General features: G+C 51.7%; 4 protein-coding genes, 1 long non-coding RNA gene and 1 pseudogene across 48 annotated transcripts; 3 read left to right on the forward strand and 3 right to left on the reverse strand.

Moving 5' to 3' along the window:
* The first annotated feature begins 14,734 nt into the window (after nucleotides 1–14,734).
* On the forward strand, nucleotides 14,735–160,973 carry Obscn (obscurin, cytoskeletal calmodulin and titin-interacting RhoGEF). Of its 43 annotated transcripts, none has more exons than XM_075992403.1 (121): nucleotides 14,735–14,907; nucleotides 17,505–18,507; nucleotides 18,880–19,149; nucleotides 19,631–19,891; nucleotides 20,234–20,542; nucleotides 20,844–21,110; nucleotides 21,662–21,943; nucleotides 23,009–23,284; nucleotides 24,271–24,546; nucleotides 25,024–25,299; nucleotides 31,175–31,450; nucleotides 33,600–33,875; nucleotides 40,940–41,215; nucleotides 41,980–42,255; nucleotides 44,917–45,192; nucleotides 49,095–49,370; nucleotides 50,687–50,962; nucleotides 52,279–52,554; nucleotides 55,533–55,808; nucleotides 57,046–57,321; nucleotides 65,309–65,584; nucleotides 66,100–66,375; nucleotides 70,037–70,312; nucleotides 71,012–71,287; nucleotides 72,387–72,671; nucleotides 72,813–73,079; nucleotides 73,198–73,467; nucleotides 74,274–74,540; nucleotides 74,894–75,160; nucleotides 75,340–75,449; nucleotides 75,550–75,703; nucleotides 76,344–76,505; nucleotides 76,587–76,691; nucleotides 77,072–77,338; nucleotides 77,559–77,828; nucleotides 78,297–78,563; nucleotides 78,660–78,926; nucleotides 79,014–79,280; nucleotides 80,521–80,793; nucleotides 81,448–81,714; nucleotides 81,852–82,118; nucleotides 85,287–85,559; nucleotides 86,016–86,282; nucleotides 87,457–87,723; nucleotides 87,818–88,081; nucleotides 88,392–88,655; nucleotides 91,449–91,712; nucleotides 92,023–92,286; nucleotides 92,782–93,045; nucleotides 93,389–93,652; nucleotides 94,006–94,269; nucleotides 97,971–98,234; nucleotides 98,682–98,945; nucleotides 99,300–99,563; nucleotides 99,908–100,171; nucleotides 100,513–100,776; nucleotides 101,095–101,358; nucleotides 102,265–102,531; nucleotides 103,106–103,372; nucleotides 103,487–103,759; nucleotides 104,278–104,553; nucleotides 105,023–105,219; nucleotides 105,398–105,473; nucleotides 108,863–109,135; nucleotides 110,107–110,373; nucleotides 111,045–111,317; nucleotides 111,998–112,273; nucleotides 112,773–113,060; nucleotides 113,200–113,541; nucleotides 114,500–114,867; nucleotides 115,818–116,694; nucleotides 117,284–117,562; nucleotides 118,302–118,380; nucleotides 118,628–118,746; nucleotides 118,939–119,136; nucleotides 119,666–119,698; nucleotides 119,900–119,998; nucleotides 120,118–120,336; nucleotides 120,846–120,906; nucleotides 121,212–121,282; nucleotides 122,078–122,200; nucleotides 122,330–122,469; nucleotides 123,126–123,326; nucleotides 123,492–123,574; nucleotides 124,026–124,199; nucleotides 125,038–125,194; nucleotides 125,612–125,728; nucleotides 125,831–125,995; nucleotides 126,143–126,301; nucleotides 126,490–126,667; nucleotides 127,780–127,893; nucleotides 134,278–134,445; nucleotides 134,709–134,811; nucleotides 135,158–135,287; nucleotides 136,147–136,258; nucleotides 146,985–147,182; nucleotides 147,989–148,085; nucleotides 148,434–148,558; nucleotides 149,181–149,293; nucleotides 149,603–149,771; nucleotides 149,909–149,987; nucleotides 150,095–150,295; nucleotides 150,983–151,043; nucleotides 151,450–151,527; nucleotides 151,797–151,969; nucleotides 152,138–152,164; nucleotides 153,093–153,245; nucleotides 153,343–153,388; nucleotides 153,759–153,836; nucleotides 154,129–156,106; nucleotides 156,745–156,825; nucleotides 156,993–157,103; nucleotides 157,222–157,389; nucleotides 157,995–158,117; nucleotides 158,267–158,437; nucleotides 158,969–159,053; nucleotides 159,258–159,497; nucleotides 159,719–159,942; nucleotides 160,149–160,224; nucleotides 160,414–160,563; nucleotides 160,718–160,973. In XM_075992403.1, exons 2-121 carry the CDS (start codon nucleotides 17,526–17,528, stop codon nucleotides 160,893–160,895), a joined length of 28,119 nt encoding a protein of 9,372 aa, XP_075848518.1. In that variant the 5' UTR covers nucleotides 14,735–14,907; nucleotides 17,505–17,525; the 3' UTR covers nucleotides 160,896–160,973. The 43 variants fall into 43 exon arrangements, with proteins under 43 accessions (XP_075848518.1, XP_075848521.1, XP_075848520.1 ...); XM_075992406.1 differs by having other exon boundaries at nucleotides 146,985–147,173; XM_075992405.1 differs by having other exon boundaries at nucleotides 113,203–113,541.
* Nucleotides 28,832–29,445, forward strand: LOC142860748 (ras-related protein Rab-18-like; annotated as a pseudogene).
* Nucleotides 160,974–165,337: 4,364 nt separating the features above from the next.
* Trim11 (tripartite motif containing 11) lies at nucleotides 165,338–176,593 on the reverse strand. Of its 2 annotated transcripts, XM_075992448.1 has the most exons (6): nucleotides 176,189–176,593; nucleotides 173,258–173,353; nucleotides 172,358–172,588; nucleotides 168,330–168,352; nucleotides 168,148–168,248; nucleotides 165,338–166,745 (listed from the first exon to the last, which is right to left on the reverse strand). In XM_075992448.1, exons 1-6 carry the CDS (start codon nucleotides 176,591–176,593, stop codon nucleotides 166,198–166,200), a joined length of 1,404 nt encoding a protein of 467 aa, XP_075848563.1. In that variant the 3' UTR covers nucleotides 165,338–166,197. The 2 variants fall into 2 exon arrangements, with proteins under 2 accessions (XP_075848563.1, XP_075848564.1); XM_075992449.1 differs by lacking the exon at nucleotides 173,258–173,353.
* A 152-nt stretch (nucleotides 176,594–176,745) lies between these two features.
* Nucleotides 176,746–186,040, forward strand: LOC142860751 (uncharacterized). The gene is made up of 3 exons (XR_012912392.1): nucleotides 176,746–177,016; nucleotides 182,175–182,428; nucleotides 184,371–186,040. It is a non-coding gene; the product is annotated as an uncharacterized LOC142860751 (long non-coding RNA).
* On the reverse strand, nucleotides 177,617–184,498 carry Trim17 (tripartite motif containing 17). The gene is made up of 6 exons (XM_075992450.1): nucleotides 184,070–184,498; nucleotides 182,308–182,403; nucleotides 180,569–180,799; nucleotides 178,859–178,881; nucleotides 178,661–178,764; nucleotides 177,617–178,267 (listed from the first exon to the last, which is right to left on the reverse strand). Exons 1-6 carry the CDS (start codon nucleotides 184,496–184,498, stop codon nucleotides 177,717–177,719), a joined length of 1,434 nt encoding a protein of 477 aa, XP_075848565.1. The 3' UTR covers nucleotides 177,617–177,716.
* A 6,217-nt stretch (nucleotides 186,041–192,257) lies between the features above and the next one.
* Nucleotides 192,258–192,668, reverse strand: H3-4 (H3.4 histone, cluster member). The gene has a single exon (XM_075989589.1). It carries the CDS (start codon nucleotides 192,666–192,668, stop codon nucleotides 192,258–192,260), a length of 411 nt encoding a protein of 136 aa, XP_075845704.1.
* Nucleotides 192,669–202,211: the final 9,543 nt, after the last annotated feature.

The raw sequence follows: 202,211 nt of genomic DNA on the forward strand, positions 1-202,211 counted from the left end.
ATTCTTAATGTTCTGTGTTTCCTTAAAGTTGTTTAAATTCATAAACAAGCTTTTCTTATGGAACGTTTTACCAAGTTGGTCATTTTCAGATTCTGCACTTGGTGTTCACAACAGAATTCCTCCTGGATATCACAAGAAAACAGATCTGGGAGGAAATGTGCAGAATTCACCCAAGAACCAAGAACCTCAGACTCCCTACCAGTGGGATGCTAGTTAAAGTGTCTCTCAGGATCGTCATAATTTTATGCAAATTGCCTTTATTTGAATGCTGCGATTTAGCATTTTTCAAAGATTTCTGTTTTTTGTTCTGTTGTGTGGATATTTCCATTTAATTGGAAGATTTCCTCCTGGAAGGAGGAGGGATTCTTAAATCAGGAAGCTAAGACATCTTATGAGTCTCCCAAGTCCCCTCCCCAATTAGAGACATATATAAAACTTCTATGTACAGTTACTGGAACAGGGAGCTCCAAGGGGGCAGTTTTGAGACTCGTTACCCATAGTTCAATGGGCTTTTCAGTGCTGCAGCCTTCCTTGAGTCGTTCATGCTTCTGTAAATAACCCCAATGAGCTCATTGTTTCGCCAAGACACAATTGTGTGAATGGTTCTTTGCTCTGTCATGGGTGCCCTATATGGGGTGAATAGACAATTGTTCTCATCTCCCGGGAAAAGTCACACAGCAGGCCGCTGTAAAGAGGACTAGGTGACTTGTCCTTTTCCCATGAAAACCATAGCTCGCTACCCCTGTCCTGGTTAGGGTACGACAGGTTAGGCAGTTACACACACAGACAAAGGGACTCTAGATGATCTATCGCATTTAATTCTGTTTTGATAAAAAAAGTTTAAGAACTAAAAAAATAAAGTGTGTGTGTGTGTGTGTGTGTGTGTGTGTATGTATGTAAAATGTAAAGCTCAGAGGGCAACGTGGAGGAGTTTGTGTCTCCTTTCCACTGTGTGGGTCCTGGGAGTCAAACTCAAACTTTTCACCTTGCAGCCGGCACTTTTACCTGCTGAGCTGTTTGCCAGCCCAAGAGAAGAAATGATTCCTATTCTGTTTTAAATGTATTATTACTTTAATTACACAAACGTGTGTGGTCTAGTGTGGTGATTTGACTCATGAAGACAGTGTGTACTGATCAGACTGGGTGGTTAGCACTCCCATGTCTTCCTTGTCTGACTCCTGGCTGCTAGCCTCCTTTAGCTTTCCTTGTCTCTGGTGACTTGTTTTGTTGCACATGTGTTGATGTGTTTAATGGTGTCTTCCATTGTACTAAGTCTCAGTGTACTTTCCTTGTTTAGGTTGCGTACTTTCAGGCTATCTACAGCGACACCAATTCTTTTTTTGTTTTTTTTTTTGTTTTTTGTTTTTTGAGACAGGGTTTCTCTGTGGTTTTGGAGCCTGTCCTGGAACTAGCTCTTGTAGACCAGGCTGGTCTCGAACTCACAGAGATCCGCCTGCGTCACCGATTCTTTCAGTATATAAAATCTCCACTGAACCCTTCAGTGAATGTGTCATTTTAGCTGTCAGGCATTTCACCTCCAGAATTGACACCTGCTTTGTTTCTTTTTTATTTATTTGCTCATTTTGAGGCAGGGTCTCTCTGTGTAGCTCTGGCTGTTCTGGAACTTGCTTTGTAGACCAGGCTGGCCTCGAATTCACCTTTAATTCTTCCTGGTTAAAGGTGTACAACAACAACATCACACCCAGCTTTTATTTTTTTCCGAGATAGGGTTTCTGTGTAGCCCTGACTGTCCTAGAACCAGCTTTGTAGACCAGTCTGTTCTCAAACTCACAGAGATCCACCTGCCTCTGCCTCCTAAGTTCTAGGATTAAAAGTGTGTGCCGTGCCAGCCTGGCAACTGTAGTTCTCTGAGCGAGGGACGTCAGGATTAACACAGCACACTTTAGGTTCTGCAGACAAGCCTTTATTCCACTTTCTCACACAGTATATATAGCCCTCAGCAGAGGAGGCTGAGCCAGCAAAAGCAAGAAGCTCATCATCGTAGGGGGTAAACATCTTTAGAAACATTGCTGAAAACAACAGATTGTTCTTGTTTTTGGAACAACCAAACACAACAGTGCAAAAGAGATCAAGTAGGGGTGTGAAGGCTTGTCCTCAAGGGACCCAACAGTGTGTCCCACCACCACTGCCACCCTGTGGTGCTGTTTTTTTTCTCTCTCTCCTTCTTTCTTTCCTTCCTCCTCCCTCCTTCCCTCCTCCCTCCTCTCTTTCTCTCTCTCTCTCTCTCTCTCTCTCTCTCTCTCTCTCTCTCTCTCTCTCTCTCTCAGATCTCACCATCTAGTCTTGAATGGTCTGATACTTGATAAATAGACCAAACTGGCTTCCAGTTCACAGAGATCCGCCTGCTTCTGTCTCCCAAGTGCTGGGATTAAAGGCCTGCATCACCACCATCCGGCTTTTTTTCTTACTTCAAGGTTTATTTGTATCTTGTGCCTTTCCCCACTAATAGGATTTTCTGAGCCAGGACCCCATGCAGGGGTGACAAGGCATCCAGTGCACGTGTACCTTGGCCCCAGGGCTGGTCCTCATTTTTCACTCAGGAGAAACTGCTTTAGCCTTGGTCTGTTGTTACGGGAGGTCCTCCCACTCCTCCAGCCTATCGCCGCTGAGATACCAGCCCCTTGGGGTGTGGTCTCTCTCCCTTTAAAAAAGCGGCCACTTCCCTCTCCTCGCTCTCTTCACTTCCTGCTCCGCCAGTGACTTGACTTCCTTCCTGGTTACGCAGAGGGCTGACAGTGATCTGTAAGTTTTTTCCCCTTTAAATAAATATCACCCTATTAATCATAATCCCAAGTTGGTGTGGCATTGTTTGTGACTTACGCCTTCGTTTGGCGCCCAACGTTTGGTTTTAGAACCTCTCCCAGCTCGCAGCCGCGAGTTCGGCTTGGCGGCCGGAAGTTCGGCTTGGCGGCCGCAAGTTCGGCTTGGCGGGCGCTTGTTCGGCTTGGCGGGAGCCCTTGCTTCCTCAGCTGCTGCCTGTGGATTTAAACTCCACAGGCCCGCGTAGTCTCTGCCCGCGTGATTTGCTCTTTTCTGAGTCGTTTTCAAATCTCCCTTGCAAGCACAGCTCTTAAGTGGCGCGAACCAGAGCACGCGGTTGCTGAAAGCTGCAACCCCTCAGGGTGACTCTGTCACGTGGAGGCATAAGTAGCTTCCAGATTGCTCTTCTCTACCCCTGGATTCTAGGTTTCTGGTTCCATCTCTGGAATTGATTTAATTACATTTACTTTGTTGAGCAACTTACATTTTCCAGTTTTTAACAAATACTAGGCGGACTCTGAAACAGGACCGTGTTTTCGTCGAGACTTGGCAACAGCGCCACCTGCTGGATAATAGGTAATATGGCAGTTCTCGTTTCCAACGCGAATTTTACTGTTCTGGTTACCAATACAATGGGTTATATCATGCAAGGTTTATATGACTATGGGGATAACTTAATTTACTGGTTACTAGGTTTCAGTATTCTTTTGAATATTCTATCATTTAGGAAGATCATGGCACTCCTAAGAACCATACAATCTTTACTAGAAACTCATGCAGGTCAGGAGATTCAGGATTCAAAAGAGACAATAATAAAGACAATAATAAGAAGACTTGAAATGATTGAAGAAATGATTGGAGCTGGTGAACAGAGTAATAAGGCACAAGGACAGGATACAATGCCAACACCAGCTATTAGAACTGGCTTACCAAAGGTTTTAGCAGCATACCCTATACTTAATTCTGACAAAGCGTCAACTTCTAAAGGCTCAAAGGGAGTCAGAGAAGCTAGATGGACGCCAATAGCAATGAATGATCTAAAAGAAATTAAGCAAGCTATTGTTAATTTTGGCTTGCACTCTGCATACGTAAAGGAAATGATAAGGACTTGGGCTTCTAATGCTAGAGCTACCCCCCATGATTTCCATCAGTTAGTGTCTGCAGTTTTAGATAATGGACCTTCCTTGATGTTTGGAATTTATTTTAGAGAAGAATCCAAACATATGGAACAGCAAGGAAGAGCAAAAGGTATTGAGGTTTCCCAAGATCAAATTCTTGGTGCAGGAGAATATGCTGATCCACAGGTCCAAGCTCTTTATGATGATGAAGTACTGTGTCTATGTCACCAAGCAGCTTTAAATGCTTGGAATAGGATACAAGATCCAGCAAAAAGGGTTGAATCATATACCAGAATTAGGCAGGGACAGAGAGAACCCTTTATTGACTTTTTGCAAAGATTAATTAAGGCTCTGGACATAGGGGTAACAGACCCAGAAGCTAGACGAATACTTCTTGAATCTCTAGCTTTTGAGAATGCAAACATAGAATGCAAAAAGATAATTGGGCCTTTAAAGTCTAGATCAGCACCTATGGATGAATGGATTCAGCATACGATGAATGTTGAGACGTTTAGCTATAACGATGAATCTTGGGTAGGAGAAGCGATTTCCACAGCAATGAGGAGACATCAAACTGCCAGGTGTTTTAATTGTGGTAAATTAGGACATCTGAAAAGGGATTGCAGGCACAGAATTTCTAGGAATATTATCTCCTCTGGGAATGACAAAGATAGGAGACCTAGGCCTTCAGGTATATGTAGGAGATGCGGTAAAGGCCGACATTGGTCCAATGAATGCAGGTCAACAACAGACAAACAAGGCAACCCGATACCGTCGGGAAACTCCTTGAGGGGCCTCTCGCAGGCCCCCAAGCCAACAGTGGCCCAGTCATTCCCAGTCACAGTGGAGAACGTGCCTCACCAAGAAAATTAAAAGCTCCAATTTCTGCTGTAAAAAGTAATACTGGTCTAAATGATGAAATCCATGTGGAGGATGAGTCAAAAAACCCAGTTGGACAGAGTAAACGTATATTTTGGCAGACTTCTATTAATGATCAAAGACCAAAGCTAAGAGTCTGTATAAATGGCACTTTTATTGAAGGCTTATTAGACACAGGTGCGGATGTAAGTATCATTACCCCAGAATCTTGGCATCCGAATTGGCCTCTTCAAGAGGTAGATGTTCAGTTCCTGGGAATTGGAACCCTATCTCGTGTAAAACAAAGCACAAGATGGGTTGAATGCATAGGGCCCGAAGGGCAAATAGGAAGACTAAGGCCATATATAGCCAATATTGCCATAAATTTATGGGGCCGTGACCTGCTACAGCAATGGAATACCCAGATTAACATTCCTGTAGTTCCAGGAACTCATAATTCTGGGAAGTATATGATGAGGTATTATGGAAAAAGGTCACTAGCCATTCAGGCTGTACAAGAACATACAGCAAATACCAAACCTTTAGAGGTACCAACAGCCCTACCTTTAAAATGGCTAACTGAGAAGCCAATATGGATCAAACAGTGGCCTCTAGCTGAAGATAAACTACAGGCATTGGAACAGCTGGTGCAGGAGCAACTAGATGCTCACCACATTGAAGAATCAACCAGCCCTTGGAATTCTCCTGTGTTTGTTGTAAAAAAGAAATCTGGTAAATGGAGAATGGTGACAGATCTAAGAGCTGTCAACAAAGTAATTCAACCTATGGGCTCACTACAATCTGGAATTCCTTTGCCTTCTCTGTTACCAAAAGGATGGCCTCTTATAGTTATTGATTTGAAAGATTGTTTTTTCACTATACCGTTACAAGAAAAGGATAGAGAAAAATTTGCCTTCACAGTGCCTACTTATAATAATTCTCAGCCCAATAGGAGATATCAATGGACTGTCCTCCCACAGGGTATGCTCAATAGTCCTACACTGTGCCAATATTTTGTAAGTAAGCCATTGGAAATAATTCGTAAACAATTCCCCAAGTCCATTATTTATCATTACATGGATGACATCTTGTTATCTGATCCAAATAAAGGTACTTTAGAAAGGATGTTTGAAGAAGTAAAGAAAGTCTTGCCTAGGTGGGGATTACAAATTGCCCCTGAAAAGATTCAAAGAGGAAATTCTATTAATTACCTAGGTTACAGAATAGGGTTAGAGAAAATTAAAACGCAAAAGGCACAAATTAGGAGAGACCGGTTAAAGACTCTTAATGACTTCCAAAGATTGTTAGGAGACATTTCCAGTCTACGACCAGCTGTTGGGATAACACCTGATCTAATAGTTCATTTAAACAAAACCTTAGATGGTGATAAAGATTTGAATAGTCCAAGAGAACTGACAGCTGAAGCAGAAAAGGAACTGACAATGATTGAGGAAAAATTACAGGAGGCACATGTGGATAGGGTGAACCCAAATCTTAGCTGCATCCTAGTCATATTGCCTTCCAGAATTTCTCCTACAGGGATTCTAATGCAGAGGGAAGATATTATTTTAGAGTGGATATTTATACCTAATAAACCAAGTAAAAAATTAAAAACTTATGTGGAAAAAGTCTCTGAATTAATTATAAAAGGTAAGCTGAGACTTCGTCAACTAGCAGGTATAGACCCAGCAGAAATTATAGTGCCTTTTACTACTGAAGAAATAAAAAAGTTATGGGAAGACAATGAACCGTGGCAAAGAGCTTGTGCTAATTTTTTGGGAGAAATTAATAGCAACTATCCCAAAAGTGGTAGACTTAACCTCATAAAAAGAACTTCTTGGATTCTTCCTAGAATTGTACGTGATGCTCCAATAACTGGAGCCCGTACGTTCTATACTGATGCAAATAAATCAGGGAAAGCAGGTTACAAGTCAGATGAATTGAGTAAGGTGGAACAAAGCCCTTATAATTCTGTCCAGAAGGCAGAATTATATGCCATTCTTATGGTGCTAAGGGATTTTAAAGAACCTCTTAATATAGTTACAGATTCACAATATGCAGAAAGAGTTATCTTGCATATTGAAACCGCTGAATTTATACCAGATGACACAGAGTTGACTTCATTGTTTATCCAGGTACAAGACATAATCAGGAACAGGCTTTGTCCGATGTACATAACACACATCCGGTCCCATACAGGTCTGCCTGGTCCTCTAGCCCAAGGCAACGCTGAGATTGATCAATTATTGATTGGAAGTGTGTTGCAGGCCTCAGAATTTCATAAGAAGCATCATGTCAATAGTAAAGGCCTAAAGAAAGAATTTTCCATTACTTGGCAACAAGCTAAGGACATTATAAAGAGATGTCCTACTTGTTCTTTCTATAATCAAACACCGTTGCCTGCAGGGAGTAACCCAAAGGGCACTAAGAGAAATGAAATCTGGCAGATGGATGTGTTCCACTTTATAGAATTTGGTAAATTAAAATATGTACACCACACCATAGACACGTATTCAGGTTTTCAATGGGCTACTGCCCTGAGCTCAGAAAAGGCTGATTCAGTAATCACACATTTATTGGAAGTTATGGCCATCATGGGTATACCTGCGCAAATAAAGACAGATAATGGTCCAGCATATGTATCTAAGAAAATGAAACGCTTTTTTGATTATTATAATATAAAACATATTACAGGTATACCAAATAATCCTACAGGTCAGGCAGTTATAGAAAGATCAAATCGTACTATAAAGGATATGCTGAACAAACAGAAAGGGACCGAAAATACCCCCAGAAATAGATTACATAATGCTTTATTAACCTTGAATTTTCTTAACGCTAATGAGAAAGGAACGACAGCAGCAGAGAGACATTGGATAATGGAAAAGTCTGCTGAACTAAATCAACCGATTTATTTCAAAGATGTGCTGACCTCTCAATGGAAGCCAGGAGATGTGCTACGTTGGGGAAGGGGTTTTGCTCTTGTTTCCACAGGAGAAGAAAAATTGTGGATACCATCAAAATTAATAAAGTTTCGATTTGAAGAGGAAAAACCTCTTGGAAAGGAGAAATGACAACTTATCTACAATGATGATATTCATACAGATGGTAAGAAAAACATATAGAATGGGGGCAGGGTTCTGTTCTTATCTCCACAGGAAAACACTCATCTTTGAAAAATTCAAGGGACCCTGGATGTTTGGATACTGACAGATGGAAAAGTACCTGCCCGATAGGAAATATCAAGAAAACTGAATGGGTTGTGTAAGTAATATTAAACCATATTTCTAAATTTATAAAGCTGGTTTTGAAGTTGGACTCTGGCTCAGTCCCTCTCCAATTCCAAGCCTGTTAGTAAGAGAAAAACCCAGAGTTTCTGGAGTTTCTGTCTCATGTCAAGAGCCATGATGTGGGACAGAAAGAAATATGAGTTTAGAAAACATCTTTGCTTTTCTTCATATCTATCATACTTTTCATTGAATATATCTATCATGTCTTTCATTGAATATATATATATATATATGTCTATATGATTAATGCTTAAGTTTTTCATAATGAACAATGAGTTTTTCCTGAAGTGACATTTGAAGTTTCCAGGAAGAAGATGGGGCCCCATAACAACAACTCCACCTGGTTGATATGACGTCATGATACTGATAGCGCTACAACAAGACCTGCTTTGGATACCAGCTGCACAAGACAGTTCCAACTTGGTTAGCTGAAATGGTGCACATCTTATACAACATTTTGGCCAGACCTGCACAAAATACTCAGAGACTATTGGCAATTTTAAAAGACATTGATCTTGAAATTTAACCATCATTTTACTTTCACAGGATCCCCCAGAAAGAACGTCGCCCCCATGACAGCTGGAAGTAATTCTAGAGGACGACGTCCCCTCTCCCAGTAAAGTTTGCCCTTGGGTTTAGGGACATCATTTAGGGGTTGATTATAATTAGTATACGATTGAGGGTTGGGGGAGGAATTTTATAAGCTCAGGGATCATTTTGAAAAAAAAAAAAAAAGAGGGATGATGGGATAATAGATTTGTAATTGTGAGTTACTGTTGTTAGACAAATATATTGATATAGATTCTTGTATATTGATACAAAGTTAAATTGTATTGACTATTGTATGCATTCATGTTTCTACCTCTGTTTAAAACATTTTTATGTATTGACATATATTGTATTGTATATATTTACCATATTGCTGTGTACATTTCTACCTCTGATTAAGATACTTATATAATGTTTGTGTATTGATATATATTTACCTACTGCAATGTATATTTGTACATTGTTTATATTTGGAGGTCATTGTCCTCATTTGTTTCACAGTTGTTTATTGTCTTAATCTTTAAGTTAGATAGATATTGAGAATTATATAGACTAATAGTCATCTAAGTTTGTCATTTATAATTAGACTAATCAGATTCTTTAGATATATAGAGATTATACTCAGTATAGATAGATAGTCTTCAACTTCTTCAAAGAGCTGTAGAAAATGGCCTTTAATCTAACTCAGAGTTTTGTGGTAGTGAGACACAATTGCTCCTGGCAACACCACTCTATTCCCGAGAGAATGTTGAGCACCAAAGACACTCCACCTGGAGCCTTTCCTTTTGGCAGAACTGGCCTTGGGGCAAAGAAATGCCTATACCTCAACCACTGACAAAGATACAGAGCGTGCATCAATGGATAAAACAGGGCTGTCTTATCCTGCCAAGACAGGGTAAGATAGTTTTGAAAAGTTGCTTGCCTTTGAAAATGGTGTGTCAGTTATGTTAGGCCTTAGCCAAAGTTGGTTGCTTCAACGCTGCTAATGTGACTTTGGGTGATTGCCTAGGTAGCTAGTTGTCTCTGTGATTTGTTGCATGTTTTGGAAGTTGTTTTACTGAACTTCCTAATTAACCAGGTAACATTATTTCCCTTCTCAGATCTTCGATGGGGTTGAAGACTATATAGATGTAGTTACTTTTCTCTCATGACTTGGCCAAGTTATTTATTATACAAGACCTAAGCTAGTTAGAATAGGATATTTGTACTTATTGTATATAATTTCATAGTAGGTTTAGAACTCTCTTATTTAAACAGAAGGGGGAGGTGTTACGGGAGGTCCTCCCACTCCTCCAGCCTATCGCCGCTGAGATACCAGCCCCTTGGGGTGTGGTCTCTCTCCCTTTAAAAAAGCGGCCACTTCCCTCTCCTCGCTCTCTTCACTTCCTGCTCCGCCAGTGACTTGACTTCCTTCCTGGTTACGCAGAGGGCTGACAGTGATCTGTAAGTTTTTTCCCCTTTAAATAAATATCACCCTATTAATCATAATCCCAAGTTGGTGTGGCATTGTTTGTGACTTACGCCTTCGTTTGGCGCCCAACGTTTGGTTTTAGAACCTCTCCCAGCTCGCAGCCGCGAGTTCGGCTTGGCGGCCGGAAGTTCGGCTTGGCGGCCGCAAGTTCGGCTTGGCGGGCGCTTGTTCGGCTTGGCGGGAGCCCTTGCTTCCTCAGCTGCTGCCTGTAGGCAGGAAGGCACCGTTCCTTGGGAACATATGCTAAGAGCCTGATCCGGAAGGGCACTGGAAGGTGAGTGTGTGACTGTGGGCCTTGCTTCCTACGTTGGGAACATGTATTTGCCAGATGCCTGACATCCATGAGGCAGCCAAGCCCTGGAGATGCTTCCCAAATAAAGTACCCAGGATGGAATTAAACATGGGCTTCTCCAGAGTACACAGCTTATGCAGAGACACTCCATCCTCTCAACGCAATCATATTAGACGCACATGTAGGAAAGGGCTCCAGAATCCCTGGAGACCAAATTTTGTTGGTTTCTACCTAAATTTATTTTCTTAGACCCCAACGTCTTTTCTGAGGTGTAACTCATGAAGATCACGTGCCTTTTAGAAGTGAAATGGGATGATCTGGTGTGTGTGCACACTAGAGAAGAATTCGTGGCCAAGCTAATGAGCACAGTCATCACCGTTCCTCTCTGCACACATGTGAGGGCACTTCAGCTGGATCCTCGGGAACTGAAGGAGACACATGGTACAGTTTTGCTAACACGGACACGGGGCTGTGTAAGAGTCACAGAATGTGCTCATCCTTTATCTTTTGCACAGTTTGGTCTGTATCTCTTCTGGTTCTTAAAAGGTTAGAACTCTGTCCACCACTAGTCCAGCAGTGCCTATCCTGGGGATATAGCCAAACAAAAAGAAGTCAGCCTGAGAGGCCTCTACACTCCTGCGTGGGCTGCAGTGTGATCACAGCAGCCAAGGAATGGAAACAGCCCTGTGTTCATCAACTGATCAGTGAAAAACAAACAAAAAAACCAGTGTGTACTGTTGTCATTTGATATCCTTAGGGAATTTGCTCCAGGAGCTCTTCCCCAACCCCGCTGTTGCCAAAATCCACAAATGTTCAAGTCCTTAATTCAGAATGGCTTAGGGGTTGCAGAAGAAATTCCACATATCCTCCTTTCCTCTCTTGTTCCCTCCCTCACTCCCCCTTCTTCCTTTGGCTTTTTGACACAGGGTCTTACATCACAGCCTGGGCTAGCCTCACACCCAGTCCTGCTTCAGCTTTCTAGTGCTGGGGCGATATAGCTTTGTGTCAATGGTATCCAGCTGCTCCCCTGTATTTAGTTTATCTCTAGCTATCTGGGAATGCCCAACAGAATGTAAAAGCTGTGCAAATAGCTGTCTGTTTTGCTTGGAAATTAGTGACAAGAATAGTTCATATCTGTTCAAGACAGACAATTCTTTGTTTTGGTTTGCTTTTGAGACAGTATCATTGGCTGTCCTGGAATTCACTATGTAGCCCAGGCTAGCCTCAAATTCATAGCGATCCAACTGCCTTTGCCTCTGTGGGCTGAGATTAAAGGTGCGTACCATCACTGCGAGTTTTTTTAAGAATATTTTCTGAGTGTGTCTGAATCTGAGTATAACAAATCCAAATATTAAATAAGGATTAAACGTACCCACAGAGTGGAGCGCCGTTCTACCTAATGCAAAATTCCATTATTATCAAGAGCATGGATGGAAGAGGATACAGAGTGACAGGTGCCAGATTTCTCACTCAAATGTAGAGTAATAAAATAGATAGAAATCCCAGAGAGGCAGAGTAACTGCTAGGGTCTGGCAAAGGGGCAATACGGAGAGTTGCTGGGGGAGGATGAATTTGGGTTTTGCATGTGTTTTTCAGACTCAGCATTAGTGTGACTGTCCTCGCTGGGGTAGAGAAGTGGCCAGGCTCCTGACTAGACAGAAGCACAAATGCACACACAGACAGAGAGGTGACCCACATCCTGAGGACACGGGTACAAGCCACTCCAAGTGCTAGCTCCCAGGCAGGAAAGGGGAAGGGCAGTTCCTCTTTCAAACAGACTGTCCAGAAGGGGAGCTTTGAGGAGCCAGTGTTGGAGAAGGGCAGCTGTGAAGGGGAGAGGTTACAGAAAGAGGAGCACAGAGTGGGGGGACACGGTCAGAGAGGAGGAGGAGCTGTAGAACAGGAGGCGTCCAGGCCTTGTAGAAACCTGGATTGATTCACTTTGGGCTGTGACAGCTTGGCAATGGACCTGTTTGTCTCCAGCCTCTGTCTCATAGTGTGTACGACCGGCCGTTTTCCTTTAACACGTCTCAGCTGCGAAAATCCCTGGACGTGCATTCCTGTGGGAACCGGTGTCTCTCCGTGGGTCTGGAGTCAAAAGAATCCGCTTCTCTATTCTATCCCATGATGATGAGAGAGGCTCAGGAAACAATTGTTTTGCCAAAGGATGCAAGCAAGAAATGGGGCAGATCCTGGGCTGAGCACTGAGTCCTGTGGACTTTGATGGGTGGGAGATGCACAGGAACCACTGCAGCTTCAGGAAGTTTTGGTGCAAGCATCACTCAGACCCAGGTGGGAGGCAGAAAACCCAGCCAGAATGGTACTTCATGGATGAGCCAGTGATGTAAGGGTGAAGACCAACAGAACCTAGGGCCAACCCTGGAGTTAGGAGGAGCTGGGCCTGGTACCATGTACTTGAAATACCAGCACTCAGGAGACTGAGGCAGGAGGATCATGAGTGAGTTTAAGGCCAACCCAGGCTACGAAACAAAACCCTGAACTGTATCACTCAAGCAAAAGAAGATCCCACTTTGCCAGCAGGCCCTGGAGTAGTCAGGGAGCTCGATAGTTTCCTGTGTCTTTCCACACATGCCCTGGGTGGGCGTGAGGCATGCATGCCTCCGCATAAGCTGATGTCTCCATACCCAGCACACACGTGAACTGACAGCTGCGCAGACATTTACACTCACACACCACACACTCACACCCATAAGAGCCCATGTGCGTGCATCAGCCATAGCTTTTCAGGGTCTTGCTCCTGGACCTGGTGTCTTCCATTTCTCTTTCCTCATGGAGATGAAATTCGAATGCTAAAGCCCCTCCCCTGTGGCACTCGTGTTAGGGGTGGGGCTTTTGGGGGTCTGGAAGCCATGAAAAGGGAAACTTGTGAGAAGAATGAATGTAACTACACAGGAACCCCGAGAGTCCTCTTGCCCTCTCTGTCAGGTGAGGATTGGGGATACTATCAGAAGAGAACCCTTACCACAGGCTCGGAGTGCAGGCAAGGACACAGAACACTGGCCTTGGCTCCAGAATAGGGGCCAGAGTGGAGGGGTGAAGTAGCTCCCAGCCTGGGTCCCACAGAACTGGCAAGTGGGGGGGGCAGCTATAGAGTGTATGGGCCCCAGAAGACAAGCCTTGGCATTTCGCCTTGATTCCCCATGTCCTTAAATGGGGCTGGCAGGAAGAACTTATGCCTTCCTCAATACTGTCTCCTAAGGGTTCGGAAAGACCAAGGATCCCACCAGCTATCCCCAACCCTAGGCTGCCAGCTCATCTTCTTCCTGGGCAGAATCGACTCCAAGTTTGGGGGAATGGGCAGTCCTGCTTGGGACACGAAGCAGCAGGTACTGCCAAAGTCCACAGTGGAAGAATGAAGAGCCCCACCCGGGCATAAGGCAGTGCTCAGCTCAATCCCAGCTTCAGATCCCATGGCCCTGGCTAGCTTGGTTCTTATTAGGGTTTCACTCTCATTCAAGGCCACTACAGACCCAAGCCAGCCCGAAAATGGGGACCAAGGTTGCCTGGGTTCTAGGTGTGGACAGGGCAGAGTAGGTGAGTCAGGGTCCTGTGTATGGCTAATGGCCATCCCCTTACACTACTGGGTCCTAGATAGGCCGGGTGGGGAGGAAAGCAGACTGTCCTAGTCCTCTTGGGGTAAGTCTGATCCCTGATCCTTCTTAGGGCAGTCGTGGGTTTTCTTGGGTGCCCATGGGTTCCTTTAAAGTGCTTGGTGGGGGAGGGGAATTGGAGAAATGGCTCCGCAGCTAAGAAGAGCACTGCTGACTGCTCTTGCAGAGGACCCGGGTTCAATTCCCAGCACCCACATGGCAGCTCACAGCTGTCTGTTACTCCAAAATCCGACAAGCTCACACAGACAAACATGCTGGCAAAACACCAATGTGCACACAGTAAAAGGAAATAAACTACTCCTGGGTCTTTGGGTTGATTTGTGTCCCCTTGGGCCGATTTTAGACCCCTGTGTAGTCTGTGACCCCTTAAATGTTGACCTGGTTCTGTGTGGTGGGCCTGGGTCCCCTTCATGGTCAGTGTCAAGTTTTGTCCTCAGGACTGCTTACTGGACCCTCTTGACACCATTCTGGGACCCTATGCTCTGTCCCCCACCACACTCCAGGATGCTGGTCTGAGGAAAGCTAGACCAACTCCTTGCTGCCCACATCACAGTGGGAGGACACAGGCATCTTCCTGCCCCTGACCACCTGCCCTTTGCCTCCTTGGGACTGAGGGTGAAACTGAATCCTGGACTGTGACACCAGGGGCTATTTTGGAGTTAGGCTGGGCTGGGCTGACCAGAAATGGGGGTGGGGCAGGGGCGGGCCCAGCCTTCTTCAGCTGACAGCATTTGCCCGTCCTTTCGTCCCTGTCCAGTCTGAGGACCGGCTGGAGTGTGGGCTGCTGGGTGGGAACCACGTCGGCCTGGGCCCCAGGAAGGAGGCAAGACCCAGCAGCCCCTAACTCACCATCTGTGCCCCTTGCCTGGGCGCTGCCCCAACCCCTGGACGCTGCCCCCAGCCCAGGCACACACAGGTGAGGAGGCAGAGCTGCTTGGAGGGCCCACTCTTGCTCCTGGAGGTCAGATGGACTGAAGGTCATGGTGGTTTGTGGAACATGGGGATTTTAGGGGCTTGGTCAACCTGGGCCACTCCCTGAGATGACAGTGGGCTGAATGCCAGAGCTGGGTCCTTCTGTGACTCTGAGTTGAGACCTCAGAATGGGAAGGGACAATTTGCCCTCTGGGATTTGGGAGGGTTGGGACTGGTACTGTGCAACCACTGGCCGGGTTACCCCCAGTCTTCCTGCTGCCTGGGGGTCTGGTGGCCCTGCCCCCAGCTCTTCCGAGATGGATGCCCGCTGACAGCTGGGGCTATTTTGGGCCTGTTGGCTCAGTGGAGGGGACAGCCAGAGGGGCACTGACACCTGACTCCGGGAAAGAATTTCCCGGGGAGCGGGGGAAGCCACAGTCCCGGGGTCTAAGGTGAGGCTGAGCTCAGGGGCTGCCCTTGGAAATCCGCTCTAGAAGGGCACAGGGGCCACAGGCCTGCTGGTTCTGTTCTCAGAGTGCTGTAGAGAGAGGGCCGGCAAGGTGGAGTTCCAGGGAGGGGATAGCCTCTGCTTCTGGCCAGTGTCTGTGTGTCACCGCCCACTGGGTTCATCCAGAAAACTGGTCCCACTCTGCAAGAATCAAAGTAGCCAAGTTCTGTTAAAGTTGTGGAGGGTGTGGGTGGTGTGGCCAGTTGTATGAGCCAGTGGCAGGGGCTCCTGCAATCCACCCTGGGCAGTAGTGGGGTCCATGGCACCTGCTGGGTTGGAGAAGTCCTCTAGGGGTTGAGGAAGAGCTGACTTCGGAGGAGGAAGAGGCTTCTTTGAGAGGATGGGGCTGGTCACCTGGACAGTGCCCTGCTTAGCACACATGCCCAGAGCCTCTAGCCAAATCAGGCAAGAGGAGGGGCCTGTCAGGGATAGATTTCCTGAAGCTTCTGTTACAGTCTCGGTTTCTTCATCTGTAGGAAAGAAAAGAACAGATTCCCCAGTCTCGGGAGCCTCTCTCTGGCCTTAGACCTGCTTGTCAGGGTGGCTGAGTGGCTCTGAGGCTGTCATTCTGACCCCATGATAGTAGCCAGTGCCTTGTAACATAGTTGCGGAGGGAACCAGGCCTTGAGCAGACAAGGGGCACCATGTGTGGGGGGCTAGGAGAACTCCAATTACTCTTGCCCCTCCAGGGCCTGTGCACCTGCTGAGGCTGGGCCCAGCTCCCCTGAAACGTGTGTACCAGGCTGCTTGCATATGCTGGTTTATGTGTCCCAGGCTGGGTCACCCCAGGCCGTGTATAGGATGGTTGGTAGACTCAGAAGGTGCCCTGCCGTGCTCCCTGGGAACCTGTAGACTGAGTATGGAGGCCAGAAAGACCTCTGATGTCAGGCCCCTGATACTGATGTGAAGGCAGACCCTCCACGGAACAGATGCCAGAAGGCGGGTTCAGGGGCTGCTCACAGACCGCAGTAGGTGCTGCCCAATGGCTAATCCTAACCCTAAGAGATGAGGCCTGTTTGTGGGTGGGGGACAGAGGTGCTGACTGGACAGTGAGTCAGCAAACAGGCCAGTGCAGCTCAGTCCTAGTCCAGAGTCAGCCTCCTGGAAGAGGATTAGGGGGATTAGCTACCTGAATCACAGGACTGGAAACTGGAGGGTCGGGGGGAACATAAACCCATCCACTGGCCAGCCCCATAGCAGGCAGCCCAGGAAGCAGATGTAGAGGCGGTGGTGAAGGGGTGCTCATGTCTGCCAGGGGTGGAGGAGGTGAGCCTGTTGAGACAGCCCCGTGCCCACTGTTCTTACAGAAGACCCGGTGCAGGCAGATAGTCACTGATCTACTCACTGGATCAGAGGCTGGCTGGCAGGGGCCTCGATCGGGCAGAGGTCAATGTTATCTGGGTGCCGATGATTCCTAGGAGGGCTGAGGCATGCAATCTCATTCTTGCAGAGGGTCCAAGTTGGCAGGACCGTGCTAAGGACTGAGTAGTGTGACCCGGCCATCAGGCCTCAAGTTAAGCTAGGCCCAGCTGGGCCCCAGCTCTCGTAGAGAGAAGCTGTCTGTACTGACCCCAGACTATAGGGACCCTCTTGCTAGCCTTTGTAGCCATTGGCTGCACTTTCCCACACCCGCTCTTACCTGGGGCCAGGCTTTCTCTGAAGACATGAGGGCAGACAGGTGCTAGCGATTAGAGGGCCACCTGCAGCCCAGTGGGAGAGGGCACTTCCGTTAGGACGAGCTTCATTTCAGGATAAGTGAGGGTTCCTTTTCTTTCCCGCTGTTTGAAGAACATGTCCCCTTGGCAGTCAAGAGGACTTGCTGGTTTGGGTAGTGAGGCTGGAGTAGGGGGTAGACTGGAAGTACATCAGGTAATTGAAGATGCTAGACTTCCAAGTCACAAAAAGGGGCTAATCAGAACGGATGGATTTTGGAGCTACTAGGCTGGCTTGGGAGTGGAGGAGAAAATGAGGCTTACTGAGGAGGCAGCCCACTGAGTTTTCCTGCTAACCCTGGATAGGGAAGAGGGCCGAATGTGGCACAGGCAACTGGCTCATCTTAATAGCATCACAACCTTCATCTTTGCCCTTTGTAGACCCCCGGCCCTGTTGCTATCATGGACCACTCCTTCAGCGGAGCGCCCCGTTTCCTGACACGGCCAAAGGCTTTTGTGGTATCTGTGGGCAAGGATGCCACGCTGAGCTGCCAGATCGTGGGTAACCCCACGCCACATGTGAGCTGGGAGAAGGACCGGCAGCCAGTGGAGGCAGGAGCACGCTTCCGCCTGGCCCAGGACGGGGATGTATACCGCCTCACCATCTTGGATCTGGCACTCGGTGACAGTGGGCAGTATGTATGTCGCGCGAGGAACGCTATAGGGGAGGCCTTTGCAGCCGTAGGCCTGCGTGTAGACTCGGAGGGCACGTGCGCTGAGCAGGCGCCCCACTTTCTGCTGCGGCCCACCTCCATTCGCGTGCGCGAGGGCGCAGACGCTACCTTCAGATGTCGCGTGGGCGGCTCACCACAACCTGCCGTGAGCTGGTCCAAAGATGGGCGGCGCCTGGGACCACCCGATGCCCCCCATGTGCGCGTGGAAGATCACGGAGAGGCCAGCGCCCTTCGCATCCGGTCGGCGCGGCCTCGCGACGGTGGCACCTATGAAGTCCGAGCAGAGAACCCACTGGGTTCCGCCAGCGCTGCCGCCGCGCTCGTGGTGGACTCGGACGCCGAGGCTGCCGGACCACCAGGAACCTCCACCGCCTCGCTCCTGGCGCATCTGCAGCAGCGGCGCGAGGCCATGCGCGCAGAGGGCGTCCCTCCCTCCCCACCCGGCGCTGGCACACGCACCTGCACGGTGACCGAAGGCAAACACGCTCGCCTCAGTTGCTTTGTGACCGGCGAGCCCAAGCCCGAGACAGTGTGGAAGAAAGACGGGCAGCTGGTGACCGAGGGCCGGCGACACGTGGTGTATGAGGATGAGCAAGAGAACTTCGTCCTTAAGATTCTTTTCTGCAAGCAGTCGGACCGCGGCCTCTACACCTGCACAGCCTCCAACCTCGTGGGCCAGACCTACAGCTCTGTGCTGGTGGTCGTGCGAGGTGAGCAAACTGGCTTCTCCACACATGCGTAGGGGTGAGGCTCTTTCCAAAAGTTCGGCTAGGGTCGGGAGGCTGCATTCTGAGTGGGAGGTCTGGGCGACTCTGGTTCTTCAAAATGAACAGGCGAGGATGGTTCCTGGCGTGAACCACCGTAGGGAACCCAGTCACCATCCCTACATCCCTTCCTGCACAGCCCTACCTCACACCTCACCCTGCCGTTGTCTCTTCCGTGCTCCACTTTCCCCTTTTCTTACTCTCCACTCTATTTCTTCAACTTATCTTTCCGACCTTGCACCCTCTCCATTTTTGATCCCTTGGTCCGCCGTGTTACCCCCCTTTCCCCCAATAAACCCGTCGACCTCTCTCCCGCAGAACCGGCGGTGCCCTTTAAGAAGCGACTGCAGGACCTGGAGGTGAGAGAGAAAGAGTCTGCCACATTCCAGTGTGAGGTGGCGCTGCCGGCCACCGAGGCGGCGTGGTTCAAGGAGGAGACGCGGCTGTGGGCCAGCGCCAAGTACCGCATCGAGGAGGAGGGAACCGAACGCCGGCTGACCGTGCGCGACGTCTCTGCAGACGACGATGCGGTGTACATCTGTGAGACGACAGAGGGCAGCCGCACCGTGGCAGAGCTCTCGGTCCAAGGCAGGCGGGGAGAAACTGGGCGGCACTGGGCGGGACAGACAGGGAAGAGCGAGCAAGTGCGCAAGAAGTGAGTCAGTAGGTGGGGAGGTTCTAGGGCATAGAGGTGTGTAGTGACCTGGGGCTGGGGACAGATCAGATGAGGCTGGCAGCGGTCAGAGGGAGGCTAGGGTTAGGGTTAAGTCTGGTTCTGGAAAGACAAGGGACCAGAAGGTAGGATTGGGCAGAAGGTGTGTGTGCGTGTGTGTGTGTGTGTGTGTGTGTGTGTGTGAGAAAGAGATAGATAGATAGATAGATAGATAGATAGATAGATAGATAGATAGATAGATAGAGAGAGAGAGAGAAAGTGAAACAGGTGGGAAGATGGGGCAAGATGGGTAGAGAGATGAGATGGAAGTTACACTTTTATTAGGAGTGTGTGCAAAAGGAGTATGGGATACACAGGGAAGGGGCTCTTACCATCTTGGCCATCTTCCCACTCTAGGGAACTTGACCAGAAAGCTGCCTCGGAAGACTGTAGTGCGCACTGGAGACACAGCTATCTTCTGGGTGGAGCTAGATGTCCCAGAGGGTCCTGTCCGGTGGCTAAGGAACCAGGAGGAGATGGTGGCAGGGGGCCGGGTAGCCATCACCGCAGAAGGCACGTGCCACACACTGACCATCTTCCAGTGCACCTTGGAGGATATGGGTGAGGTGGCCTTTGTGGCTGGTGGCTGCCGAACGACCACCCAGTTCTGCGTATCAGGTAAGCGTTGGAAGAATGGTCTTTGGGTGGCCCTCCTGGCAGGGACACAGTTGCGCCCCATCCTCCCTCAGTGCTGCGGGCTCCCCTTGCTAGTGGAGGTCCGAGGGTGGCAGAGAATTGTGGTTGTGGGTCCTCTATTCTTGAGGAGGGGCCTTCCCACTGCAACTGTGTGACAGCCGGTCTGGAGAGGGGGCTTCTGAGCCCACTGATGGTGGGCGGTACCATCACTTCCAACAGAGCAGTGCCAGGGAAAGACTCAAGTTCTGACATTTTCTTTCTGAGTGACCCGAAGCGGGGGGGAGGGAGTTCTCAGTTGGTGAGCTCAACCTATCTTTCACACAGCTCCCAGGAGGCCTCCCCTGTACCCCCCTGCTGATCCTGTGGTAAAGGCCAAGACAGAGAGTTCTGTGACCCTCAGCTGGTCCCCACCACCCCGTGGGGAGCGCCCTGTCACCATTGATGGTTATGTGGTGGAGAAAAGGAAGCTTGGTGCTTATGCCTGGAGCCGGTGTCATGAAGCGGAATGGCTGGCCACAGCTGAGTTTACTGTCTCTGGTGTGGCTGAGGAGGGGGACTTCCAGTTCCGTGTGTCAGCCATCAATCACTTTGGCCAGAGTCCTTACCTTGAGTTTCCAGGGACGATCCACTTGGGTGAGTGAGACCATCCAGTAACATCACAGGGGGCTGCCACCTGCCCGTGAATTACCCGACCCCAAAGCATGATTCTGCCTACAGGGGAGGCAGGATGGTCATTTTAATGGAACTCTCAATGTGGGTTGGGGATGTTGAAGCCTCCCCATACAGGAGGGGGTATCCTAATACAGGACCCAGCAACTGCAGGGAGTCAGGCTTCAGCCACTCCATCTATGTGGGGGCAGGGCAGAGGAGGGAGAGCCAGAACCTGTGCTCTTATCCGTCTCCAACTCTTACCATGTTTCTACCCTCCCTACAGTTCCCGGGCTGGCAGTAAAGACACCTCTGAAAGCGGTGGAGGCAGTGGAGGGAGGTGAGGTCACCTTCTCTGTGGATCTCACGGTGGCCTCTGAGGGCGAGTGGTTCCTGGATGGGGAGCCCTTGAAAGCCAGCAGTGTATACGTGATCCGCTGTGACCGTACCCGGCATACGCTTACCATCAGAGAGGTGCCCGCCAGATTGCATGGGGCACAGCTGAAGTTTGTGGCTGATGGCATTGAAACCAGCATCCAGATGGTGGTCCGAGGTAGGCCCGAGTCCCTGAGTCCCGTTTTCTCTGCAGTGTGGTAGTAGGCAGGAGAGGTAGTCTCTTGGAGAAGATTTGTCTGAGGGCAATGTGATGAAGTGGGGCTTGAGGCTGCTCACCTCAGGCTGGCAGTTGAGGCTGGTGTGTGTGTGTGTTCGCATGCGCATGCATGCGTGTGTACGGGATGCCCCAGGGCTGGATGGCATCTCTGACTGCCTCTTTTCTCATTCTCTTGTCTGTCTATTCTTATGTCACCTCTCTGCCTGCCTGTTCCCTTCTCACCTCTGCCTCACTCCCCACACATCTGGCTTTCCACATGGTCTCCCTCTCTCTGCTCCCCCTTCCTCCTCTTCATACCCTCCCTCTCTTGCCTTTCACTAACTTGCTTTCCTTCCAATCCCCCCCTTTTCCTGAGTTTCTCTTTTCCCTTTAATCTCTCTTTCTCCATCCTCATATCCTCTCCCCTCTCCCTCACTGCCTGTGACTTCTGTTGCCCGCTCTCTTGTGGTCTTTTTGTTCCCACCATCTGTCTGACCACCCCTGACCTATAGCAGCTCTGGGGCTAGCCAGCAACAAGCTTCCTGCTGTGGCTGCCCGGGAGGTGCTGGCCCGGTTGCACGAGGAGGCACAGCTGCTGGCTGAGCTGTCGGATCAGGCTGCGGCTGTGACATGGCTGAAGGATGGCCGTGAGCTGCCCCTAGGACCCAAGTACGAGATGCAGGTGTCGGCTGGGAGGCGAGCCCTGCTGGTGCGGGATGTGGTGCAGGATGATGCTGGCCTCTATGAGTGTGTTAGTCGTGGGAGCCGCATTGCCTACCAGCTGTTGGTGCAAGGTAAGCACAGGGTTGCAGTGGGGGCTGGCATCGTGTCCTGGGGCTGCACTGTCTTCTGGATGTGTATCCTCTGTTCCCTAGCTCCAGGCATGCTCTGAGGGGTTCTAGGCTGTGGGTAACTGTTTTCCAGTGTGTGTGTGTCTTAATGGTGGTGGATAGCTCAGCTCGGTAGGGAGAAGGCCTTTCTAGCTGGGGATGGAACCTCTCTGGTATGGGTGAGAGTCAGAGTCACGTGTTTAGTCTAAGTCTGGGCATCTTCATCCATACCCTGTAGGCCTCACAGCTTTTTGTTCACAGACGTAGCAGGTGACTGTGGATGCTGTGGTTGGGAGCCAAGCTGGACCCCAGAGGCACATGTATAAGAGTACTGGGGCAAAAACAGCAAGATGCTTGGGTCCTTCTTGCCAGTGCTTCTCGCAGTAGGACATGGGGATATGGCATTGGCTGAGGGCAGCTTCGGACACCAGACAGGGCAAGGGTATCTCCTCCTGTTCCCTGCAAGACGATGCTGTAGACTTACAGTTCTGGCATAGGTGCATACCACCCTTGAGAGGTCTGGGGTTCCCCACACTGGACCATTGGGTGGGGTCCATGTATGTCTCCACAGCTAAAATCTCTTTGCTGCCTTCCAGAGGCATGTGTTCCTCACACGGGCTCTAAAAGCCTACACATGTATAAATTCTGTGCAACAGAATTCTTAGTAATATGGCTTTTTAAGTTTGACTGTTTCCAACAGTAAAAATCATGGCGCAGTCAGTTTCCAGGTGGTGGGGAAAACTGGGGATGTGTTTATGAATGGGGCCTTCCTCTGCTCTGTGGAAAGTGTTTCGGTAGGATAGGGAATAGGAGAACGCTGTCTTGGTCTGGAAGGCCTGGCCTGGGGATTTTCTGTCGCCATGCTCTGCCAATCGGATCTGGCATTACACACTGACTGGACACTGCACACACACTGCCAAGCAAGGGGCTTTGGGAGTTTCCTGGATTCCAGAGTTTATTAACCAGAATCCAGGACTTAGGGGCTTGGAAGGAACCATTGAACAAGTGTCTTTGTCTGCCTGTTCCCAGAGGCCAAGGCCGTGTTTGCCAAGAAGCAGCAGGCTCGCAGTGAGGTGAAGGCAGAGGCAGGCGCCAGTGCCACACTGAGCTGCACGGTGGACCAGGCCCAGACTGAGGTGATCTGGTTCAAGGACGGGAAGAAGCTGAGCTCCAGCTCGAAGGTTCGAGTGGAGGCCTCGGGCTGCGAGAGGAGGCTGGTGGTGCAGCAGGCGGGCCAGGCGGATGCTGGGGAGTACAGCTGCGAGGCTGGGGGACAGAAGGTCTCCTTCCATCTGGATGTCACAGGTGGGTGCCAGGGTTGTGCTCAATGGGGTTATCCCAGGACATATCAGGTATCTTGGGCTAGTGTTCTCCCTGTTCTTAGACCTCAGTTTTTGTGTGTCTTCAGCTCTGTCCAGTGACTTATAGGTCTGATCAACTTAGGCTGATGGTGAGCCAATCTTGGGGGAGTTTCCCTGGAAACACCAACCTGGGGTGATGAGCTTGAATAGTGAACATAATTATGGTTGGGGTTTAGTCTGTTGGCTGTGGGGGGAATCCCATGGCTGCAGAGCAAGTCCCGCAGATGGCAGGAGATGCTTCTGTCTGTCCATTCCTACTTGCTGGTCCCCAGGGTTCTGGGAGCCCTCGTTGGCCATGTCATAATTCCCATGAGACCATGAATGTGTGTCCAACCCACTCCACCCTGTCCTTGAGGCTGGGAAAAGGCCACACACCGTAGCCCTCTTTCCTGCTTGATTTTATTGCATTTTGCTGTCTTGCACTTCCTCTCCGCTGGGGTCCAGAAAGATGTAGGTTTCTGGTTTGGGATCGAGGTGCCCATTTCTCCAAACTGTACCTCTTCCTGCTGTTTGTGGTCTCTGAATGTAAGAGGGCTAGGAGGCCATGGATGGCCTGAAGTTTCTGGGGGTTCCAAGACAGGGAAGAGTCAGAGTTCTGTCCTTAAATGTCAGGATAGGTATTGTTAAGGGACACTAGCAGTGATGGCCTTAAGGGCTACAGTAGCTCACCTGCCAGCAAGCATCAGAGTGGGCCTGCAGGTTCTGAGGGCTGTGACTAGACCCTGCATGCCAGGCCTTCCACACATGAAGGTTCAGCAATGCAGCTTGGGTCCCATGTGACACAGAACCTTGTTTATAATCCCACGATGATCTTTCAATTATGGGAAGTGTTGCCTTGGCCATGCCTGGGCTCTGATGAGCCCCAGGCCCTGGAGAAGGGTTATGTATAGTCTTGGGTCTCTGACCTTGTGCATCCCTATCTGTCCCCAGAGCCCAAGGTGGTGTTTGCCAACGAGCAGCAGGCTCGCAGCGAGGTGAAGACAGAGGCAGGGGCCAATGCTACACTGAGTTGCAAAGTGGCCCAGGCCCAGACTGAGGTGACCTGGTTCAAGGACGGGAAGAAGCTGAGCTCTGGCTCGAAGGTTCGAGTGGAGGCCTCGGGCTGCGAGAGGAGGCTGGTGGTGCAGCAGGCGGGCCAGGCGGATGCTGGGGAGTACAGCTGCGAGGCCGGGGGACAGAAGGTCTCCTTCCGTCTGGATGTCACAGGTGGGTCCTTTGGGACAGTCCACATGTGTATTTATAATTATTATATCTTCTTTATTTTTTTGAAAATGTTTCACTGTGTAACCTTCCCTGGAACTTGCTACGCAGAACAGGCTAGCCTCAAGCTCACAGGGGTCTGCTTTGCTCTGCCTCCCGAATGTAAGATTGTAGCTGCGCACAAGCACACCTGGCTTATGAGTCTCTTACCAAGCCTAATTTGTTAACTAAACTTCCTCAGGAAATACATACACAGTATTTGGTGCTATCTGCATCTGAGGCACCTCCTGCGGGTTTGATATGTATTCTGGATGATGCAGCATGATTTTCCCTGTGTTTTGAGGCTCTGGGGTTTGTCTTGAGACAGAGAGTGCAGGGCCTGGATGACATCTCCTGTCCAGCTGACCCTCCCAGGGTCTTTCCCACTGTGACCTTGCTGATCTAGATAGTGCTCTGACCTTGTGCATCCCTATCTGCCCACAGAGCCCACGGTGGTGTTCGCCAAGGAGCAGCAGGCTCACAGCGAGGTGAAGACAGAGGCAGGGGCCAGTGCCACACTGAGCTGCAAAGTGGCCCAGGCCCAGACTGAGGTGACCTGGTTCAAGGATGGGAAGAAGCTGAGCTCTGGCTCGAAGGTTCGAGTGGAGGCCTCGGGCTGCGAGAGGAGGCTGGTGGTGCAGCAGGCGGGCAAGGCAGATGCTGGGGAGTACAGCTGCGAGACCGGGGGACAGAAGGTCTCCTTCCGTCTGGACATCACAGGTCAGTTGGTTAGACATTTGACTCTGTTATGGGACAACCCCGGGGGAAGCGGTCCAGTGTGGGCCGGGTGCTGGGTGTGTTGCACAGCCTGCACAAGGGTGTATATTGGATAATTCTCCACAAGTAATCAGCAACCCCAAGTTCAGAGGCGTGAACAAGAAGTATGCTTTTGTCTCTCTAGTTCATGGGGTAGGAGACACCATGCGGTCTGTGCTCATGGCTCATTTCTGTCCAGTGTGGTGTCCCTGGGGCTGGGAATCCAAGCTGTATGCGTGTTTGCATCTGACGTCCTCACTGAGATGGCCCTGAAGGAGGGGGCTGTAGGGGACCAGAGGCCTCTTTTCTAGCAATGGAGCTGACCTCAGTGCTGCTTTGGAAGCCCTCTGCCTCCCTTTGTGGTCTCTGCTGCTTGGCAATAGCTTGTCCCTAGACTGGTGGTCTCCATGTGGGCCATGTGGGCCTCTTCTTGAGGTTTCCCTCAGGGTGCAGGATCTCTTGAAAACTCCGCTCTGGGAGACCTTAGTGTTATCTCTGTTGTTTGGCCACAGTTAAGAAAAAAATCCCTCCTTGTCCCCAGAGTATAGAGAAGGAGACCTTTCTGTGGGCACCATGGTGGCGTGTCCCATTGCACAGGGGTCTGGTCACAGTGGGACTGAACCCTGGGTTACTTTTTCTGACCTTTTATCAAGAGTCACAAGCTTCCATTCTGTGTCATCTTCTTTCAAATTCTTTCTGCCTCATGGTCACACAGGGCTCTGACCGTCACCTTCAACTTTCCAAAGAGGAAGGATATGGAAGGATTAGTGCTCTCTCCCTCTGAGTGTGTGTGTGTGTGTGTGTGCTCACACGCACTTGTGCGTGCATGTGTATATGCACATGCTAAATTAGTTTTTATTTCTTTGGTTTTGGGCTCCTAGTCCAAACCCATTATCTGCATCAATACACTGACTGAGATGTGTTCCCCACACTCCCCTCTAGTTGTCTCACCGTGTCTGGTTTTGTGTTCAGGTCTTTGATACATTTGAGTTCATGCTTGAATAGGGAGAGAGTTAGGACCTTGCTTAACTGGTCACTGTGAACTTTTTTCTGTTTTTGGCGGGTGTAGAGGGAGTCAGACCATATAGTCTTAGCTGGCCTGGAACTTGATACGCAGGGCAGACTAGTCTCAAATTTATGAAAATGTATCCATTTCTGCCTCCAAAGTGATGGGATTCAAGGCATGTGCCAGTATGCCTGGCAAATCACTGTAAGCAAAAAAGATGCCCGCATGTCTGTATACCTACCATATGTGTGCAGTACCCGAGGAGAAACACATAGGGCGGTAGACTCCTGGCGCTGGAGTCACAGGTAGCTGTGCACTGTCGTGTGTGCTGGGAACGGAACTCCAGTCCTCTGAAGGAGCTGTGTGTGCTCGTAACTGCTGAGCCGTGTCTCTAGCCCCGGGTGAACTGTGACGGTTCAGTAAGTTTTAAAACTGGAGATGGAACTCCACTAATTTTGTTCCTTTTTTTCTTTTAAAATTGGTTTGTTTTCTTAAACCTTTATTATTTTACATGTATGGGTGTTTTGCCTGAATGTATGTCTGCGAACCACACTTGTGCCAGGTGCCCGTGAAGACCAGAACAGGGCATCAGACCCCTGGAACTGGAGTTACGAACACTTGTGGGCTGCAGTGTGGTGCTGAGAACAGAACCCAGGCCTCTGGAAGAGCAGCCAGTGCTTGACCGCTAAGCCACCTCTTCGACTCCTCTTTCTTTTAGGAAAGATTATATTGGTCTTCCAAGTTACTCTGAATTTCTGTTAACTTTAATGTCCCTTCTCAAATTTACCAAGTAAGGATGCATAGTTTACATGCCGGCCTCGAACTCACAGAGATCCACCTGCCTCTGCCTCCTGAATGCTGGGATTAAAGGTGTGCGCCACCACTGGAGGGCTGTTATCTAATTTGCTGACACACAGTCATTCACAATGTGTTTTGAGAGCCTTTGTAATTGCGGGAAGTCTGTCTTGATGTTTTCACTTTTATTTTGGATTTTATTAAATCAAGCTATTTCTTTTTTCTTAGTTGAGACAGTGGTTAGTCTGTTCTATTGATCTTTTTCAAAGAACTAACTTTTTATTTATTCCAATATACTCTTTTCTTTCAAAGAAAAGATTTATTTAAAATTGTTACCGACATTTGTTGCTGGTAGTGTCTGCGTGTTTGTGACATCTCTGAGCTGGGCCATAGAGGAGATATTCATCACCATGTGACTGGACAGGGCAGGTCTGTGGCTGTTGTCCATGGATGCAACTTTTCCTGAGCAGGACCTGTACACTGAACTCAGCATTACCTCAGGCCTTCACTGAGCTTGCCCAGGTGTGCAGGCCTTTCTGAGCATGACCACTGTGCTAGGAGATACCAACACACTCCAAAGCCCTCTGTGGAATTTCATTCCTTAGCTTTTGGTTAGACTTGTTTGCTACAGTCTGTTCTTCACTGTCCATGGAAGCCTGGAATTCGGCAAAGACTTCCAGTTGCCCTATGGTCCTTCTTGGGAGCAGTGCTCTGCACTGAGAACTCAGAACTATTGGAGACAACCCGTGAGTGAAGCTCAGAGACTAAATCCATACATACATCAGATGATGCTGGTTGTCTGGGGGCCTGGTCTGCCCTGCTCTGGCTGCAGCTGCAGACACACCCCTGGGTTCAAAAGCACACTGGAGTAGAGAGGGCGAGGAACAGTGATATAAAATTTCTCACTTGGCTGTCTGTGACCCAGATTCAGAGGTTTTTCTGAACCATGTCTGTTCATCCTCAGATTACTGTAAGCCATTGGCCAATTTCTTTCTTCCTTCCTTCCTTCCTTCCTTCCTTCCTTCCTTCCTTCCTTCCTTCCTTTCCTCCTCCTCCTTCTTTTTCGTCTTCCTCTTTTTTGGTGGCACAGGATTAGGGCTAATGCTTCAATTTCTCTTATCATAGAAATGGAAAATGAACATCAAATTTGTATTGGAAATGCATTCAAAATCACACACTTATTCTGTTGGGCCATCCCACACACCTGGGAACATTTGAAGACACACGGAGGTGTCCACTAAGGGGAGCGGTCCTCTGTTCTTTAGATTTCTGGAGATAGGAACATGGAGATGATACATTTAACTTCTAAGAGGCTAAATGGAGAATTGATTTGGATGAGGGGAGATCAAAGGCAAGGAGAGCAGGTGTGAGGCTCTTTCTTACTCCAGGAGGTGGTGAGGTTAGGAGAGACAGTGACTCTGAGCACAGAGAGGAGGCCGAGGTTTGAGAACGGTTGTAGGGGTGAGGTTAGGAGAGACAGTGACTCTGAGCACAGAGAGGAGGCCGAGGTTTGAGAACTGTTGTAGGGGTGAGTGGAGCAACACTGAGAGGCATGAAAAATAAGGAAGAGGGAGTTGTGAGGTATAGTGTAGACTTGGGCGACAGGAAACAGAAAAAAACGGTGGTCACAGAGGTGCACATGCGCAGGCTGTCGGGAAACACTGACAGGGACAGGTCCAAGGAGACGGGCGCAGGATGGGTGAGGACGTGCTGACCACTCTGAAGATCCTCATCATCGGCGAGCGTGGGGTGGGCAAGGCCAGCCTGCGCCTGAGGTTCCCAGATGACACCTTTAATCCAGAACTTGCAGCAACAATAGGTGTCGACCTTAAGGTGAAGTGATTTCAGTGGATGGGGATGAGGCTCAACTTGCTGTGTGGGATCCGGCTGGTCCAGAGCGGTTCAGAGCATTAACCCAGCTGTTACAGAGGCGCACAGGGAGTTATATTAGTGTATGATGTTCCCAGAAGAGACACCTTTGCTAAACTGGATAATTGGCTAAATGGATTGGAAACATTCAGTACAAGAGATCACATAGTAAACATGCTAGCTGGAAATAAAATTGGTAAGGAAAATCATGACGTTGGTAGAAATGAAGTCCTGAAATTTGTACGCAAGCATTCCGTGTTGTTCATAGAGGCAAGTGCAAAAACCTGTGATGGTGTTCAGTGTACCTTTGAGAGACTTGTTGAAAAGATCGTTCAGACTCCTGGGCTGTGGGAAAGTGAGGACCAGACGAAGGAGTCAAGCTGTCACACAGGGAAGAGCTGTGGAGGGGAGCTGGTGGTGGCTACTGTTCTGTGCTGTGACCTCTGGTGTTTCTTTCTCTTGCATATTTGATCAGATAGTGACATCTTTCTGCATATAAACTCTCAGCTGCTATTAGGGACCTTGCAGTTTGCACATAGTTGTTTTTACCACGGCAATGAGTACTTGCAGGAAACCCCCTCATGGGCTTTCCCAGATGAGATGTTATGGTAAGCACGCATAGTTGGCAGTCTCTAGGGTTTTTAAATATAATGTAAAATAGGTGTCCCTTCATGAGTGCATTTGATTTTATGATTTACATTTATCTTGTCATTTTTTCTTTTTTTAAATTGATTTTTATTGAGCTCTACATTTTCTCTGCTCCCCTCCTTACCTCTCCCCTCCCCTTCAACTCTCTCCCCATGCTCCCAATTTACTCAGGAGATCTTGTCTTTTTCTACTTCCTGTGTAGATTAGATCCATCTATGTCTCTCTTAGGGTCCTCATTGTTGTCTAAGTTCTCTGGGATTGTGATTTGTAGGCTGGCTTTCTTTGCTTTATGTTTAAAAACCACCTATGAGTGAGTACATGTGATAATTGTCTTTCTGGGTCTGGGTTACCTCACTCAAAATGATGTTTTCTAGCTCCATCCATTTGCCTGCAAATTTCAAGAGGTTGTTATTTTTTTTCTGCTGTGTAATGCTCCTTGACGTTTTAAAAAAAATATCATCTGTCTAGGATGTGTTGCTGCAAGTCTGCTTTTGTTTTCATTTTTGCTTAAATACTCTGATCAATTACTGAATTACTTGGTAGCAGAACTAGAACCATGGGGAGGTAAGCAGAAGTCATCAAGCCTATCCAATTTCCCTCGAGGAGGAACAAAGCCCGATTCACAGCTTTTCTCGGATGCTTGAGAGTCTTAGTGCTAAGTAAAATTCTCAGTTCAGAATGGAGCCCAGGCTGATCCATCACTAAAACTCTGTTCTGATGATGCTTCCAAAATAGTATTGATAAGGGAGCTTTAATCCATTGCCCACTTTGGGTACCTGATCCTTGGAGCTATGTTTTAGTTATGGTGTCTGGCAGGACAGCAGCGAGGCTCTCTATCATTTGGGATTCAGAAGGCATGAACTGTATATTCTAACTCCATTAATACTTCTGCTTCTAAAACCTAACATCTTTCCCCACGCCTGTTGGCAGTGTTTGGCCAGTGCCTCGACTGTGGCTTGTGTAATGACTATCTGTATCCTGTGGCTTCTGTAAATGGCTACTTGCTATTCAAAAACCCATTTCTGTGTTTTGAAGGTGGGGGAGAAAATACTAAGTGATAATTTGAGAAAGGCGGATTGTTTCCAGATTCTGAATGGTAGGGAAATGCTATTGCAATGAGATGGCTGAGAATCTACTGTAACAAGAAGCCAATAGTTTATTAAAAACCTACTTGTACAGAATAAAAAACCTTTTCCACAAAAAAAGAAAAGAAAAAAGAAACAGAAAAACAGTGATGGCATGGTGCCCAAAGTATTGAGGGAAATAACTGTCAGCCGCAAAGTCCATGGCCTGCTAAGCTGTCATTCAGGAGTGAGGGTGAAATAGCACATGTTCAGGAAGTATCTTTAGAGAGTTTACCATTCACGAAACTTCCTGAAAGAATTGTCAATGGATATGCTGCTCAGAGTTAAAAACCTTAACCAAAAGCTAACAGAATGGGATCATTGAGTCACCAGAGTTTGGAAACCAAGGTGGATTTTAACTTAGTTATAGCAACTGTGTGTCCCTGTTTATCTCCAGAGCCCAAGGTGGTGTTCGCCAAGGAGCAGCAGGCTCGCAGCGAGGTGAAGACAGAGGCAGGCGCCAGTGCCACACTGAGCTGCACGGTGGCCCAGGCCCAGACTGAGGTGACCTGGTTCAAGGATGGGAAGAAGCTGAGCTCTGGCTCGAAGGTCCGAGTGGAGGCCTCAGGCTGCGAGAGGAGGCTGGTGGTGCAGCAGGCGGGCAAGGCGGATGCTGGGGAGTACAGCTGCGAGGCCGGGGGACAGAAGGTCTCCTTCCGTCTGGACGTCACAGGTGGGTGCTGCGACACTAAATTAGTTTGCAGATGTTATGAGCCTGGTTATGGCCAGGCAGGCCCTGGTGTCTTTCCACCGAGTATCATCTTTGCCTCTTTCATATCCTTTGCCAATCACATCCCTGCATCTGGTCTAGGTGGCCTGGTCCAGGTGCATTTGGTGCATATGTGTTTAGGTTAGTCAGGGCCTCTTGTGTGCCTCAGGAGGTGTCTTAATGCTATCATGTTCTGTTTTATGTTCTCAGCACCTTCTTAGGTTCCAACAGTGTTGCTCGGTGCCACGGACTCTGGTCCTACTTGTGTGTAGGTCCAAGGCAACCAGTGTCTGTTTGAGGTCCCTCCCACAGCTCTCTGTGGTCTCACTCTGTCCAGCATGAGCTGTCTTTTAAAGAGAATTTTTATTTCATGCTCAGCCAGGGTAAGGAGGAATTTCAGTCACATAATCATATTTGAAACTATATCAACACTGAACCTGGGGCTGCCAGGGTTCAGTTAGGTGTTTTGGAATATTCCCCCGCTGTCCCTGGGACTAATGCAAGATTGAGAACAAGATCTTTCTCAGTTCAAAGACCTTTCTGTGCTTGACCCAGAGATGTAAAGCACCAGAAATTCAATGACCACCAAAAGTCAGCCTGAGCCAATGGTCCTTAGTTTGTTTCTTTATGCCAGAGAACAGAAGAGATTCGGAGATTCAGGTAACTTGTGGGAGCAGTGAAGTGGAAGCAGGTTTTGTTAAGAGAAATTAGGGAAAAGAGAAAGACCTCCCTCACCACCCCCAAGAGTGAGTGGGGGATCCCAGAGAGGAAAAGACATCAAACTTCTTTTGTCTGGAAGGTCTTTTTGTTTGTTTTAAAAGATTTATTTATTTTGTATACAGCATCCTACCTGCAAGTCTACCTGCAGGCCAGAAGAGGAGACCAGATCTCATTACAGATAGTTGTAAACCACGTCGTGGTTGCTGGGAATTGAACTCAGGACCTCTGAAAGAGCAGCCAGTGCTCTTAACTGAACAATCTCTCCAGCCCTGTCTGGAGGTTTTTTTTTTATAGGACTCCTGGCAGAAACTGGGCAGAGACCGAGGCAATTACATTTTAGTCAGCTAATTAGAGAGCCCCATATCCTGTGGCCCGATTTCCTGGTCCAATCAGAGAGATCGCCTGCAATGCCAGTCCAGTTAGGGGACGGAAGCCCCTCCTCTTTTATCTCTGACTCCAGCTTGTATTTATCGACCTATAACTCAGAGCCGGCGACGCTGTCCTCTGACCTTGCAGGTACCTCAAGTCCAGTTAATCACTGTGAGTTCTCTGTTCTCACAGCTACCAAGAGGTAACTGAATTTGTTGTTTTTGCTTATTTTTGGTTTTTCAAGACAGGGTTTCTTTGTGTAGCCCTTGCTGTCCTGGAACTCGCTCTGTAGAGCAGGCTGGCCTCGAACTCACAGAGATCCGCGTGCCTCTGCCTCCCAAGTGCTGGGATTAAAGGTGTACGGTACCACTGCCTGGCACTGCAGTTGTTCTTAGTTAACTTCCAGTCTCTGGATGGTCAGGAGTGACTTTAGCTTTCCCCATGGACTTTTTCTCCTTACAAACCACACAGCTAGCTCCTGCCTTATTAGTTCAGGATTGCTGGATGCCTTGTGGAACACATGAGGACCTGTGGAATGGCAGACAGATGCCGTGTGTGTGTGTGTCCCTGTCCTCGTGCGCACACGTGTGTGTGTCTGCACGCGCATGCGTGTCTATGTGTGCGTGTGCGCATGCGTGTGCTCATCCTGCTGGTGCCTGCTGGGCAAGTGCTTTACCACTGTGCTTCCCCTAGTTCAGGCTGAACTCTTCGATGTGAGAATGTCCCCTCGAATCTGATTTATGCTTGCAGATGAGTACTGAGCAGCTCTTGGGGCGGTGGCTCACTTGTCAGCACTGAGTTACTGTTATAAAGTAGTGTCTAGTCCATAGTCCTTCACCAGTGACTCTGCCCTGCCTTAACTGCCCCTGAAGCGGCCGGTGGGATATGTGGATGAACTGTGGTTTAATGCTGAGAGGTTTGAGGGAGTTCATTCCCCCCCCCCCGCTTCCGGGTAGTCTCATCCAGGCCTTTTCTCCGTGTGACTTTCATAACTCAAATGGTTTCTGATGTTGTCTGTTCTCAGAGCCCAAGGTGGTGTTCGCCAAGGAGCAGCAGACACGCAGCGAGGTGAAGGCAGAGGCAGGGGCCAGTGCCACACTGAGCTGCAAAGTGGCCCAGGCCCAGACTGAGGTGACCTGGTTCAAGGATGGGAAGAAGCTGAGCTCCAGCTCGAAGGTTCGAGTGGAGGCCTCGGGCTGCGAGAGGAGGCTGGTGGTGCAGCAGGCGGGCAAGGCGGATGCTGGGGAATACAGCTGCGAGGCCGGGGGACAGAAGGTCTCCTTCCGTCTGGATGTCACAGGTAGGTTTTTCCTCCCTCCCTCCCTCCCTCCCTCCCTCCCTCCCTCCCTCCCTCCCTCCCTCCCTCCCTTTTTTTGTGTTCTGTAGTGTGCATATCAGGCATTAGGGGGAGATACTGCCTTGTGACCTATTTTCCCAGCTTCACCTATAGTCACTGCTCGCAATTGCTGGTCTCTTTCGGGTGCCTTGGTTTTGTGAAGTGCATCATATTTGTAAAAGGTTTTGAACTTCTCAGCAATTCTACGAGAAAGAATTCTGACTATTCCCATTTTAAGGTGGGCACAGAGGAGCTTTGACTTGCTAAGCCAGACAGTTGCAGAGCCAAGGTTTGGGTCAGCGTTAGTTTCCCCCTGAAGACCTCTGTCCCCTGGCGTCTGCTGCAGTAGGTCTCCTGGTGTGTGGCTTCTCGAAACTTCTGTTTGAAAATACTCCTTTTTGCAGTTGTGCTGGTTGGTTTTATGTCAACTTGACACAAGCTGGAGTCATTTGGGAGGAAGGATTGTAAGTTGAGAAAATGTCTCCATAAGACTGGCTTCTAGGCAGGTCGGTGGTGCATTTTCTTAAACAGTGACCTCCCAGCCCACTGTGTGCAGTGCCACCCCTGGGCAAGTGGCCTTGGGTATGTAAGAAAGCAGGTTGGCATGGGAAGCAGGTGCACAAACAAATCCTCTTCTGCAATCCAGAGCTGATTGTCCAGTATGAGCTTTGGTAGCCAAGGCGGCTCAACAGGGATGCCTGTGGATGAAGTTTGAACATGAGGCTGGAGTGCAAGATCCCTTGGATGTATGCTTGTTTCAGTGTAGTGCTGGCGTATGCTGCACACAGATTAGCATTCTGAGCAGTTAGGGAGGAACAGGGCATGAACTCATTCTTGAGAGAAAAGGGGTGTCAGCAAGGAGGATTCCTAAGGTACATTGTTTGAAGGAATTGCCAGAGACCCTCTGGTGGAGAACTTCAGACTTGTCCTGAGTGTGTCTTTGATTCAAAGAGGGATGAGAGAATAGAAGAATCATAGGCTGATAGTGCAACTGGGTTAAAGACCTTTCTTTGAGAATGGGATATTTTCAGAAACCTTGAACTCGAGTGACCTCAGTGGACAGTGAAGAGATCATAGGTGGAATCCCCCAAAATAATTTTGTCTAGTTTTATACATTAAAAGAAAACTCTTTACACAGTTGAAGGAAAGAAAGAAGGAAAAAGAAAGAAAGGAAGGAAGAAAGGGAGGAAGAAGAAAGAAAGGAAGGAAACAGGTTGAGCGGGCCATGAGGAGCACTTCTCCATGGCCTCTGCATCAGCTCCTGCCTCAGGTTCCTGACCTAAGTTTTTGCCCAGAGTTCCTTCATGGTAGACTGTGTTCCGTTAAACTCTTTCCTCCCCAGATTGCTTTTGGTCATGGTGTCTTACAGCCACTGACACCCTGATTAAGACAGTAGTGTTCCAGTGAGGACCTCGTATGGTTTGCTTCATATTGGGGGCTGGATCATCTTGAGCCTGGGGGTTTATGTCTTTCTGTTGTGGGGATTCTTGGTCTTGGCTCTTTTGTCCCATCTGCCATCTGTCCCTGGAAGGACTCCTGTGACTCTGGCCGACCCTTTCATATTCTTACACCCGTTTTCACACACGAGCTTCTCTCTGCTTAGTTACGATCCTCTGTGCTCCTGACCCACTAATCTTACGTTGTAGTACACATAAGGACTGCCAGTACCACCGGAAGTAGGTGTGCTTTTAACTGTTGCATTTTCCAGTGTTATCATTTCTGTTTGATGAACAGAATCTATGGATTCTTGTGCACACACGTGTGCGTGCACACACACAATACACACATACATTTTGGTGTTGAATCCAAGGCCTTTTACAACCTACTTACATCCTCCACCATTGAGCTCTATCCTCACCACGTCACTACGTTTGGTTTTATTCCTTCTATGACTGCACCCTTGTCTGACAGTATACTGAATGCTGTCCTCAAAGGGCAGCCCCATGACCCACCCATGTCCCACTAGACCCCACCATTTTTGCAGTTGGGGGTTTTTCTCATATCCATTCCTATCCTGGTGTGACAGAGAATTTTTTTATTGACTTAGACACATTTGATGTTCCGACTGCTGATTGTGCTGATGTCCTCTAGTCCGTCTATTTGCTGGGTGCTCCAGGCTTTGTCTTTGGGGCCACCAACCAGCTCCCAATACATGACACAGAGTCTTCTTTTTAGTTTGAATGCTCAGCCTAGCTCAGGCTTGTTTCTGGCTGGCTCTTTTAACTTAAATTAATCCGTTTCTCTTTATGTACTTTTGCCTCGGGGATTTTTACCTTTTTCCCCTGTATGTCTTACTTTTCTTGCTTCTTCCATGTCTGTCTGTCTGGTGACTGCCTGGCTGACTTTGGCTGACTGGCTCCAGAAGTCTCTCTTTCTCCCCCACCTTCTCTCCTCTTTTCTTCTCTAGATTCCTCATCCTATTTATTCCCTCTGCCTACCCCACCCCACCTAGCCTTTCTCCTGCCTAGCTGTTGGCTGTTCAGTTCTTTTTTTTGATTGATATATTTATATATATATTTTTAATTATGTATACAATATTCTGTCTGCGAGTATGCCTGAAGGCCAGAAGAGGGCACCAGACCTCATTACAGATGGTTGTGAGCCACCATGTGGTTGCTGGGAATTGAACTCAGGACCTTTGGAAAAATAGGCAATGCTCTTAACCGCTGAGCCATCTCTCCAGCCCCTGTTCAGCTCTTTATTAGACCAATCAGGTGCCTTAGGCAGATAAGGTGGCAACAGATCTTTACATAACTAAACAAATGGAGCACAAACAAATGTAACACTTTTTTTTCTTTTTTCTTTTTCTGACTTTTTTCTTTTTTCGAGACAAGGTTTCTCTGTGTAGCCCTGACTGTCCTGGAACTAGCTCTGTAGACCAGGCTGGCCTCGAACTCACAGAGATCTGCCTGCCTCTGCCTCCCAAGTGCTGGGATTAAAGGCCTATACCATCACCTCCTGGATCATCTTTACTTTGTTAAAAAGGCAGCATAGACAAATGTAACACATCTTTATATAGTTAAATATTCCACAATGGCTGGGTAGGTAGGGAGCACTCAGTATTGGAGCTGTTCCAGGGGCCTGGTGCAGCTTGCTCATGGTTGCCTATTTCTCATCTGTCCTGAGTCTTAGGCAGACTCCTTCTAGGACTCCTGCACCCAGCTACCCTCCTGCTCAGAGCAACTTTGCTGCTCTCTGCTCGGGTTTGGATGGCTGGCTTCTCATATGGGCGTGCGTGCTGGCATTTGGTTCCCCATGTGTTGAGATGGGAGATATTTACAGGGTGGGCCCCATGGGAGGTGCAGGCCATGGAACTTCTAGCTTCATGAGTAGCTAATGTAGTGGGCCAGGTCTTGTGGGACTGGTGTGAATGGGTTCTCCCGAGTGTCTGTCACCTCTCAGGTCCCTTTCCTGTAGGCAGAGCTTTCATTGGTACCACCAGCCAGGTCTGTGCCGTCAGCTGGCTCCCAAATAACCACAGAGACTTAATATTAATTACAAAGCTCAGCCGACAGCTTAGGCTTATTTTTTGGCTATTAACCCATTTCTATTGATCTGTGTGCTGCCCTGAGACCCGTTTACCTCATCTACAGACTTCCCGTCCTGTTTGCTCTGCATCTCCTTAGACTCCTTAGACGTCTTCCCAGCATCCTCCTGCTCTGGCTTTCCCACCCAGTCTCTTCCTGCTGAGCTATAGGCCAGGCAGCTCTGTATTGACCAATGAGAGTGATGCATCTTTACAGCGCACAGAGACTGCTCCACGGCTCCCTCTTAGTCTCCCCCCACTGCTGCTCTCCTCTGTGGGTCCTCATTAGAGCCAAGCCAGTCCCAGGGCTCTTTCCTTGAGCCTTTGGAAGAATGAACTGAACAAACTGGTTTAGTTATTCGTTTATTTTAGTGAAGTAGCAGCCTCAGGCTTTTTGTTCTAGCAACACAAACCGACTCGGGTAGCTTTGTAACCTCTTAGGCAGCTTTATAACTCACCCACCATGGAAGGAAAGTTCTAGAGTGTGGACTCTCACCCTACACTATTCATTGGGGGTTTGTCCTCATAAATTTGAGTTCTGTCTATAGGAGATGTCAGCCACCTCATTGATTGCTTTCCTATTTGTTTGTTTACTTTGTGGTCCCTCCCACCTCCTGTTTCTTGTAGAAACCCTGTGCCTAGACTCAGGTCTGGTTTCACTGTCACACTCTAGCTAGCATAGAAAGGCAGGGGTGGGAGTAGTCAGGTGTGACAGATGCTTTTCCCCAGCACTCTGTGCCACAACTCAGGCACCCACTCCTTCCTCCCTCCCTTTCTCCCTCCTTTCCTCCTTCCTTCCTTTCCTCCCTCCCTCCCTCCTTCCCTCCCTTTCTTTCTCTCTCTCTTCCTCCTTCTCTCCTTCCCTTTTCCTTCTCTCCTTCTTTCCTTCCTTCCTTCCTTCTTTTTTTTCTTCCTTCCTCAAGACAGGATTTCTCTGTGTGTCACTGGCTGTCTTGGAACTAACTCTGTAGACCAGGCTGGCTTCGAACTCACAAGAGATCCACTTGTCTCTGCTTCCCTTACTGCTGAGCACCTACTTTCTTGCTCACAGTTCCTACCAATGGTGTAGATCTTTTGTCCGTCAGTGTTCTACTTGTTTGTCTGTATGTCCCTTAAATACTACTGCACACCAAGGTCCCTGGCTGTGCGTGCCTCATACCACTCACCACCAAGTCTAGGTCACCTGCTTCCTTTACTGTGCCAGCTCTGATAACAACCTTGTTTCATGGATGTGTGCACCTTCATCTTCATGGTATAAGTTTGTGCCCCGCCCATGAGACGGTGAAGTGTGAGCCTCTGCGTTTTGCTGCAGGCTTCCTAGCTCTGGTTGCCCCTCAGGAAGCCCTCTGCTAACCTTGCCTGTGGAGGTAGTTGAATAAATCAGCGAGGTGCTTCCTCAGCCTGGGATCGTATTTTCTCTTTACCTGCATTTTTTCCACATAACATGTGCCTTTGAAGATTTTATGCTAATGAAAAAAATTACAGCATTTCCTATGTAAATTGTCTTAATAAAATATTCATTTAGAATTTAATGTAATTAAATTGCCTTTGCAATTCATGGACAAATCATTTTAATTTTAAATGAAAGCATCTTACAGATGCAGAAGTGAGCAGAATCATGGAAGCTGGTGCTATATGACTATGACATAGGCTCTGATTAGAGACGGATGAAGCATGCACAGGTTAAGAACATGGATGATAGCAGGCATGGGGTGGGAGATGAAGAACCTGTTAATAGAGCAGTGTCCCTTAAAGCCGGAGAGCCCTTTGTGCTGATTCCATCACCAAAGGTGTAGCCAAGGATGGTCTTAAGACACTCATATTTTTATTTATGTGATGTATATGCCTTGTACGGGTATGTGCGTATGAGTGCAGAGAGGGTGTTGGATCCCCTGCAGCTGGAGTCACGGGCAGTTGTGAGCCACCCAACATGGGTAATTAGTTACTTTTCTACCTCCTTGACAAAACACCGTGACCAAGACATACTCATAAAGAAAGCATTTAATTGGACCATCGTGGTGGGGCAGTGTGGCAGCAAGCAGCAGGCGTGTTGGCTGGAGCAGCTGAGAACTTACCTTGATCTTCGAGCAGGAGGCAAAGCGAGGGAGACAGGCAGGGAAGGGTTGGAGACTTTTGTAACCTCAAAGTCTGCCAGCAACACACTTTCTCCAAGACCAAATCTCCTAATCCTTCCCCAAAAGACCTTCCACCAATTGGGGACCAAATAGTCAATCCTGGGGGGTGGGGCGCATTCTCCGTCAAACCACCTCAGTGGGTGTAAGAGCAGTTTGAGTTCCTCACCACTGAGCCATCTCCATGGACACTAAGTATGTTTATAGCAGCTTTATTGGTTGTATCTCCAGGTGAACGGCCCAAATGAGCCATAAGAAGGAATGGGAAAGTCGTTCAGTTATGGTTTTTATGTGGTACAACCCATGGACTGGTACATAACTCCTATGCTGGTGCATGTAGCAGCGTAAAGGAACAAGCTTCCTGTTTTGAAGACAGACTCTCACTATGTAGCCCTGACTGACCTGGAACTCACTGTGTAGTCCAGGCTGCTTCTGTCTCCCCAGTTAAAGTCATGTACCACAATCCCTCACCTAATGAAGAAATGCTACGTAGCATGGATGGGTCCTTCAGACAAGCCAAACCAAAACACACAAACCCGCCAGAATATAACAAAATAAACATGATGAAGAATTTGTTGTTGGGTGATTTCCCATCACGTGAGTACCACAGAGTACAGTCACACAAATGGAGACAGCTCTCATGTTGCTGGGTAAAACTACCTTAAGGGACCATCATTGTAATTTTGGGGTCCGCCACTGAGTGGAGCAACACTATAGAGCATGTAACTGGCCCAACAGGTGTGAACTCAGAGCCCAGGCAGAAGGCTCTATGTGTGTGTGTGCCTACACCTGTGTATGTATCTGAGTGTGTGTATGTGTTTGTGTGTATGTTGTGTGTGAGCCTGTGTGTATGTGTGTGATTTTGTTCTTCCCTCTCTCTCTCTCTCTCTGCCTGCCTATGTAGTGACAGTCTGTGGATGGGGAGCTGAAATGCTCTGTTTGTTCATAGGTTTCAGTTCTGTGCGGAGAGAGAGGTCCATATGAGGTTCACTGAGCTGAATAGATGCTTGTGCATACTTTATGTATGGATAAAACCAGCAGAGAATGAGGCTATAGTGCGCAGAGCACACAGTCTGCCAGCTCTGGGATGTATCACAGAGCAATGAGATCTGCTGCAAACATGGCAGAGACACAAAGGTAGAGAGCTGGAATAGCCCAGCCGCTTTCTTCTGGATCTTGAGTCAGGATAACTTCCAAATGCATATCTGAGCCACCGAGACAAGACACTGTATCTGTAAAGACAGTCTAACATCTCACTGGGCACCTGATGTCCATGACTCCAAGGACACAATTTATGGAACCTTGCAGAATTGGTGTCTGCGAAGTAGGTAACATTGTCTCTCTCCCTGTGTGCCTCTCCTTGTCTCCAGAGCCCAAGTTGGTGTTTGCCAAGGAGCAGCAGGCTCGCAGCGAGGTGAAGACAGAGGCAGGGGCCAATGCTACACTGAGCTGCAAAGTGGCCCAGGCCCAGACTGAGGTGACCTGGTTCAAGGACGGGAAGAAGCTGAGCTCTGGCTCAAAGGTTCAAGTGGAGGCCTCAGGCTGCGAGAGGAGGCTGGTGGTGCAGCAGGCGGGCAAGGCAGATGCTGGGGAGTACAGCTGCGAGGCCGGGGGACAGAAGGTCTCCTTCCGTCTGGATGTCACAGGTGGGTGCCAGGGTTGTGCTCAGTGGGCTATTACAGGACATTTCAGGTATTTTGGGGTGGTATTCTCCCTGTCCTTAGACCTCAGTGTTTGTTTGTCTCAGGGTTCTGGAAGCCCTCATTGGCCATATCATAATTCCCATGAGACCATGAATGTGTGTCCAACCCTCTCCACCCTGTCCCCTTGAGTCTGGGAAAAGGCCATACACCATGTGGTCACTCTTTCCTGCTTGATTTTATTGCATTTTGCTGTCTTGCACCTCCTCTCCGCTGTGGTCCAGAAAGATGTGGATTTCTGGTTTGAGATTGAGGTGGCTGTTCCTCCCAGCTGTGCCTCCTCCTGCTGTTTGTGGTCTCTGAATGTAAGAGGGCGGGAAGCCATGGATGGCCTGAAGTTTCTGGGGGTTCCAAGGCAGGGAAGAGTCAGAGTTCTGTCCTTAAATGTCAGGATAGGTATTGTTAAGGGACAATAGCAGTGATGGCCTTAAGGGCTACAGTAGCTCACCTGCCAGCAAGCATCAGAGTGGGCCTGCAGGTTCTTAGGGCAGTGACAAGACCCTGCATGCCCAGACTTTCCACACAAGAAGCTTCAGCAATGCAGCTTGGGACCCATGTGACACAGAACCTTGTTTATGATCACATGATGATTTGTCAATTATGGGAAGTGTTGCCTTGGCCATGCCTGGGCTCTGATGAGCCCCAGGCCCTGGAGAAGGGTTATGTATAGTCTTGGGTCTCTGACCTTGTGCATCCCTATCTGTCCCCAGAGCCCAAGGTGGTGTTTGCCAAGGAGCAGCAGACACGCAGCGAGGTGAAGGCAGAGGCAGGGGCCAGTGCCACACTGAGCTGCAAAGTGGCCCAGGCCCAGACTGAGGTGACCTGGTTCAAAGACGGGAAGAAGCTGAGCTCTGGCTCGAAGGTTCGAGTGGAGGCCTCGGGCTGCGAGAGGAGGCTGGTGGTGCAGCAGGCGGGCCAGGCAGATGCTGGGGAGTACAGCTGCGAGGCTGGGGGACAGAAGGTCTCCTTCCATCTGGACGTCACAGGTCAGTGATTATGTGTCAAGGTGGCTTGTTTGCAGGTGGTGGGAAATTCCCTGATGACCCCAGTGGTCCTAGTGTTTTTCTCCTTAGAAAGACTATCTCTGCATATGGCTTCCTTTCCAGTTGAACTACTTGCTTTATGTTGGAATGTGTGTGTGAGAGAGCAAGGGGCTTGGGTCCCACAGTACCTTTGGAGGGTACAATCCCAGTAACCTAGTGTCCCACAAGACCCCTAAATACTAAATTTTCCACCACCTCCCAGCGGCACAGTCTGAAACAAGCCTCTAACAGGTGGGCCTTTAAGGAGCATTTCTGATTTAAACAGTAGATCCAAAGAAGAAAACAGGGATCCTTTGCTGCACCACGGGTCAGCCTATGCTAAAAACATGTAAAGAACACATGGGTGTCTCAGTGCAGGGATTGGCAACCATACTGAAGGAGCAGACGGCAGAGTTCAGGGTGGATTCCTGAGCAATCTATTCCCCACTCCCACCCCGCCTACATCTCTCCTCTCCCCTCTGGGACTCATGGAACAGCTGCAGACAGCATGAGAGATTATGAGAGATTATTCAACCATACTGAGGAGAAAACACTGGACCAGTGGTCACCACATACAAACCCAACTATAGTTGGGTTCCAGACTTAGAATAGAAAGAGAAGCACAGAATCCTCAAAGTGACATGCAGGTATTCCTGTGACTTCGCTTATGGACTGAATTCATCATTGTGCACATACTTAACATATAACGATCTACAGAGTGACAATGAGGTGCAGCGTGGGATCTGATAACATGTCAATGATGTGCACTGGTCAAACTTGGGCAGTCTGTGTTTCCAGTTCCTTTGATGCTTATCGTGTTTTTGTTGGAAACATTCAACGTCTTCTCATGTAGTTATCATGAAGTACTTAGGTTGTTCTGCACTGTACAGGTGAACACCAGAATTATGGGATGACTGCATGTGCCAATAGAATAAATGTACACTCTGGAACACACACACACTTACACACACACACACACACACACACTTACACACACACACTTACACACACACACTGGGGATGGAATACAGAGCTCTGTGCATGCAAGGCACAGCTCTACTGCTGAGCAACCTCGGTGCCCAGGAACAAGAGAACAAACACAGTGACCACCATAAAACACACATGAATACTTTGAAGCTGAAAACTGAGTTAGGTCTTGTCAGATGGTCCAGCAGGTTTGGATGAGCTTGGTGAGCAAGCCTCGAGACCCGGGTTCAATCCACGTAAGTGTGGAAGAAGAGAACATACCTATAATGTCGTCTGGCCTCCACCCGAGAGCTGTGTGTGACCCTCCTGGCCATGTCACATCCAGCAGTAATACTAACTGAAAAATTAGCACCCAGAGACTCAGCAGAGCCTACCAGAAGCGGCGAGAAGACAGGTAGCGGAAGGGAAGTGTCTGGAGTGTATGCTGTTGTCAGTCCGCTACAGTGAGACTAGGAAATATGGACAGAGATCCTACGGTGGCTGCCTAGAAGAAAGGGTGCTATTGGAAGTTAGGCAGAAAATTGGCAGGGAAAAAACTGCCTAGTGACACCAGTAAGGAGTGATGGGGTGTGTGTCAAATTTTGATAGCCACTCTTTTCACTCTGAGTAACACTCCATGGGTTTTGCTACCCCCTGTCATCCATGGTTCTAAAATATATGGAAAATTCCAGAAATAAGCAGTTCACCAGTTGGAGGCCAAGGTGTTGCTTCACTTCTGTTCTCTTGGTCCTTATTTTACTTGATAATGGTCTAGAGCATGGGCTTCTGTTACACTATGTTTCTTTAATTTTTCTATTTTATTACTAGTTGTTATGATTTTTTTTTGGGAGGAGAGGTTGAGTCAGACTCTTTCTACATCACCCTGGCTGTCCTGGAACTCACTATGTAGAACCAGTTCAGCCTCGAACTCACAGAGATCCGCCTGCCTCTGCCTCCCAGGTGCTGGGATTAAAGGCATGTGCTACAGCACCCAGATTTTTTAATTTTTTTAAATTTAATTTAATTTTATTATTTTTTAAAGATTTTATTTATTTATTATGTATACAACATTCTGCCTGCATGAAGAGGGCGCCAGATCTCATTACAGATGGTTGTGAGCCACCATGTGGTTGCTGGGAATTGAACTCAGGACCTCCGGAAGAGCAGCCAGTGCTCTTAACCACTGAGCCATTTCTCCAGCCCATTTTTTTTATTTTTTGAGACAAGGTCTTACTATGCAGTCTTGAATGGCCTTGGTAGGAACTTGCTATGTAGACCAGGCTAGCAGCAAACTCACAGACATCTGCCTTTCTCTTTTTATTGAGTGCTGCGATTAAAGCCGTGCACCATGTCTGGTTAACGAATTTCTTACCAAGCCTAATTTGTTAACTAAATTTTTCCAGGGCCCTCCAGGAAAAACATCCGCAGTATCTGGTGCTATCTGCATCTGAGGCACCGTCTGCAGGTCTTGGGATGTATTCTGGATGGATGAGGGAGCTTGACTTTCTCTGTGTTTCGAGGCCCTGGGGTTTGTCCTGAGCACAGAGAGTGCAGGGCCTGGATGACATCTGCTGTCCGGCTGACCCTCCCAGGCTCTTTGCCACTGTGACCTTGCTGATCTAGATAGTGCTCTGACTTTGTGTCCCCATTTGTCCCTAGAGCCCAAGGTGGTATTTTCCAAAGAACAGCAAACTCGCAGTGAGGTGAAGGCAGAGGCAGGCGCCAGTGCCACACTGAGCTGCAAAGTGGCCCAGGCCCAGACTGAGGTGACCTGGTTCAAGGATGGGAAGAAGCTGAGCTCTGGCTCAAAAGTTCGTGTGGAGGCCTCGGGCTGCGAGAGGAGGCTGGTGGTGCAGCAGGCGGGCAAGGCAGATGCTGGGGAGTACAGCTGCGAGGCGGGGGGACAGAAGGTCTCCTTCCGTCTGGACGTCACAGGTGGGTGTTGACATAGCAGTTTGTTTGTGTAGAGATGATGACTGGATCAGGTGCATCGCTGACCACTGGGTTCTTCCTGTTACACTTTGTCTATTACCATCCTCTGCCCTCCCACCTGCTCTCTCGTATCCGTGAGGAAAACAGGCAGGTGTAGGCCTTCTTACAAACCTTGAGTGGTGTCCACATGGTGTAGCTAGCTGTGTGTTCCGAGAGCCAGCCCAGCGTATTTTGGTTGGTTCTGTTGGAATCAGTTGGTTCTTGGTTGTAAGGTGACCTTGTAACCTTTATCCGCGAGATTGATCATTCTTGGATTGAGGGCACTGGAAACTTCCAGGGTCTCTTCCAGAGCCATGTGTGCTACTTCATAGCCAGAGCTGCCACTTACTCAGGGTAAGGACAAGTCACAGGCCAGGTACTCAGTCACACCTGTAACTGTCTCAAGGCTTTCTTGCTATTCTCAGTTTTTTGTTTCCTGGGCCCCCCTTCCCTCCCTTTCCGGGGATTTGGAAGCCAGTCTGTCACACACCTGTCTGTAGGAACATGCCTGCTGGTGGACGGTTGTGCAGCTTGTGTGAAGTGTACAGAGCGGGGAGTGGTCACGTGCTTCGATAGACACATGTCAGGGCAGAATGGGCTTTTTGATCACGTCCTGGGCTCCTGTTGTTTTTCACTAGAGCATTCTCATCATCAGCCCTTGGAAGATGATGCACAGAGTTAGTGTGGAGAAGCGCTGATGTGGTGTGCGGCCATGTTGCTGGGAGAGCTGCCACTGACCGGAGTGCTAGGAAAAGCCTCAGTATGTCCCTGGTGGCTGGGTGCCACTGGTCCTCTGACTGTTTGCATTGAGATGGTGAAAACCTCACGTATTTTCCTTTTGTTAGGACGCTTAATGCTAAGTCATTGTAGGCTGAACTTCTGCTCTTACCCTGCAGGTTTGTGTTGTGTCCTTGGTGTCCTTAAGAATTAGTTCCAGGACCCCCACCGCAGATGCAGGATCCTCGAATGTCCCAGCCCTTTATATAAAATGTTGGTGCATTTACGTATAACCAACATACATGTTCTGCACATGTTCTTCTAAGATATATTTCATTTTTTCAAATGATGTGTGTGTGTATGTGCGTGTCTCTGTGGGTATGTGTATGCGAGTGCAGGCACCTGCAGAAACCAGAAGGGGGCATCAGATCCTCTGGAGCTGGAGTTACAGGTGGTTGTGAGCTGCCCAAACTCAGGTAGTTTGAAAGAGAAGGAAGCATTTTTAACTGCTGAGTCATCTCCCCAGGCCCGTCTGTACACTAAAAGAACAAAACAAAACAACAACCTGCCATCCCCAAACAAACCAGATTTATTGAGTTCGTGTATATGAATGTTTTGCCTGCACGTATGCATGTGTGCCATGTGCATGCCTGGTGCCCATGGAGTTCAGAAGAGAGCCTCAGATGCCCTGTGAGTCACCGTGTGGCTGCTGGAACCAAACCCGAGTCGTCTGCAAGAGCAGCCGTGCTCTTAACTGCACAGCCGTGGGAACCTGTTCTCTCTGGACATCTCAGCTCCTGTCCATCAGTGTCAGGGGCACCAGCTGCCGTCTATTATCCGGGGACTAATGACAAGAACAAGCCTGTGCTTCTTGTAGATGCCCTTCTGTCCCACCTCCACATTTTCTGTTTGGTGTCGCTGAATCCGTGATGCAGAGGGCCAACCATACCACCAGTTGTGAATACGGACAACTGTTAAAAAAGCCTGCTGTTTCATTGTTTGAAGAGAATATGACAGCTGATTTCATGGTTTAAAAAACTGGCAAGTTGTGACAGTTTGACTGATTCCTGGAGAACCATGCCAAAGCTGACAGAAGAAGAAACTGAAAACTCAGACAATGCCGTAAGCGTTAACTAAATGGAAGCAGGAGTCTAAGAACTGTTTCAGGGGCAGGGTGTGCAGCCAGCAGGGACATCATTCCAGAAGTTCTGGAGACAGAAGCTTGCTTGGGATACAGGAGGAATGCAAGATGGATCATTTTATGCAAACAATGTGACACGCAAGCCAAACATGACAGGGAAAATATGCAGAACTCAAGGCCACATCCATGCCAGGGCTGGATACTGAATGCCTGGTAGAAAATTGCTCTGCAGGAGTTGAAGGCTGTGTGGAAAGGGAGGCCAGGCATGAGGCATTGGCTCAACACAAGGCACAGGTCGGGCTCTGAGAGGGAAATGCACAGAGATCCAGATAGTGCAAGCGGCAGGATTTCATAACATTTACTCTCTTGGGACTGGTGAGGTGGCTGAGGAGGAAGGTGTTTGCTGCCAAGCCTGAGGATCTGATTCCCGGGACCCACATGGTGGGAAGAGAGAACCAACTCCTGCAGGTTGCTCTCTGATCACACTCATGGTGTGGCACACACATGCCTACACACACACACACACACACACACACACACACACACACACACACACACAAATCAATCACCATCTCATCCTGAAAACTCTTCAGTAAAATCCATCATGAATTCTTTACAGAAATCAACACCCCTCCCCTCAACTGTGAAAGACAGAACTGCAGGAAACAGCAGCTAACATCCCACTTCGGGTGAGAGCTTTACCTCTGAAATAGCAACAAGACAATGCAGGGCAGGCCAGTAGGGGTAGAGTTGACTGCCACCAGTTAAGACCGTTCCTGAGGCCAACAGTGTAGTGAGAGCCTTGGGAAGGATGCCTCGCACAGAAACCCAGCTTGCAGGAGACATCGCTCCCTCCAAACTCTGCAGCGAAGCCTTGGAAAGCGAAATTCTACAGAACACACAGGAACTGAAGGTGCACCGTTTTCTTACCTGATGCCCAACAAACGACATTGGAAGCCCAGTGAGGAAAAGGTCGGATATTTCTGAAGGACTGTGATCAACACCTGAAGAAGCTACTAGAAACCACAGAAGACTTGATTTCATCCCTAGATCAGGATCTAAACGTATTTGATTGAGTGTGACAATGACTGACAAACCGATGGCAAAGGTTCTGTGCTCTCTTGACGATGACCGTCTGAGAGCATGTCCTTCCAGAGACCAGCCCTCATCATAAGGCCAGACTAAGAGGACAGCGGAACCAGATGTGGCCATAGGAGAGCAGAGCAGGATGAAAGTGGCTTCTGGACCAGCTCTTGACTGACAGCTGTCATAGGCCCGCCCCTCTTTTCCCGTGGACTAGTGTGAAGCATAGAGCTAGGACCACCTTCCCCTAAGGGCAGTGCACATTTGTTATTAGCCCTGGAAGTCTCCCTGCAAAGCTTACGCTGTCGTCAACAGTGAGCTGGGTGACAACCTCAGAGAAAACCGATATGACTGATAGCTGAGTGGGCCACGGCATTACCGTGTGAACCATTTCAGAGCCAGTACGTGAGAACATGGCTTACAGAGAATCAGATGTGTTGCTTCATGAAAATTCTTGATTTAACCAGAACACACACACACACACACACACACACACACACACACACACACACTCACACACGTACGTGAGAAGCTGAAACACACACACACAGATGGGAGAATACTGACAATAAATGTAGCTGGTGAGAGACTCTGGTACTCAAATACATACAGATCCCCTAGGATCTGAAGACAATGCAGGTATAAATGGGGTCAGCCTAGAACAACGGACCACTGAAGGGGCTGAAAACATCAGGTCTCCACCACAGAGCCTGTGGAGTAGCCATTGAAGAATAGCTCCTGCAGCAGAGGCAGGGTCTGTGCCTGGTCTAGGTCTATGCTCAGAGGCACCGGGGCTTTTGGGCACAGTGGCTGTGGAGTCTGGGTGATGTTCTGCCCTCCAGTGGTACCACTACCATCAGATTTTCCCCCAGGTGGCCTTCCTGACTTAGTGTCTCTGACTCACTGTATCCCTATCTATTTACAGAGACCAAAGTGGTGTTCGCCAAGGAGCAGCAGGCTCATAGTGAAGTGAAGGCAGAGGCAGGTGCCAGTGCTACTCTGAGTTGCAAAGTGGCCCAGGCCCAGACTGAGGTGACCTGGTTCAAGGACGGGAAGAAGCTGAGCTCTGGCTCGAAGGTTCGAGTGGAGGCCTCGGGCTGCGAGAGGAGGCTGGTGGTGCAGCAGGCGGGCCAGGCGGATGCTGGGGAGTACAGCTGCGAGGCCGGGGGACAGAAGGTCTCCTTCCATCTGGATGTGCCAGGTACCTATTTGGCCTTATGAGACAGTGGACAGGGGCCTGATTTATTGCTTTGACCTTCATCTTTCACAGTTCCCATCCTTCCTCCTCCCTTGCAACTAGGCTGAGAATGAATACATAGGAGGAAGAGGGCTCCATGTTGTGAGCCTTGAGGGCGTTACTGTGGGGCAATCCAGAGTCTCACGTTCCCAGAGCATCTTTGCTGTTCTGTACGGCGTCTGGGACTCTGGCTGGGCCTTGTGCATGGTCTCAATTCTCTGTCCTCTCTTACACAAAGAGTATAATCTAAAGCAAATACCACTTAGCCTCTGCTTTCGGTTTGGATAGTGTACTAGGGATCCCCACAGGGTTCCTGCCCTGAACTCAGGGATGGTAAAGGGTGAGTGTCTCCCGCCTCACATTGCTGCTGATGCTGGCGCCTGGATCCAGGTCCTTAGAGGGACAAGTCTGAGACGGACAGACATTTGCCTGTGTGCAGGTAGAGCCTTGGGGACTTAGAGGGTGGGCTGCAATCTCAGCTGGCGTCTGGCACTGCCACACTGCAGGGCTCTATTAGATGCCCACATAACTGCTGTCTATGTTTAGACATTGAGAAACAAGCTAGCGTCTTCATGGAAATATCATCATCATCATCATTAGTTTTTCTAGACAATTTTTCTTTGTGTAACAGCTCTGGCTGTCTTGGAACTTGCTTTGTAGACCAGGCTGGTTTAGAACTCACAGAGATCCACCTACCTAAACCTCCTGGGTGCTGAGATTAAAGGCGTGAGCCACCACCGCCCAGCAGAAATGTTATTTTAAGAGGCTACCATAAGACGTTTTATGGTGATAAATCTGAAAAGTTGTGACAGTTTGGCCGGTTACTAGCAAACTGTGGAAACGGACATAAAATTTCAATAAATCCCATGTGTTTTTAAATAAGTGGAATAGCAGCCAAATCTTCAAGTAATTTTGTTGGGAAAACCTCAAACAGTCCTGGAAAGAGTTATTCTATGATCATGGAGACTTTTTCAGAGACCAGAGAAAGGAAGTGAATCCGTAGGTCATTTCATGCAGTCAGAATAGCACTGACATCCAGATCTGACTGGGAGGGTGGGAAGAGCAGGGACCAAAGATCCATCTGCCGTGAGCGCCACAGTTGAAGTCTACAGACAGGATTGGGGAGTGAACTCAGCAGAACTTACACTGTGATGAGGGTCTTAGTCTTCACATCAAGGCCGAGAAAGTTCTGTCCTCCATTGTCAAAGCCGGCTCTTTTCCCCGTGGCCTTTCTGACCCAGACAGTGTCTCTGACCTTGTGTGCCTGTGTCTGTTCTCAGAGCCCAAGGTGGTGTTTGCCAAGGAGCAGCAGACACGCAGCGAGGTGAAGGCAGAGGCAGGGGCCAGTGCCACACTGAGCTGCATGCTGGACCATGCCCAGACTGAGGTGACCTGGTTCAAGGACGGGAAGAAGCTGAGCTCCAGCTCGAAGGTTCGAGTGGAGGCCTCGGGCTGCGAGAGGAGGCTGGTGGTGCAGCAGGCGGGCCAGGCGGATGCTGGGGAGTACAGCTGCGAGGCCGGGGGACAGAAGGTCTCCTTCCATCTGGATGTGCCAGGTACCTATTTGGCCTTATGAGACAGTGGACAGGGGCCTGATTTATTGCTTTGACCTTCATCTTTCACAGTTCCCATCCTTCCTCCTCCCTTGCAACTAGGCTGAGAATGAATACATAGGAGGAAGAGGGCTCCATGTTGTGAGCCTTGAGGGCGTTACTGTGGGGCAATCCAGAGTCTCACGTTCCCAGAGCATCTTTGCTGTTCTGTACGGCGTCTGGGACTCTGGCTGGGCCTTGTGCATGGTCTCAATTCTCTGTCCTCTCTTACACAAAGAGTATAATCTAAAGCAAATACCACTTAGCCTCTGCTTTCGGTTTGGATAGTGTACTAGGGATCCCCACAGGGTTCCTGCCCTGAACTCAGGGATGGTAAAGGGTGAGTGTCTCCCGCCTCACATTGCTGCTGATGCTGGCGCCTGGATCCAGGTCCTTAGAGGGACAAGTCTGAGACGGACAGACATTTGCCTGTGTGCAGGTAGAGCCTTGGGGACTTAGAGGGTGGGCTGCAATCTCAGCTGGCGTCTGGCACTGCCACACTGCAGGGCTCTATTAGATGCCCACATAACTGCTGTCTATGTTTAGACATTGAGAAACAAGCTAGCGTCTTCATGGAAATATCATCATCATCATCATTAGTTTTTCTAGACAATTTTTCTTTGTGTAACAGCTCTGGCTGTCTTGGAACTTGCTTTGTAGACCAGGCTGGTTTAGAACTCACAGAGATCCACCTACCTAAACCTCCTGGGTGCTGAGATTAAAGGCGTGAGCCACCACCGCCCAGCAGAAATGTTATTTTAAGAGGCTACCATAAGACGTTTTATGGTGATAAATCTGAAAAGTTGTGACAGTTTGGCCGGTTACTAGCAAACTGTGGAAACGGACATAAAATTTCAATAAATCCCATGTGTTTTTAAATAAGTGGAATAGCAGCCAAATCTTCAAGTAATTTTGTTGGGAAAACCTCAAACAGTCCTGGAAAGAGTTATTCTATGATCATGGAGACTTTTTCAGAGACCAGAGAAAGGAAGTGAATCCGTAGGTCATTTCATGCAGTCAGAATAGCACTGACATCCAGATCTGACTGGGAGGGTGGGAAGAGCAGGGACCAAAGATCCATCTGCCGTGAGCGCCACAGTTGAAGTCTACAGACAGGATTGGGGAGTGAACTCAGCAGAACTTACACTGTGATGAGGGTCTTAGTCTTCACATCAAGGCCGAGAAAGTTCTGTCCTCCATTGTCAAAGCCGGCTCTTTTCCCCGTGGCCTTTCTGACCCAGACAGTGTCTCTGACCTTGTGTGCCTGTGTCTGTTCTCAGAGCCCAAGGTGGTGTTTGCCAAGGAGCAGCAGACACGCAGCGAGGTGAAGGCAGAGGCAGGGGCCAGTGCCACACTGAGCTGCATGCTGGACCATGCCCAGACTGAGGTGACCTGGTTCAAGGACGGGAAGAAGCTGAGCTCCAGCTCGAAGGTTCGAGTGGAGGCCTCGGGCTGCGAAAGGAGGCTTGTGGTACAGCAGGCCGGCAAGGCAGATGCTGGGGAGTACAGCTGCGAGGCCGGGGGACAGAAGGTCTCCTTCCGTCTGGACATCACAGGTGGGTGTTGCCGTATGAAGTTAACCTTGTGCGGAGGTGGTGGAGGCTGGCTATGGCTTGGACAGATCCTGGTACTATTCCCTTAGAGAGTGACTTCATTATTACTTTTTAATTATGTATATATGTAGGTGGTATATGCACACGAGTGCAGGTACAAATGAGTCCAGAAGAGGGCAGCATTGACTTCCCTGGGGCTGGAGGTACAGGCAGCTGTGAGTAGCCCAATTTAGATGCTGGGAACCAAACTCAGGTCCTCTCCAAGAGGATTATGTATTTAACTGCCAAGCATCTTCCCAGCTCTTGCTAGTTCCTCTTTCTACTTCGTCCTTAAGCCCCTCCTTCTGCTTCTGATTTTCCTTCTTTAAGCTGAGCTCAGGGCAGCTTGGAGAGAAGAGAAAGGGCCTCCTGCAGCTTGAATACTGTTTCCATCACTGCATTAGGAACACTCTTCATGTTGTGGGCAGTGTGTCCTGAACAATCCTCCTCAGATCCCCCGGGGACCTCTGCTGAGATGCAGCCAGGTCCTTGGCATCCACCACAGAAGAGAGTCCAGGTTCAGTAAGACTAAAGCAGGATTAGTCAGCTGCTTGATGCCAGTAAGAGCAGTAAGACAAGACACATGGAGAGTCAAGTGCAGGCAGAGGACACAGTCCCTGTTGCTGTGTATGTGATTTGGGGCTCTTGAATTTACTTTATCTGCAATAAAGTTTAAATATTAGCCAAAGAATGTGCTGGTGAATTCCTCTTTTTTTCAAACCCACAGAATTTTGTTTTTGACATCACAGACTGTCCTAAGTGGACTGTGCAGGCTTCCAGCTGGGAGGAAATGCTGGTTAAACTCAAACATTCAGCCAAAGGACTCTCTAGGGACTCACGGGTCACAAGCAGGTGGACTTGAGGCATAGGTCATTGGCTGTTTTCAGAATCTTGTTCTCCATGTTTCTCAGAAAGGCAATATAGGGCCAGGCAGTGGTGGCGCACGCCTTTAATCCCAGCACTTGGGAGGCAGAGGCAGGCGGATCTCTGTGAGTTTGAGACCAGCCTGGTCTACAAGAGCTAGTTCCAGGACAGGCTCCGAAACCACAGAGAAACCCTGTCTCGAAAAAGCAAAAAAAAAAAAAAAAAAAAAAAAAAAAAGAAAAAAAAAGGCAGCAGTATAGGGTTTTGTTTGTTTGTTTGCATTTGATCTGATCAGTTTTATCAGAATTTATAGCTGTCAGCCAGTGAGACTCGGGCCTCAGAACCAGAACACCGAGGGCCCTTAACTGTCTCTTTCCTCACTTCTACAAAGCTGGGCTTAACCGTTCATTTAATAACACCTGCAGCCCAGGGCCCTGATGTCTCTTGAGGGTCAGTCAGACCACCTGCACTCTGTATCTGGATGGGAGCTCTGGAGGGGAAGGTTACACACCTGAAGTATTTTAATCACCGTTATTATTGTTTGTCTGCGCATGTGTGGGCATGCATGCCACATTATGCATCAGAGTTGAATTTCGTGGCATCTGTCCTCTCCTCCTACCTTTCTTTGGGCTCCAGGGATCAAATTCCGTTGTCTGGTTTGCAGGGCAAACGCTTTACTCACTGAGCCAGCCCAGCATCCTATACTCGTAAAGAAAGCGCAAGCATTTTCCTCTAGTCTTGTCTGGGATTACTCTACAGCATAGCAACCGGATCCGGGGCCCTCACTGCAGAGCTAGCAATAGATGGAAAGAGCAGAGCCTTGGGCTCTGAGATGCATCCGTGTGTAAACCCATTCCTCCTTCCCGCCCTGGCTTCTAGACCCAGCAAGGAAGGGAGAAGAAACTTTTCATGAGAGTTTTGGGGCATTAAAACACATGGAAAGGAGGAATTGTCTGCTAGTTCACATCCCAGAGGTCAATTCCAGGTGAACTGGAGACACCAGGGTCCCAGGTAAACTGTAGTCCTGGTGTGTGTTGCTTCAGGATAAGGAGAGATTTGTAGGAAACAAGTGCACTAGCCCCAGTGGAGCAACAATGATCCATTTAGCCACATTATGTTAAAAACCAGAGCGAGTAGATGGGGCCGCTGTGTGCAGCTATCGCAAAATAACAGAGGCCGTGCAACTTACAAATTAGTAACTAATGAAGGTTCGGATGGCATGGTACTGGTGTCCTCGTGAGGGATCTAATTCCACAAAAATGGCGGAGAAGTAGAAAGGAGCCAGGTTAGGAACAGGAGGGGCCAAACTCAGGAATATTTGAAGCTCTGCTCTTGTGGGAGGCCATTTGTTCTGTAGACTCAGCCTGTGTCTCCGGATCAGTGTTAACTCATAAGAGAGTGGGGTTCCAATGGTCCAGACCTTCCATTAATTTCTACCTTGTCAAAAGTTCTCCACCTCAGCGTCACCACATGGGGATCCAGCTTTGCGACCTGTAAACATCTAACCATCTGTAACTGGGATCAGACCCACAGGTTAGACAACAGAGAGAGGATAAGTCTGTAATATGTAAACAGACTCCTGAAATAAATGTGAAGAAGCAGTCTTATTGAGAGTAGGGGCTACTTGAGCATCAGCTATGCGGAGGACATGCACACACAGATGGCCAATGATATCACTATGGCAGACAGCAGAGGGCCACAGATGGCCCAGGCTCTCCCTTGCAAGGGCTGCAACTGACAATACACAGATAGGGAAGGGCGTGGAGCCTTGGGGATTCTCACCTCTGTGAGGCATGGCCTACCAAGTCCCGGGAGACTCTCCATTGTCACTGTGGGACACGTGGTTGTCTTGATTCGCAGCCTGGCCATGGAGGAGTGTAACCATGTCTCCCCTTGAGTGACCCTGCAGCAGCGACAGGATATGGAGATAAACCGGGGTTTTGTGTTGAGAGGCCCTGGGCTTCCCTGGACACTGTGTGCAGAAGCTGAGTGATGCTCTGCCCATGTCTTTCCCCATGTGGCCTTCTTGATCTAGACAGTGTTTCTGACCCTGTTTATGTGTCCTTGTCTATCCTCAGAGCCCAAGGTGGTGTTCGCCAAGGAGCAGCAGGCTCACAGCGAGGTGAAGACAGAGGCAGGGGCCAGTGCCACACTGAGCTGCAAAGTGGCCCAGGCCCAGACCGAGGTGACCTGGTTCAAGGACGGGAAGAAGCTGAGCTCCAGCTCGAAGGTCCGAGTGGAGGCCTCAGGCTGCGAGAGGAGGCTGGTGGTGCAGCAGGCGGGCCAGGCGGATGCTGGGGAGTACAGCTGCGAGGCCGGGGGACAGAAGGTCTCCTTCCGTCTGGACATCACAGGTCAGTCCTCTGGGACAGTCCACATGTGTATTCATAATTATTACATCTTTGTCTTCCATTTTGAGACAGATTTTTTTTTCAGTAATTATGGAACTTGTCCTGGAGCCTGCTCTGTAGACCAGGCTGGCCTAGAACTCACAGAGATCCACCTGCCTCTGCCTCCTGAGTGCTGGGATTAAAGGCGTGCGCCACCACTTCCTGGCAAGACATCTTCTTGATGAACTACTCCCTTGACTAAGCTGTAGTGAACTTCTTTGTCCCTTGGGTTAACTTTAGCTTGGAATCTGCTTAGTGAAATGCAAACCTCGCTACCCCTCTCGCCTCCATTTGTTTGACTCCTTCACTCCTAAGTCTGTATTTCCCGGTGAAGCGTGTTTTTTGAACACTACAAATAGTTCCATATTAGCCAATTATTGACATACTTAAAAATAGCTTTAGATTTATTTATTTTATTTTACATGTGTGAGCATTTTGCTTGAATGTGTATCTGTGCACTGTGTGGATGTCTGGTTGTAACTCATATCGAGTTCCAGATGGTTATGAGCCACTGTGTAGATGCTGGAAATTGAGCCTGGGTCCTCTGCAATAGCATCAAGTGCTCTTAGCCACTGAGTCATCTCTTTAGTCCCTGGATCTTACTTTTAACCCATTGCTCTGTTGAGGAGTTAAGATGGTTTATATTTAGGATTATTATTGAGAGGTCTTTTCTGAAGGGAGCATAAAAACCACAGGGCCTTTGACATTAGACAAAACACTGGAGGGGCAGCGTGGAGGAGCAAACACCAATGACCAAGACTTGAGGTTCCCATTCTCAGGACCAGGCAATAAGGGTCCCAGGTAGTCCAGGTTGTCCTCTGAATAGAACAGCTGAGGATGTTTGGAGCGGGCAAGGGAGCGGAGCTTGGGAGACTCTATGAGGACACGTTCTGCACCGTCCTGAGGGAGACTTTCCACTGTCACTGTTGATCAGGTGCGCCCGTGTTCTGAGCCACAGTTCCTCCTCCTCGGAGCCTTGCTCAGACTCTGTTACAGAGGGCCCACTGGAGCAGCCCCTGAATAGGTGGCAGGATGTGTGGGTGAACTGGTTTTGTTCTAAGAGACTCCGGGGCTTCTCCTGGGTATAGCTAGTGAGAGCATGGGGGAGGTTTTGCCTTTCGGCCACCTATTCAGACTCTATCGCTGTGGCCTTCCTGACCTACACAACGTCTTTGACCCTGTGTGCCTTGTCAATTCCTAGAACCTAAGGTCGTGTTCGCCAAGGAACAGCAAACTCGCAGCGAGGTGAAGGCAGAGGCAGGGGCCAGGGCCACTCTGAGCTGCACAGTGGACCAGGCCCAGACCGAGGTGACCTGGTTCAAGGACGGGAAGAAGCTGAGTTCCAGCTCGAAGGTCCGAGTGGAGGCTTCAGGCTGCGAGAGGAGGCTGGTGGTGCAGCAGGCGGGCAAGGCAGATGCTGGGGAGTACAGCTGCGAGGCCGGGGGACAGAAGGTCTCCTTCCATCTGGATGTCCCAGGTGGGTGTTGGAGGCTACTAACCTTACTCATTTGGATGAAATGCTAAGACTAATAACCTGAAGGACCCTGGCACTTTGGCAGGGAGCTGGCCCTCTGTTTCCACACACAAGGCTTGCTTATGAGAGCAGAAATGAAAGTGATTAGGTCAAGGGAGCCGTCCTTATTTCCATGTGGTAGCATTTATTTCTCCAAAACATCCCAGGGGTTCCCTGTGTTGCTTCTTGGTTCCCAGGGACATTCGTTGCTCTTCCTCATGTTTAGGATTAGGATAAGCTAAGGATTAGGCTCTGTGAGTGTTCAAGTGTCTGAGGTCCTCCATGCCACAACCCTGCCGAGACAGCCATGTCTAGGGGGCTGACATCTGAACACTACTTGCCACCTGCTATAACTCTTATGGTCCCGGACAGTTTTCACAAGAAGCACTTCCATTCAATTTAAATAAAGCTAAGAAAATTTGGATTCCCTAACCATAATTGGATTTTCATGCAACAGAAGCTGACTCTGGGTGTCACTGCATCACATTTTAAGTGTTTCATTACTAGGAAATGGTTTACAAATAAACATACCAACAAAATAAAACAAGACAACAAAAAGAAAAAAAAATATTGTATCTCTACTGCATTTTACTTTTAGAGAATATGAAACTAGGAAAATAAAGAAAGCCATTTGGCTATTTTCTAGAAATTTGTATAAAAAGTGACACAAAACGAAGTAGAAATCTTGAGTAGTCCTAATGTCTTTTTGAAACAGAATCATAAAGACCAATTCATCATAGGAAAGGGCGTTAATACAGGAGCTTGTGGATAAATCATATCATACGTTCCAGAAGGTAATTATTAGTTCCCGTGCTTTATTGCACAGTAAGATGATGATAGTTCATAATAATGTGCAATGCATTTCCAAACAGCTAAGAGGATTTAAAATGTTCTCACCACAAGGAAATGATGAACAGTTGGTGCAGTAGATATGTTAATTACCATGTTTGATTACAATGTAGACAGGTTATTGAAACATTGCATTGCATCCAATAGTTTATCATTTATTGATTAAAAATAAAAAAGAGGAACCAGTCAGATGGGTCAGAGGTTCTTTCTTATTTTTTAAAGATTTGTTTATTTATTTAATGCATACCAATGCTCTATCTGCATGTACGACATCATGCCAGAAGAAGGCCTCAGATCCTGCTATAGATGGTTGTGAGCCACCATGTGGCTGCTGGAAATTGAACTCAGGATTTCTGAAAGAGCAGCCAGTGACTTAACCACTGAGCCATCTTTCCATCCCTGGGTCAGAGGTTCTTGCCACCAAGTCTGATGGCATGAGAGTTTGATCCCGGGACCGAGTGAGTCAGTCCCTCCTATCTGAGGCCCTAAGACCTCAGTACCTCCACATCAAGGACCAAATTCCTATCACATGAATCGTGGGAAACACACGATATCTCAACAAAGCACAGGAGGAAGAATCAGGTGACTGAAGTAATAATGTACGATGTGCTCAAAAATAGCTCGAGAAAAGCATTCCAAATATTTTACCATAGAAAACGTGGAAATGGTTCTTAGTTTTAATTGTCAACTTGGTACAACCAGGAGTCTCTTGGGAGGAGGCATTGCCCAGAACAGATTGTGTGTGACCACGTCTATGAGGAACGGTTTTGGTTGATAATTGATGTGAGAGGATCCAGCCCACTGTGGGTAGCACCATCCCTATGTAGGTGGCCTGAGCTATGTAAAACAGCTAGGCAATGGAGCTAGACAGTGAGCCGCGTTCCTCCGTAGCTTCTGCTCCAGGTCCTGTTCAAGCTCTTACCCTGTTTTTCCTCAGTGGTCGTTGTGACATAAAAGTGTGAGCGGAAGCCAAATAACCCTTTCCTCTCCAAGTTGCTTTCAGTCATGGTGTTTATCACAGAAAGCAAACCCGAATATGATGAATATTTTATCTAATTTGTCTTAGCAGTTTCATGCTGTAACATCCATATATCAATATGCCATACTGTGCCCCATAAATGTGTATGAAAGCTTTTAGATACAGTAGAGGACACTTAGATGGAAATTGTTCTTTGAGGCATTAGGATTTATTTAAACCATGGACAGACAGACAGGCAGACATATAAAAAACAGCTTGGTAGGCGCTCTGAAGAGAGTTCAGGCTGTAGTACTGGAGACAGACAACATGGTGGATGCTCTGCAGAGGAATCGGGGTCCACATGGCAGAAAGGGGCGTGGTAGAAGGGGGCGTCCCTACTTACAGCTCTTTGAGGAAGAGGAAAGTCTTACAGCAGGTGCCTGCAACCACACAGAGGTAGGAAAAGAACTAGGGGCAGACGGCATGACAACCAACCGCCCCTGGGATGAAGGTGAGAAACCCTGCACCTGCAGTCCCTCAGCTAGCGTCTTACAGACAGTGTCTCAGTGGGGAGCCTGCCAGTGTCTCTGAGAGGGGAAAGCTGCTGTGCAGTGTGGTGGCCCGGCCAGCAGCTGGATTCCTACATACACGTGTATAATGCACAGTTATGATTCCAAGTTAAAATATTAGTAAAACCCAAGTCATTATGTAGAAAGCATTTCTTTCCATTGTCTGGTGGAACACCTTCTGGTGGAACACCTTCTGGTGGAACACCTTCTGGTGGAACACCTTCTGGTGGAACACTTTCTGGTGGAACACCTTCTGGTGGAACACCTTCTGGTGGAACACCTTCTGGTGGAACACCTTCTGGTGGAACACTTTCTGGTGGAACACCTTCTGGTGGAACACCTTCTGGTGGAACACTTTCTGGTGGAACACCTTCTGGTGGAACACCTTCTGGTGGAACACCTTCTGGTGGAACACCTTCTGGTGGAACACTTTCTGGTGGAACACCTTCTGGTGGAACACCTTCTGGTGGAACACCTTCTGGTGGAACACCTTCTGGTGGAACACCTTCTGGTGGAACACCTTCTGGTGGAACACCTTCTGGTGGAACACTTTCTGGTGGAACACCTTCTGGTGGAACACCTTCTGGTGGAACACCTTCTGGTGGAACACCTTCTGGTGGAACACTTTCTGGTGGAACACTTTCTGGTGGAACACTTTCTGGTGGAACACCTTCTGGTGGAACACCTTCTGGTGGAACACTTTCTGGTGGAACACTTTCTGGTGGAAGACCTTCTGGTGGAACACTTTCTGGTGGAACACTTTCTGGTGGAACACCTTCTGGTGGAACACCTTCTGGTGGAACACCTTCTGGTGGAACACTTTCTGGTGGAACACTTTCTGGTGGAAGACCTTCTGGTGGAACACTTTCTGGTGGAACACTTTCTGGTGGAACACTTTCTGGTGGAACACCTTCTGGTGGAACACCTTCTGGTGGAACACCTTCTGGTGGAAGGTGGGATTTTAAAAGACAACACAAAAAGTCTGTTTCTACTTCTAAATCTAAAAGGGATTCTTTTTTAAAAAAATACATATTTATTATGCATATAGTGTTCTGCCTGCATGTCTGCCTGCACACCAGAGAGGGCACCAGATCTCATGACAGGTGGTTGTGAGTCATCATGTGGCTGTCGGGAATTGAACTCAGAACCTTTGGAAGAGCAGTCAGTGCTCTTACCCTCTGAAACATCTCTCCAGCCCTAAAAGGGATTCTTAAGACATCCATGGGGGAAGAGTTATTACATGTTTTTGGAAGATAGTAAGAAGACCAAAGTGCATAGAAATCCATGGGAGACGCGAATATATTTATGTCTGATAAAAATCCAAGTGCATGTCTTACTTTAGGGAGTTGGAAGTTAAGAAGATTTGAGGAGACAAGTGTGACCACACAAAGTGGGGTGTCACACAGGTAGCTGCCATACTTGAGAACTCTCATAAACCAACAAACAGAACAGGAACCGTGACCAGACTTGTGAACAAAATAATTGCCTTTTCTTTTATTGGCAGGGGACTTGGCTCACCAGGTAAAGCCACCCGCTGCTAAGCCTGGCATATTAAGTTCAATCTCTAGAACCCACATGGTGCGGGAGAACTCTAAATTGTGCTCTAACCTACACACACACACACACTGTGGAATGTGCGTGCATGTACACACACACACACACACACAAATACACATTAAGTAAATGTAAAAAAGGCAAATCACTTAAAAACACATGTAAACAAGGGATAGTATAGACAGAAGTGCTAACTTAGTAATTTCTGTATTAAAAAATTAGCCCAGGCCAGGCAGTGGAGGCACACGCCTTTAATCCCAGCACTTGGGAGGCAGAGGCAGGCGGATCTCTGTGAGTTCGAGGCCAGCCTGGTCTACAAGAGCTAGTTCCAGGACAGGAACCAAAAGCTACGGAGAAACCCTGTCTTTAAAATCAAAAAAAAAAAAAAAAAAAAAGAAAAAAGAAAAGAAAAAGAAAAAAAGAAAAAAAATTAGCCCAGGAACTCACAGCTCACTCAAAGTGAGTGTCGGGTGGCACAAGAGCCCAAGTCCCTGAGAGGATGACTACAGTCGCCTTCGAGCATTCTGGGAGTTATCTGTTCTGTGCTTTCAGCTATATCCCCTTAGAGAACAGAAAAGGAAGAAGACCCTTTAGCTCTGCGTATTTAGACAGCACAGCATACTAAAGTCCGGCCAGAAGAGAAGAACTCATATTTTAGATCAGTCTATTATGAATATCAAGGACAATTTGTGAGACACAGTAGGAGTGAGCTGAACTCAGGGCCACCAACAGGGTCATACCCTGTGAGGAGATTTCTAGCCCAGGAACATCGGTCTGGAATGTTGCAAAATGAGTACAGGCTGATCTTATCTGAGTGACCCAAATGTGAAATTATCTCAATAAGGGCAGAACAAAGGATAAAACTCAGCAATGTGAATTAGAAAGAAGCTTTTGACAAAATTTATCATCGGCCATGCCATAAGATTCGTAACAAATGTCTTTAAGCAGACTGTTTCTAGGCGTGGCCAGCAGTGCTGCGTGCGCATCGAGGGCTGCGGTGCTCTGCTCCGAGATCAGCAGCAGCATGAAGAGGCCAGCTGTCAGCCAGAACACCCCACAGCATAAGTAGCCAGAACACCCCACAAAAGGCACAAAAGTTAGGAAAAGAATACCCCAACAGAGTCATAGAGGGTAACATTTATTCAAAAGATAAATGAATAGCTTTAGTAGCAATTGAGGAAGAATCCTGCACACAAAGGCCAGTATGAAGAACACCCCTCACCATCTACTAGCAATGAGCATGTTGCAAAATGTGTTTAAAGCTTTAAGTGTTAAAAGCGTCATGTTCATAATACCAAGTCTGATACCACACGTGGAGAGACTGGCTGTGGATCACTAAACATTTTTTGGAGAGACAGCAAGCTCTACACAGATGGATGGAAATAAGATGGATTTTGCAGGTGTCCAGTCGCTGTGGGATGCGTTGAAAGTGACTGAATTTCTCAAGTGAGTTACAGCCAGCCCACTTGTGAGGAGAGCTGGTGGTGAAGAGTCGCCGTGTTAGGTACAGGACCGCCACAGAGATACTGGATGTCTTTAGTTAGAGAACAACATGGCTGGAGAGATGATGGCTCTGTGGTCTGGAGCATTTGCTGCACTTCCAGAGGACCCAGTTCAATTCTGAGCACCTACATGGTAGCTCAAGGCCATCAGTTAACTCCAGTGTGGTGGGTATATGGTGCCCTCTTCTGGCACCTATTGGTTCTGCATGCATATAGTGCCCTGACAAACATGCAGGTAAAAATACCCCCTTCCCCCCCCCCCCCCCACAGTGGACAGGATTGTAGCTGATTTATTTGTAATTCTAGAATTGGACAGCTATTTAGTTCAGGGAAAGTTCTGCCCCAGAACACAGGCAGCTTATATTAACAGTCAGAGAAGAGGGAGCCACACATATCAAAGGGAGGTAAGGTGGAGACAGCCGGATTGCTTTCAGCGGGTGCCTGTCTTGTCACAAGAGTAACTTATAGCCTGATCACTTTAAGATAAATTAGAGTTGAACAACAGCAGCACAATCCTCTAGACCAGATTTAATACAAGGAGACAACATATTCTCAATGCAAGAGTGGTTAACAGATAACAAGAACATATATGCATGCAGAAGGAGGTGTTTTAGTTACTCTTCTGTTGCTGTGAAGAGACACCGTGACCAAGACAACCTCGAAAAGAAATCATTTAATCTGGGGGACACAGAGGATTAGAGTCCATGGCCATCATCATGGGGAGTGTGGCAGCAGGCAGGTGTGGCGCTGGAACAGTAGTTGAGAGTTTATATGTTATATGCAAGTTGGAGACAGAGAGATTGAAACTTGCCCTGGTGTGGGCTTTTGAAACCTCAAAGACAATTCCCGTGACACAGAGGCCCCCAACAAGGCCACGCCCCCTAATCCTTCTCAAGCAGTTCCACCAACTGGGAACCAGACATTCCAGTATATCAGCCTCTGGGGCCAGCCTCACAGAGAGCATCACAGAGAGCAGTGTCCATATGCCACCCCCTTAGCTCTCTACATTGGTGTGGAGTTTGTAGAAAGAGACAGCATCTGCACAAACAGCACGTGGACCATCCTACTGCGCGTGGGAAATACTGTATGGTTAGCATCTGCACAAACAGCACGTGGACCATCCTACTGCGCGTGGGAAATACTGTATGGTTAGCATCTGCACAAACAGCACGTGGACCATCCTACTGTGCGTGGGAAAGACTGTATGTTAGCATAGCACAAACAGCACGTGGACCATCCTACTGCGCGTGGGAAATACTGTATGGTTAGCATCTGCACAAACAGCACGTGGACCATCCTACTGTGCGTGGGAAAGACTGTATGGTTAGCATAGTACAAACAGCACGTGGACCATCCTACTGTGTGTGGGAAAGACTGTATGTTAGCATAGTACAAACAGCACGCGGACCATCCTACTGCGCGTGGGAAATACTGTATGGTTAGCATCTGCACAAACAGCACGTGGACCATCCTACTGTGCGTGGGAAAGACTGTATGTTAGCATAGTACAAACAGCACGTGGACCATCCTACTGTGCGTGGGAAAGACTGTATGGTTAGCATAGCACAAACAGCACGTGGACCATCCTACTGTGCGTGGAAAATACTGTATGTTAGCATAGTACAAACAGCACGTGGACCATCCTACTGTGCGTGGGAAAGACTGTTGGGTTAGTATCTGCACAAATAGCACGTGGACCATCCTACTGTGCGTGGGAAAGACTGTACAGTTAGCATAGCAGCTCAGACCCCATGATCGAGTCCAGATGGGCCACAAGAAAAGACAGAAAGTGACAGTGTGAAAGCTGAAGGTGATGTCATGGTTGCTCTAGGGCAGGCACGGGGAGCGTTCCAGGAATGCAGGTGTTCTCATCAAAACCCACGCTGGGTTCTCGGGAGCACGTGGAAACTGAGCACGCTGACTTAGAAGGACCTTTAGCAGAGCCGTGGATACACTGAGGAAAACCGAGGGCAGCCCTCTCCCACGGTTAGCCAAATTAATAACATGTCACCATCCAGTGAACCGAGGCGTGAGCAAGAACCTTGAGTTAGGACAGCACAGTGCACCTGTGAAAGATCAGAGGCTTGCCACCATCGGGACCTGGCAGTAAGGGCCGTGTGTGGTCCAGGCTCCCCTGCAGATGCAGGGTCTGGTGATGGTTGAAGTGGGACAGGGCATGTCCTTGTGAGACTCAGACCTTGTGAGAACACACCCTTACATGACCTATGGGAGACCCTTCATTGTCAGGGAGGAGCAAGGGGACAAATGTCATGACCCTCAGACTTTCCAGGATGGGCCTAGGAACGGGCACAACAACTCTCCCAGAACAGCCTATGTAGCAGTGGCAAGCTGTGTGCATCTATTTTGGTTCTGTTCTGAGAGGGACCATGGTTTCCTCTTGGTTCAGCCAGTGACAAGCCCGGACAATGCTCTGTCCTCCACCTGTCCCATCCAGTACTTTCACCCATGCGGCCTTCCTCTTGGATTACATCTCTGACCCTGTGCATCCCTTTCTCCAGAGCCCAAGGTGGTGTTTGCCAAGGAGCAGCAGGCTCGCAGTGAGGTGAAGACAGAGGCAGGCGCCAGTGCCACACTGAGCTGCACGGTGGCTCAGGCCCAGACTGAGGTGACCTGGTTCAAGGACGGGAAGAAGCTGAGCTCTGGCTCGAAGGTTCGAGTGGAGGCCTCGGGCTGCGAGAGGAGGCTGGTGGTGCAGCAGGCGGGCAAGGCGGATGCTGGGGAGTACAGCTGCGAGGCCGGGGGACAGAAGGTCTCCTTCCATCTGGATGTCACAGGTGGGTGTTGTGATACTAAGTTGGCCTTTTGGGGGTTCAGTGCCTGGCTCATGCCCAGGGCTGGCTCTGTGTTCTTGTGTCACACACTGTCTCTTCACATCCCCCCTTTCTCATCTGCATGGTTAGTGCAGCATCGAGCAGGACACTGACCAGCAAGGGTGTCCCAGGAATGTCCTCTCCTCCCTGGCTACCTGGAGAGATGTTCCCAGGTTGGGGAGTTTCATCTTTGTCATGTTTTTGTTCCTTCCTGGAGCCTTCCTGATGTTGCTTGGGTCCATCTTTTTGACCAGAGTGAGGCCAGGTGGTCTCACTTGGGGTCTGAGTCCAGGCTGCATTGTGATGCATAGTGTGGAGGAACTGTGGTTTCATGCTGGGAGGTGCTCAGACTTCTCCTGGGCACAGTGAGCGCTGTGTCTGGAGGGTGTTCTGCTCTCCTGCTGCCCCATGCAGATCTCTGTGTGACTGTCCTGACCTGGATCATGTCTCTGATCCTGTGCATCCCTATCTGTCCCCAGAGCCCAAGGTAGTGTTTGCCAAGGAGCAGCAGGCTCGCAGCGAGGTGAAGGCAGAGGCAGGGGCCAGTGCCACACTGAGCTGCACGGTGGCCCAGGCCCAGACTGAGGTGACCTGGTTCAAGGACGGGAAGAAGCTGAGCTCCAGCTCGAAGGTTCGAGTGGAGGCCTCGGGCTGCGAGAGGAGGCTGGTGGTGCAGCAGGCGGGCAAGGCAGATGCTGGGGAGTACAGCTGCGAGGCCGGGGGACAGAAGGTCTCCTTCCGTCTGGGTGTCACAGGTGGGTGCTGAGACACTAAGTTGGCCTTGTGGGGGTTCAATGCCTGGCTCATGCCCAGGGGCTCCTTCTGTTTGGCTCTGTCTGTTATACATTGTCTCTTAGTGTCTCTCGTCTCCCTTGTGCTGAGCCTGTCCCGGAATGGGACGGATGTCACCCCATGTGCCACTTTCTGTAGGCAGTGTCTGTGTAGAACCAAGAACACAAGGCGAATGGATAAGGAAGGGCCAGTGACCCATGTCTCTGAGCTGTGGGGGTCTTTCTGAAGCCACCGTTATTTTTCTAAGTCAGAATTTTCTGTTTAATATCTTTGAATGAGTTTAATGGGTGTGTTTAGGTTTGGGAATGGCTGCGACACTCATGCCACATCTACAAGCTGTGGAAGACGAGGTGTCTGTCGCAGGAGCAGCTCCACTGGGAAAGCCGGATGCTTCCACAGCACCTTCTTATCAGCTCAGTAACGTGACATTCCCGGCCCGCCTACTGCATGCCTGTGAGCTGACAAGGCTCAAGTGTTGTGGGCAGTGGTGTGGCTCCACACGCTCTGAGGTTTGTTAGTGTAGTGTAGAAAAGGGATGAATGGAAGACCCACTGTGATTTTTTTTGAAAAATTATTTTAAAGGACTGTGATATCATTTAATGTAGGTAAGTTCCCATAATTTCAATAAATTCTTGGCCAATTCCTGAAAACTGACTATAAAGCTTAAGAAAAAAAGTTCTAAACCCCCCAAAACTAAAAAAAAAAAACCCAACAACAACCAACTGAATGGTGATAGCACACACCTTTAATCCCAGCCTTCGGGAGGCAGAGGCAGCTGGAACTCTGTGAATTCGAGGCCAGCTTGGTCTACAGAGTGAGTTTCAGGACAGCCAAGGGTGTTACACAGAGAAACCATGTCTCAAAAAACAAAACAAAGCCGGGCGATGGTGGCGCACGCCTTTAATCCCAGCACTTGGGAGGCAGAGGCAGGCGGATCTCTGTGAGTTCGAGACCAGCCTCGTCTACAGAACTAGTTCCAGGACAGGCTCCAAAGCCACAGAGAAACCCTGTCTCAAAAAACCAACCAACCAAACAAACAAACCAAAAACCAAAATACAAACAAAACAAAACAAATCCTAGGGATTCGAACAGTTCTGTAATCTCTTATTTTATATTTATTTTATTTTATGATTTTAATATATGATATATCTATATTTATATACATAATTGCACACATATTGATTTTGCGGGACAGGGCTTCTCTGTATTTCTCTGGCTGTACTAGAACTCACTCTGTAGACCAGGCTGGCCTTGAACTCAGAGATCTTCCTGCCTCTGTCTCCTGAATGCTGGGATTAAAGGTGTGTGCCACCACCGCCCAGCTAATATATTATATGTTGTGTTTGTGTGATATGTATATGTATGGCAAGTGTGTGTGCATGTTCATGTGTGTGAATATGGGCGTGCGTGTGCCATAGTGCATGTATGGAGGTCAGAGGCCATCCCTGGGTTAAATCCTCTTTAAGGCATAGTCTTTTGTAGTTCACCACGGTGTAGCCAGGCTAGTTGACCCGCAGCTTTCTGAGATCCACCTGTCTCCCCGTAGGAGCACTGGGGTTACAAATGTGTACTACTGCATTCGGCTTGTGTGTGGGTCCTGGGGAATCCCAGCTTTGGTCCTCGTGTGTGCTTGACAAGGACTTTATCTGCAGAGTCATCTACCCTAGTATGCTCCTATAGCCTTTTAAAGAATGCAGCCCTTCTTCAGAGCTTATTCTTATCACAGTGATTCTACCAGAGACTATAAAGGGAATGTGCACTGCCGTGGGCTGCATGTTGACGGGACAGTGTTGACACCAAATGGCAGGCATTCTCTTGTGTGCACTGAAGACGACGTCTGTACAAACATTTGACAAGGTGAACTGAGCTAAGAGTTAGTGTGCAGGGATGGAGGTTGTCACCCAGGAATGCAAGGTCGGTGAAACATAAAAGTGTGAAAGGGAAGAGAACAGTAAGACTTTTTTTTTTTTAAAGAAAGAGAGAAGACTCTGTGCATTTAATAAAAACAGAGCAAAGTGTTTGCTAAAATGTTAGATCATATATCAAAGACAAAGTTTAACGTGCCCTCCTGTTTATTTATTTATTTTAATTTTACGGGTGCATGGGTATTTTGCCTGCATGAATGACTTGTGCTCTACATGGGTGCAGTGCCCACTGAAACCAGAAGAGGGCATCAGATTCTCTGGAACTGGAGTTATAGACAGTTGTTAGATGCCTGTGGGTGCTAGGAATCGAACCTGGGTCCTCTGGATGAACAGCCAGTACTCTTAACTGCTGAGCCATTTCTCCAGCTCAAGAGAGATATTTGTTCCTGATGGCTACCAAAGTGGAGATCTTTTGGTGTTGTCAAAATTGACGTGATGCTTCCAAGGCTCAAGTAGAGCCAAAGGAGTCATGAAGACAGAATACTTCATCTGCTAGATGTCCAAGGTTATTTTGATGCCGTTGTGCTGGAGACAGCTGAATGTCAGTGTAGGTACAGGCAGCAGAGCCAGAAATGGAGTAGGGAGCCTGAAAACAGACCCGGCACCAGTCAGGACTCCTTACTTTGCGTGTGTTTTGACCATGGCCCTGGTTGGAGGCATGAAAAGAAAGTGCCACAGGCAGATGGTGATGTGACCACGCAGCCATCCACATCAGAACAGAAAGTGCATCAGTGACGGATGTGCTCCCTACACCAGAAAGACACTGGCCCCCAGCTGCAGCAGACCCAGTGAACACTATGGGCTGTGTAAGACTGGGAGAATATGAAAGAACACAGATGCCCTCAGCATGAAGGACAACAGCGCTTTTTCTTCACCTGGAGCATTGCATCCCTGTGACCTATGAGATGCCTTTACGTCATCAGAAGATAGCACTCGAGAGGAAAAAGAAAGGCCCGTGGCTGACGGCAAGACACTAGCGCCCAGTACTCAGAGCCTTAGCATGTGAAAATATGCCGTCTGCATAAAAGGGCTGTGAGAAAAGCCTGGCCACACTACTGGTCGCTAAATAAACGTTACACTAAGGGGGACCAAGCACTAACAGCCAAGACCAGACTGGGCTCTTTCTGGAGAGGCATCGGGATAAGGTCTGACCATAGACAGCCAGCCCCTTCCTGATATAGCAGCTGACATCGCTCCTAGCAGGCAAGGGCGTGGGGCCTCAGGGACCCTCAGCCCTGGTAATGCTCTCTGGACAATGCTGTTGGTGGAGTTCTGCTGTCATGGAGGGGTTGAGGCACCAATGCTATGGGCCTGCGGTCCTTCCCTCAAGGATGCTTGTCACAGACACTCTGTCAATGCCCTCCTGCAGTGTTAGTGTCCTATGTGGACGATCTGATTTTTGTTTGTTTTTTGAGACAGGGTTTCTCTGTGTAAAAGCCCTTGCTATCCTGGGACTAGCTCTTGTAGACCAGGCTGGCCTCAGACTCACAGAAATCTGCCTGCTTCTGCCTCAGGAGTGCTGGGCTTAAAGGCATGCGCCACCACCGCCTGGAAGGATAATCTGATTTTGTACTGAGAGGCCCTGGAGTTTCTCTCCTGGGCATAGGCAGTTCTGAACATGGAGGAATTGTCCTCTAGATGACCCAGCAAAGCTGTTTTTCCATGTGGCCTCTGACTCCATGCATCTGTTTGTCCACAGAGCCCAAGGTCGTGTTTGCCAAGGAGCAGCAGGCTCGCAGCGAGGTGAAGGCAGAGGCCGGCGCCAGTGCCACACTGAGCTGCACGCTGGACCAGGCCAAGACTGAGGTGACCTGGTTCAAGGATGGAAAGAAGCTGAGCTCCAGCTCGAAGGTCCGAGTGGAGGCCTCAGGCTGCGAGAGGAGGCTGGTGGTGCAGCAGGCGGGCCAGGCGGATGCTGGGGAGTACAGCTGCGAGGCCGGGGGACAGAAGGTCTCCTTCCGTCTGGACGTCACAGGTAGGTGTTGTGATAGTAAGCCTTGTGTGGAAGAGATGACTGGCCATGACTGATCCTCTGTGCCTTCTGTTAAGTCTGGTCCCTTAGTTCCTTTGTGCATTAGTCCGTGGTTGACCGTGGCTGACCATGGCTGATCGTGGCTGGTCGTAACTGACTGTGGCTGACCCTATGTTCTCCTGTTACGTAATCTCTTCATGTCTCCTCTCTTCCCATTCCCGTGTTTAGTCCAGTGTTGAGCAAGACACAGAATGGGAAGGGTGTCCCAGGAAGGTCCTTTCCTTCTTGAGTACCAGGGGAAATTCATCTTGGGCATGCTTTTGTTCCTGCCTGTGAGCACTGCAGGCACCTTAGCATGCAACTACATAAAGAGTATCTAGAACTGACTGCCAATAGGGCAGAAGCAGGTTAGCCATGGAGTTAAGTGTCACATCCTGGAAGACCACCCCTTAGTGGCCAGAACCAGGAATGGCCCTCCACCTGTGAGGCATCAGGAACTGTAGAGAACCCTCCTGTAGCCTGGTGGGATGTGTGCATGAACTGTGGTTTTGTGTCAAGAGGTACTAGGACTTCCTAACCCCTCAAGTGTGGAGCCTGGAGGGTGCTCTGTCCTACGGCCACCATATCCAATCCTTCTTTTCCCTGTGTGATCTTCCTGACCTGGACGGTGTCTCTGATCCTGTTGTCCCCATCTGTTCCTAGACACCAAGGTGGTGTTTGCCAAGGAACAGCAGGCTCGCAGCGAGGTGAAGGCAGAGGCAGGGGCCAGTGCCACACTGAGCTGCACGGTAGACCAGGCCCAGACTGAGGTGACCTGGTTCAAGGATGGGAAGAAGCTGAGCTCCAGCTCGAAGGTTCGAGTGGAGGCCTCAGGCTGCGAGAGGAGGCTGGTGGTGCAGCAGGCGGGCAAGGCGGATGCTGGGGAGTACAGCTGCGAAGCCGGGGGACAGAGGGTCTCCTTCCATCTGGATGTCACAGGTGGGTGTCATTGTGTTCAGGGTAGAGATGCAGCTGACCCCTTCGAGACACGAGGGTTCCTTGTCTGGTTCTCACAGCCCTGTCTCTGACTGTTTTCTTTCACTACTATCTCCTGCCTTCTACTCTGAGGGCAGAGCCTCTTTCTCATGTATTTCTGATGTCCCCTGTACCAGTCTGAGCCCCGTCCACCTCCTTCCTCATCACTAGTTCTATTGGGCTGGCCTCCACCTCCTCTTCCTCCTCCTTCTCCTCCTCTTCCTCCTCCTCCTTTTTTGAGACAGGATTTTTCTGTAACTTTGGAGCCTCTCCTGAAACTCGCTCTGTAGACCAGGCTGGCCCAGAACTCACAGAGATTCACCTCTTTCTGCCTCCTGAGGGCTGGGATTAAAGGTGTGTGCACCACCGCCCGGCATGGGCTGGCTTCAGGTGTAAGAGCTGTTGAACCTCAGGTTCTGGGGAAAGGGCCTTGTTTAGGTGGGGCCCGAGTGGACCTTCCTGCAGTTCTGAGTCCTTGTGAGCTATCAGGGTTTTTTGGTCTGAGGTTTAGGAACCTGCTCTTCCCATTGCGGGCCCATGGGCCTTATTTTGGCCTTCGAGTCCTGGTGGTTCAACTGTAGCATGTTGCCACGGTGTTTGTCTGCAGTTGGCTTCTACTGTACCCGCATAGCTGTACTTGTCCTTAGCGGTGGCCCTGGACAAACCAGCACATCTCCAGCACATGGTTTGTCTAAGTGCAGTTGCTGGCCGAGGCTCTGCTGAACTCTCTAGGTCTCCTGCACACCCACCCTACTTTTGCCAGTAGTGTTTTGGCTCCCAGGCTATTTTTTCAAGCAGCTTCTATGACTTCCAGTCTCATCCCAGGTCAGGCCAATCATACCCTGGGCTGCGAGTTGTGTACCCTTCTATGCCATTCTGCCCTGTGGGGTGAAGTCTCCCTGGAGGCAGGACTCCTGGGATCTTGGTTGGGACAGTACTGGTGATGATGGCCCTTAGGAGGCATTATGTTCTTGCTGGACACAGGGGGGCAGCAGCTAGCACGCATTACTGTTGGAGAGTCGTGTGTGTTGGTCCTTTCTTACATGGCTACTTTACTTCTCAGAACCAGAGCCCGAGTCCCAGATTCCAGAGAGACCCAGCCGCAGGGAGCCTCTGGTGGTCAAGGAGCACGAGAACATCATCCTGACCGCCACTCTGGCCGCACCCTCTGTGGCTGCTGTGACCTGGCTCAAAGACGGTGTGGAGATTCGCCGCAGTAAGCGCCATGAGATCACCAGCCAGGGTGACACCCACACCCTGACCGTGAGAAGTGCACAGGTGCTGGACAGTGCCATCTATAGCTGCCGTGTTGGCAAGGAAGGCCAGGACTTTCCGGTGCAGGTGGAAGGTAAGGAGTCTGGATCTTCTCCAGGGTCCCTGCATCTGCCCCAGAGACGAGTAGGCAGTATCCCAGAGCAGCCCCAGAGTGGAGCTCAGGACACGTGGCCATCTACCCAGATCCCTGGCTGACACCCTTTTCTACCCTCAGAGGTGGCCACCAAGTTCTCCAAACCCCTGGAGCCCGTTGAAGGGGAATTGGGTGGCACTGTGAAGCTGGTCTGTGAGCTGACCCCAGAGCAGGCCGAGGTCGTTTGGCGCTGTGGGAGCACACAGCTGCGGCAGGGCAAGCGCTTCCAGATGACATCGGAGGGGCCTAGGCACACCCTGACCGTGTCTGGCCTCCGAGAGGATGACGCAGGGGAGTACGTGTGTGAGAGCCGTGATGACCGAACCAGCGCACGGCTCACTGTCAAAGGTACCCGTGGGTGAGCTCAAGTGGCTTCCTAGGGGAGGGGTCCTTCCGCGTGTCTGTCTCGGGTGCGTCTCTGCGGAGCTTCTCCCGTGGCCCCTGAAGAAGACTTTCCCCTCTGCAGTTCCCCGAGTGGTCAAGTTTACATCTGGATTGAGCACCGTGGTTGCAGAGGAGGGCCAAGAGGCCACCTTTCAGTGTGTCGTGTCCCCCAGCGATGCAGCAGTCGTGTGGTACAAGGATGGTACCCAGCTGCTGCCCAGCGAGAAGTTTGTTATGGCACAGAGTGCGGCCACCTGTAGTTTGACCATCTTGGGCCTGACCCTGGAGGACGCTGGCCACGTCACAGTGGAGGCTGAGGGTGCCTCATCTTCTGCCACTCTCCGGGTCCGAGGTGAGCTGGGAACCAGGACTGTCAGGATAGCCACGGGGTCTTGCAATAGGTGCCTCTCCCTCCGCGTGAACCGATAAGGCAGCCCCATTAGTGCTCACGTGTGTTGGGATGATCTGGTTGGCCTTGGAGGACATGGACTCTGTCTGTTGTCAACAGAGGTGATTTGGTGTGTGTGAGACACTAGGTATTGTCTCTTCAAGTGTACCTGGTAGGAGCAGGGATAAGGCTGAGACATCTGCAATGGCAAATCAGATGGGAGGCTGCGCTCAAAAGCTCAAAGGCAGAAGGGATGGGTGCGCTTCGAGAGCCAGGACTTAATTTGAAGATGTGGCAGGCTTTTGAGTATGGGAGTAAGGAAGATGGGTGGACCTCCCAGAGGAGGGGGGGTGATGGGTCAGCGAGACCCACACTGGAGCCTTTGTCCTCCCCATATGTCTTAACATGAGCAGGTGTCCTGGGGCATCGTTAGGGCAGACAACAGGACAGTGGCTGAGGGGTTGTGGAGTGGCCCTACTCAGAAGCCGAAGGCTGGCCGTTGTGGTATCTGCCCATAGTTAGGAGTTCAGCACAGTTGATCACAGCCAGGCAGCAGGGCTTGGGATGGGGGACGGGGGGATGGTATTGAAGAAACAGCCTTAGCTTCCCCCATAAAATGTACCTCTGTAAGGTGTGCAGTTGGGGCCTACCCTGATTGAAGTAGGACTGCTTGCATGCTGGGGCTCTCTGGCCTAGACTCAGGCTGGCCTAGGGTGGGGCCTCAGTAGGCCCCCAGTGACCAAGATGACCCCTGCCCTTCTGTGTCTCAGAGGCACCGGTCCTCTTCAAAAAGAAACTCGAGCCGCAGATGGTGGAGGAGAAGAGCTCCGTGATGCTGGAGGTGGAGCTGACGCGCCCCTGGCCTGAGGTGAAGTGGACACGGAACGCTGCCGTCCTGGCGCCCAGCGAGAACGTGGAAATCCATGCTGAGGGAGCTCGGCACCGCCTGGTGCTGCGCAGCGTGAGCTTCACTGACCGCGGCTTCTATGGCTGTGAGACACCAGATGACAAGAGCCAGGCCAAGCTCAACGTAGAAAGTAAGCTCAGGGTCGGGACCTCAGAGGAAGAGAGGGGTTCTTCCAGAAGTGGGGGCGTGGCTTTGTGTTGGCTGTGAGGATGGGTGGGATTGTCTTTTGGGGAGGCAGGCAGTCCAACCTGGTTCCTGCCAGTGGATCCAAGGAAGGAAGAGATGGAGGAGGAAGTAGAGGGTCAGGCTTGGGGGTCAGCTGGGGTTGAGGTAGAGCTGGGTGGAGGTAAGGGCTGGGGGTTAACTCCTGGGGTCTCACTCTGCTCTGTGGCCTCTGGGTGGTCGGCTGAACCCACATCTGTGTCTGAGCCCTGGCTGGTTGGAGGGTCTCAGTTTACTAGCTCACTGGAGTCCCTCTGACAGTGCGGCAGGTCCGGCTGGTTCGAGGTTTGCAGCCCGTGGAGGCTAAGGAACAGGGCACGGCTTCCATGGATGTGGAGTTGTCTCATGCTGATGTGGAGGGCAGCTGGACTCGAGATGGCCTGCGGCTTCAGCCTGGGCCCGCATGCCACTTGGCCGTACAAGGCCCTGTCCATATCCTCACACTCTCAGCACTGAGGCCACAGGACAGCGGGTTGGTGGCCTTCAGGGCTGAGGGCGTGCACACGTCTGCACAGCTGATAGTCACGGGTGAGTAGTGAAGGCTGGCAGCCCCTCTCCAGAGCATGCCTATTTCAGCTCCCTGAGTGGTCCAGGGAGGCAGCTGGGACCAGGCGGAAAGTGGGGTACCCCTGTGTGGCTACAGTTAACCCATGGCATCAGAAAGTGCCTCCTAACTCCTCGGCTTCCTTCCCTACCTCCCATCTCAGAGCTGCCGGTGAGCTTCACCCGGCTACTGCAGGATGTGGTGGCCACCCAAAAAGAGAAGGTGACCCTGGAGTGTGAGTTGTCACGGCCTGTGGATGTGCGCTGGCTAAAGGTATTCCTCCCTCCTCCCTGCTTCTCCCTGTGGGCGTCCGGGAGGTGAACCCCTTCTACGGAGACACTAAAGGGCCTGACCAGTCCTCTCTGCCCCACAGGATGGTGTGGAGCTGCGGGCAGGCAAGACTGTGGGCATAGTGGCCCAGGGAGCCTGCAGGAGTCTCGTTATTTACCGGTGTGAGATCGGGGACCAGGGTGTCTATGTGTGTGATGCTCTTGATGCTCAGACCTCGGCCTCTCTGAAGGTGCAGGGTGAGCTCTGGTCAGGGGGGACAGGGAAGGTTGGCAGGTATGAGTAGTGCTCTCTGGTACCCCAGTTCCCCACAGCCTGATGGCAAACTGGTAGCTTTGCTGGGAATGGCCTATGCTTCTGGGCCCACCAGCTGTCTCAGTCAGTGTTCTATTGCCGTGAAGAGACCCCATGACCATGGCAACTCTTATAAAGGAAAGCATTTAATTAGGGCTGGCTTATAGTTCAGAGGTTTAGTTCATCATCATGATGGGAGGCATGGTAGGGCACAGACATGGTGCCGAAGAGGTAGCTTAAGAGTTTTACATCTGGATCCACAGGCAGTAGGAAGAGAGAGACACTGGGCCTGGTATGAGCATTTGAAACCCCAAAGTCCACCCCCAGTGACACACTTCCTCCAACAAGACCTCACCTACCCCAACCAGGCCACACCTACCCCAACAAGGCCACGCCTACCCCAACAAGGCCACGCCTACCCCAACAAGGCCACATTACCCCAACCAGGCCACACCTACCCCAACAAGGCCACGCCTACCCCAACAAGGCCACACCTCCTAGTGCCACACCCTAAGCATTTACATATAAGAGCCTATGGGGGCCAGTCTTGTTCAAACCTCCGCAACAACCTCTCCCTTCCCCTAGGCCGCAGTGTTCAGATTACGAAGCCACTGGAGGATGTGGAGGTGATGGAGAAAGAGGGTGCCACCTTCTCCTGTGAGGTGTCCCATGATGAGGTTCCTGGCCTATGGTTCCGAGAATCCAGCAAGCTACGGCCCAGTGACAACGTGCGCATCCGGCAGGAAGGTCAGAGGCCTGCAGAGCAGCAGGGTGGGTTTCCCAGGCTGTGCTTCTCTCTCAGTAATACGGAGTGTCCTTTGTCTCCAGGGAGGACGTACACTCTTATCTTCCGGAGGGTACTGGCTGAAGATGCAGGGGAGATCAAATTTGTAGCTGAAAATGCAGAATCAAGAGCCCACCTCCGAGTCAAAGGTGAGGAGGGCTCAGGGGACGACAGGGACTGGACATGGCAAGCTGGGTCTCACAGACAGCTGACCTCCCACAGGCCTGGGGTGCCTTAGGACCCCTTCCAGACAAGGCAGCAGTGACTCACGGAGAGGGGAGAGTATGGTCTCCTCAGTGGGAAGAGGAGGTGCAAAGACACCAAGCTCTACTTTGCTGGTGGTCATTTGTACCCAGCAGATTCTGGGGTAGCCCTGGGTGGGACGCTTGACTTGGCCACCTGCTGGCCCAGGTGGAAGGCGTGGGCAGCTGGTTTGGAGCAGAAGTCAGTTTCTTGGCTCCTAGGAGGTTGCCAAGGCAAAAACATCCATCCAGGTCACCATCCTGACCCAACTTGACTGTGTCCACAGAGCTACCTGTGACCCTCCTGCGCCCACTGAGGGACAAGATTGCCATGGAAAAACACCGTGGTGTGCTTGAGTGCCAGGTGTCCCGGGCCAGTGCCCAGGTGCGATGGTTTAAGGGCAGAGTCGAGCTGCAGTCTGGGCCCAAGTATGAGTTGGTCAGTGACGGCCTTTACCGTAAGCTGGTCATCAATGACGTGCAGCCTGAGGACGAAGATACCTACACCTGTGATGCCGGTGATGTCAAGACCAGTGCCCAGTTCTTCGTGGAAGGTATGGGATGAAGGGGTGGACGGTCCTCCTGGGTTTCGGGGAGAGGATTTGCGGTTTCTGTGGCTTTCCCTGGAGATTCTGGAGGCTGCCATGCCATCTTAGACAGATGGGGAAGGATGTTTAGCCACGTGGTAGAGATAAGAAGGGACAGACAGCTTGTAGGACGGGGAGACTGGTCCCTCTGGCTGAGTTTCACTGGTGACCAGCTCCTCATCCACAGAGCAATCCATCACCATTGTGCGAGGCCTGCAGGATGTGACTGTTATGGAGCCTGCCCCAGCCTGGTTTGAATGCGAGACCTCCATCCCTTCCGTGAGGCCACCCAAGTGGCTCCTTGGTAAGACTGTCCTCCAGGCGGGGGGCAATGTGGGCCTGGAGCAAGACGGCACGGTGCACCGGCTGACGCTGCACAAGACCTGTTCCACCATGACCGGGCCTGTGCACTTCACCATCGGCAAGTCCCGCTCTTCGGCCCAGCTGCTTGTCTCAGGTTAGCATACTGTCTGGACACAGCTCTGAGATGGGGGTGGTCCTAGTCTAGGGCTGTGGGTGGGACATGGCTTGGGGCAAGACAAAGGAACAGTGACCAGGCACAGGTGGCCTGGGCTGAAGCAATCAGGCTTGGGCTCAAGGCTGTGGGTGGACACTACTCAGTGGATTGACAGCGTGTGGAGCAGAACACGGGTCCTGGGTGGTACATGGGTGGGTTAGTAGGAGCTGAATTTGGGAGTGGGGATATGGTCAGAGGCCTGAAAAGTGGGATATAGGTACTCAGGCATGGCAGGGCTTTGGGGCAGGGCAGCATTGTGGGCACTGGGGGGCTTGTGCCGCACACTCCCAAGGGAGGTGACCAGGCACATTGTAGGGGCTGTGCTTGCAAACAGGTTAGCGCCTAGGCTAGGCAGGGTGGTCTGGGTGCTTGCAGCTCCCAGCCCTGCCTTTGCACTGTTCTCTCCAGACATTCCCGTAGTATTGGCACGGCCACTGGAACCCAAAGCAGGGCGTGAGCTGCAGTCGGTAGTCCTGTCTTGTGACTTCAGGCCGGCCCCCAAGGCTGTGCAGTGGTACAAGGGGGACACGCCTCTGGCCCCGTCCGAAAAGTTCAAGATGGTGCTGGAGGGCCAGATGGCCGAGCTGCGTATACTCCGGCTCACTCCAGCGGATGCTGGGCTCTATCGGTGCCAGGCGGGTAATGCCCAGAGCAGTGCCGAGGTTACTGTGGAAGGTAGAGAGCTGGGAAGGAGGGGAGGGTGGTGGACCCCACGCCAAGGCCGGGGGTGGCTGAGAGCACAGTGCTGAGCTGCTGGTGGGTGCCTTGTAGCTCGGGAGGTGAAGGTGACTCAGCCTCTGAAGGATGTTGAAGCCACGGAGGAAGGCCGGGCCTGCTTCTCGTGTGAGCTGTCCCATAAGGACGAGGACATCGAATGGTCACTCAATGGGATTCCCCTGTACAACGACAGCTTCCACGAGATCATCCACGAGGGCTGTCTCCACACGCTGGTGCTGAAGAGTGTCCGTCAGGCCGACGCAGGCACCGTGCGTGCCACCTCCCCCAAGGTGTCAGTTTCTGCCCAGCTAGTGGTCAGAGGTGAGGAGTCTCCTGTGGAGTCTGTGGGGTGTCCCCCCTCCCCTGGGCGGGCACAGGCTCTCCTCACCGGCCATGTCGTTCCTCTAGCAAAGCCGGTGGTGTTCCTGAAAGCCCTGGATGACGTATCTGTAGAAGAGCGTGGCACGCTGGCCCTGCACTGCGAGGTCTCAGACCCTGAGGCACGTGTGGTCTGGCGCAAAGATGGCGTGGAGCTGGGTCCCAGTGACAAGTATGACTTCCTACACAAGGCAGGCTCTCGGGGCCTTACGGTACATGACCTGAGCCATGAGGATGCCGGACTGTACACCTGCCACGTGGGCAGTGTGGAGACCCAGTCCAGGGTCAGTGTGCATGGTGAGTGGCTGGGATTCTAATGCAGTATGGCTGTCTTAGTTAGGGTTTCTGTTGCTGTGGAGAGATGCCATGACCACGGCAACTCTTATAAAAGCAAACATTGAATTGGGACTGGCTTGCAGTTTCGGGGGTTTAGTCCATTCTCTTCATAGCGGGACATGGTGGTGTGTAGGCAGACCTGCTTCTGGAGAGCTTGCTGAGAGTTCTTCATCTTGATCCACAGGTAGTAGAAGCAGCTGTGTACTGGGCATAGCTTGAGCATATATGAGATCACAGTGACACACTTCCTCCCACAAGACCACACCTCCCAATAGTGCCACTCCCTTTGGGGACCATTTTCTATCAAACCACCACAGGGTGCTAAGCCTTCTTCCATCCGGAATCTCTAGGCTGCTTTTCAAGCCCGTAAGCCTGTTCTGTGTATCCAGGAGGCACCAAAGACGTTGTCTGTAGCACATAGGGCTTAATGTAGCCCTTTGAGGTCCAGGGGCAGGCAGATGGGCTAAGGAACAATTGTCTACGGAGCCTCACAGGGGGCTGGTGTGGATCCATTCAGGTCTCTGGCATTTGCTCTGTGCCATGTGCTGGGATTGGGAGGAAATCAGCCAGGCATGTGTGAGACACTAAGAGGTGTGACCAGGAGACAAACCTTAAAGGACTCCCAGGCCAAGGGCGGATGTCCTGTCCTGCTGGTGAACAGGCCTCCAGGCCATCTATGCTCCTATTCTTTACAGAGCCCCAGAAAGGCCATAGGTTCATAGGTGCTGCTCCACTCAGCCCTGTTATTTCAAAGAGGTAGGTCCCTTTGAGCACATCTCTCTCAGCCTGGCCCCACCTGGCTCTGGCTCAGGTCCGGCATCCTGACTCTGAGGAGACAGGTTGGCAGCCTGTTCATTCATGATCTCTCTGGGGCTCTGGGATGGCCTCATGGAAAGGGAGTACAGTGAGGTTTTCATAGGACAAGACTTGTTCTCTCTGGAAGGGGTCATTTATGGGGTCCCTGTCCCTCCTCTCCTGGCGTTACAAGATGGTTAGAAGCGTGGAGGAGCCTCCTTCTCTCAACCACCTTGATTGACAGCTCACAGGTGTCAATCACGCAAACACTAGGCCATGCCAGCTTGAAGCTAGGATTTTGGTGCCAGTTTTGTGATGGCACTCTTTGTTGTCAGGTGTGGAGCTAGGGGACTTCTGTTCCCTGAGGTTGACATCCGTGGGCTGACCTGTTTCTTATATCCCACAGATCTGCACGTGGGCATCACCAAGAGGCTAAAGACAGTGGAGGTGCTGGAGGGGGAGAGCTGCAGCTTTGAGTGTGTCCTGTCCCACGAGAGCGAGAATGACGCAGCAGTGTGGACCGTCGGCGGGAAGACAGTGGGCAGTTCTGGCCGCTTTCGGACCACTCGCCAGGGCCGCAAATACACTCTGACCGTCAAAGATGCTGCTCTCAGTGATGCAGGGGAGGTGGTCTTCTCGGTGATGAGCCTCACATCCAAGGCCTCGCTCATTGTTAGAGGTGGGTGCTGTGGCTGGGGCCAGGGGCCAGATACCATGGACTGGGGCACCGTTGGGATGCCTCTAGGGACTGTCTACCTGTCATGGTGGGGACCCAATATAGTGCTGGGGGAATTTTGATTACTGAAGGGAGTCATAGCCCTGCCTGAACATCTTTGAATTTCTAGAGTGAACTGAGATTCTAGTCTCTCATCCATGGGCTGACTGCCCTCAGTGTGTGTAGCTTACTCAGCCAGTCTGACCCTTAAATTGAGGTCAGGGAGACAGGGAAGAAGCCTATGGTGTCTTGGAGCTGGTGTTCATGGCTGGATCTGCACAGGGACCAGCCAAACTGTGGCCATACCCTTGTATGAGCCTTAAACGAGCTTCCCGTATAGCCCTCGCTTTCTAGGTCTCACTGTCACAGTAGGGGCTTTGGGCGCTTCCAGAACTTCTTAAGTCTTGAGCCTCTAGTGGTCTAAGGTCCCAGGAGTCAAGGGCTGTAGGTTTTGAGATTTTGATCTCTCAAGAATGCATGTTCCCAAGTGTCTGCCTGTTCGTATCCTGGCTCTGGCTGAGGCCGTTTCTAAGAGGTTATTGCAGTCGCGAAGTGCCTTAGGTCATGGCTGGTTCTGCGGCCAAGGGTGTGCCTCATAAGAACCAGCTCTAATTTTAGAGAGGCCAGTGGAGATTACAAAGCCCTTGGAGGACCAGCGGGCAACGCTCGGAGAACACGCGATGCTGAGCTGTGAGCTGTCCAGGGCGGGCACCTCTGTGCGCTGGCTGAAGGACGGAAAGGCCATCCGAAAGAGCCAGAAGTATGACCTGCTCAGTGAAGGCACGCGGGCTGTGCTGGTCATTCGCGAGGCCTCACTCAAGGATTCTGGAGAGTACACCTGTGAGACAGAGGCTTCCAAAAGTACCGCTAGGCTCCTTGTGGAAGGTAAGCACACGACCCTGTCAGCCTCCGCTGTGGCCGCCCCCAGGACCTCAGTGGAGGTACCCCCTCAGGTCAGCCTGTGTGCTCAGGTTGTGGGGGGACAGAGCCCCTCATCCCTGCCTGTTTTGTCCCTTACCCAGAAAAGGCAAACCGTTTCACGGAGGAGCTGGCTGACCTGCAGGTGGAAGAGAAGGGCACAGCCGTGTTCGCATGCAAGACAGAGCACCCAGCATCTGTCGTGACGTGGCGCAAGGGCCTCCTGGAGCTGCGTGCCTCAGGGAAGCATGTCCCCAGCCAGGATGGCTTGACCCTGAAGCTCACCATCAATGCCCTGGAGAGGACAGACAGTGACACCTACACCTGTGACATTGGTCAAGCCCGGACCCAGGCCCGGCTCCTCGTCCATGGTGAGGCAGCCCTAACTTGCATGCTGCTTTTGATTCCTTCGTGGCTGCTTTGGTCTTCTTGATCTGAAGTGGACTCTGGAGGCTCAGAAGTAGTTAGTCATCAGGCCTCTGCTTGTTCTGGACCAGCTGAGCCTCAGTTTCTCCATGTCTAAGGATAGAGCAGGTTGCCTGAGCATCTCAGGCTTTTCTAGTGTGACCTTCTGTGAAGGAGCTAACAAACTGCCTTCATTTACACAGTGGACACTTTCTGTGTGTTCTTACAGCGTGTCCAGGCCTGTGCTGAGTTCCAGGGTATGTCTTCTGTGTGTGCTTACACACTTGGCGTGTCAGTTATTGTAGAGGGACAGCTTACCATGCTTGTTGGCAACTAAGGAGCCTCTTGTGTTCTCAGTAGAGAACTGACCAATATTGATAGTGTCGGTTTAGAAAGGCTAAAGACAGGTTATTAAAGAACAGTCGTCCTGCTGGGAAGGCGTGGCATCAAAATGAAAGCCCAGGGTGCATTCCAGAGCAAGAAGCCATAGACAGGAGGGCACGAGCTGCTTGGGTACAGATCTCAGGGTTCCTGCAGACATGGGGCAGGAGCTGGTGTCTGTGGTTGGTGGGGGTGTCCCTGCTGGGCAGTTGTCTGTCCAGGTCACCTGTTCGGAGTTGCTGCAGAGCTCAAGAAAGTCAAAGACAAACTTTGATACAATCTGTGCGTATGAAGCATGGGGTGCATGTGGAACAAGAGGGGATCTCTCGGGGCCACGAGAAAGTGCTGTGGATGCCAGGCAGGGTTTTCCCAGGGTAGACAAGAATGCTCTCTGCAGAACTTACAGTACAGTTTGTTGCTGTTTGTTGCTCTTTGCTTCCTCCGTTTGTCCTCACTTATGAAGCGCCCATTCCCCTCCATTGTGCAGCGTGAGAGCGGTTGTCCTCTCGGGTGTGTAGAGAAGGGAGGTGGTGACCAGCCTGGTTAGGAGGGGTGTGCCATGGTGTCAGAACAGAGATGACCCTGGCCCTCCTGGCCGCAGCCCTCACCTGGCTCTGCGATCCTAGTGTGGAGTCCAGGTTGGCATTTAGGGAACTCATCCTGAAGTCTGCCTTCAGGGGATAGTGTTTCTCGTGTGGTGAGAACCCTCTCCATTGATAATTAGAAGTAACAAAGTTTACCCTCTATATTTGCGGGTTCTGCATCTTCAGATCTAGCCTCCTGTTAATAAAAAAAAAGGAATTGTGTGGCTAGGTAGATGCCCCAGTTGTTAAGGCACTTGCTGTGCAAGCTCTTGAACTTGAGTTTGGATTTCCCAGAGCCCATGGAAACACAGGTGCTTGCTTGGGAAGGTGGAGACGGTAGATCTCAGAGCAATGTAGGTATCAAGACTAGCTATATAAGTGGGCTCTGGATTGACTGAGAGGCAGACCCTGCCTCATTGAATTAGATGGGAGAGCTAGTAGGAAGTTTCCTGACATCAGCCTGGAGCCTCTACACGTGTGTGCACATGCATGCATCTGTGCTTCCGTACACGCAAATATGCATGCACACACATGCACGCTGCACACACAACTGGGAAGAATATGGCTGTGATGAACACAGACTTTTTTGCTTGTCACTGCTCCCTAAACAGTACGATGTAATACTATTGCATTGGCTATTAAAAACCAGCTATTAAAGTGTATCAGCAGATGTATGCAGAGTGCAGACATTTCACCATTCTTTAAATGTGAGACTTGTGTGCCCTTAGATTTTGATATCTGTCGGGGATTCCAGACCAATTCTCCATCAAGACAATGGGAGGTAGAAGTAGGAGGAGCAGAAGTTCAAGATCATAGCAAGTTCAGGGCTAGTCTGGGTTCCATGAGACCATGCCTCAAAAAAAGAAAATCAGTAAATGTAGACCTTAAGTGTAAACCATACAGATGCCTGTGGGTAGGGTAGAGCCATTCTCTGTGTGACAGCCTACTGATCAGAGAAGAGCCCTTTCTCTCAGTGCCATCCAGTATCAGAGTCTTTCGAGTGGAGCCCTACTTCCCAAGGGGTTTGTGGGTGCAATCGTGTGTATGCAGGATCCATGTCTATCTACCCCTATTCTTCTCCTTCTTTTCCGTCTTCTTTGAGACAGGGTTTCTCTGTGTAGCCCTGCATGTTCTGTAACTCTCTCTGTAGATCAGGCTGGCTTCAAACTCACAGAGAACTTCGAACTCCACCTGCCTCGACCTCTCAAGTGCTGGGATTAAAGGTGTGAGCCATCGCCAGCAACAACGCTACCCTTTTTAATTCAACAGTCAAATATTTCTAGGAATGTACATATTCTCTCCTCTGTGTGTCCAGATCTGAGTGTGTTTATGTGTGTATAGGTACCTGAAGAGGCTTTGTGTTCTCTGGAGCTAGAGTTCCAGGTGGTTGTGAGCCATCTGATGTAGCTTCTTGAGATTGTACTGGAAGAGCAGTCCAAGTCTGTGAGACACAGGGTGATCATTGGGTGTGTGTTGGCAGCATGTAGGGATCTGATCAGGCTACTGGGCATTTCTGTGCTTGAGTAGTTATCATTTTTGTATGTCGTGAGACTTTAACCTTTCCCTCGAGGTCTTTAAAATGTAGGTGAAGTAAGCCAGGCACAGGGAGTCAAATACCATAAATTCTTTATGCTTGTGGATGCTGGAAACCCCATCTTGTGGAAGCAGAGAGGAGAATGGAAGGGACCAGAGAGAGAGGGATTAGGAAGGCTGGAGTCGGATGATTCTCTGCAGCAGAGTGGGGGTTGGGGAAGCACCGCCTTTTCTTACCCACCGTTCATCTGTCGATATGAGATGGCCTGCTGTATGACTTGTGCCGTCCTGTGGTGAGAGCTGCTGGTGTAAGTGGTTTGGGGAGTGGGTAGTCTATTTGTTGGCAAGCCCAGTTCCCTATGAAGGGCGGGAGAGATTACATGAGCTCCAGCTGGCTGTGGGCCCTCCACCATCTTAGCAAGAGGGCTTCAGAAGGGGATATAGGTTTGGGGTTCAGAGGGTGACCTACAAAGGACTCCTTGGCTCAGATCTGCTTTCCAGTTTCATTGAGGTTAAAGTAAAGTAGATCACTTTCTTATGGCCTCACCCAGGGTCTTGGGCGAAGCTGTTTCTCTTGGCACGTAGCCAAGCCTGGCATTAGGCTGCAGGAGCTCTGAGATGACCCTTGCCTGGCAGGTCAGAAAGTGCGCATTACTGAGGACCTGGAGGACACTGCCGTCCAGGAAGGCTCCTCTGCCAAGTTCTGCTGCCGCATCTCCCCTGCCGACTACAGCCCCGTGCACTGGTTCCTGGATAAGACCCCCTTGCACAGCAATGAACTGAACGAGATCACTGTCCAGCCTGGAGGCTACCACGTGCTCACCCTACGGCAGCTGGCGCTCAAGGACTCAGGCACTATCTACTTCGAGGCGGGTGACCAGCGGACCTCAGCTGCCCTGCGGGTGACTGGTGGGTTTTGTGTCTAAGGGCCATCCATGATGGGGACACTACATGGCCTAGAGAAGCCTTGAAGAGGGGCAGATGACAGCTCTTCCCAAGCTCTACCTGGTGCCCAGTGTGGTCCCGGGGCTGATGGAGAGGCAAGATTAGCTGTCAATGTCAAGGGGTCTTTCATCCCAGGGGGGTAGCGAATGACATGGGGGGGCACCTCCCATCTCCTAGGACTTGGTTCAGAAGACTGAGTTGGGTCCTTTCAGAATTAATTTTTGAATTCAGTATTTGTGGGTGATGTGATGTGTGCTGTCTTCCTCCAGGATGGGAGCTACACAGAGCCTGCCTTTCTGTCTGGCTCCTGCTTTAGGGCAACAGACAGATATGGGTCCAGGCCTTGTATGATCTACCGCGCTAGTCCTCTCATAGAGGAACCATAGTCCTAAGCACCTTTGTCTTTTCTCTATCCCTCAGAGAAGCCGAGCGTCTTCTGTAAGCCACTCACAGATGTCACAGTCACAGAAGGCGAGGACCTGACTCTTGTTTGTGAAACCAACGCTCTGGAAAGCTCTGTGCACTGGACCAAAGATGGGAGGACACTGAAGCCATCTGCACGATGCCAACTGAGCTATGAAGGCTGTCGGGCCCAGCTGGTCATCGCTGGTACCACCATACAAGATGGTGGGCGATACAAGTGTGAAGTTGCTGGAGCCACCAGCAGCTCCATTGTCAGGATTCATGGTGAGTGTCAGGTGTCCATGTTTGGGATAAGAATAGAAATATGTCCACAGGAGACAGGGGGTCCCCGGAGCAGATTCTGGTTCCTTTCTGTAGCATGAGGTCTGCTTGTTGGGGTTTCTGTCCTGTCCAGTTCCCATAGTCGTTAGGTCCCAAAGAAATTACACAGAGAGTCTACATTAGTGATAAACCCTTTGGTCCATGAGCTCAGGCTTCATATCAACTTTTATAACTTATATAGCCCATTATTCTTATCTATGTTAGCCACATGTCTCAGTACCTTTTAAAGCAGGGCAGGTCACATCCTGCTTCTTTGGTGTTTGGACAGGACTGCAGAAAAAGCTTCCTTCTTCCCAGAAAACTCCTGTTCTCATTGCCCTGCCTCCTTTTCCTGTCTGGTTGTCCCACCTATACTTCCTGCCTAGCGACTGGCCTGTCAGTGTTTATTTAAACCCTAATTGACAGAATACAGACAATTCTCCTGCACCACCTTTCCTTTGCCTCTGCCTGCTATGTGGGGCACTTCACTTCCGTTTGTCTCAGGGTCTCCCACTCTCTTTGGGCCTCCTGACCCCTGCTTGGGGCCCATTCCTGACTTGGCTTTGGTGGACCCCTCTGGAGTCCCTCTTCCTGCCCTGTGGCTTGCCTCTGTCTGGGCTGCCCTAGGCTAGCAGTAACAGACAGTCAGCTTGCACAGTAGGAGTCTCTTGTCTACCTGCTGAGTAGGCCGGAAGTAGGAAATCAAGGTTGACTGGCCTTCTGGGGTCTGTCTCCTTGGCTCTCAGATGCCACCTTCTTTGTAACTCCAGGCTCTCGTTCCTCTCTGCTGGTGTCCTAGTTAAGCACACTAGTCTGATGAAATAAGAGTCCATTCCAACCACCTTGTTCGGTTTTATCTCTTTGAAGTCCACACTGTCAAACAGTCACATTCTGAGATCCCAACTTAGAGCTTCAACATCTAAATTTTCCGGGGATACATTTCTGACTGTAATAATTGCCTTTAATCTGTTCCATACCCACCTTTCCATTTATAAAACTTCAGACCCATCTTTCCCAGAGGTCTTTGGGGCCTTGCCACTGGCATCCACTATCTGAGTTGTTCCACATCTTAAAGCTGCTTCTGGACCTCGGGTGGGGTTCTCCTCCAGGAGGCTTAACTGAGTCTGCCTGTTCACAGCTCGACCAGTGCACTTCAGGGAGTCCCTGAAGGATGTGGAGGTACCAGAGGGCAGGGCCGCCACACTGCGCTGTGTGCTGTCGTCCGTGGCTGCGCCTGTGGAGTGGCGTCATGGAGAAGACATTCTGAAGTCCAGCAGCAAGTACAGCCTGCGCCAAGACGGTGCTGTGCTGGAGCTGGTCATCCGAGACCTGCAGCCCCAGGACAGTGGGCAGTATTCCTGCTCCTTTGGGGACCAGACAACTTCAGCCACACTCACAGTGAAGCGTAAGTGCAGCTGGCCGTCCTGTGCTCGGGCTCCAGTGGGAAACTCACTGCAGTGACTCATGAGGTCTTTTGTATCTATCTGTACCTGCTGCAGCCACATCTGCCCAGTTCGTAGGAAGACTGAGAAACAAGGAGGCCACAGAAGGGACCATGGCCACACTACGGTGTGAGCTGACCAAAGAGGCCCCCGTGGAATGGAGGAAGGGGACAGAGACCCTGAGGAATGGGGACAAGTACAGCCTGAAACAGGATGGGGCTGTGTGTGAACTGCAGATTTGTAACCTGGCTGTGGCAGATGCAGGGGAATACATGTGCGTGTGTGGACAGGAAAGGACTTCAGCCACGCTGGCTGTCAAGGGTAAGGACCACACATGGGGTCATGTGTGTCAGTGGTTTACCCAGGAGTTGACCTGGCACTCCAACTCCCCCAGTGCTTTCTCCTTATGTTTGTGCACCTTCTGTTCATCCCACCGTGAATCTCACCCTACTCTCTGAGTCTTTATATGAGCCAGGAAATACTAGCATGCGCAGCTGGCTTCCCGCTCTTGAGCCCTGGAGGGTTCTGTCCCATTGCTCTGCTGTATTCTGTCTTGTTCCCCATCCTGTCCTATGTCATGTTCTATCCCACAACACTCTATCTGATGTTCCTGTCTGCCTTACTGTTCTAGCTCTGCCTGCCCACTTCATTGGAAGACTCAGAAGCAAGGAAGCCACAGAAGGGGGCACGACCACACTGCAGTGTGAGCTGAGCAAGGCTGCCCCTGTGGAGTGGAGGAAGGGAATGGAGACCCTGAGAGATGGGGACAGATACAGCCTGAAGCAGGATGGGGCTGTGTGCGAGCTGCAGATCCGCAGCCTGGCTGTGGAAGATGCTGGGGAGTACTTGTGCATATGTGGGCAGGAGAGGACCTCAGCCACACTGACCATCAGGGGTAAAGACCGTGTGTGTTCCTGTGTACAGGTGCCCTGTGTGCATGGTCGGTTCTGTGCCTGAGCGTCTTCTCCTACCACCTCCCCTGGTCTTCTGTGTCTCATCTTTATCCTGTTAGCTGGTATTTATCATGCTTGTTGTATAGGACCTACTTTAGATGCCAGAAAACAATGGTCTTTCCCAACTCCAGGAGCGTCCTGGTTGGGATGTGTGTGTGTGTGTGTGTGTGTGTGTGTGTGTGTGTGTGTGTGTGAAAACAATTACAAAGGTGCAATTATAGGTCCTGGGGGCACACCGGGAGAAGGGGGAGGCAGGAAATGGAGGAATGGCCCACCCGGCAGGAATACAGGAAGGACAGCTTTGACGTTGCCTGAATGGGAAGGTGTAGATTCACCATGCGTCAGGCAAGGTTGAAGGCCTACTCCCAAGGAGTCAGATAAAGGTGGGGTCCCATCTTTTGGGAGTCAGGATGGAGGCAAGGGTCCAACATGCACAAGTCAGATGAAGATGAAGGCATAACCTATGGGTATCAGGCAGAGGTAGGCACCTGACCCATGGGGAGTCAGGTGGAGGCAAGGGCTTGTCTCGTGGTGGTGAGGAGAGGTGAAGACAAGTCTGTGGGGGTGAGCTTGACACTGCTCTCCCTGGGCTTTTCCTGGTCAGTTCCAGGTCTTCCCACTGGAGAAGGGCTTGACGATCCTGCCTCTGGCCACTCTGTGTTCTGTGTTGTACGTGTTGTCTGTGACCACTTTTGTCCACGGCTACAGAGTTTAATTATCTTCTTTGATACCCCCCCTCAGCTGTGTTTCCCCCCCCCCAGTTGTGAACAGGACTTCACAGATAGTTAGAGGCCTGGGGAGGGCACTACCGGGAGTAAGGTCACACTGTAGTGTGAACAGAGCAAGGTATCTCCCTGGACATCAGGATATTAGGACATCACAGACAGAGGCTCTCACATATTGAGGCAGATATGATACATGGAACCCTGTAGCCTGGCTGTCATAGATCCTGGGTCCTTATGTATACACTGGCAGCAACACATCTTCCTAGAGTGACTGGCCTGCTGGACCATGTTCCTTAGGCACAGTTGTGCCCAGGGAACTGGAATTCCTGTCTTGGTGTAACTGGTGACCTAGGAATGAATCAGCTCTCTGTCAGGGGTCCCTGGAGGGGCCGAGCATCCCTGTAGGGAAGCAGATGGAATGCACAGACCATTGTTTGAGGACCCTGGACATCTTGGAGAGTGAAGATGGAATGAAACTCCCACAGGTGTGAAGCCCTGGGCCTGGCGGGCTCTGCTCTCCTGTGAAGAGCTGACTCCTGAGGGCGCTGAAGAGGAAGGTATGGTGAGGGCTGGCCATCTTTGTCCAAGCCGTGGCAGGTGGCTCCTGTTATCATCACAAGCATTAGAGACACTTGAATGAAAACCATTTACCATGTAGATGGATCAATGTCAAAACACAGAGACCTGGCACCGTCACGCATTCAGACATTCCAAGAAATGACAAAAGGACGCACCCGAGGCCTGTCCCATGGCTGAAGAGTTAGAGAGAGGTCACAGGAAACCCTTCTCCTTATTCCCATCCACAGGACACACGGTTGATGGCTGAGGTGTAGAGGGTCCTGGCAGCCAGTTGCTTTCAGAACTGGGTTTGTCCCAACAAAGACTAGACCATGATGGATACCTTACTGGGACCTTTCTAGAGAGTGCTTCATCTTCAAAAGCTAGCCCTGGACCACAGCGTCCCGAGGATGCTCCAAGCACGCAGAGCTTGATGTTCATGAGTTCTCAGTTACGGCCTGGTAGCCAAAGGAAGGCGGCTTCAGCTTTGGCAAACAGGAGCCAGTTCGTCCCTCTTCTCTGTGACCACTTCCCACATGGCAGCCAAGGACTTGTTCCTCTCCTGTCCCACATGGCAGCCAAGGACTTGTTCCTCTCCTGTCCCACATGGCAGCCAAGGACTTGTTCCTCTCCTTGTTCACTCGTGGACCTTCAACACTGCTCCCTCACACCGGAGAGTTTGCCTGCACCGAGAAGATGGGGCAGAGCCCTGTGGCCACCTATTCTAGGCTGACAGTGCCAGGAAGAGACCCAGCTAAGCTGTTCCTTCTTCCCAATCTGTTCTGAGAATTGGGGTTTGCTATGATGGGGGGCTGGGGTCCAGGCACCCTGTGAGCTCTCCTGGCATCATCAGAATGAGAGACAAGAACTACTTGGAGTCGTTCACAGCCATGACACGCTGTGACCTAGCAGAAAAGCCATTGAGCATGGAGTTTGTGTGTGGATCATGGTGGGCACAGAAGCCATGGGGCAGGAATATTGTAAACGCTTCTGCTGTCCAGTTCCTAGGTGCTCTCTCTAGACCTCCTTATCTTGAGGTGCTCTGCTACCTTGATGCTTCACGAGGGTCAGGATGACCGTTCTCTATGCTGCCCCATCTGTGCTGTTCCCCACGTGTGTCTGCTTATTTATACCTTACAATCTCCAAGGTGTGTTTTACTGTTGCGTGTTGCATCCCATCTTCACCATTCTGTAAGATCCTGATGATCTTTGTGTTGTTCCCAATCCCAAGCCAGACTCATACGCTCTAAGGCCTGCGGAAATCACAGAATGGGCTGTGGCCACGAGACACAGAGTCTCCACCAAGCAGAGTCCCCTCCTCAGCTGTGCTTGTCATGCCCGGTGTGTGGCCTGTGTGCGGTCGGGCTTCCTGTTTTCCCTGTCCATCCACATCTAGAGTCTTCCATGTTCTCAGAGAGTGTGATTGTGTCTGTGTCTTTCTGACCTCCCTAGCCCTTCCAGCTAAGTTCACAGACAGTCTGAAGAACGAAGAAGCTACAGAAGGAGCCACGGCTACCCTGAGGTGTGAACTGAGCAAGGCAGGTCCTGTGGTATGGAAGAAAGGAACAAAGACCTTGCAAGATGGAGACAGATACAGCCTGAGTCAGGATGGAGCCGTGTGTAGGCTGCAGATCCGCAGCCTGACCATAGCTGATGCCGGGGAGTACTCATGTGTGTGCGCACAGGAGAAGACTTCAGCCATGCTGGCCGTCAGGGGTAAAGATGGGTGGTTTGGATTTATGTTGTCCCTGTCCTGCCTTCTGTCTTCATGTGTGGCACAGCCATTGTGTTAGCCACTGTCTCACGCTGATGTCCTTTGAGTGTTTTTTTTTTTTTTTTTGCTCAAGTGGATCTTCCTCCTGCTGCTGTCTCTTCCCAGCTCCCTGCCGTCTTCACCATGGGTTCATGAGCTCAGTCGTTCACGCCATGGCTCTTGAGCAATGTGTGTGGTTCTTTTTGGGTTCCATGTCCACGCAGAGACCTTGAGAGAGTTTCATGTTCTCAGTGCTTGCTTGACCCTTTCCAGGCCTGCCTGCCAAGTTTATAGAAGACTTGAAAAGCCAAGAAGCCACAGAAGGGGAAACAGCAATCTTAAGATGTGAGCTGAGCAAGGCCACCCCTGTGCAGTGGAGGAAGGGGTCTGAGACCCTGAGGGATGGAGACAGATACAGCCTGAGACAGGATGGAACTGTGTGTGAGCTGCAGATCTGTGGCCTGGCCCTGGTGGACGCTGGGGAGTACTCGTGTGTGTGCGGGCAGGAAAAGACCTCAACCACACTGCATATTAGTGGTAAAGATGTGTGGCCGATCGGATCTGTGTCTTAGTGTCTATGGACATGCTGCTCCTCTAGCTCATCCCATATTCTGTCCCTTTGTCTGTGTGTCACCTTTCGTAACTGGATAGAGTCCCAATTTTTGGGGGAACTATATGAAACAGGGAAAAATCACATATGCAGCTTGTGCCGCCATGAGTTAAGTACTTTTTGTGGTAGAGTCCATGTCCTGTTGTCATCCAGGCTGAGTCATGCCTGCTAAGGTTCTGCAGAGAATGTGGCACCCTTGTGTGTTTCTGGCCCCCTCTGACCATCATGCCAGCTCTATGGAAAGGACCACCGTCCTGACATTAGGAGGACACGCCATGGAACATAAAATTCCTGGCCTGTTCTCAGCACAGCAGCACACGGCCCACCCTCAGAGGCGTTTGTGTATTCGCAGTGTTGTTCATGTCTCATCCACTTTGTGTGCTCTGAGTGTAATGATTCCTGTGCCTCTCTGACGTTCCTAGCCATGCCCGCCAAGTTCACAGAGTGTCTGAGGAATGAAGAGGTCACAGAAGGGACCATGGCCATACTGAGGTGCCAGATGAGCAAGGCTACCCCAGTGGAATGGAGGAAGGGAGAAAAGACTCTCAAAGATGGAGACAGATTCACCCTGAGGCAGGAAGGGGCCACGTGTGAGCTGCAGATCCGTGGCCTGGCTGTGGAAGATGCTGGGGAGTACTCGTGCGTGTGTGGGCAGGAGAGAACCTCAGCCACACTGAGTGTCAAGGGTAAAGATCATGTGTGGCCCCCTGAACCTGTGACTTGATGTCTCTATGTTATCTCAGTGCTATGTCTATTTTTCATATGTGGCACAGCTCCCTTGGTGACATCTGTCCCATAACTGGGGTCATCTGGGTTCTCTACCTTCCTTTTTCCAGGTCTAGGAAATATTTTCATGTTTGTGCCCACCTCACTGCCCTCTCTACACCTCCCTGTGTTCTTGCTTCCTCCCTGTTTGTTCACTGTTCCTGTCAAATCCTTCCAGAATGTGTGTCTCTTTGTGTATTCCGTGTTATGCACAGCATGTCCTTCAGAGTCCCATGTTCTCAGTGGCTGCTTGCTCCTTCCCAGCCCTGCCCGCCAGATTCATAGAAGACCTGAGAAGCCAAGAGGCCACGGAAGGCACCACAGTGACACTTAGGTGCCGGATGAGCAAGGCTGCCCCTGTGGAGTGGAGGAAGGGGTCTGAGAGCCTGAGCGATGGGGACAGATACAGTCTGAGGCAGGATGGGGCCACGTGTGAGCTGCAGATCCGTGGCCTGGCTGTGGAAGATGCTGGGGAGTACTCATGCATGTGTGGGCAGGAGAGGACCTCAGCCACACTGAGTGTCAAGGGTAAAGATCGTGTGTGGCCATCTGAATCCGAGATGTGGTGTCTCCATGTTGCCCCATCGATGCTTCTGTCTCCACACGTGGTTTTCTATGGTGGCCCTGTGATCATCTATTCTGCCCCTTCAGTCATCTTGGCATCTCCACCTATGCTTTCCACATCTGTTCTTGTGTTCACATCCAGGCCACTGCCCTCTCTGTTCCGCACGAGATCACTGCCTCACCATCTGCACCTTCCATCACGTGTTTATCGTGTTTATGCTGTGTTCCTTTGACCGTGTGTCATTCTTTGTGAGTGTGTGTCCTGTGTGCCGTGTTCTCCAGCTTCGTGTTCTCAGTGAACGCTTGCTCCTTCCCAGTCCTGCCCATCAGATTCATAGAAGACCTGAGAAGCCAAGAGGCCACGGAAGGCACCACGGTGACTCTGAGGTGCCAGATGAGCAAGGCTGCCCCTGTGGAGTGGAGGAAGGGGTCTGAGATCCTGAGAGATGGGGACAGATACAGCCTGAGGCAGGAAGGGGCCACGTGTGAGCTGCAGATCCGTGGCCTGGCTGTGGAAGATGCTGGGGAGTACTCGTGCGTGTGTGGGCAGGAGAGGACCTCAGCCATGCTGACTGTAGATGGTAATGACTTTGTGTAGCCACCTGATTGGTCTGCTTTCTCCCATCTCTCCTGTGTAAGCTTTGCCCTCCTATGCCTCTCAGTGTCATCATGTCGTGCACAGTCACATGTCTGTGTGATCCATTCTCCCAAACCACACCAGGTTAGCCTCGTCTAGAGCCCGTTCTAGAACATGAACCCAGGGAAAACGAGTACACAGTTGTAGAGGAGGTACTGGCATATTCCATCAGTGTCCAATGGGAGATCTGTTAGAGCTACTTGCATCTTGCTAAGGCCTGCTGAGACTTTGGGTTCTTTGATTCCAGGCCTGGTGTTGACAGATGTCTGTCCCTTGATGAACGTGCAGAGCAGTGTGTGGTCCTGGCTGGAGGTAGCCAGGCAAACACTGCTGAAGTTTAACTGTTGCTTTGAGATAACGCCAGGCTCTGAAGGGCTTCTGCCTGAGTCTGCTCATAATTCTGGAGGCTGGAATTTTTTTGTTGAGATATCAGCAGTATTGTTGTTTCCCCTGAGGATGTCTCTTCTCTCCGACTCTTCACATGGTCATTCCCTGTCTCTCTGACCTAATAGATGCACACGAGCCACTTTGGACTTGAGTCTAGCCTGACCTCATTTTGACTCATTATTTACTTAAATGTTCTTGGGAGTGGAGTGACTCCCCGGGGCACTGGGGAAATTGCAGCTTCAATGTGTGTGTGAGGAGGCGGCACAGTTTAGCTCATGTGTAAGTCACTTGCCTCTGGCTGTGATAAAAATGCCATGGCCAAAGCAGCATAAGGAGTTTATTTGGACTTCCAGGTCGAGAGAGATAAGAGTCCATTATGGGAGAGAGCCGTGGCAACAGGCAGTAGGCATGGCAGCAGGAGCAGGAGTCTGGGGGTCAAATCTTGACCAGCAAGCATGAGGTGAAAAGAGTGAACTAGAAATTTTATGGCTCTTAAAATCTCTCAAGGTGACAAACTCCAGCAAGGCGGCACCTTTTACATCTACCCAGACATGGCCACCAACTGGGAACCAAGTATTCAAAGACTAGAGGGGCTGTGTCATTCAAACCACCATAGCCTGTAACTTTCTACCTTCTGGCCTCCGCAAATCCGTTGCTCTTTTTGCATGTGGCAATGCATTCCTCCGGTTCCTACAGCCTGAGGTCTGTCTCTTCTAAGTGTGATGTTTTAGGTTTCATTCACACGGAGGCACATTTGCCTCTTTCTTATGAAGCTACAGACCGAGGTAGAACCATGATTCTAGAACAATGGTTCTCAACCTGGCGGTCAAAAACCCCTTTCACAGAGGTCACATATCAGATAAGCTATAGATCAGGTGTTTACATTGTGGTTCCTAACAGTAGCAAAGTTACAGTTGTGAATAGAAGTGAGAACAGTTTTATGCTGGGGGCCACCACAACATGAGGAACTGGATTAAAGGGTCGTAGCTTTAAGAGGTTGGGACAATGACAGGGCATGTAGCAGATGTCCTTATCCAAGGAGGAGGAGATTGGGATGAAGAGATGGGATATGGATTCCACCAATTTGAAACAGCAGGGCAACTCTACTGGATTTCAAGGCAGGAGAATCATCTCTGGCTCAAGTCCCTGTCCTCTAGATCAGCCCTCGTAGTTCTGAATGGAGATGACCTAGGGCCAAGGAGGAGAGTGCCTTCTCCCCAGGCTTTTGGTCGTGGGGCTCCTGGTGGCAGTGGCACCTCTTTGATCTTGATCCACTCTTTTGAGTCACTCTCTTTAAAACTCGTTTGCTATGCAGCCCTGAGTAGCCTGAGTGGTTAGCATAGAGCAGTCTGGCCTGGAGCTTGTGGGACATCACCTGCTTCAGCGTCTCAAGTGCTGTGGTTACAGCCACCCAGCCCTGGTCATCTACCTGAAGGGTCCCGTGTAGCAGAAGGACGATGGCTCTGTAGTCTCATCAGGTGTGATCGCCTTCTTCCTTCCCTCAGGTCCCCATCCTTCTCTGGTCTAAGTGGTATTCCAACTGGCTTGACATTCTCAGTGTCCTTACTTTCCTGTGAATTCCCAAAGGGTCCTCCACAGCTTTGCTCTCTGTCTGTGACTTCTGCAGAGATGACACGGTTAACTGCGTCCTGAGGTTCTCTTCAGAACATACATCCTCATTATTTTTTAGCAGCATGGGTAGGCTGTAAGTTCTCGGAATCTTCCATTCCTTTACCATTTTACTTTTTAGTTCTTCAGTTTACCTCTGTATTCTCTCACTCTTACTGTAAGCAGAAAGAAGAATCCAGACCATGCCTTGAACACTTTCCCTATAAACCCCCTAAGATAAATGTTCAATTTCAAATTTACAAATTCTGCATCCCACAAGGCACTAGAAGAGAATTTGGCCAAGCTCACTGATGCCGAAGAAGGGTCACCTTCCTTCTTTCTAGTTTTATTACCCCATTTCTTTCTGAGGCCTGACTAGATGTGGAATTAATATCCATATTTCCATTAACAGACCATTCCCAGCAATCTTGATTTTCTTTGATATATGCACCAAAAGCCACCCAGCCTCTAGTCATCAACTGCTACCAGACAGCTCCAGATTCTTAGGTATTTGTTACAATAGTATCCTCAAATATGTGTTGTTTGGGTGACCATCATGAAGAACAGTAGATTAGGACTCTTAGAAGTTAGTTTCCTTCCAGTTCAGAAGGCTGGAGGCCTGTGAGCAGATGGCCAGCAGAGTTGGCCCTTCCAAGGCCTCTCGCTGGCTCCCAGGCAGCTGTTTTCCCCATGATCATCTTATTTATTTATTTATTAATTATGTGTACAATATTCTGTCTGTGTGTATGCCTAAAGGCCAGAAGAGGGCACCAGACCCCATTACAGATGGTTGTGAGCCACCATGTGGTTACTGGGAATTGAACTCAGGACCTTTGGAAGAGCAGGCAATGCTCTTAACCACTGAGCCATCTCTCCAGCCCATGATCATCTTGTTTGTATCCAGATGTCTTATAAGGACATCATCCCTACTGGATTAAGTACTTGTCTGCATGACTTCATTTAGTATTTTTCTCCTCTCAAGGGCCAAATACACTTATTTTCTGAAGCTATATCAATTAGACATTTAATATACATTTGGAGGGGCACAGTCAATTACAATATAACTAGAGTGAGCTCTGACCAGTCAGTGGGGAGGACAGCAGGACAGATCCCAGGGTCAAAGGCCCGCCTGGGAGTTCCCAGCTGCAATCTATCGGACCAGGATACACCAGCCAGTGAGGTGGCACCAATGGGTGGAGTGTGGTTCTAGTAGTATCAGGACAGGAGCATGAAGTGGAGGAGATAGGGCCTCGTATAAGCTGTCAGGGTGAGTCCAAGCATGGACAGTGCCGGATGGAGGCCCTGGGTGCATGGGCATCTTATCTATAAGGCTGGAAGGCATCGCAATTGGGAGATGCCTGCCGTGGAGTTCGGTCAGGAAATGTGTTTTCATGCACGATTGATCTCAGATGCCTGGCGTGTCTCCTAGTGACGTGAGGACCACAGGAAGGCAAGTCTGGAATGGTACCCACCTTCCAGTCCACCTGCATCTCAGTAGGCACAGCACAGGAACCTCAGTTCGCACACTTTGATCTGCTCCTTCCCATGATCTCTAGCCCTTCTGCTTCTGATTCCTTCCTGGATACTCAGAAAGTGACCTTCAAAACTTTCATAGAGTTTGATGGCTTCTGTCCACCCGATCCTTCCTAGCCCTGCCCACACGGTTTATTGAAGAGCTGAAGTCCAAGGAGGTCACGGAAGGGTGCACGGCCACTCTGCAATGTCAGCTCAGCAAAAAGACCTCTGTGGAGTGGAAGAAGGGCACAGAGACCCTCAAAGATGGAGACAGATACAAGCTGAAGCAAACGGGATCCATGTGTGAGCTGCAAATCCATGACCTGACCATGGCAGACGCTGGAGAGTACTCATGCGTGTGTGGGGAGGAAAGGACCACAGCCATGCTGACCATCAAGGGTAAAGATCTGTGTGGTGGTACCCAAGTCTGCGCATCATCTGCCCGTCACTGCGGGGGATCCATTCCTGCTTCCTGGTTGTGTTACCCAGAAGATAAGAACATCTGCAGCCACTCTCCCACTGCTGTGTGCTGTGTGGGATTTGTGTTGTTGGATCCCGTGTCTCTTGTTCTCACTGTCGTGTCCTGAACCCCAAAGTTCTCTAGGAAATCTGAGGTTCTCCATGCTATTCTCTCTTTGACTCTGCATGCCAGGTCCACATGAAATATAGGAGCCAAGGAAGCTGCAGATGGAGCAAGGTGCAACTGTGCACAGTCTAGCCACACCAAGTTCTCAGCACGCTCACATGTGTCCTTTGGTTGAGTTCTGTGTCATCTGTGTCATCTGTGTCCTGTCTTCCACTCGCTCTGACAGAATGACCATGCCTGTGTCTTTCTGACCTCCCTAGCCCTACCTACCACGTTCACAGAGGGCCTGAAGAATGAAGAAGCCACAGAAGGGACCGTGGTGACTTTGAGGTGCCAGCTGAGCAGAGGAGCCCCAGTGGAGTGGAGGAAGGGAACAAAGATCCTCAGAGATGGAGACAGATACAGTCTGAGACAGAGCCAGGCTGTGTGTGAGCTGCAGATCTGTGGTGTGGCTATGGAAGATGCTGGGGAATATTTGTGCCTCTGTGGACTAGAAAGGACCTCAGCCACACTGAGTGTCAAGGGTAAAGATCATATTTGGTCACCTGAACCCGAGGCGTGGTCTCTCAATGTTATCTTGATGCTATGTCTGTTCCCCCATATGTGACACAGCTTCTGTGATGACCTGTGGCTATCTGTCATGAGACTAGGGTCATCTAAACATCTCCATCACTAGTTCTTTTTGTTGAGGAAATATTCTCATGTTTGTGCCCACCCTACTGCCCTCTCTACACCTCCCTGTGTTCTTGCTTCCTCCCTGTCTGTTCACTGTTCCTGTCAATTCCTTTGTCAGAATGTGTGTCTCTTTGTGTATTCCACGTTGTGCACAGCATGTCCTTCAGAGTCCCATGATCTCAGTTGCTGCTTGGTCATTTCAGCCCTGCCCGCCAGATTCATAGAAGACCTGAGAAGCCAAGAGGCCACGGAAGGCACCACGGTGATTCTGAGGTGCCAGATGAGCAAGGCCGCCCCTGTGGAGTGGAGGAAGGGGTCTGAGAGCCTGAGCGATGGGGACAGATACAGCCTGAGGCAGGATGGGGCCACGTGTGAGCTTCAGATCCGTGGCCTGGCTGTGGAAGATGCTGGGGAGTACTCATGCGTGTGTGGGCAGGAGAGGACCTCAGCCACGCTGAGTGTCAAGGGTAAAGATCGTGTGTGGCCACCTGAACCCAAGACGTGGTGTCTCCATGTTGCCCCATCGATGCTTCTGTCTCCACACGTGGTTTCCTATGGTGGCCCTGTGATCATCTATTCTGCCCCTTCAGTCATCTTGGCATCTCCACCTATGCTTTCCACATCTGTTCTTGTGTTCACATCCAGGCCACTGCCCTCTCTGTTCCGCACGAGATCACTGCCTCACCGTCTGCACCTTCCATCACGTGTTTATGCTGTGTTCCTTTGACCGTGTGTCATTCTTTGTCAGTGTGTGTCCTGTGTGCCGTGTTCTCCAGCTTTGTGTTCTCAGTGAATGCTTGCTCCTTCCCAGCCCTGCCCATCAGATTCATAGAAGACCTGAGAAGCCAAGAGGCCATGGAAGGCACCACGGTCACTCTGAGGTGCCAGATGAGCAAGGCTGCCCCTGTGGAGTGGAGGAAGGGGTCTGAGATCCTGAGAGATGGGGACAGATACAGCCTGAGGCAGGAAGGGGCCACGTGTGAGCTGCAGATCCGTGGCCTGGCTGTGGAAGATGCTGGGGAGTACTCGTGCGTGTGTGGGCAGGAGAGGACCTCAGCCACACTGAGTGTCAAGGGTAAAGGTCATGTGTGGCCCCCTGAATCCTTGACTTGATGTCTCTATGTTATCTTGATGCTATGTCTGCTTTTTAAATGTGGCACAGCTCCCGTGGTGACATCTGTCCCATAACTGGGGTCATCTGGGTTCTCTACCTTCCTTTTTCCAAGTCCAGGAAATATTCTCCTGTTCATTTCCACCCTACCGCCCTCTCTACACCTCTGTGTTCTTGCTTCCTCCCTGTCTGTTCACTGTTCCTATCAAATCCTTCCAGAATGTGTATCTCTTTGTGTATTCCACGTTGTGCACAGCATGTCCTTCAGAGTCCCATGTTCTTAGTCGCTGCTTGCTCCTTCCCAGCCCTGCCCACCAGATTCATAGAAGACCTGAGAAGCCAAGAGGCCACGGAAGGCACCACGGTGACACTTAGGTGCCGGATGAGCAAGGCTGTCCCTGTGGAGTGGATGAAGGGGTCTGAGATCCTGAGAGATGGGGACAGATTCACCCTGAGGCAGGATGGGGCCACGTGTGAGCTGCAGATCCGTGGCCTGGCTGTGGAAGATGCTGGGGAGTACTCGTGCGTGTGTGGGCAGGAGAGGACCTCAGCCGCACTGAGTGTCAAGGGTAAAGATTGTGTGTGGCCACCTGAACCTGAGGTGCGGTGTCTCCGTGTTGTCTTGTTCTGTGTGATGGCACCTATGGCACAGCCTCTGTGGCAACCCTGTGGCCGTCTGTTCTGTAACTGGAGTTGTTCTGCTTGCTGAAGAGATACTTTCATGTTTTCAGGCATCTCACTGCCCTCTCCGTTCCTCCTGGAGTTTTGCCCCTCATCATCTCCCCCTCCCTCCACTTGTTCTCTGTGGTGGTTTTTGTGAGTTGTGTGTCCTGTGTGTGCAAGGTTCTCCAGTTTCATGTTCTCAGTGACTTCTTGGTCCTTCCCAGCCCTGCCAGCCAGATTCATAGAAGGTTTGAGAAACCAAGAGGCCTTGGAAGGTACAACAGCCACACTGCAGTGTGAGCTTAGCAAGAAGGCCCCTGTGGTGTGGAGGAAGGGGTCTGAGAGCCTGAGAGATGGGGACAGATACAGCCTGAGGCAGGAAGGGGCCACGTGTGAGCTGCAGATCCGTGGCCTGGCTGTGGAAGATGCTGGGGAGTACTCATGCGTGTGTGGGCAGGAGAGGACCTCAGCCACACTGAGCATCACAGGTAAATGAGCTTCCTGTGGCCACGTGATGATTTTCGACTTCTCTTTCTACTCTCTACCTACCCTGTCCTGCTCTACCTCTCCCCACGATGTCCTCTTTCATCTTTTCTGTGATGCTGTGTTTGTCCTGTCTGATCTCAACCACGGCATTTCCAGGGACTTGGTGTCTGTAACTTACCACTTGTGCCCTCACACTGCCGGACATCATGTTGGGGCCGAGCATGTTATTTTGTGTTCCCAGATATCCTACCCTTTGCCATCTACATTCAGGTTCTGTGTGTCATGCTTAACCGAATAGTCTCTTGGTCTGGGTCAAATTGGATGTTCAGAGGTGACATGTGGATCCCCCGGTGGGTCCTGGACCCTGCAGAATGGGGTCGTGTTCCTGGTGTGGCTCTGTGAAGCCCAATGACTAATGTATCTTGAAGTCTCCAGAACATGGAGGCCAGAGCCCTGCCTGATCTTGAGAGGACTGGCTATTTCCTGGGGTCTATGGGACACACTGTGCCCGAGTATCAGAGGGACCATTTTAGCAGCCAGGGAAGAGCTATGCTCTGAGCTCTGGTCTGAGGCTGTGATCTTGGAGGACAAAGCCATTTCCTGGGTTCTGGTCTGTGGGGACATGACTAGTCTTGATTCTATTCTGGGTAGTCTGACATTAGTGCTCCCTAGATCCTTTGGATGTAGCCCTGTAGGGGACTGGTCTGTCTAAGTGGGAGGCAAGCACCCGGAGGCAGCTCTTGAGCTCTTCCCAACCTCCCCACTGGCTCTCTTACGTTGCAGCCCACCTAGCTCCGCGGTCTTATTCAGCATCAACCCCAGGGCCGCCCTAGGACCCTGTCTGGCTGCCTTTGGGTGCTCAGGGGTGCACCTTGAGTTGAGTCTGTTAGCTTCTCATCCTCTCACAGCCCCACAGGTGGTGTTCCAGAAACCACTGCAGAACCTGAAAGTAGAGGAAGGTTCCACGGCCAGCCTGCAGTGTGAGCTGTCAATCCCCAACGCTGCTGTGGTCTGGAGCAAGGGTGGCCTGGAGCTGCAGGCCGATGAGCGTCGAGAGTCACGGCAGCGGGGGTGTGTGGCGGAGCTGCTGCTTAGGGATGTGCGCCGTGAGGATGCGGGCGAGTACAGCTGTACCTGTGGCTCTCAGAGCACAGGTGCCACGCTCATGGTCACAGGTAGGTGTCCCAGGCTGGTCAACTCCAGTGTTGGGGGCTGGCTGTGTGGGTACAGTTTTCATGCTGACTCCCACAGTTGCAGCTGTGTTTCATGGGTCCCAGCCAGGAGAACTCATTCAACTTAGCGGCCCTGAGGTCTGCCTCCCTCACCAGTAGCTGGGTCCCTGAGATTCTCCTGTCATTGTTAGGTGACCCACCATCACATGCTGTCCCTCTATGGTGGCTTCTCCACTGTCCTGCCAGGTGACTCCGGTCTTTTTGTGTTCTCTGTCACTCTCCATATCTGCCCCATAGTTCTTTCTGTCACCTGCTACAGTTTCACTGCCGTGTCTCTGTGACCTTAGCTGTTCCTGCTCTCTAGCCCTCAGAGTTATTTCTTCAGGCATTCTCCCCATCCTGGTAGCTTCCTGGGCAGGCGCAGCAACCCCACTTACTGCTGTATGCCGGCCCCCAGTTAGTTCCTCCTGGCGGTGTCCCGTGGATCCTGACCACAGATCTACTGTGGGTGGATTCCCTGACAGAACTCCCTTCACGACTCCAGGACCTGCTCTCACGCTGTCCCCCAACCTTGCAGCTGCTCCTGTGCGGTTCCTCAGGGAGCTGCAGGCCCAGGAGGTGGATGAGGGGACCAGTGCACACCTGCAGTGTGAGCTGAGCCGGGAGGCCGTGAGTGTGGAGTGGCGCAAGGGCTCCCTGCAGCTTTTCCCTTGTGCCAAGTATCAGATGGTGCAGGAGGGCACCACTGCCACACTGCTGGTCCGTGAGGTGGAGCAGGAGGATGCAGGCGAATACATCTGTGATGCAGGCCACGCGCAGAGCGTCGCGAGGCTCTCAGTCCGAGGTGAGCTGCCTGTCGCTGTGCCCAGCCCCTTCCTACTCTTAGGAGCAGATCTTGTTCAGTCAGAGTCAGGGGATGAGACCTGCGATTTTAAGTCTTTTTTTTGATGCTCCTCAGCCCCCAAGCCCAAGTTCAAGGCTGGCCTGCAGAGTACACAGCAGGAAGCAGGGGGCGTGGCCCGGCTATGTTGTCAGCTGAGCGAGACTGAGCCTGGGACTCCAGTGCAGTGGCTCAAGGAGGGTGTGGAGCTGCATGCCAGCCCCAAGTATGAGATGCGGTGCCAGGGGGCTGTGTGCGAGCTGCTGATCCACGAGCTGGAGACTAAGGACACGGGAGAGTATGCCTGTGTGGTGGGTGGCCAGAAAACCCTGGCCTCTCTCAGAGTCAAAGGTGAGTAACTAGACTCCAGGAGGAGAACTTGAACCCCTCCTGTCATGCCCACCCCTTGGGACTCCCCTGGGTGCACCTTATATTGGGGCCAGATCCATCGCATCACAATTCTGTCCCTGTCATTCCTACACTACTTCCAGGTCTGATTCCCCAACTGAAGGGCTAGGGTAACCAGGACAGACCTCAGTCCCCAAAGGCAGCCCTGACTCCTCTTCCCCAGAAGGCAGAACAGCATTGCTGGCCTTTGAGGTGTTCTCTGTGCCTGACTTATTCCTACTGAAGGTTTTGCTTCACAGTGACCTAGCCAGAACAGGGCTGGCAACAGCATTAGGGCCAAACACAGCCCTCACCATTATATGCCCAGTTTCTCTCTCGGCCCGTGGGGAAGCAAGGGCCCCAGCTCAGCTACCATGCCTGTGAGACCAGGTGACAGGAGAACCCTGGAGTGTCAAGAAAGGCTTTCAAGGATTGGGCTCAGGCTGATCAAGGGCCTCTCTCTCCTCTGCCCTCTCCTACAGAGCCTGAGGTGGCCATTGTGCGGGGGCTGGTTAACATGGAGGCACAGGCTGATGAGGATGTGGAGTTTACTTGTGAGGTGTCGCAGGCAGGAGCTGCGGATGTGCGGTGGCATCTCCAAGGTCTGCCACTGCAGAGCAATGAAGTGACAGAGGTGGCGGTTCTTGGAGATGGCCGTACGCACGTGCTCCGACTGAAGGCTGTGACACCGGAGGATGCTGGCACCGTCTCCTTCCACGTGGGCAGCCATTCATCTTCTGCCCAGCTCACAGTCCGAGGTATCTGGCTCCGGGGGACCTGGCCTTCCCTCACCTGGAATGAGACTGTTCAGGTTCTGATCATTTTGGGGGATGATAGAAACTCTTTGTGGGGGAGGCGGAAGGTTCTGGTAGTGAGGAGAACCTTGTGCTGATAATTCTACAGCTGCATCCGGCTGGTAGGCAGGTTCAGTGAGCTCCCAGAAGCTCAGCTTGTCTTGGCGCTTAGAACCTACCCACCAGCCCTCAGGACATTCTGCAGACGGTGCCAGTCCTAACCCTAGGTCACCTCTAGATTCCCTGTGGGTCAGAGCCCAAGCTGTGTTATCTATATAGATAGAGGTAGAAGAAGGGGGTTGGTAGTGTACTCCCATGGGTTCATTCTCAGGTATTGGGGTGAGGTAACATGGGATTTCTGGGATATGAGAGCTCTGCCATTCAAGGGAGCATTCTAGATACCAAGGCTGACTCCCATGCTTCCTGTGTCTAGTCCCCGAGGTGACCGTTCTGGAGCCCCTGAAAGATGTGCAGCTCAGCGAGGGCCAGGATGCCCACTTCCAGTGCCGGCTGTCCAGGGCCTCGGGCCAGGAGGCCCGCTGGGCTTTGGGAGGGGTTCCCTTGCAGTCCAACGAGATGAATGACATCACCGTAGAGCAGGGCACGCTCCACCTGCTCACTCTGCATAAGGTGGGGTTCTGGGACCTGCCTCTGCCTCAGAAGGTTCAGAGTCCATTAGGGAAGATCCTCTTCCAGGGCGGTGGGCTGGGGAGGTGACAAGCCCCTATCATGGGGTCTGGGAAGATGGATCGGCCCCTTTTGATCAGGATGAGGTGCAAGGGCAAGCATCTACCTCCTGCCTCCTCAGGTGACCCTAGAGGATACTGGAACCATCACTCTCCAAGTGGGCTCATGCTCCTCAGAAGCCCAGCTGAAGGTCACAGGTGGGCATCCCTATCCTACACCCAGCCCATGCCCGTGGATGTCTTGTGTTTCCTAGCACTGCAGCTATTGGAGGGGAATCAGGAGACCCAGACTTCTAGCTGGGATTTTGCACTGGGGATGTCAATTTTGTAGTGGTATCTCAGACCAGAATTGATTCTGCCTCCTGGACAAGCTAGAGGGTCTGACTAGCATAGGCTTGGGCCTTGAGTGAAAACAGGATCAACTCTGTGGTTTAGGTCCTTGCACATGCATGTATGTCTATGTTGATGTACATTTGCTTACTCAGAAGGGTACAATCACATACCTATGACACAGGTATGGATTTGGCCATGGTAAACATGTGTTCAGGTAAGGCTTTAGGAATCTTCAGTTTAGAGTAGACCTTGTCTCCAGAATAAGGCCATCCTGTAGAGCTTGGCTTTGAGCAACCTTCCCATGGTGCCTTGTCCTGGTTCTCAATGTGATGCCATTGGCCCCTTCATCATCTGCCCACTTCCTGACTTATCCTCTATCCATCTGCCATGCACAACACATCCATCTGTTTATGGTCACCACTTGTCACCTACCTAAGCCCATTCTTCACCAACCTTCCATTCATCTGTCATTCATCTTCCACATCACACTGACCCACTTATCGAGCTACTCATGATTTGTCCATCCGTCTGCCTATTATCCGTCTAGCTATCCATTTGCTCAACTTACCATCTGTGCATTTATTATCTGCTTACCATCCAACCACTCACCCTTTCACCTACCATCCATTTATCCATCCATCCATCATCTATCCATCCATCTATCTATCCATCCATCCATCCATCCATCATCCATCCATCTATCCATCCATCCATCCATCCATCATCTATCCATCCATCCATCTATCCATCCATCCATCCATCCATCCATCATCTATCCATCCATCTATCCATACATCCATCTATCCATCCATCCATCCATCCATCCATCCATCATCTATCCATCCATCCACCCACCTACCCATCCATCCATCCATCCATCCATCCATCCATCCATCCATCATCTATCCATCCATCTATCCATCCATCCATCATCTATCCATCCATCTATCCATCCATCTATCCATCCATCTATCCATCCATCCATCCATCCATCCATCCATCCATCCATCCATCCATCTATCCATCCAAGCCCCTATTTGCCACCCAGACATCTGTTCACCATTGGCTAACACCTCTGATCTACCCTTCGTGTCTAGGATTTCAGGATGGGTTATACAGACAGCTTTGCCACGATGGAGCCCTCGGTCTCCTGAGGGGAGCTAGATGTGTAGGATAGAGCATGTTCTGAATCCCATGTTCTGGAACTTCAGAGATGGTCAGGCATGGTCAATTCTATGGCCCGTGGTGCTGAGAAAGACTGCCAATTGCCAATGTATGACGTGAAAGCTGATTGATAAGAATTTCATAGTTGTCATGAGTAGGGGGCAGGGCAGCAAAGGTCTGTGTTTACTAGGGGACAGCATGGAGCTGCAGGCTATGTTTCTGTCCTGCTCTAGGCTAGCTGTTTCCATTCTGAGAGAACTGCTTGTGTACAGCTTTGTGTGGCCTTGGGAGGAATGGTTGTCCAGGTAGCTTTGCTATGGACAGGCTTGGGAGCTGGTGCTGGAGGAGGAGCGTCCATGGGGAATGGTGTGGACAGACTTCTAAAGGAACCTCTGGGGTGACCCTGAGGGCTACCCCGTCTTGCTGGGTACTGATGTCTCTACAAATGGTTCCTGACTGACTTCTCAGCCTCATGCTGTGGTGTAGAAGCAAATGCAACAGAGACATCTGGACTTTATCAGTTGCCCCCAGGAAGGCATCTGGTAAATGCTCAGGGAGAAGCATGGGGAGGGGGGGTGCCAACCTCCTTCCCTGGTCCCAGGTAGCAAGTGTGGAAGAGACCACTGGTCTTTTCCTGTCTGACCCGGGTCGTTGGAAGTCAGCTAAGAGACCATTCCTGCCCTGGAGTGCTTGGGCTCTCTACCTGCTGTGGTTCCCTCAAAAGGTAGACGGGCCGCAGGGAACTAGGTCGGAGCACATCTACATCTATGAGGCTCCTGAACCCAGGGCTTGCCGTGAGGTGGAGGAGCAGTGTACCCAGCCATTAAGGCCGTGGGTGGCAGGATCTCGGAGGACATCTAGACAGACTGCCCCCGTCTGCTTCTATACCCTGAGGAGTGGACTGATCCCCACACTCTTGGACCAACAGGTCCTGGGGTGCATCCTTCTTGCACATATTAGATTAGAGGAGGCACCTGTTGTCAAGAAGAGCCCCAAATGTGGAGTTCATCCATTGCTCCTTCTGAAAAAGATGCCAGATAGGTGCCATTGGCCTCCTGGGGGTGAAGCCAGGAGTGCTCCGAATGTGCGTGGGATGTTCAGTGGCTCACACGCTTTTCATGTGCTTGTGTGGATGGCCTCTGTGCTTCTCTCTTTGATTAGGGTGTGCCAACTGTCTAGGGTGGGTTTCTGGACCTTTGGTCCAAGCTATTCTGGTCTGGGTAGTGCCTGATCCCAGGAGATGCCACGTGGCTCATGTCAGTCAATCTCAAGATTGTTCTACAACTTGGGACCCCATTTGTAGGGAACAGTATTCTTACTGCTAATCCCCTCTACATTCTGCACAACACAGGACACCTGACTAGAACAGTGGGTTCCCCCCACTCCAAGCAATCCTCCAACAGACACCAACTGGATGCAGTATAGCTCGTTTCAATTCTGGTGTTACCCAAGTTAGAACAGATTCATTGGTTATAGACTCAGCCCCAGGAGAGTGCTCCCCTCAACAAAGTCAGTTGCAAACCTAACCCTTGCTAACTAAGCTGGTGTGAGTGGGGGGCTCGCACTGCCTACCTGGGTTTGACCAGTTTGCTTGGACAGCTGAAAGTCAAGAAACAGTTGCTGTCACTGGTTGTCACACAGGACACAACCCAGCAACAGACAAAGACTAACAAAGCGAGGGGGGAAGTTGACAGGTACCCCTCCCCGCTTCTATGTCATTCTCCACCCCTTTGGTACCCAAGACCTCGAAGTCAATCTGATTTGTTTACATTTATCCCCAGCCTTACTGCTATCCCGAGGCTGGTGGGTTGGGCTGGACATTTGAACCCTCTGGTCACTTGGTCCTCCTGGTGACCGGGTCCCCCATTCCTGGAGCTGGCACCTCATTAGCATAGCCTCTGATGTGATCAGAAGGTGTTGGCTGTGTGTAAGAGCACTTGTGACACTCAGGAAGTTCTGTGCTAGGAACCGGGACAAAGACCGATTTGGCCATTGGATCACATTCCCACATCAGTGTCCCCGAGTGTGGCCCCATTCCCACACACCCCAGGGAGCCCCAGCCCAGACTTCCTTCTCGCCCTCTTGCACAGAGGCAGCCCTGTGCCTGGTACGTGGCTTGCAGAATGTGGATGTCTTCGCGGGGGAGGTGGCTACGTTCTCCTGTGAGGTATCTCGTGCAGGTGGGCCCGAGGCCCGCTGGTGGCTGGATGGCACCCTGCTTCAGAACAGCCCTGAGAGTGCCATCACTGTGCAAGAGGGGACTGTTCACTCCCTCATGCTCTTGGGCCTGGGGGTGGCCGACTCGGGCACCATCACCTTCCGCACAGGTCCCCTGGTCTCCACAGCCAAGTTATTGGTCAAAGGTATTGGCCAAAGGGGACCTCCCCACGCTGGCGCTTCTGCCCTTGCTGTCTCCGCATGCTTCCTGCAGGGTCCTGGGGAATTGAACAGTGTCAGGTACTGACCCCAAGGGCCATGGTTGAGGTATTTACTCTCTGCCTATCATGGACCCAGGGCAGAGGATGGGCTTCCACTTACCTCCTGAGTGGGAGGGTAAATCTCTGGGAAGTGTTTTGTTTGGAGACCGGCCTCCTGCACATTTGCCGTGTGGGACCTACACACACTGGCCCTTGTTTACTGCCCAACTGGGTAGATATCCTAGCCACAGGCCAGCTTCTTGAAGCGGGGAGGGGTTTACTGGGCTCCTGATGGAGAAGCCACTGCTTCCAGTTCTGGTTTGCTCCTGTGCACACCTGCTTCTCTTCCTGTGCACACTCTCCTGGGGAAGTGCTGGCTGGATAGGGAGGGCAGCAGGTTGTCAGGGGCTCCAAAGGGCTCCTTTCTAATCCTCCACCCAGTGTCTTTGCCTAAGGCCTCCTGTAAGGCCTCATAGAACCAGACCCAGGATGGACCGTTATTGGTTGTGTAGGATCTCAGCAGGTGGGGATGGGATGGAACCCCAAGGGTGTCAGCAAGCACCCCCACACCCTTGGAGAGGGACAAGGTGGTCTGCAGCTGCAGACTTGCAGGATCTGGGGTGTGTTTAAGATGGGACCTGGTGTTCACTCTGGGCTAGAGGGTCCCAGCCTAGACGGACATTGTCCTCTGCCTTGGTGTTGTCATCTGCCAGGGTGCAATGAGGCATGTCTGGTATGTAGGGCAGCTATAATGGGTCCCCTTCCTGGCCACATGCCAGGCACCTATTGCTAAGCCATTGCCCACCACAGCTCCATGCTTGCAGCCGCTGAAGCAACTAACATGGACAGCAGAAGGTGGGTGGGCCATGGTGGCATTGTCCCAGGGGCTGATGCTTGTCTGGGATGTTGGCCGACAGATCCCACAGTGGAGGTGGTGAGTGCCATGCAGGACCTGGTGGTGGAGGAGGGTGGCTCGGCTGAGCTCCTCTGCCAGTACTCGCGGCCCGTGCAGGCCACGTGGAAGATGAACGAGCGGGAGGTGTGCGCAGATGGGAACCGTGTCATCATAGAGCAGGACTGGACCGTAGCCAGGCTGACCCTCAGGCCAGCCCTGCCCTGTGACAGCGGCATCTATTCTTGTGAGGCCGCAGGCACTCGAGTTGTGGCACTGCTCCAAGTGCAAGGTGAGGCCACCTGGCAGGCAGGCCTTAGCATGATCACGGTAGAGAGGCAGGCAGTGGCCGCTAGCCTTGCAACGCAGGTGACCTATATAGTGGGAACACCCATGCGGGTGCAACGCAGAGCTATAATAGCTAGGTTAGGACACAGTCTCGGCTTGTGGCTTCTATGAGAAACAGTGACTAATATAACTGGAAAGAGGGGATAAGGGGGGGTATGGACTTGGGAGGTCTTCAGTTGACACCGATTTGAAGATAGCATCCCAGGCACCAGGACAAGTCTAGCAAGGTTGGGTGGGGGTCCTGAGGAAAGGGTGTAGCCCACACCTTGAGGCTTTAGGCACCATTGTGGGAAAGGACACAGATCTGTATCTCCAGTGGGCTTGAGTCTGGACTTGTGAGCTTCTGGTCTGTGAATACGTATGGCGTTTCTCATCTGAGACACAGGATGCCCCTGCTGATGTGAAGGCTCTGGAGAGGGTGATGGGGTGGGCGGGGCTGGGAAACCACACCTTCTCCAGTGGACCCTGAGTGCCACCCTTTACAGTGGCTGCTGGGGTCGGTCCTGTTCCCTTTAGCCTGCTATGGTTTTGGAGGGATCTTGCAAGAGACAGTAGTGAAAAATTATTGGAGGTCCAAAAAAAAAAAAAACCCCCTGAGCCCCGCTTTCTTTGCAGCCAAGAACACAGTGGTGCGAGGCCTGGAGAACGTGGATGCGCTGGAGGGCGGCGAAGCCCTGTTTGAGTGCCAGCTGTCCCAGCCCGAGGTGGCCGCCCACACCTGGCTGTTAGATGATGAGCCTGTGCACACCTCGGAAAACACGGAGGTGGTCTACTTTGAGAATGGCCTGCGGCACCTGCTGTTGCTCAAAAACCTGAAGCCACAGGACAGCTGCCGAGTGACTTTCCTGGCGGGGGATGTGGTCACATCTGCATTCCTCACCGTGAGAGGTGCTGAGGGAGGGCGTGGTTGGGTAGCTGGGGCTCTTCCCCAGGAGGCTGAGCTGCAGGCAGAGGTGGTAGTGAAGGGGTCGTCTTAGAAGGTGGTATTCATTCTCTGAGATCTCGCCATCGAAGCCCGTGCAGGACAGGAAGGATGTTGGATCTGAGTTCCTTCCATGGGGCTGCTATCTCAGTGGAACTCAGTAGGATGGAAAGACTGGGGTCTGGGATGGGAGCCACAGGTGGGAGAGTCATTTCCAGGTTGAGATTCTATTGCTGCTCCTCAGGAGTGGAGACTCCATTGAGAAACATGACAGCCCTTTCAACAAAGGCTCTACCTGCCTGGGGGAGTCAGGTGTCAGCTCTCCAGGCTCTTCCCATGGGCTGGACCTCCTTGGTCTACAAGGACTTAGGGGCACTGGGCTGGGGAGTAGCATAGGAAATAGGAGACACCCTCTTACCAGCCCTCCCTGAAATCTCCAGGGCCCTGGTGGCTGCCAGAGCAATGGGACTGGGTCTGCAGGTGAGGGCTGTTGGCTTCCCGGATTCCCCAACAAGAGGCTTTCCTGGGCCAGGAGAATCAGGTGGATCAGTCTGAGACACCTCCAACTTGAGGAGAAGCCAGAGGCTTTGCATTTCCCTTCCGGGTCACCCCTCCTGCCAATGCTCATCCATCCTGCTCCCCACAGGCTGGCGCTTGGAGGTCCTGGAGCCCCCACAGGATGCATCTGTGAGAGCTGGCATGCAGGCCTCCTTCACGTGCACGCTCAGTGAGGCGGTGCCTGTGGGCGAGGCCACGTGGTACATCAACGGGGCTGCCGTCCAACCCGATGACACGGACTGGACGGTCACCGCAGATGGCAGCCACCATGCCCTGATGCTGAGCAACGCCCAACCCCAACACGCAGGAGAGGTCACATTTGCAGCACGTGATGCCGTGGCCTCTGCACGCCTCTCTGTGTTGGGTGAGTGGGTGGCAGAGGTCCCTCCCCTCCAGTTTGGGTCTGGGGCACACCTGATCCCTCCCCCCGACTCAGATGGGCAACCATTCAGAGCTGGCTTCTATGCAGTTCCATTAGACCCTAGGAGCCTGAGGATAGTGGCTGCAGTAGCTCCTGCTGCAGGTCCAGGAACACCCTCTGAGGCCCCTTGAGAGTGTACTCTCCTCTTTGCCTAGTGTATATCTAACCCCAGCTCTTGGGGGAAGGGTCAAGAGAAGTGAGATCCTCCAGTCCCAGTGCCTGCCCTTAGTGGTGGGTACCGAGATGCATAAACACAACCCCATCAAGGCTTCATCAGCTTCCCTTGCTCCCCAAAGCGGTCTGGACCACTGGGTTCAGGGTCCTACAGGACTCATAAGGGAGTCTACACCGAAGTATGTACCATGTTTAGTATTAGACCTCAGTGACTTCCGGAAGGACTTCAGGTTCCAGTGTGTGTGCCTACCTGCTCTCTTCCACGCAGCTCTCCCTGACCCCCCTGAAGACGCTGAGGTGGTGGGCCGTAGTGGCCATTCTGTGACCCTGTCCTGGGTGGCTCCCATGAGCGATGGTGGCGGTGGTCTGTGTGGTTATCGTGTGGAGATGAAGGAGGCATCCACAGGCCAGTGGAAGCTGTGCCACGAGCTGGTGCCTGGGCCAGAGTGTGTGGTGGATGGCCTGGTCCCCGGCGAGACCTACCGCTTCCGAGTGGCAGCTGTAGGTCCTGCAGGTGCTGGGGAACCTGTACATTTGCCCCAGATGGTCAAACTAGGTGAGTTACTGCTCTCAGTCCACGGGAGTTCCCAGCTGCACAAGCTGGAGGGAGGGAGCTCTTTAGGGTTGGCTGGTGACCCTGGAATCCATCGTGGCTGATGTGGCTTATCTTCTGTGAACACTTTTTTTTTCTCCAGCAGAGCCAACAGAACCAGTCCCAGCCCCAACCCCAGCCTCAACCTCAGCCCAAGTCCCAGCTCCAACTCCGGCCCCAACCCCAACCCCAGCCTCAGCCCCAGAGACACGTCAGGCAGTGGTTGGTGAGGACGTGTGTCTGGAGTTGGAAGTTGCGGCTGAGGCTGGTGAGGTCGTTTGGCACAAGGGAACAGAGCGCATCCAGCCCAGCGGACACTTTGAGGTCCTCTCTCAGGGACGGCGGCAGATGCTAGTGATCAAGGGGTTTAGGACAGAAGACCAAGGAGAGTACCGCTGTTGTCCCACCCGGGGCCCGCCCTCCTCAGGGACAGCCACTTTCAATGGTGAGTCTGAGCTCTGGGGTTGGATGCTGTGGGAGTGGGGAGGAGTTGATTTGAGTTTTCTTCTTGATGTGCTCTGGACCCAAGGCTGAAGCCTTCCCAAGACTCCATGAGATGTGCAGAGAAACCAAGGCTTGGCCAGGCGAGGCAGGTCTCATGGGATTGAACTGTGCTGTAGGCCAGCCTCCTGTCCCCGAGTAGGACTGGTGGTGGATTTCTTAAGTCCTGGGACTCCTGCCCACAGGAGTTCTGAGACCTCTTCTGAAGCTCCTTATAATCTTTTCTCAGTCTGCTCTGCCTTCCGAGACACTCCCACACACCGATACTGCCTGCACCCTGACCCACCCCGGCTCTGAGCATCATCCTCGGGAGGCTCCCTCTGCACCAGGCACTTTGACCCTCTCCTGCTTCCCTGTGCCTGAGGTCCTACCCACACTGAGTCTCCTGTCCCTTGTTCCACGCTCCCAGACCTTCCATTGGTGCTGAGTCTATCCCTTATCAGCCCTCCTTCCCAGAGCCCCCCTGTGTTATGCGTATCTCCTCCACGCACTGTCTTCTGAGCCACATGCTGTACTGGGGTCTCCTCCCCTCACGTGCTGAGCCTGCCCCATTGTGAGCATATCCTCTCTGTGCGGTGCTGATGTCCCTGCGAGCTTGGGCATCTGTACCAGCAGCAGGGCTGAACAGGAGGAAATACATCTAATTTTATTTTGCTGAGTGATTCCCTGTCCTGGTTGAGTGACTGTGTGCCCCTGGCAGGGGGCAGACTGAAGGGGAGCGAGAGTGAGGGTGAGGAGCTGAGCCTTGGAGCATCTCAGAACAGATAAGGTTCCTGGTGCTATCTGGGGAGCAGAGGTCCAGAAGACCACATCCAGGCCGTACCTGACCCAGCAGCAAAGGCAGGTGTGGGGCTGCAGCTCTGTCTGACTTCACCCACTGACTGCCCTGTTGCCCTCCTCAGTGGTCACGACCTCTGGGGATGAGGTCCCCACACAGCCCAGCCTGCCTCCCGAGGCAGCCCAGGAGGGTGACCTGCATCTGCTTTGGGAGGCCCTTGCCCGGAAGCGCCGCATGAGTCGGGAGCCCACACTGGACTCTATCAGCGAACTGCCTGAGGAGGACGGCCGAGTGCAGCATCCGCGGCAGGAGGCGGAAGAGACAGCCCCTGATCTCTCTGAGGGCTACTCCACAGCTGACGAGCTAGCGCGCACAGGAGAGGCTGATCTCTCACACACCAGCTCTGACGATGAGTCCCGGGCTGGCACCCCTTCCCTAGTTACCTACCTCAAGAAGGCTGGGGGTCCTGGGATCTCACCCCTGGCCAGCAAGGTGAGCCTCCTAGTTGGCATGCAGGAGACGGCTGGGGGAGGTCTCAGAAATTGACCATCCTTTTCTGTGCCTTAATCCCATAACGTATCCATCTATTCATCCATCTCAATACCATCCTAACATCCATCAAATGACCTGTCATCCACTCTCCCCCATCCTTGCATCTGTCCATCTGTCCATCCATTCATTCTCTACTCACCATTATTCCGTTTGTATATCAGTCTCTCCACCCATCCAACCATTGCCCTATACATATGTCTATCCGTCTGCCTATTTGTCCGCTCACCTGTCACTCCTGCACCTGTTGAACCGTTTGGTCACTTACCCGTTGGCCTGTCCCCACCCACCTGTCCATGCATCTACTCTCCATACCTCCTGGACATTTTTCCGGCTTATCCGTTCATGTTCCCATCTGTTTACCCAGTCATCTCTCCGTGGTCCACTCTCCAGCATCACTTGTTCTTCCCCTCGCTCATCCATTCATTCACCATCCCCCACTCATAGTTCATTTGCTTGTTACTCCTGTATTTGCTCACCTGGTCACTTACTTTTCTCCTGACTTACGTCTCCACCCATCCACCCAACTGTCCTTCCATCCGTTCATCCTCCCACTACCCGCTCAACCTCATAACCAGCTGCCTGCCTATTTTTTCCTGCATTCACTGTTCGCCTCCCCACTTACCCACTCAACAGTTACAACTTTTTCCTGAAGAGATGGGCCTGGCCTTTCTGGTGTTCCCCATGGTGCTGTTGGTCCCCATCTGGGTCACTGTATACTGGGATTTCTAGGATGAGCATTTGCTTTGGGGAGCAGACGAAGCAGGGGTTCAGCCAGCGCCTGGGCAGCCACTCCGCTGGAGGCAGATGGAGTGCCGGAGGGGCACTGGGCCTGGAATGTTATTGGTCTTCATTTCCCAGCCTTGCTCTGACCTCACATTCTGTGTCCACAGCATGGGGCCCAGGTCGCCACCTCCACGAAGCCACAAAAGCAGCTGGAGCAAGGAGTGCCCGTGGACTCACTGCCTGGAGACTTGAGTGCAGCTGACTTGAAGGATCCATCACTGGACAAGGCAGCTGTGAAGATCCAGGCTGCCTTTAAGGGCTACAAAGTACGGAAGGAGATGAAGCAGCAGGAAGGGCCTGTGTTCTCCCGGACATTTGGGGACACAGAGGCACAGACTGGGGACGTGCTGCGCCTGGAGTGTGTGGTGGCCAGCAAGGCTGATATGCGGGCCTGCTGGCTGAAGGATGGCGTAGAGTTGACGGACGGGCGGCACTACCACATAGACCAGCTCAAGGATGGCACCTGCTCTCTGCTGGTCACTGGCCTGGGCCCCACCGACACTGGCCGGTACACCTGTCAGGTGAGCACCAAGTTTGGCCGCGTGAGCCACAGTGCCTGCGTGGTGGTCAGTGGGACAGAGAGTGAGGCCGAGAGCTCCTCAGGAGGCGAGCTGGATGACGCCTTCCGGCGGGCAGCACGGCGCCTGCACCGGCTCTTCCGCACCAAGAGCCCAGCTGAGCTTTCAGAGGAGGAACTCTTCGTCAGCGCTGATGAAGGCCCCGCCGAGTCAGAGGAGCCCGCAGACTGGCAGACATACCGAGAGGACGAAAACTTTGTGTGCATTCGCTTTGAGGCACTTGAAGAGGCCCGCCGGGCAGTCACCTGCTTCCAAGACATGTTTGCCACCATGGGCATCCAGGTGGAGATCAGCCTGGGAGAGCCGGGACCCCGGGGAGTGGAGATGCGCATTGGGAAGGTGGCGCCCAATGTCACCCCTGCGGTGCCGCTAGCCAAGACACCTGGCCTGCAGACTTCAGATGCTGGTGAGCCGTGGGCTACAGTCGCCTGGGGTGGGGGTTGGCCTGAGATAGGGTAGAGGGAGAAGAGGATGAATGAGTCAGAACCAGAAGGGAGCTTTGACTGGTTGTCCCCCAGCCTATGGGGAACATGGCAAAGCCCCAACTTCGAGGTTAGACAGTTGATTGTGAACCTCAGTTTTATCTTTCACTAGCAGTGTGTGTTGAGGTCCATTCCGTATGGTAGTTTCTGTGTCCACTACTGGAAGTAAGACAACCTCACTGTGCACTCCAGTCTCTCCCAGGCCACCAGGAGGTTATAATGAATGACCCTCAGTGCTGTGTCTCGAGACTTCTCCCTAGTTTGGGGTACCTGAGGTTTAAACTTCAAGCCTGTGAATTCTTTCTGCCTGCACTCCTCTGCCTCACTGGGAACCAAAAGAAACTTCTAAGAGAAGGATGGAGAGAGAAGCTCAGGGTGTCTAGCTGTGGAGTTTAGGGAACCTCTTCTAGGAAAGCCTGCTATGTCACACACCACCCGCCTGCATGGGCGTGGCATCTGCATGCATGGGCATTCCAGGGTTAACTCTCTGTACCCTCTACCCGGCTGTGCTAGCCCCAGTGTTCCTGACCGAGCTGCAGAACCAAGAAGTGCAGGATGGATACCCCGTAAGCTTTGACTGCGTGGTAACAGGCCAGCCTGTGCCCAGCGTGCGCTGGTTCAAGGACGGGAAGCTGCTGGAGGAGGACGACCATTACATGATCAACGAGGACCAACAGGGTGGTCACCAGCTCATCATCATGGCTGTGGTACCAGCAGACATGGGTGTCTACCGCTGCCTGGCAGAGAACAGCGTGGGAGTCTCCTCCACCAAGGCTGAGCTTCGTGTAGAGCGTGAGTGCCGGACTGAGCTGGGTGTCTTCCAGGTGGCCTGGGTGCGGTCTGACCACCCCCCAAAGACTCTGCCTCCTAATACCAATACCACTCTGGTTCTTTTTTTTTTTACATTGTATGTGCGTATGTGTGTGTGTGTGTGCACGCATGTGCATATATGTGTGTCTGCGTGTGTGCCATGACACTTGTATGCATTCAGAGGACAATTTGTGAGAACTGGTTCTCTCCTCCCACCATGTGGGTTCCAAGGATTGAACTCAGGTTGTTAGGCTCCGTGCAAGCACCTTTACCTGCCGAGCCGTCTGGCCAACATTAATGTTTTAACATGCATATTTGTGGGACACAAACACTGGATGTGTAATAGCAGAACTGCAGAAAAATCTAGTCTCTCTTACTATATCCTGCCTGGAAAGTCCGCGGCTTGTTGGTTTTGAAGCCAGTATTTCTTTAACCCCTCATGGTACTGTAAGATGGAATTGGAGGTTCTGCCTGTGCTGTTGTAACTCATGGAGATGGCAAATTGTGTGATGCCTATAGTTTGTTGGGTCAAAGAAGCCTGCAGTTAGTTAGAGCCTGGAAGTGTTGGCCCAGTCACGGGAGGGTACGCGCAGCTGTTGCCCTTCTCCAAGCTGAGTACGGTAGCTCCCTGCAGGGTTGCTCGGTCAGAGCCTCACACAGCCAAGGCAGCCCTGGTGCACTGTGTTTTAGGCCTGTCCCTGAGTCACGCTTTCTTTCCCAGTGACCAGCACAGACTATGATACCGCAGCAGACGCTACTGAGACCTCATCGTACTTCAGCGCCCAGGGATACCTGTCCAGGTGGGGTCTCAGGATCTCTGAGGAGGCAGCCATGCGCTGCTGCCTGGGGCAGGGGGTTAGGGTCCTTGGATTGACAAGTCAAATCTTGGGGACTTCCACCAGGTCCTGGTGGCTCTGCTTCCTCTGTCCCACAGTTCAGGAAGCTTCAGGGTTCCCTCCGTGTCTGACATGACTCCCGGGATCCTCCTGCCTTGAACCTTCTGACTTGTTGCTTTATGGGCGCTCCCTTGTTTGTCCTTCCTGACAGCCGGGAGCAAGAGGGGACCGAGTCAGATGAGGGGCAGCTTCCCCAGGTGTTGGAGGAGCTGAAAGACCTCCAGGTGGCCCCTGGCACACGCTTGGCCAAATTCCAGCTCAAGGTGAAAGGTGAGGAGGAAGTGGCACTGCCTCACTTAACAGAGACCAAGTCCTACCGGCCACAGTTGGGAGGGGACCCCAGCCAGCATGGCTGGTCATGTGTGTGTCCTTTCTGCATAAGGAGGCCAGCACCCTTTGGTCTCTGAGGGACCTCTGCTCAGGGTTTCCCGTCATCACAACCACCTGCCTTTGCGCCCCCAGGCTATCCAGCCCCCAAACTGTACTGGTTCAAAGATGGCCAGCCTCTGACCACATCTGCCCACATCCGCATGACTGACAAAAAGACCGTGCATACCCTGGAGATTGTCTCAGTCACCCTGGAGGACAGCGGCCAGTATGCAGTCTACATCAGCAATGCTGTAGGCGCTGCCTATTCATCGGCCCGGCTGCTAGTCCGAGGTGGGTTTCCTGAAGGACTGGACAGAGCTGACCTGCTACCCTATCAGACTTGGATCCAAGGTCCTGAGGTCATTGCTCTAGTGAGCAGAGACTCAGCCAGAAGTCAGCCCTGCAGGGAACAGCCTTGAGGCTCCTTCTTCCTGAACATGGAAAGTGAATTCCAAACTTGAACCAAACCTATCTTGCTAGGAGGGATGCAGTGCTACCTGTGGCCTCTTCTGCCAGATCTTGGAAGATGCGGTTCCCTAAGATGCTGGGTTGTTCCCGTGCCCATGCATTTGTTGCAGATCAAGGCCACAGGTCTGGGGAGGCTGAGGGTAACAAGAACGGGTAGCAGTATGTTATCTATCAGGTCTGTGTGACCTGCGGCCATCCTCATGCTGAGTGGTGACTCCCACAGCTCTCTGACTAAGGTTTCAAGAGGTTTTGGTATCTTTGCCCTGGGAGTGGAGCTACCAGGGCAGCTCAGCACCATGTATGGGATCAGAGTACCTATGAGAGCTCAGTGTCTGACTCTCTGTGTTTTCAGGTCCCAGTGAACCAGAAGAGAAGCCAGCATCAGGTGAGATAGCCCCAGATGGGCACAAGAGGATGGTAGACCCTGGGCAGGAAGCCAGAATGGATGGACCTGGGGCTGGCTGTTGTGGAAGTGTGGATGGTCAGTGCGTGTAGGTTTCAGGGCATCCTCTGGGATTAGCACACTGGGGTGGGGTGGGTTTCTTTTATGGCAGGGGCTCCTCATGGGTTGGCCGTGTCATTCCAGATGTGCACGAGCGGCTGGTGCCACCCCGGATCCTGGAGAAGTTCACCCCCAAGAAAGTGAAGAGGGGCTCCAGCATCACCTTTTCAGTGAAGGTGGAAGGTGAGGCAGCTGTCCTGGAGAGGCTGACAGCCACATACTGCCTGTCCCTGGGGGCGGGCCCAGGTCCTGGTGGGGTTCTGTCTCTGTCAGGGATGGACTCACTGCCCTCTGTCCCTCAGGACACCCAGCCCCCACTGTACATTGGCTCAAGGAGGAGGCAGAGAAGGGAGTGCTGTGGATTGGCCCCGAAACCCCTGGCTACACCATGGCCAGCTCTGCCAAGCAGCATAGCCTGGTCTTGCTGGACGTGGGCCGAAAGCACCAGGGCACCTACACGTGCATTGCTACCAACGCTGCCGGCCAGGCTCTCTGCTCTGCCAGCCTGCACGTCTCTGGCTGTGAGTGAAGGGTCAGGGGGAAGGCAGGTACATATGAGTGGGAGGAGACCCAGAGCTGGGCAGTGCAGGCTCGCGGACTTCTTAGCGCATGTGGATGTTCAGCATTTGATTTCTCATCCTTCTATGGTCTCAGGACACCTCCGGAGCATGTCCGGCCTTATGGGTGCAGGGGCGTTTGGTGTGGGGTCTCAGCATCTCTCAGGTCTAACACCTGCCCTGCTCTGTATGTGGGGACAGGTCTCTAGGGTGAGCTGAGTTCTCTGCTCCAGAGCCTTGCTCAGTCCCCCGTGGGTTGGCATTCTGAGGGTAGACTCATGTTCGTATGTTCGTGGTTACCATTGTGGTGACCATGGTCAGGAGCAGGACAGTACCATTTCAGAAAACTGCCCACTCAGGGCTCGGAGAACAGAGTCTAGGTTCCTGGAGCAGCTCAAATGTCCTGAGTATGTCTGAACCTGAAACTTCAGAGTCCAGGACTTCATGCTGATGGCTCTCTGCTCTCTTGACAGTGGCCAAGGAGGAAGAGCAGGAGAGAGTAAAAGAGGCCCTCATTTCTTCCTTCTTGCAAGGGTGAGTGGATGCTATCCAAGGCCCCAGGGCCAAGATCACAGAATAGGTCTGGGAACTGGGCTCAGGACAGCTATGCTGGTGAAGATCGCCCTGTCCTGCTGATAGACCAGTTCTGGCCTGCACAGGGTGTGCATTTGGGCCACCCCCTGTTTCTTGCCATGCCTCAGTTTCCCCAGCATAGAATGAGGGTCTCCCAGGGGCCCTCTGATGTGGAGAAGATGACTGGTGTCCTAGACCAACCATGGAAGGTGGGAGTCAGTGGTAGCTCCTATCTCAGGACTCTCAGGATGCCCCTGTCTCCACAGGACAAGCCAAACTATCTCAGCCCAGATGGCGGAATCTACAGGTTTTGCTGATCTTGCTGGGCAAAGGAAAGGTACAGGTGGGATGGGCACTCTAAGGACCCTTCACCCCGAGCCAGGCCAGGTGAAAGGGATGCCGCTGGCAATGGTGCTGGATCAGTGGTCTCCCGTGGACTGAGCTTTGGTTGGAGTCAGAGACATCTATGACCTCTGTAGATCTGGGAGCCTATGGGATCCCAAGGGAAGCCTAACCTAGATGCAGAGCTCACATCCAATGGGCTGTGGAGGCCAGCAAGCCAGGCAACAAGAGCAGAGGTGGCATGGGCCATACTCCAGGTCCTTCACAGCCTGATAGCCGAACTCTGAAGCCTCTGCAGCTTCGTCCTCCCTGTTCACCCTCTACCCTGTAGCCATGCTGGCCACCTGCGGCCAGTGTATCCCCTGTCCACACTACCTGCCGTTTAACTGTGCCTACTGTCCCTAGTAACTGTCTGGATCCTGGCTATGTTGTCCATTCCCCGACTGGCTGTCCCTTGACTGCCCAGTGGGTACCCTGCTGATCCTTAGCCACCCCTAGTGTCCCTCAGCTGCATCTACTGTGTCCTCTCTGTCTGGACTTGCTTGCTTTTCTTCTCAACTACATTGGCTGCATATTGGCTCAGACCAGACCACAGCAAGCCTTCTGTCAAGGGCCGGCCTCAACACCCCTGTCCTAGAGGGTAGTCTCCTATTCAGACCCCAGCACCATTAGGAAGCCTGGTCTCCTGTGCCCGGCATCCCTCAGGGCTCAAACTGAGCCTAGAATGTAGGGGGTACTCAGTAGACACGGGGGGAGGATGCTAGATTAAGGGTCACTTTTGCCTCCCCAGGGGAGACCCTGGTGGCTGACGAGGCCCATGGTCACCTGTCCCTCGCTGAGGTGGGCACAGAAGAGTTCCTGCAGAAGCTCACCTCACAGATCACCGAGATGGTGTCGGCCAAGATCTCACAGGGTGAGGCGCTAGTGCGTGTCCCAAGGGGGCGGTGGGGCCCAGTGCTCTCGAGCAGGGGCGGAGGCTCTCCTGCCTCCATGATCTAGAAAGTGGCTATTGGGGGGCATCACCACCCTTGTGCCCATCCAGCCAAGCTCCAGGTGCCTGGCGGCGACAGCGATGAGGAGTCCAAGACGCCATCTGCCTCTCCTCGGCACGGCCGGTCTCGTCCTTCCTCCAGTGTTCAGGAGTCATCCTCAGAGTCAGAGGATGGGGACTCGCGTGGTGAGGTCAGTGGGTCAGGACCCTTGGAGAATATTCTGGGGAGGGTACTCTTGGAGGGAAGGTATAGGGATGAGAGGTACGGGGGCAGGATCCCAGGGAGGAGGTCTTGGAAAGCGAGTGCATCACAGGCCCTCAGGAAATGCGTTCCTGGCTTGAGGGCAGGAACTGGTGAGGAACTGGGTCCATTCCCCAGGGATCCCTGAAGACTTCTTCCCCTGAGTCCTCCTCACGCCTTCTCCCCTGCCCTGCTCCCTTTCCTTCTCCCACCCTCCTCTCCCTCTGGTGTAGCAGGCACCCTGTTAGCAGGCAGCAGGTGGACAGGTAGGATGTGAACAAGTAGTATAGGCAGCCCCAGCTAGAGACCCTGCGGGTGCAGTGCTTTCTTTTGGGTGAAGACAAGGGAGAACATCCACATTCCTGCCGTTTGTGTGGGATTGGGAGCCAGGGTCTGCACTAAATGTCCCCAAGATTCCTGTCCTGCATTCTGGGACTTGACAGGTTTGGCTGATACCTTCTTGGGACTCCTGACTCAACCTCTTCCCCAAGGTTTTGGAAGACTTCTCATCTTCCCTTCTCTGGTGGCTACCAGGGATCCTGACAGGCTGGGTATGCCAAACCGACCCCCACCCCCCCAACTCATTTCCTCTCTCTGCCCAATCAGATCTTTGACATCTACGTGGTCACAGCTGACTACCTGCCCCTGGGGGCAGAGCAGGATGCCATCATTCTGAGAGAAGGCCAGTATGTGGAGGTCCTTGATTCGGCCCATCCTCTGCGCTGGCTTGTACGCACCAAGCCCACCAAATCCAGCCCTTCTAGGCAGGGCTGGGTGTCGCCTGCCTACCTGGACAAGAGGCTCAAGGTACTTGGCTGGGAAACTCAGGGAAGAGGGTCTTCAGGTCACCGGCCCAGAGGACTCTGGCATTGTTGTTCCCCTTTGGAGCTAGGAGCCCCCTCCCCCCCCCCGCCTCCGCAGGGGCGGGGCCAGGGCCCAGCCCTCCTCTGACAGACACCTCTTTCTCACCAGCTATCTCCTGAGTGGGGGCCCACCGAGGCCCCCGAGTTCCCTGGGGAGGCCGTGTCTGAGGATGAGTACCGAACAAGACTGAGGTGAGTTTCTGTGGAGCTTTCCCTGGCTGGCCCACTGCCCATGGAGACCTGTTTCTGCCTCTTTCAGGGTCCAAATGGAGTTCTGACCATTTTACAGGGGCCTTTGAATGCCTGCTCTATATGGGGATGGGTGGAGGTCGGGAACAGAGTGGGTACCAGTTTGATACTGATTCCCACAGCTGGCCTCTCATGGGCTATGCCAGATTACTTCTGTGGGGGGTGTGGCAGTCATGTGGAAGAGTGGTTCCTCCCGGTACCCCTCATTCCCTCTCTGAAAGCTGACAGAGGGGTTCTGGTAGCAAGAAGTGCCCGAATTTGGCAGTTGAGATAACGGGGGCTACGAGAGAGTCGGCTTTCCTGTAACAGTGCCGTTCCCAGGGCCTTGACGGGGACAGGAGCCTGTGGCCACTGGAGGCCCCAAGTGCCCCGTAATGGCTTCTCCTCCTGCCAGCTCTGTCATCCAGGAGTTGCTGAGCTCAGAGCAGGCTTTTGTGGGTGAGCTGCAGTTCCTGGAGAGCCACCACATGAAGCACCTGGACCTATCTCCCCGCGTGCCTACAGCGGTGGCCAGCCAGAAGACAGTCATCTTTCGTAATGTGCAGGACATCAGCCGTTTCCACAGCAGGTAGGGGGGTGGGACTGCATACAGGCACGCGTGTCTATGAGCACCCAGCCCCTACCTGCAGGCCAGGCCTCATGGCAAGGGGGGGCAGGAACGGAGGAAAGGGAGAGCCTGTACTAGTGTGTCACAAGGCAGACTTTCCTCTTTCTGCATATCTGGCTCATGCAGGATGAAGCCTGCAGTATACCTGCCTCTGACAAGTGTGTGCACAGCCATATGCATGTAGATTTTCATGCGCAGGCACGCGCGCACACACATGCATACATGTGTATAGGCATAGCTGCCACATTATGCATGCACGTGTGCTTAATATGCGTGTGCATATTTGCACACACATGCAAACTCATGCTTACATCCCTGCTCAAGGATATACATAACATTTCACATCATGTACCTATATTTGCCTCACAGCATACATGCCAACATGTGCATACATATTTGGGTATATATACATGTGCACTGTCACACAAGGCATACAAGTGCACATGAGCATATATATGTATGCACCTATACCAAGATTCGTGCACACCAGAAATGTGCACACCACGTTGCACATAGACAATGTCTGTACGTGTATGTGTTCACATTTGTACATGTTTATGTGTATAGGCATGCATACTTTTAGAAAACCTGCACCACGTATGAATGCTATTGTGCATGTGCACATATAATATATGTCGTACTTGTGCATGGGTGGTGGGCACACAACTGTACCCTTCTTGCACACATAACTCACCATACCCTCTCAGAGGGCTCAGGCCCTGGTAAGGAGTCTGGCCTTCTAGAGAAGGCCTGGACTGGTAGGTGGAGGGAGGCGCTGACACTGTCCCCTTTGTGGCAGCTTCTTGAAGGAGCTGCAGTCCTGTGACACCGACGATGACGTGGCCATGTGCTTCATCAAGAACCAGGAAGCCTTTGAGAAGTACCTCGAGTTCCTGGTGGGCCGCGTGCAAGCTGAGTCCGTGGTTGTCAGCACTCCGGTCCAGGAGTTCTACAAGGTGCTTCCTGTCTGTCACAAGGCCACCCACCCTGCTTGCTCCTAGACCTTAGCTCTTGCCCAAATGCACTTTGAGGTGTAGCTCTGATGGTCCACATGGCCGGCCCAAGCTTGTCTTCCTCAACCCGCATCACTGCCTGCCCACCACCTGCCTGAACCCTGGCTCAGTGGGAACTGCCAATAGGAGTACCCACACTTTGCACTCCTGATTCGTTATGTAAGCTGCCCAAGCCCTATGCCACCCAGTGACCCTTGTGCAGGGCTATGTGTGTCGGCACCCTTGGTATCCTCCTCTAGCTCCCAGGGGCCATAGCCTTGCCTGGGGAGTCCAGGGCCGTGCCTATGACACCCTTGCAGTAACTCTAGCCACCCAGGGACCACACATTCATGCGCAAAACCACTTCTGTGGCTCCTACAGAAATATGCAGAAGAGACACTGTCAGCCAAGGACCCCACGCAGCCACCGCCACCTCCACTTCAGCACTACCTGGAGCAGCCAGTGGAGCGGGTGCAGAAATACCAAGCCTTGCTGAAGGTGATATGCTCCAGCCTCGTTTGTGCAGGCTGCACCTGTTGAGGGAGGGGGATTCCTGGGTTCCGATCATCCTGGATCCATGACTCTTGACCCTCACCCCAGGAACTAATCCGCAACAAGGCCCGCAACCGTCAGAACTGCGCGCTGCTGGAGCAGGCCTATGCTGTGGTGTCTGCCCTGCCGCAGCGCGCTGAGAACAAACTGCACGTGTCGCTCATGGAGAACTATCCTGGAACTCTGGAGGCCCTGGGAGAACCTATTCGCCAGGTGGTGCCCTGGGATGCTGAGGGTGGGACACTGTAGGAGGCTTTTGGAGGTGGGAGCTCGTAGATGACTTCATGGTTTCGGTGCGGAGCTGGATATGTGGGTGTCATTGGGGAGGCTTGGTTGACCAGAGTCCATTCACATCTCTAGGGCCACTTCATAGTATGGGAGGGGGCACCAGGGGCCCGGATGCCTTGGAAGGGCCACAACCGGCATGTCTTCCTCTTCCGAAACCACCTGGTGATCTGTAAGCCCCGGAGAGACTCTCGAACCGACACCTTTAGCTACGTGTTCCGGAACATGATGAAGGTCTGTGTGTGCAGGGGCTGCTGAGGGCTCTGTAGGCGGAGTGGCTGTGCCATGGTGGAGTCCCGTTTCCCTCTCAGGCTGTGGCGTGGATGCTGGTGGCTAGTCCTTGGCCAGTGTGTCCTTCCTGGGGTTATCTCACATCATCTGAGCATGGCCACATCCTCCCTACTGATATCCTCTCCCCACAGCTGAGTAGCATCGACCTGAATGACCAGGTAGAGGGGGATGACCGTGCCTTTGAGGTGTGGCATGAGCGGGAGGACTCTGTGCGCAAATACCTGCTGCAGGCCCGGACCGTCATCATCAAAAACTCGTGGGTGAAGGAGATCTGTGGCATCCAGCAACGCCTGGCCCAGCCTGTATGGCGTGAGTGTCCTTTGGTAGGGCTGGGCCATAATGGTCAAGATTGGATGGGGACATGACTCTTAACCCTAGGTGTCCAGCTGGGCTGCACCCAGGCTGTGGGGACCCTGAGTCTCAGGTTGTGGGGTGACACTGCCTTGGCCCTTGCCTACTGGACAGGAGGGGGTGCTTTTGGGAGCAGAGGGCTCCACTCTCTCCTGTCAGCTCTGGGTGGGGTATAAGAACTGCACCCTCACTGGGAAATCCAGGTGGAGTATCAGGTTACCCCCAACTAGGGAGAGGAAACACTTGGGGAAATCATAGGGGGTTCCTACACGAAGACCCTAACATCAGGACATCCATCTGGATTCTGCAAGATGTGGGGGAATCTTCTAACTTAGTCCAGATTCCTCAGCCAGACCAAAAACATATCATCCAAACTATATGTTTTTAAAAATTAATTAATTTAATTAATTAACCAAGTGGTGGTGGTGGTGCACACCTTTAATCCTGGCACTTGGGAAGCAGAGGCAGATGGATCTCTGTGAGTTCAAGGCCAGCCTGGCCTTCAGAGCAAGTTCTGGGTCAGCCAGAACTGTTACACAGAGAAACCGTTTCTCGAAAAAAAATGAATTGACTTTTGGTGGTATATGCATGTGTGTATACATGTATGTACACATGTGTGTTGGTATATGGGCCTGTGTATATGTGCTGGAACCAGAGGAAGACATCAGGTGTTCTGCTCAATCACTCTCTGCCGGGATTTCTCACTGAATCTGGAGCTTACGTTTTAGAGGGAGGCTGTCTAGCCAATAAGCTCCAGGGATCTGCCTGTATCTTCCTCCACAATGCTAGGGATACAGGCACACGAGGCTACATCCTCATGTGGTTGATGGGGATGCAAACTCAGGTCCCAAACTCTTTATTTTTTTTTACTATAGTCCCTACTCCTTCCCACTCTGTATCCAGTTTGCCTCACTCACCTTTGATTCTACATTGGGACTGCAGATGGTAACAGCCACACTGCTGAACATGGAGTCCTAGTGTTGGGTGGGGTAAGCTGCCAGGGTGTGTGCAATTGAGACGGTCGGCCTGGCCTGTACACATAACATGAGGACCTCCTTATGTATCCTCAGGTCCCCCTGATTTTGAAGAGGAATTGGCTGATTGCACCGCTGAGCTGGGCGAAACAGTCAAGCTGGCATGCCGAGTGACTGGCACCCCTAAGCCTGTTGTCAGCTGGTACAAAGGTACCCAGGGACGAGGGTCTCCAGACTTACTGTGGGGCACTGGCTCTGCAACAGGGAAGGACCTCTTGAGAATGTAGGCTCTGTCCCGTGGTCCGTGAGGCCTGAGAGGCAGGAGACAGGACAAGAGGATGGTCAAGAGGAGGATGATGTGGGGTAAGGGACAGGTAATGGGCCGATAAATAAACCTAAAGCCAGATGGTGTTGTGGCTCCCCAGAGGACTAGTGGCTTGGGGCAGTGACAAAAGACAAATCAGCCCTCTGAGATAACAGGTCTAAAACTTCTGCATGAGTGAGAGACAGATGTGAGGGCCTGAGTAAGCAACAGCCATGGTATTGAGGAGCAGCTCTGGTCAACAAGTCACATGTCACGAGCACGCAGTCACATGAGGAAGTAGAGCCGAGAGGATGGAGGGGCTTGATACAGTGATGAGAGTGAGGGGCATGATGCTCACGCCTCCCTCAGCTGTGATGGGAGGAGCCGCAAAGGGTCAGTCTCCACCCGACCTCACCACTGACGCCATCTGCACATTTGGGTTCCCTAGAACCTTCATTCCTGACATATCTGTGGCTTGAAAGGTCCTCAAAAGCACTTAAAAAAAACAAAAAAAAACTTTTTTATTGACCCTTTGGGAGTTTCACATCATGCACCCCAGTTCAGGTTCACCTCCTGGTCCCCCCTTCCTCCCCCATCCCTGCCACACCCCCATAAGGAAACAAATCAGATTAAGCAAGGAAGTGAACAAAAGCAAAGCAAAACAAAATCAAAGACCACATTAGAAAACTCTCTTTGCTTCTCCTTCTTTCCCGTTTCTCTAACCCCTCTTCATTTGTCCTGGTGACAGTGGAGGCTTCAGTGGACCTTATAGTATTCCTCTTTGTCCCATCAGTTTTACTGGCAAATGTCAGTTGCAGTGAATCACTGGTCTGCAGTGACTCTGGTCTCCGGTGCACCATCATCACTGGGTCCTCACAGGAACTCCTCTGGGGTATCCTGTGGCTGGCATGAGTCTTGGAGATCGTGTGGGTGTCGTTTCATAGGGCCAGTCCTTTCACCAGCTCTAGCAGATCCTCGATGGGGTAGATGCCAGGGCGGGTCAACTCCAGGCCTGGCTGTAGACCTGGATGGTAGCCAAGCTTGTCAGTCTGGGCCCCTGGGGCCACCCACCTTGGGCGAGTAGGTGGAGTCAGCTCCCCTACATGCATGCCCTCAGGGTTGGTTCACCCTGACCTGTAGTGAGGGGTGGGGACCATCTCTCCAATGTGCAGAGACCAATTCTTTTGCCAGTGGCCAGTGAGAGGCAAGGTCAGCTTTCCCAGGGCCAGCAAAGGGCGGGGCTGGCTCAGCATAGTCCTCTGATTTCATCTTGCATGGTTCCAGGGCCTTCTGCAGTGACGCAGGCCACAGACATCCACACAGACCCCAGCTGTAGCTGGACCACAGACCTAGACATGGCCCGTCTGGGAGACATCCTGGCTCTGGCCACTCAGGGAGCACCTGGTTTCCTAATGCCAAGTTCAGAGGTCTCCAAGAGCACCCACAGTTCTGGTGCCAAGTTTGTGAATCCCCAAAGCCCTCTCACTAACACCAGCTGCAGGCTCAGAGTCCCAGGAGCCTCTTCCAGTTCCACAATTCACCCCACGGACTCACCAAAATGCCCAGAGCTGTTCTCGTCAGGGTTGTATTTTACTGCAGCACAAGGGGCCAGGCTGACGGCAGCTGGGCAGGGTCCATGAGTTGCCATGTGTAAGTTTGTGTTTATCCCTCCCAGGGTCACGTGCCCAGCTCCCTTGTCCCCCAGCATCAGTGCCTGATACCGAGAGCAAGAGAGTACGGTTAGCCAGAAAGCTCACCCGAGCCTTCCAGTTCAGGATATTACCTGGGTCTGGGTCAGTGACCATGCCTGACTTCTCACATGGCCAACCTCAGTCTGAAGTCAGGTTGACACTGCCAGAGCCCAGAGTGCCAACCACAGACACTAATAGGAGGTGTCTGTAAGGCCTGGAGCTTGTACCGTGGACTCCTCATTGGCATTAGTGGGCCCATGTGTCATCTGACTTCCAGAGTCTGGGGAGATGAGGTACAGTGAGTGGAGAGAGAGAGAGAGAGAGAGGAGAGAGAGGAGAGAGAATGGACCATCAGCAAGAATGAGGGCAGGTGACCAGCTTGACAGTGACCATCACTTAGAGCCAGTCCCAAGACTGAAATAAACCTGGGTCCACCTGCCTACCTGTGGACCACCCCATCACAGATCATGCAAACTGCACGTACTTGTATATACATGACACACATATGTAATTTGAACATTAAACCAATACATACTTAAACATGCCATATGTATGAATATAATGCAAAAGTACACACTAGACACATACATGCCTGGATATATACTTGCATGTGTACACATATACAAAGATACAAACATATATTCATATGTATACTGCACAGGTATATGGACAGACAGTACACATGCATACAAACACTACAGACACAGACATAGAGTCTCACTAATATATATGCACAGATACATGCTCCACACATTTACACATGCACACATACATGAACATCACAAATATATATGTACACAGACATGCCGCACACATACACAGATGTATGCACACACAGACTTAAGGTCTAGGACAACGGCATGTTTGCTCCTGTGATACAGTGGACAGTAGCATCCTGAAACATGCCTAGTTCTCACTGGGTGGTGGGAATAGAGGGACTGGCTCCTGATGGTGACTTGAGAGAGCTGCCCTGGGTGTCATCTGTTGGCTCTAGAGAAGATCACTTGTGACCATTACTCCTGGGACTGGAAGGTTCCTTCACAGCTAACTCTGCATAACCTGCCCCTTTACCCATCTATCCAATCCCCCTCCTTATGTTCAGAGGTCAAGTGTAGGAAGCAAAGCACCTTTTCATAAAAACAAGTCAGAGGTCAGTTTGAACCCCTGGTGCCCCATCTCTCTTGGCTGGGTTGTTAGTGGGGAAGAGACAGTCTTTTGGGGAGGAGGGGGCAGCTACTTTCAGTGACCCAAAAAAACCTTCCTGAGGAGCGTGGACCAGAGGGCATGAGGGACAGCTAGGTCCTGGAGTGGCCACTGTGGACAGTCATCAGATGGCAGAAGGCCCCCCATGGCGTCACGTGGCTCATGCTGGCCACAAGGCCACATTCATTGATCAGAAACAATATGTCTGTTTTCATGGGACCACCTGCCTGGGTGGGGTGTAGGTACTCCTGTGATGTGACCATGCTCTCTGTAGACTTGAGAGCATCTCTCAGTAGCCTTCTGTCTGGTGTGAGCATAGCTTTGGTTCTGCCTAGCTGGTGGTGTTGTGTTGTAATGGCTCCATCCAAGAGTCCTGGTGGTCTGGGTTAGGTGTCCTCAATCTTTCAGGTGTTTATTTGATTTATGCTTTGTGGCCTCAAAGAGGGACTCCTTTAACCTGCCACTCTAGCTGTTTACATGGCAAAACAGCTGGCTCAGTAAGGAAGTAGTGGTCTTCACTAAGGAGAGCAGCATGGGGCGAAGCTACAAGAATGGCTTTGAACTCCGCCCACTGAGCAGAGGGTGGCACCTCTGCCCAGCTGCAGCGCTCGGTCTGTGTGCTGGTGACGTTTTGTTTGCCTGGGAAAGGAATGATTCATGGGTCCAGACCTTTAGGGAACTGAAGAAGTTCGGGCTTGGGAATAGAAAGGTAGAGCACCCCATTCTGGGAGGGTCGTCGCTTTTCATGTGAATTTGGTGACTGAGGCTGGCTGGGCACTGCTTGTCATGCTAGTCACGGCATCCAAGCTGGCTCATCATAGAATGGACACATAGAGCATCTCTGAGCGGAATGTCTGGTTTCCACCAGAGCCCCACAGCCTGCAAAGAGTTGGTTTTCGGAAGTGACGTGTCTAGTGGCCATGTTGGAAAGAGGTCAGATCCAAACCCCAGGCTGGGCTTCCTTTGCCAGAGTCTTCAGTTGGAAAAATGATGGGTCTCAGAAACTTTAAAGTTTGCCCAAGACCATGCAAAAGCCTGCTGACATTCGGGCTTCTGTTTCCTGTTGCTGTAACAAAGCAACAAGAATTTTTTTTTTAAGGCAGGGTTTCTCTGTAGCTTTGGTGCCTGTTCTGGAACTTGCTCTGTAGACCAGCCTGGCCTTGAACTCATAGAGATCCACCTGCCTCTGCCTCCTGAGTCCCGGTATTAAAGGCGTGTGTTAAACTAAAAAGAATGTATTCTTTATAAACTAAAGAGATTTTTTTTATATCAGGGTTTGGAGCCTGAAAGGCCTAAAAGCAGTGTCACCTGGGGAGGTTCCTGTTGTCTGTCTGCAGTACAGTGTGGCCACGGGCACGATGATGAGAATATCAGTTAGATGGAGGGAGCAATCATGGCAGACCGGAAGGAAGAGGGACTCCATCTGGGCTTGCTCTCCAAATAACTCTTGAAAATTTGAGTTACACTTAAAGATCAGTATCAGTCCCTTCTCAAGGTGCTTTTATCCGTGGTCTAATCCACTTCCTCCGCGGCCCAATCCACCATCCTCCGTGGCCCAATATACTTCACCTGGAGCCCTCCACTAAAAGGTTCTCCTCAGTATCAACACTGGGGACCAAGCTTCCAACACAGGAACTTTCAGGGGACCCACACTGAACTCAGAGCAGTGCTCACGGGAATCCCTCCCATGGGGGAGTCCAGAAGGTCCACAGCTAGCTGCAGCACTCTGGCAAACCCTCAGGTCAACCCCAGACTGACTGGCTGAGACCAAGGAGAGGGAATAGGTGGGGCATACTGTATCCCAGGGTCCAAGAGTCCCATAAGGCATTCTCCCATAGAGGACGCAGAAGACAAAGATTGGTTATTGTGAATGCCAACGTAGTTCTGAGGCACTCCCCACTGGGAACAGACCCCGAATCTTAGGTTTCTCAGCCCGCCCTGCTGGTGAGCACACTCAGGCCTGAACATCTGAGGTGGATGCTCCTAACTGACCAACCAGAAGAGCACTGATCCCATAGAAATGGACCGTCAAAGGACCTTGAAGGCCGGAGTGCTGAGTCCAGACTTAGGGGCTCCAATGGATGTATGTTGCAGACCTGGTCTTGTGAACTCAAACAAATTTTGACAGTTATTATCCAAGACAAAAGGAGCCACATCCGATGTCCCTAAGATGGCCCATCAGCAGCTGCTAGTCTCACCAAGGATGTCTGTACCAGCGGAAGCCACATAGGCCGTGCCTGATCTAACTGAGCCAATCCATCTCCTGTAGCTGGCACCCTGCCACCACCCAAGGTCACCAAGGAGGACTTGACCTCCAATGATCCTTGGACTCTTTTCCCTCCTGTGTTTTGTGCTGTCTCTGTCAGCCAATCTGGGAAGGGACCAGGAAACTGGGTTACCTGAGTTGTTTAGGTGGATGCTTGGATGACTTAGCCTACACACACGCACGCACACACACACACACACACACACACACACACACGCACACACACACGCATTTTGAGACAGGGTTTCTCGGTGTAACAGCCCTGGCTGTCCTGGAACTTGCTTTGTAGACCAGGCGGACCTCAAACAGAAATCCACCTGTCTCTGCCTGTGTCTCCCAAATGTTGGGATTGAAGGTGTGCACCATCCTGCCCAATCTAGCCCTCGAATCCTTTACCGTGAGCCACGCATTGCTTTCACTATTGTTTCAGAATTTACTGCCAGTCTTCAAATATGTTTTACCTAGGTGATGATTTAAAAGATAGGTGTCTGGCATGTCTGCTGCAGATGGCCCAAGAGTGTCTAACTTTAGAGTGAGCAGGGACAGCCCTGAAGGAGATGCGTTTTCCCTAAATGGAGAGGGGAGGTTCTGGTTGCTCATGGCTGAGGAAACCGGAACTTTACCTTTGAGAGGAAAGTCACAAGGGTGTGGCCTGGGAGGGGGGCTTAGTACTGAGGTCTGAGCTGTCTGCTGGGAGTGGTTTCCACTTGCTCAGGGGAAAACCTGGGTGCTTGTCTTGCTATAGGGGATGGCTGGCTGTAGGACAGGGTTGGATGAGGGAGGAGGAGGAAGGGCCGCGAGGGAATGGCTCATGCCGTTAGGCTTTCAGAGTGGAGGTGATTGACAGAAGAGGGGTCCACATCACATATGCTGGGTGTTGTTGTCTTGGAAGAGCAGGTGCAGTTGTTGAGGAGAGGAGATGACCAAGAGCCAGCGCCCCAACAGTTCAGACCCTCCCTTTCACCACCCTCTGTTTCTAGAATGTTGAAGTTGGATGGAGACAGATAGCTGAGATAGCCCTTGTGGAGAGACACTCAGGAGTGGGGGAGGGAGAAAGAGAGGGAGATTGCGCCCAGCCTCTTGTTCTGCCTTTGGGACCTATTCCATAAGAGCCTGTCCCTGCTTTCCAGATGGGAAGCCGGTGGAGGTAGACCCACACCACATCCTCATTGAAGATCCTGATGGCTCCTGTACCCTCATCTTGGACAACCTGACCGGTGTAGACTCTGGCCAGTACATGTGTTTTGCGGCCAGTGCAGCTGGCAATGCCAGCACCTTGGGGAAGATTCTAGTACAAGGTGAGCAGGATGGGTTTCCTGGTGTGGTGGACACCCTTCCATTGTCAGTGGTGTGGACTCTGCCCAGAATACAGGCTGTGGGAGGGTGATGTGTGGGGTGAGCCTGAGGATGGAGCAGGCCCCGTGAGTTGGAGTCTCCTAGAAACCCCCAGAGGAAGGTCGCTTCTGGAGGTGAGGACACGACAGTCCCCACCCCAGCTCTCCCTCAGCTCCATCACAGACATCTTTCTGTCTTTCCTGCCATTGCCTACCTCTGCCCACAGTGCCCCCACGATTTGTGAACAAGGTCCGGGCCACACCCTTTGTGGAGGGGGAAGATGCACAGATCACCTGCACTGTGGAAGGTGCCCCATATCCTCAGATCAGGTGAGACCTGGGCTGCAGAGAATGGGAACGCAGCTCCTGCAGAGGCGGAAGGGCTGGGCAGCATGATCTCCTAAGCCAGGGAGGTCGTCCATGGCCACTGATCACTGCAAAGTGGGTATCATGGGGTGGTGATTCCTGCTGGAGATATACCCTCTGTAGCTGGGAAGAAATGGCTGGACTGTGGCTTCCAGGTAGGGAATTTAGCTAGGGACACTGCACCTGGGGTAACCTAGCAGGGGTTTTAAGCACTAGAAGCTCTCTCTGGAGGTGCCCTGAATACCCTGAGGGTACCATGAGGATGGCTCTGGCTAGGCACTGGCTCACAGGACCTCCTGACTGGTTCCAGGTGGTACAAGGATGGTGCCCTGCTAACCCTGGGCAACAAGTACCGGATGCTGAATGAGCCCCGCAGTGGCGTGCTGGTGCTGGTGATCCGGGCAGCCAGCAAGGAGGACTTGGGACACTATGAGTGTGAGGTGAGGCTTGTGTGCGAGGGACAAGAGCCGTCCTCAGTGGTCTGACTGAACCCAGGTTCCACCGTGTAGGTGTAGAGGCTCTAGGCCAGCCAGAGGACATCAGGCTGCTGCCACGCACCATCCCCAGCCACCTGTCCTCTGCCTTGTAGCCTGTCTCCTGTCACATTAGGCTGTGCCCTGTTACCTTGTCCTCTTGCCATTGTCCCTACCATTTTAAGATGATGCTTAGCATCTGCCTGGTGGAAGGGACCTGGTGCTGACCTCAGATGTCACTCACTAAGGTAAAAATGTCGTGCCGTTTGCCCAGTGAGTCTGGCATTGCACGCACAGAGCTCACCTTTGCCCATGCACAGCTAACCTCCGTCTCTGTGCTCTTCATCCTCAGATCTGAGGTGGAGACCAGCCTGGGTCCTCTGGCCTGTGTCCAGCTCTTACTAGAGCTGTTGTCTGGAAGCCAGCCCCCTCTGTATGGCTTCATCTGCAACCCTAGGGCACTTGTGTCCCATCAAGTTTCCTGGAAGCAAGGGTTCTCTGGATTAGATAGCACAGATGCCAGGGGCCATGTAATGACTTCAAATTAAAGTGGAGTCCTCTTGTAGGTTCCTGCTATTCTTGTTCAAGTGTCCAGCCCCTGCCCTCCACCCCCAGCTGAGCAGCCACATCCTGGCCAGGGAAGAAAGAGATCAGACTTTACATTATGGGTCTCTAGGGAGCCCATGATTGGGCTAGGAGCCCTTTCCCCTGAGCATATTCAGGGGAGTGGCCCAGGCTCACTAGACCATTGGAGTGGTTCTAATGAGAGGGCCCAGACCCCTTGAGGAGCCTGGTTCTTAGTGGGCCTTTGCTGTCCTTTTGCCAGCTGGTGAACCGGTTGGGCTCAACACGTGGTGGGGGAGAACTGTACATGCAGAGCCCTGCGCTGCGTGCCCGGGACCAGCACCATCGGGAACAGCTTGTGGCTGCTGTGGAAGGTAGGTTCTGTGTCTGTCTGTGCTGTCTCAGTGACTTGCGAGTTCTAAGCCCCAGGCGGGAATCTCCACCGGCCTGGAAGGAGCCTGGTGGAACTGAAACTATCGTTCCTGCCAACCAGGAGGGGCCTCTAGGAGGAGGAGGCTAGATCTCAGGGTGGGAAATGATGGAGGCCGAAAGCTGGGGAGGCTGTAGAGGTAGTCAGAGGAGGCGGCTGCGGGGTCATGTGTATACCTGTGGGTGCTGGGGAGGCTGTGCAGGAGGTCAGAGGAGGCGGCTGCGGGGTCATGTGTGTACTTGTGGGTGCTGGGGAGGCTGTGTAGGAGGTCAGAGGAGGCAGCTGCGGGTTCATATGTGTACCTGTGGGTGCTGGGGAGGCTGTAGAGGTGGTCAGAGGAGACAGCTGCGGGGTCATGTGTGTACTTGTGGGTGCTGGGGAGGCTGTGCAGGAGGTCAGAGGAGGCGGCTGCGGGGTCATGTGTGTACTTGTGGGTGCTGGGGAGGCTGTGCAGGAGGTCAGAGGGGGCGGCTGCGGGGTCATGTGTGTACCTGTGGGTGCTGGGGAGGCTGTGCAGGAGGTCAGAGGAGGCGGCTGCGGGGTCATGTGTGTACCTGTGGGTGCTGGGGAGGCTGTGCAGGAGGTCAGAGGGGGCGGCTGCGGGGTCATGTGTGTACCTGTGGGTGCTGGGGAGGCTGTGCAGGAGGTCAGAGGAGGCGGCTGTGGGGTCATGTGTGTACCTGTGGGTGCTGGGGAGGCTGTGCAGGAGGTCAGAGGAGGCGGCTGTGGGGTCATGTGTGTACCTGTAGGTGCTGGGGAAGACAAGAGCCCAGCGTGAGAGCTGGAACTTGCCCTGGATAACAGGCACCCCAGTCCTGCTCAGCATTATCTCTACAGAGGAACAAGCAGGGCCTCCATCAGCTTGACTGGCAGTGGTCATGGAGGCTCTGTGCAGGTGGCAGCAGGAGTGGCTGAGGGGCCCACACTGAATGCAGAAGGCACGACTGCCTGGAGCAGGGGCAGGTGTCAGGACACCGGTGGGTGTGGACTGCCTGGAGCAGGGGCAGGTGTCTGTAAAGACACCCGTGGGTGTGGACTGCCTGGAGCAGAGGCAGGTGTCTGTAAGGACAACCGTGGGTGTGGACTGCCTGGAGCAGGGGCAGGTGTAAGGACACCCGTGGGTGTGGACTGCCTGGAGCAGGGGCAGGTGTCTGTAAGGACACCCGTGGGTGTGGACTGCCTGTGAGAAGCACAACGCTGCAGTTCAGGGTCCTGATCTTGGCTCAGGGTTACTCCTGGTGTACCTGGGTAGGGGTGGGAGTAATCTCACTAGGGACTGGAGAGATTTAACTCAGTGGTACGAACATTGCTGCTCTTGCAGAGGACCTGAGTTCAGTTCCCAGTACCCATGTCAGGACACTGCCTGTCAATCTAGCTCCAGATGGGCATCGGGCGCCATCTTGTCTCTGTGAGGGTCAGCACCCATGTGTACAGAGATAAAATCAAAATAAATACTTAAAACAAGATGATATAGATTAGCCTGACTAGGGACAGAAGGCAAGTTTTGTTAATTGTCCTGGAAGATGTAAACAGACATCTGTCCATTCACTTCTGATAGGGTGTCAATAACGGACCTAAGAAATAATTCTACACAAGTCATAGTAAGCTGATGAATTTGCTGGGATTGCTTAGAGGCATATGAGTGGGGGATTACTCACAGAAACATGAATAACTCAAAGGCAGCTGTGTCGCCAACAGGCACATCCAAGCATGGGTGTTGTATGACCCAGCATTGTATGACCTGGAGGGGGGCCTTCCTTCCTTCCTTCTTTCCCGTGTCCTCATGGGGTTCCCTCATCGAAGGCGTGGTTCATTGGTTCAATTTGGAAGATGGAACTGCATCATACTCCACCCCTTTCCAGAACCCTTCTTCCATTCTTTCTGACTCCTTTTTGTTGTTTGATGTTCTCTGAGCCTCAGAGGGATGGAAAATATGTCTGATTACTGAGTGCGGCAGAGAAACAGTCATTTAGTTTCGGGAGCTAATGGATTACGGGTCTCTGTAACACACCCCTCGCTGGAAAAAAAATAAGTTTTCCTCTATGACTGATCAAAATGACTGACCAAAGCTAACAGCAGCAGTAATTGATGGGTGTAAACACTGATGTTTAGAAGACAGTTTGATAGGTACATCACAGCCAGTAAAGAAAGCAACACCAGTTGCCTCCACTCAGGGACCACGGGTTTTTGCCCTTCCTTGAGGTACCGTATGTGAATTCCCTCTCAGGGAGCAGGCTTTGAATCTAATAGGAAATGGTTGCCCCATGACGGCTGTGCCACCGTTGTCCTAGCAAGCACAACTTGTGTGGCATGTTAGTGATGTAGTGCACATGGCCACTCCTCGCTGATGATGACCATTGGTGACCCAGTGGTCCAAGCAGCACCTCCTGGCACTAGCCAGCAAAAAGGGAATTTCCTCTTCAGTGCTAACTTACTTCCGTGTCCTGTGTCACAGCGTGTCAAGGCTTCAGCAGCAGGTTCTTACCATTTAAACCTGTGTTTTGCAGTGGTGACAACAGCCTTTCTGGTTGTAAGGCCTTGTAGAGGAGTAGCCCAGCCCTGGCCCTGGGACTTTTAGTCCACACTGTATGCTTCTACGAGTGTCTTCCCGTCATGTGGGTGCTTTCGTTTGAACTCCATCCCCGTTCTTCCAGATGCTTTAACAAATCTGTAAGAGTCTCCTCAGGGGTCAGCACTATATGATGTCACTTCTTTTTTTTTTTAAAGCAGAAGGTGGGTGGGTTCTCTGAAGGCCATCCCTCATCCATTCTAAGTATCAAGTGGTCTTGATCAGCTAGGGCTTTACTAAAAGAGAAACATTATAAAAGGCCAGAATAGTAGGAAAAGATCACATCCGTTGCTTCATCCGAGAGTGGTGTCAGGCACAGACGGGAGGTACTACTTCATCTAGCCTTCCATAATTCACAGACATTTGTCACAAACCATCTGGTCTCCTCATCCTGAGGTGCCATCGCTGCTGCAGGACTCGTGGGCATCACCCCACTTTCGATGGCCTCAGCAGGGTGGAACCCGAGTTGCATATGTCAGCACCCACTGCAGGATCCGTACAACCCCTGCATCCCACGTGTCCCTCACTCTGCTGGCCCCTATGCAGCCAGCACTAGTGTTCTGCGACTGTTAACTAGGGAGACGAAATGTCTGCTTATCCAAGATATGGCACGGTTGACAGATTGAAACACATGTTTACTCAAGTCTTGATTAGCGAACCAGTGAGATGGTGGAGGGTACGTTCAGGAACACAGGTGACGCCAATGTGGGCATATTACTGGAAGCCTTCTTTGGCAAGGGTGAGGACTCAAAAGGCCATATTCTCAGAACTTGCACACAGCCTGGAGGCTGCTCTGCTGGGCTCCACTCCCCAGCAGTTGTTACTGCTGAGGTAACTTGGGAAGCTGGCAGCGCCTTGGAGATTTTGTGGATTTCTTGAGTCTTAATGGACCTCCCTCCAAGAGCGGGTGTTTCAAATTGCAGTAAGTGACTACCTTAGGAGGGTTATGACAAGACAGTCGCGTGGACAGTCAGGACAGGGAGGAGCCAGCTAGTGCTGTCCCATCTGGAAGGGCTCCAAAATGCTTGAAAGCCTCGCATCCCTGGGGGCATAAAAACAGAGACTGGACCAGTACCAAGTAAGCCACAGTGCCCATAGTAGAAGTGGTGACATATATATCTCCTGAACATCGAAAGCTGGCTCATGTGGTCCCTTGGCCACTGGAAACAGTTCCTGCCATCTAAACCCTCTCAGAACTGAGGTGCTCAGAGCCCAGCAGCTCAGCCTTGGGACCTCTGATGTCCTCCACTGTCCTCTCAGAGATTCCCTCCTTCTTTGATGAGCAAAGGTCATTGATTCTTGTCCCTCATAGGGTCAAAGACCCTTTCCTGTGACTCACCACACACATGCTGTGTCTGCCCACAACCTGGTTACTGGAGCACCATGCATACTGGCATCTGCCGCCACCGGCACACTCTCTTCCCATTGGCATCTGTGGGGTGCACACCTCATGGCGTGCAAGCGCATCCCACACAGTCATTTACTTGGTTGTCGTGATGAGTCTTTTTCTGGGACAGAGGAGGGGTGGCAGCATGGAAGAGCAGGCCCAGGACTCACTGGGATTGGATGTGTATCAACGCCTTGGGGAGGCGAGAAGGCTGGTCCTGGAAGACCCTGGAGCCAGAGTCCAGCCAACCTGCTTCCTAACCCCCCTCCTGCTTCCTGTTAACCCTGCGGCTCTGCAGCCAGAGTAGCCTGACGGAACTCTGTGGGTGTGGCTGCCCTCTTGCTTTGTCCTGCCTCAGGCTGGGAGCCCTGCTTCGCACTATTGCAGCCTGCCTGTGGCTGCCAGTTACACCCAGGCCAAAAGCTGGTCATGTTGAGCCCTGTGAGCAGAGGGACCAGGAATGTAGCATCTCCGAGGTGTTGTGCCCGCTGCTCTTGAGAGCAGTGAAGTGGGGTCCATTAGGGAGGGTGAAGGTGCTAGAGCAGGTGGGAAACACGTTGTTCATCTGTGTACACCGAGCTCTGGGGCTGGAACCTAGACTCTCACTGCGGGGTCCCTTCCCATTAGGGGAAACCTTTACACGCACACATTTACAAACACATCCATGCCTACATGCATATGTGCATGCATATGTGTGTATCCATGCACACAGAGCACACATACACATGCACACACATGTATGCATATGTGTACAAACCTATGTATGTACATGTATAAGCATATATGTGCCTTGTGAAACATAAATGTGCATGTATGTGCCTATACACAACCCATAATAAATGCATCTTCTATACACACAGACTGATGGTACCTTATCTCACGTGCACCTCGGCTGAGAGAGGTTGTCACGCTCTGTTGCCTTCCTCTGTGTGAACTTGCAGCAAACCAGGGCTTATGAGATAGTGTCCCAGGCTACACCCCTGGGCAGTTTCCCCCACAAGGTTATAAAGAAGTCTGCTAAGATGTAAGGATGTAGGTAGTCTATGAGCTGCCTATGGCCCCGCTGCCGAGCCTTTGCGGGGTGCACCTGGGAGAGCCCACTTGAGGGTACTGTAGAGAAGAACCCTCTTACTGCATAGAGCCAGAGACAGTCTGGTCCCAAATGAGTCCCAGCCAGTTTCTCAACCTAGAGCTCCACACACGAGGTGGGAGTTGCTGGTTAAAGGACAGAGACATGCTGGGGTTGTCTCTCCTGAGAGACAGGTCTTCCCATCCTGAGGCACTGTCTAGGGCTGTTGCTAGAAGGACATCCATGGCCTCCCACCATGGAGCTCAGCTGTGCCATCCCCATTTTCAGTCTTTGTGATGTTGTTGTACAAGAGGCATCGCTCATCCTATCCTAGTCTTAGTGTGGCTGTTGGCTCCGCGTGCAGCTCCAGCCCCAGCCCCCTCCCCCCCCCCGGCCCTGCCCGAGCTCAGATTCTATGTCTGAGAAGTGGAGCCTTAAGTGTGACAACTTCACAGGACTCCCATGGCCTATGGACCGAGTGAGGTTTTATATAGAGGCAGGCTCTTCTTCCCACCCACCCCCAGTCCTGTGGTACCCTAAGGTCACTAGGTACTCCATGTGAGATGCAAGGTTGACACTTCCCATAGGACAGGTACTGTTCCCTGTTTCACAGAGAGGGAACTGGATTCCTGGACTGCAAATATCTTCCCAGGAACACGCAGATAGGCAGGGCCAATGCTCCTACACCAAACAGGTTGCTACGCTATCAACACCACTCAGCTCAGCCCCCGGGCGCTGCTGGTCTGTAACGGTTGCTGTTCCGACTGTTTTCTTTGTAGTCACTGAGCAGGAGACAAAAGTCCCCAAGAAAACCGTCATCATGTAAGTGCAGGCGTGACTCTCATCTTCCTTTGACTGTCATGCCCATGCATGCTACTAACCCCCTCACCTTGCCGGCCTGATGTCCTTGCTGCCTGCCAGCCTGCCCGCCTGCCTGTGCACCTAACCTTCACATACCGCATGGGTCATCAGCATCTTGTGGATTCTTGCAGGCACCTAGCCCAGCCACTTCCCGGGGTCTGTGGACCCCGTACACACCACAGCTCTCTTCTGAGGCCTCAGAGCACACGCCGAAGGGTGCTGCTATTCTACATAGTTCATGGCGACTCACCAGGATAGTGGCTTTCCAGCAGCTGGGGAGAGCTGGCAATGAAAGCCATTTCCCTCAATAGGCTCAAGACAGGTTTCTGCCCTTAGGCAATGTTGGTAACAGGGCTTTCTGCAGCGATAGAGTCCCATTCCATAACCTGCCCTGCCCAACAGCGTTTAAATATGTCTAGTGCAACAGACAGCCAAATCTTAAATGTGACCCAGTTTTTATTCATTGGATCTAACCTAAATAATGTTACCATGGTAGATATCAGAGCCCTGGGGCATTTGGGTCTCCAAGTCCAGCTGTTACATTTAGAAGATGGGGAAACTGAGGTTCTGGAAAGTAAGGAGGCCATCTGAGAGCCACTTCCGCCAACCAGCCTTTTCTTCATTCTCCAGTGCTTTTAAAGCTCAAACAAAAATCCTATGTATGAATCCCAAGAGCTTGGAGCATGGTAACCCCACTGAATGTGGGATTGTGGGAACCAGAAGAATCTGGGAGGCCTCTTTCTATAGAGGGTACAAGAGACAGGGAAGCCCAATAAGGGGAGGTCTCTTCTGTGCCATGGGTGACCATGTTGCTGGAGGATTCTGTCTGCAGACCTTGGACAGACAGTGCCCTACATCCACCTCTCTGCTTCTCAGGCGGCTGCTCCCATGTTGCCACCCAGCCTATGCTCACCACCCCAGCCTTGGAAAGGCCCCATGCTGGAGGTTGGCACAGATGATTGCCTGTATCTGCCTTGTGGGGAGCAGTATTATCAGACACTTTGAGGCATCCAGATCATGGTCCCTGGTGCCAGAGGAGACCCCAGATATCCATTATTTGTGACATAGCCCTGGGAAAGTTCTCAGCCTTTCCATTTTTTATCCCTTCCTTTGCTGGGAGCAAGAAGCAATTGAGCCCAAACTCAAAAACTTGGAAAGTCCTAGCCAATGCCTGTCACTCACCCTGGTGCTCAGGTTTTACCTCCTTCTCCTGCCACCTTCACTCCCATTCTGGAAGGTGGAACTCAAAGAGGGGACGAAGTATGTGAGAAGTCCCAAGGCCTTTGGCAGCCCAGAGAGCTAAGTAGCTCCTTCAGGTGTCCTCGTTGGCCTGGGGAGCTCTCACCGCTCTCATCCATTCAATCCCAGAGACCAGGAACCCCAGCTGCAAGTCGGAGCCAGCGGCATGCTGGGCTTGCTATTGTGCATGTGGCTGCTGCACCAGCCAGCCATCAATCCCTACTAGCTGAGCTGCTTGGGGCACTGAGAGCTGGCCAGGTACTATCTCCTTGGGGACAAAGCACAAAGCCTACTCCGGGGATGGGAAAGAGGGGTGACCAGCACAAGGGATATTTGCAAAGCACACCTCACTTGGTGTTGGGAGGTACCCAGGACTCTTGTTTCAGATCACATCCTGATGTCTGAGGTTGATCACTGGGACTTTGTGCTTTGTTCCTATGGTTTTCTTAGCGAGGGCTGTGCAGGGTGGGCTCAAGCGCGTGCGCAGGAGTTTGTGCTGTCCTAGCCTCTGCTCACTCACACATGCACTAACCCGGGCTCTGGCGTATGCTGATGGCACTGTGCTGGGTGAGGCTGTGGGTCTCCGTGCCCATCTCTTCTTGGGCCCTCTCCCCTTACCAGAGAAGAGACCATCACCACAGTAGTGAAGAGTCCCCGTGGCCGACGACAGTCCCCGAGCAAGTCTCCCTCCCGTTCACCCTCCCGCCGCTCTGCCAGTCCACTGAGGCCAGGGCTGTTGGCCCCCGAGACGCTGTACCCACCAGGGACCAGCCCATCCCGGAGACTTGAGGTAGAAGCAAGCAGGAAGGCCCCAGTGCCTGCATTATATGTGACAGAAGCTGAAGCCGTCGCTCCAGCCTCGCAGCCCAAGCCCAAGTGGTTAGAGGTTGAGGAAACCATTGAAGTCCGGGTGAAGAAGACAGGGTCACGGGGTGCGTCTCCTATCCGAGAGATGCCCAGCAGTGGAGAGGGGATCCTCTTCACACTGCCTAGTGGGATCGCTGGCAGGGACCCAAATGCCAACAACTCCAACAACAAGAGTGTGTCCCAGGAGTCTCGGACCGGCAGCCCCCCTATAGTCCACGTTGGTAAACCCTTCGTCTTCCATGTGGACCCAATGGGCAATGTGGACTGGGCAGCTGCCAGCCCTGAGCTAAAGGAGGTCAAAGCATCCCAGGAGGAAGAGAACATTGCAAAGGATGAAGGAGACAGCGACAGAGAAGAAAATACTGTCCTACTAGAAGAACCCCAGGATGTGGGTAGCCTTCAGGGCCGTGACCCCAAAATCCTCACGCACAACGGCCGGGTGCTAACATTGGCTGACCTGGAAGATTATGTACCCCAGGAAGGAGAGACCTTTGGCTGTGGGGACCCCACCCCCAGCACCCCTGATGAACCTCCCTGCGAAGTCTCCGTGCTCCAGAGAGAGATCAGAGAGCCCACTGTGGGGCAACCTGTCCTATTCAACGTGGGGCGTCCTCCAGGCCCCAGTGCCATACCCAGCTTCTTCAGGTCAGGACCCCAGGTCCACAGCCCCGAGGGTGTCTCCTTCCTCTTGCGTGAAGCCTGGACAGGGCCAGTGGGTGCCACCCCTTGGACAAGCTCCTTCCACACCCATGTCCAGAGTTCTGTAGATGGCGGCCAGAATAGCTTCAAGACAGAGGTCTCTACCCAGACAGTCAGCTTTGGGGCCGTAGGAGAGACAGTCACTCTGCATATTAACCCAGATGGGGGAGAGGCCCCAGGCCCCTCCCAGGGTTGATGCCACACCCTGGGGACAACAAGGTAAGGCAAGTGGCCCAGAGCCTCGGGCCTTGCCAGGTACCAGCGTCTACCCTGGAACCCACAGCTTACCTCGGGGACTTCCCACTCCCTGCTCTTCTCCAGCCTGGGATGGAGTCTTCCTTGCTTTCCTGCCCGGTCCTTCCTACCTCACTGGACTTGTTCTCTGCCGGGAAGACGGGGAAGTACCTGCCGTGTTAGAATACGCTGTGGTCTCAAGAGCTCTGGCCAGGAGCAGCTGAGAGACCCCAGCTTTGGACTTCACCCCACAAACCTTCTGTGGGGCTCTCAAACAAGATGTGGACTTGGGTGTTTTCCCTGAGACATATCCCGACTGAGGGTCTTCCCTAGGGCTGCACCCAAGGCATGTGTTGGCCGGCCACCAGCTCTGCAGATCTTCAGGGCCACATCTGTGGTGGACACAGGCTGCAGGGCGGGAGGAACTCCCAGGCCATTACCCTGATGAGAACAATAAAACAAGTCCCAAACCCTCCTCTCTGCTTCTTCTTGATTGTTCACCTAGAAGTTTAGGGTCCTACTCTTATTTTTTCAAGGTCACATCTCAGGTCATATAGGACTCTTAGGTTGGTTGGCTATCTGTGTACCCTGATGACGGGCATGCAGGTCCCAGTCTGTCTTAAGCTCCATGGGTAGAGTAGGGTCAGCAGTGAATCTTTCCTTGACAGTCTATGGGGCTGGTCCTTGAAACCCACAGTGTGGACCAGGGCAGCCGTCGTGGCCCCTTTTGGCCTGTCAGAATCTGGGTGGGCTTTCCTAAGCCATGGATAGTTGAGGCTATTGTAGGAGAAATGGGAGTCATGCATGAGACTAGGTGACCCGCGTGCCCTAAGCTCTTAGCATATAGGGGCCAATTCCATTGTCTTCAGAGGAGATGACCTACAGTCAGTGCACTTGTCTGTGAGTGCCAGGCAATCTCTAGCCCTGAGGCTGTTCTAAGGGTGTTGCTGATCTCTTGGAGTTGGGAAGAGTGTCTGGGTGCCCATCCAGCCTGGGTCTGGGGGTATCAGAGATGCCTCATCAGCAAGCACTGAGAAGGATCTGGGTGGGGAGAAGGTTCTGGACAGGGGACTTGCTAGCAAAGGAGAGGTAAACAATCCTGGGGCAGCTGTGTGGGAACCTCATGTGGGTCTGAAAGGTACAGGGGAGAGAAAATGAGCCACACGGGAGAGGGTTAGAGGATACTGGGGTTGTTCACTAGGAGCTGGGGAAGGACACAGGCCTGGGCTGGGCTTGGACCACTTAGGCAAGGGCAGGAAGCTCTCAGTCACATGGGGTGAGGCCTGTGTGCCCTGGGAGGTGAAATATGGGCGTGGCTTCCTGTACACCCAATCCTCGGTTCCTCTGGCCCTTGATATGTGCCAGTCTGTCTAAGCTTTGGACTCTGGAGCCGGCTTTGAGGGGAGCCAGGCCTGGATGGAAGGTGTGTGGGACTGCACGCACGTTGAAGACAGGGGCTTTCTGAAGGAGATGTGCTTGACCTTTAGCTTCAAGGAGGGTGACCCTGGGTGTCCATGGCTCTGGAGGAGGAAACAGTGGCCCTCTGCCCCTGGGCTCAGAGCTCCTCACTGTCCCATATCCTCCTGGGCCTCCCCACGCAGGTGGTTTCCAAAGCAGGGAACAGCAGACGGCAGGACAGGCGTGAGAAGGCAGACCGAGAACTGGGGCGGGCACTCGGAGCCTGTGCCTGGGATTTCGGTCCTCAGGCCAGACTTACCTTGTGTTCCCATTCTCCTGTCCAACAGACGCCTCTGTGGAGGACTCTGTCCATCCCACCCAGGATGTAACTGACCAAGAAGCCACTTCTGTCCTTTGGAGAGTGCTGAGCTCAGAAGCCCCCAGCTCCTCCCCGGGGGATTTCCCCCACACAAGACAAACTGAGCCGCCTGCACTTGAAGAGGCTGCTCCCCAGATCCCAGGCCTGACAGCCTCAGGTACACCTGGTGAGGCCCAGTGGGGAGCTGACTCCAAAGGCTTCTCTTCTCCCCAAGCCTGCCTTTGCTAACCCCATCCCATCCTTGGCCATACCATCCAAGGGGTCACTTTGATTGCCCGCTCCATGCTAACAAACTTGCAGAGCTCTGGGCCACCTTGGAATGTTTATGGCCGCATGTGCCATCATGTACTTTGCCTGGTCAAGGCCTAACCTTACTTAACTTGTCCTCAGTTTTCCTATCTGTGAGCTGGGCCCACCCCTGCCATGTACCAGGTGCCCACTTCTACCTAGAGTCTCAGTTTCCCTAAATGTGCCATCTGTCCACTTAGTCTGGCCCAAACTCTTCTTTTCTAACTAGTCAGTATGGTGTGTCTTACCTTGTCGATGAGTAAAGTGTCCTCCATGGGGTCCTACACTGCAACCTGTGTCCTGCTCTCATGCCACTGTAATGCCAGCCTGGCTGGATGTGCAGGTTCTGGAGGGCAGAGCCTCTTCATCCCGATGCCAGTCTGGGCAGAGCGTCTCCTTCCCAGTGCCAGCCTGGCTGGTGGGCTAAGATATCAGGCTTGTCACCTTACTGGGAACTGGAGGACCTCGATGTCTGGCTTCAACAGGACAGCCAGCATCCCTTACTATGCTATGGGGGCCAGGGCTCATTGTGGGGGCCTGGTTCCTACTGAGGGCCCTGGTTCTGGAGCCACTCTTGACTTTGCGATTCACCCCACACTGGCACATGGGGCCCCGTGCTTGTTAAAGAATGCCCTCCTGACTTCAGCCTAGCTTCAGCTCACCAGGCTTCCTGTCTCCTACCAGCCGAGTCCCCAGAGGTCTCACAGCCTGACACACACAAAGGTCTGGAGCAGGAGACGACAACAACTTCTGGGGCCCAGGAACGGACTGTACCCATTCGGTAACTTCCTGAACTAGATGGGTCGTGTGTGGGTGGACCTGCCCTCCGAGGGACGTCCTGGGTTGGCAGTGCAGGTTGGCCTACCTGCTCTGGCTTCGTGGCCTTGAAGAGTTGGCAGGGTTAATGCTCTCCAACATACTTGTTACAGGTTCCAACCCAAGCTGGTGGGCAGGGGAGGGAAGAGGGACCCACCCTAGAACCTAAAGGAGCAGCCTGAAGCCTCTGCCCATACATCTGACCTCACAAATAGGGACATTAGGGTCACCATCCCGTCCTGAGGCACAGCTACCTGAGAGGTACAGAGTCAGGGTGCCTCACTGAGCAGAGACCACCCTACCTTGACTCCAGGGTGGAGGGAACAGCTTGGCCAGGTGCAGGCACAGGGCAGCTGCTCTTGGATGTGCACAGCCGAGTCGTCATGGAGACCACACAGAGGACCTATGTGTACCAGGCTCCTGATACAAGTGCTGCAAGTATGGAAGTGGGCCAGCCAGATGGGGGGTGTACCCATGCCATCCAGAGGGGGGTGTACCCATGCCATCCAGATGGGGGGTGCACCCATGCCATCCAGAGGGGGTGCACCCATGCCATCCAGATGGGGGGTGTGCCCATGCCATCCAGAGGGGGGGCACACATGCCATCCAGATGGGAGCTGTACTCATGCTGGGTGCAACGGGCGTTTTTATGAGGGCCTGATTACATCAGGTGGCATGCCTCAGCCCACATTCCCCACCCTCCTCTTTCTGAGCAGCCCCTTCCCTCTTCTCTGGGAAGAGACTACCAGCAGCAAATGTGGTACCTGCAGGTTCTATACTTGAGAGAGATTTTTAGCATTCTGCCTGCTTTGGCTTGACTGTCCATGTGATTGCTTGGCCGGCTGAAATTAAGGCAGGGGAAACAGAGGCTGGAATGAGGAAAGCCCTTTGCGCCCGCTAGATGCCTAGGCAGTGAGGTGGTTGGGGTCCCAGTCACCAGGGAAGGAGGTGGGCTTTCTGGTCCAAGGCTTTACTGACCACAGATGTACGTGGTAGACTGTGCACCTAGGGCGGTGAAGCCTGAGGGTCCACACATGGGTTCTCTTTCCCCCTCTCCCAGGGGCCCCATCCATGCAGGTCACTATTGAGGATGTCCAGGTAGAAGCTGGTGACGTGGCCCAGTTTGATGCTGTCATTGAAGGCAACCCACCTCCCACAGTGACCTGGTACAAGGTAAGAGCAGGCCCAGGCTGCAGGAGGAGGAGATAGGCTTCGGGAGCCTGAGGGTATGGGTGTATGTTTACATGAAGCCACGTGGACATATTGGGGCTCATGCACCCCACCATGTAATCTGTAGCCCCCACTCCACAGCACCACCCTGCAGTCCTGTCCTGTACCTTCCCATCCCTCTTCTGGCCTGTACCTGGGGCTGGGCATACAGCAGGTATTGGAAGCACTGCTCCAGGACGACCGTGCGGGTCCAGGAGCAAGTATCTCCCAGGACAGGCTGATGGTAGCCCAGCCTGCCTCTTGTCTGTTCAGGACAGCAACCAGCTGATGAACAGTGACAGGCTGAGCCAGCGGCAGGATGGAACTAAGTATTCCTTGGTGTTGACTGACGTGGCTCCAAACGACGCTGGTGTCTACACGTGCCTTGCCCGGAATGCAGGAGGACAGGTGCTCTGCAAGGCAGAGCTGCTGGTCCATGGTGGTGAGTTGCTTGGCTCCTGCCAGGTCCTGGGTGGGGTACAGGGACCAGGGAGCAGTCCCCGTCATTGCGTGGGAGGACAGCGGGGCCAAGGCTGTCATCACTGCCTGTACTGCACATAACCTGTGCTTTGACCGTAGGGGACAAGCTAGACTCAGAAAAGCAAGTGTATCGGCGAAAGCTGCATTCCTTCTATGAAGTCCAAGAAGAGATTGGGAGGTATGGCTTCCCCACCTTCCCTGCAACCTGTGGTCTTCCCCAAGGACTCCTCCTCCACCCTCAGCATGATATCTACCATGGTTCCCTCTCTCCCTCTTCTCCCCCAGGGGTGTGTTTGGTTTCGTGAAGAGGGTTCAGCACAAAGGGAACAAAATGTTCTGTGCTGCCAAGTTCATCCCCCTGCGGAGCAAAACTCGGGCCCAGGCATACCAGGAACGAGATATCTTGGCTACGCTCAACCACCCACTGGTCACTGGGCTTCTGGACCAATTTGAGACCAGGAAGACTCTCATCCTTATCTTGGAGCTGTATCCTGCACCTGAACCCTGGGAGAATCCAAGAGACATAGGATCCCAGGCTAGGGTTGGAGTTACTGAGTGTGGGGTCCCTGGGCTTGAATGTTATAGTGACAATTACTAGCCACACATCTGAGCATCCCTGTTCCTGATGCTGTGACTATGTGTGACAACAGCTCCCAATCCTGTAAGTCAGCGTGTCATGATTTGGGGAGGAGACCACTAATCCTGAAGGTTCTCAGCAAGGGTAGCCTGGGGTCCCTCTCACAGGTGACCTCGTGCATATTGGAGAGGATTTTCCCATTCCAGCTCCTCTAGATCTCCGTCACTGTCACAGGGCCTTGTTTGAGGGTCTTCTGTCCTGCATGGTCTAGCTGCCCTGTCATTCCCAAAGCTGTGTCTTGGGATCCTGGGGAAGGGGTACTTAGTGTTGGCTCTTGAAGAGATGAAAGGGTACTTCTGTTCCAAAACGCAATCATCCAACAGCCTGTCCTCAGGGTCTTTCTGAAGACCACTTTCTCAGGGATGGTAACCATCTGGGACCCTGGGGGTCTCCATTCCACCCTCTTTCACCTGAGTACCAGCAACGCTAGATCTGGATTGCAGGAGCGTCAGGTCCTGCACACTGCTCTGTGAGCATCGATGCCCAGGAGTCAGGCGGGTTCCAACCAGTTGCAGCTTCTCCTTGACCAAGCTGAGGTGCTCATCCGAGGAGCTGCTAGATCGCCTCTTCAAGAAGGGTGTGGTGACTGAGGCCGAGGTAATCTTTACCCTCTCCTTGCCTGAATGGAGCCCTAGGATCAGTGTCTCTTGACCTAAGACCCTTGTAGCGTTCAGGGTACCCAGACATATCCTACCCATCCTGGCCATATCTGTCCAGCTATGCTGGTGGTGCTCGCTTCTCCCTGATTTGAACAGGCCACTGCTTCCTGCCTACGCAGGCTCAGCCCATCTTTGGGATGCACCCTCCCAAGCTCTGGGGCTCACAGATTTCCTGAAAGACTTTTCCAGTAACCTGTCCTATGGGATCTGAATTAAGAGGAGGAAGACTTGACTACGGGGTCAAGCAGGAATGTAATAGAGGAGGAGGAGGCCGAGGCTGGCCCCACACTACCCGAACCAGCCTCTTGGGCTGGTCCCCAGTTGAACCAGGCTTTTTACCACAGGTCAAGGTCTATATCCAGCAGCTGGTGGAAGGCCTGCACTATTTGCACAGCCACGGTATCCTCCACCTGGATATAAAGGTACTGACCCCAGGGTACCTCCAGAACTCAGGCTAGGGAAAGATGGGAGCCTTCCTGGGCTTGAGTTGCAGTGAGCATAGAGGACTTCCCAGCCCCCGGGTAGAGTTTGGATCCAGAAGGAGTAGTAGAGGTGATGCCGGGTCTGACCTTGGGGCTCCCCACTGCCCTTTGCTCCAACAACTCTTCAGTGCTTTGCGAAGCCCAGAAGGATAGGCATCGCCTCCCTCATGACATGTAGCCCTCAGCAACTCCCCAACTCTGCCTGACAGCCCCCCAACATCTTGATGGTGCACCCAGCCCGGGAAGACATTAAGATCTGTGACTTTGGCTTTGCCCAAAGAGTCACCCCTTCAGAGCCACAGTACAGCAAGTACGGCTCGCCTGAGTTCGTGTCCCCAGAGATCATCGAGCAGAGTCCTGTGAGCGAGGTCTCAGACATCTGGTAAGTGGGTGGACCACAAGGAGAGCTGTGCTTCTGTCTGTCCTCTGTCTGTCTATCTGGCGGCTGAGGATCCCACTCCTAGGCTCCTCCAGCCCCCACAAGCACACGCCCCGGCCTGTGGGCCAGGCCTGGTTTGACTCACGGTGTGTGGTGTTTTCATTCTTGCAGGGCCATGGGCGTCATCTCCTACCTCAGGTGAGCAGACCCTGCCCTGTCTCCTCTTCCAAGCTGACTCCTCCATGTAGGCCACACACACTGCTGGCCACTGCCTACCTAGATCAGCCCCGAGACCCAGCAGGCGGCTATTTTGAGACCAGGCAGGAGGCCAACCCTGATAAAAAGGTTTCCTTTAACACTTCTCACTAACAGCCAGCTGTCACGAGGCAGAGCTTAGCCACTTCCCTGCAGGTCTGGTGGCTTGCCCATGGGGCACATAGTGGCCATTGCTGCCCTGAAGGAGCTAGTGGTATAGCCTGAGCTTGGATCTCCTCTGTGGGCTGAACCTTGATCTCTACCCTGGAAATGTTGGTCCTACTCTAAGCTGACCTCGAACCCCATCCCCTTCTGAACCTGAAGTTCTGCCTCGGATTAAGGCTGGACGCCACCTCACACTGAACCTTCATACCTGGATCAGCTTGAACCCAGATTCGTCCCTCACATTAAGGCCAAATCCATATCCGAAGCTGAAGCCCTGTCTCTCTCCTAGTTTGGACATGAGTCCCCATGTCAGGATAAGGGCGAGTGATCACCCTAGGATGGGCCTTTATCTCTACGTAGGTCAAAGCCAAGACACCACCTCAGGCTTAGGTCATATCCCCTCCTCAAGCTGAGCCTTCTATAGGACAAGTCCTAACCCTCAACTCAGGGTGATTCTTCCTTGATCCCTATCTCAGCCTAAGCCTGGATGTGCATTCTAGTCTGAGTCCTGAGAACCACTCTAGGCTTTGCCTGGCTCCCTACTCCAAGCCAATCCTGGATCGCTGTGGTCCAGCCTGAGGCATCTGCTAGAGCACTGTGGTCCAGCCTGAGGCATCTGCTAGAGCCCTCAGGTCTAGACTAGTGTAGTGCATATCCAGCCAGGGACTCTCCTCTGGAGTCAGCCTCCTCCCTTCCCGGCTTTTAGCCTGACCTGCTCATCCCCTTTTGCTGGAGAGAGTGACCGTGCCACCCTGCTGAACGTTTTGGAGGGGCGGGTCTCTTGGAGCAGTCCCATGGCTGCTCATCTGAGTGAGGATGCCAAGGACTTCATCAAGGCCACACTGCAGAAGACCCCCAGGTGAGTGCACCTCTGTCCCTTTACCTGCCCAAGCTCTGGTCACCCTGTTATAGGACCACCGGACTGACTAGCCCACCTGTTTTTCTTCCTCCTCCAGGGCCCGGCCTAACACTTCCCAGTGCCTTGCCCACCCCTGGTTCCAGGTAAGTAAGCCCATCTTGGACTCAGCTCCCTGCTCTGCAGAAAGGGAAACGAAGGCCAAGATGTCTCGTCAGCATGGATTGTTCTGCCTGTTGTCCCCAGTTCAGAGGACATCAGTCCCTTCATATAAGCCAGGGGGTCCTGGACCCTCAACAAATAATTGCTAAGCAGCTAGAAACAAGACTTTCCTTCTGCTTTTGTGGGCATCTGGGTAAGGGACTTGCCCTCGAGTGTCTGAGTGGAGGAGATCCTGAAGCTTGCAGTGGGGGCCAGTCTGCCGCCTCTGCCTTTCTGGGCCTGGGCATCCTCAGAGGGACCCCACCAGGGTACCAGTGTCTCTTTGTCACCATAGCCACTCCCCTCCCGCTGCAGAAATCCATGCCTGCTGAGGAGGCCCACTTCATCAACACCAAGCAACTCAAGTTCCTTCTCGCTCGAAGTCGCTGGCAGGTGAGTCCCCCTTCCCCAGGAAAGAGGTGCTGAGGCCAGGGGAGGGAACCTGAATCTAGCTGTGTGTGCCTCTTAGGCCAGGAGCACAGGGGTCAGGCTGGCCTGTTCCATGCTTCTGGGTTCCCTTGAGTGTGCCAGGTATTGGGGGGCAGAACAACAGAACACCGGATACAGAAGACCCAGATGTCCTGGGTAACCCCGCTGGGCCCCCTGGAAGCATAGAGGCAGTGGGCACCCCACCCCTGCCATGCCCAGCCATGCCCAGTGGGTGTTCCTCTGTCCTCCTTTCCAGCGCTCTTTAATGAGCTACAAGTCTATCCTGGTGATGCGCTCCATCCCTGAGCTGCTCCAGGGTCCTCCAGACAGTCCATCCCTAGGGGTGGCCCGGCACCTGCGAGGGGAAGCCAGTGGCTCCTCTAGCTCATCGTCTTCCTCGGACAACGAGCTGGCCCCCTTTGCCAGGGCGAAGTCACTGCCGCCTTCCCCTGTGACTCACTCCCCGCTACTGCATCCTCGGGGCTTTCTGCGGCCTTCAGCCAGTCTCCCAGAGGAGACAGAAGCTAGCATGCCCCCTGCTGACAACACAGCCCTGTCAGCATCCCCCCAGGGTGCCGGACCTCCGGCAAGCCCAGGTTGCGTACCCCGACACACTGTCATCAGCAGCTTGTTCTACCAGCAAGGTGGCGAGAGTTCAGAGCGTGGGAGCAAAACCTTGGGTGCCAAGAGGCACCCGGCTCGGAGACGGCACCTGCTGAAGGGTGGGTACATCGCAAGGGCCCTCCCTGGTCTTCGGGAACCACTGATGGAGCACAGTGTGTTGGAGGAGGAGGCTGCTAGAGAGGAGCAGGCCGCTCTGATGACCAAGACGCCCTCCTTTGAGACTGCCCTGAGACTACCAAACTCCAGTACCCGAGAGGTCCCAGGCCGAAGCCGCTCCCTGGACCACAACCCACCAGACACCACTGGCCCCTCTTCTGAGGAATGTGGGGGGCAATACCTCTTCCCACCCTCCTCAGGGGTAACTCATGAAGCCACTGCCAAAGACATGGGGCACTCAAAGGGGTTCTTGAAGGGGTCTGCCCCCTGTTCACCTGCTAGTGGTGACTTGAGGCCTGCTAAGCAAGAGGGCTCTTCCCAGGACAGCTGTAGAGGGAAACCACCCTCTTCCTGTCACTCTGACCTGGGTTCTGGCTCCCAGGAGGGGTGCGGCTCTCCATCATCACAACCGCTTGTCTCTTTACCTCCACAGTCATTGAAGAAGGACCTCTTGACACCCTCCCTCTCAGGTCAGCCACAGGCAGCCCCAGTCCCAAGCCAAGCAAGCCCCCTTCCTGGTTCTAAGGAGCCTCAGGACAGCTCTCTACAGGGAAGGCCCTGTCCAGGTCCCTCCAGTTTCCCAGGGCCAGCCTCCCAAGTGGGTGCCTCCCTAGATACTGAAGGCTTGTCTGAAGCTGAAGACGCATTTGACCTCACACCCCCCCTGCAGCGGCCTCAGGAGCAGGCCACCACCCGGAAGTTCTCCCTGGAATCCCGAGGGGGCTATGCAGGGGTGGCAGGCTATGGCACCTTTGCCTTTGGCGGGGATGCAGGGGGCATGCTAGGGCAGGGTCCTCTTTGGGCTAGGATGGCCTGGGCTGTGTCCCAGTCCTCAGAAGAGCAGGATGAAGCTGGAACCGAGAGCCCTAAACCTCTAGACTGCTCCGTGCCCTTTGCTGAGGCCAGTGGTGTTCCCCTAAGGACTTCTCCAAGCTTCCCCCCATGGCAGGAAATTGAGCAGGTTTCCCTGGTTCAGATCCGGGATCTGTCTGGTGATGCGGAAGCAGCTGACACTATCTCCTTGGACATTTCTGAGGTAGATCCTGCCTACCTCAACCTTTCTGATCTATATGACATTAAATATCTCCCCTTTGAGTTCATGATTTTCAGGAGGGTCCCCAAACCTATAGAGCAGCCAGAGTCACCTGACTCTGAAACTGAGGCCGGCCAAGGGCTGGCAGACTTCCTAGAGGAGGCGGCGTGGCCCTGGCCAGGAGAGCTGGGCTCGCATGCTGGCTTGGAAATCACAGAGGAGTCAGAGGAGCCAGAAGACCTGGAAGCACTGCTGGGAGAAGCTGCCCTGGGCAGAAAACGCAAGTGGTCCCCTTCCCGTGGCCTCTTCCAGTTCTCTGGGAGGTGCCTGTCAGGGGAGGAGCCTGTGGAGCTTGGGCTGCGCCAGAGGGTGAAGGCTTCCATGGCTCACATCTCCAGGATCCTGAAGGGCAAGCCGGAAGGTGACCTCCCCCGACATCTCTCATGTCCACATGTCCCTTGTGCTACACCCATGGGGCTACTTCATCCTCATATGCCCTCTCAAGTCCCATGTCTGCCTCCCTGTTCTATGCTACTCACACCAACTGGCCTGACCTCACAGGACTTGGCTCAAATTCTAGGATCCTCTCTGCAGCCATGACACCCCTCCTTAATGGGTATCTGAGACCATCCCTGACACGTAACAGCTGCAGGGGCCTGGAGCCAGCAGCAGGGTCAGACCTTTGGGGAGAAAGGGGGTTCATGGGTCAATTCACCAGACCCCAAATCTCTGGCCCAGGAGCCACTCTAAACCCAGACTCTATGACACGGCCCTCAATGACCCCCATTTCCCTTCTTCAGAGCCTCTATGGCCTCTGGGTTTCCTAACCCTGGGCCCAGCCCCCAGGTACCCCGCAGCCATCTATCTATGCCCTGTGCTCAGGCCTGTGTCCTGACAGACTGTAGCCGAGGGAGGTTGGTGGTGACTTCAGCAGCTTAGTCCTGGTTTCACACATACTTCCTAAGGTCCTGGCCTTTCCCCTGGCCCATTTCCCAGCGTGAGGAAGCTGATGGCTGCCTTGCTTGTCCCCATGAGCTCCGGGCCCTCTTTCTCCTGCAGGTCCTGAGAAGGAGGAGCCCCCCAGGAAGAAGGCGGGCCTGGCTTCTTTCCGGCTGTCAGGCCTGAAGGGCAGGGACCAAGGTAAGCAGGGATCACAACTGTGGGAGTCCAGCATGGGTTTCTGGTCTAGAGGTCTAAGCAGTTTTGGAAGGCTTCTGTTGAAGCTGAGGGAAGAGCTGAGCAGGGCCTAGCCTGGGCTATCTGGTCAGGAAGTCTCCTCTCAAGGGTCATCTTACGCCCCCTCTCAGCGCCATCCTTCCTAAGAGAGCTTTCAGATGAGACTGTGGTCCTGGGCCAATCAGTGACACTGGCCTGCCAGGTGTTGGCTCAGCCAACGGCCCAGGCTACCTGGAGCAAAGGTAAGGAGCTGTCCCAGAGACTGGGTGCTGGATTGGTGCTGACAAGCAGCAACCACAGTCCCAGTGGGATGCTGTGGCTGTCCTGGGGAAAACCAAGGCTGACATTGTTTTGACACAGATGGGGCCCTCCTGGAGAGCAGCGGCCACCTCCTCATCTCGTCCACCCTGAAGAACTTCCAGCTGTTGACCATCCTGGTGGTGAAAGAGGAGGATCTGGGTACATACACCTGCTGTGTGAGCAATCCGCTGGGGACAGCCGTCACTACAGGTGTCCTCCGGAAAGCAGGTGTGTAGGCCACACCAGACGTCTCTGCCAGGCCAAGGAGGCTGGGCTGGGGGTTCCAGGAGGCCCTGATCTTGATTAGTGAGCAGGACGTTGCTGGCTTCTTATGTGAGGGTTCATGTAACTGGGACTCGGAGGGAAGTCAAGAAAAGTCAGAGGTAGATAAAGCTGCTAATGTTACATCTCGTGTCAATCAGAGCTTCTTCTCCAGATGGTTCCTCCTCATTTTCTTGCACTGCTTTCTGAATTGGTTCTTGCAGCGTCCAAGGGTGTTTCTGGAGCAGTGAACAAAGGGACTATTGGCCTGCTTCTGGTACCCATCCATCACTGGGTGGCCTGTATGCCTTATGCTAGGGCACTCAGAAGAGATGAGGCACTAACCAGGGCCGCTCCCTAGGGTCTTGAGTAAGCCCGGTGAGATGCCAGCTGAGAGGGATCGTGACAGAGATAGCCAGGCAGATATCCCCGCATCCCCACAGCCTCTTCTCCTCATCTACTCTTGAAACCCCTCTCCAGAACCAGTAGAGGTTGTTGAGAGTGAGCGGTGTGGCCAGAGATTGCTCCTTGTGGGTTGAGCCTCCGTGCTGATCACAGGGTTGCCCTTGCAGAGCGCCCCTCGTCCTCGCCACGCCCAGAGGTGGGGGAAGTGTACACGGATGCAGTGCTGCTGGTCTGGAAGCCCGTGGAATCCTGCGGCCCAGTGACCTACATAGTGCAGTGCTGTATAGAAGGTACAGGCTTCCCGAGGCTTAGGCCTTTGTGCAGGGTTGACACGGAGAGGCACTGTGTGTGTGTGTCTGCTCTGTGTCTGTGGGTGGCCTCAGAAAAGGGGTTCCCTTGATTCGCCATGACTGCTTCTCACTGTCTCCTGTGTGGTCAGGAGGCAGCTGGACCACCCTGGCCTCTGACATCTCCGATTGTTGCTACGTCACCAGCAAGCTGTCTCGGGGTGGCATGTACACCTTCCGAACAGCGTGTGTCAGCAAAGCAGGAATGGGTCCCTACAGCAGCCCTTCAGATCAAGTCCTCCTGGGAGGGCTCAACCACCTGGGTAAGCTTTGGGGTGGATGGGGCAGAGAGGGGTGGCCATCAGATCAGGCATAGACACCCTCTTACCCATGGATGATCTATTTGCCTGTATTCAGCATTCAGAACTTATACTCCCTGGGAACCCTAGCATCTTCCTGTCCCCCTTCACTCACCAGCTCCTTCCTTGTGTTACCCCGGGAGTTGATCATGGTTGATTTTTTACTTTACTGGATGCTGTGTTTGCATCTGATGGAAGAGTGCTGTGGTTGGCTGGAAATGGCAGGTGTCATTTGATTGCTATCTGGTTCCACCCTGGAATGCCCTCTACCGTTATCACACACCAATCAGTCAAGATGGCAGACTGCCACGGCCCTCCCTTGTCCAAGTTTCTTCTCCAATGCACACAAAATTGTTCAAGGAATGAGGGGTCAAAGTGCATGGGATCTTAAAGAAGGGCTACTTTTCTAGGGCTTGGGAAGGGCTATGAGAGATGTGAGGGTCAGGACTACCTGGATGTCCCTCCCTGACTAGGTCCCCATCTCTCCTTCTACAGCCTCTGAAGAGGAGAGTGGCCGGGGGAGGCCAGCCCAGCTGCTCCCCAGCACAAAGACCTTCGCCTTCCAGATGCAGATCCGGAGGTGCAGGGGTGTCTGCAGAGGGTGGGAGGGTGGGACGGTCCCTTAACTCTTCCCGCGGGCTTTTCATACCCAGCGTCCCAGTGCAACTGCCCAGTACAGCTTGTCACTGGCCCCTTACCTTATCTGCTCATTGAGCTTGGTCCCTGCTGCTTTAAGTGGTGGGGACTCCTCACAAACACCCCCCCCCGTGTTTCCTTTACACAGGGGCCGCTTCAGTGTGGTACGGCAGTGTAGGGAGAAAGCCAGTGGGCGGGCGCTGGCTGCTAAGATTGTCCCTTACCGGCCTGAGGACAAGACAGCTGTGCTAAGAGAATATGAAGCACTCAAGAGACTGCATCACCCACATCTGGCCCAACTCCACGCTGCCTACCTCAGTCCCCGGCACCTGGTACTCATCCTGGAGCTGTGCTCTGGCCCTGAGCTGCTACCCTGCCTGGCAGAGAGGTGAGCGGTAGCACAGGTTGCCTAGAAGACAGGCAGGCAGATGTCTCTGGGAGGGACCATGAGAACTGTGACCACATCAAGCAGGGACTCGGCGGAACCTGATGCTCCTTTTTGGCTTTTGCCAGGACAGTGTTCTCAGCCCTCCCCACGTGTGCCTAGCCCTGGCAGGACACCCCCGCCTGCCTTGGGCCCATCCTGAGCTGATCCCTCTGTGCCCCTAGGGACTCCTACTCAGAGTCTGACGTGAAGGACTACCTGTGGCAGATGCTAAGTGCTACCCAGTACCTGCATGCCCAACGCATCCTGCACCTGGACCTGAGGTCTGAGAACATGATGATCACTGAGTACAACCTGCTTAAGGTGGTGGACCTGGGCAACGCTCAGAGCCTCGGTCAAGAGAAGGTCCCAGCCCCTGAGAACTTCAAAGACTACCTAGAGACCATGGGTGCGTATGTGACTCCCGGTCTGTGCGGGGAGGGAGGGAGCTCGTCCCTAACTGGCCTCCCTCCCTCCCAGCTCCACTGACACCTCTCACAGGCTGGGCATCTGGGCTCCGATGCCCGGCATGTCACCTGACTCCTCCACTGACATCCACCACCTGACCCACCCAACTGTGCCCAACCACCTGTGTCCACCCATGCTCCTCTGCAGCTCCGGAACTCCTGGAAGGCCAAGGGGCTGTTCCACAGACAGATATCTGGGCCATTGGTGTAACAGCCTTTATTATGTGAGTCCCTCAGGTGTCTGGGGAAGCTGTGCCAGGTGGGTGGGACAAGCCCCACACATAGAGCCCTGTGGATCCCCACAAATATATCCAGAATTTGGTCTCCGTACGCCACCATTCATTATGGTGGGCTTGGTGTCCCTACGTCTCCTATCCATCCCTGAGCGTCTCCTGTGCCTCTCACCCACGCAGGCTGAGTGGCGAGTACCCCGTCAGCAGTGAGGGGACTCGCGACCTGCAGAAAGGCTTGCGCAAGGGACTGATCCGGTTGAGTCGCTGCTATGCAGGGCTGTCTGGAGGGGCTGTGGCTTTCCTGCAGAGCTCACTGTGCGCTCGACCCTGGTAAGGAGTCCAACCTGTGCTCCGCCCACTCTTGCGGGCCCAGCCCACCGTGCTGGCCTCACCCACCGTGCACCCTTCCCTCTTTTTGTCCCGCCCTACACCCCGCCCTCCCAGCCTAACCCTCAGACCCTGGATGGTTCACTTAATGTTTCAGGGGCCGCCCATGCGCCACCACCTGCTTGCAGTGCGGGTGGCTGACAGAGGAGGGTCCCGCCGGTTCCAGACCCACGCCCGTGACATTCCCCACCGCGCGATTGCGCGCCTTCGTGCGCGAGCGCGAGAAGCGACGGGCGCTACTCTACAAGAAGCATAACCTGGCCCAGGTACGCTGAGGTCCTGCTCTGCAGGGCAAGATGTGCCTTGCCATCACGAGGACACCTGCGTCAATAAAAGATGCAAAACAGCCAAAAGTTTCCTGCCTCATTGAGTCACCTTCCTGGTGTTTGGGATCTTCATTCATAGAGTTCTGGAACTTGAGAATCACAACTTGTACCCCAAGTGATATCCACTCACCAAAATGTGGCGCCATTGGGAAAAGGGACAGAAACATAGCAAACCCCTCGAGTCGATCTTCAGCATATGAAGTGAGACTTAAAGTTTAGAGGGCCAAGGATATGCACACCTCAGCAGAGCCGGCCAAGATGCGGTCTCATCCATCCTGATCATCTGGGTTTCACCTGCACCTTGTGAAATGCGCTGATAGGTTGATAGAACTGTTTGAAATCTTTTTCGGAGATAAGTGGCCCCCCTGGATGGTGCCTTTTTCTGGGGTGGGGGTGGAGGGACAGCGATGACTCCTATTTCTTTAGGGTCTGTTGATAAAATTGAGAGACACCGGTGCTTCTTTAGAACATTATTGCTGCCAGGCTGGTAACAACCGGAGCAGATCCCCCAGGAACCTTTGGCTCCGGAAGCCTGAAGTAGTGTAGTGATATCCTGTTCCTGTATTTCTGTTAACCTTCGGGCCTCAGCTCCTCCTCGTCACAGAAAGCCGCTGGCCTCTCCCCTGCCCTAGTGTGCAGCTGTGACCTGAACATCTTGGTTGTGTCAGGTCTTGGTCAAGAGATCAATCAGGAGGCACTGCTGCGGTTGGACAGATGGCTCAGTGGTTAAGAGCACTGACTGCTCCTCCAGAGGTGCTGAGTTCAATTTCTAGCAACAGCATGGAGCCTCACAACCATCTCTAGTGGGATCTGATGCCCTCTTCTGGCATAAAGGTGTACATGCAGACAGAGTACTCATACAGAAAATAAATATTTGAGAGGGTAGGAAGAGGCCATGAACTCCTGAGGTCTTTATCTAGGGCTTGTCTTGGGATAGCTGGTTCATGGCCATGGTGAAAACCAAGCCACCCTGCAACATTACCTATACTGTGTGTGGCCTTGGATCCCCTGCTTTTATACATGGATGTTCTGATGAAGTCGCCCCATTGCATTCTCACCAGAGCCTGTGGTGAGGAAACCCATCACTACCTCTTTTCAGAGCAGGAAAAAAAACATTCCCCTTGGCCAGGATCCAAAAAGCAGTTTTACCCTCTCCCCGGAGGGCTGACCCGAGGGACCTCCCCATAGGGCCTTGACTCGCTAAGATCCTAACGTCCAGTAGCACCCTTCTAAAGAGCAAGCCTGTGACACTTAGATGCCTTCTGAAGGCTAGTCCACCTCAGGACTGCAGAAGCTCAGGCAGGGACATCTAGAAGCAGGCAAGGAGGGAGGTCCCTCTCTTGGAATAAACCCCCTTGTAGAATCTAACCTTGAGGGGCAAGCCCTTTCAGCCAGAGCCAGGCCCCTTCTGCCATGGATAGAAACAAGGCTTTGCTCCCCTTTTATCATGGTCATAGGCCAGCAATTCCAAACCAGTCTGAGAAAGACCCCGAGTGTTCATGGCCAGCGGTTTTTCCTGATTTTCACTTAGTCAAAGACTGACTGGCGCACTGTTGATATAGATGTCCTGGGGGGAAGCTGCAGCCACGCTTGCTTATAGCTGGGTGCCAGGGGTTGCTGCTCTGACTAGTCTCCTGTGGCTGAGAGGCTTTGAGGCACCAGTCGGTACTGTCTCTGCATTTTGAGAGCATCCAAGCTGGAACCAATTCTTGTTTACTGGCCCCTTAGGTCTTTTTGCACCTAGGGTACCTTGATTTCAGAACTGGGACTGGTCCCCATCTCGCCAATCTTCCCACTGCCCCCACCTCCCTGCTGTCCTGATTTCACCAGGGCCTGTGCAGACATGCCCCTCGTTGGTTGCTATAATATAATATATACAATATTAATATAGTATAATATAGCACTCGGGGCTGCTGAATATGTGACAGGGATCATTTATCTTCTCATTTGGGAGGGGAAAGTCCAAGTCTGTGCCCCCAGGACTCTGCCTCTGGTGACAGCCCCTGACTATGTCACACCCTAGTGGATGGCACTGATAAAAGATAAAATGAGATGTCCTCATGTTAATTATGAAAACCAGAGGGTGGGAGAATGGGATAACAGCTGAAGCCGCAGATGCAAACATACTACGGAACCTGGGCTTCAAGGTCCACCTACTGGGCTAGAGCTCGGCCACCGCTATGAAAGACCTCAGCCACTGCTATGGTAGAGCTCGGCCACCGCTATGGTAGAGCTCAGCCACTGCTATGATAGAGCTCAGCCACCGCTATGGTAGAGCTCAGCCACCGCTATGGTAGAGCTCAGCCACCGCTATGGTAGAGCTCGGCCACTATGATAGAGCTCGGCCACTGCTATGATAGAGCTCAGCCACCGCTATGATAGAGCTCAGCCACTGCTATGATAGAGCTCAGCCACCACTATGGTAGAGCTCAGCAACCGCTATGGTAGAGCTCGGCCACCGCTATGATAGAGCTCAGCCACCGCTATGATAGAGCTCAGCCACCGCTATGATAGAGCTCGGCCCCTGCTATGATAGAGCTCAGCCACTGCTATGATAGAGCTCAGCAACCGCTATGGTAGAGCTCGGCCACCGCTATGATAGATTTCAGCCACTGCTATGATAGAGCTCAGCCACTGCTATGATAGAGCTCGGCCCCTGCTATGATAGAGCTCAGCCACTGCTATGATAGAGCTCAACCACTGCTATGATAGAGCTCAGCCACTGCTATGATAGAGCTCAGCCACCGCTATGATAGAGCTCAGCCACTGCTATGATAGAGCTCAGCCACCACTATGGTAGAGCTCAGCAACCGCTATGGTAGAGCTCGGCCACCGCTATGATAGATTTCAGCCACTGCTATGATAGAGCTCAGCCACTGCTATGATAGAGCTCGGCCCCTGCTATGATAGAGCTCAGCCACCGCTATGATAGAGCTCAGCCACTGCTATGATAGAGCTCAGCCACTGCTATGATAGAGCTCGGCCACTGCTATGGTAGAGCTCGGCCACCGCTATGGTAGAGCTCAGCCACTGCTATGGTAGAGCTCGGCCACTGCTATGGTAGAGCTCGGCCACTGCTATGGTAGAGCTCGGCCACCGCTATGGTAGAGCTCGGCCACCGCTATGGTAGAGCTCGGCCACCGCTATGGTAGAGCTCGGCCACCGCTATGGTAGAGCTCGGCAACCGCTATGGTAGAGCTCGGCCACCGCTATGGTAGAGCTCGGCCACCGCTATGGTAGAGCTCGGCCACTGCTATGATAGAGCTCAGCAACCGCTATGGTAGAGCTCGGCCACCGCTATGATAGAGCTCAGCCACTGCTATGATAGAGCTCAGCCACCGCTATGGTAGAGCTCGGCCACCGCTATGATAGAGCTCAGCCACTGCTATGATAGAGCTCAGCCACCGCTATGATAGAGCTCAGCCACTGCTATGATAGAGCTCAGCAACCGCTATGATAGAGCTCAGCCACTGCTATGATAGAGCTCAGCCACTTCATTAACCTCTGTCCTTGAGTCTCACTCACTGCGTGGTGTCTGCTCCACCACAGGAGTTCCTGGCTGGATGTATACTCCCTCAGCAGAGGCCCTCCCTAGGGACCCATATTAGCAGCACAACACAAGACTTACAGAACCCAGTATTTGGCTTCGGTCATGGACTTCATCCTTCCTCAGAACCTGTGTCTAGCTCTTTTCCAAAGCCATGGCTAGGGCTATGAGCACATGTTGGTCTCAACCACACGGCCGTCCCCTATTTGTCAGAGTTTCCTTGCCCCAGAAATTACACACACAGCATTGTCTATAAGCCACAGCCAGTGCTGATGCATGACTCGAGTTTACATTTACTTGATAGGCTTCCCCTGCCTGGAACAAACATGTGGAAGCGTCATAGGGCATCCTCTTCAGAGAGAGCTGGTTACAGGGCAGGAGCAAGATGATGAGCTACGTGAGAAAGTACCCACCAACCCCAGGGGATCGAGTCCTTTTGGTGTCACACACTCAACATACATGTGGAATAAAGAACATATGAAACCTCCAGTTTGCCATGCCTGTGTGGGAAAGAGCTGTCTTAGATCTGGTGACCCGTGAGCCTCGTTTCTTCAGTGACTGCCTCCTTGAGCCACGTCTGCCCGGCATGTCAGTTTTTTCTTCTTTTGCTTTTTAACTGTGTGTGCAAGAGAGGGTTTTAAGCAGCGTGGGAGTGCAGATGCCCTCAGAAGCCAGATGTGTAATTCCTGGGAGGCGGAGTTAGAAGCAGTTGTGAGTTGCCCAACCTGGGAACTGAAACCAAAGTCAGTTCAAACTCTGCCAAAGCAGCATGTGCCTTTATCCGCTGAGCCACCTTACCAATCAAGGTCCCAGTTATTTTACCCACAGGATAAGCAGGACACTGTTCCAGATAACCGTTTATTTAAATGTTTCCCTTTCAATAAATAAAAGCTAAAACTCCCCGAAGTGTAACATGAAAGCAGTCACTGCTGGCTCCTGTGCGCTCGGGAACGGACTGTGGCTCACTCTGCAAGGCAGGCAGCCTCGGGCAGTGTACCAAAGCTAGCCAGACGCCAGGGGAGCCCCTCTGAAGGCAAAACCAGACAAGTCTCAGAACAGAAGGGTGTGTTCAAGTGTTGTTTCTGAGTTCCATGTCTGAGCCCCTTTTGTGCTGAATACAAAGGTGGACTCCTTTAGGATCCGCCCCCAGCAGATTTCCATCTCTGGGGCCAGGCCGCTGCCTGCTCATCCTTCCCTGTGGCCACACCCACCATGGTAAGGACTCTGAGTAGCCCTTCCATTTACTGGACCAAATCCTGAGACACTGGTGGGCTTGAAGCTGGTTCCCTACCTAACCTTGCCTAGTTCATTTCGGGGATGGCATGGCACGCTTTTTGGCACAGCAGTGTGGACAGGCCTGAATTACTTCTGGAAAAGCCCATCACATCACTGGAACCTTGAGTCAGAGGTGCTGGTGACACATGGGACTTAGTGATTTGGTGAGGGCTATTGGCACTAAGTGCTATCAGTGGTGGAGAGGATTCCCACCCTGAGGACAGAGCCCAGCCCAGTGTACTCCGACTCTTCCTGCCTCTGAGCCCGAGGACTTGTGATCCCCACCGGGAACTTGTGATCTCCACGTGTGGTCAGAAAGGCACTGTGTGCATCTCCTAATACTCACAGGACATCATCTGTCTCCTGGGCCTCTGCGTGGTCAGGGCAAGGGACCAGGAGAGGTGAAGGGACTTCTCTAAACTGTCTGGGTCACTGGGGACCAAGGGTGTCCCCAGGTACACCTATCAGCCTGCAGATGGTCATAGGGGTCGGGCTACTAGACAAAGGTGAGAAGAGGGGCCGGAGTGTACCTGAGAAGGGGGTCTCAGGGAAAATAAACAGCAGCGACCCATCTGTGGCACTGTAGAAGGAGAGATGACCAGCTTCATAGTCCAGAAAGATCCCCACACGCTTGGGAGGATCCCGTAGGGGGGAGAAGGCCCGCTCGGTGGAATTATAGAAACTCCCCAGGAACACCAGAATCCAGAACCCGTTGCCAGTTGACAGCTCCCCCTTCTCCTTTCTGTTGACATTTTCTTTACATACACCAAGCGCCCAGCTGGTACGGTCCCCAACTTCTACCTCCCAGTAATGGCGGCCAGAGGTAATGCTTTCCTGGCCTAGCACGCAGGGGCCTGGGTCAAACCGCTCCGGGCTGTCAGGCAGGGCCTGCCGCTGGTCACCACGCTGCACACTCCTCCGGTCCTCAGATAAGACCAGCTCCGGATTGGCGGTGTCTGGGTCCAGAGTTATGTCCCCTGTGGAGAAGCCCGAGGTCAACCACACTCCCAAGTCAGCCCCCCATCTGCTCTGGCAATCAGCCAAACCTTCCCCTGACTGTTGGCTGGAGCCTCATGTTGAACTAACTATTCCCAGTGAAGAACTTCACCTCCATGGGAAAAAACACCTATTCTATCTTTACCCAGAATGTTCTAGAAACTAGACCCACATCTACTTCTGATGATGAGAGGGCATTCTGACTGCCTGCTTACTACACAGTCGAGGGTGACCTTGAAGTGTAGATCTTTCTGTTCCCCCAAGTCCTGACCACTTTTTACGTTTGTTTTTTTTTCTTTCATTCCCCAATGGAGGACTGGGTTTGGGTGGCAGCGGCACCCTGGGCCCTGTAGGATTCTAACAGGGACAGGCTCAGGAACTTCCCGGACCACAGTCTCAGGAGACTTCTGGTCTACCTACCTCTGGGCCTGGTGTGCCCCCACCCCCAAGGCTTAGCAACAGAGTCCATCCCTGGCTCCTGGAAGGCCTGACAACATGCTCTGCCAGTCATAATGGTCCCCTTACATCACACCTGAACTTCTGCTGTTAAGATGGTTCAGATGGGGCCTGCTGATGATGTCAGGAGGAGGCTGGTCACCACAGCCAGCTGTGGGACAGAAGAATGTGCACTTCAGCCTCATTCACGGGCTCCAGGAGAGGAGAGGAGGCAGGAGTCAAGTTTGCTCATAATGATCTGGCACACTGTACCCACAGAACAGAGCCTCCCCCAAAACTCCTTAAAGGTGGGGATCCAAGGAGATACTGAGCTGGGGAGCTCATCAAGGTGCCAGGCAGGAAGTGTCCAGTAAAGACGGAAGGCTCCGTGCCTATCTTCCAGCCTTGTCCACGCATCTCTTTTTTGTTGTTTTTTGGTTTTTGTTTGTTTGTTTTTGTTTTTTTGTTTTTTGAGACAGGGTTTCTCTGTAGCTTTGGAGCCTGTCCTGGAACTCGCTCTGTAGACCAGGCTGGCATCGAACTCATAGAGATCTGCCTGCCTCTGCCTCCAGAGTGCTGGGATTTAAGGCATGCATCACCACTGATCAATCACACATCTCTTTCTTAACTGCAGCTTTTGTAACAGTTACTACTAAGCAAAGTGTCTCCTGGATTTTGTGAGCCACCCTAACAAATTATCTGACATTAGGTAGGGGCTGTCCTCACAACCCTTTGGAGGAAGAGCCGGGAGACAGAAATATGGGCACCCCTGGGTCTTGGAAGTGTCATTGAAGTAGGGCAGTCTTGTGAGGCTGGGCCTGATGGAGAAAGGCTTGGTTTGGAAATAGCCATGCATGGTAATATGTCTAAAGCAGAAGGAAGTTTCTAGAACAGCTGCTCTAAGCTACTGGATCCATGACAGCTCTGCTCCCAGGACTGAACACCTACCTCGGAACCTCCGCAGGATCTCCACCAGCCCTGGGACCCGGCACACGGTCCTCAGCTCCATGGGCACCACCTCTGGAGGCTGCAGCTTCACATCCTGCACCCTACAGGGGACAGCTCAGCTTCATGCCTGGGGCCAGCAGCTGGGCCCCACCCAAACCCTGCCCGGCTGCCCAGGCTCATACCTGCATAGGGCTTCCTTAATGTCCTGTAGAAGGAAGGGTACACTTGTTACCAAGGCTTGTGACCTCATCCTGGGTCTCCCCAGATCATTCCAGCCCCATTTGGCAAAGACACACACACACACATACACACACTCACGCACGTGGGATCAGGTCATAGGCCTGCGGAGAAATGTCCTGGAGGGTAGACCAGGTCCAGATCAAGCTCTGCCTCTTCCTTTCACAGAAAATGATGGGTCACTGCCTACTTTGTCCACAGAATCCCATGTAGCAGGGCTCCCTGCTACTCTTAGGACAGGACAGGCACATGTGCTTGCCCCATGAATGGGAGTGCTGTGTCAGGTGAGGCCCCCACTAAGAGCCCAGCCCTGTGCCCCCACTATGTGCCCACTGTGTCCTCTGCCCCCTCTCCTAATACTGTCTCCAAGGTCCCACAGATGCCCTGGCTTGGCCCCACGCCTTGTTCGTCCTAATCTGCACCAGCACTGCAGCCAGCAGCCAAGCTGTGTCCCTCCCTCCTCCAAACCTTGGAATGTAACTGTATTTCAAGATACAGTCTGTCGAAAATTACTATTAGATACATCCCTATTTTTTATTGATCAGAGAGGCTCCAAATGCCCCCACTACCACCAAACACAGGCTTACTACTGCTCTTGGTTACCTACCACAAATAGAAGGTAAGCCTCTATTGTTGAAGACACACACTTTGGTCGCAGGTCATAGAGAAATCAAGTTGAATGGACCTGGAAATTACCTCCCTGGTGGCTAGCTGTCAGAGGACCAAAGTCATCAACGGACTCACTCAAAGGTGGATCCTAGTGCAATGCCAACCTATGAGGCAAGATGTGCCCACTGCGAGAATAGTGGCACGGAGGCTATGGGGTAACCAACTGCTTTTTCACTGGATTTGAGACCTGCTCAGCAGGACAAAGGAATTTATGCCTGTATGGCTAGGGAGGCCCTAGGCCCTAGAGGGGAACCTACAACTGTGGATTTGCTAGACAGACATTTGTCAAACCACTTTCTAAATGTTTATGTTTCTATCTATAGGTAAGTACTGCCCTCAACCTTGGCTAGAGAAGATTCTCTTTGCAGGAGGCAGGAGGCATTGCAGAGCCTCAACACTAGTCAAGGTCCCGAGAATGCTCAACACGTCATTTCTGTCCGCATGGGCATCCCCACGAGGGACATCACAGGAGGGAGCGGAGGATGGAGAGAAATGCTGGGAAATGCTGTCTCTGGACCTGACATGCCCACTGGACTTAGGAATTCACAGCAGCCGTGGTTACCCGCACAAGACCAAGCCAGTCAGGAAGTCCAGCATGACAGGGGAGGGCTCATTAGGTGACTGCCAGGTTGTCTAGCACGTATGGAGTGAGAGAGCAGACAAGGGAAGAACAAATGCTGGGGTGGCGGGGAGTAGGGCATAGGTGTATGAAACTTAAAAAAATTCTTTTTGCTTTTCTTTCTTTTCTTTTTTTTTTTTTTGTTGGTTTTTCAAGACAGGGTTTCTTTGTACAGCCTTGGTTATCCTGGAACTCACTCTGGAGACCAAGCTGGCCTTGAACTCACAGAGATCTGCCTACCTCTCTCTGCCTCCTGAGTGCTGGGTGCCACCACCACCCGGTGAGAACCAATAAAATTTCTTTAAAAAAAAAAGTCCCAGCAGGGAGGTGATGTTGCACACCTTTAATCCTAGCACTCAGAGGTTGAGGCAGGCAGATCTCTGTGAGTTCAAGGCCAGCCTGGTCTACAAAGTGGATTTCAGGACAGCCAAGGCTATAAAAATCCAGGGAAAAGAGGAGCAGGAGGGGAGCAGGCAGTAGTGGGGTACAAGTGGGGGAAGGATGGGGGGGCACAGGTGCAGCTAGGCAGCCTGGTGCTGTGACATACGAGTGGATGGCCAAACCCACCACATACAAAAACAAATTCAAATCTGGTATTCACACAGATCTCTGCACCCCTAACTCCAAGTCACCCCTTCTTCCTAAAACCTTCCAGCATTTTGTTTTCCTATAGCCCAGGAGGGTGACTGTGGCTAACAACCTGTACCTGATCACGTCTGATGAATCACAAATGGGTTTGACTTTTCGTGTTTCCTGTCTGGACCAGTGACTCTCACTAGTTGCTCACAAGAGTATGAGCACCTTATCGTGGGTACACCGCACACGCATGCACGCATACACACACCACACACAAAAAACCTTTCCCTAACAACATACAGCAATGTGTATTTATCTTTGAGAAGGAGCATGAGATTTGAATAAACTTAGCATGCGCACGCGCGCACGCACACGTTAGGTGTGTCAGTGCATTTAATCTGCTCTACCGGCATAGGCCTCTGTCTCCTTCCTCTCTGTTCCCCTGGTCTTCCCTTCAAGAGCTCCCAGAGACATTTCTATTTGGCAGGCTCTAGCCATCTGACAGCTTGGTAAAGGTCAAAATCCTTGGGTGTCTCTTTCCAGTGAGCCACAATCCTGCTATGGACCCAGCACCTGGGCCCCATAGGGAGCCTCTGTCCTACATGGAAGGCAAAGGGCCAGTCTTAGATCCCACATCTACATACCAGGAAGATGGTATTGGGGTGTCGGGTGGCACAAAGCACAGCCAAGTCCCTAAGGAAGGGCAACGGTGACCCCCACAGCTGCACTCAGCAGTCACCCCCTGAATCCCATCAATGCCCACTTGACAAATGGGGAGATTGAGGCCCTGAGCCTGTTGAAGGGTCCTAGAACTGACTGCACACTGTTCATGTCATCTAGACTGCCCTGCGACAGAGGGCAGAGGGACAGAGTGTTCTGGTTTGGGGGAAGTGAAGAGAAGCCAAGATTCAGGGCGGAGCAGAACTGAGGCAAACACCTTGGGGATAACTTTGAAAAAAGCATCAAAGAAGAAGCGAGGTGCAAAGGGACTGGCTACATTTTGAGATACATATGGAAATTTAATCCCCACCACGAGGTCTTCTGAGGAGGACTTTTCTGAAGTGATTTGTCCTAGTGGTCCCGAGAGCCCCTATCAGAGGCTGCTGCCTGACCTTAACTCCCCAATCTCACATTGCTGTAGCAGAAAATGAGGGGGACGACCCCCCACAAAGATAACCAGACATTCAAGGTGTGAAAGGGTTCGGGTGTGAGTCCTACTTAGCTCTCAGGGTCCAGGAGCAAGGATGAGTAACCAGCGAGGGACAGAAGCACCCCCCTGAGCTAAACGAGTCCTATCCTGTCCCCCAAAGTACACGGGCTGGCCTACATCCACTCTGCTGTGTCCACAGAGAACAGCCTGAGAAGATGGGAAGCCTTTGCTGGGACTCCTTTCACAGTCTGCCTCACAGTGTGCCCTCGTTTCAGGCCTGTACATTCAACTGACTGGGGGTTGAAAGTAAAATCACATCTGGACTGAACACATGACATTTACCCTTCCCATTATCCCTTAAAAATGGCGCAGCAGCTGTTGAGAGCGTGTTCTGAATACTCAGACTCTCCGGTCAGCCCACAGCAACGGAAGGCAGGCAGAGGATGTGCATAGCTGATACACAAACCCTGTACCCTTTCATATAAGGAACTGGCGCATCCCCACTGGGAGCCTTGGGGGCTGGCATCCCTCTCTGTGGACATCAAGGGCTACTTCTCTTTCTTTTATTCATCACACCGAGTGCTGGGTGGCAGAATGCTGGGACACCCGTCTTAGTCGCTGTGATATTTACAGAAGACGGGCAGGCCAGGCTCTCTGTAGACTCGAGTCTGTTATGGACAAGCTCGGCCAACACTTTCCCATTCTGAATCCTTTGCCAGCTCATCCCCCTCACATGGAGCACAGTAGGAAATACCAGGCCTGCGTGTGGCCAGTGGTGGAGGCAGAAGGCAGGCAAGTGGCTGGGACTTGGGGCTGCACTGCCTGCCCCGTGCTCACCCTGCAATAGGAAGGAGCAGACCCTGTGTGTCTGGAGAGGAAGCAGCGTGCCCAGCAGTGGGGTGAGGGTGTTCCCCTTGGGAGTACCGTGGAGCTCCGGACATTCCGCCCAGCCCACTCACCTGCAATAACCCCAGCGCTGGCAGCTGGCAGCGGTTCTCAAGCTCCGAGATGAGGGCTGCCAGCTGTGTGCTTTGCTGGCCAAGTCTCGTGGCACCTTCGCGCAGCCGTGGCAGGACCTCCAGCTCCTCTTCATCCAGCTTCTGCAGCAGTTGCTGCTCCTCCTCTGCCAACAGGCGGCGCAGCCTCTCAAACTCGCCCAGCACATTCTGCCGCTGGCTCTCCACCATCTTCTGTAGGGCACAAGAAAGACAGCTGAGGGTGAGGCCTGATGCCAGACCAGAGACTGACCATTTGAGGGTGCCCATACCCCAAATCCACCACCCTAGGCTGATCAGACACAGAATAGACCATCAGGAGCTGTCTAGACCCCAAGAGCTGACAGCGCACCAATCTGTCATCGGTGGCTGCCCAGATACACCGACAACTCGGGGCGAGATTCACAACCCAAACCCACCCCTTGAGCCAGCCGACCTCCAATCTACCACCTGTGGCTACTCAGACTCAAGATCCATTCCTGAGCCCAGCCACACCCAACATCTGTCACAAAGGCCCCAGATGTCAGCCAGACCAAGCTGCCATTGCAAAGCTAGATACGCTAACGCCAAATACCTCCCTGACCCCTAAATACACTATGGGAGACCTCCCCATACCTGGCCTGCTCCTGACATCCATCCAGATCCATTCTTGGGATCCCTCATGTCTGCTCCCTCTATGACCCTGAACTCAAGCATGTCAGGACCCCAGGAAGGGCAGAAGGACAGAATCAAACTTTAGCATCCTCGATGACACACACACACACACACACACACACCCCGGCCTGACCACAGGGTGTCTCGGGCTAGTCTGGCATCCAGCTACTGACTCAATGCTCCCTCCTTCACCCCGGACCCAGCACCTGCCTGCCACAAGGCACAGGTTTCCTCAGCCTGGGCTTGGAACAGCATCGCATCCTCCATTTGTTTCCGCAGGTGCTCCAGTGACTTCTCCAGCCTCCCCTGGTGGGATGGAGACCAGGCGGTGCCATGAGAATCCTGACTGGCATCGGGCCCTATGGGGGGGGCCCAGACACAGAAGTCTGCCTCTTCCCTCCTGACCAACCTCTTCCCCATTAGGCCAAATGAAATTTGTCCGGATAATGGCAGGATACAATGCTCCCCAGTGGCAGGTATCCTCCTGATTTGGCAGTATCCCCTTTAGTGACAAAAGCTACCCCTCCCCCAACTTACCAAATGTCAAGGTTCCTCCTTATTTTCGGTTCTAGCCCTGTGACCCTATGTCAGTTCTGCTGGCCTCTACAGAGTAGACAGCTTGTTCCCTGCTTGGTGGGCCACCCAGGCTCCCTCAACAGGACACACCCACCAAGCTGGCACTGAAGACTGAGCTTCCCTCCTCCCTCCAAGTCACATCTCCCTCCTCTTCACGTGTGGTCATAAGGGGTCACAGCAAGTCAGAGGCTAAGATTTGAGTGTTCCCCAAAATTCCTAGGTTGAAAACCTGATCACCTAGGTGATGAGCAAGACTTTTGGAAGGTGACTGAGATATGAGAGTAAGGCCCTCTGGATAGGATCTCAGAGTTCCTGCTTCTTCCACGGGAGAACACAGCAAGAAGGGGGCCACTTGTGAGCCGGGAAGCAGTCCTTACTAGACACATCTTGCCCTTGGACAGCCTCCAGGGCTGTATGCCACAGCTGTCTGTGGTTAAGACAGAGGTGGGAACGTACCACGGGGGCTCAAACCAGATGCAGATGTGACTTCCCATCCCACCTTTCCTCCCAGTGCCTCGTCTGGGTTGGATCTGATCCCGTTTCCATTTTCACGTCCCTGCAGTTTTGTGTACCCCAGAATGGCAAGCATTCCTATGAACAGGTCAACTGGGTAGCGTGTGTTTGTCTCCAACAGGGTCTGTTTATATCGACCCAAACCTTATCAACTCCAGGCCTGGACAAGGTGCTAGAGGAAATTCTGCTGTCAGTTAGGGAGGAGAGGTGGAACACCCAGCTGCCAGCTGGGCTCGGCTGTGATCAGGGCTATGGCAGAAGCCCCGGGCCTGTCCCAGATGCTGTGTAACTTCTCTTCTCGCTTGGCCCCCTCATTATGTCCACCTCCAGCTTGTGATCCAGGTTCTGTCCATGTCTTTCCCATGTTTTCTCCTGGAACACAGGGCCTCACACGTGCTAAGCAAGTGCCTTACCAGAGTTACATCTAGCCCTCTCTCTATGTTGTAACAGGGACTGGCTTTGCACTTACTCTGCAACCCAGGTAGGGCCTGAACTTTGATTTCCCTGTCTCAGCCTTCTGAGTAGCTGGACAGACATGAGCCACCATACCCAGCCATTTTCTCATAAAAAAAAAATCCTTATTATCTTGATTACATGTATGTCTGCAAGTGGGATGTACACCTCAGGGTTCATGCCTGTAGAAGGCAGACATGTCAACTCCCCTTAGAGCTTGGGTTACAGGTAGCTATGAGCGGCCCAGCATCAGTGCTGGGAACTGAACTCGGGCAATCTGGAAGAGCAGTAAACTCTAACTACTGGAGACATCACTCCTGCCCCCATTTCCCCATTATCCGTGCTGAGGTCAGGGACAGCATTTTAAACAGGGTGACCTCGTGAAGCAGCAGCAAAAGCTTCAAGTTCTGGTTGCCCTGAGATAGCCTGGATTCTCCCCTCAGCTTCCAGTTCCTGCCTATGTGAACCCTCCTCCCACCTCTCTGAGTTTACTGCAGAACTGGAGGCTCTCCTCTGGGTACTACTCACGCATGGCCCCGGGAGCCACAGCCAAAGAGTGAACTTGTCACCAGAGCCATGGAAGCCAGCATGGCCCAGGGGACCCCATGCCAAGCTCCGATGAGTGAAGGAATGGCAGAGCCACTGATCACAGGTAAAAGCCGTTTGCTGACTTCATGGTGTCCCTGTTAAACTGTGTCCCCATTCGCAAACCTGCCCAGGTGCTGTGAGGTTTAGGTGGAGGTGAGCGCTTCTGCACAGACACAGATATAGGCAGGCAGAAGGCAGAGTTCTGCAGGAGACACTATGTCTTTAGCGTCCTACTTCCTAGACCTAGACAAGTGCTGAGACCGGGAAGTCCAGGGCTCTTTCTGGTAACTCCACCTGTTTGGAAAAAGCCCTAGGGTAACGGCTTCTCTGAGTATTTCTTTTTCCTTGTGACGCCCTATGCAGAAGAAAACGCTATTTGAGCTGTAACTTTTCTCCTGTTGATCTGTCTTGGCAGCTTAATTGTCAAGCTCAGACAATGACCCTAACAAGAAAGAGGACAGGCTTTTCTTCTTCTAATAGAGCAGTTTTAGTGTTGCCCTGCCAGGATTTATCATGTCACTTCTGGAAAGATGTGGGTCCCTTTCAGCACCATCAAGGGGCTTGCGGTGGCAGAAAGGTAAACCCACTGAACCAATGAATCCGGTAAGGCGCAAGCAAGACGAAAACCACAGGGATAGCTCTGTTTATAAGTTTCGATCCCCTGTGCTGAAATCCAAAGCAAAGGAGACTTGGTGCCTGCTTATTCTGGTGACCTGAGTTCATGCTGGGATGGTAACATATTGGCCGAGTGTCAACTCTGACGTCAGCCAAACTGTTAATCTCACAGCCACAGCGGCGCCTTCAGTTCTCCCAGCCCAGTCAAGACTGACTGCCAGCACCCGGTTTTCCCGGAATGCCGGTGCAATCGCATCCTGGGAAAAGACAGGCTACACTCTGACCACCTCACGGGACCAGGATAACTGTAACTTACACTCCCTCACCCGAGGAGGGACAGTGACGGGACTTCCCTTCGCTCCAGGCACGGACCGGTTTGCACCCGGCAGAACGCACCTTGAGGTCTTCGGCCGCGTCCTGCAGCGGTCGTACCCGGTGAGCCCAGTGCTCTGAGCGCTCGCAGGTGGGACACAGCAGGCAGAGGTCGTCGCCGCAGAAGGTGGCCAGCGGCTCGCGGTGCGCCGCGCACACGCCCTGCGGGACTGGCGACGGCGGGTGCAGGCGCCGGGCCATTTCTGCCATTTTGGCGAGCGGGCGGTTGGGTCGCAGGTTCCTCTGCGCCGACAGCTCGCGGCACTCGGGACACGCATACGGGCCCTCGGGCTGGCCCCAGCAACGTCGGATGCACTCGCGGCAGAAGTTGTGACCGCAGTCGGTCATCACCGGGTCGGTGAAGTAATCGAGGCAGATGGCGCAGGTGGCCTCCTCCTGGAGGTTGGTGGACAAGTCTGGGGCCGCCATGGTGCGGGTGGCAGCGCCTGGACCAGGCTCTTGGCGGTGCACGGCGATCAGGCTACTCCGCTTGAGTGGGCTGAAGGGGGAACCGGCTCGGGACCAGGTGAACACACTCCCGGCCTCCCGTGTAGTGGGTATGCCCGGTACTAGGCTCGCAGACTTCCGCCGGAAGAGGAACCGTGGCGGAAGCAGGAAAGTTTTTTTTTTTTTTTGGAACCCGCTTTTGTCCTGGATTGGCCGCTGCTTGTCACACGGCCTGGAGGTGGGACCGAATTGGAGCACATTAGAGCGCCTATTCACGGTGACAGGTCTCCGCAGGGGTGTCTCCCGCTCCCCAAGGCTGCAAACTTTGGCCGCAGGTCCGGAAAGGGATGTAGAGGAGTACCGAGGCACAGGACGACCCCGAGGACGTGCAAACACATCCAAGCGGTGGGTGATGGAGTTGGTTTCCCAATGCGCTTTCACCCTGTGTCCACAGCCCTCAGCACCCCTGGACAGTTGTCGCTCAGACACCCCCCAACACCACCCTCATGTCTGGGGGCAAACCCGAAGCGATCAGGGATAGGAAACGAGAAACGGTGTCCGGCCGTGGGTCCAGAAGGGTCACAGTGAAAACCACTTCGGAAATGCGCGCGTTTGCCAGGGTGCCAGTAACTTGTAACTGGAATGGGAAGCGAGGGGTTCTTCGGAGAGGGAATGATAGGAAAGGGCACTTGGAGGAAGGAGTGAGGAGCCCTTCCTAATCATCTTAAGGGGGTGGGGGGCGGGAGCGAGCTCCACCTTCTCTGTGAAGGATCCGAAGGCCAGAGGGCACTAGGAACCAGGACATCAGCAAGCTTTGGGGCGAGACCAAAGCTAACAAAACAGAAGACCAACTTGCCCGGTGAGCAAGTTCACTCGGAAATGTCGGGGCCCTTTCCAAAGTTACCCTCATTTAGCATCTTATCAGTAGTCAGTTCAGAATTTGAGCATTTTAATCGTGGTTGTATTTTGGGAAATTGTCCTGCTAGCACAGGTATTGGCTCTCGGCACTCCCAGAGAAAGCCTGGGTAGGTAGCCACGGTGGTGAAGTGCCCTGACTTCCGGGGAACCCAAGGCACGCCCAGGGACTGTGTCTGGTTCCAAGCCTCTATCCCTTCACCCACATGGTCACTGTGGAGATGACCATCTGGCCCGACTTTGGAGTTCCCAAGCAGAAGAACGGCAGCAGCGGCCCAGGGAAGGCAGCCTGGGAGAAGCTATGCAAGTGACACCCATCGTTCACACTGTAGAAGGACACCTCCCCAGCCTGGAAGTCCAGGAAGATGCCCATGTGGCTGGGAGGCTCAGTGAGTGTGATGGGAGTGGAGTCGGGTAACAGGGACAAGTGCTTCTTCCCCTTGGACAGCTGCACTACCCAGAACCCATTTTCCGGGGATTTGGGCACCCTGTCCTTCCGGCTCACGTTGTCCCTGCACACGCCTAAGGCCCAGAGTGCATCCCCGGTAAGATTCATGCCCACTTCCCAGTAGTGCCTTCCAGAGGAAAAGCTCTTCTGTCCCACAGCGCAGGGGTAGGCCACGAACCGGTCCTTGCTGTAGGGGGTGCTGCCCTCTGGTGGTGGGCTCAGGTACCGCCTTTGGCGGCTCTCGTACAGGAGGAGATAGGGGTACGCAGAGTTGGGGTCCGGCACCACATCTTCTACAGAGGGTCCAGGTGGACAGAGAAAAAGAGGTCATTCAAGGTCAAAGGTGGGAAGGCCAGAACCTTCAAAATAGGCAGGGGTGAGGCATGGTGGCCAAATGGCTCTTTTCCATACCCACTCAAAATCCTCCCCTCCACCAGTTCCAGCTGAGAATCGGGGTTACCTAAGGGTTCCACACTCTAAATCCCCGTGGACATTGATGACGGTGAGTCACTGGGGATAACTGGGGAAAGCTTAATTCAGCAGATGGTCAGACTTGGAAAGACATTAAGTACAGTTTAAGGCACTAATCTCCAGTTGGTGACTCTGATCCTGCGTGGCATCCGGGTAAGGTGGAGCGGTGTCAAGGGAACTGGGACTCGCGATTGGAGACCTGGGTGTCCGCTTACCTTGGAAACTTTTGAGCACTTCTATCTGCCCTGGAACTCGGCACACGGTCTTGATGGCCACGGGGAGGGCAATCTCTGGATACTTCACGCAGAGGCTCTCCTTCCTCCAAGGAACACAGGCTCATGTGCTCTCTGGCTCTCCGTGTGGCCCTCCCTCACCCACCTCCACCACGACCCCTACTGAGGGCGACAAGGTACCTGGCCAAGGTGTCCTTTATGTCCTGCAAACAACGGGGAGGAGAGTTAAGAGCTGGTCCCGCTGGTTACCTTTAAGCTACCTCTGTTGCCCACTGCTTTGGGACATGTCCCCTTCCGGACAGCCCCTTCCCAGATAGCTGGTTCATATGCTCCCTGGATCTTCTTCCCTTTCCCTCCATTTGACAGGCGCTAACCATCTCCTCACGGTCACAAGCCTGGGGTCAGCGGAGAGTAGGTGACAAGTTCTGCGAAACCTGCACCACTTACCTTTGCAGTAGAGGGGACAGACCACAGGGCCCCTGCTAAGCAAGCACTCTACCACTGAGCCACCCCCCACCCTGCTCTTTACCCAATACCTCCTTTGAGGCAACTAAGCCTTGGATCAGTTGTCCTTGTATGTACCACGCCTTTGTGTGTGTGTGTGTGTGTGTGTATTATAATGCCGTTTGCGAGTCTGGCATAGAAGATGCTAACAGAACAGCACCACCCTAACAACAGAGTAAGTCTGTGCTCCCCATCCATCCAAGCGACCCCAGCAGGCCACCTGCAGAGAGCTTCGCTTGAAGGAGGCTGCTCAGGCATCTCCGTGGCACAAATAAGTTGCCAGCTTCTCTGCTCCTGTGCTTCGGAGCCATTGTTAACTAAGTGTTACTCGTGCATGACCACAACCCATGGAACATGTAACCCAGGTTACACCCACAACCCATGCCCCCACAGTAGCTTTGACAGCCGAGACAGTTATTGGTGATAACACACAGACACCGTGAACTAAGGACTGGTTCACGCCCTGGGTGGATTTTATCGGAGTATCCTCAGAAGAGCATGCAGTTTAAAACCTAAGAATCCTTTGCTTTCTGGATTTTTTTTTCCCTTCAGTATTTTCAGGTTGAGCATAAGTGAAGCCATTCAGGAAGTCAAGCTGTGGATAAGGAGGGCAGGGTCTTGAGTTTTCCTTCTTTGGACTCAAGCAGCTGCGGATCCAGTTAGGGTGCATACAGCAATGGGGCAAAGAAAGAGGGCAGGGAGCACAGTGGGCACGGTTTGAGGAGAGAGAGCCTAGGGCCTCTGGAGAGTTTCTAGAGACCCAGAATCTACAAATACCATTAACCTCTGGCCTGGGAAATCCATGCATTTATAGTGTTCCCCAGTGGTTCGCTGCCTTGTCTAGATGTGGTGTGCTCCCGGCAGAATCAGGTTGGAATTTAATTGCTAGCGTCACAGTGTTGAGCAGTCACAATGTGGGCCCTTAGGAGGTGAGGCAGCCACAGGTCCCTTGAGGTAAATGGAGATGAGAGGGGGTGAAGAAGTCACCTTGCCTCATTCACACTGGCAGATGCTGGCTGACTTTTGTCATGAGGCCTTCACCAGAGGAGAGCAGTTGGTAATACCATGCTCTTGGGCTTCCAGAGCTCTGGGCTAAAACAGCCTCATTTTTTTTTTAAAAAAAATGCATTTTATTGTCTCTCCCTCAGTGTGTGTGTGTGTGTCTACTGGTGGGCACTGTGAGATGTTTGCTGTCCAGCATTGAGATGGGATGGGTAGGTGGCCCTCAGCCCAGCCCAGCCCCGTCCTGTGTGTCAGGCTGCATGCATTCTGCAAGCTCCTGGGCTGAGCGCACATCCTCAGACCATGCCCCACCTCATGGTGCACCCACAGGTTTGTGGCAGCACAGGGAAGATCCCAGGGATTCTCAGCACCCTCTGGCCTCACCTGCAGCATCTGGAGGGGATCCTGCTGGGCCTGCCCCTCCAGCTGCAACAGGAGCAGGTCCAGAGAGCTGCTTTGGTTATCCAGGAAGGTCTTGCTGTCCTGCAGCTTCCCTACGGTATCCTCTTCCTCCTTCTTCAGGACCTGGAGAAGCCGACGTTCCTCTTCCACCAAGAATAGGACCACCTTCTGGAACTCCTCCAGGATGCGCTCTCTGCGCTCCTTCACTTTCTCCTGTGGGAGTGGGATGTGCCCAGACAGGATGGCTTTCCTTCAAGGTTGCCACACAGCAGTTCTAGACAGTTGGTGACCTAGAACTCTTGGTCAAAGTTGGAAATCAGGGCCTTTGACAGAGGTCCCTATGTCATCTCTTGTTACACCCTAACAGATCAGACCCTGAGTGGCAGCATTCACACATTCAAATGTCTGTGTGTCCTGGTGTGGGTGGGTTCAGAACATGCCACCTCAAGGAAGGACACAGGCATGATTCGTAAAAAGGACAGTGGGCTCCTAATGACCAGGCTAAACGTCAGACTGGAGTTATCTCTATCCCTAAAGCTGACCAAAACTCCTAAGAAATCAGAATTTCACCACAAGAGCTAAACTTTCCAGTCAGGCCCTTCCCTCCCTCCTTGCTTTCCTCTCTCCTACAGTGGGCTGTGTGTGTGTGTGTGTGTGTGTGTGTGTGTGTGTGTGTGTATGTATGTACTTGTCTTCCTTTTTTTTTTTCTGAGACAGGCTCTTCCCAGGTAGCCCTGGGTGGCCTAGAACTGGCTCTATAGTCCAGGCTGACCTTGAAACAACAGATCTTGCTTTTGCCTCCTTGAGTTCTGGGGTCACACACGTGTGCGCCAACAAGCCCAACCCCCCCCCCCATAGGTCATTTCCTGTGAACAGGAGGAAGTCACTTGCCCAGCAGTGATAAAGGACTGTTAACCAACTGGTCATTTTTCTATTGTCTCCCTGATCCCACTTCACACAGAAGATAGCTTTGGAATGGAATGGCCCATCTGCAGCCCTTCTCAGATGCGAAGGTGCAGCCCACATTTGTTTTATGAGAAATTTGCCTGGTTCTAGAAGAAATAGAGCTATGTAAGATCTGAACTAATTTAAAAAAAATCCTTTAAAAGGGACTGGAGAGATGGTTTAGCAGTTAAAAGCACTGCCTGCTCTTCCAGAGGACCAGGGTTTCCCAGCACCCATACAGGCTCACCCATCTTTAAGTCCTGTCCTGGGGGTCCGATGCCCTCTTCTGGCCTTGTCTGGTACTGCACGCACGTTTTTCATAAACACACCCAGGCAAAATGAATTAAAATATTGTCTGAACTAGTCAGGTGCAGAGGTGCTATAGTCATAGCTAGCTGGGAGGCTGAGGCAGGAGGATCACTTAAGCCTACGAGTTTAAGGCTAACTTGAATAATTATGAAGACCCTGTCTACAAACAAAACCTTTTACATGTGGTGTGTTGTAATTTGTCCTCTGACCAACTTCATTTGTTCTAGCAGGCTCCATCACCTGAGACTCATTTTTCGTTTAAGGACCATCCTCACTATTATTAAAATCATCTTTTAAAATCCTGCTTACCTGTCTTGTGTAAACTTAATTCCAGGTCAGACACCAAACCTTCAGAGTCCAGGAACCCCTTTCCACCCTGAGGCCTCCCACCCTGAAAGGGCCCTTCCTGTCATGGGATGAGGATGGATATGGAGACACAGGATGGACGACAGCCATTGGGCACCCACCTGCCATTGAATTAAGGTCTCTTCCCCCTTGGCTTGCAGCGTCTCCGTCTTCGTCACCTCCTCCCGAAGATACTTTATGTCTTCCTCCAACTTCGCCTGGATACACAAACACAGGCCTCAGGTAAGTGGATCCCATGTCTGCTTATGTCTGGACTGTGTGGTCTTTCAGGCTGCACTGAGACCCTCTAACAGGAGCTCAGGGAACCAGACAGTCCCCACCCCCAAATAGCCTCAGTCTCCCAGATAGCTATAACTATAGCCATGCACTTCTGCACCTGGCTAGTTCGGATAATTTTTTAAAATTCATTTTGCCTGCATGTGTTTCCGAAAAAATGTGCATGTAGTTCCAGGCAAGGCCAGAAGAGGGCGATGGAACTCCTGAAGCGGGACTTAAAGACGGGCTAGCCTCTTGGGTGCCAGGAATCAAAACAAAACGAAAATCAGAGCACTTTGGCAGCGAGGTGTTCAGCACACAACACGCACGAACAAATGACCTTCAGTCAGGAAGTAAAACTGGATGACTGAAGGTTCCAGCTCCCCACTCCAGTGGCCATGCCAGGCTGTGGGCCCCGAGTTAGCCCATGAGACGTTGAGGAAAGGAGTCTTTATTGACCTGGGTTTTGGAGATTAGATCACTGTAATATACACTATATTCGTAAATTGTCTATGCTGCTTGAACTCACTGAGCAGCTGGCTTTGGAAGCAGGGTAGCCCTGCATCTATTTTACACTCGGGCATGTTTGTCTCAAAATGTCCTTGAAAGTCCCTTGTCCTGGGATGGGCTGGTCCCCTAACTGTGATAAGTAGGGGGAAAAAAACAACAACAAGCAAACTGCAAAATAGCCCAAGAATAAAAATGTGCCCTCGAGAACAACTAGAAGACAAGGCATTTTCCAGAGGTTAGGGCTGTTGATCCTGTGATAGAAAAAACGCATCATGAGGAACATCCGTGGAGAGAAAGCTCAGTTAAAACAAATTAAAAAACTCCAGCTGACTGCCTCAACTGCCCCAGTCAACTCTGCTGACGTCTCTAAGTCCCTGATTTGGCAACGTTGCCTTTTGCTCCTTTGATCAGGCTCCTCCCTCAGTTGTCTCCAACCCAAGTTGTCAGCTTGCTGTTGTGACCTCATTGGATGAAGTCTTGCGTTTCTCTACTGCTTCTGCTACTCATTGTCTTTACTTTTGCTTGCTATACACCTAATTACATCCCTCACTAATAACCGTGCTACCCTAGACCCTCCTTGGGAACAGGCAGATCTGGCATACATCTATTTTGCCCTGGGGGCAAAGGACACTTCCTTCCTGTTGCCTGGCCTCCAAGCATGCATGCGCATCTCTCTCTCTCTCTCTCTCTCTCTCTCTCTCTCTCTCTCTCTCTCTCTCTCTCTCTCTAACAGCAGTGCTCTTTTTTTAAAAAAATATTTTTATTTATTATGTATACAGTGTTCTGTCTTCATATATGCTTACTCGCCAGAGAGGGCACCAGATCTCATTGCAGATGGTTGTGAGTCACCATGTGGTTGCTGGGAATTGAACTCAGGACCTCAGGAAGAGCAGTCAGTGCCCTCAACCTCTGAGCCATCTCTCCAGCCCCCTAGCAGTGCTCTTTTTATGAACTGAAAGTCTACATTCCTCACACCTTGAGTAGAAGCCAACTTGACAGATCCCCCAGCCCCAAGCATTGATCACTAGCCCCTGGTCATTCTTCCCCAGTGCTGGCCAAGGCTCCTCCTGGACAGGAGGCCCCTCATCTTGCATTCACCTTATACTCCCTTGCAGCCTCATCCACAGGCTTCACACTGTGCACCCGGTGCTCCTGGGCCTCTCTGCAGACCACACAAATAGGGCTCTGGTCATCCTGGCAGAAGAGCTTGAGGGGCTCTTGGTGTGTCTGGCACAAGTCTCGCTTCTGCAGCCCAGGGTGCTGGCGGGCCATCTCTGCCACCTTTGTCAGTAGGCGGTTGGGCCTCAGGTTCCTCTGAAGGGACATCTCCCTGCACTCGGGGCAGGGGAAGCAGCCCTTCTGCTTCTTCTTCCCTTTCTTGGCCTTCCCTTTCTCCCAGCTCATCATGATGCAGTTTCTGCAGAAGTTGTGGCCACAGGCAGTCATCACAGGATCGATGAAGTAGTCGAGGCAGATGGAACATGTGGCCTCTTCTTGCAGCCTTCTGGCAAGTTCCACAGCATCCATGGCTCCTGGGGAGAAACAAGGGAAAGTTTCCACTGTAACCCCCTGGCAGGCAGAAGCACAGAACTGGCACCCCATGGCTGCCTCCTCTGTTGCTCCTTCATGGATGAGGAAAAACGCTGGTGTCCGAATGTGGCATACAAAGACACTCTGAACAAATGCTAGCCAGACCCCTGAATCTTGGCTGCTGCGTGTGAACTTGGTCCCTAAGTCAGCTTAGCCACAAGCTCCTTCCCATGCCTTCTGGGGGTCCCCAGCTGTTGTGCATCTGCAGTCAAGTCCCGCCTCAGCCCTAGGGCCACACTTCCACCCCAAAAGGCTGCCACGGAGTCAAGTGCCAGAGTACTAACGTTAGCAAATCCCTGGTAAAGCAAAGGAACTTAGAAAGGAAGGGCGATCCTTTCCGTTAAGGTGCAACACAGAAATGACAACACAAAACACACAGACAGAGGGGCTCCATGCAGACACATGGACACAGGAACAAGGGGCTGCGTGTAGACATGAAGACACATGTGCATACAAACTTGCACACGGGTAAGCATGTTTGTAACTACACATGAACACATCTACACAGAAAACATGTGCAAGCACACTTCCACAGCGACAAGCACAGGCATGTGAACACACACACATGAAAGGATTCAGGAATAAGACTATAAAAACGTAGATTCCAGAAATAGGAATGTAAAAATAAAAAAATATAAAGTTGTAAGCCTAGGAGAATGAGAACAGACGTCAGCAGCTTCCTCAGTAGCTTAAGGATTAAACTAGTAACAGCGGGTTATTTCACTTTACAACCCATAGCTCTATTTACAAGGCCAAAGCATCTCTCTGCAAACTGAGAGCTAGCCTACGGATATGAGCTGAGTCAACTTTTAGGAAATAGATATATGACCTCTGGGTTACGCATTATCCCTGCTATGTGAAACTGGCAGCCTCGAAGGGAAGACACAGGGCTTCAGTAAACACTATCTGGAAGTACCCAGGAAGACAATAGGCTAAGCACAAACATTAGTTTAACTGAAAAATGAAGATTGTAAAGTAAGGTAATTTGTATCTGAGTTTTACCTTGAGATTATGTGAGAAGCTTTTTACTATCTTCTAAGTTCGCAGCCTAAGAACCACTTATTCTAATTTATTAACCCTCTGATATGACTAGCAGTCCCTTTTTCTGACTAATTGCTAAAGACATCTGTTTTCTTGCAATTAGTGACTTTCACTGTAATCTGCTCTGAAACATATTTCAGGATAGTTGCCTAGTTACCCACTGACGTTAGAACCCACTCCCCCTTAGGGTCTCCCTTGACTAACCCGCAGTTGGGGCAAGATCATAAAAATTCCTTTGTTTCAGCCCTAATGCTTGGTGTCCCTACTATAAAAAGTGGGTTCAGAAACCGGCCGTTTGCCACAGCCTAACAAACACCATCTCTGGCTGTGGTCTCAGCTAGCTGATGAGCTTCTGTGCCCCGTGTTGTTATTATTATTATTATCATTAATTTTTAAGTTTGCTTCTGGTTTTCCTGGAATCTGGTTTCTGGAATAAAGTTTACTTCTGGTTTATTAGACTTTGGTGGTCTGTCCCATCTTTGTGTGACCCCCCTGGACCCAACAACACACACACACACACACACACACACGTTCATAAACACATGTACAATGCACTGGCTCCCTGGAGTCCTCCTACCCCAGGCAGTGGAGACCCTGAGCTGCCCCCATCCTCTTTCCCAAACTCCCTATTGAAAGTTCAGAAATGAAGCTGACCCAATACTTCCTTCCTGTCCCCTCTTCTCAGTCCTTAAAGTCAAGGCATTTTCGGACATTCCTGAGTGGTTGCCACGTTAGTTTCATCTGAACTTTCTGGGAGCAGAGCACATGGCATTAGCTCCTCCTGAACCTCAAGAGCCCTGAGGGGTGTACCGCTGATTACCTGATCAGAACGGGAGGGAGGGCCAAAGGGGCAAGGGGACCTCGAGGTTCTTGGTTACCTAAAGTCCTTTGTCAATGAGGGTTCATCTAGGAGACCTATGCGGTCAGAGTGATTCACGGTTGAAGCCTACAGTTTGAAGTGTAACCTTTGATGGGGACAGGATGGCTGGCTGAGACGGAAGAGCACTGCGAACTTGTAGTATAGGAGGGGCCCGTAGAGTCTCGGCTCAGGGGGTGCTGGGGAGTTCTCTGGGTGGCGAGTACTCACAGGGAAGGAGTCTTGCACTGCGCCAGATGCCAGGGCAGGTGCGTCGCGTAGGGAGAAAGGCTGAGTTTGCCCCTTAGGACTAGGAGAAGTCAGGGGCTAGGGCAGAGGGGCTTTGTGACGTCAACGCACGCAAGCGGGTTCCCTAGCAAAAGAGCCGCGGGGGGCGGGGCTGAGACTGCTGCAATGCGGAAGGATGGAGGGGGGGGCCTCACTGGCGAGGGGTGGGACCAGCGAGAAAGGGGCGGGGACAGATCAATGGATGGCAGAAGATGAGGGGTGGGGTTCATCATTCCGATGGGGCCTTTGTGACCTGGTTGGTTCTGTAGGGAAGGTGTGGGATTTGCAGGGATGGAGGCCAAGAAAATAGAAAAGGGAAGGTTTAAAAGTTGAGGCTGAAAGCCAGGCTGTGATAGCGCACGTCTTTAATCCTGTCACTCGGGAGATTAGAGGCAGGTGGACCTCTGAGTTTGAGGTCAGCCTGGTCTACAGGCCTATAGGAATTCCAGAACAGCCGGGGCAGGCTACACAGAGAAACCCTGTCTCGAAAAGCCAAGAAAAAAAGAAGGGGGGGGGTGAGGAAGAGGATAAGTAGTTGGGGCTGGGTCTTTAAGGACAGGGCCTGGCTTGGGGTCCTTGGACTCGCCAACCCTAGCTCTCCTACTTTGTCAGCTCCTAGACCAGGGAGGAAGGAAGCAGCTGTCCTGGTGGACGGTAGGGAAGGTTACTGCCAGCATTTGCAGGATTTTGTCTGTGAGATTGTCCGGCTTGTGTAGCACTGGCTGTACTGAAAACCTTGGCAGGCTCCTGCCTCAGCTTCTCCGTTCTCCAGGTGGGAACCGCCAAATGGGTTCTCAGGGTGACTTTGATGTAGTGGCCCAGCATGCTCATTTCAACTGAGAAACTGGCGGGAAAGATAAAGCTGAGGCTGGGATTATCGGGGTAAAGGGAAAAGAAGGAGACAGGGGTCCCTGGATGGCTAAGCAGCACCGGGATGTCATCCCCATGGCTAGACAGCCTGGCTCTCTGTGGAGATGGTGGCTATAGGTTAGATCACTGGCTTTCCCAGAGCTGGCTGGGCTACAATGTACCCTGGGCAATCTCCTCCCTGGCAGGTGTGGACAGCAGTCAGCGGGAAAGCAGCAGACTCTTGGAGATTAGGGGTGGGTGTGGGGTGCTGAGCCCTGCCTTCTGATGGCCGTGGGTGCCTCATGTCCACCAGCGAGTGGATTCAGGATCCTGAGCCTGCTCACATTTGGGAAAAGGAACCACAGAATTGTAAAGGAAGTAATTTTTTAAACCAAGCAAACAGATGTCAGCACTAATGAACACACCCTCCCACCCCATCACTGTCCCCATATCAACTACCTAGACAGCATCTTGCTGATCTTGCTAACTGCTCAAGTTCCCGATTGAGAGATTTTTCTTGCAGAGCAGAATGTTTTCATCTGTGGGCAAACCTCTGGGTTTTTGTTTGCACTGTAGGCATTTATAACTTATTATTTATTTAATTGTGTATGGGGGGAGTGCCATGGCACACATGTGGTCGTCATTAAAATAAAAGCTAGCAGAAATTGATTCTCTCCTTCCATGTGCATCCTAGGGGTCAAACTCGGGTCACATCAGGCTGGCAACAAGCCCCTTTACCTGCGGAGCCACCTTGCCAGTCCAGCACTGCCGGGATATACAACAGTTACCCCTGCTCGGAATAGCTTTTTTTCCCTTCTAGCTGTTGCCAAGGGCAACGCTGCTTTAATGCCTTTGGTTGTTTGCTGTCCTCCTTTCTCCCTGTCACAGGATTCGGGGCTAGCCTGTGACACGGGACACTTGAAGAGAGTCAGCTCTCAGCACACGCTAACTTACCAGGATAATCTGTATGATACACTACCCCGTGAGTGCTTGTTGGAATTCTGCTGGAATATCCTCTACAATGCCGTGCCACCACAGAGTGGTACGATTAAGAAGTGGTAGAGGCAAGTGTGTTCGGATGCCTGAGTGTGTCCACGAAGGGCATGGGAATGGTAGACATTCCCCGTCTCGTCTTTTTGCCCACGAGGTGAACATCATTACCTCCAGTCAGTCATGTTCCTGATGACGGGACAGCATGAGCCCCAAAGCAAGGAGAGCATGCATGCTTAACAATTCTGATTTCTCTATTGCCATCTGTGTGCAAGGGGACCTTGTGTGCTTCTACAGTGTATATGGGTCTGTATATGAGAGAGCATTGCCCTTGGAGGCCAGAGGTGTAGAGACCCTGGAGCTGGAGTTACAGGTCCTTGTGGGCTGCCCCACGATATGAGTGTTGGAAACTGAACTTGGGTCCTCTGCAAGAGCAGCAAGGGCTCTTAACCAGCTCAACATAAATGGTCTGTAAATAAAATACAAAGTCCTAATGACCTGTTCCCTATCTAAGAATTGAGCAGCCCAGAGGAAGGACCATCCAGGGTCAGCGACTCCCAGATGCCACTGCAGCCTAAAATACAGAAAAGGGTAGGCTGAGTTCACCTTTGAAATAAAAAAGGCTCTTAGAAGAGACAGACACACCGAACACTCTGGACCAAGAGAGGGAGAGGGGCTTGAAGAAAAGGCATAAATTGCTGAGGTTGTCTTGGTACAGCACAGGATACACCAGATCCAAAGGACACACTCAGGGGCCAACCTGCATGGCACCGTTCATTTGCAAGCATGTGGAATTTTTCCTCTGGAGTCTTTTCAGCGTTATTAACTTACAGGAGGTTGGAGGAAAGAACGTTAGACTTCAGCATTCTCTAGATGATGCTGTGCCCCTCAAGCAAGCAACAGAACTTTTGAGTCTGTTTCCACACATCTGATCGGGATAGGGCACTTTACAAAATGGGGTCTCGGGAACATGGTCCCCAGTGACTGGCTGATCTAAGGCCAGTCCAGCACCTCAGATCCGAGCTGGTGATCATCTGTCTTTCTCTGCAGGACTGTTTCCCCTGTGACCAATAGCTCCAGAGTCTCGTAATTCCCAGTATACTTACAGGTACAGCAAGAGTACATAGCTTCTCTTGTTTTGAATTCCAGAAGGCCTTCCTTGTGCTCTGCGAAGGAAGGAAAACCAAAGTATTCCTATTGTTGTTGTTGTTGAGGAGATGTGGTAGTTAGGGTCTAAGCCCGGAACTTGGCCAGCTAGGCAAGTGTTCTACTGTGGTTCCTGCAGAATCCTGCAGCTGGTTTGATTCTAGAGTCCTAGCACCTAGCTTTGATTTGCTTTTTGTGACCGCTACCTTTTGTGTCCTGAACCTACCGTTTGGAGTATGTAAATCTCATCTGAGAGTTCCCTAAGGGTTCAAAGCCTATGCAAAACCTAGTCACAGGAGGACTCAGCAAACTGAGACATCCTGGGATTTTGGGAATTTGTGTTGACATTGTCTCTAAGGGGAGCTTAAATAAGAGGTTTTGGTATACAGACATTGACTTGCTAAAGGTGTGAATTGTATAACAATAAAAAAAGCCCTTTGCTGAGCTACAGTGAACAGTTCACCTTAGCTGACTCCTCCACCCCCTCGTCCCGCCCCGCCCCGCTGCTGGAAAGGCTAAAGAGAAATCGTCCTTAGCATGCCTCTGTGTCTTCTTTCCTCGTATCCATGGGAACCCACACCTGATACTACTATCAAGTAACACCAGCTGTGCTCATGCTATGCCTGTTTAGGAGATTAAGTCATAGACATTTTTTTTTAAAAATTGTTCTTATTGAACTATATATTTTTCTCTGCTCCCCTCCTTTCTCCCCTCTTTTTCGACCCTCTCCCATGGTCCCCATGCTCCTAATTTACACAGGAGATCTTGCATAGACATTTTTAAAAAAAGGTGAGGTTTTGCTATGTATTCCAGCCTGGCCTGAAGCTTGTGGTCTCCCATCTCAGTGTCTCAGGTGCTGAGACTACAGGCATGCTGCACTGCCGCTGTCAACGCTAAATTTCTTCCTGTCTGAAAGGTTCTGGAGGGCTGCGTCTTTAAGGCTGCTCTCCTTTCCTTGGCTTGCAAGTCTTCTCTAGGTCCTCATGGGGTCCCCTGTGTGTGTGTGTGTGTGTGTGTGTGTTCTCATCTCTTCTTACAAAGACACCTCTCACCCTGACCTCAGATCATCCCACCACACTAGGTGGTCCTTGGTTATCTCTTTAACAAAGCCATTAATGGATGATTTCACTATGTAACAGAGGTAAAGTTTTTTTTTAGTTTTATAATAGATTTATTTTTAAAGGGTAAAGCACTCAATTTAAATATAAGTCCAACAGAACCGCTGTCAGTAAGCCATGATGCAATCAGGTTTTTTTTTTAAATTAACCTCAGTCATATATTCAGGCTATTCCCCCCAGGCCTCCACTATGCAGTTCAATTTAGGTTCCTTCCTGATTGATTTCTGAGCAGGCTGATTATTCTCTATGCCTGTCATCCCTGGTACACCATTAGCTCTTTGTATTATTCAGAAGCCTGTTACACAGTACTGGACACATGAGAAATCGGGGCTAGTGACATCCAGAGAGTAAAATCCCAGGGCAAAACTTCCTCTTGAACTTCTAAACTAGAGATCCTATTGCTTACCACTTAGGGTGAGTCAACAGCTATTGGCTAAACTCCCTACCCTAAGTGGAGAGTCAGAGTCTACCACAGGATCCTCTGGATTGATGTGGGATTTCCCTCTGTATGCTGTAATTACCATTAATGAATAAAGAAACTGCTTTGGACCTATAGCAGAGCTATAGGGGAAGAGCCAGGCAGGGAAAACTAAACAGAATGCTGGGAGAAAGGAGGTGGAGACAGAGAGAAGCCATGTAGCCCTGTCAGAACCAGACAGAACTTTACCCGGTAAGCCACAGCCACGTGGCGATACACAGATTACTAGAAATGGGTTAAATTAAAATGTAAGAGCTGGCTGACAAGAAGTTAGAGCTAATAGGCCAAGCAGTGATTTAATTAATATAGTTTCTGTGTGATTATTTTGGGGCTGAGCAGCTGGGAGCTAACTAGCAGCTTCCTGACTACACTGGATGTGTCCCTGGAAACTTTTTCCTTAGCTGCCCTAGCAGATAGGCAAAGTTAACACAGGCTAGAATTTAATAAAACACAGTTCCCTGTGCTTTCCATCATAGGAGAAAGACTAACTTCTAATGCACAGGAGTAGCCAGCAGCCTTTTTAAATCAGGTGAGTTATCCGAAGCACAAGATCTGCTGGGCTCCTAGTAATGGCAGTTAACACAACTGGTGAGTGGTGCTGGTACAGAAGAGCACACCAGGCCAACACTATGGTAGTGGCAGTGGGTTTGTCACCTGTGGGGCTCCTTTACTAGGCAGGACCAGTCACAACTGCCAACCTTGAGGCTACTACGCCTTGTAAGCGAAGACCTAGTTAAATAGGGACGGAACTGCGGACCAAACAGCTTAACGGGGCCGCGGCTAAGCCTATGGACTGGGCGTCCTAGTCGACTCGTCCCGACCTCCAATGAGATCCAATCTAGGTTACAACCGCTTTTTTACGATTTTGTGGGTGGCTCTGAAAAGAGCCTTTGGGTTGGTGGTGCTGCAAGGACCGGGAGCCCGTGGGGTCTAGGCCCGCTCTCCGCGAATGCGCCGAGCCAGCTGGACGTCCTTCGGCATGATGGTCACCCGCTTGGCGTGGATGGCGCACAGGTTGGTGTCCTCGAAGAGCCCCACGAGGTAGGACTCGCAGGCCTCCTGCAGAGCCATCACGGCCGAGCTCTGGAAGCGCAGGTCGGTCTTGAAGTCCTGGGCGATCTCGCGCACCAAGCGCTGGAACGGCAGCTTGCGGATCAGCAGCTCGGTGGACTTCTGGTAGCGCCGGATCTCGCGGAGCGCCACCGTGCCCGGGTGGTAGCGGTGCGGCTTCTTCACGCCGCCAGTGGCCGGTGCACTCTTGCGTGCCACTTTCGTGGCTAACTGCTTGCGTGGAGCCTTGCCTCCTGTCGACTTCCGCGCTGTCTGCTTGGTGCGAGCCATGCCTCCGAAGACTTCCTTCGCCGTTCCTCAAAGGCACAAAACGGCCTGCGGGCACGGCTTTTATAGAACCCGCTGCGTTCCTATTGGCCGCCCATCAGGCGGCATGATTGAATACTGAGCTCTGATTGGTCCATGGGGCGTTCCTCTCTACAGCCTTCCCTTTAAATTCTCTCCTCTTGCCACTATCTCTAGAGTTGTTAGTGACACCGCTCTGGGTAGGACGGCAGCGGGCAGCGGGGACTGTAGAAAAGTTTAAGTCAATTTCTCAGCGCCTTTTTTTTTTAACAACCCTGCCTCAACTGCCAAGTCTCAAAGAACCTATAATTCTGCGTGCTTCCTTTTTCCTGCAACTAGGCAAATTTTCCCGAGTTCTGGGTTATTAGAAAAGTAGTCGAGGTCCGGAGGTGGTTCAGCAGTTAAACGAAGTATCTGTTCTTCCAGAGGACCCCGGTTCAGTACCCAGCACCAACATGATGGTCACATCCACTTGTAACTCATCTCAAGGGATCCAACACCACCTTCTGCTGGCACCAGGCAGTCAAGTGGTACACAACATACGTGCAAGCAAAACGCCCGTAAACACACAAAATATCTTTATAGTAAAATATTAAAAATTTAGTTTTGTTTTGTTTTTTGAGACAGGTTTTCTTTGTAGCTTCGGAGCCTGTCCTGGAACTTGCTCTCGTAGACCAGGCTGGCCCCCAAATCACAGAGATCCGCCTGCCTCTGCCTCCCGAGTGCTGGGATTAAAAGTGTGCACCACCACCGCCCAGCCTAAAAAATATTTTTTATATTAAAACATTTTAAAAGATTTAAAATTAAAAAATTTCATTTAAAAGTATTTTAAATTAAAACTATTCTAACATTACAAATATTTTAGCATTAACATATTTTAAAATTAAAAGTACTTTAAAATAAAAAATATTTTTAAAATTAAAAGAATTATTTAAAAAATCTAAAAATGCCCCTGCTGTGTCCTTGCTGGCCCATGACAAAGTCTTGACACAAGCACCACAGGTTCCCAATTTGGCTACACTAACAATTAGCTGAACTTCTAGCTCTCACCGATCCATCTCAGCAGAAGTGGTCTTTTGTTTGGTTTGTACTCCTGCCCCAACTTTGGATCAGCTGCTTTCTCCCCTTAAAGACCCTTGCAGTGGTTTGAATGCGAACAGCCCTCACAGGCTCACATATTTAAATGCTTCCTCTCTTCCATAAGTGTGTTAGGAAGGAGTAGGAGGCATGGTCTTTAGAGGAGGTGTTTTCGCTGGAGTTGGGCTTTCAGGTTTCCTAAGCCCTCCCTAGGCTTGCTCGACCTCCTGCCTGCCTATCTGGCTGTAAGAAAGCAAGCTCTCTTCAGCAAGCCTACTTCAGCAGCCCCCGGCTGGCCTGTCTGCCGGCCTCACCCTCTGCCTCTGTAAGCAAGTCCCCAACGCAAAGCTTCCTTTCGTACTCTGTCTTGGTCCTGGTGTCTCCTTAGAGCAATGGAAGGGTTACTAAGACAACTTTTTAGAACAGGCCCGTGTAAAATCACCTGTCCTTTAGACATCCTTCTTCCCACTGTCTCAGGAAAGCTCCTTCTACCTGCCCCACACTCTCCCAGAACCAGAAACAGCTTTTAAGATCTCAGTGATTCTTCTCCAGCTTTTTCACACAGTCTCGACTTTCATTCAAGACGATCACAGGAAAGCTGGGCATGTTGACACCTACTTGTAGTCCCGTACTTGGGAGGTAAAGGTAGTCAAATCGGGAGGTCATCCTTGCCCACATAGCTCACATGTAAAGGTTCTGGCAGCTCTGATCCCCTTGTTTGGGAAGTGTGATACTGGGGTTTTTGTTGGTGAGCTACCTATTCTTTTCCATAATGAGAAATGACTAATTCTTACTTTCAGAGTTTACCATTTATAACTGGCTAGTACCAGCAAGAATAATGTTATGTTTTAGTCATGTTAGAGAAGTTTTATTAATTTTAAGAGATTTATTGATTAATTTGTGTGTGTGGCTGTGTCTGTTTAAGTGCACCATGTTGTGAGCCACTTGAGGAGGGGCAGGAACTAAACCTGGGTCCTTTAGAACAATAAGGGCCATTAACCAATGAGCCACTCTTATGGTGAAATACATTTAATTGGAGCTGGTTTGCAGATACAAAAGTTTAGCCTGTTAGTGTCATGGTGGGAAGCAGGCAGACATGGTGTTGGTGAAGGAGCTGAGAGTTCTGCATCCAGATCCACAGTCAGCAGGAAGAGAGACACTGGGACTGGCTTGAGCGTTTGAAACCTTAAAGCCCATCTCCAGTGACACACTTCCAACAAGGCCACAGGTCCCAATCCTTTCAAATAATCCCACTCTCCATGAGCCTATGGGGACCATTTTTATTCAAACCACCACACTGTCAAATATGATGCGTTGTGCTTACAAAGTTCCTTATGTTAAAAGATCACTGTCCTTCAAATATCCTGGCTTCATCGTGGCATCAGGAAGCTATGGTTTGTGTCTGTGTTCTGAGCAGATGACGTGCTATGCCTGTCTTAGACAGTGGAACTGATCCCATTTAAATATACCTTAATCCTGTCAAATGTCAGATTTTGCTACACCATGATTTGAACATAATCCTTAAGATAGGTCTTGTGCTAATGAACTTTCCAACACAATGAAGTGTCTATATCTACACCCCGGAGGGTTTAATGGTGGGATGTGGCTCATACTTAGTAGAGCAGGGCTGGGTCAAAGGTCACACGACTCATGCCCCAAAGTCTGCATCCAGTTTTCAGCAACAGGAGAAAGCTACAAGAAAATGGTGTACCTCATATCAGTTTGCTGGGAGCCGATGGGAGAAAACTGGATCCTACGGAGCTTAATGGGGTGACCGATTGGACTGATAAAAAGCTTTTATTTGAATCTTCACAGAACTCAGGGAAATGCTGATAAATTTTTTGCAGACTTTTTTGTTTGTTTATTTTGCTTTTTGAGATAGGGTTTCTGTAGTAGCAGGAGCGGCAGGCCTGCGTCCCCAGCACCCCGGCCGCCTGGCTAGCTTATGCCCCGAAATAACAACACACAAATTGTATTCTTTTAAACACTGCTTGGCCCATTATATCTAGCCTCTTCTTGGCTAACTCTCACACCTGGACTAGCCCATTTCTAATAAAGTATGTAGCACCGAGGTGCGCTTACCGGGAAGATTCTAGCCTAGGCCCATCCTGGGCCTCAGAGAGCAGAGGTATCACGCGTCTGCCAGGGAGAGGGGAACATGGCATCTCTGCTCCAGAGAGCAGAGCTGTTGAGTCTGAGCTTACTTCCTCTTCCTCCCAGCATTCTTTTCTGTTTACTCCACCCACCTATGTTTTAACCTACGAGGCCAAGCAGTTTCTTTATTATAATTAACCGATGACCTTCCTCCATCAGGTTTCCTCTCTGTGTAGCTTTGGAGCCTGAACTGGAACTTGCATTGTAGACCAGGCTGACCTTAAACTCACAGCCTCTGCTTCCCAAGTGCTGCGATTAAAGGCGTGTGCCACCACCAGTACCCTGCTTTATTTTATTTTATTTTTTTTGAAAGGGAGGTAGGGATGGTTGGGGGAGGGTTTTTGAGACAGGGTTTCTCTGTGTAGCCCTGGCTGTTCTGGAACTAGCTCGGTAAACCAGGCTGTCTTCGAACTCAGAGATTCACCTGCCTCTGCCTCCGAGTTCTGGGATGAAAGGCATGCGCCACCACCGCCTGGCTTGGGTACAAAGACTATTTTAAAGGATCCAAATGGCCAGTGGGTCCTGAGTACAGGGGTTTCTATCCCTGCAGTATCACTTGGCACTCCCTCCTGGTGTGTGAGACTCTGCACCTTGGGGGCATTCCATGAATCTGGTGTCCAGCAGCTCCCTTACTGCACAGCCATGATTAAAGTGTGCACAACTCTCAGGGCACAAAGGTTATGATCGGAAGTGGATGTAACTGGCTAAGCCTGGCCAGACCTGTCTCCTTGAATTTCTCTTGGTCTCTCTGTAGAGCGGACACTCCAATGAAACTTGGGGTGTGTGTGTGGGGAGGGGGGCTGTGATCATCAAAAAGGTAGGTTAAGAATGTCTGTGTGGCTGGCTCCAAGGCAGAAAGGCACGGGAAGGTTAGAGGATATTCCTAGGTCCTGTGACCTGCCTTGAGAAAGAGAGATTCCAGTCTCTGTGGCCTGCCTACAGAAGGGAAAGGATTAGTTTAAAAAATACAAAGCAAAACGGAGGGTGTGAGTGGGCACAGGGAGGGACAGGGGAGGGAGGGTTTCCTTTCTGAGGCCTAAAGGACCCCAGATACAAAAGATTATTTCTATAGTTCTGAATCTCACCAAAAGTTGCTTCAAGGGGCTGGAGAGGTGGCTCAGCCATTAAGAATACTGGTTGCTCTTCCAGAGGTCCTGAGTTCAATTGCCAGCAACCATATGGCGTCTCATACCCTTCCCTCTGCCATAGTGAGATCTGTTACTCTCTTCTGGCCTGCAGGCAGACATACAGGCAGAACACTATAATAAGTAAGTAAATATATATATATATATATATATATATATATATATAAATTTTTTTCAAAAGTTGCTTCAAGAATCAAGGAAAAAGGCCAAGTACCTTAATAGAACATATGCTTAGGGTTTTTGTTGCTTAGTTTAAAAGGGGGGAGGCTCTAGGAGTTATAAACCGGGTCTATGGGCCAAAACAAAATACATAGTAAATTTTAGTTACACATATATATGATCACAAGCTATGAAATTATATAGACTGGGCAATTTATAACATCAGAGACTCATTTCTCACAGTTCTGAGAGCTGGAAAGACAAAGCCAAGGCCCAGGCAGGTGGATTCGATGTCTGCTGGTGGCCATGGATAGCGGCTTCTCACTGCCTTTATTTGAAGAGTGAGAACCTTTACCTCGAGCCCTTTCTTAAGGACTCTTGCTCGACTCACGCCTCCTAAAGGCCCCACTGTTGACCGCTCTCACACTGCTGACGATGTTTCAGGTGTGTGATTCTGGGGCACGTGCAGACCACAGCCCTAACCTTTGCCCTCTAAGCCAAGTAGCTAAAAAAGAAAACCTAACCTATCTGGTTAAAGAAAACAGAATACTTTATTCTGTCAGTAGCAATGGAATATGGCTGGGCGGTGGTGGCGCACGCCTTTAATCCCAGCCCTTGGGAGGCAGAGGCAGGTGGATCTCTGTGTGTTTAAGGCCAGTCAGGGCTACATAGTGAAACACTATTTTAAAAAATGGAGGGGAGAAATAGAAAAAAAGTAAAGAAATGAGAAAAAAGTAAATTAATGTTATTTGCTGGAAAAATGGATGGAACTCAAGATCATTGTGTTAAGTCAAATAAACCAGATCCTGAGAGGAAAGCAATGTGTGGATTCTCTAGCATGTGGAAGCTAGACATTTTTTTAAAAGATGTGAAAATGGGAGGGAGTATTTATGAAGAGGAAGGTGATGGGGGGAAGGGAGAGATGGTGTGTGTAGCTATGAACAAACATCATATACATGTATAAAATTATCAAAATGAAAACCATTACTATGCACAGTTAATATACGCTAATAAATCTAAAATATACGGAAAGAAAGAAATGGCTCAAAGATCTAAGGATAGCAGGGCATGGTAGTCCATGCTACATTTGCAGCACTTGGGCTGAATCAGGATAACAATTTTGAGGGTCGCTTAGGCTACGTTGAAAAGACCCTTTTTCGAACAAAATAAAACACAGCTGGATCTGAAAAAATAAAAAGATTTCTTGAGGCAAATACTTTCACGGATGGGCTAGACTCAAGGGTCTTCCACAGGACACTATGTCACACGTCACAATCTGGGCAACAAGAAATAATAACAATGGTTATTTAGACCAAGTCAGAGTATGGAAAAGGTAGCCCACATAGTTCCAATCGTGAGTCGAGAAAAAGACAGAAATCAAACTGTGTTGCATTTTTACGGATTTGGTAAAAAAGGAAAGCACTGACCATCATCGTGTTTTGTTTCTAAATATGTATGTGTAGTCTAAACACAGCCGCGAGCGAATACCACAAAGGGAAGCAGAAGCCGAGTTTCAGGGATGCGGCCGCGGGGAGGCGCTGCATCATCCCGAGGAAGGGAACGCGGGTCGTCCGTGGGTGGTGCCCGGAACCGGGACAACACTATCCGGTACACCTAGTGATGTGAGGAAAATGGCTTCACTTTCAGAAAGAACCGTATCTCTTGCCTCTGGGAATACGCGACCTTGTGAGAGACCAGCAGCTAGTGGTATTTGAAATCCTGAGGGAGCCAGGGATGAGCTGTGGCAGAGACTGGGAGGCGGCAGAGCATGCGCCCCGGGCGGCCGCATCCCAAGCAGCCGCTGACGGAAAACGCCCTTGAGCAAGGCCAGGTTCCGGAGCCGAAGCGTGCAAAGAGCACCGCTTCTCCAGCACCCAATGCCAAGGTGCCCACCAGAGGCTGCCGGAAACCTTCCCTGAGCCCCGGCGCTCACACTCCTACACTTCTGCACCCCAGACTTCCCGAAGGCCGAACTCTGTGCAGTCGTCACCGGGGTGGTTAACCAAGCTGTGCGCTGCACCCACGAGTCCCACGGCTTTAATCTTAAATCTGCTTTGCAATTCCAACAAGTCTAAACAATGCTTCCCAGAGTGAAGACGCGCCGTGCAAGGCTGCATGCAACTGCAGAGCAGCGTCTTAATATCTGGCAAAGAACTTCTTTCTAGGGCCCGTAGTTTCCTTTTCCTGTCAAATTTCTCCCAATCAGAACCCGAGCCGCACTATTGGCATTGTGGGAAAGGATCAAATGGAGATTTAGCTTGTAGTATTAAGGGTGGAAGGTGGGGATGGAGGTGGAACTTGGGGGGCGGGAGCTCGCTTGTGGGACGCCACTGTCCCCTCAGCTCTATTCTGCTTGCTGTGGAAGCTCAATTTCTCTCCTTCTCTACATCATTGACCAGACTGGGAAGAAGTCCTTTGTTTTAAACTAACTTTATCAAATAACTGTTCAACATTATGTGCAGGGCATACTTAACACAAATGTGCCTCTCTGCCCCCTCTATGTCGCTGTCAGCTAGTCGAGGGTAGTAAACTGTGAGGTGGTGAGCTGGCCACAACACTGCAGAGTTTATCTCCTAGGCAGAGATAGGATGATATAAAGGACTATGAGCTTATGAGAGTCTTGGAAGGAAGAGGTCGCTTTTTTTTTAAAAAAAAAAAAAAACAACAGCCATCGTAACAGAAATGAGGCGACACCTCTCCATTGTCTGATTGTTTAGTGGCTGTAATGATGTCAAAGATCGTGAGTATCTTTACAGAAATCCCTATTAGGGTCCTTTGCCTAGTTAAAATTTGAGTTGTTAAAAGTGAATCGTAGAGCTTTGCTATTTTGGGTATTATTCTCTGATCAAATGTATGGCTACAAATTAATTGTTCTAACTGGGCAGTGGGGGCGCACACCTTCAATCCCAGGACTCGGGAGGCAGAGGCAGGCGGATCTCTGTGAGTTCGTGGCCAGCCTAGTCTATAAGAGCTAGTTCCAGGACAGGCTCCAAAGCTACAGAGAAACCCTGTTTCGAAAAAACCAAAATAAAATAAAATAAAAATAAAAAATAATTGTTCCTCATTCTGTAGGTTGCATTTTAATTTAATTGAGTCAATTATCTAATTTCTGTGTGCATATTTTTATCATAGCAACTCACGCATACACAGAATACAAAACAGGTATATTTTGTCTGTTTTTCTGAATTGAATCACCAGGGTGAGGACCACCTCATGTGATCTTGACACCAGTGAGGGTGAGCTGCCATTGGCAGTTAGGAGGTGGGACTGTCCAGCAGGTGCTGTAGGCATGCAGCTTGGGGAAGAGGTGGGAGCTTGTGGAAGTCATGGTTTTGGGGTGATAACACAGAAAAGGGGGACCCTCCTTGTAGCAGCCTACACTTGGGATGTGCAACACGGAGGTCTGCGATCCCTCCCTGCCTCCTGAACCCAGGGCTTTGCAGCTCATCACATTGGGGAGAAATTGCTTCTTACACAGCCCGAGTGCAACTGGCCTGGCGCTTGTGTGAACCCCGGGTCATGGCTGGAGGGACAGCATGAAAACCTGCAGCCTCTGCAGTCCTTGGGCAAAGCCACTAACCACCCCCCCCCCCGCCCAGAGAAGCTTTGCTGACTCTCCAGCTCTCTCTCTCTCTCTCTCTCTCTCTCTCTCTCTCTCTCTCTCTCTCTCTCTCATCATCATCATCATCTCTTCTGCACATGCAGAGAGCTTTATGAGAATGATTCTTGATCAACCCAGCACAACTACTTACCCTATAATATATCACATTATGTACTAGAAGTTATGTTGACATAATTTAAAGTACCGGGGTTCCTGTGACCAAGCCCCCTGTAGACAAGAAGGAATACTGTAATGTCCTCTAGGTTCATCCACATAACAAATGAAATGCTGCTTTTCAAACCTATGTAGTATTTAATCTGTGTATATGTCATTTTTTTTCAAGACAGGATTTCTCTGTGTAGCTTTGGAGCCTGTCCTGGAATTTGCTCTGTAGACCAGGCTGGCCTTCAACTCACAGAAATCCGCCTACCTCTGCCTCCCAAGTGCTGGGATTAAAGGCATGTGCCACCACGGCCTGGTGTATATACCGCATTTTGAAGATATATTTGCTCCTATATAGACATCTAGGTTAGTCCCATGTCTTAGCTGTTGACAGCGCCACAAAGAACATGTCAGTCCATATGTCTCTTCCACACACTGATTTCATTTCCTTTGGATAGACGCCCAGGAGTTGGAGAGATCTATTCAAATAGGTCTATTTTTAATTTTTTGATGTGGGGGATTATTGGACATGTGGATGAGCCTGCAAAGAAATGGTCCCACAGAGCTGAGACCGAATGTGGGAGGCAGGGCTGGAGGAAAGACCTACACCTAGAAGAGGAACTAGGATTCTGGGGAGCTGGGTGGAGTGCTCCCACACCCTGCAAACAGTGTCTGCAGCTCTTTCCAGGGCTGGCTCCAGCTGCATGCTTCTGGAACCCTCTATCTCTTTTTCCTGTCTTCAATAAACAGCAGTGCATAGGGACACGTGGAGAGTGTCCTTAAATCACTCTACTACAGGCTTGTGGGTCAGGAAAAGACCTCCATGCTCACACACAATACGCATGTGGGCCGGACCTGCCAAGACGAACTGCCAAGGCCGGTTCCAGAGGGGCTGTGGTATCAGGATGTCCATACCTGCTCTTCCACGTGGTCTCTGATGATGGCAGCTCGGGTACTGAGTTCAACCTCCTCCTACCTGAGCTGGGTCAGTGTTGCTCTAGAAAGCAAGCACAGGAACACATCGGTCTTCCTTCTGGCCCCCGCCCCACTTCCAGGCTTCCATCTCTTCCCTCCCTCGCCCCCTCTGTGTGTGTGCATGCACACACGCACGTGTATGAATGTATGTATATGTATGAGTGCAGGCAAACATGTGCCTCCTGTGTGGAGGTCTGAGGACCATCTCAGGTATTGTTCTCAGGTTCCACCCTGAGGCAGGGTCTCTTTGTTAGC

The sequence above is a fragment of the Microtus pennsylvanicus genome, chromosome 11 (assembly GCF_037038515.1).
Source record: "Microtus pennsylvanicus isolate mMicPen1 chromosome 11, mMicPen1.hap1, whole genome shotgun sequence".
NCBI lineage: Eukaryota > Metazoa > Chordata > Mammalia > Rodentia > Cricetidae > Microtus > Microtus pennsylvanicus.

What these genes read in the sequence shown, in the direction of transcription:
- Obscn (XM_075992403.1), top strand. Translation starts at nt 17,526, where the DNA reads ATGGACCACTCCTTCAGCGGAGCGCCCCGTTTCCTGACACGGCCAAAG. An exon ending in CTCCATTGTCAGGATTCATG is followed by an intron (nt 86,283 to 87,456) that starts GTGAGTGTCAGG and finishes GCCTGTTCACAG; the next exon opens with CTCGACCAGTGCACTTCAGG. An exon ending in CCTGGCCCAGCCTGTATGGC is followed by an intron (nt 126,668 to 127,779) that starts GTGAGTGTCCTT and finishes ATGTATCCTCAG; the next exon opens with GTCCCCCTGATTTTGAAGAG.
- Trim11 (XM_075992448.1), bottom strand. Translation starts at nt 176,593, where the DNA reads ATGGCGGCCCCAGACTTGTCCACCAACCTCCAGGAGGAGGCCACCTGC. An exon ending in AAACCTGTGCCTTGTGGCAG is followed by an intron (nt 172,589 to 173,257) that starts GCAGGTGCTGGG and finishes TGTGCCCTACAG; the next exon opens with AAGATGGTGGAGAGCCAGCG. An exon ending in ATTAAGGAAGCCCTATGCAG is followed by an intron (nt 168,249 to 168,329) that starts GTATGAGCCTGG and finishes TGTCCCCTGTAG; the next exon opens with GGTGCAGGATGTGAAGCTGC.
- Trim17 (XM_075992450.1), bottom strand. Translation starts at nt 184,498, where the DNA reads ATGGATGCTGTGGAACTTGCCAGAAGGCTGCAAGAAGAGGCCACATGT. An exon ending in AGACCTTAATTCAATGGCAG is followed by an intron (nt 180,800 to 182,307) that starts GTGGGTGCCCAA and finishes CCACTCCCACAG; the next exon opens with GAGAAAGTGAAGGAGCGCAG. An exon ending in AGTGCTCAAAAGTTTCCAAG is followed by an intron (nt 178,268 to 178,660) that starts GTAAGCGGACAC and finishes GACCCTCTGTAG; the next exon opens with AAGATGTGGTGCCGGACCCC.
- H3-4 (XM_075989589.1), bottom strand. Translation starts at nt 192,668, where the DNA reads ATGGCTCGCACCAAGCAGACAGCGCGGAAGTCGACAGGAGGCAAGGCT.